Genomic DNA, 275,631 nt, shown 5'->3' on the forward strand with positions numbered 1-275,631 from the left:
CCAAAGGAATATTCATTCAGAGAAGAAACCAAACACTATGTGATTCTTTGGGAGCAGCTAGCAATTTATCCCAATGACCAATGCAGTTAGCCCTGAAACATTCCCTTAAGCCTTCCAATGACTCATTTCCTGAGAAAGTGTTGATCTCAAATTCAGTATAGCTACAAAAGGCAAAAGAGGTCTCTAGAAGGCCAGTGGTTTGTAAATAATAATTTCTGATTATAAATGTTCCCAATTGGGGCACCTGGGTGGCTCAGTGGGTTAAAGCCTCTGCCTTCAGCTCAGGTCATGATCCCAGGGTCCTGGGATCGAGCCCCGCATCGGGCTCTCTGCTCGGAGGGGAGCCTGCTTCCCTTCCTCTCTCTCTGCCTGCCTCTCTGCCTGCTGTGATCTCTGTCTGTCAAATAAATAAATAAAATTAAAAAAAATGTTCCCAATTTTACCTGGAAAACACAAAGAGGGAAACACTACCCAATGGCCAAAAAAACCCCTGCACTATAAATATTTTCTCTCCAGGATGTATGTGTTTGTATTTCCCTGCAATTATCCAGATATACATATTGTCTACAAATTGGACTTATACTAAGTATTAACATCATGATTTTAAAGATTAAATATCTGCCCAAAATATTATAAATTCTGCATGACATTTCATTATTGTGACAATAATATAACTTATTAATCAGACTCTATTATTGGTAAATATGGGCAAGCTTGTAAGAGTCACAGGTGAAGTGTAAAAGTATAAGTCCTTAAGTTATCTTTGACACTTGAGAATGCACAATTTGCCTGACAAAGTTAAGGGCAAGTAAATTATAGTGGGAAAGAAAAAAAAATGGGGAGCAGAAATAGGAATTTGGGCACCTGAATACAGAGAATGAGGCTTAAGGCCTCATAGCCCCTTCTCCCATCATGCATGATATCTGGGTAAAATGTGTATCGAATATCAATTTGGAAGAGAAAAACATACCAGGGGAATGCAAGCAATCTGAGAAGGAATCTGGCAAGTGGCTCTGTGTGTGTGAGGAGAAACATTGATCTACACACATTACATAATATACAAACACAGCATATGCCTGGTAAGTGCATATGAAGTCCTTTTAACAGTCTGGAACCCAAGCCGTTCCCTTAGTCTATTGCATCTTGGCATCGCTTCTAGCTGTTGAATAGAGAAATCCTCAAAAGTCTTGGGGCCTAGGCCCCCTTCTCAAACTTGGCTGTTATCAACTGCTTGGGGGGCGGGGGGTGGTGTCTTGTATGTTTATTTTGGCTCCGAGGCCCACACCACTGACGCTTTTGAGTCTGATGGTTAGAAGCAGCCATACCAAGCGTTTGTAACACGAGTCCAGATGGAAGAATCTAGAGGGTGAACCGCGAGGAACTGCGAAGTGATGCCCAGCCCAAAGTCGTGTTTGCGGCCGGCGGACCAGGGGCCCCGTCGTAGTCCCCCGTGGTCCCGCCAGGGGGCGCCAGGACCCCGTCGCGCACCCAGCTCTCCGGGACCAGCTGCACGACCTGCAAACTCTAGGTGTGACAGGAAGGGAGCGTGACCCCCGGGGGAGCGGCCGGCGGTAGGGGGCGCCTTCCTCAAACCCATCGGCGTCCGGGTTCCCTCGGATATCACCCTCGAGTGAGATCTTGTTTTGTGTTTTGTTTTAAAAGCCTCCTCCGTCCCGGTACTGCTTGGAGGCGTAAATGAGAGACGGTGGGAGGGGTGGGAGGGGGGAAATGGAGAAAAAAGGCGCTGGGGGACTGAATGCCTTCTTTAAATTACTGCTGACACCTCGGTTCCAGGCCCCTAAAATCTCAATCAACAATCCATTAGAACTCAACAGGAGTAAAACGAAATCCTCGTTTAAGTGTATTTATCCGATCTCCTTTCTCTCTTTCAAATGCAAAATCCATTTCAGCATATGCCCCCTTCTTTCTCTGGCCTTTCTCTCAAGACTGGCAGCCCATACCACTCTTGTAAATATGAAAGATGCTAATCATATGACATATCACGTCTCCGTCGGAGCCGGAATAAAGCCTTCAGATTTGGGATCATTGCCTCCAGACAACAGCTTCATCAGCCGGAAAGTTGGTTTTTTTCTCCTTTCCTTCAACTCTCAATCCCTTCTTTGTTTGGAGGAAAATGCAGCCGACTCGAGCCACCCAGGCCATATGGTTCACTCTGTATTTTCTTAGTTGAATTCTGTATTGTTTCTGTGACTTGCGAAGTTTTTTTGGAAGTGCGTATAAAGACATAGAAGAGCTACTTGTGCAGGGAGCGCTGCCCCGGCGCGCCGCGGCCGCCCCCTCCCGGCCTGGAGACCCGGCCGTCGCCGCTCTGCGCAGCGCGGTGTCAGCGGTGGCATTATCACACTGACGTGACCAACCACCGAGCCGGCCGCAGCTGTCTGGTTCGCTCGCCGGGCGCACCCCGCGTCTCGCACGGCGCCTGGCACACAGTAGGCGCTCGAGAACTACTTGGGGCAATGAAAGCATGAATAACATCAGCTACAAGGCTCGACCCCGAATGTGCTGGGTTCTTAAAATATACCATGGGTCTCTGAAAAACAGACAAAACGTAGCCTCGCTCTCTCCTGACACTATTACCCTGTCTTACTGTCTACGTAACACAAGGTCTCCTGACTTAAGTATTTTTTTTTCTTTTTTACTTGCTAATTTGAATGCAAGCTTTACGGTGTAGGAATCGCGTCTTGGGCGTCGCATTGTTCCCAGAGGTTGACACAGTGCTTGGCACACAATGGGTGCTCGTTAAGTGTATTTTGAACGTAGGAGGGAGGGATGATTGCATGAGCGGTTTAAAGTGGGAAGCTGATACCCTATCCCCCAAAGATGCGATTAAAGAAACTCCTAAAGATGCAAATCTATTTACCGCAATGTCACCCTTTTAATCTATATCAGCCACAATAAAGAATACGTTTCTTTCCAGAAGAGAATTCGGTGTTTGAGGGGTTTTGTTTTTTCTTTAGCGGGGAAGGGAGAGGGGGAAAAATCAGCTTTCAGATCTTTATCCATTGCTCTGAATAAGTTTTGTGTTTTCCAGGTTTGGTACTGTCCGTGCTGGGGAGCAGGCTGCCAAATTTCCTTTCTCTCAGTCTAACTCCTTATACAAACCCCAAAGGGCCCTTTCACCAAATCATTAAATTCTACAGAGGTGGTCAAGCTCGCACTGCTTTTCATGAAACGGAGAAAGAAAAGGGTCCTTGAAGTTTAGAAGATGCCCAAGGAAAACTCCTTGAATGACATCAAAAGAATGAGTTTCCATAGCTGTTGAAGCACGAGGGCCGTGTATCCGCACAAAGGGGGACCGGGGCACCGGGACGGGCCCAACGCTCTGTCCCAGGACAATTGGGTCACTGAAATAGGGAATTAATTACCATTGGAGAGTGGGCAGCCCATTCACCACTGGCTGAGTTTTATTAAACGCCAATATAAATAACAAAACAACTCTTGTGGCTGCACTATTCCTACACGCCAAAGGAAGGATTATGCTGGGGATTAACATCTTAAAGTCTATGAGACTTTCTGACTCAAGGCTCGGAGCTGGTAATCGTGTTTGTCTCCTGGTTCAGCGATTAGTGCTCTCTTTCTTGCACTTTCCCCTGGATAGCCAATGTCCCTTTTTGCAGGCACAGAGGGCTAGGGTGGGGGAGCCTTCTTTCACTAGTGGGCCCCCAAGGCCCCCATTCACGCGCCGGCTGTTCTTTTCCCCTTACCTGAGGAAAACAATCAGAAAACTGGCGGGGATTGGCAAAATCTTCTAACAGTGATTTCTTTCCTTCTGGGAAAGAAGATGGGCACTTGGGTCGCATCAGGGGTGAAGAGAAGCCTGCAGGGCGCTGCCTTTCCAGAGCCGGTAGAGAGAGGGTAGGGCCGGGGCGGAAGAAAGGGAGCCTGGCAACACTTGCTGGGCAGATTTCGCCACCACCAAGACGGCCTCGTGCGTCAAGATCGGTTTCCTGAATATTTGGTTTGAGACACCAAAGCAATTTGTGCGGGCTTGGGGCAAGGATCTCGGCAACGGGGCTCCGGGGCAGGGGGACGATCTTCCTCGCCTGGCATCTCGTGTCGTGGATGTCTCGGCTGTACGCGCGCACGGAAGGGGGAAGGACTGGCGCGGCGAAGCTCGCAGCTCTCCCGGACTGGGTTGGCGCGGAATCCTCCCCCGACGCCATCCGAGGGAAAAACCAGGGCAGACGGAGAATTCCGTGCTGGGGTCCAGGATGAAGGTGGGGCGTGAGTTTACATAGCTATTTCTCCGGGCTTCCTTGGCTCCCCGGAAAAGGACCGTCAAAATATTCCAGCCCACCATAGCTCCCAGCGCTTGTCAGCACAAATAACGAACTCTGGCATTGCAAGGAGTCCTCGGCGGGGAAAGCTAATCTCTCCCAGTCCGGCTCCCCCGGCTCTGGAAACTGCGTTGGTAGCCCCCCAGGGAAAAACTAAGGATGTTCAGGATTGGCTGACTTGTACTCGCCATCTTTCCGCCTTTCTGAGAGCTCACTCGGAGGATCGGGACTCAGGGTACAAAGCCCTCTTGGCAGGCATGTCATCCTGTCCTTTAAGCAGAAAGTAGACTGACCCTCTCCTTGCAAGCAGGGTGATTTACTGGGAACTGGGGGCAGGCCCGAAGCGCAGGCAAACTTTTCCTCTTGCATTCTCTGGGAACAGAGCCCCCTCCCCCGCCCCCCGCCGCGACCTCGCCGCTCCCCTCACCCCCATTCACCTGCAGCAGCAAGAGTTTGGGGAGGAGACCAATTGTCCTCTTTGGCCACTTGTGCGGTCGAAGTGTGGATGGGATGTAGCCTATGGCCCCACAGCAACACCTACCCTAAACTTTAGGGCTTTTGGGTTGCCTTAAAGTTCAAGCTTCTTAGAAGCAACAAAGACTTTCTAAAGATCTCCACCCTTTCACCCCTCCCCTTACTTCACTTTTCTCTGGTTACACGCATTCGACCCCCTTTCTTTCGAAGGCTTAGGGATGAGTTTAAATCATTGTGCTCCCATTTCTTGATAACTGCCTGCTTTGAGCTTTTGTTCTCTTAAAGTAGGATTGCACACTGAAAGAGGGCTGAAGATGAACAGTTTGACCCTTCAGGACAGTTCACGCAGTGGACAGGAGCGGCCCTCGGTCACCATCCTCACTGATGCTATTCACGCTCTCCCCTCCCCCTTCGCATAACATTTCAGCCTCGTTTCATCTGGACAATCTTTTAGACCACACAAGTGCCTCTTGAATTTATTTAAGTCAAAAGAGTGCTAGAAGAGTCCAGCTAAGGATGTTCGGCGTTGGTAACGTCTTCGCAAATCTGAGTGCAAATCGAAATTTCTTTCAGCAAAACCCAACAAAATGTTGAACAAATAGAATTCTGCAACTGTGTGTGAATGGTCGGCTTCTGAATCTCACTAGCTTTGTTAGACTGTTCTTGGGGCTGTTTCTTTTCTTTTTAAAAATAATATTCTTCATAGTGGGAAATATTTCCAGAAGTGTTCTATTACTGAGTGATGCTTCTCTCAAAAGCTATAATACAAATATACAACCAAAATTCTTAGAATTCCAAGATGACCTAACGGGTGATTTTTTGGAAACTCTTGTAGTTTGCACAGTAATCTAACATACACCACAGCATAGACCCGAAGAAGCCCTTATTTCAAAGATAAAATTCTGTAATGCCCATGATATCTTTATATTTACATGGATTAGAGGTTGATTGATGTCAGTGTTTGAACGTGTGTACAACCTTAAGTTTCTTTGCACAATTTTCCTTTCGAAGGAAATTTCTGGAATCATAAATGTGAAATCTATCCTAACAATATTTTATTTTTACTAAATATCTGCACAGGACACACTTAAATATGCATTATTAACTTCTCGTAGACAGTATAGAAAGTTTGGATTTTGACAATAGAAAGCATGTACCCTTTTGGTGCATCATAAAAACATAAAATCGTGGGAGAACATAAAAACTGGGGGGTCATACACCCAAATGCTGTTAACAATCAACTAAAGAAATCCATTGTGTTTCACTCACACTAAGCACTAGACCCAGCTTGATCTCTGTGTCTGTTCAGTTATACAAGACTGATCAGTCTTTCCTTTAAGCCTCTTCTTAACTGGTTTCTGATTCTGTTCTTCCCCCCAATATCTTTTCATCAGATCAAACCAGCACTTCTAGCCAAACTGAAATATTAAAACTGTCTAAGGAGGTACCTTTCTACCGATACCAAAATAAACCTTTCTTTGTTTTCTGTTACATTGGCATCACTGCAGTCTTGAAGGCTTTCTTTTAGGGGTACTGTGAAGAGTATCTACATGTTTGTTTGGGATCAGTGAGCATCACCTGGAAAATAATGCTAAGGTGTACATGCAACCATGTTAAGCACTTCTGGTAACTTTTACTACGGACACATCTTCTGCTTGATCCAACTCTTTCATGAAATTCTGATCCTGCAGTTTCATGATTTAGAACCAGAGACCCAAAGAAGTGCCAGAGAGGCAAATACTGTATGTTGGAGACTGAACGTGTCTCTCCCTTCTTGATAATTTTTTGCACTTCTCACAAATGAAATCAAGCTCCTCGGAAAAGATGGAGGCTGTAACCTGGAGGAAATAATGCCTTTAAATTTAGGGAACTTGTTTTTCAAAAGGAAGGAGAGGCAAAACACAAATATGAGTGAAGAAAGTGAAAATCGTGGCAGTTTTAAAATCGTTTTGAGACAGAAGGAAGTCTGGAGTTTGTAGAGCTGAACTGGGCAAAAGTCTCTTTCGTGGGATTCTAAGTTTCATCTTCTTTACTTTGTGCTTTCCAATCCTGCTTACTCCCTGCAGAAAATATCAAACAAATTAAAACCATGCCAAAACACTGACAACCACTTTCATCATGCCCTTTTCTCAAATAAACTTGTTTCCAATTCCTACAGACTGAGACCCGCAGATAATTATCTTTCTCTCTTGCCACTTTTCAACGCCCAACATTCCAAATCCTCCTTGCTTAAACTTAATTTGCAAAAGGGATCTTAAGGGAGTCCTCGCTCATCGACCAGAGTCCAGATCCATCGCCACTGCTCAAGCATAGTCTACTGCCCGGCCCAGCACACACTTCCGGGGACCCTGCTTCTGTCTCTAAGAAAAGTCAGCCACGTCGAGAGGAGGGTGCGCATGAGCGCGGGGAGGAGGAGAGAGGGAAGGCTGACAAGCAATGTAGAACAAGTTTCCTCCCAAGCCCAGTCACCGTTAGTTCTATTTTCCCGTTGAAAAGCCGGGAGTATGGGAAGGACGGGCCCCCTGTCCCTACAACGCCCCCCAGCGCGGAGCAGAGGTCACGGAAATGTCAGCGCAGCCCAGGCGCCAGCGGGAGCGGCAGGTCGGCCGCTCCTCCCACTCCGCTCGCTGCCACCGTCGCGGGGAGTCTTCTGGTTGTCTGGCCCTGCGGTAAACTGGGGTTAACCCGAAAAACAAAACAAAACAAAACCTGTGTCAGTTCCCGGAGACCCAGTCTGTCACAGGTAAAATGAGGAGAGTCCTTTCAGCTCTAACACGTGAGCGCTTTTATTCTCACGTCCTCTTAAAGCCCTTCAACCGCTCCCACACTCGCTCTCCTACGAGACGCCCTCGATGAACCCGCCACCGTCCTCTTCCTTCACCCTCGCACTCCAGTCTCCCTGGAACCTACGTGCCCACCACGTGCCCACCACTCGCCACCCCTACTACATATTCCCCCCTTAACCAAATGACTGCGTTTTAAAAATTATTTCCTATTTGATGCAGCTCCTAAGAGGCTTTGCCAAGAGACGCCCGGCAGCACCAGAAGGTAGCTGCTTTCCCCGGCATTTTGACCCCCATTAACTAATTCCTCGGATCCCGAGGTCCGGGAGCTGAAAGGCCGGGCAGCGCCGGGTACTGCGCTAGAGCGCGCGCCGGGGCGGGGGTGGGGGACGGGGGTGTGGTCGCAAGGACGGGGGCGGAGGCGGTAGCCTCGGTCTCCCCAACGGCCCCCGGCGCCCCGGCCCCTAATGAGAAGCTGAAAGGGAGCGGGCTCCGGTGCGCGTGGCTCGCAGGCCTCCCGGAGTCCGGGGCGCAGTGATTGGCCAGCTGCGCCTCGCGACCTCCATTCATTAATAAATTAGCGGCACGCTCCAGCCGAGCGCGAGCCACCAATCACAATGGGCAGCGGCGGCGACAACAGCCGCAGCTTGAGCTGAAGCCGCCACCGCGGCTTCAGCCGCTCCGACCGCAGCCTCGAGCTCCAACAGGAGCTTTAGAACCATTTTATGCTGATTAGATAAAGGGGGGAAAGAGGCGGGGGCGATGGGAGGAGGAGGATGGATGGACGGGCCGGGGAGGGGGGAAGTGGGTGAAGAAAGAGAAAGAAATGAATGATGATAATGCAATGAAAAGAATAAGCCGGGGGAGGGAAAAGCGGGGGAGAAGGGGGGTCGCCACAAGGGGAGGAGGCGGCGGCGGCCCGGGGTTGGGGGGGGCTGGGGGCCCCGGGGGCAGATCTGATTGTTTTCTTGGTGGTATATAAGGGGTTTTAAGGAGAGTCGTGTGCCAGACACGCAGCCACTGAACCACAAGCAGCTTCGCTTTAACTGGAGTGCCCGGGAGTCGCGTGCCAGGAGCCGCACGGCCGAGGACTGACTGACAGACAGACACGCACCACCACCACAACACACGAGACCCAGGAGGATCGCCGCGGCCGCCGGGGCTCTTGGCAAACTCGTCCCTCGGACCGGTCCCCCGCGGAGCCGCACCGGAGCCGCTGTTTTCAAGCGAGGAGGAGTACGCAGCGCTGCGCTCCGGGCGGCGCAGAGAATCGCTTCAGCACACGCCAAAGTACTAGCGACCCTGAGACTCATTTAGGGAGCGAACTACGTAAGTATCCTCCCTGTGGCTTCCAGCTTGCAAGAGTGTTTCCGGCACCCGGTTCCACCACGTCCGAATGCCCTTTGCTCGCGTAGAATCTTTGTCCCGGGAGTCGCTGTCCCTTCCCGGACTTCTACACATCCCTGAGGTCGGCCCGCCGAGCGCGGGGGGGGGGGGGGGGGTGGGGGGGCGGTTGGCGTGGCGGGATCACAACGAGGGGCTCTCAGGAGCTCGGAGAGCCCTGGCGGGGTTTCCTCCCTAACTACGTTCTTCTTGGCGCGGGTCCGAACCAGTCCATGCGGGTGCGCGCGAGAGTACTTCCCACTGACACCGAGAACGTGCCTCGGCCTCTGTATTTACAGCTCGTTTGGTTCTTTCTCCCTCCCCGCTCTCTTCGGTAGGATGTTTGTCAAATCCGAGACCTTGGAGTTGAAGGAGGAAGAGGACGTGCTGGTGCTGCTCGGCTCTGCCTCCCCCGCCTCTGCTGCCCTCACCCCGTTGTCGTCCAGCGCCGACGAGGAGGAAGAGGAGGAGCTGGGCGCGTCGGGCGGGGCGCGCCCGCAGCGCGGGGCAGAGGCCAGGCCCGGGGGGCTGGGCGGCTCTCAGGCGGGAGCCGAGGGCTGCCGGCCCGCGCGGCTCCTTGGTCTGGTGCATGAGTGCAAGCGGCGCCCCTCTAGGGCGCGAGCCGTTTCCCGCGGCGCCAAGACTGCCGAGACCGTGCAGCGCATCAAGAAGACCCGTAGACTGAAGGCCAACAACCGTGAGCGCAACCGCATGCACAACCTCAATGCCGCGTTGGACGCGCTCCGCGAGGTCCTCCCCACGTTTCCCGAAGATGCCAAGCTCACCAAGATCGAGACCCTGCGCTTCGCCCACAATTACATCTGGGCGCTTACCGAGACCCTGCGCCTGGCGGACCACTGCGGGGGTGGCGGCGGAGGCCTGCCGGGGGCGCTCTTTTCCGAGACTGTGTTGCTGAGCCCGGGAGGCGCTAGCGCCTCCCTGAGCAGCAGCGGAGACAGCCCGTCGCCTGCCTCCACCTGGAGCTGCACCAACAGCCCAGCGCCGTCCTCTTCCGCGTCCTCCAACTCCACCTCCCCCTATAGCTGCACTTTATCTCCTGCCAGCCCTGCGGGTTCTGACATGGACTATTGGCAGCCCCCACCTCCCGACAAGCACCGCTACGCACCTCACCTCCCCATAGTCAGGGACTGTATCTAGAACTGCCCTCCTTGCTACCCGCGCCAGGCCTTAGTAGGTTCCCGTTCTTGTCCCTGACCAAGCCCTCCTCCCACCCGTCTCCCGTCCCCACTTCTATATGCCCTGGAAACCATCTCACTTTACGGGGCAGATGTAGGCATTCTGAATCCTGGGTTGTTTGCTGCAGTCCTTGGCTAAGGGTTTCCTTCCTTAAGATGGTCTCTAATTTATTGACGGTATGATGGAGCTTATTGTCAAAGAGGATGGTAGAATTTGGGGGGCGTTTCTACGGCTAGGCTAGAAAGATGCTGGAAAGCGACGACGGTGGCATGTCTAAAGAGTTTGCAGAGCGGACTGACGCTCCTCCCCCTCTCTGTAACACCAGAGGGACTCGGTGCAGTTCGTGTGAATCTCCCAGGGGGAATGCAACTGGTTCCTCTGATCTCTTCACCTTTGCTTCTACATAGAGATGTTAATGTCCAGTAGAAACAAATGTATCTTAGCATCTGAATGATTTTACCGGTAATAATATTATCCACAGATTTGCAATGGCTGGCATCTGCTTTATTCCCATTGCTGTCTGCGGGCTGTGGGAATTTCACCTGTCAAACCAAACTTTCCCTCTCTGATGTGCACTTTGTTCTGTTTCCCAGATTCGTCACAATGCCTATTGTCCCGTTCTTCTCTTTCCTTTTTCTTCTCCATTTTGCCATCTGTCTCTTATGATTTATAAGGGGAAAAAAGTTGTTTTGTTAGAGGGCCAGGTTAGAAGTCATTGTATAATTTGTAGGCTTTGTAATGATTGAATGCAAGCGTGGAAATTTAGGCTGAACTCTCTATCAAAAGGAAAAATGTGGAGGAAAAGGGAAAAATCGGGAGGGAGGATTGTTTCATGCATTATTTATCTCGACCTTTTAGGGGAGAAGGAACTCCCCCATTCTTTCAAGAGATTAAAAATAAATCAACAGACTGAAAACCTGAGCAGACACGGAGCATTATCAGGATCAGCCACACACGTGTTCCCTTCTATTTATTATAAAGAAAATTTTCATGGGAAAAGTATGTATTTTTTGTATATTTTACAGAGTTTATTCTAGTATGTATTTACACCTTGAACAAAAATTGTTCTTGTGATTAAACTATAAATAAAATATATAATTTTCATAGTTTTTGTGTGCTGTATTCTAACTTTCCCCTGCTTTTGTGGTTTTTAGAAGAATGTGTTGTGCTTTTCTGAAATTCTCCCTGTAGCAGATGGAGATAGAGTAGTTGTATTTTTCATCAGTGTTTGTGTGTAGAATTTCAATGACATATAAAATCTAAAAGATCACAAGAAGCTGAGTCATATTTGAGACCTAATACTGACATCAGAGTTAACTGCATACAAACAAAACTTGATTTTTAAGAAGTCAATTTCAGAGTGAACAAGATCAGTAAAAAAGAGGGATAGAGTTAGAAGATAATTAAATCATGATAACTTCCAAAGTTCAGAAACTTTGATGTAAAAAAAAAATAGTGGAGCTGAAGTTTCTTATTAGAATGTGTAGAAATGTGTTCTTACACTTTGAGTTTCAATTATCACCTGTAAATTGTAGGGACTGGACAGTGATTTCCAAGGTCCCTTCCAACTCTAACATCTATGATGTATTTATAATTCATTATTGGAAGCTGAACTTGTTGGTTTTAAAAGCAAACTCCTGGAGAAAATATATTCAGAGTAAGCTGGGATAAAATTGTGTCTGTGGGAAATAGCTAAGCCTTCCATTTTTGTTAAAATAATCACATAGTCAAAACTTCTTCAGAGGGAAAGCAAAAATGGTTTCCTAATCTCCCAAACACATAGCTCTACAACTTGTACTTCAATTTCCAAAGCAGAAATGAATAGCACCATGGGTCAAAGATGACCAAGTGAAGGTTGATCACATCCTAAGGTTAAGCCCCTTCCTTGGTGAAGGGTGTCCACTGGAGGACAGAAGCTTTTAAAAAAAAAAAAATCAGCTTAGCAAAGAAATGTTGGTTGCTCATGCCTCCCTGCAGCCTCCCCCCCCCCCCCCCCACCGAACTTCATATTTGCTTCTGGTTTGGGCTAAATCTTCCACTCCTCTGCATTAAGCAATGATAATTTCTCTTGAGATAGCTATCTGAAACAACTACCCTTCTTTATCCAAGTACAAAATATTAAGTGTTTAATATCTTAATAACCATTTTTTTTAATCAAAGGAAGAACCAAGGAAGGGTTTGCTTTGTTTTGATTTCATAGCTGGATATAAAAGAGACTTGTTGGAAAACTCTTCTAACTTAAAGATCTTGTTGATGATGATGATGATGTGATATGAGGAGGCAATGCTATATCTTTAATATTCACATCTATGTTTCTAATATTTAAAAAGCTAAGCCAGGAAGTAAGACAACTTTTGTAGGGTAGTTTTAAAACATCAGTTTTAGTACCAAATAATTGTTCTAGTGATGATGCTTATGACGATACATGATGCTTCTTTTGGAAATTTGCCAAAGAAACATGTCATGGCACAGGTCCGTAGAGACAAACCCTCAGGGGCAGTTAGTCTCCCAAGACTATGGGAAGCCTCTTCAATTGGTGGGGTGATCCCGTAAACAGGTGACCCTAATTGTTTAGTTGGAGAGGCATGGATGGTGAGACAGTCCAGTAACCGCAGCTTTACAGCGAACAACTGAGCTCCTTATTTAGCTGAATCGAGCAGCCACCCGTACACAGGACCCGAGACACGTTTAGCAGGAGCTTGTGGGTCCCCACACATCCGCAGCATGTCATATACGGGGGGGGGGGGGGGGGGGGGGGGAATTCCGTCTACCATTTGTAACCTATACTCAGGCTCTCCCTTCCTCCTGTAGAGCAGACCTTATTTTACACTAAATCGGCGCAAAGGTTTTTGATGGCGTCCAATCTCTTTCCGCGGTTACGGATGATCTTTCTGCCTCATTTCGCGCTGGATGTCGCGCAGCAGCTTCCACAGCCCGTGGGCTGAGGCCCTGCTGTCCTTTCCCCTCCTCTGTAAGAATGAGAATTACAGGGTTGAGGCTGCTGCTTCTGCAGTGGGGATTAGAGTCGCTCTTGTATTTTTTCCATTTCCTCTCCACGTTGTGACCACGACAGGAGGAGCTGGGTCTGCACCCATCGGGCTGGTGGGCGGCTGAGCAGCCGTTCTCTCTCTGGCAGCTCTCTGGTGGCGAACGTCTCAAACAAGGCCAAGGAAACGTTCTTCCAATGACAGCCCCACTCCGCCAGAGCTGCTAGATCTTTCCGGCGCTTGCGAGTGCGCTGTGCATGTTTACCTAACGGCTGAGAGGTGCGACGGTCGGTCCTGTCCTCTTTGGAAACTTCGCTTCGACGCCTTCAGGGTTCCGCACTGGTTGATTTATTTGTTCTGAACTGCCCCAGGCCTTGTTACCGGACTAATTTTTCCTTCACCAGATTTTGAATAAATCCAGCTGAGGGCCAACAAGGAGGAACAAAAGCAGCAGAGTGACGGGTTGCCAACTGCTGGGCCCACCGCGGGACCCGGGCCCAGGCTCAGCGGAGGCGGGAGTGGGGAGCAGGGCTGAGGAGCCCGGAGTCCGGCCGCACCTGAGCAGTGGTCGGGTGGGCCCCCTCCCGGGCCGAGCCTTGCAGGCCGGGCTGAGGCGAGGGCAGCGGGCGGCCTTGTCCCGCAGAGAGCGAAGGTCCAGTCGGTCCTTCCCTGAGTTTAGCCCGATTACGCATGAAGGACATCTGGGCCCAAGGCCCGCTGTAGCTGCGCGCACCAGCCAGTCCGGGGGGGTAGGGGCTCCTGGCTGCGACGGGCCAGGCCTGCGGGAGAGGCTGGGAGCTGTGAGTCCCCCACCCGCCTCGCCCTCCGCTTGCAGTTCGCCGGGTGCACCCCCTGCATTGCACAGCCTTGGGCAGGTTGTGACTTCTGGGCACCGACACCTGGAACCCGTTAAAAGCGCCTCCTCCTCGTGCTTGGCCTCCCCCCGCCCCTCGCGCCCCCTCGGCACTAGGGCTCCCAGGCCAGCTTTGAATGTATTAATTAAATAAAGCAGGCAGCCCTTGAATCGAACCGATGCAGGGCGCTCCCGGGAGCGTGAAAGTCCCGGCCTCCGAATCCGCAAAAGAAAATGTGTGAAAAGAGAATTAGTGAAATTAGGTTAGACCAATAAAACGTGAGGGCTCCGGCACCCCTCCCTTCCCACTCCCCCAGCCTGGGGCTAGAAGGGCTATCTGGTCTGATCTATTGTTTCCCTCCCTGGCAGGGGGTTCATTGTGTGATAAATAATTCCCCTTCCATTTTATTCTTTAAAAAAGGGGGGTATTTGCATAATCACTGCTTTGATGTGGCCAGAATTCGGAGGCTTGGTCTCCCCAAGTCTACTATTGGTAGCGAAGCAACAAAGCTCGATCCAGATCTTTCACTTCGCTAACAGTGTGTGGGGCAAATTGTCGGAACGGCAGCGTTAAGCTCCGTTTTTAAAGGATCCATTTTAATGATGAAACCTAAGGAATGTCAAAAATGGGGGGTGAAAACCGAGGGTTCACATCCCCCCCACTTCTCCCTGTCTTTTAGGGTTCATTGTTCTTGGCATTTTCCCAAAGCCTTTGGGGGTGTGTGTTGGGGGGATGCGCCTTCCTTAGGGCTGCCCCACGTGGCACGCAGTGGGCACCGGCAAGGTCCGCCCGGGCAGGGAGGAGCGAGGACTGCAGGAGAGGTTCTCTTGCACCCCCTCCCCCCCAACCCCACTTCTACGGTTTTCTTTTTCCAGTTTGGTTTATCCAGCCTGGAATGAGCACCTCTTACGGAGGACGCTGAAGTGAGTTTGCTCTTTAGTCCCCGAATCGAATCCGAGGGGGTCTCCTGGGAACGCAACTTGGGGGCAGTTTCTGATGGTCCCCGATGGGAGAGAGGAGCAAAGAAATTCAGTCATCCGGAAAGCAGAACGGGAAAGCCAGTGTGGCCGAAGCTATTATTTTCCTGCAAGGTGGCGTGAGTTGGGAGGATGGAGTGGGAAAGGGTCCTGATGGTGTGTGCGCTACAACAAATGAATCCCCCCCCCCACCCCGCCATCCCGCCCCTTGGTGCCAGGGTTGGAGGAGGAGGGAAGGCGATGAGAGTGCTCCTGTCTGCCTTCGCTCGCACCCGCCTTCTCCAGCCGCTCAAAGCGCAAAGAGGGGAAAGTCAACTTGGATTATTGACTAGGAACACCCGGTGAAAGACCCGGGCTCCCCGAGCACCCGGACAGGCGCCAGCTCTGCGCTCCAGCCCGGGTAGGTCTCACCTGCGGGAGAGACGCTCAGCCTCCTGGGATCTGAGCGCTGGAATCTCGCAGGGGGGGTGGGGGGTGAGGGGTGGGGAATGCAGGCGGGAAAGTGGGATCCGCAGAGCTTTCCTCTCCCTCCTTAGCCCCCGCCTCTCACCGAGCTGACTCCCCGCCATTTTTCAGGTGTTCTACGAGCTTTTGGGCGCAGAGCTTCACTGGTGGTTAGCTCATTATCAATTCTCTTTTTACTTATTTTTCCCTTTTACTTTTCAAGACTGTAAATGTGTAAGCATTAGGATTTCATGTCATGATTCTCACGAAACAAAAATCATATTACTTAAGAAAGAAAAGGACTTAGGACCTAAGTAAGGTTCCTCCCCAAAGAAGCATACTTTTAATTTTGATTGGACTTTGGGGAGAGTGCTTTAGATTCACGTTCGATGGTAGCCTCTGTAGATAGTGTACATTGAATTCTAGGGATGTAGGAAATCAAGATACAAAAAGTTAAATTTATTTCAAGGACCCATCTCCGAGGGAGGCCGTTTGGTCTGTAACCCGGGTTTCAAAGATTCAGAAACGAGTGTATTTCTTCTGTGATCACGTTGAATTGCAGAGCAGGTGGGATCACCAGCGTCTTTCTTCATCTCTCCTTTCTTTCTGATGATTCCATCATCTCCTTCTCTCCTTTCTCTTCACTCCGGTGCCTGGAGGCATACCTGGAGATGTTCAACCCTGGAGCAAAGAGTCAAAACTTTCACCTATTTTATTTGATCTAGAAACAATGAAATGAAAGTGCTGGAGTCCGTGTAAAATGGAAACTGGAACCTTCAACAGAAGCAGAGAGGACTCAGGCTGGTTTCCATGACAGCAACTTGCAATAAAGCCTAATTCCTTGTGACAAAGAGGTCATCTTCCTTTTCAAACATGTTTATGATCCCTTTGTGCATTGTATTTTGGCATAAAAGCTTCTCCGCATGGTCAGGGCTCTGCAGGCAGCTCTATGACTCTCAAGGGGGTTTATTGCCTCCTTGGTCTAAGAAAAGCAGAAAGAAACCCAACTAGTGCCAGTGTGACAAAAGAGTAACCCCACAGGCTTACTGTTGCTTTCTCTCTGTAATACATAAATCTTGGTATGCACTGAATAATTAAAAATGAGGGATTCTGGGTATAACTTGAATTTGATCTTGTGTTTTCCAACTTTTTGTATCTACTGAAACACCACATCCAAACAAATACAAGAAAACTGACTGAGTGTGAGGATATGGTTAATTTTTTTCTTGACTTGCTTTTCAGATGATTTCAGAAAAGAAATCAAATGCTGTTAAAACCATGAACATACCTTTGAAACTATGTGGAGGAAAGTCTAGCCATAACTTTAGATAAGTATGGTATTAATGCATTCATACTTCTTTTCATATCACAGTGCCTAGAACACGATCAAAGAAAATTTTTTTAAATCAAACTAATTTTATTTTCTTTAACTCTCAAACTGCCATGGCAGGAACTTGGAAATAGACAAGGAGGAAGACATGATTTTGCTGGTGGAGCTGTAAAGCAGCTCCAAACTGAGTTCAAACCTAGTGTTTCTCTTGAGTTGGAAGAAAATGAGTCATCATGTCCAATGCAGTGGGTATGTGCACAGGCAAGAATATACTGAGCTCTTGTTGGCATTTGCAAAAGAAGTTCCTATCCTTTTCAGGGGACCTGAAGAGTCCATCCGACAATGTCTTTAGTCTTGGAAGTTCAGAAAGAGTTCAGTGAAAAATGAGGGTTGTTTTTTTGTGTGTGTGTGATCAAATAATTTAAAAAAGGCTTCAGTTCTACTTGAGTAAAACAGTTCTAGAAATGTAGACTATTCGGCTCTCCTATACTGGGGAAAGATTTCTAGACTTCCTAGAGCTTTTTCAAAGCCAAAGTCTTCTGAACAATAGCAGATGAAACTGACCTGATGAAGGCCCCAGCCAGTGGTATCCTCCACACCTTCACATTGCTCTGAATCTCTTGGACACTCATGTCTTCCATAATAACATGTGAAAGATGATAATGATGATAAGACATTACAAAACAGGCTGGAGCAAACCTCTAGGGTGGTACCTGCTGGGTATAGCCCTCCAGGTAATTGCTGCTTCTGTATCTTTTACCTAAAAGAGACTAGAATTCAATTTTCTTCAAGGGCTCCCTTTTTCTACCCCTGCAAACTAAGTGATATTATAAGACCCCTGGTAGGGGACTAGAAGGAAATTGTTCATAAACATTAGGCTTCTCAACTTTTTGGTATTCACAATACCGTTTTGAATTTTAGAATTTCTTTTTTTTTTTTTTTAGATTTTATTTATTTACTTGTCAGAGAGAGAGAGCGGCACAGGCAGAGGGAGAAGCAGGCTCCATGCTGAGCAAGGAGCCCAGTGAGGGACAGGATCCCAGGTCACTGGGATCACGACCCAAGCCGAAGGCAGCTGCTTAACTGACTGAGCCACCCAAGCATCCTAGAATTTTTTTTTTTTAATTTTAGAAATTTTGGTAGTATGTTTGAAGGGATTAGGAGTCTCAAAGCAACATTAAACAAGGCAGCTATGGATTATTCCACAGCACATACTCACTGCTTCTCACAGAAACTGTAACATTCCGAGCTGCACCCTTCAGCATTTTAGCATTGTTGGAGGAGAACTATTTTTGCCCTGACAGTGCCTCTGGCATACACTGGCCACTATTTCTGCCTGTTCCAGGGAACACAGTTTCAGTGGTACTGTCTTCACACTACTCTGCAACTCTTATTTAAAGCCTGTCATTTCATTTCATTCCATCTGATAAAACGCTGCTGCCAGACATCATGGAGGATGTGCCTAGTCCCCACCAATAACTGATGTCCAAGTCCTACTGAGAACTGATGCTCTAGCCCTACTGGGCCTGCTCAGGCCCTTTACGGCTGGCTGCCCCCCCCCCCCCATCTCTATCTTCCTCTTCTTTTGAGATGGTGAGGACAAAATATTAAAGCTGGTTGGGCTTTTGAGTGACCATATAAAGAACAGTGGTCCTTAAGAGTCACCTGAAGTCACAGTGGGTGCTGAGTGAGGGAGGAAAACTCGTGAGTTAAAAGCCACTAGGAGAGGCTTCTGGGTGGCTCAGTTGGGCATCTGACTCTTGATTTCAGCTCAGAGCTCTGATGGAGTCCCATCGTGGTCTCCATGCTGGGCAGGGAGCCTGCTTTAGGATCTCTCCCTCCCTCTGTTTCTTCCTCCCCCTGCACACCTACTCTCTCTCTCAAATAAATATACATTAAAAATAAATAAATAAATAGATAGATAGCGAGAGAGGGAACACAAGCAGGGGGGAAGTGGGAGAGGGAGAAGCAGACTCCCTGCTGAGCAGGGAGCCCAATGCGGGGCTAGATCCCAGGACCCTGGGATCATGACCTGAGCCACGGCACCTGCTTAACGACAGAGTCACACAGGTGCCCCTATTTTGAAGATTTTATTTATTTATTTGAAAGAGAGAGAGAGCACAAGCAGGGGGAGCTGCAGAGGGAGAGGGAGAAGCACACTCCCCACCAAGCAAGGACCTGATCAGGCCCAGGACCCTGAGATTATGACTTGAGCTGAAAGCAGACACTTAACCTGTTGAGCCACCCAGGCACCCTGAAGATTCTCTTATAAAAGCCATTTTAATTTTAATTTTGGGTCATGCAAAAAAGTTTTCATTCCTTGGACTCTGCAGCCTAAAAGTGATTTTAAAATCACTTTAACCATTTTGTAAGTGTACAGTCTAATAGTTTCATGTATATTCACACAGTTGAGCAAGTACCCTCCAGAACTTCTCATTTTGCAAAACTGAAACTCTGTAGCCAATAAATAACAACTTCTCATTTTCCTTACTCTGACAACCACTATTCTTTCTCTTTCCATGAATTTGACTACTCGACATACCTTATACAATAAAAGCTGTTTTCATTTTTGAAGCATGTGTTGTCCCTGACCCCACTTTTCTCTATCTCATTTTAATAAACTTCAATTTTATTTCTCTACACTGCTGATGTAAAAGTGAACGTTGTATAAAGTTCTATCATTTACCACACCTGCCTTTTCTGCTACGTTGTGGGAAATAATTAATGATATGGAGCTGTACTCTCCTTTGTATAATGTTGGCTGATTGAGGGCAATTTTGCAAGAGGGTACCCATTAACAGGGTAATGCCCCTCTTGAATGAAGCCAACTATTCTTGAGAGAGCCCTGAAGGTGATTATGTTTTTGTCTCATTCTATCTGGAATGTGATTGAGGTGGTTTGATAAGTTCTGGAGGTTCCTTTGAAGAGTAGAGTGATTCCTGGAACACTATGGATAAAACTCACTGTGATAACGTCTTTTGATCCTGTTGTACCCAACCCTATAAGGGGACACATGGTTAAACAAACATGTTTAACTGAAGTCCTGTAATTAACTTATTAACTCAGAGTATATGTGATGAGGCTTTTCCATTTGGAGAAGCCAGAGCTCTGGACTGAGTCAAGAGGCTGAATTCCTGGTGAGAGTTCTTTTCTATTACTGAGTAGGACTACATGAGCATGAGTAAGTCCCTTAGCCTGACTTGCCTGTGGTAAGAGACGGGGTATGTCCAAAGTCTCGTCTTGCTCTGATTTTCAAAGATCATGTAAGATACAATAGATTTGCTTTTAGAAACACTTTTGGACACACCCTAACTGTTTTTATCTTGATATGTTTTTAGAAAGATTTACTTTTAAAAGAGTCAGATTGATCTCCAAAAGTAGATGGGGGAACCAAATTTTAAGATGCCTTTAATAAATGTGTCTTTGAAAATGGAAACTAGAAGCTTGAGGAAGACAACTGAGAAGTAACTGGGCTAGTTAGCTGGGCTAGTATTTAACATCGATGCATAAGACTTGCCATGCACCTTGAATCCGATCTTGTGTTTCATTCAGCACTTGCACTGAACAGAAGCCAGTCATTTTAGGTGGCGGAGAAAAGCAAAGCTTTCAAAAAGATTTCTGTCTTTTAAGCTGCTTTCAGGCAGAGGATGACTATTTCTTTTATTCAGAGACTCATATTCCTTCATCTGCCTTCTTTATTTCTCATCTTTAAAGGCGTCTCTTGATTTGGGCATCATGGATCTATAAACACATCCCACAAGTAATTTAAAATTGTTCTTCTTGGGGCAAAAACAGATTAAGTCTCAGGTCCCGATGAATAGCTCTGCTCTCGCCATTTTAATAAAGAAGAGTTGGACCAGGGCTGATGGCATATTTACCTTCATGAGCTAAGGGAAAAAAAGCAGGGTGGGGGGAGAGAAAAAGAAAAAAAAGTTAATTACTGCTCCGAGCAAGTTAGTCTGGCTGTCCTGAGCTGTCTTTTATTAGTTGTCCCCTTCATTAATTTCCCTCACTGGATTTGCTGCTAATAGCTGCCTGGTCCCAGTCAGCTCAAAGCCGCATCTGTGCCATTGAGCAGAAAAGTAGGAGCCTGGCCAAAGGGGGGTAGAGATGGGGTGAGGGAGACGCTATTTACAAATCAACTCTTATTAACATGATGGTCTGGTTTGCTGAAGAGGGGAGAAGGCGGGCCTCAGAGGAGAGGTAGTGTAACCTGAAGAGCCAGCCTCAAGCCTGGCAGCTGGGATTTTTACTTCCCTCCTGTGAGCTAGCGTTCACCTAGCACCAACTTACCCATCCTGACTTTTCTTAAACTTATCATCAACAAGTAATGTATTTTGTGTTTTGCTTACATTGTTTTCCTTCATTAGAACGCAAGCTCCAGGAGGACAAGTGTGTGTGTGTGTGTGTGTGTGTGTGTGTGTGTGTGTGTGTGCTTTGTTCAGTATTATCTCCATTACCTGTAACACTGCCTCCCACACAGTAGGAGCTCAATAAATATTTGTCATGCTAATGCTGATGAAGTAATTTTTTATAGACAAAGAACAGTCAGTTCTAAATCTCTTATTTACATGCATACTCAATGAAGACACATCCTTCTTTCTTTTTCTTTGATAAGAAGAAAGTAGTTTTTCTCAAATGTTAACCTTTCCCCCAACCTCTGTCATAGATGTGGTCATAAATGGATCTGCCTAAATAAAAATTTTTCTGCCTCATACAGTAGTTCATCTTTTCAAGCTGCATCTAGGGTCTTCCAGAGGTGAGAAAAGCATACTTGCAACAATACTGTGAAGTATTGTGGATGTGGTGCAGGTTAGGGGGTCAGAATATATTCTTTTTTAAAAAAAAAGATTTATTTATTTGAGAGAAAGAAAGAGCATGAGCAAGGGCAGAAAGAGAGGGAGAAGCAGTCATCCTTGCTGAGCAAGGAACCCCATGTGGAGCTCAGTCCCAGGACCCTGGGATCATGACCCGAATGGAAGGCAGACACCCAACACAGTGAGCCACCCAGGTGTCCCCCCCCAAACTAAACTGACTCTGATGTAACCAGTTTGGCACTAGACTGGGTTGGGCATTCAGGAACCGAGGAGTAAGACAATAAATACGAATATGAAGGATTATTTCCAGATGGCCTTGGTTAAGCTATGTGCATATAATTTGGGAGGGTTCTTTGGCAAGAGGCTTGAATTAGCTATGGTCATGCTTCCCATGTACATTATTCCCGGGAAAGTCTGCCTTAAGCAAAACTGGGAAGAGGTAAATTGTCCATAATAGTTTAGTAGATGAAAATGTCAAGTTGTAGAATATTATGTACGGAATCATCCAATCTTTTTTTTTTTAAAGATTTTATTTATTTATTTGACGGACAGAGATCACAAGTAGGCAGAGAGGCAGGCAGAGAGAGGGGGAAGCAGACTCCCTGCTGAGCAGAGAGCCTGATGCGGGGCTAGATTCCAGGACCCTGGGATCATGACCTGAGCCGAAGGCAGAGGCTTTAACCTACTGAGCCACCCAGGTGCCCCCCCCCTTTTTTTTAATGGAGAACTTTTTTTATTCACATGTGTTCCACAGCCTTCCAGCTAAGAGTACATCAGGGCTAGGCAAATGGCACAAGAATATAGCCCAGGAGCCCCAGCCGTCCAGAAAAACAGAACAGTTTCTAAATCTCTTTATGCTCCCCAGTTAAGGGAGACCACTAGAACACACCAGGCACTTGGCATTTGAGGATTTAGCCTTTACAGTTCCATCATCTGGGACTGAGTCCAAGGGTTCAAGATGTTTTTGAAACCTAAGTGCTATGAGCCTGGAGTGTGGACAAGTCGCCGAGCTGATGAAGAACAGACCCACTGTCAACACAGCCTTGCTATCTTCTACCTGTCTCCACAGGTCGGGAGACTACTTGGAACTATAACCACACATCTGAAAAGTCACAAATGACCAGATGATGTACTGCCCATGAATGTCAAGGGGAAGCGGAAATCAACTGGTTCCATACACAGACAGGTTTGTTTCAGGAAAGGGGACCAAAGCACCGAAGTAGAGGAGAAGAACCTTTTCAGATGATAACCGTACCCTCATGATAATATACCCTCTACGTGGATCTACCTACTGTGGTCACAAACACCCTGACCCTACATCAAGCATACACAAAAAAGGACATCACATACACCATAGCAAAGGGAAGGCATACAAGTTGAGTAGGTGATTAGAAAGCAATGAGGGAGAACTAAACTTAAAAAAAAAAATTCCAAGTTGCTTTCAACAGTGATGTGTTTCCAGAACAAGAAAATGTTTTTAATGACATTCTGTACCCCTTCTTTACCAACTGCAAGCTATCACATCCCTTTCCAAAACTGCTGGCCACACAGGTACACATTCACATCCTGTGCTTTGGATCTGCCCCTCAGGCCATTTTAGCCAGCCATTTCTCCAGGTCCCGGATGTCCGTGGAGTCAGCGTCCCCTCTTCATAACTTTGGCACTGAACTCCAGGAACTCTGCCTGAGGGGCAACTATGAGAACTCACATTCTTTGCATTTCCTTCGAAGCTGAGCGGGAGAGGGCGGGTAGGTGGGGATGGGTTGGGGCGGGGCGGGGCGGGGACGTGCAGTGCTGGAACTATCCAGTGTGCTGAGGACAGCAGAGCAAGTGGCCAGAAGGCCGAGTTCTTTCTCAAGGGGTTGCAGAATTAACTTTGTGGACTGTAATGCCTTGCTCAATGCAGGCATGGAGTCATCCAATCTAAATTAAAATATCAACATGTTTTTATCTTTATCCACTTGTTCTTACAAACATGGAAGCCATATAATAACGGTAGCCATAGAGGAATGGGATTGGATTGGTGGAGTAAGGGAGGCCCTTTTCCTTCGTACTATATACAATAGGGTATAAAATTTTCTAAGTTTGTATCACCCAGGTAATTAAAAATAACCAATTAACACGTGAAATATCAAGACAAGCCTCCTAAAGTTCTGTCAGGGTGTATGTTTGGCACTCGCCAGTTTGGGGTATGACTCTTTTCTTTAAAACAGGCTTTACTTTGCTTTAACAATAAACAAAGGGGCAGCAATTTCAGGACACCAAGGGATCTGGAGACCTTCATGGGGTAAATTGATGTCCTTTTATTTCCTGCCTCTCAGTAGATTAATCCAATCAGTTTCAGCTCCTTCCTTGGGAGATTTCTTTCTTTCTTATCTATCTAAGCAAGTCTAGACTCTCCAACTGGGTTTGCCCCTAACATGGCATCTGCTTCAAAGTCACCTTAAAGTCATCTGAATGCTTCTGCTCAGGCAAATAAGATTGACAATGGAAACATCTAATCCTCACTTCATTTTCTTGTTTGAGTCAAGGTGACGCTTGGTTCTTTTTCGGTAGCAACATTAAATAGTAAACTGGTATAATTTCTGGAGAAAAATTACCCAAAGGAACTTGACAAACATTCCATTCTATTTGTCGTTGTGTTGTAAAGTTTTTTTTCTTTCTGAGAAAGATGCACAGTGATCACAGCATGACTTAAGTGAAAATAGTTTACAGGGCACCTGGGTGGCTCAGTGCGTTAAAGCCTCTGCCTTTGGCTCAGGGCATGATCTCAGGGTCCTGGAATTGAGTCCAGCATCGGGCTCTCTGCTCAGTGGGGAGCCTGCTTCCTCCTCTCTCTCTGCCTGCCTCTCTGCCTACTTGTGATCTCTGTCTGTCAAATAAATAAATAAATTCTTAAAAAAAAGAAAATAGTTTACAATGTGTTATTTCATTTTTAAAAAAATTTTATTTATTTATTTGTGAGAGGGGGGGAGAAAACAAAAACAGCAGGATGGGCAGAGGGAGAAGCAGACTCTCTGATAAACAGGAAGCCTGATGCAGGCCTTGATCCCAGGACTCCAAGATCAGGACCTGATCCAAAGGTAGATCCTTAGACTAAGCCACCAAGGCACCCCTATTTCATATCTTTAAAGATTTATTTTTTTGAGAGAGAGGGAGAACGTGCACACGAGTGGGAAGAAGGCAGAGCTGAGCTTGGAGCCCCGTGCAGAGCTCTATCTCACAACGCTGAGATCATGACCTGAGCCCAAAGTCAAGTGTCAGTCGCTTAATAGACTGAGCCACCCAGGTGCCCCTGTTATTTTATTTATTTATGCAAAGAAGGAGAAAGTCATTAAATACACTTTGAGTATTGAGGGGACTTTAGGCCTATGGAGGGTAATTTGACCAAAGATCTCCCAGGAGAAGGTGACCACGTATTCAAAACTTCTGGTGTGCTTAAGGTTCCTGATCAGTTGATGATTTGAAAATAAAGCAGGAGCATGTGTTGGAAGAAGGTTCTAACAACGGTCTTTTGCTGGGGCAACGGGTAGAGGGGAGAGTGAGAATTCCTACAAGCTGAAAAAAGTTCTATTTCTCAAAATATTCAAGGTCTAACAAAAGTCCCTCTTGCCTATACTATACTAATGGTTAATGGTTTGATAATCAAAAGGAGTATATTGAAAGAAAAAGCACAGCATTTGTAATGAAAGGGTTGGGTTTGGGTTCGAGCTCTCTGTGTAATTTTGAGTAAGTTCTTTAGCTTTTCTGAACTCTTGGTTCCACACCTGTAAACTATATTTCCAGTCACAGGATATTTAGACTATTTCCAGTTTTTCTTTAGTTTACACATTGCTGTAGTAAATAAGAGCCTTGTAACTAAACTGTGTGGGGGCATTAATTTTCTTAAAGTGGAAGAGTGCACAGGAGTAAGACATCACGTGTCTTTTTACTCACGTTGACATATACTCCCAATATATCATTAGATTTAAAGGAGCAGTTTACAATAATGTGTGTAAAATTATCACATAATAGGTAAAATAACAGCTGCATTTCATTATGAACATAACCCATGTGAAGGCTGTTCCTAAGTTTTTTACATGGATTATTGTGTAAAAACCTCACAATAACCCTTTGATGTAGGCACTATTATTATTTTTGTTTTATAGACAAAGACATTCAAACTTTAAATATTAATAGTAATCCCTTTGGATTATGAATGTTTAAAAATTTATAACTTTTGTTTATTTGATATTTTCTATTTTTCAACATTGAACACCTATTACTTTTTTATTTTGGTAAAATATAACATAAATATACCATTTTTAAAAAAGATTTTACTTATTTAACTGCAAGAGAGATGGTGAGAGAGAGCATGAGAGGGGAGAAGGTCAGAAGGAGAAGCAGACTCCACATGAGTTGGGAGCCCAATGTGGGACTCGATCCCGGGACTCCAGGATCATGACCTGAGCCAAAGGCAGTTGCTTAACCAACTGAACCACCCAGGTGCCCTTAAATCTACCATTTTAACCACTTTCAAGTACAACCAGCAGCATTAAATACCCTCACAATATTGTGCAACCATCCCCACAATCCACTTCCAGAACTTGTTCATCATCCCAAACAGAAATTCAGTACCCATTAAACACAGTTAGATTCCCACTCTTTTAAATCTTTAAAACAAAACCAGAAAGACATAATCTCTATTTCCTTAGCGGCTGATGGCGGAGGTACTTTGTACCAGATGAACCATACCCGAACACGGCGACTTTCCTATTAGTGTCAGGTCTCTAACCTGTTAAAGAAATTGAATGTACATCTTACAAACTACCCACAAAAACAAACAAAAAACCAAAACAAAACAAAAGAAAATTCCAGACGCAGTTAGTTTTTACTCATGAGTTCTTCCAAATCTTTAAGGAAGAAATTACACCAAATCCACCAATTGTATCCAGAAAATAAAAGAGATTGGAATACTTCTCACCACATTCTATGAGACAAGGATTGCCCTGATTTAAAAAAAAAAAAAAGACATTATAATAAAAGAAATTTATTTTATTAGATAGCTAGTTTTTATAGCTTAGTTTATTAAGTGTTAACTTATTTTGCTTATTAGATAAATAATTAAAAGGGCGCCTTGGTGGCTCAGTCATTAAGCATCTGCCTGCTGCTTAGGTCATGATCCCAGGGTCCTAGGATTGAGCCCCGCATCCAGCTCCCTACTCGGCAGGAAGCCTACTTCTTCCTCTCCCACTTCCCCCTACTTGTGTTTCCTCTCTCGCTATGTCTCTCCCTGTCAAGTAAGTAAACAAAAATCTTTAAAAAAAAAAGCCTCAAATTTTAGTAAATTGAATCTAACAATATATATATATAAAAATACATCAGAATCAAGTAAGGTTTATCCCAAGGGTGCAAAGTTGGCTCAACTTTTGAGTATTCACCAATGTAATTCACCATATTAAGAAACTAAAAAAGGAAATTCATATGTCTAATAATTGCAGAAAAAACTTTTGACAAAATTCAACATTAATTCATCAGAAATGTTCCCAGAAAACTAAGAATAGAAAGACATTATGTTGGCAACCCAATAAAGGACCTCAACAAAAAACCTACAGTGATTATAGTTAGTGATAAAAGGCTATATGTTTTCCTTTTAAGATTGGGAACAAAGCAGGGATGTTTACTCTCACCACTTCTATTCAATATTGCACTGGAGTTCCTAGTCAGTGCTAATGGTTGGAGGTAGAAATTCGAGGCATAAAGATTAGAAAGGAAGAAGTAAAATACCACTAATCACTGTTGACAAGATTACCTATTTACAAAAAAGCTACTAGAACCAAGAGCATTGAGTATGACCAGAGGAGATAAGAACATTCTACAGAAGTCAATTACATATCTTTTAAAATTTATTTTTATTATATATACTTTTAGTAATCTCTACACACAATGTGGGGCTCGAACTCACACCCCCAGATAAAGAGTTTCATGGTTCACTGACTGAGCAAGCCAGTCACCCCTCTTTTTCGCTTTTTGAGATGAGAACACTTAAGAATTACTCTTAGTAAATTTTAAATATACGTATTGTACTATTAACTATAGTCACTATGTTGTACATTAGATCCTCGGAACCTACTCATCTTATAACTTGTACCCTTTTGTCAACATTTCCCCACTTCTCCTACCCCTTAAGGTCCTGGCATCCACCATTCTACACTCTGGTTTTTTTTTTTTTTTAAGATTTTATTTATTTATTTGACAGAGATCACAAGTAGGCAGACAGGCAGGCAGAGAGAGAGGAGGAAGCAGGCTCTCCGCTGAGCAGAGATGTGGGGCTCCATCCCAGGACCCCGGGATCATGACCTGAGCCGAAGGCAGAGGCTTTAACTCACTGAGCCACCCAGGCGCCCCTACACTCTGTTTTTATGAAATTAACCTTTCTTCTTTTTTTTTTTTTAAGATTCCACATGTAAGTGATCACTGTACAACATTTGTCTTTGTCTGATTTATTTTAGTTAGTGTAATGTCCTCCAGTTTCATTTATGTTGTCCCAAATGGCAGGATTTCCTTGAATAATATTGTATTTTCTGTCTCAGATCTTCTTTATCCATTCACGAGTAGACGGACATTTAGGTTGTTGCCATATCTTCACTATTGTGAATAATGCTGCATGGACAAGGGAGTGCAGATATCTTTTCGAGATACTGGTTTCATTTCCTTTGGACGTGGGGTTACTTGATCATATAGCAATTCCATTTTAGATTTTTTTGAGGAGCTTCCATACTTCTCTGTAATGGTTGCACCAATTTACAATTCTACCAACAGCATACAAGGGTTTCCTTTTCTTCACATCCCCACCAACACTTGGTATCTCTTGCCTTTTTGATCCTAGCCATACTAAGTGGCATGAAATGATATATTGGTTTGATTTGCATTTCTCTGATGATTAGTAATGTTGAGCATCTTTTCATATACCCATTGGCCATTTGTATAACTTCTTTGGAGAAATGTCTAGTCAGTTCTTCTGCTCATTTAAAAATAGTATTATTCTTTATTTTTTACTTTTTTTGTTTGTTGTTTTTTTATTGAGTTGTATGAGTCCCTTATATATTTTGGATATTAACATTTTATTGGATATATGGTTGGCAAATATTTTCTCCCATTCACTAGGTTACCTTTTCTTTTTTCTTTCTTAAATATTTTATTTATTTATTTGACAGAGAAAGCAAGAGAGCACAAGCAGGCAGAGCAGCAGAAGGAGAGGGAGAAGCAGGCTCCCCACAGAGCAGGGAGCCCAATGTGGGGCTCGATCCCAGGACCCTGGGATCATGATCTGAGCCGAAGGCAGACGCTTAATGACTGTGCCACCCAGGCACCCCAGGTTACCTTTTCGTTTTGTTGGTTTTTCCCCCTTTCCTTTTTAGTTTGATGTAGCCCACTTGCTTATTTTTGCTTTTGTTGCCTGTGCTTTGGGTTTCTTATCCAAAAATATCATTGCCAAGACCAATTTCAAGGAACTTTTCCCATAAGTTTTTTCCTAGGAGTTTTATAGTTTCAAATCTTACACTGAAGGCTTTTAAAATCTATTTCAATTTAATTCTGGGGAGTGGAATAAGATAGGGGTCCAGTTTCATTCTTTTGCATGTGGATATCCAGTTTTCCCAAAACCATTTATTGAATAGACTATCCTTCTTCCAGCATGTATGCTTGGTACCTCTGTTAAAGAGTAGTTGACTGTATTTTATTTCTGGACTCTCTATTCTGTTCTATGGTCTATGTGTTTGTTTGTATGGTACTGACATAAAATCGTAAAATCGTACCAGACCCTTGATTACTATGGTTATGTAATATAGTTTGAAATCAGGAAATGTGATGCTTCCAACTGTGTTCTTCTTTTCAAGATTGCTTTGGGTATTTGGCATCTTTTATCGTTCCAGAAAAAAATTGGGATTTTTTTTCTATGTCTATGGAAAATAGCATTGGGATTTTCATAGAGATTGCATTGAATCTATAGATTAATTTGGATAGTATGGACATTTTAACAATACTAATTCTTCCAATCCAAAGAACATAAGGTATCTTCCCATTTATTTGAGCCTTCAATTTCTTCATCAGTGTCTTATGGCTTTCAAAATACAAATTTTTTACCTCCTTAGTTAGATTTATTCCTAAGTATTTTATTTTTTAATGGTATAGTAAATGAGATTCCTTTCTTACTTTTTCTTTTAGATAGTTGATATCTCTGTTGAGCTTCTCCTTTTATTCATGCATTGTTTTACTGAGTTAACAGCATTATCTCTGTACTCATTGAGTTACATTCATTGAGCTTCCTAAAATAATCATTTTGAATTCTTTGTCAGGCAATTCATAGATCTCCATTTCTTTTGGGTCTGTTGCTAGAAGATTATTGTGTTCCTTTGGTGGTGTTGTATTTCCTTGATTTTTCAGGTTCCTTGAAGTCTTACATTGCTGTTTTCACTTTTGAAGGAGTCAGTACCTCTTCAGACTTTACCGACAGGTTTTTGGACAGAGATACCTTCACATGTTGGTCCAGCTAGGATTCTGAAGTGGTTTCAGACATCCTCTGTGGGTGTACTCACTCCACACTTTCTGCTTTCCTTGGAGGAAATAACTAAGATTGTACACCTTGTCTCAATCCTGCAAAACCAGGCTAGGTGCTGAGGTTCTCCCGTTTTCCCCTGGGGCAGTGCTCTGAAATGCTTGTGAGTTAGGAAGAGAGGAGTGTAGGGTTGTGCATGGGGAACATTAGGAATGGATGTGGGGGCAATTGGGGGCCCCATATTTGAGGCATCCACAGTTTTTGGTGAGTGGGTTTCCTAATGGAGTTTGTGAATAGGTTAGTAGACAGAAGAACCATGAAGCCATTAGTAGGACCTCTTTGATGAGTTCAGAGTCCTGGCTGCTATACTCTTAAGTTCTTCCAACCCCATAGGCTTGCAAATCACCTCAGTAATCTGGGTGTCTTGGGTAGCATACTGCATAGCTAGGAAAGCCAGGCTCTGAGTCACATATTTTCAGTTTTCCCTGTGGGAGAAACCATGCCTGCAGAGGTGTCTCCTGACACTGAGCCATCCTGCCTGGGGGAAGAGTGACGGAAGCACTGTGGTACTATTCCTCCTACCCTCTTCAGTGCATCTATTCTCAGACTCATCTGCTATAATGGTGTGCAACTCCTCTCCTGGGCTCCTGAACTCCCATGAATGGACTTTTGTCTGTGGGTGACTGTCAAAATCGGAGCACTGTGGTTGAAGGTAGAAGGGTTGAAGGGTTGAAGGTAGAGAACATCTGCTCTGCCATCTTGCTGATGGCACTTCGATTATGCTTCCATGAACTATTAAAGAACATTTGGAATTTGAAATAAGTAAATAATACTTTGTGCAATAGCATAAAAAATGTCAACTACTCAAAGATAAATATAGCAAAATATGGACAAGACGTGCATGATGCAAACTAGAAAACATTCATGGGAATATTAAAGAGGACTTAAATAAATAGAGAAATATATGGTATTCATGGAACAGAAGATTCTATGTTGTTACAGTAGTTAATTTTCCCCTATTGTGATCGGCCTGCAGCTGCAAAATTTGGATGTCAAGACAAATGATGCCACAAATGCACCAAAAGGGTGTGAAGAGAGTACTACTCACATAAGAAAACTGTCTGGGGAGAACAAGACAGGCTTCCAGATATGTCTAAAATGGCTTGAATGAATGGGCTTCAGTTTTTGTGGTTTTTATAAAGATTTTATTTATTTATTTGACAGAGAGAGAGAGAGATCACAAGTAGGCAGAGAGGCAGGCAGAGAGAGGTGGGGGTTGGGGAAGCAGGCTCCCTGCTGAGCCTGATGTAGGGCTCGATCCCAGGACTCTGAGATCATGACCTGAGCCGAAGGCAGAGGCTTAACCCACTGAGCCACCCAGGTGCCCTGGTTTTTATGGTGTTTAGAAGGCGGGGCTGGTTAAGAACCCTTTCTGTAAGTTGGAATTTGCATACTTTTAGTTTCCTGCTTGTGTCAAAGGAGAAAGGACCTGGGCTTCCTGGTCACTTGACCAGATGGGGGACAGAAAGGTAAGAAAGAGTGGTGGGGCTTCCAAGATGCCAACAATCAGACTTCAGTCACTTAAGCAACTTGATTTTGGCTAAGGTCATGATCTAAGCGTCATGGGATCAAGCCCCTTATGTCAGGCTCTATGCTCAGTGGTGAGTCTGCTAGGGATTCTCTCTCTCTCTCTGTGTCTCCTTCTGCCCCTTCCCCAGCTCTCTCTTTCTAAAATAAATAAATAAATCTTAAAAAAATTTAAAAAATGGAGTCACTTTTTTAGATTCCCAATTTGATCTATAGACTCAATACTAATTCCAATCAAAATCCTTCATTACCTCTAATAATAATCTTTTTTTCTTAAGCCCACTTTGTTTAATATTAATATAGCTACTACAACTTTCTTTTGATTAATGTTTGGTGGTGAATTCCCCAACCCCCATGTTTTCACCATTAATGATATGGTTGGGCTAAAATCTATCATCTTTCTAGTTGTTTTCTGTTTGTTCTCCTTTTTCCTCTTTTTCTGTCTTGTTTTTGATTTATTTTTATGATTCCTTTTTATCTTTGCTATTGATTAGTAACTATATTCTCATTTGGACTTTTTCATAATGCTTAATCTCGAGCTTACAATATCTGCCATGAGCTTATCACAGTCTATCTTCAAATAATATCATTTCATTTTATGTATAATATAAGAAACTTACAATATTTGTTATATCTACTATTACCTACCCTTTGTGTTATCATAACACATTGCTATAATTTTTGCTCTACACAATTATCTTTTTAAGTGACTGAAAATAAGAAAATCATCCTTTACATATACATTTATATTTATTTATTTCTCCTTAATAAATTGATTGTAAATATTTCTGCCACTCTTCTTTAGTTTTTATAGATTCATGAGAAAATTCCTCAAACATTTCTTGTAGCACAGTTTTGCTTGTGACAAAATCCTTCAGCTATTGTTTATTTGAAAACCTCTGTCTTCATTTTTACCTTTAAGTATTTTTTAAGAATTTTATTTATTTGAGAGAGAGAAAGAGAGAATGAGAGGGAGAAGGAGCAGAGAGAGAGAGAGAGGGAGAAGCAGACTCCCTGTTGAGCAGGGAGCCAGACATGGGGCTGGATCCCAGGACCCCGAGATCATGACCCGAGCCGAAGGCAGAGGCTTTAACCCACTGAGCCCCCCAAGGACTTCTCTTGTCTTCATTTTTAGTTTTGTGTTTTTTTTTTAAGGTTTTATTGATTTATTTGACAGACAGAAATCACAAGTAGGCAGAGAGGCAGGCAGAGAGAGAGGGGGAAGCAGGCTCCCTGCTGAGCAGAGCCGGATGCGGGGCTCAATCCCAGGACCCTGGGATCATAACCTAAGCCGAAGGCAGAAGCTTAACCCACTGAGCCACCCAGGCGCCCCTTGTCTTCATTTTAAAAAGAGATTTTCATCAGTACTTCAAATATATTTCTCCATTGTCTCTGACCTGTCTAGTTTCTGACAAGAAACCTTCTGTACTTCTTATCTCTGTTCTTCTGTACGTTATAACCTTATACCCCCTTCATAACTCAGACTACAGGCTGCTTTCAAGATTTTCTCTGCATTTTTTGGTTTCAGCACTTTGACTATAGGATCTAGGTGTGGCTTCTTTTGGTATTTATGTTTTGGGGGAATTCTCTGGGTTTTTGGCCTATAGAATTTTGTGTTTTATTTATTTTGGAAGTTTCTCAGAAATTAATTCAATATTTCTTCTGCCATATTCTCTAATGACTTCTTTTTCTGGAAATCCAATTACATATATGTTAGGTTTTTTTTATATTGTTACACAGTTCTTGGTAGCTTTACTCATTTTTCTTTTTAAAGATTTTATTTATTTATTTGACAGACAGAGATCACAAGTAGGCAGAGAGGCAGGCAGAGAGAGAGAGAGGGGGAAGCAGGCTCCCTGCTCGATCCCAGGACCCTGAGATCATGACCTGAGCCGAAGGCTCAACCCAATGAGCCACCCAGGCGTCCCAGCTTTACTCATTTTTTTTTTAACTCTTTTAACTCTTTTAATTTCAGTTTATATAATATATACTGATCTATCTTCAAATTTACTGACTCTTTTTTAGTTGCGCTCAATCTGCTGATAGCACATCTAGGGAATTCTTCAACCCTGATAATGTATTTCTCTTTTTCTTTATGTAAAATTTCCATTGGCTTGAAAAAAAATAGTTTTTATGTCTCTGCTGAGATTCCCTCTCTGTCCTCATACATGCTATCAACTTTGTTATTAAATCTTTTAAATATTAATCGTAGTGATTTAAAAATCTCTGATACTTCCACATCTGGGTCATATCTGATGACTAGTTTCTGTTGACTGCTTTACCTGTTAATGGTGGGGTTTTTTATGCTGTTCAAAATTTCATATCATTTCAATGAAGTCTTGACATCATTTGTAGAAGAGTAATACAGACTGAGTTGAATAACATTTAAATCTGAAAATGGACATGCCTCTCTGTGCCTGATTCTCAGGGACAGGGTTTTATCAGTATTTGCCTGCTGAATTCTGATTTGTAGGTCATGGATAGAAAAGAGTTTCTTATCCATTCCCAGAAATAGTACACCTATCCTTATACCAGTGCAGGATACCGAGTCCAAGACTTTTCCTCTTTTTGCCTATGGGCATAAGGCTTTTGCTTTTATTCAGCCCCTAGAAAAAATTAGGTCTGCCCCTTCCTCCAGTAGGCTCAGGCTTTTTTGCTTTTTATGAGAGAATGACCCAGCGGACTGGGTGGGTTTGTCATACGTTTGCCACAGTGACAGCCCCAAATTTCCTATATGCCTGTACACTGATCACCTCCTCCATGTCTACTCTGTCCCTAGTTTTTCTCATGAGACCCCAGTGGAAAAGAACTTGGGAATTAGGGCAATGCCCCCTTGTGTCTTCGACTCCCAGCTTTTCCAAACAGATATACTTGTCCTTTAAGACTTCAGTAAATTTTTAGTTAATTTCTCCTTACTAACTTATATCGTGGTCATCTCTTTCTTTTATGTTTTGCCAAAGGTAAAAGAGTTTGTGTTTCCTATCTCTCCTTGAAGGGGCTTGCAATTATTTGGGATTTAATTTATTTGATTGCCTTGTAACCTCAGCTCTCATATGGGCTCAAGAACAGTTTGTAGATTTTCTAGCTTCTTTTGGCTGCTAAGGTGGGAAGGCACCATGTCTCTCTTCTGGTATTCTACATCCTAAATAGAAGCAAACTCTGGAAATACAAACTTGAAAGACAGAGGGAGTCAGTCAGGGGAGTGGCTAGGTTATGTCACTGGAAAATCACCTGGGCAAAAATTTACTAACACCTGCTGTGGATCCCCTACCTGCTCCAGCTCTTGGATTTTCACATGCATCTCACATGGAAAGAGTGTCTGTTCCTTGCAATTAAAAACTTTAAAACATGCATGAAACTCCACATCTCAAAATCAGGAGAACCCAATGCACATCGTGTGTGTGGTAGGCAGGATTTTAGAGATGGCCTCCCAAGATTCTCACACCTTGGTTAGTCAAAACACTTTTCTAGGTAATGCTCTAAAGAGATTTTGTAGATGTAAAATCCCCAGGCAGTTGATCTTAAGATCTGAAGATTATCAAGGTGAGCTTGACTCAGTCAGGTGACTCCATTTTACGCAGGAAGTTTTTCTATAGCTGGTAGCAGGAGAAGTAGAGAGATTTGAAGCATGAGAAGGATTTCAGTGCACTGTTATTGGCTTTGAAGATGGAGTGGCTCTGTGCAAGGACTGGAGATTGGTCACAAGTAGCTGGGAGCATCCCCTAGCCAGCAGCCATCAAGGAGATGGGGACCGCAGTTCTTCCAGCTGCAAGGAACAGAATTCTGCCAGTAACAAGAATGAGGATGGAAAAGGGACTTAAGCTCCAGATGAGAACATAGCTAGCTGACACATTGACTTTAACCGTGTGAGATCCTGAGCAGAGATCCTAGCGACACCAGTCTGGATTTCTGACCCACAGAACTGTGAGATAGCACGCTGTGTTGTTTTAAGGTGCTACATTTGTGGTAATTTGTTACATAGCAATAGAAAAATGAATATGTGCTGATTTCAGGTGATTGGAACCCCCCCAAAGCTTCGCAGGGCTTCAGCCCTGATCATAAACTATTTGTGACGTTACTGGAAGAGGACGCCTTTGGAAACACGGGTTTTCCTAATCAGGATGTAAGATTCATGATGTTGAAGGGACTTACAGCAGAGACTGAAGCATGGAAAATACAGAAACACCACTTGGATGACTAGTGACGTTAACTACACAGAAAGATTCTATCAGTAAACAAGGATTAGAGCAACCTGCGTTCTAGTAGGAATAGCTTTTGCTCAAGAGTAAGCAAAACTGGGGCGCCTGGGTGGCTCAATGGATTAAGCCACTGCCTTCGGCTCAGGTCATGATCTCAGGGTCTTGGGATCGAGCCCCGCATCGGGCTCTCTGCTCGGCAAGGAGCCTGTTTCCTCCTCTCTCTCTGCCTACTTGTGATCTCTCTCTCTCTGTCAAATAAATAAATAAAATCTTAAAAAAAAAAAAAAGAGTAAGCAAAACTTGGGGCACCTGGGTGGCTCAGTGGGTTAAGCCTCTGCCTTCAGCTCAGGTCATGATCTCAGGGTCCTGGGATCGAGCCCCGCATCAGGCTCTCTGCTCAGCGGGGAGCCTGCTTCCTCCTCTCTCTCTGCCTGCCTCTCTGCTTACTCTGTCAAATAAATAAATCTTTAAAAAAAAAAAAAAGAGTAAGCAAAACTTTGCTTTTGTGTGTAACTGTGACTCCGCTTTGGTTTAGAAAATGAAAATATGGTGGTAGATAATAATGGTGATAAAACAACAGCAACAACAACCATCGATGGAGTATTTACTCTGCACCAGACACAGCTATGGTGACGTCACATGTGCTTTTTCTGATCTTAAGATCTTGAGTTTGTTGCTATTAGTCTTCTTTTAACCCTTGCATGGGGGTGATGAAGACTGACCCTGAGGTTAATCAGGAAAAAGCCAGGAAGCAGCATTTTGATACAGCAAGATTAAGTGTCTGTTACAGTTTTATAATGTGCCCTTAATCTTAATGATGTTTATCTGCTCTGTCTAAAGAAGGAGGTAAATTCTTTAATTCATGCACCTTGAAAAATACCCTTCTTAGTGCACTTAAAAACAGATGGTTTCTGAGCCAGGACCAATAAATTAGACCTTCTGTATTTCTAAGATAATTCATGCTTTATCTAAAGTCTATCATATAATACATGTAATGTGAATTAGCAATGTTTATTGATCATCTTTTTTTAAAGCAATCTCCTGTTCCCAGTGTGGGGCTTTAGCTCACGACCCTGAGATCAAGAGTTGCATGCTTTACTGACTGAGCCAGTCAGGTTCCCCAATTAATCATCTTAAAAAATTAGATTACTAACACATTTTGGCCACACAGTGGTAGAGTACGCGTAATGATAATTATGCCTTATCACCAGAGTCCAAGAACAGATGGTAATCAATTCTCCAGAGTTGTCTAATTAGCAGATACATAAAATAATAGTAAAAATCAACATTAATAAATACAAGGAACCATTAATTTTTGCCAATTTTAATTTGCAACCCACAGATAGTTTAATTTTCTTAATTAAATAAGTACTAAAATCAAAATCGTGAAAAATAAGAGGGGACCTAATCTCCTTAAATGATGGGGCACTCAAGCATTTTTACTTTTGCATGCAGACAAAAAAAACCCAAAACAAATAACAAATAAACAAACAAAAAAACCCCTGTCCACCCAAGAGCTAATCCATTTTCCATGCTTATTATCATTCAGATGAGTCTTTTGTAAGACAAAGATGTCGGCAGAGCTTTTTCAGTGTCTGAGAACGCCTTTCTTATTTGGATTGTACAAATAAAGAGGACCCTCTGGATCTAATTAAGAGATTTTTCACCTGCCATCATTCATTCAGTTCACAAACATTTATGGAACACGTGCTATGTGCATGGTGCAATGTTAAATACTGTATTTCACCACGAGTTATGACCCAACGGTCCAATCATAAAACTACATTTTTTTAAAAAAGGTTTTATTTATTAATTTGGCAGAGAGAGAGAAAACAAGCACCGGGAGAGGCAGAAGCAAGCTCCCGGCAAAGCAGGGGAAGCCGGATATGGGACTCGATCCCAGGACTCTGGGATCTCAACACAAGCTGAAGATGGTGACTTAACCAACTGAGCCACCCAGGAGTCCCATAAAACTAAACTCTTCATTAATCTTGTGATTTTTAATGGTTTATTTCTTTCATTCAGCAAGGCCTGATTAACAATCACGTGCAGGTCTAGGCCTTGGCGCTGATGAAGTGAATGCTCCATTTCCGCTTTCACCTGCTCATAATCTGATAGGGGAGGCAGACTCATAAACGAGAAGTTCCTGTGCAACAGAGGTCCCACCTCAAAGATGTGTGATTGTATAATGGAGCCTCTCGGTGTGTGTGTGTGTGTGTGTATGTGAGAGCGTGAGGAGAAGGGCCAGAGAAGGGATCCCTGAAGAAATGACAAGCGCAGGGTCTTGACTGACAAGAATTTCCAAGGAGGGTGGGTAGGGGGAGATACTGTAGGCACAGGAAAGAGCCTGGGAAACAGGTGTGGGAGCGCCCGACCCATCTGGGGACCCGCAGTCAGGTGAGTCTGGAGGATGTAGGACTACTTGGGAATGAGGCTGGAGAGAGAGAAAATGAGAGGATCGTGTTTGGGCATGATTTAATTTGAAATCATACGAACTTGCCAATATCAGATGATTTTGACTTCAAAAATAGCAACTTAATATGGTTTCAATGGTATTTCAAGATGACGTGGTAATGATGAATGAACGTCAGTAAGTACACGAACTCTAATTCTATTGTCATCTGTGCTGTTATTTGCATTTTCCACTCCCCACCCTGATCAGAAATGACTTGTTCCTAGGACCAGGATCGGTCCTGAGTCTCGGGGAGAATCTGAGGTTACACACAGGGAAGAGGTCTTGGCTGCCAAAGTTGGTGAGAGTCGGAGGGGAAAATGGATTTTGCCAGACGGCCCTGGGGAAAGGGCGTGGCTATAATGATGCTAAAGCTCTATCCTTTACAGAACACCAAAATGTGCTGGCCACGGTGCTAAGCCCTTCACATGCATGGTCTCTAGTCCTTAGGACAGTGTCCCTAGCTGTGTCTTTTTATACCTATTTCACACACGGGAACTCTGAGGCCACTCTCTGGTGCACAGCAGAGCTAGGGCATGTTCCTGTGATTTCCCTGCCCCCTGCCCTTCCAGGAGGCCTCAAGAGAGTGACTGCAAGTAGAACCAGAAGGGACTGAGCACAAGCTGATTTTTTAAAAAAAGATTTTATTTATTTGATAGAGAGAGAACTAAGCAAAGCAGCAGGCAGAGGGAGAGAGAGAAGCAGACTCTCTGTCGAGCAGGGAGCCCAAAGCAGGGCTCGATCCCAGGACCCTGGAATCATCACCTGAGCCAAAGGCAGCCTGCGTCTTAACCAACTGAGCCACCCAGGCACCCCACAAGTTGATGTTTAAGTATTGCCCTGAAGAGGAAAGACCAGACGGTAGGTATAGCCAAAGGAATAACTTCAGTGTCACAACTCCTTGCTTTTTAATTTGTATGTTTTTGGTCTTAGGGAGGTAGAAAGGGGCAGGCGGGAGGAGGCAGGAGAGGGGGATGGGAGTGTAGAAGATGAAACTTGGTGGTATGGGAAGAAAAGGGAAGGCAGGCTTCTCTTTCCTCTCTCACCTCCCTGGCAAGCAACCAGCTGGCTCTGGAACTTAACTCTTTGTTTACCGTGGCAAGGACAAAGCACAGTCTGCTCAGTGAAGTCTTTCCTGACAACGGCTACCAAGCAGGGGGAGAAAACTGTGTGCACATCATTCGATGAAAACATTTTTCTTGATTTATTGTCCAGAAAAATGTGCATAGAGAAGAACACATTGTCAGGAAAATGCAAAGCCAAAACTAGAAGCCTGTTGCTAAAGGAGTGTTCTCAGCTGGGAGATTTGAAAGTAGACAGACAGCGTTTCCATCACTCTGTGATGGCGGTCTGGTTGAGACTCTGCGGTTCCCTGTGGCCTTGTCATCTCGAAGCCACCCAGCACACTACAATGCGCAGTGGGAACAATGCCTCAGGAGGCCCATGCGACCCATGAGTACAACATCTCATCTATTATCCAAGTGGCCTATTCTAGAAACCATCTTTTGGGTGTGTCTTTTCATTTGTTTCTTCTGTCCCACACGCTGAGAGTGATGACAAGGGTCATTTCTAGTTAATGTTGTGGACAGTGCACTCAGAGTGACCTTTCCAACTGAGAAGCAGCTATTCACACTCTGGATTTTTAAACAGTTTTCTAAAAAAAAAAAAAAAAAAAGGTGAGGGTATTTCCCTAAAGATCACACGTTTGAATTTAGACTTAGGTACCTCTCCGAGGCTTACCTCTTTTCATAAGAAACATGATTTTGTTAGAGTCTGAAAGAGAAAAATCACTGTAGGGCTATTTTGCAGGGGCAGAAGGGAAGACGTTTTCAGCAAGAGTGGAATAGATCATTAATCCTTCCAATGGAAAACACTATAATAAATATGCAAACCTCTTAGTAAGGCCCCTTCTCTCCTCTAGCATTTGCACGACTCAGCTATGCCAAATTATAAAATGCTTCCTGAAAACGATATTTTCTTCATAACTTGAACTTCAACATTTATAGAATATTAACTTTCCTCAAGTATCTTTTTCAGTTCATGTTTTAAAAACACTTGAGTTACACTCTTGTCGGTAAATGTTCAGAGCATGGCATTTTGGGCACCTTTTCAAAAACAGTCAAGGCAGTAAAACAGTTGACATATACCAAGGGATCAAGCACTTAATTCATCCTGGTCTGTATTGAAACTTAATTTTTAGGTCACCGATGACAAAGTCTGGCATTCTCCTGATATTCAGGACATCTGGGAGCTGTCTACCTCTGAGTCATCAGTTGCCATGTAGCCACTGAACAACAACAACAGACTTGTTATCGGCCTCTATAAGATGAATCTGAAGCAATAGTCTTTTTCTTCTTCTTCTTCTTTCAGATTTTATTTATATATTTGACAGAGAGAAACCACAAGTCAGGGGAGAGGGAGAGGGAGAGGAAGAAGCAGGCTTCCCGGTGAGCAGGGAGCCCCATGTCGGGCTTCGATCCCTGATACCATGACCTGAGCTGAAGGAAGATGCTTAATGACTGAGCTACCCAGGTGCCCCAACAGTCTTCTTTTTGATTGCATTATCTTCCTCCTTTCTGGAACCAAGTGTTGAGTGTTTAAAAGAAAAAAAAAAAAAAGCTACTACTTGGCAATGTAAGGTTTTAGAGATGTCAGGTTTAGTTCACCTTTCTATGAGACCACACTGTCTCCAGATACCTAGGAAGCGTCTTTGTTGAGTGTCTGTCCTTGCTCAGCTCAGCCGAGTACAGAGGCTGTGCTGCTGGGAGGGAGGGCAAGAGGAGATGGGGGGAGGGGATGGGCTTAGGTCTATTTTGAAGTAGGTGGTCTGGTGCTTGTCTGAATGTCCTAGGGCTCTGATATTTTAAACTGGCTTTGTCAGAACAGTTGATGCCTCCGAGGCTTTGCACAGGCATGTTTCAAAGGCTCCTGGGCTCCGTTGCTCTTACCCTTTATTTATACCCACTGAAGGCTCTTGCTAAGTTGTCTATGGTGGGGCAAAGAGGACAGCCACTGAGATGGATGCCCCAGTGCGGGTCTGGCCTGGCCTGGCTCAGCTCATGCTCCAATATGCCCTGCAGGCTGGGGAAGGCTACAGCTGGCCAGAGGCTCCTGTCCCTCATCCACCATCCTCTCCAGTGCAGGTGGCTCCGTGACTGCTGTCCCGCCCAAGGGAACGTTGCACATGATCCAGGTGCTCGGCCCAGAGAGAATGTTCCCTATTGAAAGCACATGGGGAATACGGCCCCTCAAAGCCAGTCGCTGTGCGTCCTTCTGTTATTTGGAAAAGACCATGTCAAATGTCTAACAAAAGTGTTTAAACAGTCCTTCTCCTTTCTGGTGATTTGTGTAGGAAAAGAAGGTTAAATCTGGTCTCTGTCCTTGGCAGAGAAAACGTACACATTTCCGGGACTCTCGTTTGTTCTTACAGAACACTTATATAACACATATCCAGCTGGTGATAGATGAGCAATGTTTGAAAATTTAGTTAGAAGTAGCAGAATAGGGCATTCTTTGATTCCGAATCCCCCTTCAACTAGAAAAATGGTCTGTATTTTAAGAAAGCATTTCCTCAAATTCACCAGAACCTGAAAGAAAACATAGGATTCTTTCTCTTTAACCTGTGTGATTTACAGTGTTAAGGTCGAAATGGCAAAACGTGTATTAAAGTTTAAAATTATTTTAAGTTTTAAAAAATATTTCCTGAGGAAGAAATGGATTCTTAGTACATTAATTTTCATTAATGCACTTATTGAATCTAAAATTAAGCACTTTGATACTTATTTTTGTCTGCCCCCTTTTGAAAATTACTTTGTAAAAACAAATATAACAGTTACGGTTTCAATTATTGAAAAAGATGCTATTTTCTGAGATATGATAAATACTTGCCGTGGCTTGGTAAATTACAGGCTGTCCATTGTGAGCTCATTTCTATAAGAGATTCATTTAAAATTTTATTACTGTGTAGATCACACAATGGAATAAGAGTGTTAATAACTTGATACTGTAGCTGCAGGATCTGCAACTTATTCTTATGAAGCAAACTGCCCCCAGGCCAGCGGCTGCTCATTTATTTCACTATATTTAAATCAATTGAGGAGGCAGTCAGACAGTAAATTGTGTGTGTGTCTCTGGTCATAAAATTGGCGTCTCAAACTGTAAAGTCTTCTGCAAAGATTTAACAGCTCCCCCTTTTGGGATGGACTCTTCTTTGTCCCGTCTTCCGTGGGGAAGGTGTGGAGATGTAAATAACATTCTTTTTCTGTCTTCTTGTTCAATCCTCTTTTACCACGTACAGTGGGGTCCAACTTTTTCAGCTTCTGTAAAGCTCCCACTTACTGCTTGAGGGGGATTCTTTTGTCTGAGCCGCGGAACAAGATAACCGACTTAATCTTCCTAGTAACACGTGAGTCGCCATGTATCATTTTAATCTGCAAAACACTAGGGCTGAGTCGTGTCACATGCTGATTTTACTTTTCTATGAGAAAGTGACTCCCTGGTTCAATGATGGATTGCTTGTTCTCTTTAAACAACAGTCAAGATGGTGAATGCCCCGGGGTGATAGACAGAGTGTGCAATGGGAATGGGGGCAAAGCTGATGGCCCGGTTCAAGTTCACCTGACAAAGCTGGAGCGGTCTGCAAGCAGCATTCGAGAAAGGATTATTCACACTGGCATTATCGTTTTGAATGCATTTTTCTCCTTGCGCAGCTGCAAAGTCCCCTCACACTGAAGGTTTATGCACCATAATAAAGAGATTTATTTTTTTTTTCTCTCACTCTTACTTCTTACACTTTACACCCAGTTTCTTCTGAACGGTTCGGGCAGAGGACGTCTGTATAACCAAACTACACAGAACAAACATCATCTCCAAAACAATAGCAGTGCCAAAAGATAGCAACAAAAGCCTGCTAATTCTGATGTCTGAAGGGAGAAAAATTAAGTCTCTTTAAGTTGAACCCAATGCCTGAAACTCAGCTTTTTACACATTGTCATTTGACACGACACGCGAAAGATTAAAATAAAAATTATTTATTCAGTTTAGAAACACAATAATGGAGTTTTTCTAGAAGTTACTTGAAAATATCCCAGGGGCCACGTTGCTGTGAGAAATAAGCATTAAAGAATAGGAGTGGGGGAAGAAATGAGAAAAGCTTAAACATAAGGAAGCAAAATTATTTTCTTTATAAATTAGAAGTTGGACTGAGTATATTCTGTTTGTCTTTCTCTCCCTCCAACTTTCCACCCTTCTGTCCACCCACTTATCCGCCCATATCCTACCTTGTTATAGAAAGGCTTCCTAAAGTCTGGAGAGCTCAGAGATTCTTCTGTAATTAAGACATAATCCTTATTAGCCTCTTGCCTTACGTAGCAAGAGATGGTTAGCTAATAAGCAGTTACTGAGCCTTTAAAATGCATAGAATTAGCATTTACTTATTCATTCAATTATTTAAACAAAAATGAACTAAGCACCAACTGTTAAGCAGACAGTAATAGAAGCAAGTGCTGGGGGTACAAAGGGCTCCGTTTAGGCTGGTGAAATAGAATGAACTCCAGGCCAGCCTCTAGTGATCCCTGATATTCATGCACTTTTGGTCTCCTCCCACCTGGTTAGACAGTGATCTGGGTAACCCATAGTATGTAGAAGTGATGGTATGTCACTTCTGAGGTTACGTTATAAAAGACATGGTGACTTCTGTCTGTCTTTCTCTCTCTCTCCCTTGGATTTTTCACTCTGATTGAAGTCACCTGCCATGTTGTGCTGCGGACAGGCCCACGTAGAGAGGAACCGAGGCCTCTGGCCAGCAGCCAGCAAGGAAGACACATCCTGCTAACAGTCACAGAAGAGAGCTTGGAGGCAGAAGCGCCAGTCCCAGTCAAGCCTTCAGATGACTGCAGCCCCAGCTGATATTGTGATGGAAACTTAAGGAGACTCTGAGTCAGCACTATCCGGCAAAGCCACTCCCCAGTTTCTGATCTGTGGAAACTTCAAGCTAATAGCCTTTTATAATCTTCTGTGTATAATAATCCTTTATTATTCACAGCCTCCAAGTTTTGGGTTAATTTGTCAAGCAGCAATGAGAAATTATATAATAATAAAAATAAAAATAAGTAAGAAATAAAATCATAGATAATTATAATCCAGCTGTAGTATAGATAATATGACATAAGTGTATAATAGCTTCCATGATAACCATGCAGTGAGAGTTGCACAATTATTAGGGGACATCAACAGAGGGATACTTCAGGTTGTGGAGAAAAGAGGGTGGGAGTAAAGGATTTTTTAAGAAAGTGTTCGTTGAATGAGTCTTCAAGGACGAGAGGACATAGGAGGTGACTGTCCTGTAGACATAAGAAAAGCAGGAAAACAGTCCTCAAGGGACAAAATATCCTGTAGTGGGATGGCAGGAAGCAGAATGACCTCAAACTGAAACCATTAGCAGTTCAGTGTGTCTAGAGCGGACATTCCAAGACTAAGAGGCGTGATGATCTGAGGAGAAAGATGGGCCCTATATGCTCATCTGATAATGTGTACTTTGTATTAAAAAAGAGAACCATTTGGGTGTCTGGGTGGCACAGTGGGTTAAAGCCTCTGCCTTCGGCTCAGGTCGTCGTCTCAGGGTCCTGGGATCGAGCCTCGCATCGGGCTGTCTGTTTGCAGGGAGCCTGCTTCCTCCTCTCTCTCTCTGCCTGCATCTCTGCCTACTTGTGATCTCCGTCTGCCAAATAAATAAATAAAACCTTAAAAAAAAGAGAACCATTTAAATTTCATAAAATACATCTTTTGATAGAAGTGGTACATGCTTATTCTAAAAACTTGGAAAATATAGATGACAAAGAAGAAAATAAAGTCCACTACCATAAATTCACTAGCTAGGGAAAAATACAATAGTATTTTTATATACTTTATATAAAGTCCACTACCATAAATTCACTAGCTAGGGAAAAATACAATAGTATTTTTATATACTTTATATAAATGTATTACTTTTTCTACTTACATACACATATGTACTGATATTGGGATCAATACTATAAATGCTTTTTTTTTAACTTTAAAATTTATATGCAGGTGCTTAGGTTGATCATCTGCCCTTAACTCGAGTCATGATCCCGGAAGCCTGGGATTGAGCCCTGCATGGGCTCCCTGCTCAGTGGGAAGCCTGCCTCTTTCTCTCCTCTGTATGCCACTCCCCCTGCTTGTGCTCTTTCTTTGTGTGTCAAATAAGTAAATAAAATCCTTAAAAATTTTATATGCAATTATTATTATTTTTAAAGATTTTATTTATTTATTTGACAGACAGAGATCACAAGCAGGCAGAGAGGCAGGCAGAGAGAGGAAGGGAAGCAGGCTCCCTGCCGATCAGAGAAACTGATGCGGGGTTCGATTCCAGGACCCCGAGATCATGACCTGAGCTGAAGGCAGAGGCTTTAACCCACTGAGCCACCCAGGCGCCCCTGCACTTATTTTTGAATACATAAAATTTCAATGGATGAATAACATTTGTGGATGAATTATATAATACTATTCAATATACTCTTGAAATTTTAAATTATCTCTTTTTTAACTATCATGAGTAAAAGTTACGACGGGCACACTTGTATTTATTCACATTTCTGATTATTTCCTCATTAGAGATTCATAGCAGAATTAGTGGGTCCAAGAATGGACACCATATGATGTTAAACCCCTTTCCATAAAGACTACTGTAATGCACATTCCTATCATCAGTGATAATAGAATTTCTTCCAACCTTTCCAGAGCTGAGTGTTAACTCTTAACATATTCGCAATTTGATGAGTGAAAATAGTATTTCCTTTTTGTGACTCCTCTGTTCACATCTTTTCTCTATTCTTTTACCCCTTATATGTGTTTTATGGTAGGAATTAAAGGCAGTTAATGACATGGTAAGATTTGTATTTAAGAAAGGTCACCAGTGTCTCCGAGAAGGATGTGGGGCAACAATGAAGTCAGAGATCACACAGATCTTGATTAAGGTTCTGGTCATGGCGACAGAGAAGGAACCGTATTCAAGAGAGCTGGACCGAAGGATGCAGTATAGACTACCCACACAGTACTACCTATTATATGTGTTCATGTCCTCAATATCGCACTCTAGCAGTCTGTCTTCTCATCTGTTACCGTGGATACACGATCCACGCTGTGGTCTAATACCATCCCTTCCATTTGTGTGCTGGATTCTACGCCCTCTTGCCTCCTCAAGGGCAGTGCACCCACAATTTTCCATTCTCTTTCCCCTGTATCATCATTTCCTCATTTTTCTTTTTAAAGATTTTATTTATTTATTTGATAGAGATCACAAGTAGGCAGAGAGGCAGGCAGAGAGAGAGAGAGAGGAGGAAGTGGGCTCCCTGCCAAGCAGAGAGCCTGATGTGGGACTCAACCCCAGGACTCTGGGATCATGACCTGAGCCAAAGGCAGAGGCTTTAACCCACTGAGCCACCCAGGCGCCCCTCATTTCCTCATTTTTAAAAAAGATTTTATTTATTTATTTAACAGAGACAGAGAGACACAGGAGAGAGGGAACACAAGCAAGGGGGAGTGCGAGAGGGAGAAGCAGGCTTCCCGCTGAGCAAGGAACCCAATACGGGGCTCAATCCCAGGACCCTGGGATCACGACCTGAGCTGAAGACAGATGCTTAATGACTGAGCCATCCAGGCGCCACATTTCCTCATTTTCTTCTGTAACTCTCCCATTGGTACACTGTGACTTCTCCCATCTATATAAAAATATCCTGTATCTCTCTGAATTCCACTTCCCCCACTACCCACCACCCCATTTCTTTGTTCTCTACTGAAGCATACCTCGCACAGTATTCCACATGCTCTTTCTCCATTTCTTTTCCTCTCTTCTCAAGCTCTTCTCTGTGTGTAGATGCACCTGAAAGTAACCCCCGATGAACCATACCACTGTCGTTCCTTCTCCCTGATGGTAGGTAGAAGTTGTGAGTTGCTTCTATCCGACAGACTCTTGATTAAGTTATGTTGCATAAAATTCACTCTTTGTTTCCTGGGAAGAAGGGAGATGACCTTCCGCTCGTCTTGAAGGAGCTCAGCTGATGAGATGGCCTGAGAGGGGGGTCACATGGCAGGAAGCTACAAGGGTCTCCAGCTAACAGCTTGCCAAAAAGTGGGGATGTCAGTCCTACAAGTGCAAGGAGATGAGTTTTGAAACAAGTTGGTAAACTTGGAAGTGCATTCTTACCCTGCCAAACCTCCAGATAAGAATATAGTCTGGCCAACCCCTTGATTGCAGCCCTGGGAGACACTGAACAGAGGACCAACTAAGCTGTGCCCAGACTTCTGACCAACAAAAACTGTGAGATAATAAATGTGTGTTGTTTTAAGTTGCTAAGTTGTGGTAATTAGTTATGCAGCAATAAAAAACGATTGCGTCTTTCCATTTGGGCCTTCACCCCCAATATTCAACTATATGAGCTCACATAGAGGTTACTAGTAAATAATTTAATTCACAGTACTCTTCTTATGTATAAGCAGTATTTGACACAATTGATCATGTTCTTCTTGATTTGTTTTCTTAACTTGACTGAGAGGATTATCTCATTCTCTTTTTCTCCTTCTAGAACCTCCACTACATGATGGTAGACCTCTCCATCTTTCCCCCAAATCTCATATTCTTTCTTCTGTATTTTCCATCCCTTTATCTTTCTGCTGCATTTTGGCTGATTTCTTCACATTTACCTTGCATTTCAGTAATTCTTTCTTGAGTGATGCTCAATTTGCTGTTTAACCTTTCTATTAAATGTTAAATATCAATGACTGTATTTTTCATTTTCTATAAAGTCAATCTGGCTCATTTTAAATGCTTCTGGTCTTTTTTGTATTTATACAAACCTTAAAAATATTTTTTTAAAACACTCTAGCACTGGGTATTTATTGTTGCTTTTATACAAAATATAAATGAATAACAACATTAAATAAAAGTAAATATGTAGCCACACTAAAGGGAATGATAACCAACACTTTCAGGGTAGTGATTACCTCTTGCATAGAAAAGGAGGTGAAGATTAGGGAAAGGTCCATTGGAGTCTTCAACATTAGTATTACATTTATTTTCTTAAGCCAGACGTTGGGTATATTAATGTTGGTGTAAATAAATAACGATTTAAGGAGATTTTTAAAATGTAATTTTCTGTGAATTCCCCTCAGTTGAAATATTTCTCCTCTTTATGATATAGAATATGCATTGTTTCATAACCTTCCCTCCTCTCATAGCCTGATGTTGCTAGCCTCATCTCAATCAACGGATAGCCTAGACTTTGGACATCACCAAGAAAAGGGAGCTCCAACTCATGTTTTATTCTTTTCATCAACTTCCTTCTTTATCGCCTCTGATTTCCAATTTCTTCACCCATTGTTGTTACCTCCTTTTTTTGTGTGTTGGTAGAGACACCCATATTTCTTTGTTATGTCAACATCCTGACCTTTATTTCTGATTTCATCTTCTACCACCAGGGTTAACAAACCTTTCCGATAAAGGCCCAGATAGTGCATATCTTTTGACTTTGTAGGACACAGACTCTGACACAACTGCTCATCTTTGCCACTGTAACACAAGATCAGCCACAGATAATATGTAACTGAGTGAGTGTGGCCGTGTTCCAATAAAACTTGGAATGCTGGTGGCGGGGCTTGACCCAGGGGCCATAGTTTGCTGATCTCTATTCTACAATATCCAGAAGGCCACTCTGTCAACCAATTACTTGTGTTTGCTATCAGCCATCTCTCCTCATTATCCTCAGGCCCTCAGCCAGGGCATATTCTATTTCTTCTTGATTTTTCTGTGGGACTTTACATTGTTGACCGCTCCTTCTTATATTCTTCTCTGATTAGCTTAGTTGATACAAATCATAGTCTTTATCATCTCTATCCACCCATTCTTTGGATAATTCTTGGTAGTTCTTCTTTTCATGACCTTCTAGTTTAAAAAAATTGTGGACACTTAAAAATATATACAAAAGGAAAAGGACTAGTATAATGAAGCCCGATGTACCCTTACGCCTGCTTCAACATTATCAAGAAAGAACCAAGTTTTTCTTACTTCCACCTTCACTTTTTTTTTTTTTTTTGGCTTTAGTGTTGTTTTAAGATGTCACCTCACTAATTTTATCTAACACTCAGTAAACACTAAAAATCCCTAATTGTGCCCAAGGTGTTATTTTATCATTGATTTATTGTCCCACTTTTGGCGATACAATTGGTTGAGGTATAAGTAACATCAGCCTGATTCTTCCATTATAAAGCTCCTCATCAACTATTCCCCTAATAGTATTCACAGTTATCCATGATTTTCGCCCAGGCCCATTATTTCAATAAGGGATGTTTGGTGATTTCCTAATTCCATCATTCCTTCTATGTTCATTAGCTGGAATTCTTCTATAATGTTTTAGAGGGGGAAACTCCTTTGTATTTCTCCTTTACTCACATACACTAGCACCACATTCACAGTACTTGTGAAACCAGTGGTGTGGGTTTTCTCCCCACACTAATTCTCTGACACCAGCTGGATGTCCTATCATTCAGTTCATGTCTAAGACACTCTACCTCGAATTAGCATCAGATCCCACAGGCTGAGGGCTCAGTCTCACAAGAATCCCTCACCCCCGACACTAATTGCAGTCCCAGGTGTTCTCTGTACTTCTTACTGAATGGCTGCTCATTGAGGTTCTCATGACCTCCTCCTCAGGTTTGACACCATGCTAGAGTGACTCGCAGGGGTCAGGGAAACACTAAGTTATTCACTGGTTTCTTGTAAGAGGATACGATGAAAGAAATAGAAGAACCTCAGGTGGGAGAGAAGGGCAGGGTCTGGGGGAGCGACACCTACGGAGCTTACTGCCCTCTGTGGCTGCACCTCCCTCCCAGGACCTGCATGTCGTTCAGCACCCGGGCAGCTCTCAGAATTGGCAATTAGGGGATTTTTACAGGGGCTCCATTATGTAGACATGATTAATCATTAACTCAATTGCTAGGCCTTCTCCCTTTCTAGGAGGATGGGAGGTGAGGCTGAAAGTTCCAAGCTGCCTTTTTTTTTTTTTAAAGATTTTATTTATTTATTTGACAGAGAGAGATCACAGGCAGAGAGGCAGGCAGAGAGAGAGGAAGGGAAGCAGGCTCCCTGCTGAGCAGAGAGCCAGATGCGGGGCTTCCCAGGACCCTGGGATCATGACCCGAGCCGAAAGCAGAGGCTTTAACCCACTGAGCCACCCAGGTGCCCCTGAAAGTTCCAAGCTTCTGATCATGACGTGGTCTTGCTGGTGACCAGTCCTTATCCAGAAGGTATTTAGGAGCTCATCAAGAGTTGCCTCATTAAAACAAAAGATACTCTTATCACTCAGGATTTCAAGGGATTTAGCCTTGTGCCAGAAAAGAGTCAGACATCAATATATTTATTTTTAATTTTTTTTCACAAAGGATGCATAGGGTTTGGATAGTAAGCAAATTTGTTTTGCTCCTTTTCTCAAATGGAAAAAGTTAAGTGCCTCACTGTCAATTATAATATTGCTTTAAAAAAAAGATTTTATTTATTTATTTGACAAGGAGAGAGAGATCACAACTAGACAGAGAGGCAGGCAGAGAGAGAGAGGGAGGCAGGTTCCCTGACGAGCAGAGAGCCCAATGCGGAACTCGATCCCAGGACCCTGAGATCATGACCTGAACCAAAGGCAGAAGCTTAACCCACTGAGCCACTCAGGCGCCCCATGATATTGTTGTTTTTTTAAAAAAAAGTTAAAAAAAAATCCCTTTATCAGATTTAGAAAGCTTTCCTTTACGCTTAGTTTGCAGAGAGCTTTCTATCGTGAATTGATTTTCATTTTATTAAATGCCTTTTTTTTGCATCTTTGGGAGTGATACAAGTTTTCCTCTTTGTTAACAGGATGAAGATTTTTCCATTTCTTTAAGAAACTTTTGTTGGTTTGGGTTGTTCAGGAAGCAGATGCCTGAAAGGGATTAGACACACGAGATATTTGTTGGGAGAAATGACTCTAAAGGCCAGGGGGTGGGAAGAGGGGTCTGCAGGTGTAGTGCCAATGAAAGGTGAGGGCAAAGGAGGACTGGGAAGGAAGAGTGTCAAACGGCAACAGAGTGTTAAGAAGGTTTTTCTCAGGCCATTGGGAAGATGTGTCCAGCCACCTGTCTGAAGTATTCGGAGCCTGGATTTCCTGGCCTTGCTGAGTCACTGGCTGAGAGCATGGGGGGTTGTGGGGGGCGGTACGTGACTTCACTGTGATCCGGAGGGCTCAGAGCTGGAGTGTGAGTCAACCGCACCCCCACAGCAGGAGATCTATACGGTTCTCACTTCCACAGCTGCAGCTGTGGACGGGCTTGCCCTGTAACCCAAACTGGGAAAGCTCTAACTATCAAGTATGCAGAAACCGTGCATACGGAGGTCTGAATCATACCAGATCAGCCACCAAGACTTGCTGAAGTAATACCTCAGAATGAGGGAAAGTTAGACTGAATAGTGGAGGAGGGAAAGAGTGAAAACCAGCTGCGTCCCCAAAGACTAACCTCGGTAAGGGAATACCTCACCAGTATCTTTTTTCTAAATTTCTTTTAACAAGACGGTGGATGAGCTGCTCCCCGCATGCGTGTGAAGAAGCAGATCTGTGTGGCGCAAGGAGTGGACTGTCTGCCTTTTACAATGCACCATTCTTCCCTCAGACCTTTTGCAAATGTAAACATACTAGAAACGTACTCTAAAAATAAAGAAACCTGTGGGAGGAGGATCTACATAGAACCTAGAACCTAGAAGCCATAAAATAAAAGATGAATGAATTCAACTGTATAAAGTAAATTCTGCAAGGAAAAAAAAAAGTTTCATACGAATTTAAATGTCAGAAGACAAACAGAAAACAACAGGAACTCGTATCACAATGTCCTGAACTCTTTTTTTTTTTAAAGAGTTCTTTTTAAAAAATTTTATTTATTTATTTGACAGAGAGAGATCACAAGTAGGCAGAGAAAGTGGGGAAGCAGGCTCCCTGTTGGGCAGAGAGTCCTATGTAGGGCTCAATCCCAGGACCCTGAGATCATGACCTGAGCTGAAGGCAGAAGCTTAACCCACTGAGCCACCCAGGCACCCTGTCCTGAACTCTTTAATACATATGGAAAACTCCTAAATTGATAGGAAAAACACCCATAGTACCAGCGTTGATAGATACTGACCAGAAAACTCCAAAATCTCAATGGCTTAAGCCACAAAAGTTTATTTCTCATCTGTTTTGTGTCCATGATGGGTCCATGGGGGACTTTTTCAGGTTGCCCTCACTGCAGGACTTAACACTGATAAGCAGCTATCTCCTGACATATTCTGCTCATTGTGGCAGAAGGAAAGTAACTCCGCTTGCACTGGCAATTAAATATGGGTCCGAAATTGATATTCAACAATTCGTCTCACAAATCATTGGCTAGAACTAGTCCCATGGTCCTGCCTAAGCCCAAGGGGACTGGGCTGTGCCATACTGTGTGTGCCTGGAAAGAGGGCAGGACCCCACACAGGTAAGCAGCACTAAACCTGTCCCATTACCACGCCAGAGGGTCTATGAATTATTTGGTTTCTCAAATGAAGGTCTTGTCAGAGAAAGACGATGGCATATTTCATTACATTTCACATGCTGGTGATTAAAAAAGTAAAAAATTCCTTTCTTTCCAAAATTGGTAGTGACATCATTCTGATCAACAGAGTGAATCTGGGGGTCTGTCAGATAGATGAGCCCTTTTCCATTACCAGTCACCCAACCTAAAAGAGAAATACATATGTCTGAGAATTAAATCCTTCATAAAGGTCAGTAATGTATTTCAGAAAAATAAAATGTATTTATTTAGAGAGATACTTTAAAAACTTGGTTATGCTGAAGTGTATGCTTAATAAGTTTCTGTTAAGGGATTCGCTATTGTGTATTCCAATTACTGGTTTAAGAAGGGAAACTGAACATTGGATAATTAAATTTGTCAAATATGGCATACCTAGACCACCAACTTTCAAGGAATTAGAGAGCAAAAAAATGCATTTAGTTTAATTACGGAGATAAAAATATATTGAACATTCCATGATTCGTAAGTTGCTTTAGTGCCTAACCCATTAATTCATCTGTTCATTTAGCAAGTATTTATCGAGCATACACACTACACAAGACACAGTTTTGAGTACTGGGGATTAAGCAATAAGTAAAAAATCACTCATTGAGCTAACATTCTGGTGAAGTGGGACAGATTAATAAGTAATATAAATAAGTAAAATATGTAATATGACAGAGAGTGATGATAAATGCTATGGAAGGGGGATAGAGAAAATCTTGGAGAATGGTCATAGAATCATGTCTAAAAATAGTTATAAGAAACCTCATTTATCATTTAAATGGAGAATATTGGCTAATAATTCCAGTAAATAAAATACTAGATGAACTGAAATAAAATTAAAATATAAATGCAGAGATTTTTTTAAAAGTCAGATTCGAGTGCACACAACTTTCTATTTCATAATGACCCCATTATGAAACCTAATGTCACACTTGTAATAAAGGTAAAGGGCTGAAGAAAAGAACGAGTGGAAAGTCTTTCCACACATTAAAGCATGCAATATTAAAAAACCTACATCATTCAAATATACTTAAATAAAATTTAAAAAAAAAGGATTTGCTCTAGAATTGAGCCCAGCAGAGTGTGAGCCAGATCTCACTGATTTTGTGACACTTTAGACCCTTGTAGGTGCTTTAGACATTTTTTCCAGACCTCATTTGCTACATACAGTAAAATCAATCAATTGAATTATAAATAGTAGTCTAGGCACTGAACAGTCTATTAAATAATGACCGGAAGAGCTGGTTACAAGACCTCATGTTTACATATGAATAACACTAAAAACTTAAAAATCCCAATTTCACATACCTTGTAAATCGACTACAACATCTCTATGATTAGAAAACTCATAGGAAAAATGGCCATAAGCCAATCCATATTCTGTGGCTTTGTATTCTGTTTTAACCACTTTTGCGTTATTTGATAACTTCACAAATTCTCCCAGGATGTAAGGTTCCACACTAATACATCCCTTTATTGTCTTGCCTTCCAAAATCTGAAAAATAGAAAGAGACCATAATGACTAGGACGGCCACAGGCTTTGGGCTTGGGTAGATCTCACTTTGAACCTAGGCTTTGCTGCTTACGAGCTCTGTTACTTCCGGAGGTTTTGGTCTGCTCATCTGTAAAGCAGATACTGTAATAATAACGACCTTAGAGCATTGTTAAAAAAATTTAAATGAGAAAAATGCATGTAAAGTGCCTAACATTTTATGTGGCATATAATGGAACCTAAAATAATTTTTATTCTTCTATTAAAATACTCACATAAAAATGAGGCCATGAATTGACCTACTGTAGAGAGCTAGCTTGTCATGGAGATAAATCATGGCCTGAAATGCTGGGCTGGAATAGCAGTTCAAATATTTGAGGGTATAATCTCTTTTGTCAAGTTGTTTCAAAGGTTAGACTTATGTGTTAAATGCCTGGCATAGTGCTTGACATAAAGAAAGTAAAAAATGGATGATAGCTATAATTGGTAGTAATAAAATATGGGTCAAAAAGTGTCTTTGGCCAATGTAAAAAAAAAAATTCTTTAGGTATGAATGAGCTAAGGATCCAACATATTTGGGAAGGTAGGATATTCTTAACCTAAACAAGAGAAAAGTCAGTGGAGATGGATGGTTATCTTTCTATATTTATTTATTTATTTTATTATTATTATTTTTTAAAGATTTTATTTCTTTATTTGACAGAGAGGTCAAATAAAGGTAGAGGTAGAGAGGAAGGCAGAGAGAGAGGAGGAAGCAGGCTCGCTGCTGAGCAGAGAGCCCGTTGCGGGGCTGGATCCCAGAACCCTGGGATCATGACCTGAGCTGAAAGCAGAAGCTTTAACCCACTGAGGCACCCAGGCACCCTGTCTTTCTATATTTAAAGAGATAGCTTAGTGAAAACAGATTGGGCTCAATGACCCCAGAAGGTGGAGCTGCAATTCATAGGTAGAAGTCAGAAGAAGACATCTTTGGGCTAGATCTAAGAACTTCCTAACAAGTAGAATTGTTTGAAAGTGAAAAGGGAATAATTATTTTTCCTTACCAAAGGTGTTTAAACTATGACTTGGTAATTCCTTGGCTGCCAGGGGTGGGGACTAACGGATGTAAAACAGTGAATTCATGCATCATGTTGTTGAGGGGATAATTTGTACTCCATATCATCTTTAGGGTCCTTCTTCTCTCTTTTTGAAAGTACAGACAGTACACAAAGAAAGGATACGAAAAATGCTCACTTGACCATGTGGGACCAGATATCAGACTTAACAGGGTGACTTGGAAGATCCAAATGATGTATTCAGGGTCTAGAAGGTCATAGTTCTTACACATCTAAGTAGTTGAAGAAGATGAAGCAGTTGAGGGAGTCTGGTAACTGAATTTATTGGACGTTACCAAAAATGTACTCACAGACCTGTTGAACGAAACACTTGCCCTCTTTAATCTTACCAGTAATATTGTTGATGGGATATAGAATATCTGTGTTGGAATCTTTTGTTCGTAAAGTCTCTTGTTAAATTCTGTCACGTAGTGCTGTGCGGTCATTTGCCGTTCCACGTCAGTGAAATGGTGCCACAGCCCCTTCTGCTCCTTGTATTCTTTCCCAACATATCTATGACCAGAGGGAAAAACCATACAAACGAAATGCAAAAGTGACCTTATCACAGAGGAAGAGAGCAGATACCAAAGGAGAGATGCAAAAATGTTTGAAAGACATTACTCTTTCTCTACCTTGGACAGTCAATATTAACTATCCTTTCTTATTTCATGACTGGAATAATTTTGTAAGAGCTTCCTGAACATGAGAACGTAATTCACATTGGCTGATGGTGATGGCTAATATTATGTGCTATCTTGACTTGGCCATAGGGTGCACTGATATTTGATCAACCATAATTCTGGCTGTTTTGGTGAGGTTGTTTTGGGATGAATTTCACACTTAAATCAATAGACTAAGTAAAGCAGATTGCTCTCCCTCATGTGGGTGGGCCTAATCTAATCAGTTGGAGGACAAAAAAATAGAATGAAAAGAATGACCTTCTCCCAAGTGAAGAGAATTCCGCCCGTCACACTGCCTTTGAGCTGGGACACTGGTCTGTTCCTGCCTTTGGACTTGAACTAAAACATCAGCTCTTCCTGGTCTTGAGCCTGCTGGCCTTTGACCTGGAACTACACCATTAGCTCTCCTGGCCTCTATCATCATGCAAGCCAAATCCTGACAATAACTCTTTGTCTATATGTGTATATATCTTCTTGGTTCTGCTTTCCTGAAGAACACTTTCTGATACACTGCCCCAGGATGATGGTGATTATAGAGCAAGCGTCCAGTTACTGTAGCAGTTGGCCAGCCCCCCTTGGCGAGTCTAGGGAGCCAGGATGGACACTGGAAAGTGCGGGCTCTGCAATCAGATCTTTTACTACCTGCACCGTGGCCTTAAACAGGTCGGTTAATCAATCTGAAGTCTTCCTCTATCCCTTTCTTTTGTGATTACTTCCTCTGTACAAATACTTGTTTCCAACATCACCTGTTATGTGTGTAGTCCTGTGCTAGTCCTGAGTGTTTTGAAGAAAGTGTGACATAGGATTTGTATATTTCAAGGCCTTATGCGTAGCTGGAGACAACATATGAGGGCAGTAATTGATTAAGTGTTGAAAGGAGCAAAAGAGTAACTATCACACTTTACTGGAGTTTATATTTGCTATAAGCCAGTGTGAATTTATGAGGAATTTGCATGTGTCCAGAGTGACCTCCAAAAATCGAAGAGAACTGTCAGAGTTATAGACCTCAACTAGAGAAAACACTTTCCAGAAATTACTGAGTCCACCATCAAAAAAAATGAAATCTTACCATTTGCAACGACGTGGATGGAACTAGAGGGTATTATGCTAAGCAAAATAAGTCAATTAGAGAAAGGCAATTATCATATGATCTCACTGATATGAGGAATTTGAGAAACAAGACAGAGGATCATAGGGGAAGGGAGGGAAAAATGAAACAAGATGAAACCAGAGAGGGAGACAAACTATTAGAGACTCTTAATTTCAGGAACAAACTGAGGGCTGCTGGGCGGGGAGTGGAGTGGGAAGGATGGGGTGGCTGGGTGATGGACACTGGGAAGGGTATGTGTTATGGTGAGTGCTGCGAATTGTGTAAGACTGATGAATTACAGACCTGTATCCCTGAAGCAAATAATACATTATATGTTAACAAAAAAAAATTACTGAGTCCATTAGGATTATGAAATCCAAGTTGGCTGACGTTTTGGCCATTCAGATCCCTGGGAATCAGAAGGGAAATCTGAGGGGCACCTGGGTCGCTCAGTTGGTTAAGTGTCCAACTCTTAGTTTTGGCTCAGGTCATGATCTCAGGGTCCTGAGATCAAGCCCAGTGTTGGGCTCTGCACTCAATGCAGAATCAGCTTGAGATTTTCTTTTTTTTTCAAGATTTTATTTATTTATTTATTTGACAGAGAGAAATCACAAGTAGACAGGCAGGCAGAGAGAGAGAGAGGGAAGCAGGCTCGCTGCTGAGCAGAGAGCCCGATGCGGGACTCGATCCCAGGACCCTGAGATCATGACCTGAGCTGAAGGCAGCAGCTTAATCCACTGAGCCACCCATGCGCCCCAGTTTGAGATTTTCTCTCTCCCTCTTCCCCTGCTCATACAGTCTCTAGAAAATAAATAAATAAAATCTTAAAAAAAAAAAAAAAAGACAATCTGACAGTGGAGGCTGCAGAGGAGGAACCTCTAAGACATCAGAAAGCAGCCAGCAGAGGAGCCGTTGCCGTAACAGGGGTAATCCAGCATTTCTGCTGTGGACAGACCACTCGGCTTGCAGTCGTTTTGAATCCGTTCAGAACTTTGAGCAAACACTGGTACTGCAACCGTTCCCAAACATTCTGTCAGAGGACCTCCAGCCCTACGTACAGGATCATCAATCTGGGGACAGAGATCCATACTTTCTAGCATCTTATGCCATTTTGTTGGGATCATTTTTCTTCAGTAAGGATTTGTTAGCAGTAAACTCTTTTTTCTTTGACAGCTTTTAAGATTATTTCTTTATCATTGCTGTCCTAAAGTTTCACTACTATGTAGCTAGAAGTGTATTTATGATTGCCTTCCTTCCTTCCTTCCTAGTTTCCTCCTTCCTTTTTTATCCTAACTAGGATTTACTATGATTCCTGTATTCGAAGATTAATGTGTTTTGGCAATTCTGGGAAATTATCAGGTATTATCTATTTAAATAGTAATTCTTTTCTATTTGATCTGTTATCTTTTTCTGATCAGATATATGTTGGATCCTCTTATTTCATCTTTCACATTTCTTATTCTCTCTTTCATTTCCCATTTCAGATCCTCTATGATACATCCTGCTGTATTAATTTTTTAGGGCTACTATAACCAAGAGCCATAAATTGAGTGACTTAAACAACAGAAATGGATTCTCTCACAGTTCTGGAGCCTGGAAGTCCAAGAACAAGATGTCGGCAGGGCCATGTTCCCTCTGAAGCCGCTAGAAAAGGATGTTTTCCAGTCCTCCCTCCTGACTTCTGGTGGTTTCTGCTCTGTGGCAACATAACTACAATCTGACATGCATTCTCCTTGTGCAGGTCTATCTCCAAATTTCCTTTTTATAAGAGTGGATGAGTGGCCCACCCTATTCCAAAATGACCTCATCTTAACTAATTATATCCGCAATGACTCTCTTTCAATAAGATCACAGTCTGAGTACTATGGGTTAGGACTTCAACATATGAATTTGAGGTTGGAGGTACAGAGCTGTTAAAAAACTCATTCAACCCATAACACACGGCTTCATCGTTTGGATGTGTGACGTGGGGCAAGTTTCTTAACATCTCTATGCCTCAGTTCCCTCATCTGTAAAATGGTGATAATAATATTTGTCTCATAGTGTTTTGTGATGATCAATTAAATTAGTACATAAATTACTTAAAATAAGGCTTGGCACATATATACTTGGTAAGTAGATTTACATGTTCCTATTATTATTATTATTATCATTATCATCAACAACCTTTTCAAGAAATATACTTCCATTGTTTAAGAATCACCCAATTTCTCACTGTCTCTCATTTCTTCTCTTCCTATTTATTTCTTACATTATTTGGATTTGGATAAAGAACAGGGTCCACCTTATAATTCTTGGCTTATAGGTCTTTTTAAATACACAGATGATGTAAAATTAGGCCTCAAACTTAATGGGGACCACTTGTGGTGACTATTTCTCAGGTGAGTTTTTGCATGAAGTTGTCATCCAGAACTAAGGCCAAACAAAAAACTTTCCAGGTGTTTACATCAGTGGGATTTTTAAAAAAATAAAGATTTATTTATTTATTTGAGAGGGAGAGAGAGCCAGAGGAGGGGCAGAAAGAGAGGGAGAATCTCCAGCAAACTGCTTGATGAACAAGAAAACTGACATGGGGCTCTATCTCACGACCCTGAGATCGATCATGACCTGAGCCGAAATCAAGAGTTGGACACTTAGGGCACCTGGGTGGCTCAGTGGGTTAGGCCTCTGCCTTTGGCTCAGGTCATGATCTCAGTCAGGGTCCTGGGATCAAGCCCCACACCAGGCTCAGCAGGGAGCCTGCTTCCCCGACCCCCACTCAGAACATCTATAGGAGGTGTCTTAAGGGTTAAGTATGCACTTATACCTGCAAAAATGCTTCATCCCTAGCCTCAAAGGAGTTTCCTACCTTTTCTGCAGACTGTTTATTTACATGTAAGTGTAGTTTTTATGGTTGAACTAGACTTCTTGCCAGCATTTTTAGTGGGAGTGTTTGAGGCTCTCTGTCCTGCCATACGGTCAGAAACTCCATTTCTCTTATCTGTACAGTGGGGATAACAATGTCTCCCTGAGAGGTTTGACATCATATACATCTGTGTAAAATGGCTGACATAATGTTGTTCAGCGTGTGGTAACTACTATTAGTTAATGAGGAGGGAGAAGTAAGGATCTGCAAATATACATTGTGGTCAACTTTTCTGACTCTTTCAAAATCTCATAAGTGATTAAGTAACAGAAAGGCATAATTAGCCCATTTTACATTAGAAGTATAGATGTTTTAAAGAAATACCTCCCCAGAGTTTCTTCCTGATGAAGATGATGAACCCAAAAAGCATTTCTTTGTCTGCCCTTCTTCTTCACATTCAGGTAGTCCCCCAAATATACAACAGTTTCTTGGGCTGTCCATAGTTCTGATTTTTTAGAGTATTTTAGTAAAAGAGCATCTGGAAAAAGAAGATAAAAATGGAAGTTATTTTCAAAATTTGTTACAATTTGAATAAAGTTGAATCGAAATTGCCTGAAATCTTCAGTTTCTTTAGACATTTTCTCAAATTTCAGCCTCTTCTATGCTACTACTACAAAGTTAGTGAAGTACAATAAACTAAAGCTTTGCAAATGTAACGAAGATTCACAAAATCTTTTGCTTGTGATGGTGAGGGATTAAGATAAGGCCAGAGTTTTTGTCTGAAAATAGTGGGAAAGAAAGTCTTTTTAAGCAGCAAAGCCCCAGAGACCATCTTGGAAGAGTGAAATATGCTTGCATTTTCTTCTAATTATCTGGGGGACCTGGTACCAGACCATATAGATAGAAATAAACGAAATAACTTTACCTCAGAGACTGCTGGCAACTCCAGAAACTATGGTTACCTATTAAAGTGCACCTTAATTTTCTTTCTTTTTTTTTAAAGATTTTATTTTTTTAATTTATTTGACAGACAGAGATCACAAGTAGGAAGAGAAGCAGGCAGAGAGAGAGGAAGAAGCAGGCTCCCTGCTGAGCAGAGAGCCCGATTCGGGGCTCTATCCCAGGACCCTGGGATCATGACCTGAGCCGAAGGCAGAGGCTTTAACCAACTGAGCCACCCAGGCGCCCCAACGCCTTAATTTTCTCTTACTTGTTCTGTTTAAGCTGGGAAAGTCCAGGAATTACTTGACAAAATATAGCTACCGTACAATTCGATTCTACTCAATTGAAGAAGGAAAAGATAAGAAGGAAAAGCAAAAACGTCTCCACCTTAAGGAAAGGCAGAACAGGGCTAGTAAGGAAGCATTTCTTTGAGGGAAAAGATATGAACTCTGAGAAGAAATGCAACATTTTGGGATTCAAGTTAAAATGATGTGAATAAGGACCTCCTGCATCTAGGTGGTGATAATGGGTGAAGGTACAGCTGACTCAGGAGAGAAAAATACTTCAAGTAAGATAAACTCACAGGTCTGGGACTGGGGCAGGAGATGACTGGAGGCTGGGGAAGACAGTGGCCAGGGTTGGGTCACTCAGTCAGAGAAGCTAGGGATGGAAACAGAAGGCGAGCTGCTTGCACACATCCATAGGAAAGGCAGTGAACTGAGGGAAGCAAGACAGAGGAATGTATAACTTGTTTTGTGCTTCCTCTGTTTTTCTTCTCTGTACACTGGGGATAATAATATTCCCCTGCTGGGTCTGAGATCATGTACATGTGGCTTTTTACCCACAAATTGGCACATAGACATAATAATAAAGGGCTGCATAACTCTAAGAAATGTGATTCTGAACCTACAGGATCCCCAGAAAGGGAATAGTGAAGAGGGAGACCCTATTAGAGTAGCATTTCACTTCTTTTTGTGAAAACTGATCTGTATCTTAGTGTGACTTCAAGACAGCAGCCAGAGCACTGAATACTTTGAACAGAAGTGACTGACATAATCTTTATAAAAACTTACTGAATTGCTCTTAAGGGCGCCTGGGTGGCCCATTTGGTTAAGTGACTGCCTTTGGCTCCGGTCATAATCCTGGAGTCCTGGGATTAAGTCCCGCAGCAGGCTCTCTGCTTGGCAGGGAGTCTGCTTCTCCCTCTGACCCTCACTCTTCTCATGCTCTATCTCTCTCAAATAAATACAATCTTTTTTTTTCTTTCTTAAAGAGCTCTTAAAAAATACTGATGCCTGGATCCAAACCCCAGACTCATTAGATTGGGCACTCTAGGGTAAGGCACTGGAAATTTTAAAAAGCTCCCCCACCCCTAGGGATTCTTATATGATGACAAGATTGAGAACTACTACTTTATGATTGATTGATTGATTTACGTGAGAGAGAGAGATAAAGAGAGTGAGTGAGTGGAGAGAGGGGTGGAGGGAGAGGGAGAGAGAGAATCCTCCAGCGGACTTCCCCTGAGCATGGAGCCTGACGCTCTGCTCCACAGGGTGCTAGAACCCAGGACCCTGAGATCATGACCTGAGCTGAAATCAAGAGTTGGACACTTAACCAACTACCCAGGCTCCCCAAGAACTATTACTTCAGTATCCAGTGCTTAGCAATCCACAGAGTTTGTCTCTTTTCTCTCATTCAAATAATTCTTCAGTATCTTAGAGGGTGCTACGATATGATCTTCGGGGCTAAGAGAGGAACCTTCTTTTGTCTCCTTCCCCACCTCTCCACCACTTCTAAGCTGTAATAGACACATTGACTACCAGATGGCCCCAACCCAGACTCCCTGCTATGGTAAGTGACACTGGGCTGTTCCATAAGCAAGAAGGAATTGCTGATTGCAATAGTAAAGGGCACTTGCTCAACCCATTGGTTGGAAGAAACCTTGCAGACAGGTGTGAAAATCTCTGCCCTGCAGAAGAGTGATGTTTAACTAGGTCAAACTCTACCCCCTAGAATCTGAATGGGGAAAACCAGAAATCAGCTGGTTGGTAATGAGAGTCCATGGAAAAGACAGATACTGAGCTTTTTTAAACCCTGACTGATGACTGTCCCTTGGTCCTGTAAGATTCTTGTCTCCTTTACTGCCTTGTCTCCTTTACTGCTGGGGTTCACAGCAAGCCCCCAACATATGAAGTGGCCTGAATAAGTCTCTAGTTTTGCGACCATTAGCATCCACCACACCAAGAGTGAGGGAAACCCCCAAAGTACATATTTTTCTGTATATTCACAAAGCATAAGAGGGGTGTGTGTCTTTCATGAGTTTTAAGTGATCTACACATCAAGCTCTTCAGAGGACCCCCACCGTACACAGAGGCTTCCTGAGGCTCTACCTACCAAAAAGGTTGTACTCACTGTGAGCTTGGTGGAGTTGATTGGGCTTAAAAACTCCTGTATTCTCCAGTCTCTGTAGCAGCCACTCATGCGTCACCCCTGCCAAGAGTTTTTCAAAGTCATCAGGGTGCAGGGTTCGAGCCTCTAGGATCTCTTGCCTTATCATTCCTGGCAAAGAAACAAAAGAACTTCCACTGGAATTCAGAAAGGACCATGGGGTTTCCCTCTCAGAAGAACCGCTGGAAAATGCAGGTGATTTCAACCACCATGGCGAGGATGAGCTGGAGTTCTGGCTGCAGTTTAGTGTGTTTCCTGGTTTGTTCCCTTCCTCTGTGGTAGTGCAGTCCTTGCTAAAATCAGGGAAGGCGATGTTACTGCTCACAGCTGGACCGGGGGTCTCAGCCCCCTGATCACGAGGCTGCCTCAGAGCACATAGGCTAGAAGAACCACGCCCACTGGTGGGGTGAATGTCTGTGCTGTCCAGCACCTGGCCCTCCTCATCCACTGTGGAGGCATCAGGGTCAATGTCCTGCTCTTTGACTGAGCCGCTGCTCTTTTCTGAGTCAGGATTTTGCACAGGCCAGTGAAGAGTGGAAGAGCTACATGCCATCACCGAACTTTTGCCCAGAGACACCTCCAAGGCTGTGTGAGAGTGTAAGGGCGTATCCTCTTCTTTTTCCTCTGTTTCTCCTTCTGGGTCAATCCAGGAGGAGCTATCTTTAAATGCAAGGCCTTTGCCTCTTTTGATTTCTTCCCCATGCCTATCTTCATCATCACAGTTGATTTCTGGAAGTTCAGTTAGTTCAAAGCTTTCTCCTCGGACCAAAGGGTATGTGGCGATGTTCTTGGGTGGAACAGAATCAGAAGAGGACAAAGAAGCAGAACAAACAGAGGGACTGCAATGAGCAGAAGAGTTTCTGGATCCCATGTTTCTGACTTTCTGCACACCTTCTGGAGCTCCTTCTAACAGCCCTGCCCCAGAGGCCAAGAATATGCCTGTTGTGTTATGAGGACAGAAGGTTGTCAAGGGCACGTGTTTGTGTTGCTGACTTTGAGAAGACTCTAAACTGTCATCCTTGGACACTTGGAGAGAGAGACCATGAAGTTCTGAAGACAGTGGATGTACAGCTCTGCTTTCCTCATTGATCTCTAGCTCTTCAGACAGGGCCGTGGAACACTGAGTATCCACAAGATGTTCTTCTTTGCAAGGCTCTTTTCTGGTTGGCCTATCATCTATATAATTCACTTCCTCCCAGCTTGTAGAAGAGCTAGCCCCTGATAACTTGCTCCAACAATTAGAGCAATGGCTGTCACTCAGAGACTTGTCCAAAATAGCTCCTTCACCGTGGCTGTGGTCTGGTGACTCAACCTCAGCCTCTACATCTTGATCCAAGGAGACTCGAAATGCATCAGAATGGGTCCAGTGTTTCCCTCTTATCCTCCTGAGTGTCTCCTGACTATTCTTAGCCATTTGAGAGGACGATATTACCATGTGTTTTTTTAAATGTGATTTGTCTTCGGTAGTACTCACAGTATCTATGTTTTTCGTCTCCGTTTTTAGAGTAGTGATACAGACTGCATCTTTCTGTTGATTTTTGTTGTTTCCACAAGAGCTTTCAAATACTTCACACACTGAGGTGTGGTGCTGTGAATAGGCTCCAAGGATTTTTTGGAAATCCACATGCCCATGCAAGATGGGTTTATCCAACCCATTCTTGAAACTCTCTGGAACATAAGACTTGTCATCTAAATTTGAGAAGCCTTGAATTTGTAAATGATCCTTCACCTGGGTGATAATAGACAAGATCTGCTGAGAGAGAGCTTCTCTCTCCTGACTTCCAGAGGAAGTACTGAAACTGTACAGCTTTCCCATAGCTTCATTACAGAGCTGACTGGCTACACGGACCACCTCGGTCTCCCCGTAGAGTCTTTGGTGCACTGTGGTCAGACCGAAAGCAGCTTTGAGAAAACTATGAAGCTCTTGTTTTCCAGTGGCTGGTTCGTCATATCTCTTGGTGAGGAGGCCAATTTCGAAGGCCTCTTTGGCTTCATACAGATATGAATTTTTCATTTCTGGAGGACAGTCATTAGAACTACTATAGGACAATAAGCATGTGCCACGAATGTTCTGAGGAAAATACCAAATACAAAATCAGACATTGAATTAGAAACTGGAATTGAATTAGGAAAAACATCATTCCTGGAGGACAGTCATTAGAAGTGTTATAGGAAAATAAACATACACCACAGATATTCTAAGGAAAATACACAATCAAGTCTTGAGTCAAGAACCCAAAGTATTTTTGGTGAAATCGGGAGAAGGGACTGGATTGTATGTGATTGGTTGGCATGAAGGGGTAAGAAATTAGCCTGAGCTATCATCTTGCTGTAGGCCTGATACTTCTTTTTTTTTTTTTTTAAGTTTATTTATTTATTTTAGTAATCTCTATGCCCAAGGTGGAGTTCAAACTCATGACCCAGTGATCAAGAGTTGCATGCTCCTCTGAACCAGCCAGGCGACTCAGGCCCGATATTTTTGATCAAAGATTATAAAGTTGTTGTTGCTGTTACTTCTGTTGTTAGTTTTAGCAAAGAGATTCTATACATGGGACATGAACATAGTAATTTTCTCTGTGTAAATAAGGCTACCATATACAAAAGCACCATTTATTTAATAGTAGTCAAAACCATAGAGTAGCAGCTTCCAAAGCCCTCTGTGCACCAGGGCAGTATTTCAAAATGAAAGATTTCTGGGTACCGATCCCAGAGATTTGCATTTAGTGGATCTAGGGTGGATCAGGAATGTGCATTTTGAAAAGACTCCTTGGGCAATTCTTTTTTTTTTTTTTTTAAAGGATTTTATTTATTTAGTTGACAGACAGAGATCACAAGTAGGCAGAGAGAGAGAGAGAGAAGAAGGAGAAGAAGCTTCTCTCCAAAGCAGAGAGCCCGATGCGGGGCTCGATCCCAGGACCCTGAGATCATGACCTGAGCCGAAGGCAGAGGCCTAACCCACTGAGCCACCCAGGCATCCCTCCTTGGGCAATTTTGATGTGCTTGGGAACTCTTGGTCTAAGGCAGACAACATCATACCCTCAGGCTGAATTAATTCCGCCTTCACCAGGATGTTACTACTCTGACTGATAAAACCCTTTCATACACAAGGCCTGATCATAGTTATCTAATGATGTGCACAAAGCCCACTTTGGGTTAGACTTTTCCCTCTGGCTGGTTACTTCCCTCACTGGGCAGAGGTTCGGGGCGGGGGGCTGCTCCCTGCTTACCACTGCTGAGAGCACAAAGAGGGGCGTGTAGGGACTGAAGGCAGTAGCCAGTTTGCAGGCTTCTGCAGCCGAGAGCAAATGGTGGTCAAACTCCTTCAGCAAACCCTATGAAAAAATAGGAGACAAAATGTTATATTGACAATCATTTATCCACTAGCAAAACGCAAGCTATGAAATTCCTCTGCTTTTCTTTCAGGATTCTGAGGGACTCTCTGCCCCTCACCACAGCTATTTCAGAACAGTGCCAAGAAAGAGTTAAGTGGCTCAAAAGACCAGAGGGCTTGAGTGCCCTTTCCCCCAGCACCCATACACAATCCGGTCACAAACCATTCGCTCCCCAGAGAGGACCTAACGTGTGCCAAAATTCACAATGCCTGCCTGTACAAAATAACTGACACAAGTTTCTCTGGAGGATCATGCAAGTCTTTGTTCACAGAAGCTGCCTATCTTGCAGTCAGATTAGCTGATGATTTCTGCGCTGTTCTTGGCAAAGAACCTTTTAATGTATGATTTCACAGCAATTAAGACTCGTTCATTCTTCCGAGAAATACTGTTCTAGGCACGAAGGAGATAGCAGGCAGTGAGCCTGTAATAACCTCACTTCCTACTGAGGGGAGGGGATCAGTCAATACACAAAACGAGTAAGATGCGTCGTGTTTCACATGGTGATAAGTGTTCCAGAGAAAAATAAAGCGGGAAGGGGTCTCAAGGAGGTTCAGGGTGGGGAGGAAATTTTCAATTTTTAAAAAATTTAATAATTTTTTTTTTTTTTTTAATAAGCTCTATACCCACTCTGGGCCTTGAACTCAGACTCTGAGGTCAGGAGTCACATGCTCAGCCAGGTACCCCAGTAGTTTATAATTTTAAACAATCATCAAAGATAACTTAGCTGAACAAGGGATTTAACCCTTTTCTCGTGTGTTGGTCTGACAGCAAAAGCAACATTTTGCTAAGACTCAGATTGCCAGCAGCAAGCTGCGTGTGTTCTTATGCTACACTCATTACTATTAAATACAGTTACTATTTATTGTCACTTCAGTATTTAATAAAAATAGTAATCTTCATGTAATATTAAAACTCTCAATACTAGTGCTGAGCAGGAGAGCAGTTCGGTGTCTATGCTAATGTTCTAGACTGGCTGGAAACCTTGGTTCTTCTCCTAGTATTCTTGCTTCCTGGGTGTGCAGACTATAGAGCTCGTTTAGTTTCTCTGGACCTCAGTTTTTTTTCCTCTAAAATGGGAATAACACATTTTGCTCTATTCACCTCATGGAGTTTTATGTAGCTCCTATATATTGAGTTGTAAAGGAATACATAAATATTAGTAATCATTGCTATTAAGGATAAGAACCTTGACAAGTGACTGAGGCTCTGATTTGAACAGAGGCTCATGAGAGTTTTAAAATTGTTACCCCTGGGGCGCCTGGGTGGCTCAGTGGATTAAGCTGCTGCCTTTAGCTCAGGTCATGATCTCAGGGTCCTGGGATCGAGCCCCGCATCGGGCTCTCTGCTCCATAGGGAGCCTGCTTCCTCCTCTCTCTCTCTCTGCCTACTTGTGATCTCTCTCTCTGTCAAAAAAAAAAAAAAAAAAATTGTTACCCCTTAGGGGCACCTGGCTGGCTCGGTCAGTAGGGCATGCAACTCTTGATCTCAGGGTTGTAATTTCGAGCCCCAGGTTGGGTGTAGAGCTTACTTAACAAAATAAAATCTTTAAAACTGTTACCCTTTTACCTTATCACTGAGATAGCCCAAGTGTGGAAGTGGAATTCTGTGATGATTTGGAAGATCAGTGGGATTTGAAGCATTGATCACCCCAACGATATTTAATATTCATTCATTCACTCGTCATTTTTTTTTTTTTTTAGTAATCTTGTATGTCTAGTACTGTGCTAGATGCTAAGATAATACAGCCAAATAGGACACCATAGAAATTGTCCTCAGGATTGTTCATGTGACTCGAAGTGGGGAGTCACTTGTGCTCCCTGATGCCTGGAGAGAGAACGAGATTGATGCACCGAGCACCAAAAATCTTGGCAGTTTTGTTAGGGGAGGCCACTCTGCACCGCGGTTGTGACATGTGATAATTACCAAGTTAATCTGCGGATTGTTTTTAAACTTTTCATAATCGTTTTTGCTCATGGAAACAAAGATGTCTGCCAGTATACCTAGTGATGTGGAAATACCCTGTAGGAAACAAACAAACAAAACACAGATTAGGAATTTGTGGTCAATCTCTGCTCTCCTCTCAAGGCCTAAAGGCAACAATCAGTCCTCCACACGAGATATTGTGGCTGCTCTTCTTATTCTTACTGTGATTTTTATTCCGACAGTGGAAATACTTCTAAACAGACGCCACAGGGCTCAGGAGATCATCACATCCTGAAGATACAGACCTAAGGTGAGCAACTGTTTCTTAGCTGAGTTTTACTGGACTTTCAACACTAACTTCTCCGGACTGCGAGGCCTAAAGACTTGGCTCAAGCCAGAGTCCCTGTGTCCCATTCTGTCTGTGTGGTAAGCGGACTGTAGGCAGTGGCACTGCTGATCCAGCTCAGGGAGCGAGATGACCCGCTGCTCCAGTTACCAAGGAAAACATTCCCACAGATGCACAGAGAAGGAAAACATCAAGTAGGAAAGCAAGTGTTGCCTCTCGATTTCTTGGATAAAGATGCCCCAGAAAAAAATGGAGCATGGACTGGAAGCCTGTCCACTGACTCAAGGAAAATGATTTTACATATAAGCAACTTGGCCACCTTAACTTTGCTGTGGAATCAGGTGAAGGCTAAGTCCATGCTCAAATAAGGAGATGAAGGGGTCATAGAAATGAATAAATGCATAGATAGATAGATAGATAGATAGATAGATAGAAATGAATGCAGAAACACTAAATACATGCCAGGAGTCTAGCTGTGAGTGGGGGCAGGGCAAGACACAAGAGGAAGGTAACCAAATGTCCCTGGTCCTATGCCCTTGTGGAATCAACAAAAACAGAAGCAATAAACTTGACAAATGATACACTGAATTGTGCCATAAGGACATAGTCACCCAAAGACAAATGTAGGAAAAGAAAAAAATAAGCACTAGATACACCACCTTTCTATCTGGCTGGGGAAGTGTCAAATATCCTATGATGGAGGTCCAGATTAGCTCTGCTGCTTCATACCACATCCCTGGAAAAAGAGGGGAGACGGGACAAACTGCCAGTATCTGTGTGTTGTGAAAGAAAATACCTTTGATGACGGACATTGGGGAGGGTATGTGCTATGGTGAGTGCTGTGAATTCTGTAAGACTGATGAATCATAGACCTGTACCCCTGAAACAAATAATACATCATATGTTAATAATAATAAAAAAAGAAAATACCTTTGAAAATTAATACAGAAAGAAGACTCATTGGCTGCTGTTAGGAAAACTTGAGATTGAATTCTATCGATAGCAATCAGCAGATAACAATCTGCTGGAAAAACAGCAACCTATATTTCCAGTTAGTTTAATACAGATAATTCTTCCCTTTCACAGAGAAACAGTAAAAATTATAAATTTATATATATATATAAATTATATTATAATTTTTACTGTTGATTTTATATATATAAAATCAACTCCATTATTTATAAGAGAACTAATTACTATTCTGTGTTAAAAATTTTCAAACACTTGGGGTGCCTGGGTGGCTCAGTCATTAACCGTCTGCCTTCAACTCAGGTCATGATCCCAGGGTCCTGGATTGAGCCCCGCACTGCTTCTCCCTCTCCCACTCCCCCTGCTTGTGTTGCTTCTCTTGCTGTGTCTCTCTGTGTCAAATAAATAAAATCTTTAAAAAATTTATTTTTTTCAAACAGTTTAGTTCGCAAATTTATTTGAGCACCTGCAGCTCCTTCTCATTCTTCCTTTTTGTTGTTTTTTTAAAGTCCTCTTCATTTAGGTGAGAAAAGGACTTTGGGATAGGCTAAGAAGCCCCCAGAGCCCCCAGGACCTCCTTCCTCCCTCCTAGCAAATCTCCTTCCCTCCTCTCTCCAGCCTATATAGCAGAACTTCCGCTTTGTGCCCCTCCCTCCTCAGACCCCTCCTTGAGACCACACCCCCAAACCCCCATGTTCAGGTTGCTCTGTCTGTGGGGACTGTGCTAGAAGCCCTCTCCGGGACTATTGGCCAAGCGCTCAGGCTTGCTGGGCTCTAAACAGCAGGGGCGCGGCCATGCATTTTAAAGCACAGTTAGCATTCTATAAATTTTATTTGTAAATAAATAGAAGGCTCAGGAATGCCTTCTGAGGAATGAATGGTAAGTTGTCAGGGTGGTGTAGAATAAGGTGTCACTCTAGCACATGGAGGCCTGTAGAACTGAAAATCAGGGGCCAGAAATAACTCGGAGAACCCTAGGGCTCACATCACATTATACAACTACGTATTTCTCGAACAAAACTCAACAGAAAATATTTTGTTCTATTAATGTTCATAACACTCCTGGGATCTTAAATGTCATTTTCTTCTCAATAAGGAAACGCAGCAAAGTGGGGATTAGCAATGGTAACCAGATACGTGAAGAAAATTCCACGGTAAACTCTTGCAGCCAACCTTTGTAAATGAGCCCTGAGAGGTGCGAATGTTTGATGACCCTACCTAGCTTTTGCAGAATTTGCCCTCTGATCTGTATGCAGACTGACTGCACCAGGACCTTGTCGCTTTCATTTCTGTACAGCCAGGTACCTACAACAAAAGAGAGGAAAAAAATAAAAATAAATAAACATTTATTTATTATATTTATTTAACGTATTAAATAAACAAATATATTTATATTTTAAATAAATAGATAGAAGATAGATAAATAGATGATAGATAGATAGTTAGTTTTAGCTTTGAATTATCAAGGAAATAGCCTGGTGAAATGAAAGTATTTTCACAGAAGCCGTCATGAGCACATGTGATCCAGATTCGAGAGACGATCTTTTCTCTGTATTTAGGGAAAAGTCCCAAGTCCTGGCTGTAACCTATAAGGCTTCACAGAGATGAACACCTGTCTGGTCTCCAGCTCTCCCAACTGACTATGTCCTGCCACACTGACTTCATTTGTGTGCCGTATCATGGGGGTTGTCTCTTGCTGTTACCTCCGCCTGGGGTCTACTTCCCTCTGATTCCTGGGGAGACCAGCTCCTCCTTCCAGTCCACCCAAAATTGGTTTGGAGGTTGAGACTGATGGCTGCACATGCACTCCAAGAAGGTATGAAAAGGTTTTGTATTCATATAAGGAGCCTTTCTGAGGAGAGTAGGCAGGCTCCCAAGCTGGTCCATTTGACGTGAGGAAAGAGGGGTGAGTGGCTTTGGTTTTTATTGTGATTCGGGTGCGTGGGGTAAAATCTCCCACAAGCTACGCTTGGTTTACTGATGAGTTGGTTTAAAACAAACCAAAAAACAACACCCCCACGTGCCAGCCTGCCCAGTTGTGGAACAATGGGGTTGGGGGTAGGCTGGGGCCTGAAAACTGTCGGTGGTCAAACATCAAAAATAGAGTCAAATTCATTATTACACCCCCCCTTAGTTCTGTGTCACATCACCTTCTCTGTTTTCTCCCCAGCTTTTAATCCCAGTGTGTGTGGGTGGGTATGTGTGTGTGTGTGGTGTGGAAGATGGGAAGTATGCATACCATAGGTTAGTGATGGGGGCCACAGATGAGGGTGTATGGCCAATATCTGTATTCCAGAGTGCCTCCCCACTGGAAATGTCTCTAAGTTTCAAGGAGGTTGGGAACCTTGGATCCAAGCACCCTGGGATTAAAAGTCTACTGGAAGTTTTGTTCAACTTACTGGGAAACTTGTTGAATTTAATGCCCAGAAATTCAGGCAAGATATCTGAAGGTTTAAATGATTTGTTACCCAACTTCCAGGTAGTTCTGGAGATGTCTAGTGTACAGTAACTATTAGGTCATTCAGTTCCTTTAAAACTAGAACTCTGGTAGGATTGCAGGTGAGAGTCATTGTAAGATAGGAAAGCATCTTACCCGTCGCTCCGTTGTTGCTTATTAGACTGCTCAGGATATACTCTGCTTTTAGAAGTTTCCCTGAAAAGAAGCAACCAAATGCTACACAATTAGTTCTGAACACATGCTTTCAATACTACTAGTAGTTTATGCTTTAAGATGAACACATTGTAACAGGGAACATAACCCGTCTTGGAAACATTCTATTTTAAAATTTTAAGTCAGGAGTGACAGGGTGGCTGTTGGTTAAGTGATGGACTCTTGATTTCGACTCAGGTCATGATCTCAGGGTCGTGAGATTGAGCCCAGCGTTAGTCTCCCTGTTCAGCAGGGAATCTGCTGTAGATTCTCCCTCTCCTCTGCCCCTCCCCTGCTCTCTCTCTCTAGAATAAATAAATAAATATTTTTTAAAAATAAAAACAAAATTTAAAATCAATAACTACATCATACACTAAAGTGAACAGAAAGGATGAGATTTCCAGGAACTGGTAAGGTGGGAAGTTGTACAGTATCTGAAATGGCAATTAGATTTACACACACACTCATACACAGGTACACTCATTCATATAGAATAAGGTTTGGGAAGTAAAGGCAAACCCTTGTAAAATGTTATCTCTCCTTTTTGTGAATGACTTCGAAAGAAAGGAAAGAAAGAAAAGAAAGAACGAAGGAGAGAAAGAGGAGAAAGAAAGAAATAACAGAAGGAAAGAAAAAAAGCACATTCTGAAATCATGATTTATTGTCCGATTAAAATTTATTCATACCCATGTGTTTAGAAAGAGAGCAATAACATAAAATACTTGTGTAAATGAATTTTACCAAAAAAATTTTTTTTCTTCTTCTCATCCTCCTCCTTCTTCTTTTTAATTTACTTGGCAGACAGAGACATAGCTAGAGAGGGAACACAAGCAGGGAGAGTGCGAGAGGGAGCAGCAGGATTCCCCCCCACCGAGCATGGAGCCAGATGCAGGGCTTGATCCCAGGACCCTGGGATCATGACCTGAGCCGAAGGCAGACGCTTAATGAATGACTGAGCCACCAGGCATCCAGGTATCTTTCTTCTTAAAAGTTATATATATATATATATATATATATTTAAAGATTTTATTTATTTATTTGACAGACTGAGATAACAAGTAGGCAGAGAGGCAGGCAGAGAGAGGAGGAAGCAGGCTCCCTGCTGAGCAGAGAGCTCGATGCGGGGCTCAATCCCAGGACGCTGGGATTATGACCTGAGCCGAAGGCAGAGGCTTTAACCCACTGAGCCACCCAGGTGCCCCAAAAGTTATATTTTCTAATTAGGTTTTTTTAAAAAGATTTATTTATTTGCTTGAGAGAGAGAGTGCACATGAGCAGGGGAAGGCAGAGAAGGAGAGAGAGAATCTTTAGCCAACTCCCCACTGAGTGGGGAGCCCTCACATGGGGCTTGATTCCAGGACCCTGAGATTACAACCTGAGCGGAAATCAAGACTTGGTTGCTTAATGAACTAAGTCACCCAGGTGCCCCTCTAATTAGGTTTTGCTGATAGCTAAGGGTGGGTATTTTTAAAATATATCGACTCATTATCACCAAACTTGCTGAATGTCTTAATTCTAATAATCTGTGTATTTCTTGAAGTTTTCTATGTGGGCAATCGTACTTTCTAAAAATCCTGATAATTGTGTTTACTCATTTCTAATCTTTGTATCTCTTATTTCTTTTTCTTTTTTCATCGCATCGGAAGGACTTCTTGGTCAGTGTCAAATAGAAGTGATAACAAGATATATTTTTTTCTTTACTTGATTTTAAAAGGAACATTTTTAGTTTTTCATCAGTAGTTTTGCCAAGGTTTCGATTGCTTCCTTTGACTAGGTTAAGAAGTCTCCTCTTGTGCAGCTATCAGCTGATGGCCGTTCAGCTCCAAATTCACCCTTCATTGCCTGCTTTGCAATAATGGGAATGGGCCTTGTAAATAGTTCTCCTTTGTCAGCTTTTTCATTACAGGGTGTGGAGAGACACCACAAGGGGAGGCTGCTTCTCTTCCTGATTTAGTGTGCAGTTCTTGCCAGGTTCCCGCAGTGCAGGTCGCTTCTCCAGTGCCTGCCCTCCGCTGCGTTCCTGGCTTCTCCTGTGCCTATGTCCTCCAACACAGGTGGCTTCCCCAGTGCTTGGCTCCTCATGTGCAGAGGTCAACAGCACCCAGCGGCCAGCAGCTGCCGGCAGCATCCTCTCAGGTGACTTCACAATGGAGTGCAGCCAGGGAGGGACCTCTCCCTGAAAGTTCCCTCCTGGCATTCCATGAAGGCAGCCGTGTGGTGAGGTCCAGTGTGCCTCTCTGTGGGTGGCTTCCCCCAGCACCCAAGAAGGTGGATTTTCAGGAAGTTCTGCTGGCAGGGAACCTCCTTGACTTCTCTGCTGTCCTGTGAGCCATGGCTGTGCCTTCTCCAACAAGGTCTGAATCATAGTCCCGGTATGCCTGGCTGTGGGGTTGGGAACTTTTTCTTATTCTCTATCTCAGTACAAGGGATAGCAGCTGCTCCTTATAACCGCTTATCCTGTATTCTCCAGAGTTAGCTTTACCACTTAATAGTAATCACTCATTAATCCCCTGACATAGCTAATTACTCTTTTTTTTAAAAAAAGATTTTATTTATTTACTTGACAGAGAGAGAGGGATCACAAGTAGGCAGAGAGGCAGGCAGAGAGAGAGGGAGAAGCAGGCTCCCCACCATGCAGAGAGCCCGATGCGGGGCTCGATCCCAGGACCCCGAGATCATGACCTGAGCTGAAGGCAGAGGCTTTAACCCACTGAGCCACCCAGGCGCCCTGCTAATTACTCTTTATATTAAACTCTCCTTGTTCAAATTACCGTGTTGTTTCTGTCTCCTGAGTAGAACCTGACCAAGAACATCTCTAACTCTAGTTTATATTTTCAACCTAAACAAGATGAAAATTTTGCAAAACACTTCTTACATCAATTTCGGTGAACACATAGTTTTCTTGTTTATTCGGTCCAAGAGGTGAACTGAATGAATCAGTTATTACATTATTATTATTGTTGTTGTTATTGTTATTATTATTTAGTAAGCTCTACCCACAAAGAGGCTTGAATGCATGACTGCGAGATCAAGAGTCACTAGATTACTCTACCAACTGAGCTAGCCAAGTACCCTTGAATGAATCAACTTTTAAATAATTAAGCTTCCTTATATATCTGGAATAAGCCTTCCTTGCCTGTACTGTATTATCATTAACTTAATACAATGTTGGTCAATTTGATAATATTATAAGAGTTTTTGCATCTGATAAATTATGTAAGTGACACTACTATAAAATTTCCTTTTATTTTTCTCTTAATTAGTTTGCATTTGCATTTACCAATTCTTTATCATTGCTTTTTGAATCTCCTTTTCCATCCTTATGGATTCAACTTTTTCTTTAACAAAATACATTCTTTAATGTGTGTGTGTGTGTGTGTGTGAGAGAGAGAGAGAGAGAGAGAGAGAAAGAGAGAAACAGGGAGAAAAATGTCTTGAGAATAAAAAATATTTTTAGTCTTTGTCTGAAAATGTCTATTTTGTCCTTACTTTTGAATGATGACTTTGCTGAGTATAAAATTCTAGGCTGAAAGCTATTTCCTCTCAATTATTATTATTATTTTTTTTGGTAGATTCCACTGCTTTCTGGACTCTGTTGTTCCTGATAAAATGCTTTATGTGAATCTAAATATAGTTCCCATATACATAATCAGTCTTTTCTCTCTGTTTCCTTTAAGATTTTCTCATTGTTTGATTTTCTGTAGTTTCACCACACTATGTCTAGGTGATTTTTTAAAAAAAGTTTGCTCAAGATTGGGTCCACCTCTTCAATGCAAAGACATGTTTTTCTCCAATTTCAGTCAGTCCTCTCAGAAGTCCTATTATACTTATGTGCTTTTTTCATTCTATTCTCCAAGTTTTAAGATTCCTCTTTCATATTTTCATCCACCTATCTCTATATGCTTCATTCTCAGTATTTTCCTCAAATATAATTTCCAATGCCGTCAATCTCTCTCCCTCTATTAGATCTGCTGCAGGAATGCATTTCAGGATGGTCAGTTAGGGGGTTAGAATACCTGAGAAACTGGCCCAGAATTATCTTTATTGGAAGGCTGTTACCACTCATCTGTAACAGGTGGGCACATATTTAGAATCTTTGAACAGCCCCTTTAAAAAATTATTTATTTTTAAAGATTTTATTTATTTACTTGAGAGAGAGTGAGCCCACACATGAGAGAGCTCAAGTGTGGGGGTGGGGCAGAGGGAGAAGGAGAAGCAGGCTCTCTGCTGAGCAGGGAGCTCTACATGGGACTTGATCCCAGGACCCCAGAATCATGAACTAAGCTGAAGTAGACATTTAATCAACTGAGCCACCCAGATGCCTCCTCTTTTTTTCTTTTTCTTTTTCTTTTCCTTTCTTTTTCTTTCTTTCTTTCTTTCTCTCTCTCTCTCTCTTTTTCTTTCAAGATTTTATTTATTTATTCATTTGAGAGAGAAAGAGCATGAGCAGGAGGAGGGGCAGAGGGAGAAGGACAAGCAGACTCTGCACTGAGTGGAGGGGCTCCGCTTGGGGCTCGATTCTGCACCCCTGAGATCATGACCTGAGCTGAAATCAAGAGTTAGATGCTTAACTGACACAGCCACCCAAGCCGCCCTGGAGAGTCCTTTGCTAGTCAAGCAAGGTCTGGAAAACAGCAGCATCAGTGTTGTCTGGGAGCTGGTTAGAAATGTCGAATCCGAGGCCCTGCCACATACCTACTGAATTAGGACCTGCACATTTTTTAAAAAAACATTTATTTATTTTAGAGAGACTGAGAGAGAGAGTGTACATATGCATGGGGGGGGGGAAGGGCAGAGGGAGAGAGAGAGAATCCTCAAGCAGACTCCCTGAAGAGTGTGATGACCGATGTAGGGTTCCATCCTGGGACCCTGAGCTCATGACGGCTCAGGTCCTATGTACAACTACTGAGCCGCCCAGGTGCACTGGGTCTGCATTTTTAACAAGATCTTCCAAGGGTTGATGAAGTTTGGGAAACGCTGCTATAATGAAACTTTTTTTTAAAGTTTTATTTATTTAAATACTCTCTATACCCAATGTGGGGCTTGAACTCACACCCCCCAGATTAAAAGCCATCTCCCCTCTCACTACTGCACTTGACTAGTAAAAAAAAAAAATAAAAAAATAAAAAAATAAATAAATAAAAGCCATCTCACCGAGCCAGCTATTTGTGACTTTTCATCACTGGTCTGAGATGAGATTAAGTGAAAAATGGAGAGTGAGCATTTAGTAATTTTTATATCTTTTGCCAAAGTAATTTTATGACTCTTCAGTCTAATAATAAATACTTTGGACTTAACAGTTGTATGTATTTTTTGTTTTATTTCATTTTACTAATGATCTATTTTATTGTATTCACCTCAGCTTAAGGAGTTTGTTTGGCAGCTGGTGCCTGTATTGGCACTTGAAATTCGAGAAGCTTAGCCACCAACTAGGAGAGCCGCTGGATGTTTGGCTCTCTCTAGCCTTCCTCATGTGGTTACATTCTTGTGGCCTGCAGGTACAAAAGAGGAAATGAAGCTGTGCTTGCTTTTAAGCAATTCCCTATTAATTACTAAACTTTCTGACAACCACACTGCTTTTTTTTTATTAATTTATTTATTTTTTCAGCGTAACAGTATTCATTGTTTTTGCACAACACCCAGAACCACACTGCTTTTGAATTTCAATTGCTGGTTTTTAAACTTTCTTTTGTTTTTTAAAGATTTATTTATTTATTTTAGAGAGAGTATGCACATGTGATTGAGGGGAGGGGCAGAGGGAGAGAAAGAATCTCGGCACTGAGCGTGGAGCCTGACAAGGGATTCAATCTCATGACCCTAAGATCATGATCTGAGCGGAAACCAAGAGTCAGCCACTTAACTGACTGGGTCGCCTGTTTAAATTTCTGAAAAGCCTCTTTAGTTCTTTTTCAAAGGGTGAATTCATTTTCTTTTCCTGTTACATTCCGTTCTTTAAACATACTGTTTATTAAGCTGTATGAGTCTTTCGGGTTGTTCTATTTTTGTGTTTCGCTTTGGAGGGCCATTTTTCCCGTTTGTTGTACATACTGTTCTTCTCTCGCATGTTTCACTTCCTTTTGTTGCTTATACAGTTCAACCAAGGGCATCTTCAGCAAGGATTATTCTCCTGGGATTCCTATGCCCTTGGAGTGTGGATGTTTCCCTGGAACCTAGTTCCGTTCTTGATATTCTGCTGGGCCCCCAAATGTCAGTGCTGAACTAGTATTTTTGTTAATTATTTGGAGAGATTCCTTCCCTTGTGGATGGAGTAAATTCAGACTCTTCATACACATTTGACATAGTCTTAGGGTTTTTTTGTTTATTTGGGGAGATTTTTTTTGGCCTCTACCCCACAGCTTGGATAGAGAGCAAGCTTCCTTGCCACTTCTCTGGGTGAGCTGGTGGAGCTGGTCAGTCACCTCTCATAGCTGTGCAAACCTTTAAGAATTCCCGCTTTGTGCAAATATTTCACTCTTCATGTAGTCCCGTGGACCTGTCTCTTGCCCCTACATGGGGTTTAAAATGACAATCCCTTCCCTTTGGACCAGATCCTAGTGTAAACACTTCTGCCTATAGTGTCATGAGCAGTAGACTACAGTTTTAACTTTGAACACTTTCTATGTTTCCAGCACTTAAAAAAAAATTCACAATATCTGTGTAATAGGAGATTATATGCTTGCTTAATCCTCCATGTGAAAGAACTAAAAATTTGAACCTTTATCTCTAATTACGGCTTAAAAGGATTATTTTCCTTGCTGGGCAGGCCCAGGATGTCCTCCCTTGTGTATGAAATCCATGTTGAATGCCCCGACCTTAGACGTGTGTTTTGGGTGGATACCAGGAAGGGCTGAGTCAAAGGGGTAACAGTGCGACTATGCTGTCTCTTCCTCTCAAGAGGAAGGGCATTCCTCTTCCTTATTTCTCATAATATCATATTGTCCTCTCATTTCTCTATCCCAGGAGTCCCAAATGCTGAGAATGGAGACCTGTTCTCCTGTTACTTTCTTTACCAGGACACCACCGCTGCTCTAAGCCCTTCTTTCTCTTACGGTATGGGGAGGCCTAAGAGTTGTTTGGGAGTGGGCGAGTGGCACAGTCAGTTGAGCATCTGATTTGATTTCGGCTCAGGTCGTGATTTCAGGGTTGTGAGATTAAGCCCTGCATTAAGCTCTGAGCTCATTGTGGAGTCTGCTTGAGTTTTTCTCTCCCCTTAACTCCCACTGTTGCACTCTCTCTCTCTCTAAAGTAAATTAGAAAAATAAAAGAGTTGTTTGGGGGAGAAGTTCACAAAAATCACTTAACTCTGAAGCTATGTTTGTTTCCTTGTGGCTCTTTTGGTAGTATCTTTGAGGAAAAGACAACCCAACTGCTGGGGACCAAGATTTCGGATTTTATCTTACATAGGCTATGTAGTAGCAGAGGAGCATAGGGCTCATGAGGATATCTGGCTTACTTGTTATCACAGTTACAAGCATGAGAGAAACAACACAACAAACAAGTGAAAAGATCAGTTTGGCTGTGCAAAGCAAAGCTATCCACACTCCCACTTACGCGTGACCTCAATTTCCATGTCACACTACGGCAAATCTGTATATCATAAAATAGGCCACATCGGCTCTATTCCAAGTTCTAACTGAAGAGAACCAATGCTAGAACTCTGCCTGTGCACGCCTGGCCTCCATCATTCTGTTCTCCCTACAGAGCACCCTGCACACACATCATGACCATCTGATGCCATCCAAAAGAAGATGAGTTGTTAGGTTTCCCTCATACCCCAAACAGTATAAACTCCGAACACGTAAAATGTCCGAAATCAGGGATAACGGAAGGAAGAAAGTTTTCCCAAGTTCAACTCTGTCCCTGCGGTTACTCTAGAAAAGCAATAAACACGGGCACAATTTATGCACAGCTGCAGAACTTGAAAGTGAATGAAGTTGGGCTTTTGAAAAGTAAACCTTCACAAGCCCATTTCCCTCATGCCCTTTTATCTCTGTCCCTCTCTGCATCCAACAATTGTCCCATTTAGTATAGTCAGTACAGTTCCTTTTCAAAGGAAATGGAGTAAAGATATTTTAACCCCTTGAAGACCAGACTTATAAAATCAATTTTAAAAATGAGCCAGTCCTGTTTCTGGGAAGGGCAGATTTGCCTTCTACTTTTGTCCTGTATTCTTTCACTCTTAGAAATGAGGATGGCAGGCTACACATTTCTCCACCTCATGGTTATCAGTAATTTAAATAATTCAAAAATTCTATAGAAGTAAACTTCACTGTAAGACATAGCAGGCCTTTTCTCCCTCCAACCCCCCTCTACAGTACTTCCTAAGTTAGAATGTCAGCCTCATTTTTCATTTCATTCAAAGTGACAGAAGGAAAAAAAAAGATACTTTAGGGCCTAATCAGGTACTGTACCGGTGTCCCCAGTGATGGAAAAAACCCTCGGATTACTTCGGTGGGTTTGTCAGCTCTATTGTCGGCATAGTCAAGTGGCTGGAGACAGGAGAACTAAGAGAAAAGAGTCGAATTTTAATCTGCTTTTTAAAGGCTCTTGGTCAGAAGTATAGCAATTCAGATACCCCTGTTTGAAAGCAGCAGGACAGATTTGTTAGAAGACAAAAGCTCCAATTAGTATTTTCCACACCCTTTCACAATTTTCTCTACCGCTTTTGGCTCTGAAACCCTTTATGCCAGGGCCTTTGTGCCGGCAGGAGGCGGGTGGAAGGGCACCTCGGAGGCCCGGGGGCGGGGAGAGCCCGCGGCTTGCAGAGCCGCCCGCCCGCCGGTGCCCGCCGGCCTCCCGCCCACGTCAAGGAGCCCCGGAGGGAAGGCGAGCCCTGGCCGGCCGGGCCGGGCGCCGGGCTGGGGGGGCCGCAGGAGGGGAGCCTACCTGAGTTGACCGAGAGTCGGGCCTGGCGAATGACCACCTGCGGGGCAATTGGCGTTGCGGGCCGCAGCTTGTGGAGCCCCTTGGCGACCTGCAGGAGTTCGCCCGAGACGTCGAGCCCGTACAGGAAGCGGTCGCTTAAGAACACGATGGCAGCGGCGGTGGCACAGTCGCGGGCGAGGATGGAGGCTCTCAGGGACGCCTGCGGGAACATCCCGGGACGTCATGAAGCGCTCGGAGGCCGCCCTGGGACCAAGCTTAGTCTTCTAGGTTTTTGTTTTTCTGCTCTTTTCCTTCCTTTCCTTTTCCTTTCTCCTTCCTTGCTTCCTTCCTTCCTTTTCTTTCCTCCCCCCTTCCTTCCTTCATTCTTTACTTTTCCTTCCTTCTTTCTTTCCTTTCTCTCCCTCTTTCTTTCTTCCTTTCTTTCTTTCAGTCAAAACAAGAACAAAACCTAGAACTAGGGGAAGAAACCTACTTTACTGGGCGGCTGAACGGAAAGAAAAAAAAAATAAATAAGGAAAACCCAAGTTAATTGTGAGATAAAGCCTTTCTTTTGTTTTCCCCACTGCATTTCTAAAACTCTACAAGTGATAAATGCATATTTCCTGTCATTAGAAAATTCAAACAACATAAGGTAAAAATGAAAAGTGCCCCTTAGTTTCCTGACTCTTTACCTGATGTTTCCCCCTCCCCCTCCCCAATCTCATTCTCATTCTTCCTCATCATGGTTTCAAGGCGATCCTTCTAGAAACTTCTACCCTTTTGTGTATATTTAGACATTAATTGGTTCCTTGTCTTGCCTTGCTCTCTCCCCCTTTCCCTCTTTTTCTCTCTCATAAATGAGATTACACTAGACCTATTGTCATGCTGGTTGCTTCTTTCAGTCATCCTAGCATCTAGAAGAGCGTTATGCATCAGTCCATAACACTCTGCTTCACGTACGTTATTTAAGAAGATATATAGAATTTTAGTTAATACTTTAAATTTATCTTGTATTTAGTTAATGAATAAAACAAGAAAAAGTAGAAAACAGACATGGAATGAAATTGTAACATAGAGTGAGAAGTAGAGATAAGCAAGGCAGACTTGAATGGGAAAACATCATCTTTTGATCTCCAAGGTGTTATACTCAAGATGTTCAAAGTCATGGAGCCAATGGCACAAATGAGCTTCCCACTCGGTAGTACTTTCTCCATTTGCTAAAGTAAATCAAGCAGTGCTTTCTGAAGATACTGGTTCACATGGGAAGCCCAAGAAAGCATTGCTCATTTTCCTAGCACAATGTTACTACACAAAGCACTGCTTTCTTCACTACTTAATCCTAAGTATTAACAATTATTGAGTAAAACTAGATGTGGGGCATGGTGCTAAGTGCATTACATGTACTAATTCACTCACTCTTTACAATGATCCTAACAGGCAGATTCTATTAATACCCCCATTTTAGGGGGCGCCTGGGTGGCTCGGTGGATTAAGCCGCTGCCTTCGGCTCGGGTCATGATCTCAGGGTCCTGGGATTGAGCCCTGCATCGGGCTCTCTGCTCTGCAGGGAGCCTGCTTCCTCCTCTCTCTCTGTCTGCCTCTCTGCCTACTTGTAATCTCTCTCTCTGTCAAATAAATAAATAAAATCTTACAAAAAAAAAAAATACCCCCATTTTACCGATGGGAAACCTGAGACTCATAGAGGTTAAGTAACATGCCCACCATCACATGATCTGTGACTAAGAGGGGAGATTTGAACACAGGAAGTCCAGGTCCAAATCCCACATGTTGAAGTCCCATGTTGTACCGACTTTATTTTAGGAAAACAGGAATTGGATATCAATTATCTGATACTTGCAGTAATGCCAGTAAATACCAAATACGTAATCAGTCTTGTTACAGTTGCTGGTCTGAGCATTATTTACTTTAACAAACTGAAACTAAAAGACGATGTATTCAAATTGGTATAGAGAGTAACCTCTGCTTTTCAAAATCTGCCTGGAACTGTTCTTTTGGGTTTTAATTTGATACTTGAGTATCTCTGAGTAAAACTGGCCTAAACTTTTTTTTTTGTTTTTTTTTTTAAGATTTTATTTATTTATTTGATAGAGATTGCAACTAGTCAGAGAGGCAGGCAGGGAGAGAGAGGAAGCAGGCTCCCTGCTGAGCAGAGAGCCCAATGCGGGGCTCCATCCCAGGACCCTGGGATCATGACCTGAGCGGAAGGCAGAGGCTTTAACCCACTGAGCCACCCAGGCGCCCCTGGCCTAAACTTTTATATTTGGCCCATTCCAGAGTTCTATTGATGGGGCTGATAACAGGATTTGAGTTTTGGTATACTTGTGTGCTATCTATAGCACTGTAGGTGGAACATAACATATATTTATAGGTTTTCATCCATCAGGTAATGCCTACCAATAGCCACCACAATAACCTATTTTCACACTAATGCTTTCTTAACTTGTTAAGCCCTTTAAGCTATCACCGTGTTTATTAAGTCTAGAAAGTGATCATTTGCATTTGTATTTATCCTTTTGTTCAAACTGATCACTGTTCTCATTGTGATAGAGATGCCAATTATTAAGGCGGGGGTGGGGGGGGTGGGAGAGTGGTGATAGCTCTTCTCTCTTCTTGGTGTTTCCTTCCGTGTGAAGGGAGCTGGCTTACTATAGCACTCCTGGTCTCTACTCCTTTACCCACTCTGCCCCAGGGGAGGTGGAATGACTAATATGACCGGTAAATTTGGGAAGAAGAAACTGGCGTGTTTGGCTTAGCTCTTCTCTTTTTTTCCTTGGGGATGGGTTGTCTAAGGGAAACAGGATACTCTGCTTTTGTGTATCAAAAGTCTTATCTAGAAAGCCACACTATATGTGGGGTTCTGCTTGCCCTTGTAATCCCTATGACTGAATGGGGATGTCTATATAATTCTGGAATTCAGCTAGCAGACCTCCTGTGCTCTAATAATGAAGCTATATCTTTCAATTTTGCCTTTATCAGAATTAATGGCAATGTTTAACCTCTTGTCTTCTAACTCTTGATATATTTCTCAATTTGCTCAGAATCCAGGAGGGAAAGAATCCTAGATCCTCTCAAAGATCCCAAAGTTAATCATGGCCTAATATGCCATAATCCTTTCTAAGGAAAACTGAGCTGCCCACAGTTACTGCTTTTGAAACTGGCATATGTATGTTGCTACTTGACCTTGACTCCATTTCCCTACCCCACCACCAGCTCAAAGCTAAACTAAGAGTACTCATCAGATCCCTGGTCTCATGACTCTGTGGCCTGGCTTGAAAAAAATGAACATTAAAATCTGAACTAAAAAACATAGAAAGAATGGTAGGGTAGAAAGAAGCAGAAAATAGAATGTAGCTAAGTCACACTTATGGGCAACCGCGGACTGAAGATGGAAGAATGACGGCTCTGAATCCAAATGCACCTGTCATGAGTGCCATTCTTAGAGTTCCAGGCCTCCTTGATTGTTCCGGTATGTTTTCATGATAATGTACACCCTATTTTGGGAATTTGCTTGAGTGAACCTCTGTTCCTTCCAATAAAACAAAAAAACAAAACCTAAAACTGAAGTGTTCAAAACTTCTATTGAGAATTGTCAAATTTTAAAATAAGAACTAGTCAGTCAATTGACATTCATAAACTGTAAATTCAAATGGAAAGGAAAATTTACGGTTTTATGTATGTCTCGCTCTGTTCACTGAGGCTGGTCTCTGGTCAAGAGTCCTTCCTATGGGGGCACCTGGGTGGCTCAGTGGGTTAAGCCGTTGCCTTCGGCTCAGGTCATGATCTCAGGGTCCTGGGATCGAGCCCCACATTGGGTTCTCTACTCAGCAGGGAGCCTGCTTCCCTCTCTCTCTCTGCCTGCCTCTCTACTTGTGATCTCTCTCTCTCTCTAATAAATAAATAAAACCTTTAAAAAAAAAAAAGAGTCCTTCCTATGATAAATACGCATGGCACAGTCCTTCCGTTTGCAACGTCAGCTGTTATCTGCAGAACTTGTAGCCTCTTCCACTACTAGGCTTCCTAAAACTTGTGCTTGGAAAGAGCAATGTTACTGCTGTCACCCTGCTCATGACCGTGTATCTTGCAGGGTTCTCAGCAAACCACAGTGAGTTCCCTCTCTTTGAGGTTGCCCTTTGGTGTATGTGTGATGGTCAGTTCTGCTCTCCCTTCTCACAGGTGCCCCACTTCAGTTTCCAGGTAACCATATACCTACTTGGGATGCAATGCTTAGTGACAGGCTATTTTCCAGAGGTGATTCTCGATCCTTACCTCTCTGATAAAAATGGTTTCCATTATTGTGGTACCATCTAGTTCATGAAAAACATTCACAGACATTATCACATTTAAATTTATAGTAACTATAACATCTAAGTAAGGTAAGGAGACTGAAGTTGAGAGGGTAAGTGACTTGCTAAATTCACAAAACCCAAGGGGTACCTGGTTGGCTCAGTGGGTTAAAGCCTGTGCCTTTAGCTCAGGTCATGATCCCAGGGTTCTGGGATCAAGCCCCCACATTGGGCTCTCTGTTCAGCAGGGAGCCTGCTTCCCCCTCTCTCTCTCTGCCTACTTGTGATCTCTGTCTGTCAAGTAAATAAAATATTTTTTAAAAAATTTACAAAGCCCAAAGGGTCAGGGTCAGGCAGGAACCCAAGTCTGTATCTTTTTAAAGTAAATTTTCTTATTGTGGTAAACAGTGCATAACATAAAATTTACCATCTTCACCATTTTCAAGTGTACAGTTCAGTAGTGTTTAGTGTATTGTTGTGGAATAGATCTCAGAACTTTTCCATCTTGCAAATAAGGAAGTCTTTCCCTTTCCCTTTCAGACAACTCCCTTGCCCCACCACAACCCAGTCCCTGGTAATCACCATTTTATTTTTTATTTCTACAAATTTGATTATTATAGGTAGTTCAAATAAGTGGAATCAGATAGTATTTGTCTTTTTGTGATAATTTCATTATAGTGTCCCCAAGTTTCATCCAGGCTGTAGCATGTGACAAAATTTCCTTTCTTTTAAAAGCTGAATTATTCCATTGTATGTATATTCCAAACTTTGTTTATCCATTCATCTGTTGATGGATATTTGGGTTGCTTTAAACTGTTGGCTATTGTGAATAGTGCTGTTAAGAACATGCACATGACAATATCTCTTCAAGATCCTGCTTCCAATTATTGTGGCAATATATCCAGGAGTGAAATATATGGATCATAGTGTAATTCTAGTTTCACAGTTTTTCTTTCTTTCTTTCTTTCTTTCTTTTTTGAGGAAGCTCCAGACTGTCTTCCTTAGAGGTTGCACCATTTTACAATCCCAACAGTGAACAGAGTTCCAACTTCTCCATATCCTTGGCCAACACTTGAGGAACACAAGTATATTAAGGGTCAAGTTTTCTTCCACTTTCTCCCTATGGTCTGATCAAGGTGATTTTGCTCAGTGACTAATCTGGGCATAGGAAGCTGGGTCTTTGGAGCAAGGGCTAAACTTGTCACTCACTGAATCCAAGCTGTTTCTAAAGAAACTATATCCTTTATTATGATGAGCAAATTCTAAAAGGGACAAAAAAAATTTGAAAAGAACATTCTTCTTATGAATTTAAAAGTAAAGGAGCAAAAAGAAAACTTTATAGGAGATGGCCTTTAATTTCAGTGTTTTGAAATTCTCTAGTAAAAGTTGGTACCATGAGAGCAAATGATGAGTTGGTGATTACCTGGAAATTATATCAGCAAACATTCTTCACACTGAGCTGCAAAGACACTTCGCAAGTTCAGTGGAAACTTCTATGAGGTGGTCTTCCTGATTTGAGATGATTAAGCTTCTAGGTGTCTGGGTAGGCCAAGGGGGCCAGAGTTCACAGAGAGGGCTGCACAAAGCAAGAAGTCCAGAGATCTGAAGAGGGTTTCTTAGATTTTCAGCAGAGCTCATGAATGGAAAGACACCACCCAAAGCTGGAGAAAGAACCACCTGAAAGGACTAGTGGAAACAGTCCCCAGGCTTCATGTAGGACTTGTTTCCACCAACCAGAAAGGAAAATCTTGTTGTTCATATGGCATGGGGTAGAGTATTCCGAAAAGCATCACTTCAGTGGTGAGACAAAATCAGAGTAAGGTGGCTCTTGGGCCACTCTAAAAGGATAGAAGCAAGCTTGAAAAAGATCAAACGATTTCCTAACTTGAGTGAGTCCCAAAACAAAGCTCAAGGCTATTTATAGGCTCACAGAGTACCCACCATCCTATGTGGTGAAATTCACAATGTCTGGCATCCAGTCAAAAATTACCAGGCATGAAAAGAAGCCCATATTGCAGAGAAAAAGAAATCAACAGAAACTGATCTCAAAATGAGTTATTATAACTGTATTTCATCAGTTCCTGAAGATAGAGTAAAAGGTGGAATTAAAAACATGGGAGAGAGATGTAAAAATGATCCAAATCCAATGTCTAGAGACTAAAGAATACATAGTGTCAGAAATGAAAACACAAATATCTGAGTTTGTTTCCTAGCTACCATTCGTTTGCCATGGCATTACTTAAACTCTCCGACTCTCAATGGTTTCATTTGTGAAATGTGGATAATGTCTATTTGCAGTGCTGTTTTGGGTTAGAGGAAATGTGAGTTGAGTGCTCAGCACAGGGTGGGTTGCTTAATAAATGACAGGGAGCATGGTGGGGGAAAAATAGGGAAAAGAAGTCAGTTTATGCATTTCTACTCTCCTGCATGACAAAATCACAAGAAAAGACAGACTCTGGAAATAAATGTCAGTGGACTCTTCAGTAGAATAGAAAGGAAATAATAGATCATGTGTACAACCTCTATAAGGCTTATTTCTGAAAATGGCTCAGCCTCTAATTTCTTTTACGCTCTTTCTTCTCTCCACCAACTCTGAGGAGCGATGTTATTAGAAACTGAGAAAGAAGAAGGAAAATGAGCAGGCTTTATGGCAGTTGGTGAGGGAAAGCTGGTTCCTGAAAGGGGGCCTTCTCAGCACGTGCGAGTTGCTTTTGGCTGTCGCCAATGGAGGAATCCCTCCCCGAGCACCTGTAAACTGATGCCGCAAACACCCTATTCTACATCCCGCATGAACACGCCATATATTTGAGCAGAGAACATTGCCTAATCTATTTTTCCCCCTTCTACTCTTAATAGATTGGAGCACAAAAGCCTGAGAGAGGGTGACCTGCCAGACAAAGGCCCTTTGAGTTCCTTGGAAAAGTAGACTTGGAGGAGGATGGAAGGAATCCAAGTGGCCCTATTATTTCCACTTGCACTAATTAGACATTTTTCTGTCAGCTATTGAGCACTGCTGAGAGGCCAAACTCACTGAATTCATTTCTAAAGTGTTTACAGAAGTTTGCATCTGTTTGTGTCTCTTCAGGAGGAAAATAAGCACTTCAATAGCATTGTGGAAAATCTCAACGAAGCATCCTATTCTGGAGGACCTGGCATCCCCACAGCTGCATAATTTAACTCCGCTCAGTGCCGAACCTCTCGCATCTCTCTCCAAAACCTAACGATGCAAAATGTGGAGAAGTCAACTCAGGAGAATCTTTTCTTTCTTGTCATTGTCTTCTCTCTCCCTCTTTTGAAACAGAGGCCTGCTGTGCTCTACATACAGATCGAGGTGGGTATCATTCCTGTGGCCCCTCTCTCGCGTTCCTACCAGCACTCTGAGAAATTAATACCCACTTTCATTTGCTGCCAAGTGAGGGGATAGTAAATTCCTCCGCAGCAACGCAGAATACATCACCATCCTGGGAATCTCCTCCAAATGTACACCCGGGGAGCACTCTGACTTCAGAAGGAGGGGAATGAAAGGAGGCCAGAGTGTGTGGCAGGGAAGGACACTAAAAGAGAGAGTTTCCCTATGTGGTAAAATGTGCCTGGGTTATGCACAATTAGATTAACATGAAAGAGAGTCCCTCCCCCTCCCCCCACTCCCCAAAAAAGAAAGAAAAAGAAAACAACACAAAAACCCTAACCCAAGGCCTACATGGGCAGTGCCTTTGAAATGCATATTGGTCTACATGGAATTTGATTCAGGATTCTTTTGTTTGGGTTTGTAGGCCTATGACTGACCTGCCATCACAGAGGACTCAAAAATATGATCTTTTTAGACAATCTCGCAGCAACAGAGTTTTAGTGTTGCAATCAACATAGGATAACTCAAGAAAAAAAACAAAACCAAACCAAACCCGAGCAGGAATTCTATCCCTTTGTCTCTCTCAGCCTGACGGTAAAGGCTGTCAGATTGCCACCAGATTGTGTTTTTCTTGTCAACTGATCGTGTTGCGATACAATATATGGGTGTAGATGAGAGAGTGTCTGGATTTCTAGACACAGGCTTGCGTGTGTGTGTGTGTGTGTGTGTGTGTGTGTGTGTGCGTGCAACAACCCCACAGTTGTTTTTTCACATCTGTTTCAGAATGGAAATACAGGGTTCTAATTGAGTTTATGGCACAAAGGGAACTTCATGGCTAGAAAGCTGAGTCAGGTGGTAAAGGAATTAAACTCCACAATGAGATTTCAATACACAGATGATTGAAAAAATGCTAAAGAGCCTTTGCTAAGGGCTTTCGCTGAACAGCAGCAAGGAAAAGTGTGTGCCGTTTTCATGGTTCCTTGCATTAGTGTTAGCCCCTCCCGATGCCGAGCATCAAGTTTGGGTCCCAGCTATGGGTTCAAAGCCGGATGCGTTCTCGGCAATGACAATGGCAGCTGTTCTCTAGGGGGGCTGGGTGAGGGGACTCAGAACTGAAGCCATCTGGCATTGCAATTGGCAGGAACAGTGTAAAGGGAAATTATTGTTGCATAGCAAATTGGGAGGTTGGAAGAAGGCAGGGGAAAGTGGGGGAAGATGTCCTGAGGTGAGGAATTAGCAGAATAAACAAACGAGAAGTGGTGATGCCTGCATAGTTATACATCAGCAATAAAGCAGAGTTAAGAGGAGCAGCCATGGAACTGGACTACTCAAGGTCATTGGAAGACCAAGCATGCCATGCTCTGTATACATCCACCCACTGAAATGTGGAGAGGGAGGAAGAGAACAAAACTTGAACTTTCCTAAGGTTTATGCTGAAGGTCGGTTAACATTTCGTCAGCCTTCCTTTGTTTTACCAGTGGAACATGCAAATTCAAGCCCTTTTGGAAAATAGTTGGGTATCTTTTTCTTTATATACCTAAAGATAACATTTCAATCATCTCTACCTGCTTTTCATCCTCTCTCTTTCAGATCTACCATAGATGGGGTTGACTACTTTTTAAAAGAAAAAGAAAGCAGTTTCAAAACAGAGAACCACCTCTCCAGGATCCTGTGAATCTCATGGTCCCTGGGAGCCAGGGACCCGCATGCCTTAGCCTCTTTCAGGTTGCTATGGCCACCATGACTCCAGTCATCCTTGGTCATTTCAACATCTACATCGATGACTCCTTCAGGACCCTAGTCTCTCTTGCCACAGCCTCCGTACCTCAGAGATCTTGTCCCAACCTTAGTCCCTATGACTCCCATGGTCAGAAATACCCTAGAACTTGCCATTTTGGTGGCAACACAATCTGAATCTCAACTTGACCACTTGACTCTCTGAGTTTCTCTTGTATTCTAGCTGCCTTTCTCAGAAGGTCAACTCCAACAATTCTGCCACCTTATAGGGACAACCACGTAATCCATTGACCCTACTATTTTTTGCTATGCTACCAATCTCCTCACGTTCTTGCTCGAGTCTTTAAATTCCCATGGTGCAGAAATATAGGGACTTTAAAAAAAGCATTCTTGACTCCTTTGTCACTTTCTGCTTCTATCTTGTCTGGAAATTCCAATCATATTTATTGTTAAGGGAAAAAGTTGGCCTCACATTAAAATCACCTAGGTGGACTTCAGAAAGCTCAGATGTCCAGATGGCACCCCAGACCCGTTAAATCGGACTCTTTGCAAGCGTACCCAGCCATTGATTTCTTTTAATATCCCCAGGTGATTCCGAAGTGCAGGTGTAGCTGCAACCCCCCCGGGGCTATCCTGTTAGCCTTTCCCCATCCCTCATTTCCTCTTCCTGCTAAAGAGGGAATGAACTATTTAATGGAAAGGGTGTACCTGCCTCAGACCTTCCTCTCCCATCTTCTGTTGTGTTTTTTTTTTAATTTTATTGATTTGAGAAAGAGCGCATGCGCATGAGAAAGAGAGAGAGAATTTATCAGCTCACTGTCTGAATACCTAAGGCTACATTCTCCTATCCGTTTTAGAATAATGAAGGTTGCTCTTCTGTATCTATCTTTCAGATGGTTCTGAACACAGAAGGTGATGATGAATATTATTTATTGTCATTGACAATACCCATATTATGTCTCCTTCTCTGCCTAACCCGAGCTTCAGCCCAAGCAACTGAGTGTGGCTGGAGAAAAACACACAACCGCGACACTTTAAATTTATGGCCATAACTTTAAGTTGGCCCTCATCACAGTCCAACAGTCCAGGTAGGCTCACACTTTCTGCTCTCTTCTTTTTTTCTTTTGATTTTTTATTACTCAAAAAAGCTTCTTTTTTTTTTTTTAAGCTTTCTGACTCTGTGCTTGTACCTTCAACGCTTTCACAATGATTTTCTGCTCCTTGATAGGGAAGCATGCTTAATCCTGTCACAAACACACTCAGCACACATGGAACCACCGTAGGCCCTGCTGACGTGTTTTTTTGTTTTAGACAACCTCATAAGCACTTTCGATCTCACCGCACAAATTCCTTGACGTCGGCCTGTGCACACGTCACACACAGATTTTGGTGCTTTCCCAACCTTCTTGGTATAAAGGCAAATGATCCTGTTGCCATGGGTTCAGGGCAGTCTAGTTTTGTTAGAGGCTGTATTGTAGGACAGCCTACGACAGAAGGTCAAATGCTGGACCATTCTGAATGCCTATGGACACCATCCCCCTTTCTGCTCTCTTCTCAAGCTTCCACACTCTCATGGACAACCTGGCTTCTTATTTCACTGAGCAAACAGTCAATGAGAAGCAACCTTCCTCATCGTCTTATACAGATTTGCCAACCCTCTTGCTGTGAAGCCCATGTTCCCACCTATACTCCCATTGGCAGGTTTAAGGTCAACCTCCCACTCCGTTCTATCCCTTCCTCTTTGCATAAGGATACTGCCTGTAAACACCCTTTTTCTTTTTCTCCATCATTCATTTCCTCATCTCTACTGCATCATTTTCATCAGTATATAAACTTAGCATCTTCCATCTTTGAGAAGTTTTTCTTTATCCACACAGCTTTGTCTTTGTCTGTTCAGGATGTTGCCATAACATAAAATGCCATAAACTGGGTGGCATAAACTCTGTTATAAACAACAGAAATTTATTTCTCCCAGTTCTGGAGTCTGGGAAGTCAAAGGGCAAGGTGCCAGCAAATCCTGTTGGCTGTGCCTTTAAACTACATACAAATGTCTACAATATTTATTATTGATGCTAATGTCATGGTTATTTGTGGTGACAAAAAAATGTTAGTGAAGCCTGAGAAATTGGAATCCTTATTCCTTCTTTTTTGACTATGAAAATGTCTATAAAACCATAGCAAAACTATTTTCTTAGAGGTCTTTTCACTGGAAATAAATATAAAATGAAAAGCAAAATCAAAAGTCTATATTATTTGATGTAACACTTGGCTGTGGACAGAAAACTGATTTGGGGCCCATAAGCTTAATCTCAAAAATGAGGGGGAACTCATCATTACAATATACTCCATTAATAGGGAAAAACTTTGCACATGAAGCTTTATAATGTAGCAAATGATTCCTGGCATATGATTTACTGAGAATGCATTAATTCACCCAACAGAATATTTATTGAGCATCTCCTAGATGCATCTTATGGGCATTGGATATAGAATAATAAGAAAAACAGATATGGTGTTATCTGATCCATAAACATCCTGAAGATGCAAATTCCCAGCTAAATGGATTGGGTAGCTTTTAGAAAATACAGAGCATATAAATGTCAGAGTTAAAAACAAAAATTTAATATTTAGACCACAAGTTTAGCATTACAATCTGACTCAACACACTGATCACGAGTCCAAAACTGGGTCCCTAGAAGAAGGGTTACTTGATGAAGAAGATGCATTCTTCTCCCACGTCCTAACCACCTTGGCATTACATGTTATCCACTTATTTAATCCTCCAATCTATGAAGTAGATACTGTTGTTATTATCATTATAGCTGCAGTTTACATAGGTTGCCCATGATGACAAACTAATAACGGGCTTGGATTCGAACCAAGCAGTCTAGCTACCAACTCAGCTTCCTTAGCCCCTACCTATGCTGTCTTAATTTTATCCAGATTGTCATTGTCGTTGTTACCAAAACCATATACTAGAGTAATGGCATATATAGTATAAAGAGAACTGTTTGGACCTCATTGTCCCTAGGGCTTTTTATTGGTTCTTAAAGTATTAATTATCACTGAAAGGACTGAAAGTTGACTTGTGCCTGTTGCGATCTTAGAGAAACAAATGGATTGAATCGTCACTTTAGAATCTTATAGTCCAAGAGAATTATATTCACAGAAGTGCAGCAGAAATAAATATTCAATCAGCAAGGGTTAACCTTGCTTTAATAAAACCTCATTAAGAAAAAAACTTCAGATTACTGTACTAGGAAATGTCAACTTAAGGAATGGTTATTCATGTCACAAAGTAGTCTTCATGATTCACTATAATATTCTTAAATAATGAACTTCTATAATATATTTAAAATATGATTCAATTACAAATAATGCTATTAATGACAAATAAGATGCTTAAGAAGGGGAACAAAATAGTAGGACTTCAACCAGGTGGTACATTAGTAAATAGTGATGTTTTGTTAATATAGATTCTTGGGTCTCAATAGAGACCTAAAATCAGAATCTCTGGGTATATTTTAAAGAAGCGGCCTTTCCCTCCACCCCCAACTCTCACACACAAACATCCCAGATAATCTTGATTCAGTCACCTCATTAAGCAGCATTTGAAATCTCTGTCATAAACCATTAAAGTCATAAACAGGTGTCAGTAATGTACATTTTAAGCATATCAGGCAAAGATACAGTCTTCCACAAAGAGTGAAGGGAAGCTGTCACATTCTTGTGCTCAAAGTAATAAAACGAGAAAGCTACTGAGAGAGAAGATTAGGAGTCTAACCTCTAAGCAAGATTTTTAAAAAATGTTATGTTAGTCACCATACAGTACGTCATTAGTTTTTTTTTGTTTTTGTTTTTTTATTTATTTATTTGACAGATAGAGATCACAAGTAGGGAGAGAGGCAGGCAGAGAGAGAGAGAGAGGAGGAAGCAGGCTCCCTGCCAAGCAGAGAACCTGATGCGGGGCTCGATCCCAGGACACTGGGATCATGACCTGAGCTGAAGGCAGAGGCTTTAACCCACTGAGCCACCCAGGCACCCCACGTCATTAGTTTTTGATGTAGTGTTCCATGATTCATTGTTTGCGTATACCACCCAGTGTTCCATGCAATACATGCCCTCCTTAATACCCATCACTGGGCCAAGCCATCCCTGCCCCCCTCCCCTCTAAAACCTCCAGTTTGTTTCTCAGAGCCACAGTCTCTCATGGTTTGTGTCCCCCTCCAATTCCCTTCCCTTCATTTTTCCCTTCCTTCTCCTAATGTCCTCCATGCTATTCCTTATGTTCCACAAGTAAGTGAAACCACACGATAATTGACTCTCTCTAAGCAAGACATTTTAGGGTTCTACCTGACAATGACTCCAGAAAGCCCAGAGATTTCAATTTCATATAAGTGTCAGTGGGAATAATTCATGCCCAGTATGATAAGTTTTCAATAATGATGAAAGAAACAGATTTTGCTTCCGGTCTTTAATGGTGAATAAATACAAAAAGCTCCAGAATGAGTTAGTAATACTTCCAAAATGTGACAGATTACACATACATATAGAAAAGAAGCTAACTTGTTGAGGCTATCCTCAAGAGGGAGCTAGTCACCTCAGTTGCTTTAGGGAGATACTGCAAGAAAGGGCAAAGGGGGGGGCTTTTAGTGTACTGAGGGGTAATTCATTTAACTTTTTAATTTCAACTTTCTTATATGTAAATAAGGATAATAATACTACATAGATTACTGAGAAAATTGAAGAAAATATATGTAAACTGCTCAATAGCAGCTGCTTCAGAAACAATGTCTCATTATTTTCAGAGTGGATTGGGGGTAGATCTATGGAATCAGTCTCTCAGATCTCAAAATAGAATGAAAAATTCAAAAAGATTCCACTGAAATTTATCAGTGAGAAAGAAATTAAGCTTTACTGACATTTTAAAAAGTGGATGGACACCAGCTCCTTACTTTGCCTGTATGTCAGATGGCCACTCATCATGGATGGTGCTTGAGGAAGACCTCATCTTGGAGGGGCCAACAGTGAGAACACTGAACTCAGTCTTCAGTTGCTCGTATTGCAGTTTATGTATACCCGGTTAAGTAGACTGACAGACTATACTGTCACGACTCACAGGTACTTTGGAATAATCCGTAATGAGAGGGGAAAAGGCTATGGACATCTCAAGGCAAAGTTCTTTGAAGAATTGTCATGTTTAAAGAGTTTAGACATTTTCTTTTATAAACAGACAAGTTCTCCAAAATCTCCTGCCTTTCCTGTGATGAGTGGTCGACAATAGTATGCTATCTAACCAGAATTTTGAAAAAAATTTTTCAGGTATTGGGGACTAGAAATGTTTTCATCACTGTGATCTTCACGCCAAAAATAAAACATCACATAAAGATAACTCACACAAATGGGAAACTTTTAACCTGTTTAAAAATCTTCCACATGAAGAGTTTTACATCCTTTTTAAAAAGAAGAATATCTTCTGATTAACTTGCAAAAAGACATAATTGATACTAGAGAAGGTGGAAATTCATAGCTGAATTTCAACAAATGATTCTTCAGGTTTGGTGGATGGATTGAAATATGAGTGTCATGAATTAGCTGACCTCTTTTATTTGGGATCTTCCTATCTTGGAAGCCTAATTTTCTTCAACTATGACAGCCATTAAAAGTAAGTGTTGAGGGGCGCCTGGGTGGCTTAGTGTGTTGGGCCTCTGCCTTCGGCTCGGGTCGTGATCTCAGGGTCCTGGGATCGGGCCCTGCATTGGGCTCTCTGCTCAGCGGGGATCCTGCTTCCGCCTCTCTCTCTGCCTGCCTCTCTGCCTACTTGTGATCTCTGTCTGTCAAATAAATAAATAAAATCTTTAAAAAAAAAAAAAAAAACCTGTCCTAGCCATATCTTCACAACACAGTGCTAAGATTTGAAAAATGAATTAAACATACTTGATTATCATTTTAACATGAACCAAAAGGTTCTCATGCCAATAATGCAATTTTAAAAAATTATTCTAAATTAGTCACTTAATCTTAGTGTTCTTCTTAAATTTCTAAAATATATATAACATAGTAAAGCATAGTATAAGCATATAGCTTATTAAATGCTAAAAAGTTTTTACTGAAGGGATGAGCAAAAAAAAATCAAAGGCAACTGATTCAGAATAAATTTATCAGTGGGATCATGCAAGTCCCTCCTTTGTGGGGTACAAATACATCCTAAAAAAGAAGGGGCTAATTGCAAATACCTGTGAAATTTCTCGAGCCTAAACATTTTGTAGTGTCTGCCCTTGAGACTGAGGCAAGTTGGTTTAATAAGCTGAGCAGGTGATTGCTCGTGATGACAGGAAGATGGCAGGCAGAGGGAGGTGGCACAAAGGGGAGGTCTGGGTTCTGTCTCAGCCTAGCCACATTGTAGCGTGGGCTAGGAGAGGCTTTCGAGCTCCCTGAGCCAATCACTTCATCTGGAAAATGGGCATAGTCCAATTTACTTTCCAGGGTTTTCATCAGGAGTGTATGCTGTAAATATGATACGTTGTGAAGAACGTATCATATTGAATCATATGAAACTGCCACAATTTGGTATTTGTTGACATAAAAAGACATAGCCTTTAAATGAATATAAACAGTGTCAGATATATGAAGATGTATTTTCCAAGATAATATTATTGTTTAAGCTCCTTATTTATTTCACATGCACAACTTAGGTAATGTTATTCTTACTTGTTGACAGGACTGAATAAACACACCCGGAGGGTTTATCCCTTTCTGAAAGTCATTGCTTTCTTCTGTCTGCCCAGCGCAGCAACCTCTTCATTTCCTGCGTTTTGAACCGGGCTGTCCTGCCTGCTCATCTCAGTCAGATCAACTCCTCCAAGTCTTGGCTCAGCCTTTGGGTCTCATTATGGGGAGACATGAAACTCATGCCACAGGGTTAGCCCTCATCAAAGGGATAACTCACATGCCTGATTCTGTGGCAACCAGAGTTTCGTTGGTAGAATTTTAAAAACAAGTCATCGTTTTAATTTATCTTCCATTGAAACTTGAAAGTACCGTATTAAAAGGGGCAGTTTTTGGCACAGTTTTAGAGCAGGGCTTAAATCCTTGGTGATTTTAATCATACTCTATCTAAAAGTCTGAAACTTCAGAGGCCTTGGCGCTAATATTTATCTTCCAAGGGCGCCTAATTTTCATTCATTAAATGAAATTTATTTTTGATAAATCTGAACATTGTGTCTGACTGGTTTTCAAAAGAAGAACTAAAATGTTCTGTAGAAGAAACTAAAGTTTTGAGTGTTGACAATTGGAAATGATAAAGTCTCTGTCTTAATTGATTCTGCTCTGGGTACAAAAGTCCAATTGTGTGAACAGAGGGGATGCAAGGCAGGTGATAGGGCAGCAGGAGGGATAGGAAGGAGCAGGGGAAGTCTGGTTCAATTCTGCAACAGGTCCGTGTAAAGAATGGAGCTGTGCAGACTCAGGGAGGACACATCAGGCTCAGGACCAGGATGCCTGGGTGCCGTGTCCTATGGCTCCCACAGACTGGTTCTGTGCCCTGTGAGGAGCCACTTCTTTCGGTGAGTTTCAGTCCCCCATCTATCAAAGGATGGGCTTGAAATAGATGATGCGTAAATTTCCCTCCAGCTTTGACGTTCTAGCATTTGATACAGAAATAACCTGTATCTGTGAATACCAATTATATAGATATATACACATCCATATTCTATATGTGTTGGCCCACAGGTGTGTGCATTTAAAACAATCTCCAGAAGCAAAGCAGGAGCAGAATGATATTTAGCTAATAGCAGGACATCACATGAGCAGAGAAGATTCCGAAATAAGAATAGTCCTTACTTTATCAGTGAAAGATGCCTTGTCTGAGTCACTTAAATAAGGCTTTAGCTTGTTCATTGTTAAGATAGAAGCAAAGTGGCGTTTATACTTGCTCTGAAGGAGGTGGTGCTGCGTAGCCTTACTACCTCTACTTAGGTTTTTTTGAACATTTGACCCCATCTAGATTTAAAGGCAACTGATCAACGGATACTCTTCCCTCTCTCCCCTTCCTTTTTTGTAATGGTAAGAGATGTTGATTGTGAAGAATCATATATATATAAAATATATATATATATATATAAATATATATATAAAGAACAAAAGTAACTAGTTATCCCACCCCTTTAATGAGCATGATCATCCAAATTTATTTAGATTTATTTAGATTTTGTTGTTCAGGATTACTAGTGGGTGCTTTTGTAAGAGGTACATTTACAGATCTTTTGTTTCAATTAACTGAGATATCCCCCAGGGACTTAAGCAAGGAAAAAGTGTCCGATCGCCCTTTTAGAAAGACAGTTTGGTTGCAGTATGGAGTACAGCTGGTGAGCCATGGGGATTATGGATACTGTCTGCCAATCTATCTCTGTGTCTCCCCCACCGAGCACATGGTAGAATTGTGCTTCCCTGCCTTCTTGAAGTGAAGTGTGACTACATGGCTTAATTTGACCTATGGTCACCACCAAAACCACATTAAAGTGACATATGGTCATTTCTGCATGCACGGATTTTTTTTTTTTTTTTTTTTTTTTGACAGACAGAGATCACAAGTAGGCAGAGAGGCAGGCAGAGAGAGAGGGGAGGAAGCAGGCTGTCCACAGAGCAGAGAGCCCGACGCGGGGCTCGATCCCAGAACCCCGGGATCATGACCCGAGCCGAAGGCAGAGGCTTTAACCCACTGAGCCACCCAGGCGCCCCTCTGCATGCACGTATTTAAAAGCACTGTATAATTCATCATTTCCCCTTCCTCCTGCCATGGCAACCAGCAATATTCTAAATGGTAGACATTCCATCAAGCTGGGTCCCTGAGGGAGAGTGACATGAAGCAGATAGCACTCTTTTCCACCCCCTCCCCTCAGATGGACGTACAGCAAGACGAAGAAACAAACTTTTATTGCTTCAAATCTCTAAGATTTTGGCACTTTTTTCCCTGCAGCATAACCTTACTATCCTTATTTATACAGAGGACGTGACTAGAGATAGGAAGAGGGATTGGCTATAATCTAGGAAGGAGAAGTTATGGTCTGAACCATTATCATTGCAGTAGGGTTGGAGAAAGGAAGACACATTTGAGAGCTATTTAAGAGGGAATGGGGGGCTTGATAATCAATAAGATGTGAGGGTTGAAGGGGAAGACAGAATTAAAGATGATTCCTAGGTCTTGACTGGGGTTATTCATATTTGGCATTGGCTGCAGTTTGGCTCTAACTCTGAGACTCTGCTCTATGTATCTTGCCTTTTCAGGATCCAGGCTGAGGGAATAGCCACTATCTTGTTTGTGAAGCGAAGGAAAACTTCCAATGGCTGAACTACACCATGGCTTATAAAGTTTCTGCTTGGGACTGACATATGTCACTTCTAGTCATATTTCATTGGCTAAGACAGGTCATATGGCTAAGTCTGTAAGAATTAGAATATGAGGGCACCTGGGTGGCTCAGTTGGTTAAGTACCTGGCTTTGGCTCAGGTCATGATCCCAGGATCATGATCCCATGGTCTTGGGATCAGGACCAGCATCAGGCTCCCTGCTCAACTGGGAGACTGCTTCTCCCTCTGCCTCTGCTCCCACCCCCATCCTCCACTGCGCTTGCTCCTCAAATGAATAAATAATATCTTTTAAAAAATAAAGAAGAGAATTAGAATAATACATATTGAGCACCTGCCACATATTAGGTGGTCAATAAATGGGAAGAACCTTTCCAACAAGTGGGTCATTCGACAAAGGGCTGGCTGCCTCGTCTTTTCATTCGGGTAGTTTCTCCAGGACAAAAACTAGGTCTCTTATTTCTTTTGGATTTCTCTGTGTTCTATACATATCAAATGTCTGGTACATGTTAATACTCAATAAAGTTTTTCTGAATAAATGAATGAATGTGTAGCTTGCATTCATTTTGCTTTATACATCTCGATGAAAAAGATCTCAGTTATTAAAACCACTAAGCACATAGTTAAAGATAAAAATTTCATTTGGAAAAAATCACTTGCTGAAAGACTCATAATCTCCAAATCACCTATTACTGCTTTTGAAGTTTCTGTTTTTAATGTGAAAACTGGCCCCCGAAATGAATGTGTTTTAAATTAGTTTTAAGAACCTTTTTTTTTTTTAATTTTATTCATTTATTTGACAGAGAGAGCATGAGAGAGCACAAGCAGGCAGAGCAACAGAGGGAGAGGGAGAAGCAGGCTCCTCACTGAGCAGGGAGCCCAATGTGGGGTTCGATCCCAGGACCCTGGGATCATGACTCAAGCCACAGGCAGTCCTTTAACCAACTGAGCCACCCAGGCACCCAGTTTTAAGTACCTTTTTAAGGGTGCCTGGGTGGCTCAGTCGTTGAGCGTCTGCCTTCAGCTCAGGTCAAGATCTCAGGGTCCTGGGATCAGCCCTGCATCAGGCTCCCTGCTTAGCAGGAAGCCTGCTTCTCCCTCTCCCTCTCCCACTCCCCCTACTTGTCTGTCAAATAAATAGATAAAATCTTTAAAAACAAACAAAAAAACACAAAAAAACCTCTTACCCCAGAGCTGCTTTAAGGAGGGGAATTTTATTGCTCCTAAGGATAGCATCTCACTTTACCTAATCCTCATACCATGTATCTTTCTTCAACTTGGCTTTTCATTTCCTAATAAATTTATACTTATCTGTTTCTAAAGACTCTTTTGCCCCTCTCTGCCCCTAGGTTGATCACACTAGACATTTTAAAAACATTTCCCCACAATATTGTAATGACCAACTCTTCTATTTATTCGTGCTTACTTATGTTTTAATTTTTGGTTCATTAGTATTTAAGTAGTTTAAAAATAGAAATATCAACAAGTTAAAGGCACCAACATTATCTGAAGAGACATATTAGAAAAATATTCTGGAAGCTAAATATATCAAACTTTATTCAACCACAAAGGTTTTTCACCCATGATAGCATAAGAAAACAACTAATCATTTATTATTATTGCTATTATTATTATTATTATTATTATTATTGGTCTCTTCAAATTACTGCAAGGTAGCACAGATATTTCAAAAAATACTTGTGGAATAAAGCTTATCAGATTACCCATTTTCATGGTTATACAGTTGAGAAGAAAATGGAATAAATATCCTCATTCTGAGACTGTTTTATCTCCTTGGACTTGACTTTTAGCCAACTTCTAAAAATTACCGCGCATCTCTTTGCAGAGGCACCACACTAAATTTAGGTTCCCTCCCTCCACAGAAACAAGACTGGGGAGAGGATAGCTCCTCACCAAGATCAGGACCCCCAAATCTGCTGCCGGGAAAGCTCAAAACCAGGGCCTAGCCAACAATTTCTCTTAGTCTGGCAACTCAGCCTGCTCTCAACTGTCACACACGTGCAAATCCAAACACGCCCTTTATCTCCTTTTTAAAAGCCTTATTTTCATATTTTCTTTAATTATGCAGAAATCATCCTTTTTGTGGAGAGTAAAAGTTACTGGAAAAATGACAAAAGGTGGCATCTCCGCTGAGGCTGGTGCCCTCATTCCCTGGCATCTCAGAAGCAAGGGTAGATTTACTAGTCAGAACTCTACTGTGCCTGCCTAAAAGCAAGCTAAGCCGAAGCGAGCGGTAAATGCCTTCAATACTTTTTGAAAAAAATCCATCAAAGGTTTTGCTGAATGATATTTATAAGGGCCTTACTGTTCTCTTTCAAAAACTGAAATGCCCTTCTCCGACACTCGAAAAAAATCGCTTGTGCTTTTCATCTTTCCGTCTTAGAGTGTAAACATTGTTTTGAGTGAAAAGAGCTGAAGGAGCGCTTACTTTGCCTTGAAATTTTATTTTTAAATAAGAGAGGGAGAAAATCCTTTTTCTGACTAATACTAATAATACGGGTCAAAGTGTCAGGCGATATACAATTAAATGGAAAACAAAAAAGGTTCCCCCTCTTTTTCCCACAGCACAATGGCACAGGAATATAAATTACCGATGAAGATGAAATAATACTTCAAAGCCTGTAGGGCAGGGCAGTGCAGTGTTTACAAAGTATTTTCTAGGGCATGATGAGACATTAAAGATGATGGTAACCCATGGACTTGGGGGTGTTGCTGAATAGTCTTAAACTAGCATGAGGTAGGATTGTAGGTCCCTGTAGCCTGTGACCCCATGATATGCTTTGTTTCATGGGGCAGCTGCAGTTATCAACAGATGTTTCAGCAATAAATAATTGGTATCATCTCCGAAAAGACCCATCTACCTGGGGAGAGGGCATAATACCAAAAACACTGCCCAGCTATTACAGCCACATTAATCTCCCATCTCTCCAGGTTTCTCGGGGAGAGTACTGCAGGTGTTTTTCCTAGGAGAGAGTGAACAAACTCTCTCAAGTCAGCGAGCTTTGTGTGGAGTGTAAAGGAGGTTGGCCTCTGCCATAAATTTCTGTCTGTGGCCACACACCAAAGGAGAAAAGATTGGGGGTGGGGGAGGAGGAGGGGGGTGCACGGGGAGGGAGAAAATGGGGGAGGCTGAGGAGAGCAGAAAGCAAAGCATGAAACATATATAATTTTTCTTGATTAAGTTCAGCCCAAGAGAGTAACATTATAAATGACCCTTAATTTCACCAACCCAGGCACTCAGCAGAATTCTATGCTTAACTTTGATCTGTTATTTGTGGAATTAAGTTTAATTAAATTAAACTTAACAGGGTTTACACTCTAAGTGTAATGCGAATTTTAAAAATGGAGGGGAAACTTTTTATGGGAAGGGTTCATTTCAAGGCAAAGAAAATCATGGCAAGTTTGGATATGTGAAAAAACTGTAAGAAGAACTAACTTGGCTGAAAAGACAAGGTCAGTAGCCTTTGACAAATTTTTATGTTAGAACAGAAGCTCATAATTAATTGATTATTAAAACATGGCCATCCAGCTTTAGTAGAGTATAATATTGAAATCAAGGGTAATGCGACAACAAAAAAAAATCATGGAATTCCCTTGAGATACTTTTGACAAGCTAAGATATCAAAAGTCGCACGAGTTCACAGAGTGCTATAGTTCTCCGTATTTACAAAACAGAGTGGGTTAGTAATTGTGCACTTGGGGTCTGACACAATAGGAAAGCATCCTAAGAGTCTTGGGGAGGTGTGGTTACTTAATTTATAGTTTGATGGGGAAGTTAAAGAAAATGATGCTCAGAGTTCAAAAAGTTCCCAGGTTAAATACATCAGGGGCTAAAGAAGCCTAATGGACCGATTCTTGGAGCTGCCCCTCGTGATCTTGGGAGCTGGACACAAACATCTTAAATTTCTGATGTCTCTGTTTCCTCCAACTATGACATCCATGCAGTATACAGAGGGAAAGAGGAGGGAATAATAAATGGGCCCTTAAACAGGTTAACGACTATGAGCAGTTTGTCTCCCAACTCACATTCATCCTCAAATGCAGCAAGACCACGTTTTTAAAAGGCCATCTTCAGTTTTTCAGTAAAGTCACTTCAGCTATGCATGCAGCGAAGGCGGATCTGGATTTGTGGGACTGACAGAGAGGCATAAAACTTTGGTTATGGTGATGTGCTGTGTTTCCCTGTCTCAGCCTGTGTTTGAAATTCAGAGGAACTTTCTAAGCCCCACATGTCAAAGCAGGGGTCCCGCCATCTGTGAAGCTATCCTGTTCTCACCTTCCCTGGAAACCTTCAAAGTTCCATACCACCGGATGCCCAATCACACAAGGCTTTCCAAGCAGGTAAACAACTACCGGCTTTTCAGAAACTGGTCCCAGTCCAAACAAGTTCCTGGAATTGATGGGAAGGAGACTGCTTTTATTTATTTATTTAGTTTTAAAAGATTTTATTTATTTGACAGACAGAGATCACAAGTAGGCAGAGAGGCAGGCAGAGAGAGAGAGGAGGAAGCAGGCTCCCCGCTGAGCAGAGAGCCCGATGCGGGGCTTGATCCCAGGACCCTGAGATCATGACCTGAGCCGAAGGCAGAGGCCTTAACCCAGGACCCTGGGATCATGACCTGAGCTGAAGGCAGAGGCTTTAACCCAGGACCCTGGGATCATGACCTGAGCTGAAGGCAGAGGCTTTAACCCAGGACCCTGGGATCATGACCTGAGCTGAAGGCAGAGGCTTTAACCCACTGAGCTACCCAAGTGCCCCAGGAGACTGCTTTTTTCGTAGGCTTCCTGCAGTCTTCACTTTGGAGTCCCCTTTACTCCCTACTATGTCGCTTCTCCCTTCACATCCCTGGTCAGGCTCTCTGACTTTCCCCTTTGCTCTTTATCCTATTCTTTCCTTTAGAACACTGGTCCTCACACTCTAGCATGCATGAGAATCACCTAGAGGGCTTGTCTAATGCTCATTGCTAGACTCTCAGCCCCAGAGCTCTTGACTTGGTAAGACTAGGGTGGGGCCCAAGAATCTGAATATCCCACAAATTTCCAGGTAATCTAGTGCTGCTGCTGTGAGGTCTCATTTTCAGCATCACTGCTGAAGAATGGCCCTGTTCAATAAAATAGTAGCCCTATCCACATGTGTCTATTTATACAGAAACTGATTTTAAAAAAATTAAAAAATATGAAAATGATTCAGTTCTGCAGTCATACTTGCCACATCTCAAGTACTGGAAAGCCATAGGTGGCCAAGGCCTCATGTATTGGGCAGCAGAGATATGGAACATTTCCATCCTTGCAGGAAGCTCTGCGGGCGAGCTTGCATCTCGCCTTATGGTTAACAAGTTTCAGGAATTCTATCTGTGCTTTCAAGTTCTTCGCTTGGGGCTTCCTGAGGGAGAACTGGCATGAGGTGGAGAAAGGAGTAGCTCTACCATCACTGGTCAGTTCCCCTGGGCACATTCATCTCCCTGCCCCTTAATTTCCTCATCTGTAAAATGGGGATGACAATGGTAATAATCACTGGAAGACCATTCTGAGAATTAAATGCACATGCATTTGTTTGTGCATGTGCAAACAGTTTGCAAAATCCACAGTTTTACACTAATTGTAGTTATTATTCCATTCCACTTTTCCACCTATACCAAGACTGCTAATTTAAAATCCCTGGCTCATCCCTGCATTCTTTCCAAGTATTCCCTTTTCTTGGCCTGCAGTCCTCGGTCTACTTAATCCCAGTCTGTTTGTTTATTTTTGGGAGGAGAGGTGTGGGAAAAGTGGGGGTTTTGTTATTCTATTAAGCCTCCAAAGATGCCATTATATGTATGTGGATCAGGGACTCTTCCCCAGGTTTCTGTTTTGACAGGCGAAGACAGTATCTATATACTTATTTTGGGATAACCCAAAAACACATTCTCATGTGAACTGCTGAAATAAAGAGTTTAGGATATTGTCATTGTTTGTAATGCCTGGTCTCCAGACAAATAAATATTTTTATATGAGAAATAAAATATATACAAGCTAATAGACTCTCTTCCTTGTCAGTGCTACCCAAAAGAACAAGGACATTCCCTGTAGCATCCCCAGAACGTAAGTCTGAAAGCTGAGCTTAAATCTGAGTTCACGTACTATTTATGAGGTCCTCTTCTATCCAAGGTAGAGATATTAGTTTGACTAATTTCCAATAAGTGAGTTGAGGAATAAGCAAATCAAGGACTTTGATTTGATGCCTCCTGAACAGCCTGCATCATGAGGGGATAAGCAAGTGAGGAGGATCCCGGGTTTGGGGGGACAGGGAGGGACATGGCAGAGGGCAAGTCACATTGATGAAATAGTGGTGAACTCATTTTTTTTTTCAAGCTACTCCACTTTAAAAAAGGAGCATTTCAAAATAAAAATGTCACGAGACATGGTAGAACCAGAACTGCTCCTCCTGGCCTACCAAGGATATAATAAACATTTCAGGATGACAGGTTTCTCCCTAGACCCCCTGACAACCCTTCTTCACTTTTACTTGACTCAGCTTTCCAGCGGAAGGTCTCATAGGCAGGCGATGCTTTCTAAAAGCTATTTCCCCCACATTAGTCAATCTGGCAGAGCCGACCATAAGGGTAGGGGCTGTCTTATGCTTCAAGGAAATTTAATCTATTAGACCACTTAGAGGCTAAATGCCTGGCTTGGGGGTGTCAGAGGAACAGGTGGTGTGGCTCTCCCTACCAGTAACTGCTGCAACCCGGCGCCAATCACATCCTGCAGGTTTGTTTTGTCCTCTGGGCCCACGGCTTGTTTGTACTGCCACTTTTCAGGCACGAAGGGCCACTTCATTTCCTTTGCCTCCTGGATCAGGGTCCTCAAGTCGCCGGGGAGTGAAGCTGAAAAGGTCAGAGTTCAGGTAAGGAAATTGCAGTCAAAGAAAAGGCTGTTGAGTTACCAATGTTATGATGAAGCACCTCAGTGGCAAAGAAACATTTTTCCTACCTCTTGCTGGCTGGTGGAAAGCTGGGGGTTCTGACTCAAAGAATAATAGAGCAAAGCTATCTGTCAGGGGTGGCCCTGGTCTACTTTGCCCTTCAGGTAAATTGGGGTAGTCAGGCATTAAGAAAGGTTTTTAGCAGGAAGTAAAGCACTTCAGTGACTATCTCTGCGTGAAGAATCAGAGAAAGGAAAGAAGGAAATATTATTTTCCCTGTAAAATGAGAAAGGGACAGAGATGGACTGACATCTGGGACTTGTGGCAGCTGGGTGAGGCAGAGAGTCAATTTGTACAACCTCTTTTTACTTCTCTAAGACCTCAGCTCATTGCATACTTTCACTATGGACTACAGTTGAATAGAGGTGATTGGTACAAAAAAAAACCAAATGAAATTTGAAATAATACCAATTTATGGTGAAATGGCCCTGTTTCACATGAGTAGACATGTGCCATATCATCCTGGGTACCAAACCTCATTACAGAGCTCTGCGATCTCCTATCCAAACTTAGAAAACCCAAAACTCTGGAAACTGGAATGTTTTTTTGTAAGTTTGGCACCCTAACCAGACTTGAACTGACTGGGAGCTCTTTATGGTCTTATTTATCTAATTTACTGAGATTAGCCAAAGTTTTGCTGCAAAAATTTTAATGTTTGACTCTAGATGCTGCCCCTGCTTCTGCTGAAGTGTGAATGTAACAGATGGTCCCTGCACCATACTACCTTCCTAACATTTGGAAAAATTCTGGATGCTGAAGCACGTGTGAAGCCCCAGCATTCAGTATTATGGACCTGATTACAGGACTGATAGTTAGAAAGCTCTAGGTGCTTGTCTTCCAGACATTTCACACTCGAAAGTGTCTAAAGCTGGGGGTGCCTGGGTGGCTCAGATTGTTAAGAATCTGTCTTCAGCTCAGGTCATGATCTCCATCCAGGTCCTGGGATTGGCCCCCGGATTGGTCTCCCTGCTCAGTGGGGTATCTGCTTCTCCCTCTCCCTCTGCCTCTCCCCTCTTCTTGTGCTCTCTCTCTCAAATGAATAATGAATAAATAAAATCTTTAAAAAAAAAAAGTATCTAAAGCTGAACTCACCATCTTTTTTCTAAATCTGTTTCTCTATTCTTTATTTTGATGACTGCTACCACCATTCACTGGGTCACCCAAGTATAAAACCTAGAAATCAGGATAGACTTTCTGCTTTTTTTCCCCCCTCTCAACCTAACCAGTTATCAAATTCTGTAGATCCTAAATGCTTCCTTTTCATTATCAGTAACTCTTCTCTGAACTACTGTTCCCTACCTTGCCCATCCATTCCAACTTCCATGGTGCTGATCCCCATTTTGCTAAAATACAAAATAGACCAGGCCATTGCCTTGAATAAAATTCTTTAATGGTTTTGTATATCTTGTCCTCACATTTGCATTTCCCCTCCCCCGATCCTTTCTTGATCAAGCCCAGGCTGACTGGCTTCAGAGCAAACGTGACTACTTCTCACCAGCCTGCCGTGACCACCCTGTAGAATTAAAATGTCCGTCCAGAGTGCTCCCGACCTCCAAAATGCATGGCCTTTCAGTGTTCATCCCATTGCTCTGTCATCACGCTTCCCTCTCACCGTACCCTAAAGAGCTGTGAGCTCCTGAAGACAGGCATCCTGTCTTACCACCATTGCAAATCACATCATGGTGTTTAAAAGAAGGATTGGTCTTATATCTGCATGAGACATGCTACATAGGACAAAAGAGATATGACAGAGAGAATAAACAACAAAAGGAAGAGGAGGAAGGAAACCTAACTCTGCCCTAGGCCACGATGCCCTTCTGTGTCCTTGCCACCAACTGCACAAATGTAATGAAGACCGCTGATGCAGAAACATCGCTTGGCATTGAGGAGATATCAAATGGGCCACACCAGTGAGTAATCCGTGCAGACTACTGAGAATGATTTACAAATATCACACTGAAATCAGTGCTCTCTGATTCAGCAATCCAGAACTACTGAGCACCAGCTGTGTGGCAGCACTCCTCCAGAGGAAGCACAGCCATGGCATTAGGAATTCACGTGGTCATAATCTGCTAGAAAGCCCAGCCCTCTGATGGCCAAAAGTGTTCCAATATACATGTAGAGAAAAATTCATTTATTTATTCCTTCCTTCTTTCCTTCCTTCCTCCCTTCCTTTCTTCTTTCTTCTTTCAAGATTGTATTTGAGAGAGAGAGAGAGTGTGAGAAGGAGCAGAAGGAGAGGGAGAGAAAATCTGACACAGACTCCACACTGAGCAAGAGGCCGACGCAGGCCTTGATCCCACAGTAGCAAGATTGCGACCTGAACTGAAACCAAGAGTCGGCCGCTTAACCGACTGAGCCACCCAGCTGCCCCTAAAGAAAGTTTCTTAAATGATATTCATAAAGAGTTGGGAGTAGGGTAACTGCTAAGTCCTGTTCACTTAGGACAGTCCTATGTGGCCCTAGCGTACTTATTTGTAGTATTCCTTCTCACTCTGAAGTGTCCCATTTGACTGATGGATTATTTGGAAATTCTGTCCATGAGTATCAAATTCAGGAGGCAAATGAGTTAGTTAAATGACAATAGGGAACTGATTTCTGGATTTGAAGAGTTTTACCATACAGTGGCACAGAATAGTTTAAATATTTTCGGTTTTTTTCATGATGACAGAGAAAATCTGTTCTACACAACTCATTTTTGCCTTTCCCTCACCAGTCTCTCCCTGTGGATCATGCCAGAGCATGGACAGTCTAGTGTGCCCGCCAAAGTCAGTGATGCCTCTGAAGTATATTTTAAAAATATATCTGTGTTTAGATTTCGGTTCCTTCTCTATTTCTGAGGAAGTTGCTGGGGTAGTCTCCCATGCTGACAAGGACATTTTCTTTTTCTTTTTCTTTTTTTTTTTAAGACTTTATTTATTTATTTGACATAGAGAGAGAGAGAGAGAGAGAGAGAGAGTGAGAGAGGGAGAAGTAAGCTTCCAGAGGAGCAGGGAGCTCCATGCAGGACTTGATCCCAGAACCCTCGGATCATGATTTGAGCTGAAGGCAGACGCTTAATGACCTCGCCACCCAGGTGCCCCTGACAAGAACAATTTCTGAGGGAAGAGGATAGGATTGAGAGGAGGAAGAGAAAGAATAAAATCACAGTGATCATGTTCAAGTCCTCTGACTAGTCCTGTTGCCATAGGTGACCCTGTACTAACGTCTTTTCCTTGGAGTACACACGAGCAATGACTTTGGGGACAGCACAACCTGCCCACAAGTGTTACTCAGAAACCACCTGCTAAGGGAAGGACTCTGTGTCAGACTACACTCAGTTGTACTGATGGCGCTTGGGGTGGACCCCACAGCTTGCCTCCATGGGGATCGATTAATGCTGAAATTGTCAATGGCTCAGCATAGGTTTCCTCCCCCATTGGCTTATCAGATTCAGCCAAGCGCAGCAGTCAGCCCCTGATGCAGTACCCTCTCCTGCCTCTTGATCACTTCCTTCTCCAAGCAGCTTACCTGAAGGGCCGTTGCTAATCGAGTGATTTTTGTGGCCCTGTTTGCCTTATCTGGAACTAAACTCATTATTTCTCCTATTCTGTGCCACTTGGGAAGAAAAAGAAGAAAATGCTACCCAACTGGGAACTCTGAGTTTTCACGAGGGAGAACACAAAGCTTAACGGAATTTGGGCTGAGTAGACAAAGGATGCCATGTAGTGAAAGGATCAGAGGAAAAACTTCAGTAGACAGAACACAACACACTGTCCCTGGGGGGAACTGCAGCACGTTCTGGAGGCGCTGAGTACCCGTCGCTCCCTGACAAGGGGCTAACACCTGCCAGTGTGTGCTCGGGCTGATGGGCACCTTTAACTAGCAAAAGCACACAGCGTGTATGCGGCTAGTAGATAAGGAAGTCACATAAACTAAGGAGCACAAATGACAGATTACAAAAATTTAAGACATCTACAGGTCCCTAAAATTGCCTCTGTAAAAAATGTGTGTGCCTATATACAAGAATATGGGGGAAAAGTCTTCTCCAGAACATATTCCCATTACATAACATCAAAAACAAAAGAGGTGGGGAGTGTGTACTATATGTGGTCATTTATTTCTGCAAGGAATAGCAAGTCTCTAAAAACACAAAGAAAAATATTAAAAGCACACAAAAGGGACACACTTACAGAAATGAAGAAACATTTATTCAAATGCTAAAAAGAAATCTAAGGAAAGGAGCTTCTCTCTCCAAAACTGGCTATGGAAGAAGTAAGAAATACTTGAGTTTTCTAGACTTTGTGATCGAAACTTCCCAAACAATGACCTATCTAAAGCTGTGAATGGCATACACTATGAAATGAGCAAAAGGCCAATTCAATTCTGATAGTGATGCAATCAGTATTTATCAGCGTGAGAGGATTTATTTTACAAACAGCATGTGAATGCAGCATGAGAAATGTATCGATGATAATTAAAAAAAAGAGATTGGACCAATGAGATGACATATTTATGGAAACCACAGAAGCCTATGGAAACTGATGAGGCACAAAAGCCCCATTTGAAAAAAAAGTATGTGCCACCATTCAGAAGTTGCTTCAATTTTTTAATAATTGAAATTTACGTGCACCGGTCCACTTGCACCCTTTGTTCTTCTTGAACTACTCTGTTTTCTTGTAGCCTCATGTTTACTGAAGCCTAAAATTAGAACTGACAGCAATTCACTGCAACAAAGTGGGCTTCCTCCCCTGCCCGTCCGCCTGCAGCCCATGTCCCATTCATGCCCTAGAAATCCACTCATCTCTCGGTGGTCATCTGCCAAGAGAAGAAAAATAGGGCAGAGATGAAAACATGTCGTTCAGGCAGGGGAGTTGAGCGCGGACCTGCTGGCTTCTCCCTCCCCCCAGTGCCTCCCGTCAGGACCTCACCTCTGCACTGCTGGTCCTCGCTCTTGTCCTCCTCCGACACATCTGACGCCTCCAACAGGAGCTGGTCCAGCACTTGCTTGCACTCTTGCAGTAGTGTAGCTACCGCTTTTTGATTATTCATGACGATTAGTCTTCCTCAACGATGAGTCAAGTGTCCCTGGGTCTATGGTGATCAATTACCCAGAAGAAGACATCGATTCTCAATAAAAGAGCCCCTTCAAGGCGGAGGTACCTGGTGAACAAAAGCGGGAGAAAGATGATTAACTGGAGCATCATCAATTATCTGTAAGGCTCAAGCAGGGAGGGATAATAGGGCAAACACATGAAAATACATGACAGTCCCTGAGGACTTTATTAGGAGAGTGTGTGAAATTACTGCAGGGCCTGGTCTGGATGGGCAGCACCTCGAAGGCGTCAGAGAGCAGAAGGGAGAGGCTCCTGGTACAGACCTTGGTTACCCGCAGTGATGTCAGCGGAATCCTATGAAGCCAAATGAAATGAATATACCCTATGATTTATGTATCTTCCACATACTTCACGTCGGTGCCTCTGGATCCCAGTGGCACCACACTTTCTGTCTCTCTGGAAGTCTACAGGAAGCATCTGGCTGACAGTTCTAATATTCAGTTACAAGCACATGGTGATATGAAGTTCACCATTCTCATAACCCGTTACTGATTTCCCCTGTGAAGTATTCTTCATGGTACTTAGCATCGCATAATTTGGACCAAGATAGGCAATGGCAGATGCCAAATTTAAAGCTCTTCGCAGCCAGGCACCTTGCCAAATAAGATAGAGAAATGATATCTCAGAAAACCCAATTTCCTAGATCTATCATATGGATGAATTTATCATAGGATGGATGAATCTACTTATATTGCTATTTAACATACGTATAGTTGAGAGTTTTCATATGCAAATTCAAATATACTATAATGCTCTATGGCAGTCAAGGTAATTTCAAGAACAAAATAAATTACTAACCGTACAAAAATGCCTGGCAAAGTTACTAGATTAACTAGTAACTAGATTAACAAATTAACTGGAAAGTTACTAGATTAACAAATCTTTTGGTCTGTCTTCCCTTTATTGAAGAATATACATTGGAAACAAAACAAAGCTTTTGTTTTGTTTACAATGAACAAATGAAACAAAGGAACTCTTTCTGAGTTGGCCAGGATAGATAGTGGAGCTGCTGTCTGGTTTAGACACTCTTATAGGGCACACAGAATTTTATTACCAAAGCAAGAGAGTCTGAAAGGAGAGAAAGCAACAGATAAATGGATGGCCCCAGTTCCTTTTTCTCCTAGCTTATACATGCAATGAAGTAATCATCAAAAACATTAAAGCAGTGAATTATTGTGTAGGCTTTGGGATTAAAAAGGCCTCACTGTAAGAAGCTAGTTTTGAATTTAAATAGCAAGAAAAAATTTTTTTTTCCTATTCTAAGACTTAAGAGGAATACAGAATGAAAGATGAGCTAATTGTGTAACCTACACTTTTCATTTTTCATTCTAACCGGACTGGTATAGTTCATATGCTTTGGATTTTAAAATACATACATATTCTTTACACAGACAAACTGCCAAAGCAAAGTTTTCAGATGTTACAGGCTTGTTTCATTAAAATAATTATGTATTGTTGGTGAAGAACACAAGTAGAGTACTTGAATACAAAATTCTTGTTACTCGAGAGTATTCACAAAAGTGATATTGTGAGGAATTAGTTACTGGAAGCATTTAAGCATTCCTATAAATTAATTTGCTCTGCTGTTTAATATGTTTCAGAAAGTATTCCTGCATGATTTGGATTGCTGGACTAAATGGTTTTCAGTGTCCCTTTTAGCTCAAGTGTTTTTAAGTCAATGTTGTGTAGTAAGAGCTGGCCATTAGCTTGCCTTTCTACGAAAGGAATCAAGAAGTAAGGCTAGTCAGAGAGCTAATTAGTGGACTAGCATGAGCAAGAGGCCATGTAGCAAAGGCATTCTAGTCCCAGCATTCCTGAAAAAGGGAGATGTGGCTAGAAGGGAAGGTTAGCATGAAGACTGAGAAATGCAGTTAGCTATGGGTGAATAGGACACATTCACTTTTCTTCAAATAAAAACAAGAAGGGGGTTCTCTTTGCTAGGGTCATTTTTAAGACTTCATGTAGAAAGAGCGATACAAGAAAAAAATATGAAGAGTTCATGCACAAAGAAATAAAACTACTGTAATATAATTTTAATAGCATATCACCCCTTTGTCTAAAGGCTTATAGTAAGATCTTATTGGTGCCCTATCATCCTCTTAAGGTAGAAAATCATCTTTTGTTATATTAACAAATTGAAATAAATTTTAATTTCTCTGTTTCTGTAAATGTTTAAACAGAAATAGCACGGAAAAATGAAAGGCAGACTTGGATATAGGAAAACTGTTACACATGAAAGTGTTCAATGGATATTTGTGACTAATTCAACTTCTTTCTCTGTCATTAACTATTTGAGAGACCTCTGAGACGCACTTTTGAGACTCATTTTTCGTAACTGTATTTTATGGGGGTTAAGTGGGAACAATTGCTAATATCTTTCCAGCCTTCAATTGCACATTAGCAGCCTGTCTGTTGCTGTAGAATATTTGATACTTATTTACTAAATAATTCCTGTCTCTTTTGAGAACGCTTAAGTATAATATCTTTATGTATACTTTTCTCTGTGGCTTAGAAATGTTGGCTCGAATCTTAGAGGTTGATTACTAAACAAATATAACTCTGCTTTTGTTCCCTCACTTGAAACCCTGATGCCTAATGCCCAGGATCATAAATCTCTTCCTTTTGTCTGAGTGCTGTGAAAGAGAGATAAGCTATGTGGTTCTGTGAGGACAAACAACAGAACTGACCTAATAATTTGGGTGAAACGAGAGCAGGTGAATGGGGGATTCCCTGAGGATGTGATGTTGGAATTAAACTCTGTAAGAAGAACAGGGCTTAATGAAGTTAAAATGGTGAGGAATGGACCTAAGTAGAAAGAAATATAGAGGACATGAGAGAAGGCTAAATTAGTTGAAACAGGGATTAAAGGAGAAAGTTAATATGAGGTGAGTTTGGAGAACTAAGTAGGGGCTTTTCAAGGCCCTGTATACCAGGTAAGGAATTTTGTGTTTACCCTAAAAGTCCTAGGAAACTACTGGTAGCAGGAGAAACATGACCCCAGATTTGCATCTGGAAAAAGTTCATTCTGTTTCGGCTGTAGTGTGCACTGGGGGCAGAGAGAAGGTGACTGCAGGTAGATCAGTCAGACATTTATTGCCAACAATTTAGGTAAAAAATATCATCAATTTGGACCAGAGTCATAGGGATTTAGAAAACTGGATAAATTTGAGGGCCGTTTAGAGAGTAAATGCAGTATTGCTGTTGGATGTATACGAATGGTCTTAAAAACGAGTTCCAAGTTTTTACTTCACCAAGGTTCAAAGGTGAATGGAAAAGACATAAATACATCTTAGATTTTGTACTTCTAGCAATAAAGATAGTAAGAAAGATAAGTCCTACTGTCAAGAATAAGTAATTCAATTTCCACCAAGAAAGTATTTCTTAAAAAAAAAAAAGGAGATTTTTTTTTTGAGATAATTAACGTTTAGTACTTGTGACTATGCAAAATCTACTGAGGATATTCTTTATACTTTTTGAAAGTTATAGCATTTTCTCTTTTCCCTGCAGAATTCAGGAGAGACAATAGGATGAAAATACTGTAACATGAGAAACACTTTGGAATCCAACCATCTGTCCAGACTTGTATGGTTCATTGTTAAGCATAACAGAGGCTGGAGCCTAGGAAATTTTCCTTCAGGCAATAGTCCTGCTGGAAATTTTGGTCAGCTTCCTTTATAAAAGAATCATTTTCAATTTCAACACATATCAATTTTTGCTCCCTGAACTGTGGCATTCTGTGAACTGTACGTATTTCTAAATTGAATCATATTAGTTTCCCTCTATTTTTTGTAATGCATTGATCATTTTTTCTATTTTGACACCCCCCTATATATTTTTGTTTAAAAACTATATAGAGAGGGGTCAGAAAAAGCAATAGGACATACAGATACCTCTAGAATAACACTAGATGCCCAACAAAGTTAGAATCTAAGGCACACATGCACACACATGGCCAAATTGTCATGTGCTCATACATTCCATGTTTGATTTTGATACACATGTATTTTATTTCTATTGGTGATGTAGAATTTAACTGAGTGGCTGAGTTATAATTGACAAATCAGCCATCATTAAGAATCAGCAAATGAGCAGACTATTCAAAGCCCCATTTCTTTTGGCATTTGTGAGTCTTTTTCCTCAGACAATTAATACTAAGGAAATGGGGGTAAATCAGGGAAAATAAAAGAATTCCAAATGTATTCCATGGTCTACTGGCTGCCACCTCTGTAATAATCCACTGGCCACCCAGTCATAATCCTTAAACTAGAATATGTGGGGGAGCATAAAGCAGTGGAAGAGATGGCCTATATTGCCAAGAAGTCTATAATTATAAGACATAAATACATTTAAAATGAACTACACAAGGCATACTAAACACGACTATAGTCTAAAAGCTCAGTTTAAAATATCTTTGTTGGAATTCAATTTATGATTGGTTAGGTTCATAAACAAAGCCACAGAGCTCATTTAATTCATAATCATACGAATAATTATGCAAAATATACCTTTTTAATCTATATTCTAAATCATCTATTGTATTGTTTCTATGAGAAAATGTTTTCTGCTCTCCAGCATAGAACAAGAATGTGTTTCTCCAGTCCATCACTAGCAATGACAATCCAGCTTTTTCCACCCTTTCACCCTTCCCTGAGCAATCCCACACACCAACTTTGACCATAGTGCCTCTGGTACTGGCTGGTGCAAGTGGGGAGATAAAAGGAGAAAGAGAAGTTTGACTGGAGTATAAGACAACCATGCAACTTGGATAGATATGTCTGGGTAATGGCCATTTTTAGCATTTTAAAACTGAATAAAAAGGGAGAAGAGAAGGCGACTTCTAAGTCATCAAAACCTGAAAGAGTAGACTTCTATTTCTAGCAGTACAGAAGGCTATACACCCTCACCAACATTCTCACTGAAAACGGGCAAAAATGCTGGAGAAGCACTTTAACACCTCTAAAATGTGTCAATAAAACGGTGAGAAAGGATGGTCTAGTCAGGAAACATAAACAAAGTAAAAGATGGAACCCAGAAAATTAACCAACACAGAAACTAGCCTTTGCCTCAAGAGAAATTATAAGCACTCTAAGCTGAAACTTTGGTTTTTGCTAAGAGTGTGGGAAGATGGGAAATAAAACCCAAGACCCACCCAAGGTGGGACATATAAGAGGAAACTCCTCCCTTGCATAAAACTGCTGTCCTAAAAGGTTGAATTGTCAGTGTAGGGCAAGCTAAAAATAAATCCCCATCCTCTCCTGCCACCTCCCAGGAAATCTGCCTGTGGCAAACCTGCTGCTTTCTGGAAGAGAATGAAATTTTTTGCCTGTGAGAATTTGAAGCCACAAGATCCACAGAACTTCTACCTGATAATTACTTTAAAATAGGTTATTTAAAAATAACCCTAAATCTTCAGGAGGACACACCCTATAAATCCCAACTTACCACATAATGACATCCATACCTAGGCCTCATGCAGAGCTCATGCAAATTCTGAAATTAACTGTGTTTATTGAAAACATGTCAAATACCTAGTCATGTTTTTCATTCATTCTTTAGCTTTTATATGATGTTTTTCAAGATCTCCAGAGATAAATAATATTCTAACACCATGCTTGCTATTTAAAATAGCTACAGCAGGGACGCCTGGGTGGCTCAGTTGGTTAAGCGGCTGCCTTCGGCTCAGGTCATGATCCCAGCGTTCTGGGATCGAGTCCCACATCGGGCTCCATGCTCAGCGGGGAGCCTGCTTCTCTCTCTGTCTCTGCCTGCCACTCTGTCTGCCTGGGCTTGCTCTCACTCTCTCTCTCTCTGACAAATAAATAAAATCTTAAAAAAAAAATAAAAAAAAAATAAAATAGCTACAGCAAATAAAAGGTGATTGTACATGTGAATTTCATTTAAAAAAAAAAAAAGGTCCTAGGTTGGTAGTTTGGTGGTTTTCTTAGGCAATCGGTGGAATGAAACATAATCTTCTCTAAAGGAATCTGACTTCAAACTAAGCTTCAAAGAATTTCCACCTATAAAATAACAAAAAATATGAGTATACAGGTTATGGTCCTGGGGTCTTGGAAATGAGCCTGGATTGTGCTCCCTATTCAGTGGGGAGTCTGCTTCTCCCTCTCCCACTCCCCTGCTTGTGTTCCCTCTCTCACTATATCTCTCTCAGTCATATAAATAAATAAAATCTTAAAAAAAAAAAGAAACAAAGGATTGATAGAAAAGCTCTAGAACATGTCTCATTGGAATCCTAGAAGGGAAGAAGAGAGGGAAGCAAAAGAAATGTTTGGAGATATAAGGACCAAGAACAGGAGAAAGAAAGTAATTAAAATACCCATAATCTTCAGGCACGTTAAATAAATAAATAATAATCTATATGTAGTAATATTATAGCAAAACTAGGGAACACCAAAGGCATACAGAGGATCTTTAAAGTAGCCAGAGAGAAAAGACAGAATACCTTCAAAGAAACAACAATGAATTTATAGCTACCTACCCAAAAGCAACAATGGAAACTAGAAGATAGAGAGAGGATATCTTCAATATGCTGGGGGGAAATCCTGAAAAATAAAAATATTTAAAAATAAACATCAACAGATTCTTACTAACCAAGTCTCTAAAGTATATGCTTTAGATACAAGGAAATGGATCACAGATGAAAGGTCTGAGATTCAAGGAAAAATAATAAGCAACAAAAATGGTGAATTGTTGGCTAAATGTAAATACTGATTGTATAAAGCTACAACAAGAGCAATGAGATGAAAAAAATAGAAAAATACACATACAAACATAAAGAGCATATATATCAGGAGGAGAGTAATTTATGTTAAAGTGTTTTAAGATCTTGGAACTGGTAGGAGGAGGGGAGATATTAACTTTAGACTATATTAAAAATTTCTAAGATAATCCTTAAAAATTTGAAATAAAACATACAACTTTCAAGTTGGTAGAAGGCAAAAAAAATGAAAAGAAACAAAACAATTCAAAAGAAGGCAAAAGGGGTGCCTGGATGGCTCACCTGGTTGAGTGTCTGACTCTTGATTTTAGCATAGGTCATATTCTTGGGGTCTTGAGATGGGGTCCCACAGTGGGCTCCATGCTCAGTGCAGAGTCTGTTATCTCTCTTCCTCTCCTCCTCCCCCTGCCCACATGCTCTCCATCTCTCTCAAATAAATAAATAAATAAATATTTTAAAAAGATGTTATTTATTTATTTATTTGGGAGAAGGGCAGGGAGAGAGAGGGAATTCAAAGCAGACTCCGTGCTGAGCGCAGAACCCAATGCAGCAGGGCTCCATTCCATAATTGAGAGATCATGACTTGAGCTGAAACCAAGAGTCAGATGCTTAACAAACTGAGCAATCCGGGTGTCCCAGGATAAATTTAAAATACAAAATATGATGGTAGAAATAAATTAAAATATATTAGTATTTCAAACAAATATAAGTGAATTAAATATTACAGTAAAAACATAAAGATAGACTTGATTAAAAAAATAGCTTCATGGATTTACTTTAAACATAAGAATTAAAAAAGGCTAAAAATAATAAGATAGAAAAAAGATATATTAGGAAAATACTAACTAAAAGAAAGTATAGTTATATTAATATCAGACAAAATAGACTTTAAGGAAAAAAGCACTAATAAAGATAAAAAAGGCACTTTATAATGATACATGGTTCAGTTCACCAGGAAGGTATAGCAAGCAATTCGATGTATGCATCTGGAATCATAACTTTTACTATGTATGAAACAAAAAAGTGAAAGAACCATGGAGAAAAATATGCAAATACATAATCATAGTGGGAAAATTTAACACGCTCCTCTTAGAAACTAATAAATTAAGCAGACTAAAAAAAATGGTAATGATATCATTGATTTGATTAACACAATTAATGAACTTGATCTAATAGCTATTTATGAAACAACATATCAAACAATTGCAGAATATACATTGTTTTCAGGCATGCCTGGAACATTTATAAGAATTTAATGCCTACTGTGCCATGAGACAAATCTCAACAAATATCGAAAGATTAACAGTATACATATGACACTGTATGACCAAAGGCAATTAAATTTAATCAATAACAAAAGAAAATGTTCGTATAGATGGAAATTAAGAAATATACTTCTAGGGGCGCCTGGGTGGCTCAGTGGGTTAAACCTCTGCCTTCAGCTCAGGTCATGATCTCAGGGTCCTGGGATTGAGCCCCACATCGAGCTCTCTGCTCAGCAGGGAGCCTGCTTCCCCCTCTCTCTCTACTTGCCTCTCTATCTACTTGTGATCTATCTCTATATATCAAATAAATAAAATCTTAAAAGGAAAAAAAAAGAAATATACTTCTAAATAACTTGCAGGTCAAAGAAAGAATCATTATGAAATTTAGAGAATATAACAATGCAGTGATAAATACTACATGTTAAAATGTGGAATTCAGTCAAAGTGGAACATAGATGAAAATTTATAGCCAAAATACTTACAAATAAAGAATGCTGGAAAATTAAAGAGTTAAGCTTGAATAACCAAAAGTAAGAAAAAAAATATATGAAAAAAGTAGAAGAAATAAAAATAAGAACAGAGATTAATGGAATAAAAAACATATTCAATAGGAAGCTCAACAAAATAAAGTTCTTTCAAAGGACCATGAAATTGATAAACTGCTGGCAAAACTGATCAAGAGATGGAGAACAAACAAATAGAAGTAGGAATAAAAATCTTAGAAGGGGGTGTGACAGATGCTATGGAGATTTTGAAGAGGTTAATAGAATATTGAAACTTTTTTACTGATAAATTTGAAAATAATAAAATGAGTAATTCCTAGAAAAGTATGTTACTTAAAAGAAACCAAGGAGAAACAGAAAACCTGTATGGTCCTAAAATCTTAAAGAATTGTAACTAGTAGTTGAAAAATCTTCTTACAAGGAAAACACCAGGAACATACAGTTTAGAAAGATTTTACCATTCAATAAGCCAATAAACCCAATCTTGTGCAAAATATCCTTTAAATCAGCAACAAGGGGGGCGCCTGGGTGGCTCAGTGGGTTAAAGCCTCTGCCTTCGGCTCAGGTCATGATCCCAGGGTCCTGGGATCGAGCCCCGCATCGGGCTCTCTGCTCGGCAGGGAGCCTGCTTCCTCCTCTCTCTCTCTCTGCCTGCCTCTCTGCCTACTTGTGATTTCTGTCTTTCAAATAAATAAATGGAATCTTTAAAAAAAAAAAAAAAAAAAAAAAAAATCAGCAACAAGGGGCTAGAAAACATAATCTAACAAAAATACACCATTTAGGGCACCTGGGTGGCTCAGATGGTTAAGTATCTGCCTTCGGCTCAGGTCATGGTCCCAGGGTCCTGGGATCAAGCCCCACATCAGTCTCCCTGCTCAGCGGGAAGCCTGCTTCTCCTTCTCCCTCTCCTGATGCTCATGTTTCCTCTCTCGCTGTGTCTCTCTGTCGTATAAATAAATAAAATTTTTAAAAAATACACCACTTGCCAGGGCATAAAATATGTAAGGTATAATAAAAATAATATATGTGTGTACATGTGTATATATAAATGAAGTAACTTAATAATTCTAATAATAAATATGCAAGACTTCTAGAGAAAAATTAGAGAACTTACTTCATTAAAAGGCGTTAATAAAAATCTAAATACATAAAGAGATATTCTATGGTAGTGGCCTGGAAAATGCAATATTATTAGATACAAATTTTCCCCAAATTTATCTATATCTTCATGCAATTCCAATCAAAATTGCTACAGCTCTAAGTATGTTTGTGTGTCAACCTGACCAAGTGATTCTAAAATTCATGTGGAAGGACAATGCTCAAGAATAATCAAAATACTTCTAATGAAAAATAACAAGGGAGGAGGCAGAGTGTCATAACAAATGCCAATAATTAATACAATATTATATTAAATGATTTAAATGTTACTGGCAGTAGAGCAGGCAAATTGAGCTTCTAAAAAATAGAATCCAGTTTATATAGGGAAATTTGGTTTACTATACTAGCTTAGTATGTGGCATTGAGCTAATTGGTTTTTTTTTTTTTTATCAATACTAGTTAGATTAAAGGCTTACATGTTAAAGACAAAAGCATGCAACTTTTTTTATAAACATATAATGTATTTCTTTTTTAAAGGTTTTATTTATTTATTTGACAGACAGAGACCACAAGTAGGCAGAGAGGCAGGCAGAGAGAAGGGAAGCAGGCTCCCCGCCAAGCAGAGAGCCCAATGCGGGGCTCGATCCCAGGACTCTGGGATCATGACCTGAGCTGAAGGCAGAGGCTTTAACCCACTGAGCCACCCAGGCGCCCCAACATATAATGTATTTTTATCCCCAGGGGTAGTATGCAACTTTTTTAAAAGATTTTATTTATTTATTTGACAGACAGAGATCACAAGTAGGCAGAGAGGCAGGCAGAGAGAGAGGGGGAAGCAGGCTCCCTGCTGAGCAGAGAGCCTTATGCGGGGCTTGATCCCAGGACCCTGGGATCATGACTGGAGCTGAAGGCAGAAGCTTTAACCCACTAGCCACCTAGGCACCCCTAAGTATGCAACTTACAAGGAGAATATCTTTAAAAAATTTATTTTAATTTTTATTTATTCATTTTTACATATTAATTTAATTTTTTTCAGTGTTCCAAGATTCATTGTCTATACGCCAAACCCAGTGTCCATGCAATGCGTGCCTTCTTTAATACCCACCACCAGGCTCACCCATCCCTCCCACCCTGCTCCTTTGCAAAACCCTCAGTTTGTTTCTCAGAGTCCACAGTCTCTCATGGTTCGTCTCCCGCTCCGATTTCCCTCCTAATGTCCTCCATGTTATTCATTATGCTCCACAACTAAGTGAAACCATATGATAATTGACTTTTTCTGCTTGACTAACTTCACTCAGCATAATCTCCAATCCCATCCATGTTGATACAAAAGTTGGGCATTCATCCTTTTTGATGCCTATGTAATATTCCATTGTATATATGGACTACATCTTCTTCTTTTTTTTAAATTTTTTTTATTAACATATAATGTATTATTAGCCCCAGGGGTACATGTCTGTGAATCACCAGGTTTACACACTTCACAGCACTCACCATAGCACATATCTTCCCCAATGTCCATAATGCAACCACCCTCTCCCTAACCCCCTCCCCCGGCAACCCTCAGTTTGTTTTGTGAGATTGAGAGTCTCTTATGGTTTGTCTCCCTCCCAATCCCATCTTGTTTCACTTATTCTTTTCCTACCCCCCAAACCCCCTGTTGCCTCTCAACTTCCTCATATCAGGGAGATCATATGATAATTGTCTTTCTCTGGTTGACTTATTTCGCTAAGCATAATACCCTCTAGTTCCATCCATGTTGTCGCAAATGGCAAGATTTCATTTCTTTTGCATAGTATTCCATTGTATATATGCACAACATCTTCTTTATTCATTCATCTGTTGATGGACATCTAGGTTCTTTCCATAGTTTGGCTATTGTGGACATTGCTGCTATAAACATTTGGGTGCACGTGCCCCTTTGGATCACTATGTTTGTATCTTTAGGGTAAATACCCAATAGTGTGATTGCTGGGTCGTAGGGTAGCTCTATTTTCAACTTTTTGAGGAACCTCCATGCTGTTTTCCAGAGTCGTCCACCAGCTTGCATTCCCACCCACCGTGTAGGAGGGTTCCCCTTTCTCGGCATCCTCGCCAACATCTGTCATTTCCTGACTTGTTCATTTTAGCCATTCTGACTGGTGTGAGGTGGTATCTCATTGTGGTTTTGATTTGTATTTCCCTGATGCCTAGTGATATGGAGCACTTTTCATGTGTCTGTTGGCCATCTGGATGTCTTCTTTGCAGAAATTTCTGTTCATCGGACTACATCTTCTTTATCCATTCGTCTGTTGCAGGGCATTGCAGCTCTTTCCATAGCTTGACAATTGTGGCCATTGCTGCTATGAACATTGGGGTATTTATGGCTCTTCTTTTCACTACATTTGTATCTTTGGGATAAATACCCAGTAGTGTAATTGCAGGGTCATAGGTTTGCTCTATTTTTAATTTTTTGAGGAATCTCCACTCTTTTCCAAAGTGGCTGCACCAACTTGCATTCCCACCAACAGTGCAAGAGGGTTCCCCTTTCTCCATATCCTCTCCTACACTTGTTGTTTCCTATCCTATTGATTTTGGCCATTCTACCTGGTGTAAGGTGGTATCTCAATGTGGTTTTGATTTGAATTTCCTAAAGGAGAATATCTAAGGGAGAATATCCTTTTGATCCTTTGGTAAGGAAAGAATTTCTCAAACTACTTGTAAAAAAAGCAAACTACAAAAGACTTATATTTAATTAGAGAGATAAACTTCTTTTTTTTTTAAATTATTTATTTATTTGACAGAGAGAGATCACAAGTAGGCAGAGAGGCAGGCAGAGAGAGAGGAGGAAGCAGGCTCCCCGCTGAGCAGAGAGCCCGATGTGGGGCTTGATCCCAGGACCCTGAGATCATGTCCTGAGCTGAAGGCAGAGGCTTTAACCCACTGAGCCACCCAGGCGCCCCTAGAGAGATAAACTTCTAATTAGTAAAATGACACCATAAAGAAAGTGAAAAGATAAGTCATAAACTGGGAGAAAGTATTTTGTAATGTATTTAAACTGGCAGAGGATTTCTATTCTGAATATATAAAGAATTCCTATAAGTCAATGTAAAAAAGGACCAATCACACAATAGAAAAAAAAATGAGCAGACACTTCACACAAGAGAAAGCACTGATGGCCGATGAACATGTGAAATTTGTCCAACCTCATTAGTAATCAGGAAATAAAATTCAAATCATAAACATTCACAACTTCTTGACTGGGAAAAAATTTAAGTTGGGTAACAGTCATCAAGAACAGTGTTACTTCCCTTCACCACTGTTGAAAACTATAGTTTGCCATTATTAGTAAAATAAAAAATGCACACAGTGGGTACACTATGACCCAGTGTTCACTCTTAGGCATATACTCTAGTTTAGAGAAAATCTTGGACCAGAGTCTAGGAAATATAGGCACATTCACAATGACACAGTTTGTAATAGTAAACAAACAAAAGGAAACAATCTGTATGTCTCTCAACAGGAAAATAGATTAGAAAACTGAAGTGTATTTATGCATGGAATAGAATAAGCAAATAAGTGAATTATAGTTACATGTAGTAATATACAGATGAAACTTAGAAATATAGTAAAGCAAGTCACAGAAGAATACATGCATAACATTTGAAACATTTATAGCTAAACAATATAATATTACAGGATACAAATATATATGGTAAAATTACAAAGAAAAGAAAGGGAATGATAAGCTAAAAATTCACAACAGTGGGTTTATGGAGCAGAGAGTAAAGATGTGAGGGAAGTGTATGAACACAGGAGACTTCAAAGAAAGTGGTATGTTTTTGACTTAGATTAATCTGTGAGCATCTATCACGTTCTGGCTATATTACACCTATTTTATAATTTTTTGATATTGATTTGACATTTAATGAAAAAATTAAAAAGAGGAGGGCACCTGGGCGGCTGAGTCAGTTAAGCGTCTGCCTTCAGCTCAAGTCATGATCCCAGGGTCCTGGGATGGAGTCCCACATTGGGCTCTCTGCTCAGCACAAGGTCTGCTTCTCCCTCTACCCCTACCCTCTGTTTGTGATCTTTCTTTCAAGCTCTCTCTCTCTTTCTCAAATAAACAAATAAAATCTTTTTTAAAAATTGAAAAGAGGAAAACAGAAACTCAAGTTTAGGAGTACTGCACAGGTAATAAATGTCAGTTTCTGCCCTCGGGTTGGAGCAATGATTCCATGGAAAGACAGCAAAGGAGCCTTTCTTACCAGGGAGGGGCACTTGCCCTGGGACTTCTCAAGGGGGTAGGGTTTGGAACAGCTAGAGAGAGAGGTAAGGAAAAGAAATCTAGTTGGAGAGTGAGACGACAAGAGACTTTGAGGAGGAGATCCTCATCTCCTATTAAGGATCCATGAGTTAGCAGAGACTATTGAAATAATGATGAGATAGGCAGTTGGAACCCTTAGTTTAACAAACACTAGATGGCTAAGAAATTTGATTCTCCTTTTCTTTTCACATATAAAGAAAATGAAGGTGTGTGTTGTGATTAAAAAAAAAAAAAAAGTGGGGGGAGGGAGGGAATTCTACCCGAGAAGTTCTTTCCAGTGGCTCTTTATATCAAGACTTCCAGCCTGAGGGCCACACCTTGTTTGAATGGGAGACTGGAGGCCTCAGCTGTCCCTTCTCTCCAAGTTGTCTCTGTCTCTCTAGTCCTTGTGCCCCACCCTCTCCAGTTCCCAGCTGCTGAAGGTGTTTATCAAACTTGACTGCACAGCAAAGTGCAGTCAGTGTGTTCCGGGTCACCAATGGGTTACCTGCTGGCCTCGGGAAGAAAGAGGAGAGGAAAAAAAGGTCATCATCATGGGGCCTGTTACTCATAGTCCCCAGCTATAGTTACCCACTCCATCAACCATGGTGACACCTGACGAATTATGAGCCTGGCCCCCATGGCTGGAAGAGCAACATCTCAGGTCAAGGTGAGCCAAACCTGGCATCTGGTCCTATTCAAGGATTCGGCACTTGCAAATGGGATTTCCAGGAAGAGTTTTCTTCATATTTTTGCACCTCAAATGAGAGAAGAACTGCCACCTGTACTGACTCGGTATGTCCCCAAATCCAGAGCTGCCATAACACTGGGGGGCAATCATGGAGCAGGAAAAAATTATTTTACAAACTTGGAAGGATCTTCAAACTGGCGAGTAGACTCTCAGAGGCAGGTATCATCCACCCAAATTCTAGGTGAAGAATCTGAGGCAGGAGGAGGTTGAGTAACATGCCCAAAGTCCCAAGCAAAGATCAGGGTAAGAATTCAGGGTTTCTGACTTGTCCTCCAAACGCACCTACCTTCTCATGAAATAGATACCAGGGTTCTAGAGAAAAACATGGCAAGGAAAAATTCACTGGAAGAGAAGAAATGGGGGCACTGGGTGGCTCAGTGGGTTAAGCCTCTGCCTTTGGCTCAGGTCATGATCCCAGGGTCCTGGGATCGAGCCCCGCATTGGGCTCTCTGCACAGCGGGGAGCGTGCTTCCCCCTCTTTCTCTGTCTGCCTCTCTGCCTACTTGTGATATCTGTCGAATAAATAAAGAAAAATCTTAAAAAAAAAAGTAGAAGAAGAAGAAGAAGAAATGGTGTAGACTTGATTGCTAATGTAGTGTGTGGTTTGGTGGAGGAGGCAACAGGAATGCCCCGTTTCACAGTCAGAAGGACAAACCTGCTGGGTGTCTCCAGGGATGAAGTAGGAGGAAAGTGCAGGTGACGTGTGGTGTATATATGGAAATGGCATGAAGTACAAAAACTGCTACGACTATGAAGCATTACATACTTGATGAAAGCCAGCAAATGTGGGGACAAAGGTTACTTCGGCAACAAAATATTTTCAAATCTGTATTCATAATTCTCACAGCCAGGAGAGTTATTTGGCAAACAGCCACGCAGATTTTGAGTTAGAGGTAGCCCACAAAGGAACAGTCTGTCTCAAGACAAAAGGGATGAGGGGGCTGCGAAATTATAGGAACAGCAAAATGAAGATGTGTACTTTCACGGTCTGAGCCATCGGTAGAGACCACGGTAAGCACGGTTAGGGTTCTTGGATTTAAATTTCTGTTCTGCTGCTTATTAGCTGAGCAGCCTTACACAAGTCAGGTCTCAGCATCCTCATCTGCAAAACAGGGTAATAATAGGACCAATCTCACAGAGTTTTATTGAATTGAATTATATTGTAACATTGTATGATACAACCATGTAAATGTAACATATATGTAAAACACAAGAAGAATCACCTCGCATGTAATAAGTGCTCCAAAGTTATCAGTTATTGTTATCAATAACATTTTCAGGAAATAAAATTTCATTTTTTTAAAGGGCCCCCTAATTTTTCTCTATCTTATTTGGATTCGATTTCCTTATTGACTTAATTAGCATTTATGTTCTTGAGAAAGAAAATTGCTTCGCTATGCAACGTTTTCAGATTCTTGATATTTTTCTCAGTATTAAGTCTTATAATAATGGGATTCTTCCCTAAGTAATTCGCCAGATCCACCCTCAATTAATGAATAAAAATCTGTTCGAGAATTGAAATATTATGACCAGTTAGACATTTTCAGGAAGAAAGATGTGAGTTTTATTTGCTTAAAAAAAAACCTCTTAAAACCCAGCCAACTCGGTTTAATCAGCTGTTTGCCTCCAGCACTCAGCCTTTCTTTCCTCTGTCTGAGGCGGCAGGCAAGTGAGCCCTGAAGTGGCTCAGGGAGAGAGCGTCCATCGGATTACAGATCAGACAGAAACACCCGCAACCCCACATCTTCTTCTTCACTCCGAGATACACACAAAGCCCTTTATTTATTTTTTACTTAAAATGTCAAAGGCGCCGGGGTGGGGGTGGGCTTCTGGAATGGGGATTGGCAGCCCACACTTCGGGCCTGACATAATCAAAGTCCGCCATGTGGCTGTGTGATTCACACAGCGTGTGCATGTCACCAGCCACCGATGGGTCTTGGCAGGGAGCCTCCTACTGGCCTGGGAACAAACGCGTCTTACATTTTCTCGAGTGGCAAGAGACTGCTGAGGGACGACCGCTGGGACATCCACATGCTTTGAGGGCACAGAGGCAAAAGTCGCATTGAGTGAGGCAGACATCCACACCCCGAACTACTTCCACACAGTGATAACCAATGCAGCCCAGGGGCAAGGGGCTCTGTAGCAGTTGACGGCAGGGTTTTACCACTCCTGTGTGATCTTAAGGGGGGGGGGGGAAGGTGTCTATAAAGAAAGGGTGGCACATTTAATTTTTTGTTTACTTACCTCTTCACAGCTCCTATGCATCCTACATTGTATACAAATTACAAAGTCCTTAATTAACACGGGTCATTTTAGGATCCAGAAAGACTATTTAAAAACTAGACCTACTTCTGCTCTCTGTAACCTGCAGACAGCTTTGAGGCCCTCCTTTCTTCAGGCTGACTTGGAAAATGAAAACAGTTTTAGAATTTCAGGATTCTCCACTTTCTAGAAGAGTTCTGTTCCTGGGGAAAATACTGCTCAGTCACGGAGCAAATGTGCTCACGGCATCAGTCACCTGATGTGGGGGATAACTTCATTGTTTTTGGACTACTCCACTCACTTTCTTTGGTAGTTCCTCAATAGAAGAGCTCACATTTTCTCTTTTCTCTAATGAGGAGGGTGGAGATCCGAGACTTAGTGTTAATTATGTTCGTTGCTTTTAGCTAATGAAGGAAGATTTACCAGTGTAGAACTAATAGAAAAAAATTAAAAATAAGTAAATCAAAGTAAGCAAGTGAAACACATTCATTTTTACACAGTCTTTTACCAGGAAAAATTAACCATCTGTTTTCTACTGTTTCCTTAATGTTTGGTTTTCATAGCTAACTTACAGGTTTATAAAATAACATGTACTGCATTTGCAAACTCCTGAATGGTAGTTAAGCATATGCTGAATATCCATCATATCTTGCATTTGATACTTCTGAAGGTTGCTCAGAAACAGAATAGACAACCCTCAAAGACAGCCTTATTGGGGAAGAAAAATAAATATATAATTTAGCTTATAAAATATTCCAAAGCATTATTCTAACCAATGAGGATGAGTTTACTTACATTTAGACAAGTTGGAGAATCCATTCTATCCTTTCCACTATTACAGAAGCCAAGGCATTCATATCAAATCTTGATGAAAGGAAATAGGAGAATTATCTTACTTTTGTAAGATTATAAGGAGGAAGATAGCTAGTAATATGGTCCCATTTGAAGAAACAGTCAGAAGTTCAATAGTTTGTCCAAGTTCAAATGGCAACTCACTGGGATTATCTGCAGGTGTTAGACACAAGCTTTTAAGCATCCAATCCACTGTGCTTTTATGTGAGACCACTCTGTGTCCCTGGGTTTTCTGGGAGAAGAAACCAATAACCACACTAAAAAACAGGATGCATTACTTTGGTAAAATATGGATTCTATGACAGAAATGTCTATTCCAGGCTGTTTAAAGAAACAACTCTTGGGTTGATTCTCAAATTTTAAAGCACTGAAATAACAATGGCTGTTTTTTTTCTGGGGAAAACTATCCTAATTTTGACCTTATTCAAGCTGCAATATAATTCCAGAGGGACCAATGAAGGGGAAGGAAAGAACTGATGAGGTCTAAGTGGTGATTGCATTTATAGATTAATCCTGACAGGGAGCAAATACATCTCCTCCCAGGAGGCCCCAGTAGAGTCAACTAAGAAGTGGGGCCGTTATTTATGAGCACAGTGGATTTTTCCCATTACAATAAACATTTTAATTACTTTAAGTGAAACATTCTTTTTAGTGGTAGTAAGCTTCAAAATTAAGTACTGTATAGTCATTTTTTGGTAATTTCAACTAAGTAGGCAACCCTCTCTTATTCTTTACACGGCTTCACACAGCAATTTGTCTTACCCTAAAACCAAAACGGGAAAATGGTATAGGTTTATAAGAAGACATTTCACTTACCGAAACCTGAAAGACACCACATGGGGAAAGAATGGGCCAAATGAGCGGTTGGCAGCATGGCCCCAGAGTAATTTCATTTCCATCCGTTATATATAGTGGCTTTCCATGTATAATTTCATCTGAAGCTAATAAGTTTGGAAAACACTTATCCAAATGAATCAATGAAGGTGGGGTAGGACTAGAATAATGATGTAATTTTTATTTTCCAATAAAACAACAAATTTTCATTCTAGGAAGGTATTACCATATACCACAAAACCTATCAACCACATAAATCAGCAATAAAAGTTGCTACAAAAAAGTTCTCATGAAATTCTTACATCATGGGAGCAAAATAGCCAATTTTGTAACACTGAAGCCAAATAATCCATTCCCTTAAAAAAAGGAGGGCCTTCCGTTTTCTCACTGATTGCATTAAGTTGCAATAAATGATATTAAGGCATTAGTGTTAATTTTTGAGGTGAGATAATGGTACTGTGGTTATGTTAAAAATGAGTTTGTTTTAAAAAAAGGGAAAAAGGAAAAGGAGTTCATATCATATCTTAGTATTATTAAATATTAAATATTTACAGATGAAATTGTATGAAGTCTGAGATTTGGTTCAAAATAACTTGGGACATGGAGGTGGGGAGGAAGCGAGAGTATAAATTAGGCAAGACTGGCTTCAGATTGTTACATGTTGAGGCTGAGTAAAATATGTCAGATTTCTTATACTGCCCCCTCTACTTTAATACATTTGAAATTTCTAATAGTAAAAAAATTTAAGATTCTGTTTCAAGGACTCCAAGCAAAAAGAAATGGTCTTGATAAACTTCTGAGAAACAGAAAATGACCGTTCTGAAATTATTTTAAATCTGCCTACTCCCAGGTTTAGAGAGTCAACAAAACTGGGCTTTAGTCTCCCTAATGTGAGCTCTATTCTGGAAAGTGAAGCCACTGCTTCATCTGATTCTGTAATTAAGTCCAGACTATGACTATGTATATTGGAAGTGTTTGCTTAATGAGTTATCAGCAACACATATTTTTAATCTGTCTGTTCCGCCCACATTTTCCTCATATAATCTAGGCTTCTCTGCTGTACTTTCCAGTTAGCAGTATGTGCTCAGAAATCACAACCCAATTTAATATTATCTTAAATAAAATATAAACAAAAAGTTAAATGTGTGCAAAAATAATCATACCCACTACTTCAAAGCCATGAGCACGGGTAAATGAGCATTGTCTACAAAAACAAGAGAAGCACGCCCCCTATTAACACCGTCTTGGGAAATCACAGGCTACTCCTGAATGAGTAGAGAAGCCAAGCCTGATTTTAACAAAACTATGTAACACACTTCTATTATTCTACTTTCTACAGAATTAAAAAGTTAAACACCTCAAAACAAAAATTCCGAACTGTAGAAAGAAAATCTCCAACTTCATCTCTGTCTCAATTTTTTTTTAATGTGAAAAAGTAATCTGATGATGTGAATGCTTAGAGTTTTTAAACTAAGTTAACTAATACTTTTAATATACAGTTTGCTGTCACTGACACTGCCAAAAGGCAGGATGGAAAGGGAAATTATCAATGGTTGAATACTTTCTTTACTTTAGGTACTATGGGAGATACCTCAGACACAAAACTTTATAGTGTAGGCTTTATTATTCCCACTTTAGGGTTGAGAAAGTTGAGGTCATGGAGGTTAGGTAACTTGCCCAAGGTCACATACTATATAAAAACATATTAGACTTTCCAGAAGATTTTGACAAGGATGGGTGTTTTTAAAACCATTTGCCGGGGCACCTGGGTGGCTCAGTGGGTTAAGCCGCTGCCTTCGGCTCAGGTCATGATCTCAGCGTCCTGGGATCGAGTTCCGCATCGGGCTCTCTGCTCAGCGGAGAGCCTGCTTCCCTTCCTCTCTCTCTGCCTGCCTCTCTTGTGATTTCTCTCTGTCAAATAAATAAAATCTTTCCGAAACAAAAAAAAAAAAACTTGCTAAAAAAAACAAACAAAACATTTGCCTTCCAGCTTACTGACACAGGCCTGAATATTTCAAAATGTTCAGAAAGATAGGATAAATGGAAGTCCTTTCAGTACTCTTAGATTCCCAATAAAATAATTCTGTAAATATATATGTGTATATCACATTTTATTCTTCCACTGTACTGATGAATCAACTTCTACCCAGCCTGGTCCAAAAAAGTTAATCAAAATCCGAAATTTCCTCTGAACAGACTACAAAGAGACAACTGAAAAGTCAGGGACAAATTCAATTGGTCACTCCTACTATTTTCATGTTGGAAAGACAATTGCTTACAGCTGAATTCTCCTCAGACTCCCGGCCAGAACACGCTCTCCTGTTACACTCCATCTTCAGCAAGTGGAGGGGAGTTTTGTCTCATAACAGATAATTAAAGACATAGCAGTGCCACTTGCTAGGATTTCTCTCTCTTTTCCATCTTATCAAAGAAGAAACTTTAGTTTAAAGATTAGATTTTTTTTTTTCTTTTTCTAAAGCTGGGTGTACCAACTGGCATCGGCTGTATTAAAATCAGGAGAAACCTCAATCAAAAAGCCCCTCTCCGAAGGCAGGCTTTCTTGTTAATATGCACCAACATGAAAGGCTTTCTTTTCATGCTATACAACTACAGTGTGTGTAAATTGCAGGGGGCTCATTGGCATAAATCTCGGCTGCGACCTCTGAGGTAAACTGGATTTACATTACTTTCTGACAAGAATTAAATGAAGGCCTTGTGGATATATGAACAGCCTTCTAGGCTGCAACAGATGGGCATGAATGTGCTCCCTAGGAAAACTATCAGTGACATCTGTGTCCTCCAAATTCTGGTGGTCTCAGCCAATTAACAGGGGGGAAGAAGGGGTGGGGGTTGGGAGGTCGCTGCACAGCCCCCAGCCAAGACCAAGGCAGAAGTGTTTGTGTTTGGAGATGGGATCAGGCTGGCCCTGGCCTGCAGCAGTGAGGTTAGCACTTATTGTTATCATTCAAATGGAGAATGTGGCTTACAAGCTATTTGTATACCACAGTGAGGATAATATGATTTTTCTCATTTGACCAGAGGAGAGGGCTCTCTTGCAGCTGGTATCATATTTCAGGACAATCTCTTTGGAGCGGGTATTTACTCCGGTCTCCTTTGAGGCAGGCTGTTGGTGCTGCTGCCTGCCAGTTTATGTGGTACATTCACATGTCACAAAGCCAATGAACTCTAAGACAAAACAGAGATATTTCTCCTAAACATTCTTGCTCAAGAAGTACCCCTTTCCTCCTCCAAAGTGGCCTTCCCCGATTTCACAAGGAAGTCAAAAACTAAGGTTTCCTGGTTACAATGAAGTCAAGAGAAATGACATCAGAGGGCTGTAATGAAGGGGTGGAGGGTTCGTTGAAAAGACAGCACAAGGAACCATGAACCCCACTGTCTGAATTTATCAGATTTTGGCATGTCAGCCCCTCTGTGTTTGACATGCAGGCAGAAGGAAACCTGGATCTACTCCCTCGCCTTCTCCTCTCCTGCTTTCTCTTCCCATTTTCTTGGATTGTGTGGAGCAGAGGACCAGGACTGGGGAGCCGAAGGATGGGAAGGACAACAGAACTAACATTTACTTGTTCAGGAACAGCAGATAGTCCAGATCTATGTCTTCTAGGCCCTAGCGTTAAGAACAGGGGCTTTGTTTCCAAAATACACTAGACTGGCTCTACCACTTGCTGGATATGAGACAGTGGGCAAGTTACTTAACCTCTCTGAGCCTCAGTTTCTTTCTGAAAATCGAATCAATAATAGTATCTACCTCTTAATAAGGATGAAATAACCTAACACATCGAAAATGCTTCTGACATTGCTTTGCCGGCTATTTTTATCCTGAGTTCATGGAGAGGAGTTTTATGGGCCTAAGGGTAGAGTCCCAACCCTCTAAACTAGTTTCAAAATTAAAGACATTATGTTCTACTAGTCTTTGGAAATTCAGAAAACTGATTTCAAAAGAAACAACTTTTATTGCTTTTAGGAGCCTAAGGTCATGCTTTCAAATTACCTATTTCTTTTAATGTGTAAAGTTTTAAAATCATGCTTTGCTCAAATGAACTTTCTGATTATCAAAAGCATCAGGATATCTCTACATTAGAAAACAGTCTGCCAAAAGGCTAATAAAATACTACATTTAGACAAAAGAAGAAAAAAGAAATTAAGCTGTTTGTTTTAACTCTCTTTTCCTAGTTGCAGAAATGGAAGTGAGTACCTTGTTCTGTCCTATATTGAAGTTATTATATGTGACGTGTTAGAAGACAATGGTTCACCACGATAGTTCAGATGTAAACTATTTACTTCTTTGTCCTAGGTGTTGTTTAAAACACAATAATTCCACACAGCAATTGTTAGAACCATCACCACCACACAAAGAGGGCAAAAAGGGCAAGAAGACTTTCTAAACAAGACAAGCTACTACGGAAGCTGTAAATTCTCCTCTCGCTAGGTTTTTAAAGTAAATTTTCACATATGGATTCTTAACCTCTTATTTTCTGCTATGAATAACGATTCAGTTTTAAGAATTTTAGCAAGCTGAGCCTCAGCACAATGTAAGATTGCTTGTAGGGGAAGCCAAAGCATTGGTCCATAAAGAAGTCGCTTGCTCTGTCTCTATTACTCATACACGGGCTTTTGAAACTCCATGTAGTCAGTGGTAAGAAGGAAAACAATTGCAGACACAATTTTTATAAAAACTGTGAAGTTTTGATCTTCATTAGGTTATAACACCAAATGTAATTTTGTCTTATCTGTTGGTGCTGATATCTTTGCATTGAGCGAGAAACAGCAGAAGGGCCTTTGTCCGCACAGGGATTCAGAAGAGAATTGACACTAAACAAAAGCACCTGTTGTTTCGTTCTTGTAATGGCCTTAGAAGTGACCAGTTGGCTGCATTTTCCCCACACTCCTCCTTGGGCTTTTCCCAACACTACCATCTCACACATCATGACTGGAGGTAAAAGGAGAATAATTGAGGAGAAGATCAATAAATTTAAAGGCTCTTTAAGGAAAGACATAATGAATTTGGTACAGCACATATTTTTAGATCAAAGATGCCTTTGAAGTGACAAAACCCTAATCCATAAACTACTGAAGCACTTCCTTTCTCTCCCAAACTGCTTGTTGTCAAATAAAATGGAAGTTAAGGAAATTATCTTTATCTGAAAATGGCCAAAAGAAGCCATCACCTAATGACAGCCTTGTCACAAGCGACAATTGGGGAAATTGTCAGGACGGCAAGGCCTAACAAGCAGAGGAGTGGGCTTGCTGTTTGCACTAATCTGGCCATGCAGTCCCCACACACAATCCCAGTCAGCTTGCTGTGTGAAACAGCTAAGGCTTTGTCAGTGGTAGCAGCGCCTGGAAAGAGCACTCTTTCATGAATATGTATTACCATTCCTCCTCGGTGTCTACAGAGACATACCCTTCAAAACTGAGGTATAAAACACACGCACACACGCACACGTGCACACACAAACACACACACACACACCACTGACCAACAAAAACCAAGAGAACCTAAGCTACTTGGCTGAGTGTAGTGAAATGCTCGTAACTAAGGAAAGAGCACATAGGCACCCCGTTCCATGTGTTTCCTGGGATCTTTATTTCCCAGCAATTGAAATGAAATTCTTTAGTGGCCTTTCAATCTTTGGCAACCATGTGTATGGATTCCAAGTTGTGTCACACAGATACATGGATTGCAAATCACACACCTTATCATGAATTCACCTTCCCAATGTCCGATATGTTCTGAAATTCTAAATATATGAAAATAATTTTAATATTAATTGAATGTGTGTGCAGCTTTAAGAGACTGATCAAGCCTCATACTGGCTTCCTATAAGGCAGTAAAAACAATGGATGGAAAATTATGATAAAGACACAGTATATTTCAACAGTGAGCAGCAGGACATCATGCAGAAAAAAATTTTAAGGTGAAATGGGTGAGGGGAACCTGCTCTGTCAAGCCCTTTGTAAACCTATAGTAGTATTTAAAAAATAGTGTTTAAAAAACCCATATTATGTATATGTCCCTTTCTACAAATATGAATTATTTCACACCCATCTCTGAGCATAGATCTATCAAGATATTCTTGAATGACTGAATTTTGGTTTTTCCACTGATATTAAAATTAAATTAAATTAAATTAAATATAAATAGATGTATATATTTTAATTCACTTTTTATAGAAGCAGATACATAAGGCAGACAAGTGGAAGGTCGTTCCTTTTCTACTTCTGATGATAAAGTTTGTTTTCCCACTGTGCAAGACACAAAGCTCAGTTTTGAGGGGTTTCCATATTATGCAATGTTTGCCTTGGACATTTACATTTCATTAGCATATTCTACTCTACATGAAACCCAGCAGTGAATGCTCCCAGCCGCTACAGCTAATCCTCTTTAAAGAGCTACAGGCTATATTACATGTGGCCACAGCAGCGGCAGTACCATCGCTGCCTCACTTTGAAGACGATGAACAGAGTTCTCTTGTATGTCTGTCTTGTCCCCAGCCTCATAAACCACTGCTTTCTGCGCTGTGAAACCCTTCTGTTTTCATCAAGGACAATTATGAGGAGGGCTGAAATCCACGTTACTACTCTGAAAGCTGGACTGCACTTGAAGAGGAGATCTTATGCTGATTTCACTTTCTCCTAAGTGTCTGTCCACAATCTTTTCAACTAAGATTAAAATGAACTGTATCTAAGTATTTGGGGCCCTTTGATTATGATCAAATGCTAACCACATCATCTGTCTAGGGAATCCGATCCTGGGTAATCAGGGCTTTAAAGAGACTCAGTGATGGCAGAGGTCTTTTTTCCTTTACCTTATTTTTACAGAATCACATTTAGATGTTACAGGGTAACATTTAGGTGCAATAATTTGTAGGTCACTCCTGCAGATGAAGATGATTCAGCTGATACCCAACTGAACAGCAGATAGATAATCCAGTATCCAATTTCAGTAAAATATAACAAGCAGTAAAAATTGTACAACATTGCAGAACATGTATGTAATTTTTTATCTAAAGCAATGGAAAATAAATGAATTCCGTTAGCCTACTGCTGGTATTCCCTTACTAATGCATGAATTTTCTTTTTTTAAAAGGAAAGTGCTATGCTATAAACAAAATGGTTTTCCTTATTTTATGATAATTAATTTGTAAAAAATATAATTGGTTTATAAATTATAATTTTGAAAATAATTGTCTCATAAAAATTGCTATTGAGGATGTTCATTATACTGGTTAGTATTATTTTTATTTAAAGTTCCACATAATAAATTCTCCTATGATTAAAACAGGAGCTATTCAGATTTTCATATTAAATGGATGCATTTCTTTTTATTGGATTATGAGGATCTAAACCTCATCATATAGTCCCTTTTCACCTTTACTTCCAGGAAACTCAGAATCAAATTTTGTAAACAGTTTCACAGGTGTCCTTCACTTAGACAATCTTGTATGAATCATCTAACCCAGGCCCTTCATTATTTGGTCTACATTATTTACCCTTAGTTTCATAGTTCTAGGCACAACTATGGGTTTCATAATAGGTAATTTCAAATAATTTTGAACATCTATACAAGTTAAAATATATTTCACAATAGGATTCCTTATTCAATTCGGCCATTTTCTTCATGAGCATATGCTAGAAAGGCTTTATGGCAAATGGAAAGAACTCAGGGTCTGGAGTCAAGGAGGCCTGATGTGTCACTCACTTACTATGTGGCAGGCATTACTTGCCAGCTTCTCTGAGGTGACTAAGCTATGAGACAGGTGACCAATTATTTCTCTTGCTGTGAGCCCCTTGGGCACTTACAGACAGTAAAAAGAAACTTAGCTACATGTTGTTTGCCCTTTAATCCTGGCACCAACCAAATTCGGACTGAAGTCTTATTTATAATTAGTATAATTCTCTGCTTATTTTTCTATCTCAGTCATTTCCAAGGTAAAATGTGCTCTGAAGAATTTTACGTCAATCATCTAGATATTAGCGAACACTCTTCCTAGGTAGTGTGTCTCTTCTATGTCTGTGCCATTTTTAAAGTTATTAAAGCTTCTGTTTTGTGTGATTCTTATTCTCTCACATCTTCTCCTGATTGTCTGTTTATTATCACCTTCTTCTCATACTTCTAATTTAAACAAGGTAGGAAATAAGTAAAGATAGCGGTGTATTTAAAGTTACTTATCATATTTTATTCAAAAAATGTCTTCCCAAAAAACCCCCACTAAGTATAATTATACATAAGCATAAAAAAGGCATAAAATAGTTTATTAATCAAAAGTACTTAAAATGCAAACCCTTGTACTCTTATCCAAAATATATATTTAAATGAGTGTAACTATTGAGCATTTATAAAAATTAATATATAGTAGGCTCAAAAGAAACTTCACAAGCCCCCAAAAGGAAAAATTATTTGGCTATAATGCATAAAAGTTCTAAATTACTAACAAAAAATTAGATTTTATAATTGGTCTGCTTGGATTTTTCAATAGCACTTGCAACTCATCTTACTGTCTTTTTCAAATATATTTCCAAACTTAAAGGATGCAACAAAACTATACCCAGAAAAAAGTGCATAGCTTGATAACTTTTTATAATAGAAACAAAGAAGTACAAACTGTGCTTTCATACTAAGCAAGTGGAAAGGGAGTAACAAACTAAGTCTTAGGGGAGTAGGAGGAATGAATAAACATAAAAAATTTTTAAATAAGGATTTATGAAATAGCACATAAATCGAAATGGTAGCTATTCGAAAAGGCCAATTAATTGGCTTTCACAAAAATCTAATGGGAAAAAAGAAGAGATAATAATTTCAGAATGGGAAAAGTGGTATAAACACCATCTTGGTTAAGATTTTAGAAGCATAAGAAAGTATCATCAGGTGCCTGGTTGGCTCAGTCAGTGGAGCGTGCAGCTCTTGTTCTTGAAGTTGTGAGTTCGAGCCCCATGTTGGGTGTAGACATTACTTAAAAATAAAATCTTTAAAAAGATAGAGAGAGACTATAATGTACAAATCCTTGTAAAAAACATGAACATTTGTTTACAGTATATATTTTCTAGGATAATTTTGATATACTTTTAAAATTGAAGAAAAATCTAAAATTTAATTAAGACTAAATGTGCTTGCTTCGGCAGCACATATACTAAAATTTAATTAAGACTGAGTAAAAAAACTTACCTAGTATTTCTAAGAAAGCTGCCAGGCTCAGATGTCATAGTCATTTCTGACCAAATCTTTTAGAAATATGTAATTTCTAGGAACTTATATTATTACAGAGGATAGAAAAATATGAAAGACATTCCCAGTTTATTGCATAAGGTTGAGATAATACTATAATTAGTGCCTGACCAAGATAATGAAAAAATATATAATTATGGTAGACATAGTTGTTGCCCACCTCTATCTCCAAAATACAAATTGTCAAGTAATAATATTACTAAGAAGGGGATTCAAGCTACAAGTGGAAAGAAAATTTACTGAGGTGAATAGAAGAAGAACTAGCAACCAAGTAGTTGCCTTAATATTTTAATGATGTGATTCTCTCCAAAACCATCTAGAGCCTTAATAAACTTAATAAAAAATACTGACAAGATAAATTTAGACCCAGTAAATACTTAACAACCACTTCTCTGGGAGAAAAAAAAAAAGCCATGGTTTGTAGCATTTGCCAATTTCTGTAGTGTAAATATTCCTACCATAGATGATTTTAAGCTATCAGTGTGGGATCACTGGAAATAGCGTTAGGAAGAGAGAGATGTTCAGTAGCACACCACTATGTAGTGTGTCCACCATGCAAATGTAATAGGCATAGGAAATTTCAAAATATAGATAATAGTAAAATACTACAAAATAATTAAAAAATAATTTTTGTCTTTATATTTAAATAACTTAGTAATCTTAAGATTAAATATTTAATTTTGGTGGTTGTGTTTAACAAATGGCCCACAAAATTCCTGAAAATTTAATAATTCGTTCTCAAAAATCCCAGTATGAGACAACCCCAGCAGACTACCAACAGGGGTCATGAAGAGTTCCTAATAGAAGTGGGACTAGAAAAAAATAGAGCTTTAAGAAAATTAAAAGGATGGCACAGAGTTTTTGCTTCTTTTCAAGTTTTACGACTTCCATTCCAAATATTTTTAAATGTTCCCAATCATATCTTAGCTGTCATTATATCACTAGCAATAAAGCTGGCATAAAGAAACACAGGTGATTGCTTTTTCATGAGATTATATTCGCTATTGTCAAAAAGGCAGAAAATAACAGAAGTTGGCAAGGATGTAGAGAAACAGGAGCCCACATACTGTGTTAGTGGACATACAGAATGTATAGCCACTTTGGAAAAATAGTTTGACAGTTTCTTAAAAAGTTATACATAAATTTACCATGAAATCCTGTAATTCCATTCCTAAGTATTGAACCAAAAGAATTGAAAACATATGTCACCTAAAGACTTGCCCACACATGTTCATAGCAGCACTATTTATAATGGCCCCAAAGTAGTAACAACCCAATGTCCATCAGCTCATGAATGGATAAACACGATGTAATATCCACGAAATGAAATATTTGGCAATAAAAAAGAACTTGCTACCCCATGGATGAACTTCAAAAACATGTTTAGTGAAAGAAGCCAGACCCAAAAGATCAAGTATTTTATTATTTCATTTATTAGAAATTTCAAGAAAAGGCAAATCAAGAGAGGTGGAAAGTAGATTTAATAGAGTGGGAATGAGACTTGGGAATATAAGTATAAATGTTAAGTGTAAATGATCATAAGGAATCATATTTGGGTGATTAAGATATTCTATAACTGGATTCTGATATTTGCACAGCTTGGTAAATTTATTTTTAAAAACTTTAATTGTACACTTAAAATAAGTTATTTTATGGTATATAAATTATATCTAAGTAAAGATGTTATAAATTTAGCTAAATTTCATTCATTTATTTTTGATCATCCTTATTTATACAAAAGGTAAATGATACTCATTCAAGGAGATAAATAACTTGCTTGCAGTTAAAGCTTTTTTTACCCTAGAATTTATACCTCCAAATATAGTTTCTGTCTGCCTGTCTCTGATTCAAAACTGAAAGATGTTTACCTGAATCTCATTTTACCCACTCTATGGGTGAATCTTCTTTCCATTATCCAGGGTAATTCTTTTTCTATCTCTACAGTATATGGTTGTTCATTTGATTATTTTTCTGCTGGGGAAACTAGGCCTAAAAGAAACAAATGAAAACCTAGACTTTTTTTTTTTTTTTTTAAGATTAATTTGACAGAGAGAGCGCATACAAGAGCATGTGTGTGCCCAAGTTGGGGGAGGGGCAGACACCCAGGCACCCTCAAAGCCTAGAATTTTGATTCATTCATCTATTTACTCACTTCCATTTATTCAACAAATATTTACTGAGCATCTACTATGTGCCAGGCACGATTCTAGGTATTAAGGATACAGCAGTAAACAAAGAAGCCGTGATAGTTTTGAGAGATAGACTCAAGTTAAGGGCCTGGATTTATTGTTTGATTGTTTTTATTTTTCCAAAATGCAAAGCCACATGAAAAGTTCATAGCAAAGGACTATAAACAGTAAACATTTTCTCCACTTATTCAGGTTGAATAAAGATCCCAAGAGCTAATCAAAGATGTTTGACTGACCGTCTGTGAAAACCTTGTATCTATCACCCTCAGAAGTCCAAAAAAACCTGGAATTGTTGGAGGGAAACCTGTTTCTAGAATCTGCTTGGATTTAATTAGGTCAAGCTTTCCCTTATCCAGATGAAATGACATGTTAATATTGAGATTATATTAAGTCATTGAAAAGTATAAGAAACTATATTTTTGCCTCTTGAATATGTGGCTTTAATATATTATATTCACTACGCTGCTCTCCCAAAGCTGAGATTCTGAGACTCACTCTCATACTGATATTACCTTCTGTCCTGCCTCAAATAGAACCCCAATGAGTTCACTCCTTTCTGCCCAAGAAGGCACCAGCTTCCACTCCAGCTAAAACCATCCAATATTCCAGGAGGCCAGTACCCCCCAACAATCCCATATACCTCAAAAGTAGTAGCATCCATCTTTCGAAGAATGAAAAGAAACTTAACCATCTGGATTATTTTTTCCTTTCAGACAAAACTACATCTCAGTCATTAAGATGACAACAACAACCCCCCTAAAGCAAATAGTTGTTTTCTCCTGATTCTTACTATAACTATTATGATGACTCCCCTGCCTCTCTCTGGAATGTGACAGGATTAGCAAAAGCAAATGCAAAGATTTTCATTATCCAGGATGCCTCCCTGGTTCTAGCAGGAACTATATGCAAGAAATAAAGATTTAGAAAACAAATTATCCCAAGATTTTTTCTTATCCAACTTACAGTGGAGTACTCAGATCCAAAGGGAGCCTATCGCATAGGAGTTCAGTTAAACTTAGGAAAGCCTCTGAGTTCCTTGGTTTAAAATAATAAGAAATATTCATCCTTATCCTGACTTTCCACTCTGACATATATAGCCCCTGTTAATATACTAAAATTCCTATATATCCAGAACCAAGCTGATCACTTTCTGAAACATAATATCCTCAAGGCTTATGCTATCTGAATCACTCTTTTAACACTTGCCAATTTTAACAATGGTCTTCACAAAGTTTCAACTGTTGGTAGTTTGGACTGGGAACACTGTTTCCCTTTGGGACTATGATAAGCAGTTAAAGCAGTACTTAGAGGAAAATTTGTTCCATATCCTAATTGTGATGTTAGTTATTACACAGATCTATAGATATGTTAAAATTACAAAATAAAGGCTAAATAAAAGGTCAACTTTACTGTATATCAAGTTAAAATATAAAAAATAAAGACAATATATGCTGTTTACTCAAAAAAAGGAAGGAAGAACGGAAGGAAGGAAATATAAAACAAATAAAAGGAAAAGAAAAAAAAAAGAATCAAGGAGCTTCATTGTCATACTTCTGGGAACTATGGGGCTGAGGCATCTAAGTATCAGGAGAGTCTGACCAGGTTATACCTAGAGGAGATAGCATATATATCAAAAGACTTGTATGACTTCTAACTTATATAGCAGAAGTCAGGAGAATATGTGTGAAAATGAATTCTAAAATACTAGACTAAGGAGGAAAAAAGCAACATAGCTCCTTTGGATCAAAATTATTAACATGGGTACCTTTACCAGAGATTCTGGGTTCACTGTGCTAGTTGTACTAGGTGGGATTTGTTATCACATTTTGGTCAGAAAGTAACAAATACATAAGATGCCTTGGTAAGACACATATCTGACTGAGAATAAGAGATAAATTCCATGGAAGTTCAGAGATCTACCAATCCATTGATTTTTTGGGAGTCTAGAGATCCGGAATATTTAGAGGTATCCCCTCCAAAGTGAAAGACAATTTGCTGCACCTTGTACCCAGTTCCATGAAGAAAGAGGCATACACATCTGGTGGGCTTTTAGCATTATAGAGGCAAAATAACATTACACCGGTGTTGTTCCTTCCCATTTATTGAGTAAACCATAAGGCTCTACATCTAAGGAAGGCCAACAGCAAAAGAATATTCTTTAGCAGTTCAGTTTAAAGAATAAGCCACTCTAACTACTTAGATCTTGTGACTCAGAAAATCTACTGTGTACAAATTATCTATAACAGATCATCGAGCCTGTGAAATTCCCCAGTAAGAGAATCATAACACTGCCCCATAATTGAGAGCAAAGCCATGCTTCTCTGACAAGTAACTATTTTCCTTGGGAAACATCTCCTGATCTTCATTGTTGGATTCTGGTAAAGACTGAATATCTGGACATGGGAAATGAACTGGTTTTGAGACCTGAGCTGCCTTCCAAATTAGATGCTATTTGATTGACCTGTTCTCAAAATTGGATGTGAGGAGCAGCTTCCCATCCTCAGCCTGAAGTGGCATATACAAGAGCAGACTCAAGAAAGTTCTAAAAGCACAAGAAAGTTTCATGAGCAAATAACTCCAACTCTCATGGCACCTCATCCTCCTATAATGCCATTTCTCCCTACATCTATTAACTTAGCCTTAAGGGATTTCCCTATAGGCATGGAAAAAAAAGATTAAAGATTGAGTTAGTAATGATTATGCATATAATATACTGGCATCAGCCATAAATAAATTGATAATAGCATTGGAGCTCTTCACACTGTTGGTCACAAAGGACAAGTAGAAGATAAATGTTTATAATAAGCAGAACTTTGAGAAGCAGATCAAACAACATACTTTATCTAGAAGGGAAGATTATCAGAGTGAAGATTTGTACATAGAACCTAAAGGTTTGGTTTGATGAGGAAGTTGAAAGGAATGATAATTGGACTACAAGAAGGTCTAGGGTAGAGGTACGCTCATGGACCTCTCAAAATAGGTTGATGGTGTGAGAATGCTTGTGCCTCGTGAAAGCTCACCAACAAGCAGAGAAGACTTTCCAGAATCAGATGGGCAAGAAGACCAGGACTGCAAATGTCAGCTGTCCTCTTAACCCAGCCTCACGAGTATTACTCACTGGGTTCGGGAACAGAGTGGCCGTGGTGCCAGAGAGGGAAGTTATTCGTGGGTTCAGTCTCATGAACTTCCCCTCCCAAGGCAGACCTGGCCACCACCACCACTGAATGCTTACATTACCAGGAGCGGAGACCCACGCTGAGCCCTGCATACAGTTCCAAATGTGTGTGATGCGGGTGGCATGGTCAGCCTCCTAGTTCACTGATTATACTGAACCCCTTTTACTGTGGACTTGGTAGCAATTTTTCTCACTAGAATGGGTATTTGTTCTGGATATAGATTTGACTTTCCCGCTATGCTTCTATTAGCAATGTCTTCTGTGGACTCACTAAAGGCTTAATTCATCAACGGTAATCCATGTAACATGGCTTGTGGTCAGGATGGTATAGGCCATTTCCCACAGGATTCACTGGTCTTACCATAACCCAGGAGCAGCTGGGCTTTTAGAGCAAAGCAATAGTCTATTGAAGACTCAGTTACAAAGCCAGCTGGAGGACATCCTATGAGGTGGCGGTACTGGTCTAGAGAAAATGGTATATGCTTTAAATCAAGAACCAATATATGGGGGTTCCTGGGTAGCTCAGTGGTTTAAGCCTCTGCTTTCGGCTCAGGTCATGGTCTCAGGGTCCTGGGATCGAGCCCCGCATCAGGCTCTCTGCTCAGTGAAGAGCCTGCTTCTCCCTCTCTCTCTGCCTCTCTGCCTACTTGTGACCTCTCTCTCTGTCAAATAAATAAATAAAATATTAAAAAAAAAAGAACCAATATATGGTGTTGTTTCACCCACGTGCAGACTACACAGGTCCAGAAAGTGTAGGGAAGTAGAAGAAGAATCTTCTAGACTACCCTCCTCCTCCTTACCAAGTGTAGGTATTAAGGAAGTTATAGATGTGCCTCACAATTAGTTGCAAACATGGGGACCGTAGTCAATATTTATATTTTCTTGCTTGAGTGGTAGTGTATGTGTGCATACATTAACCCCTTCTCCCCCTCTCCTTGTCATCTACTATGTTATACAGTATACTGTTGGTGGTTACCTTTAGAGCTTTGTCTATGAATTACATGTATGTAGCTTTTTTTTTTTTTTTTTTTTTTTTTTTTTTTTTAAATTTTTTTTTTTAAAGATTTTATTTATTTATTTGACAGAGAGATATCACAAGTAGATAGGCAGGCAGAGAGAGAGAGGGAAGCAGGCTCCCCGCTGAGCAGAGAGCCCGATGTGGGACTCGATCCCAGGACCCTGAGATCATGACCTGAGCCGAAGGCAGCGGCTTAACCCACTGAGCCACCCAGGCGCCCCACATGTATGTAGCTTTTGTAAAACATTATTAAATGTCTTCTTTCCTCATGTAAGCGTCCATGCAATAAACTCTTTCTAGAATTAAGCTCCAAGTACAAGTCTCCATTTCCAGATAAGTTTACAAACGTCCCTTTACTGGCTGATGAGACTGTATAATCCAGCATGTTTCTTTTTTGAACTAGTTGCCAGGAAGCTCAGAGCTTCCGGTTAGCTGCATTGTCATGATTCTCTAGTCTCAAGTTTCCAGCACATTGCTTTCTTCCTTTCTTTTAAATGGTTTCTGCTTTAACTTTTTCTACTCTGGTTTATGTACATTTTGATAGTGCACATCACTTCAATTCCTTTTTAGATGTACCTAAGTAAATAAGTAAGTAAATAAATAAACAAACCCTGCCATTCACCAAGCAATTCATGACTTCCCGGAGCAGCAGTTCAGGCCCACAATGGCCCGCTCATTCAGTCAGCATTTACTGAGTGCTCACCATGTGCAGGCATGACTGTCCTACACTCTCCATCACCGTGTATGGTCCTCATGTCCTCCGCCATCCCTATTATTTCCTGTGAGATGCCCCATGGTAAACTCCATTGTAACATGGGATCATGTGTGGCTCCTCTTATTTCCACTGTCTTTCGGAACCTGTTTCTGTTTGTTCTTTGCTCCCACCTTTCAGGAGATGGCTTTCACCAGGGACTTTTAAATCCAAATCTACTCTTAGATAAGATCTTAATGATTTCTTTCTTTTTTTTAAATTTAATTTTATTTATTTTAAAGATTTTATTTATTTGACAGAGATCACAAGCAGGAGAGGCAGGCAGAGAGAGAGGAAGGGAAGCAGGCTCCTTGCCAAGCAGAGAGCCTGATGCGGGGCTCGATCCCAGGACCCTGGGATCATGACCTGAGCCGAAGGCAGAGGCTTTAACCCACTGAGCCACCCAGGCGCCCCAAGATCTTAACGATTTCTAAACTTCCTGATAACTTTTTTTTCCACCGTATCTTAGAGCACCTGCAACTTTTTAGAAGCTTTTAGAAGCTACTGGAAAACCAGAATGGTCTCATCCTAAAAGTTAAGGACTTTCTTCATTTTGAAATGAATGCAGATGTGAAGTAGATGGGATTGGGTAAGGGACTGTGTAAGCTCGACACAAACACTGTAATCTCTGAAGGGATGTGTTCTCTCCCAGAGATGGTAAAATAGCACGCTAGTTTGTAAGTCAACCTCTTGAGAGTTTGGTTAGTAAAAATAAATGTATTGGGCTGGACACAATCTACTGCTGTTCTCTCTTTTTTTCTATACTTTTGGAAAAATATTTGTCTAACATAGGTACAATTCCTCATGGATGGTTGGCTTATTTTCCTCTTTTTTCCCCCTAAATTGATCTTTCTTCTATCCTGCCTTCTCTTGTTCTTCCAAAGCCATATACTTATTCTTTAATCCAGTCAACATTTTCATAAGTACCTACTATGTGCCAGACACAGTCTGCTTAAGAATAAAGAGATGAATATGGTATATTTTCTGGAGTTCAGAAGTATACAATTGTGGGGAGGCCAATGTGTGGGCAATAATTTCAACCTTATGATAAATGACAGGACAGAGGCACCATAGAAGTCTAAAGATGTCCCTTCACCTGACCCACAAGCTGAGAGGCTCTTTGGGGACAGTGACCCTTTTATAAGGCAGCAAAAGGTCATCAATCTATCATGTTGTGTGAGTTACTAGGCTTTTACACAACTGAAAGAACCAACAAAACATCTCAAGTCACTGAATGAGTAACCATAGTTTTGGAAAGTCACATGAATTTTCCCACTAATTCACATATTATATGTAGTTGTGATCTGATAAAACTAGTAAATATGATAAAACTAGTACCCCAGGGTAGAATTTTAAGTAAGAAAATATGTTTCTCAAGCAGGGCACATAGATATGTAAAGTATTACAAAGCTCCCTTAGGACTCCTGAATGCCCAGTGTGGTACTCCATAGAAATCTCCATCAGCCAGTGAGATGATGTCAATAAAGGATGGTAATTGGTCCCTAAAGGATTCCCTTGGGAAGTGTACAGAACAAATGCTCAAGAGCGGCAATAAAGAAGCAAGGGAGGATATAATTATTCATATACATCAAAAGATGTGGATACTTTGGACATGTACAATGGGTTCAGATAATTAAAATGTTACATATGGATATTCTGAGAGGGTAACATTTCTGTATTCCTCCAGAGACTTTAAGAAATCTATTTATGTCCCCTACATGATAGTCTATTCTCTTGTATCAGTGACTAGTAGCCAGCGTGAATGCTGAACCAAAACATGTCTTTCAGAAACTAACAGTCTTGTCCCTCAACAGCACATATGACTGATGGTAGACTTGCTTGGACAAGTAGATGGACTGTCCATTTAGAGGAAGGAACAGAATGTGTCAGCAAAGAATTCTCTTGGCTTAGTGTAGTGTGCAGCCTTTATTAATGTATCAATTTTACTTAGGCCTTCCTTTAACAAAACAAAAACCATTGCTTTCTTCTCTAGGTAGTCATTCTTTAGTATTCACCCTATCCAAGTTCGCCATCTACAGGTCATAGAGTTCGCAACTGCTTTTAAGGTCAGAAGATTGCATGTGAGAATTCACACGTAACTCCTATTTAGGGACTTTCTTCTCCTCCTCTTTCTTCCTTTTTTTAAGGAAGTTTATACTTCTAACTGTTGATTGATACCACAATCAAGGGTTGTTTACTGTACAACTACCATCTTAGGAAGATGTTTACTCGTCTCTTTTACATTTCTCTATCAGTAGAGATTTATGTTACAAAAGCAAAAGCGAAGAGCTATTAATTATATGTTTTAGTGCCATGTTTCTTCAGCTTCAAAAATATCAATCTCCCTTTTGTCCAACAAAAAAACAACACACTCTTCACTAATGCTTGAATTACTAAGCAATAACAATCCTACTCATCCCTACCGTGTACTGAGCACTTAGCTTGGTACCATCGACCAAGAAACTTACAAGTTTATAACTATTAAGTTAGACATTATCTAACTATTAAGTTAGACATTATCTAACTTAATAGTTATAGCAAATGTATGAATTACTATTCTCATCTTGTACATGGGAAATCTGAAGTTATGAGCATTTGGACAGCTTAACCCAGGGCATAGAGCTAAGCTAGTAAGTTGGATAAATGGTTTTGGAGATCTGTCTCACTTCCAATGTTCTTGGCAAACCCATCAAACTACCTCCAAGTATTTTTTTTTTAAGATTTTATTTATTTATCTGACAGAGAGAGGGAGAGAGATAGAGAGAGAGAGAGAGCACACCAGTAGGAGGAAGGGTGGAGGGAGAGGGAGGTGCAGACTCCCCACTGAGCAGGGAGCCAGATGCTGGCCTCCATCCCAGGACTCCAGAATCATGATCTGAGCCAAAAGCGGATACTTAAACAACTGAGCCACCCAGGGGCCCCTGCCTCCAGGTATTTTATTTTTCTATTTTTCAAACTGAGAATGATTGCCTGTGGCTTTTTTCAACTACCTCCCTCCCACTTTAGAGGTTTATATGTGCCCTCCCAAATAGGCATTTTCTCCCTGCTACTTCAGTGAGTGGGAGAGAATAACTTTTCTTCTCCACGTGCTGCACAATAATCGAGAGTACAACCAGAAACTGTAAAGAAGTCTCCTGCATCACCAAGTTTAGTCCGACAGAATTCCAGAAGTTGAAGTGAGGCTGTGACCTGCTACTCTTCCCAGAGCTTAGGTTGGCAGGTGTCTCCAGGTCATGCCTAATCTTCCCTGTGGACCTTAAATAAAGTCACATTCAATCAATAATGCCTAAGGCCCAGCCCTCTTTACAAAAGGATCTTCAAGTTGCAGTTTCTGGAGTTTTTCTTCAGAGGTCACTTTTGTTTTTAAGTTTAGAAAAAAATCTTTTTTTTAGTAACCTCTACAGCCAAGATGAGGCTCAAACCCATGATCCCAAGATTAGGAGTCACATGCTTCTTTGAATGAGCCAGCCAAGTGCCCTGAGAAGTTGCTTTTTAAAAAAAGATCACCAAACTCTATTTTTGGAGGTAATTTCTTTATTTTCAGGTGAATTTGAGTTTGTATTCTTTTCCTTGTCCCAAAAATGTGAGGTACACTTAAGCAAAGTAGAGGCATGATTACTTCTGGAATTCAGTGATTTCTGGACAAGCCATCAAGATTTCTGACTTGCATGGGGGAACCACAGCTCCCTGGTGATGAGAAGACTTTAAAATCTAATGATTGGGAACCTTATATTTAGAGATTCTTAGGTTTAATTTAGCTGCAAGGAATATAACATGCCCAAACTAACTTTAGCAGAAAGGGGAATTTATTGGATAGACACAAGGATCTCTCATGGACATAAGGACAGAAAATGCAGATAGTCCTCTTGAGGGATTACAGTCAGGAATGGAAAGCTGTTGGGAGCAAAAGTAATCTCTCTCCCTCTCTTTCTCTCTCTCCCTCCCCCTCCAGAGTCTGTTTTATTCATTCCAGCAAGACTTACTAGGAGCCTACTATGTATCAGGGACCACGCCAGGTTGTAAGAGTATACAAGCAAACAGAACATACAAGGTCTGTTCTATTCTTCTCTATAGATCATCCTTATTTGATCCACTTACCATGGCTTTACATGACCTCCTGAATGAAATCCTCAACAGAAACTAACTAGATCTCAGTATCCTTAGCTCAAAGACAAAATTTTAGTACAACACAACCTAGTGAATGGGAGAAGATATTTGCAAATGATATATCTGATAAGGGGTAAATATCCAAAATATATAAAGAACTTATATAACTCAACACCAAAAAACCACAAACAATTCAGTTAAAAAATGGGAAGAGATCCTAAATAGACATTTTTCCAAGAAGACATCCAGATGGCCAAGACACACGAAAACATGCTCAGCATCATCAATCATCAGGAGAATGCAAATCAAACCACAATGAGATACCACCTCATACCAGTCCTAATCAGATCTGAAATCTAGAACTGTTCCCTTAGGAATTCACTCTTTTTGACTTTTTAAATTCCTCTGTGGTTCCCCTTCTTCTCACTAATTAATTAATTTGATTCAACAAATATTTATTAAGTCCCTCTGATGCACTAAGATAATCAAAAGTCTTATTCTCACAGAATGCTTTTGGGAGAGGCCATCCACCATGGTCTGTGGGCATCACTACAAGTTCTTGCTGAGTATGTCAAGAATACACACCAAATTCCTCCTCTCTTGGCAATTAATCAGGTTTGTATTTGTAGCAACCTTGAGGGATGAGGTAATGTCTCCCTCTGGAACAAGAACAGGTTTGTTACAAAAGCAGTAGCTTTCTCAATATCTATGTTCATTGGCTGCAACACAAACCTACCCATATTCACCTGGACTGCTCAGCGTCACTCCTTTGAGACTTGGAGGACATGAGAAACTAATGTGTACATGATGCTCATGCTTCTTTCTGTGCTCTTGAATAATAACATCCTCTGTCTTTGACCCAAGAGTCTCATGTCTTTTGTCAGTATCCATGAAACAGTAGCAGGTCAATTTATTAACTCTAAAGATAGTTAAATAAAATCCCAGAGCTTGAGACTTAATCTTAATTTCCAAGAATTTCTTCACTCCTAAAAAAACTCCCTTACAAAGTGAAATTCTATGTAATGCTCTAAAAATCTGCCTTAACTGAAGTAGGACAGAGACAAGAATGTCAACCATATTTGATGTAAATTTCCTTTTTTTAACTTCCTATAGTCTCCCAAATGTGTAGCCTGCATATTACAAATATCGTGTTCTTCACAATTCTTTAAAAAATTAAGGTTTGTGGGGTGCCTGGGTGGCTCAGTCAGTTAAGCATCTGCCTTCAGCTCAGGTCATGATCTTGGGGTCCTGGGATCGAGCCTTATGTCAGGTGCCCTGCTCAGAGGAGAGCCTGGTTCTCCCTCTCTCTCTGCCTGCCATTCTGCCTACTTGTGTTCTCTTTCTCTCTGTCAAATAAATAAATAAAATCTTTGAAAAAATTAAGGTTTGTGAGGTTTCCCTTCCAACAATGCAAATTAACCGAAATTTCTAGGGTTTCTCCTATGTGTCAGGTCCTACAAGGGATATAACGATCAATAAGGCACAGTTTCAACAGTTTCAGGCCTCAGGGCTTAATAGAGGTGACAAACAGGAATGTGTATCTCAAATATAAGAGTGACGGGGATCAGGTGTAGTTGCCTTTCAAGCAAAGAATGGATGAAAAATGGGGACGGGGGAGTCAGTTAAGCTAGTGTTTGTTAAGAAGGCCAAATATGAACTAAACTGGAGAATGGATAGGACTTCAACAAATGGAGAAAATGGGAGAGGCAGGGTCTGGGGAAAAGGAAAGTGGTACGAAGAGATGCATTTCAGATGGATGGGGTGAGGAGGGGAGCAAAGAGCAAGAGGAAGGACCTCACAGATCGTGATCAGAATCAGCTGGTAGGTAGTCTAGGGTGCAAGGAGCACCACTGAGAGATGATGAGTTCAGATCAGTCTGTTTGATGCACCCATGAATCCTGTAGAGAAATGAAGCTCTCTGTAAGAGGTGGGAAATGTGAGTCAAACTAAGGAAAAAGATTAGGACTGGAGAGGAATTTGGGGTGCGTCCACAAGGGCGGGGTGTGGCAATAATAGAAGCCATTACACTAGCTTAAAAGAAGCAAAGGTAGAATCTGAAGAAGGCATGGCCTTTTAGAGAATGCCTCTACCCGGGAGCCAGATCATGATATACTGGCCTCCAGAGAAACAGCTAGAAATGTGAGAACAAAGAACAGTGGAGGCATGACAATGGGCAACAAGTTCCACAGGAAGACCCAGAGTAGCCACTAGGAAGAGGTGACTAGATCAAGTGGTGGGAAAGTTCTTGTTGATCACATAAATAGACATTTCAGAAGAGGGAAGACCAGAAGAAATGGATGCACAAGTGTTAAACAAGGAAGTGAAAGGGATAAATACGGACTCCTACTTTGAAAAGCACTGCTGTTAAGGGAAGGAGAAAGATGGAATACGGTCTCAGGAGAAATGAATATTTCATAGGAATCATTAGATTTGAACACGTGTGTAGGCCAAGAAGATGTCAGAAGGCCAAAAAAAAAAAAAAAAAAAAAAAGAGAGAGAGAGAGAAAGAAAAGAAAGAGGAACAGAGAGGAAAAAAAGATGAAAGAGGGAATATGAATGAGAAAAATCACAAGAGAAGTTAAAAAGGGGTTGGTTTAAGAAGTCAGAAGGAGAAGGCTTAGATACAAGGGAGAACATTGTCTCTGGGAGGCAGAAGGGAAGGAGAAAATTTGAGAGTTCACCGCAGATAACCCAGTATCCTAAGTCATACAGATGGAGATCTGTGAGGTAGGGCGGCAGGAGTGAGTTTAGCTTGAAAAGGGGGATCCTAGATTGAAACAGGGACTGTACAGAATTAGAAAGACAATCAATTAAGGATGAATAAAAGAATCAGTGAGGGCCCAGCCATGGTTCATCAGTAATGGATCTCATCAGAGTCAGCTGAGGGGCTGGCTGTCTCAGTCAACCCACATCTGGAAAGGGTATACAGTGGAGGGAAGGAACATAACAAAAGTCGAAAGTGCCTTTAAAAATATAGATAACCTTTTGAGCCAATGGGTCCCTGCTCAGAGAAAGGCTGGAGGGCCTACAAGTGGGCTCATAACCTGGGAAAACTGGAAATCCGGGATGTCAGAGATGCCAATGAAGATGAATGAAAAAGAGGAGGTAGGGGATTCTATTTGCACAAGTGTTCTCCAGGTCTGGGACCTAGGATGTAGAGCGGATCAAGTAAGGACAGATTCTCAGTTGCAGCTGGAGCCAGCCTGATGACTGACATGGTGTTTAATCAAATTCAGACCACCAGAGAAGGCTTGCGGCATTTTATGACACTTAATTGGCAGTGTTTTATTGCCGTGTATCAATGACTCAAATACTCTTACGTAACGATATTTTTATCAATATGTAAATTCCTCCTTACCCATTTTATTTATTGTTAAGGGAAATACATGATACAAATTGGTATTAAGAACTTCAAATGAGTTGTTCTTAAGTGCAATTTTAAATTTTAGTTAATTTCCAATTTTGAGAATGAAAGTAAACTAGTTTACTTGGGGCCCTGTGGTAGACTGGTTTTCATTTTTTTCTCAGTTGTAAAACTAGGAATTAATTGTGGTTTTGCTTTTTGTTTTTCTTCCCCACTATAATATATGCTCCAATAGGGCAGGGCCTGTCTGTTTTATCCCTTCTATAGCCTGCAGTAATTCCGAGCACATATGAAGTACTCAAAATATATTTGTTTTCAGTAATTGATTATAAGAGGAGATATTTACTGAATCTGGGAAACCTCTCTTAGTTGCTTAATCCTATGCTTGCTTACCATATATTTGATAAATTGGAAATATTTCTTTTTATTTCAAGAGTATCTGCAATGTTCAAAGTAAATAAGATTCCTTTTATTGTCTTTGCAAACTATTAAATTTTCTGCCTATGCTCTTGAACAAGAAATAACATGTTTACTTTTAATCCATCCTCTAATCTTTTCCCTTCTGATGTAAAATTTTCAGAATATGTCTTAGCATTAATGGTCATCAATCTTAACAGAAATTTCCACAAATTTATTACTCTGTTGCATTATAAGGACATCATCTGATGTTCTGAAAATTCTGTGACAATATTTATGTCATAATCTCTGGCTCAGAAAATGAATCAATTAATTAAGATGTCAGCCCAAACGGATGGTTAGGTCATTTACAGTATGGTCTTAACTGCCTCTGCAATTGAAGGGCCTGTTCGTTCTTTGTAGTGCCTCACTGCCGCCCTCTTCTGGTCACACATAACAGCACAGGCGCAAGAGATTTCCACTTTTAACCAGATGTATATTTTTGCTTATTAATGAAAACAAATGTGGCTCTACAAAACGAAAAAGAACCAAATAAATTAAAAGACTTAATAATGACCTAAGAAAATGGAAAACTTTTGTGAAACATTAAAATAGTGTTGCAAATTATTTACCTGACCATTTCTGACCTTTTCTGAACCACATTTCTGAAAAAAGTCCAAAGTCAATTAATCTTTTGCATTTCATTATAGAAAAAAATGATCTAACCCATTTTCTCAAAATTTATGTTTAAATATAACAACAACGATAAAAATTTCACTTATATTATCCATGTAGGAAGAGTTTGCTAACAGAATTAACAGTGTAAATAGCGTTGTAGGCTATGTGTAAACTGCTTGGAAGAAAAAAACAAATATTAAACTATTAGTGTTTTAGAATGACTAAATATTTAAAATGAATACTGTTAATTCAACAAGAATTCATTACTTATTTATAAAATGCTGAATGAGTCCTTCACTTGTAAACAACGCAGTGGTTCTGAACATATATATGACCTGAAGCTTTTGTAGATGCTGTTCTCTTGATTCTCGCTATACATCCTACAGTCCACGAATTCTGCCATCTTCTTATAAATATGGTCTCTACTCTCCTAGTCTCTTCTGTTGTTATCAGGACGGGGTCCTCTCCATCTCTATTTGGCACCGTTAGCCTCCAGACGGGTTGTCTTGCCACCTGTCTCTTCCCACGTTTCTACACTCTGTACTTCACACGCTGCCAGATAGCTTTTTTTTTTTTTTAAAGATTATATTTATTTGTCAGAGAGAGTGAGCACAGGCAGACAGAGTGGCAGGCAGAGGCAGAGGGAGAAGCAGGCTCCCGCTGAGCTAGGAGGCCAATGTGGGACTCGAGCCCAGGACGCCGGGATCATGACCTGAGCCGAAGGTAGCCGCTTAACCAACTGAGCCACCCAGGCGTCCCCAGATAGCTTTTTAAAATCAGAATTAACCTTGTCACTTCCCTGCTTAAAAATTTCTGCTGACTTGCTGTTGCCTATCAAATTAAGTGCAAGCATCTGAACTTGGCATGGAGAAACCAGTCTGCCGTGCTCAGCACACTTGCAACACAGCATAGCTTCTGGCCTGAGTACCCTGGAAGCGTGGCCCCCAGAACTCTGTATTTGACTCTGTGGCAGAACTTGGTGCAAGGCTCTGTCATTTGTCAGTTACCTACTAGTCTCCCAAGAGACTGGCTCCTGAGGGTGGTCAGTGTCACACTTATTCCCTTTCAAGTCTTTGGAGCACAGCTGGAGCTACCTGGGGGACTAGCACACAGTAGAAGCTCAGTGCAGGTTTGTGAATGGATAAGTCAGTGAATGCTGCTCTCCCCATTGTAGCTAATGAAATTCTCAGGTTTCGAGTCTTAAATTGTAATGTTATTTCTCTAAAGCCCTTGTTGACTCCCTTCCAGCACAATTAATAGCTATAACAGCGTTTTGTTCATGTTACATTTAGCTGTATGTATTGTCTCTTGTTCGAGGTCCTAAGTGCCAAAAGGCAACTAGGAAGAGGGAAAAGGGCATGAGTTTTGGAAGCAGTTAGCCCTGAGCTGTGTCCCAGCCCTGCCACTCACTCTGTGTCACCTCGGACAGGTGGCTTCAGCCTTTCTGAAATGAACATTATTTTCCCCATCTCTAAATGGGATTAAGACCACTTCCCCATTAGATTAAGGCAAACATTAAAATAGAAAGTGAAAACTCATGACACATACTAGATTTTCACAAAATTTTAGTATTTGTTCCCTTTCGCTGAGGGTGAAGATCATATCAAATTTATGTCTAGGTTTCCAGGGCTTGAAAAACTATAAGGCTCAGTAAAGTTTGCTAAGTAAATAAATGAATCCCAGAATTGTAGTTGGTCAAAAATAATATAAGAATTACAACGTTGAATCAAATTTTTCCCACTTCTATGTTTATAGTATCTAATGCATATACAAGTCACATAATTTGAGGTATAAATTTTTCTAATTTTTCTAATCTTTAATTAGAAATAAAAATTTCTAATCTTTCAGTTATACTTCCATTTGTACATTTTCCTTTATGTAGTCATTGTAAAGTATGTTTACAAAGTATTTAAATTTAAAGAAGTTATGGTTATTTATTTTTATTTGTTTTTTATTTTTTTCAAGGGGGGGAGGGGCAGAGGGAGAAGGAGAAAGAGAATCTTAAGCAGATGCCACACCCACTGCAGGCCCACATGCTGGGCTTGATCTCACAGCCCTGAGATCCCAACCTGAGCTGGAATCAAGAGCCGATCACTCAACTAAGCCATTTAGGTGCCCTAAGAAGTAATGTTTATTTTTAATAATAAGATAAATATAATGTTAAGGAAAAAAAGCAGAATATCACATTGTCCACACAGTGTGATAGCTGTTATGTTTAAAAAAAGGTCAATGAAGGGGCACCTGGGTGGCTCAGTGGATTAAGCCGCTGCCTTCGGCTCAGGTCATGATCTCAGGGTCCTGGGATCGAGCCCCGCATCAGGCTCTCTGCTCCGCAGGTGAGCCCACTTCCTCCTCTCTCTCTGCCCTGCCTCTCTGCCTACTTGTGATCTCTCTCTGTCAAATAAATAAATAAAATCTTTAAAAAAAAGTCAATGAAGATCAATAAAGTTTTTTCCAGAAATAGAAAAAATCCATCCTAAAATTCATATAAAATCTAAAAAAATGCTGAATAGCCAAATAGTCAAAGCAATGTTGAAAAAGAAGAACAATGTTGGAGATCTCTCACTTCTTAATTCTAAAACTTTCTACAAAGTTACACTTATCAAAACAGTGTGGTACAGGCATAAAAACAGATACCCAGACCAATGAAATAGCAGAGATAGCCCAGAAATAAACCTTCATTATACAGTCAAATGATTTTTGAAAAGGATGTCAAGACCATTCAATGGGGGAAAGAACAATCTTTTCAATAAATGGCATTGGAAAAACTGGATATGCATGTGCAAAAGAATAAAGTTGGACCCTTACCTTACACCATTAAAAAAGCCAACTTGGGACACCTGGGTGGCTCAGTGGGTTAAAGCCTCTGCCTTCGGCTCAGGTCATGATCCCAGTGTCCTGGGATCAAGCCCCACATCGGGCTCTCTGCTCAGCAGGGAGCCCGCTTCCCCTCCTTCTCTCTCTGCCTGCCTCTCTGCCTGCTTGTGATCTCTGTCAAATAAATAAATAAAAATCTAAAAAAACAACCACCTCAAAAACACAGAGCCTAAAACTATAAAAGCCTTAGGAAAAAAAAAACAGAGGAAAATCTTTATGATACTGAATTTTGCAGTGATTTCTTGGGTATGATCTCAAAAGCACAGATAAGAAACAAACAAACAAAAAACCCCAAATAAATTGAACTACATAAAATTTTAAAAACTTCTGTGCATCAAAGGTCACATTAAACAGAGTGAAAAGGAAATCCATGGGATAGAAAAATATTTGCCAATCATATACCTGATAAAAAGTTAATGTCCAGAATATATAAAGAATTCATACCACTCAACAGTAAAAATACAAACAACCTAATTTAATCAATAGCAAAGGGCTTGAATAGACTTTTCTTGAAAGAAGATATACAAATGGTCAATAAGTACATGAAAAGATGCTCATTATCACTAATAGGGAATGCAAACAAAAATCACAATGAGAAACCACTTCACACCCACAGGGATGGCTACATGACAGAAAGAAAGAAAGAAGGAAAGAAAGAAAATTTAAAAAGTATTGGCCAGGATGTGGAAAATTGGAATCTTAGCACACTGTTGGTGGGAACAGAAAATGGTACAACTGCTATGGAAGACATGGTATTTCCAGAAAAATTAAAAATAGAATTATCATATGATCCAGGAATCCCACTTCTGAGAACATGTCCAAAATAACCCTAAGCAGGAACTTTCAGGGACATCTGTATCCCATGTTCATAACAGCACTATTTACAGTAGCCAAAAGATGGAAGGAACTTATGCCCTCGTCAACAGATGAATAAACAAAATGTAGTATATACATAAATGGAATATTATTCAGCCTTAAAAAGGAAATTTTGACACACGCTATTTGAGGACATTATACAAAGTGAAATAAGCCAGTCACTAAAGACAATATTGCACGATGCTACTTGCATGAGGGTACTCGAGTCGTCAAAGTCATAGTGACAGACAGTAGAATGGTGTTTGCAAGAGGAGAGCGAGGGGAGGGAATGAGAAACTATGGTTTGATGGTACAGAGTTTCAGTTTTGCAAGATGAAAAGAAGTCTGTGGATAGATGGGAGTGATGGGGCATGAGAGTGTGAATGTAAATTAGCACCACTCTATTGTACACTTAAAATGATTATGATGGCAAACTTTATGTGCACCTCACCACAATTTTTAAAAATGGCAGAAACATAATCAGAAAAAAATACACCAAAATATTAAGAGTCTTGGCTCTCAGTGATACTTTTCAATTATTTCCCCCTTCTTTTCATAATTTCTACAATGACTATGTGTAGCTATATAATTAGGAAAATGAATTAATTCAAAAGTTTCATATGAAAACACCCAAAATAGATTTTCATAGATTCTGATACATTTCTTTTTTTTTTTTTAAGATTTTATTTATTTATTTGACAGAGAGAAATCACAAGCAGGCAGAGAGGCAAGCAGAGAGAGAGAGGAAGGGAAGCAGGCTCCCTGCTGAGCAGAGGACCCGATGTGGGGCTCGATCCCAGGACCCTGAGATCACGACCTGAGCCGAAGGCAGAGGCTTAACCCACTGAGCCACCCAGGTGCCCCGATTCTGATCCATTTCTAATTTAGCTTCATATGAAAACACCCAAAATAGATTTTCATAGATTCTGATCCATTTCTAATTTAGAACTTTCCAGTTTAAAATAATATCGAACACAGAGGACTTTATTATAAGAAGAGAATGAACAGAATAAGGCATAATCTCTACTCTTTATTTCCTGCATAATGTCATAGGCATTGTTGCATGATTGCTCCTTGAAACATCCAGATAAGAGAATAGAGGAAACTCATGTTCCTGAGTCCCAAACTTCTCTCTTGAAATTTTCAGATGCATATTTGCAACTGTTTATTGGATATCTGCCCTTGGATACCCAGTAAGCATCACATTCTCAACATGCCCACTTTGAACTTCAAACGGGTCTCAGCTAAGGTCTCTACCTTTCCGGGAAAGTGAAATGAAAGGCCAGGTCTTAGTTGAGCTGTGCATTCAGAATAGGCTGAATGGGAGCAGATAGGGTGACCTGAAGGGATATATAGATATTTTTTTTCTTACAAATTTTTATTTAAATTCTAGTGAGTTAACCTACAGTACAATATTGGTTTCAGGAATAGAGTTCAGTGATCCATCACTTACATACAATACTCAGTGTTCATCATAACAAGTGCCCTCCTTAATACCCATCACTCATCTAGCCCATCCCCTGACCCACCTCCTTTCATCAATCCTCAGTTTGTTCTCTACCATTAAGAGTCTCTTATGGTTTGTCCCCCCACCCCACACTTCCCCCCCCCCTCTGAAGGGATATATCTTTTGGAGAAAACTTGGCCAGGAGAAATTCCTAATTCCTTCATGTTCCCTCAGACTTTCACACGTTGTGTATGTACAGCTGTGGTCAAAAATCTTTTCCTTGACAACTGTGATTTGGGGAAAGACTGTGTTGAGATACTGTAAGACTTCTGTAACCTGTGTTGCATAATAAGTAGTGCTTTTCTTTCCTTTCACTGTAACTTGCTTTTTCATACTTGGCGGCTTCTGGCTTGCAAGTGAAAGGTATTACCAGTCTACTGGATATCTTCCAGTAGCCTCCATCACGAAGTATCTAAGTCATGAAAGTCTTGAAGATTGTACCATAGTGGTCTCTGATGTATTTTTAACCATCTGAGCCACCCCCTCTGATGTATTTTTAAAGATCTAATTTTTTTTTTTTTAGGATTTTATTTATTTATTTGACAGACGGAGATCACAAGCAAGCAGAGAGGCAGGCAGAGAGAGAGGGGGAAGCAGGCTCCCTACCGAGCAGAGAGCCCGATGTGGGGCTCGATCCCAGGACCGTGGGATCATGACCCAAGCAGAAGGCAGAGACTTTAACCCACCGAGCCACCATGGTGCCCCTAAAGATCTAGATTTTTTGAAACATTTCATTATAATGAACACAAAATGGTGTTATTTTAAAAGTGTGGAGAAAAAATATGGTAAAAAGGAAAATAAGAATTACCCAAAGTACCACTAAGACATAAGCACTATAAACATTTTGATATCATTGTTTCTTTGCATAGTTAAATATTTATATAAATATTTTATTATATATACATATATCTTCATATTTATAATAAAGTACTTAAAAGCGTAAGTTTTCAAAATTAAACTAAGTATTCTTTTTTATTTTATTTTATTTATTTATTTGACAGAGAGAGAGGTCACAAGTAGGCAGAGTGGCAGGCAGAGAGAGAGGGAGAAACAGGCTCCTTACTGAGCAGAGAGCCCGATGTGGGGCTCGATCCCAGGACCCTGAGATCATGACCTGAGCCCAAGGCAGAGGATTAAACCACTGAGCCACCCAGGCGCCCCTAAACTAAGTATTCTTTGACAATTATTGAGCAGTCTGATTTTTGCCTCTCAATTGAGGTAGCTAGGTGTAGTCAGAAGTGATTTAACCAAGCATTGTGACACTGTGCATATGTTAGTGGCACTTCCTTTCCACTCAAGGCTTATGGTTAACTCAGGGATGCTTTTTGCATGTATTATCTTCTGATTTTCTTTCAGCCTTATTTTGGAACTAGACAGTCTCACCTCTCTGCCTCCCTCTTTAATCCTACCTAACACAAATGATGAATCCCAGTAACCAAACTTCATCCTGGTGTGTTTACCTTTATCCCATCTTATCTAAGGAAAAGGTCCCTCACATTGTGTCTAGGACAGGCATGATCCAGATACAGCAGGATGGAAGAGACTGGAGTCGGGCCAGAACCTCCTTGAAGGGCGGACACTTCTGTAGCTACTATAGACACAGATGAGGAAAATCTCGTCTGACAAGTATGTCATCTCACACAAAAGAGCTATTATCAGATTAAAAAAAAAAAAACAAATTAGAAGACACATTTGGCAGGGTCCACAACTTGTCAAATATTTCAACCTTCTACTGCCTCTCGTTGAGTAGACATCATTATGTGTGTGGGAAAGCAGATGTAATTCTTCAAGTGTTGAGTTGATGGATTTTTAAAAAAAATTTTAATTCTGGAGAAAAACTATGTCCTTTGTGAGTTAGAGAGCGTTAAGTTGTGGTAAGTCTCATTTAAACAAAAGAAATAGGGCAGAGAAGTAGGAATCCATGAAATTTTACTTATATAGCAAATCCATATTGGATATCTACAGTGTGTCATGCATTGGGCTATTGCATAATAGCCCAATGGGTAATGGGAATTCAGAGATAAAAGGTACAGACTTTGTTTTCCAAAATGGTTACTGCAAAAAAGTTCTGGGGTAGAAGAATGCTCTGGGCCCTTGGAAATATCTTGTCCAATAGGACAAAGGCTAGAGGCTGAGGAGATCAGGATACACTATGTGATCTTGAGGGCCTAAAGCAGGAATACATAGATACGGGTAGTTTCCAAAGACATTTAAGAAATGGAATCAATGTCATTTCAAAATTGATTAGATATTACTGATTAAGAAATAAGGGGTCTAGGAGAGCCCCAAGTGTTTAGCTTGAGCAAGTCCACGGCTTTTAGTGCCAGATACCGATAGTAAAAAATGCTCATGGAGGTGGTAAATGAATCCAGTGTTGAAAATGCTCAATGTGCATTGATCTGCAGGATGTAGAATACAGATACCTTGTAATAGATGTTTACACCTGGATGTGAGTCCAGAACTCTGCAAGAAGAACCGCAGGACCTTTAGTGAAAGCTGGTACAAGTGCAGCAACAGGCATTCATCCAATGTGAACACGCAAGAGAGAGAGGAGGCAGAGAGCACAATGCAGTATATGACGTGGGCAGAGAAAGAGCATATAAAAAGGAAGTGCAGCCAGAGAAGTAGGAACGAAGTCAGAAATGCACGGTGATATGGAAACCAAAAAAGAAAATTCACACAAGTCAACAGTGTCAAAATTGCAAAGACAGAGAAAGATGAAGTCTAAAAATCACCTTTGGATTTGAATAAAGTAATGAGAGGTCATTTTACTGAGTGGATATATACTTAAAGAATATGCTTCTAGAAGTCCTGAAGGAGGGGTGCCTGGGTGGCTCAGTCATTAAGCATCTGCCTTTGGCTCAGGTCATGATCCCTGGGTCCTGGGATTGAGCCCCATGTTAGGCTCCCTGCTCTGCGGGAAGCCTGCCTTCCTCCTCTCCCACGCTCCCTGCTTGTATTCCCTCTCTCCCTGTGTCTCTCTCTGCCAATAAATAAACAACATCTTTTTTTTTAAAGATTTTATTTATTTATTTGACAGACAGAGATCACAAGTAGGCAGAGAGGCAGGCAGAGAGAGAGAGGGAGGGAGGAGGAAGCAGGCTCCCCGCTGAGCAGAGAGCCCGATACGGGGCTCGATCCCAAGACCCTGAGATCATGACCCGAGCCGAAGGCAGAGGCTTTAACCCACTGAGCCACTCAGGCGCCCCAAATAAACAACATCTTAAAAAAAAAAAAAAGTCCTGAAGAAGAACTACAAAGATGAAATGCTTTGCCACATCGACATTAAGAGGCTGGAGCCTGCAGCCTGGAATTGACGGTATAGGGTTGTTTCTGTCTGCTTCTTAGCTGCCTGGCAAGCTGTGCCTTTAGAAGCTCCACCTAGTTCCTGGTGTCCTCCACCCAATTCTCTGGCCCACTGGGGAAGAGGGGAGGTGGGACGTGGCCCGGGGAATCTGGGCTCAAAAGGCTTCAAATGTTTCTTATTAAAGAACCTGCAACTTTTGGAGATGTGAATCAAACCTGACTGAGTAATATCTCAGAGATGTTATTCACTCACATTTTATTATCCCTCACAATAACATGGGGCAGGATTTAGGGAAGCAAATTTCTGGGTAGGAATACAGTTATCTTGGGAAATGATGATCTGCAGCATCCAAACTACAATCAGAGATTAAGTTCTTCTGAAAAAGTGGTCAAATAAAAGGACATGTGATGAGGACCTAAGCATTTTCTTTTTTATAGAAAAGAAAATCACTTATGAACGGACAAGAATTTTGTTGAAAATTTTTCATATTTTTTAGTGCTTATAATGCACTCATGGGGAATGTATCACAGTAACTAGATATGCTAGGGTTAAGATTCTAAGCAAAGTTTCCTGGGTAAGCCAGTGACACAATATACTTTGAGGGGTGCTAGGAGTATATGCAAAGATATGGCAACAATGAATGTTAAGTATAACACATATAGACATAAATGTACAACTCCAGTTTATGGGAATCCAAAAGAATGAGAAACTAATTAGGAAATTATTAGCATGCATATCATGTAAAGTTTCCACACCTCTTTTCTTCCTTTTTTCCTTTCTTCAAAAGAATAAGTTGACTGCAGTAAAAACCATGGTTGAGACTGAAGCAATCAATGCAAGAAAAATCAACTGAGAGTAAGTGTTTCAATGGATATGTTCATCTATGTTCTCTGACTCTGCTATGCCCATTCTCTCTAGCACTGAGACTCAGTCCTCTCTTTTTCAGACAGCTAGTTATTTATATGCCAAATAAAGGAAAGGTAAGATTTATTTTTCAAAGACTGCACAGTTGTTTTTAACTAGGCAACAGCATAGTTTTATTTAACATATTCTATTAGTTATGTCAAAAAGTAATACAAGTATGTTATATAATATATATTACTATTTTATATAGTAATATAAAAAGTCAATATAAAAATAAATATACAGACAAAGAAAAAGGAAAAGGAACAATTAATTTAACACTGTAAGACAACAACCACTTTTAGAATATTTGTAAATTTATATATATCTTTCTATATTTTGTATATGAATTGTGTAGTTGTAAGTATAATAGTTAATTGATCCTGAATCTGTTTTTCACTAAGTATTTTCTATGCTGGTACTATTCTTCACCTTGTTTTACAGATATACCATAGCCGTCACCCCCCCATCCTTGGGGGATACATTCCAAGACCATGGATGCCTGAAGCCATACTGAACCCAATATAAACCGTATTTTTTTTCCATATATACATACATAAAGTATGTATTTATAAATTAGGCACGGGAAGAGATTAACAGCAATAATAATAAAATGGTAATAACAACATACTGTAATAAAACATATGTGAATGTAGTATCTCTCTCAAAATACCTTATTGTACAGGCATACCTTTTTTTTTTTTTTTTTTGAGAGAGAGAGAGACAAAGATAGCAAGAGAGAGAGGGGGAGAGAGAGAGAGCGCGTGCGCACACAAGTATGGAGAAGAAGGAGAAGCAGGCTCCCTGCCCAGCAGGGAGCTCAATGCAGGTCTCGATCCCAGGACCTTGGAATCACAACCTGAGCGGAAGGCACATGTTTAACCGACTGAGCCACCCGGGCACTCCTGTACAGGCATACTTTGAAGATATTTGGGTTATTCACCACAAAGTGAATATTGCAATAAAGTGAGTCAAATAAACGTTTTTGGTTTTCCTGTACATATAAAAGTTACGTTTACACCATGCTTTAGTCTGTTAAGTGTGGAATAGCATTATGTCTAAAAAATGTACATAGCTTAATGAAAAAATACTTTATTGCTAGAAAATGCTAATCATCATCTGAGCTTTCGTAAGTTGTTGTAATCACTCATCACAGGTCACCATAGCACACATAACAATAACAACAAAGGTGGAAACATTTGAGAGAATTACCAAAATGTGACGTTGAGACATGAAGTGAGCAAATGTTCTTGGACAAACAGCACTGGCAGACTTGCCCCATGCAAGGTTGCCATAAACCTTCTGTTTATACAAAGCTCAGTATCCGTAAAGCACAATAAAGCAATCACAATAAAAAGAGATATGCCTGTACTGTACTCACGTTCTTCTCTTGTGGTGATGTGAGCTGATAAAATGCCTATGTGAGGAGATGAAGTCAGGTGAACAAGGCAGGCATGTGACGAAGTGTCAGAAAAGATCGTCTGCTTCTGGTGGTGGTGACTGCAGGAAATGGAGACAGTGCAAAGTAAAACCATGGATAAAGGAGGGACTACTGTACTATAATTTGCTTGACCTTTCCCTTTTGTTAGAATGCTTATAATTTGTTGTTACCATAAATACCTTTATGATAAACATCTTTGTGAATTTTCTCCATATTAAGAATTATATCCTCCCTAGAATGGATTCCCTAAAAGAAATGACCAATATGATCATTTTTTTAAGGACCATTGGCATACTTCATGATACATTAATGACCCTTGACCTAGATGATACTCATGGTTCCCTCCTCCTCTCCCACCCTTTAGCCCATACCACCCCTCTCCGCCCTGCAAAGATATCAGTGTGTGGGAAAACAGGAAGAATAGAACTATAGTGCTTGTTTGGGGTTGATTCACCCTCTCTCCAATTTTTTTTTTTTTTTTAGATTTATTTATTTTAGACAGAGAGAGCCGGGGAAAGGGCAAAGGGAGAGGGAGAGAATCCTAAGCAGTCTCCACGCTGAGTGCAGAGCCCAGCATGGGCCTGTCCCATGACCCTGAGATCAAGACCTGAGTGGAAATCAAGAGTTGGTTGCCCAAATGACTGAGCCACCCAGATGCCCCTATCCTCTCTATGATTCTTGTTTCAAAAAATACTGGTTACCTTCTATATTCCTTCAATTTTATGGCAATTCATGAGGACTGAAGATATGATAAAATGATAAAGCACTTTTTATCAACTATTTTGTACATCTGTAATTATGGAATTTAACAGATTGTTATTATCAATTGAGCTATGTAATCAAGGACCAGTGAGGTTCAAATTTCTACAGTGATTTAGAAAATATCCACTTATCAAACACATTAGTTCAATATTTCCAAAACTTTAGCCATTTACATTCCCTCTTCATAATTTTTACCATATCTGCATATTACCTGTGAGAGTAATTCCTCATTTCCTTAAAATCAGTAGTAAACACCTTACTTTCTTTTCACTTAACATCTTCCTGAGCAATAATATTAATTAAATCATAAATTTTATGAGTTAATTATTTGGTCTTAAAATTATTTATTTATTTACTTATTTAGAGAGAGCACATGCAAGCAGGGGGGTGGGCAGAGACAGAAGGAGAGAGAGAATCGCAAGCAGACTCTGCCCTGAGTGCAGAGCCTAACACCAGGATTCATCCCACCACCCTGACAACATGACCTGAGCCGAGATCAAGAGTCGGTTGCTTAACCGACTGAGCCACCTAGATGTCTCGAGCTAATTATAGTTTTAATTCACATTAAACCAAAGATAAAATTCAAATTTTCAAAGTTTCAATATATGCCAGCTAAAATCAGTAGTTTGTACACCATACTTTGAGAAAACTGTATTAATATATAACTGATATTAAAGCTATGATCATCTCTTTCTGTTCCTTACACATAGAATGGTGGCACCAGATAACATTCTTACTTTTTAATTTGTCTATCTCACAGAACTCTATGAACACAGGAAGCCACAATATCCTGCAAAAATTGATGTCACTGTCAATAATAAGAAACAGACTCCCTTTTATAGAGAGGCAACAGATACAATAACAAAAATATGGCATGAGTTTACATCAAAAGTTTGAATGCACATTCCTATGAAAATTCTCCAAAACTTAGGCACTTAAAATTTCAGGAAAGCATTTTCAATGAACATTTTATGCTAAAAAGCTATCATCCTCTGAAATAGATTAAGGGACAGTAAAAGTAGTCAGTGTACTGTGTTCAGGGAAAGGGGTCAGTGAAATTCTTTTGAAATGGGAGGAACCACAGTTTCAGAAAATATTTTGAAATGAATACACTTATTCCTAAAGAAAATTACAGGTTCTAAACCCAAATTTAGATCACATAGGACTCAAGGGGAGATTGTTAGAGCGTAATATGTCAGGTGCGCTCATTATACAGTATTATTTCATGTGAGATTTTATAACATCCATCATGATTTACATATGGCTCTAAAAATAATTATGTATATATATATATATATATATTTAAAGTAATTATTGGCTCCCTTCTGGAAAGGAATCTATTTAAAGCCCCCTCCCCAACCAATCTTACAGACAAAACTCATAGCTGTTTATACCTGGCCCTCACTCTGTTTTTCTATGTCATGGTACGCTTTATTCTCAGAAAATAGACCCCACTACAAAACATACTCTTCTCTGGCCTGACCACAATGCACATCCTGGACAAGCCCTGGAGAGAGCTCCTGGAGATACCTGTCACCTCCCGCTCTACCTGGCCAAGAGTCATGTCACACACACCCCACCCCCACGGGCATAGCTGAAACCCTCACACATCCTTTAAAATCCCTCAAAAAGCCCAACCTAATAGAAACTCAGGCTGCCATCTGTCTTGATGTCCGGCCCTTATCTTCCTTTAGAGAGTGAATAAACTGTCTCCTGCCTGTTGCTCTACTCTTTGTACATTTTTTGCTGCCCCCATCACCAGCCACCCTAACCTTACTCATGCCAGTGAAGGATACTATAACATTCTGGTGTCTTGTGAGGGAAGACCTTGAATTCCTTCAACTCCAATTCAAAAGATATTTGAAGTGGAAAGTAAAATTACTGCCAGAATACTTTTAAGTGTTTTGTTTCTCTTGAGGCTGCAAGTTGACAGAGTTTGGAAGGGGGAGGTGGAAAGAGAGAAGTAAATGATTTTGGTCACTGGATATAAAGATTTGACTTGACATTTGTTTAGGTCTGGTGTGTCTCTCAGGTGGTAAGTGAACCTACACCCAGCCCTATCCAAAATTGTGCTCACCATACATGTAATCTGCTGACACCCCATGTAGACAGGGGTGCACAGCTCCCGTAGTACAATTACAAATGCTCTATATAGTTCAATACTAAAAATGTATTCGAGGCAAAGGAGGAAATAGGAGAAACAAAGGAGCATGGAGACTATGCTGAAGTATCATGTGTAGACTTGAACAGCAGCAGTGATTATGTGTAAGGAATTTAAAAGGTTCTTAACAATGAAGTATCAGCCAAAAGCAGAGATTGCGTCTCATAAAAGCACTAGCTGCACTAAGTAAAAAGAAAAGAAAAGGCAGCGAGAGCTAGAAGCAAATATTACAGTGGTGCCATTATGTTGCCACATAAATCCCCTCCTTTCTGCCCACCTGCAAGTCCCAACCTATTCTAAAGCTCACAATTTGTGGCTTTCCAAGTGAGTCTTAGAGCCCTAATTCCAAATGATAAAATTTGTTAATGAAAAGACTCCTTTGCATAAAGCATGAAGTAATTTAATTTTTCTAGATGCTTTCTGTCTATATAATGCTTCACCACACCCAGAATTCCCGTCAGTTCTTCCCAAACAAAAAGAGTCATTCTCCACTCTTATCTGTTTCCTGGCACAATCACTGAGGTCATCGTACAAGTGATAGTTTCTGTTATGATTACCTATGTGCTCCAGGCAAAAGTCCTGGGGTTAATTTTTCATGTAAGTAATCCCACCTTTTTTTTTTTTTAAGGTTTTATTTATTTATTTGACAGAGAGAGAGAGGGCGAGAGCGAGCAGAGGGAGAGTCAGGCAGAGGCAGAAGCAGGCTCCCCGCTGAGCAGGGAACCCTGCTTCTGGGTCCCTCCCCAGGACCCTGGGATCATGACTTGAGCCAAAGGCAGCCGCTTAACCGACTGAGCCACCCAGGTGTCCCAATCCCATCTCTTTTAATGCTTTAATCAAACACCTCAATTCAGTGACAAAGCCAGATGTTCAATAGCAAGCTACCTGACATAAGGACTTTGTTACTAAAACCTTCTATAAAAAACAAAGCAAAACAAAACAAAACTTCTAAAAAACAGGTTCCTTTTTCCTTTCCCCAGTAACCGAAGTCTGTTGCTCCTTCCCCTTCCCACCCCTCACCCCCCTTCTGGGGCATTTTTTGGAAGTGCAAGTATTTTTAGAGCTTTAAAGTTATTAAATGTAGACGAGATCAGGAAGTTGAAACAAGGTCACAGTTCAGAAAAAATACTTTCTTATACATTATGCCATCTTTTGTATCCACATCTACTGTTTTGTCATTTAAAGGCTGATACTCACCTTTGTCTCGAAGAAGAGGATAAACACTTTTAAGACCAGCAAATCTGACTCGGAAAAAGGTTAATTTTAGTGTAATCTCCCTGAAATACACTGTTTCTCATAAACAGCCTCGGTTTCAGGAAGTAGGAATTTGAAAGAAAAAGTCTTTCACTGTCCCAGAATCTGATTGTGTAATTCAAGTCTGGGACTTTCAGCAGTTTTGCACCATAAGACACACCCCTTTAGGGATGGCGTTGGTGAGGGGTGTTCTGGGAGTTGTATTACTACAGAGAGTTTCCTCTTTTAAACAAAGTGCAAGGAAACTCTTTATTTGAATGAAGTCAGGATGGAGTCAGTCTCCTGAGGGCCACGGATAAAGAAGGTCAGTAAGAAACAATGAACATGACATTGTTTTTGATCTATTATCAAAACACAAACTCGTGTTAGGACTCCATTTCAAAGTGGGGGTGGTCAACAGTACTAAAAGGTGAGGGGGAAGTGACAAAGGATGAGCCTCCTGGACGCTTGGCAAGTAGGTCAGAGATAGCTTTAACAAGGGCAAATTCAGTGAAGTGGTGGCAGAAAGCAGATGGAATATTTTTAAATCCTAAGAAGATAACTAAGTAGAGTAGAAAGAGTCTTTCCATCTTGGATTAGATAAGTCTTTCCATCCTAGATTACATAAAGTGTGCACACACTTCTGAAGTTACTTCTGGGTTAGAGCAAGATGATCTGAAGACTAACTTTACCCTTTTATTGTATCCCATAATTAAATATATAATAAACGTGAGGGCCACCAACAGCAAGGTGTTAATGGCCAGAATGTTACTCTGGGACTTTTCCCCCTGAATTATGCACTTAGTTGGCAGCACAATTATGGTAAACATAAACAGGAAACTAGAGATGGAGGCCAGATGGAGAACTTATTCCAGGTATGGCATTTCTCTAAGGCAATGTTTTCTTTTTTAAATGAGAAAATAAGGGGCTCCTGGGTGGCTCAGAGGGTTAAGCCTCTGCCTTCAGCTCAAGTCATGATCACAGGGTCCAGGGATCGGGCTCTCTGCTCAGCGGGGAGCCTGCTTCCCCCTCTCTTTCTCTGCCTGCCTCTCTGCCTACTTGTGATCTCTGTCAAATAAATAAAATATTTTTTTAAAAATGAGAAAAGTATTGTGTTATACATTATTTAATGTATAGCTCCTGATCTCTAAGTAGTATAAAATGTTATTTGCTAGAATGCTAATGATTCCTTAGATTTTGAAAATTTTAAGAAGCACTAACAAATGTAAATACTTAAGTATAATATTAAAGGAGAGGTGAGGTTTTTGGGTTTTGTTTTAGTTTTTTTCCTAAAAATTATACCAGTGAGGAGTACTATATGACAAAGTTTAGATTCAACAAGGGAAAGATTAAGTTATTTGGTTTGGAGGACATGTGATAGGTAGAAATTATGCACCCCCCCAAAACTGACCCTTTTTTCCCCACTTACAAAGCCTCTAGATCTCATAATGGGTTATTAGGACTGGATCTACTGGGGATTCTCATAATCCAATGAGATCCTCTAACAAAAAAATTCTACTAGTAGACTGTTCCATTGTTACATAAAAAAATTACCACAAATTTAGCAGCTTAAAGCAGCACCCATTAAAAAATCTGTTCCATAGATAAAACATAAAATATTTGTAAATGAAGATATGTTTTATTTTATTTTTAAAAAAGATTCATTTTTTTTAGAGAGAGAGAGAGAGAGAACATGCACGTACACATGCACACAAGCAGGGGGAGGAAGAGGAATGAGGAGATTCCCTGCTCACCAAGGAGCCTGATTCACTGATCGATCTCACTACCCTGAGACCAAGACCTAAGCCAAAATCAAGAATGGGAGTCCAACCAACTGAACCACCCAGGGGCTCCATGAAGATACATTTTAAATGTCAGTAAATGGTATCATAACTAAAAGATGGATGCTATGTAATATTTAAAAATTTAGAAGAAAAAATAATAAAGGTTCTATGATAAAAAAAAAACAAAAACCAGCACCCATCTGTTATTTCTGTTCCCAGCAGTCAGAAGTCTGGGCACATTATAGTTGAGAATGCTACAATCCTAATCTGAGGTTTGGTTCTCCTTCAAGGCTCATTCCAATTGTTGGCAGAATTCTAGTTGTAGGACTGAGGTCCTCATTTTCTTGCTAGCTGTTGTCCAGGGACCACTCTTACCTCTTAGATACCACCAGTAGTTCCTGGCTAACATGGGCATATGTCTCTGCCTTCCTGTAGGGCTCAGTCCCTTTTAAGAATTTATGTGATTAGGTCCAGCCCAGCTAGATAATTTCCCTTTGGATTATCTTAAAGACAAATGATTAGAAACCTAGTCATAGGAGTGATATCCTACCATAGTCACAGGTTCTGTCCACACTCAAGGGCAGGAGGTTATATAAATTGCATACACCAGTGGGGGCTGTTGGGGGCTATCTTACCACAGAACTTTCTCACAACTACCTCGAGGAAGGAGCAGAACAGATGGCCCCAAACAGGCTGACTCCTTCTTCACCTTCTGGTGCCCTGCCTTTACAGGCTCTAATTTTCATTTCACCATTTGACCACTCTCTTGAGAACCTGAATTCTATTGTAGTCTTCTATCTTATGAGAAATACTAGGGCATTAGAGCCCTGTAGAAACCTGTCTCCTGGGAGATTCCTCTTACTTGGTTCTTCTTTTAAAAGCTGATTTTTTTGAGTGTGTAACCACAATGCAGGCAAACAAAAAAAATTCTGAACAACATGAAAAAGTACATAATGAAAAATATCTCCCCACATGGATCTTCTGCATTCTCTCTCCCAAATTCTTTTTCTCAGATTAATTATTCTGTTCCTTGGATTTCTTTGCAGATAGTTCATTCATTTACAGACAGGTTTTTGTTTGTTTTTGTGTTATTTTTTCTACAAATGGCAGCATCTTTGTCCAGCACTTTGGTTTTTTTCTTTAGTAGTGCATCTGGCAGATCTTTCCACATAGATCTAAGTTGTTCCGGTTAATTATAATCAAGTGACTCCAGCAATAGGGAGGAGGAAGAGAAGTCCACACTAGCTTTCCTTTGTCCCAATCCCAACACTTCGGGCTTCCACTTGTCTCCCATTTAGAGGATAATGGAAAAAGAGTTAAATGAGAAATTTCAAGTAATTTTGAGTATTTTCACCAGTTGGTAGAAAACATCAGCCATGAAATGAGGCACTCCTGAGCTGAGTTACCCCAAATCTGAGCATCTGAGCTGGGCAGTGGAGACTTGGATGAATGTGTATCCAATGGGCATAGAGTGCATTGAAAAGAAGGTAGGTTCCATATAACCCAATTACTAGCAAGCAACACAAACAAGCAACACTTTTCTTTTTTTTTTTCTATAAGGTGTGATTGTATTATCACAAATTAGCGTCCTCTATTTTTGATCTTAAGTGAAATACAATAGGCTTTCAGGTATATCTGCTTATTACGGGTTACTGAAAATATCCAAAAACTACTTTTGAGAATCTTTCCATGGAAAAATAAACTAGATTGTGGGCATTTTATGTTATTTTTACACTAAATGATTCATCACTGATATTTCAAATAGTAAATACCTCTTTTTTTGTATCAACAAAATACCTGCCTACTGTTTTCCACTGTTTTGCCTTGATAAACAATTCTAGCCTCACTTTTGGGGTATCCATTTCTCTGAAGGGTTCCTTTTAATCTCCTCCTAAATCCGTAGCCTAGGAATACTAACTTAAAGGAAACAGAAAAATGAAATGATATTCAGCATCTTAAATTTTGGCAATTGTTTCATTTCATTTTCTTTATTAGTATTATTAATAACATCTACTACACCAGTCCTTTATAGCTTTTAAAGCATTTCCAAGTCTTACTTAATTTTATTTTATTTTATTTATTTATTTTTTAATTTTTATTTGTTTATTTACAGCATAACAGTGTTCATTGTTTTGGCATCACACCCAGTGCTCCATGCAGTACGTGCCCTCCCTATTACCCACCACCTGGTTTATTTATTTTTTTTTTAAAGATTTTATTTATTTATTCTGACAGAGAAAGATCACAAGCAGGCAGAGAGGCAGGCAGAGAGAGAGGAGGAAGCAGGCTCCTTGCCGAGAAGAGAGCCCGATGCGGGACTCGATCCCAGGACCCTGAGATCATGACCTGAGCCGAAGGCAGCGGCTTAACCCACTGAGCCACCCAGGCGCCCCCAAGTCTTACTTAATTTTAAAGGCTGGAGATCAGAAACTCCAGTTCTGATAATATTATTTTATTGTATAGGTTTATCGGCATTGACAAGTTACATATCTTAGCTTCTACATGCTCTAATGTTCTTCAGAAGATACTCTGGCTATCCCCACTCCAGAGAAGAGATAATAAATGTTGATGATTAACAAACAAAAATGCAGCCTTACAGGAAATCAGCCTCATATGTCGTTGTATTCTTGCTTCCCCAGGCTTACCGTTCCTGATCACATCTAACTGAGAGGTCAAAATTTAACCCCTCACAGAATCTCTTTATCAGATGGGGAAGCAGCAAGTGTTAATGTTATTTTATTGTCAAGGAAACTGACCTGCAAAGAGCAACTGTTCTGCAAGGCAGGGCTAGAATCCAGACAGATAAGCGGCTTCCATCCGACACCTACCAGGATTGGCGGGTAGAGGGCCTGTTCCATGTCACGTCCTTCCTCCAGTCTTCTCGGTGTTTTGCTCCTTATAGAGTCCCACTCCTACCCTGCTCTTGACACATACCGTCTTGAGGTTTTCTTCACTTTTAGTTCATTTCAAACCTTTTCCCTGAGTCAGAAAAACTATCACCTATTTCACTGGAGGCTATAAAGGACTCCTGGGAGGTTAAGTGTTTCTCAAGTATCTTGTACCAGCCTGTACCTCTGGAACCCCAGAATCTGGATGCTGAGTGAGGGTACCGTCCAGTGGCTGGGGCGGGAGCGGAAGCCCCTGGAGTGGTCTGGTGTAAGGTGAGGGCATCATGGGTAGCCACGGGCTCATTTGGAGCTCTGGGGCACGTTCAAATCCCTTCTCTGCTCTTGCTCAACAGGACACTTAGCCACTCTCAAGGCCACAGTTCAGTCACCTGTAAGGGGGACCTACCTTCCCTACTGCGAGGATTAAATGAGATAATACAAGCCGTGCACCTGGCTAATTTAGGAAGGAAGTTCAACTCTCCGCCTGCCCCTAGCCGGTCCCAGGTCTACACTGGAAGTGAGGAGGTGGAAGGGCGGGGAGAGGTGAGGGGTCCTCGACGTTGAAGTGATGTTCCTTTTTCAAAAATCTAGCCCACGGGGCGCCTGGGTGGCTCAGTGGGTTAAAGCCTCTGCCTTCGGCTAGGGTTATGATCCCAGGTTTCTGGGATCGAGTCCCGCATCGGGCTCTCTGCTCAGCGGGGAGCCTGCTTCTCCCTCTCCCCCTCCCTCTCCCCCTCCCTCTCCCCCCTCTCTCTCCCCCTCTCTCTCCCCCTCTCTCTCCCCCTCTCTCTCTGCCTGTCTCTCTGCCTATTTGTGATCTCCGTACGTCAAATAAATAAATAAAATCTTAAAAAAAAAAAAAAACTAAAAAAAAAAAAAAATCTAGCCCACTAGCCACATCCTCTTCGGAGGGGCCTCTTGTTTGGGGCGGTGAGGTCCCACCAGTTTACTGCGCCTCAGACCATGCCTGGAAGCGTAGCAAGGTGGTCGGGGGTCTGGGCCTCGCGTGGATCTGGCGCGGGCGCGGGGCTTGAGTTCGGGCTTTATAAAAGCTTCTCGGCCGGCTAGGGGGCGCAGTCAGCCGGGAGCCGGAGGAAGGTGGCGCGCCGGAGGACCCGTGGCCCGCAGCCGCCAGCTCCCCGGGTTCGCACGCGTCTGCGCCCCCCGCTTCCCCAGCTCGGCCCCGCCCCCTCGGCTCACTCCCGCCCTGTCCCTCCCCCAGAAGCTGCGGGGCGGCAGGCCGGCGCTTTCTAGTGTGGCTGAGGGCGCGGGGCGGTGGGCGGGACCGTCTCCCGTCTCCAGCCTCCGCGGAGTTGCCTCCATTAGTGTCGCGCGGAACCCCGAAAGCGAAGCCGCTCTGGGGAGTTAGTTCACCGACTCCCGGGCTCCAAGGTACTTGGCGGGCTGCGGGCTGGGGGTGAAGTGGGGAGTGTGTCTTGTCTGTTCATCGCCCGGAGAGGGAAGCTTTGTCCCGGAGTCTTTCGCGGGGCTCGGTGGAAAGTCACACCCACTGCTCCTGCGGGCTCAGCGCACGGCGCGCTCGAACAATTCGATGCGGCACGGCCCCAGCGTTATAAAATTTAGGAGTATTTATAAATGCGGGGGGGGGGGGGTGATACTGAAAGGAAATACTAGAAATGGGATGCGTTTTCTTTCTAATTTTCCGTGTGCTTTGCAAGAGTTCTGTTTGTTTTCCTAATCGGAGAACAAAAAAGAATTCCATATCAAGCGGAGCTCACAGAGCAATTGTGCGTGGACCTCTCGGCGTCCCCCAGGGGACTTTTCCGCGGGGCTTTGGGCTTCCCTGGAACTCCGGTTCTCTGCCGAGGGTTCTTCTGGACCTGCCCTTTTGGCCTCAGTAGTTCTTAGAAAAGTACAATAGTCTCCTGTTTTCTGGGACTTTCCCCAGCTTTCAGCTTGAAAGGAGGAATTTCACAAAGCCTCCGGAAGCCAGAACCCACGCTCTACCCCGTAGCGGATGTCCACAGCCACCAAGAAGCTGGACTCTGCAGATCTAATTAGGGTAACAGGTTAACCAGATCGAGTGGGAGAAGGAGGACCCTGTCTCAGAAGCAAAAGTGAGCTCTCTTAATAAGGTTTTCCTCTTGCTTTTTTTGGTTTTCACCACTCCTTTTGAGAAACCTATTTAAAATTGATTCTGCTGAACGGTAGTAGAGTTCAGAGATGTCTTCGAAGACTCACTAGGGGTGATGACCGGCGAGGGAGGTTAGTCGCGGGGATAGCCCTGCCTTTGGCTGTGCTTCGGGTTTCTCTTCCCTCTTGTTAGCTCACTGTTGGGTGTTGGTCAGGGAGAGGGCCTTTAAAAAAGGCTACTTGCAACGACCGATGACATACTTTCTCTTGAGCTTATCCATAGGGTGGGAGCTGAGGAGGGATGAAAATAAAACTGTTAGAATACCTTGCTTATTACCACATGGCCCAGGAGTTTGTTAAACTTGTACCTTAAAAAACAAACTTAAAGCCTGAGAATCCTCTTGGCATGCCTGACCACCCAGGGGCACCAAACTTTCTGTTAAACTGCTTGGACACCTGGCTGCTCCTTTAAGCAGAAATATCTTTTTGCTCATGACAGCTGAGGTCCAAACAGCCTTTTTGCAAGGTCAGGTAGTATGTTTCTTTACTGGCTTTGCCCAACTTTGGGAGGGATAGCTGGTGTGTGTGTGTGTATGTGTGTGTGTGTGTGTGTGTGTGTGTGTGTGTGTGTGAGAGAGAGAGAGAGAGAGAGAGAGGCAGGGGTGGGGATGTGGGAGTGTGAGCAGGCCCCTAGAGACCATATTTTTGCTCACACCACCTCTGTACATATCTATTTTTATTTCCTTTGAGAGGAGTCAGAAGGCAATCTCAGAGTCTAACCCTTCTCTTGACAGCTCAAAGACTCCCAGGTAAGTATGTACTTACTTCTTCGTGTCCAGCAAAGGAGAGGTTTACTCTTCTGACACTCAAGAATGGGGCCCTCACTGTATGTATTATGCTTTCTGTGATAAAGTTCTTGATTGCAGGGCTCATTTGCTCATTTTCATTTCTATATTTATCTATTTATTGTGGTTCATTTGTGAATATAGATGTTACTATGTATCACCACAGTGTTTTGGAACTTTTTCTTTAAGCTCTATACCCATGGTGGAGTGAGAACTCATGACCCTGACATCAGGGGTTGCATGCTCTACTGACTGAGCCAACCAGGGAAAGCACGTTTTATAATTTTTTAATGTCAGGTATCATCACAGTTAGCCCCTTTCATACTTAGCTAATCTCCACTTCCATTTAATTCCATAAGAATCAGATGGTTTGTAATTTTGTAAAGAAAATATTTGTTGAATGTTTGATTAGACATTAAGTACACATGGTATACAATTTCAAAGGTATAGAATGTGCAATGAAAAGTCTCCTTTCCACCTCTGACCCCAGGTTCCCTCCAGAGGTAACCACTTTTATGACTATATAAGCTCATTGTTTTTCTATCTTTCATAACTTATGCCAGGCATTTCAAAAAGCTGCTTTAGAGCATTTGCACATTAGTAATCTTTTTTTTTTTTTTTTTAAGATCTACCATGGCACCTGGGTCGCTCAGTCAGTTAAGCGTCTGCCTTTGGTTCAGGTCATGATCCCAGCCAGGATCCTGGCGCATTGGGCTCCCTACTCAGTGGGGCATCTGCTTCTCCTTCTGCCCCTCCCCCTGTTCATGCTTCCTCTCACTCATTCTCTCTCTCAAATAAATAAATAAGATCTAAAAAAAAACCCTACCAATTTATTTTAGTTTACTTTAAGGTTTTTGTTAGTTTCAGTCTTTCCTGTCTTTCTACTGACCACTCAGAAATGGCAGAGATACAGGCCACTTGGTAGAGGGAACTTGCCGCTCTAGAAATTAACAAATAAATTACTTTCTCAGTTCCTTGAGCTGAGAGACCATGATTTATTCAACTTTGGAGCTCCACAAACAACCCACCACCATTCCTAGTGAGTACTGGGTCCCTGCGAATACCCATACAAGCAGACTTAGGGATAACTAATACTCTCAGTAACCTCCTGCTTCAAAGCCTCTTTCTCCTATGAGGCAGCAGTAACAGCACATTTCCCTCCCAAACACTAGAGTCTAAGTTGGTGTCTTGCTGGTTTTAGTACACTTCCATGGCCCTCCTCTCTACAGATTAACTGCTATCGCTTGTGGAGTAGCTGGTAACAGGAAGTAGTTATTTGTTGTGGGTCAGAGAGGGTGTATTTCTTTTCTGTTTGAATCCTGCCTTTGATACTGGCTTTGTGACCTGGGCTACTCAGCTAAACCCTCTGAGACTTAGCTCCCTCATCTGTGAAGGGTGATTGATAGGGTTATTCTGAAGATGAGACAATATGTGTAAATGGCTAGCATGGTACCTGGCACGTGGAGGGCATACAGTAAGTAGTAACCCTGTTAACTGTCAGGGTCTGTGGTCTTTTCGTACCTTCACTGGAGAGGTGGGTGTATGTCAGCCCAGGCAATATTAGGGCTCAGGAACAAATGACTTAAAAAAAGATTTGATTTCATGCTCATATTACACATCCTTTTTGGTTCTGTCTTTGGTCCTTCTCCCCTCTAGGATGGAAGCTGAGCTGCTCTGGGGGACAGCTGAGGTGGCAGAGGCCAAGAGTATTGGTGGAACTACACAGTGGCTTTTAAAGCTTCTGCTTGCAAAGAAGCTTCTATGTTACTTCCATTCATGTTTCATTGACGTGGTTGTCACCGCAGTGGGAAGTATCATGTCTCTGAAGGGGCAAGCCCTGGTAGGGAGGGGCAGCAAATATTTGACAGTTTTCTCAAGAAAAGCAAAACTATGACAATACAAGAATGTTCGTTTCAGGGCGCCTGGGTGGCACAGCGGGTTAAAGCCTCTGCCTTTGGCTCAGGTCATGGTCTCAGGGTCCTGGGATCGAGCCCTGCATTGGGCTCTCTGCTCGGCCGGGAGCCTGCTTCCCCCACTCTCTCTCTGCCTGCCTCTCTGCCTACTTGTGATCTCTGTCAAATAAATAAAGTCTTTTTTTTTTTTTTAAAGAAATTTTGCTTAGCTCTATCATTTGTTGAAAACTGAATAAATTGAGAGTTTGATTTTTAGCATACACTCATATGTGGAATTTAAGAAACAAAACAAATGAACGTAGGGGAAGGGAAGGAAAAATAAGACGAAAATAGGGAGGGAGGCAAAGCATAAGAGACACTGAACTCTGAGCAACTGAAGGTTGCTGGAGGGGAGGTGGGTGGAGGGAAGATAATTGGGTGATAGGCATTAAGGGGGGCACTTGATGTAAATGAGCCAAGGGTGTTATATACAAATGATGAATCACTAAATCTTCTCCCTGAAACTAATAATACAGTATATGTTAACTAACTTGAATTTAAATAAAATTTTAATAGTAGAAAAAAAATAGCACCATAGCTGCAAAACAGGAGGAAAGATTGTATTTTAGAAATAAATAGCAGCAAGTGTAGAAAGAAAAGGAAAGCATTTTGGTTTTTGTTTTTTTTTTAAGCAGCATAATAATTCCGATACCAACATCTAATATAGATGGCAAACAAAACCACAAATCAACTTCACTTAAGATCATTGATTTCCAATGAACAGTTTTTAAGGAATGCAGGGAACAGTCAACATCACTCTATTGATGTAATTTATCACCATGCTGGATTAAAGGAATTCTCCGTAGCCACTCAAATATAAGGTATATGTATATGTGTGGATATGGAAACAAATCACCCATTTGTACTATTAATTTAAGAATGCAAGGTCTAGAACTAAATACAGGTTTTTCCTGTTTGTGTCAGAAAAAATTTCTCTATGTGTAGAACATAAGTGTTTGTATGTATGAGCACACACATAGTTATGTTTATTGTAGAAAGAAAATTTCTATAGGGATAGGAGCAACTTTTACAGTGGTTGACTCCAGAAGAATTAGGGTGGAGGGAAGATACTCTTTAAAAATCGTGGTTTGTTTTTTTTTTACCATATCAGTTTTTAAATTGTGTGCATTTAATTCTTTTAAAATAAATTAGTTTTGGGGTGCCTGGGTGGCTCAGTGGGTTAAAGCCTCTGCCTTCGGCTCAGGTCATGATCCCAGGGTCCCGGGATCGAGCCCCACATCGGGCTCTGCTCAGCAGGGAGCCTGTTTCCCTTCCTCTCTCTCTGCCTGCCTCTCTGCCTACTTGTGATCTCTCTCTCTGTCAAATAAATAAATAAATTCTTTTAAAAAATAAATAAATTAGTTTTAAAATGGCAGTTCTGTGTCAGAATAATCTCTCCAAGAGTTTGGTAATTAATTCTCCGGTCCTATTATACTGCTTTACTCCACTGATTATCAAAGGTGCATGTAGGCAAGTGTAGATGGAGGCACCACAGGGCCAAGAGCTCGAGAGGGATTTAGCTCTTAATAGCAGTTAGAATGTGACTAATGACAGTTTGTTCAGTCATTAGGGAACAATTGATAAAAATAAATAATTCCAGTAGGAGTACAGACTATGGTATTTAGAACTAACTTATTAATGTCTAATTTTATAAGTATAAAACTTTTAAAGCACTTAAGTACTTTTTTTTAAGTATAGTTAATGTACAATGTTATATTAGTTTCAGGTGTACAACATAGTGATTGAACTTTTCTATACTTATGCTCACTGCAAAAGTAGCTACTATCTGTCACAATACACTACTATTACAGTAACATTGACTGTATTCCCTATGCTGTGCCTTTTATTTCTGTGATTTACTCATTTTGTAACTGGAAACCTGTATCTCCCACTCCCCTTCACTCATTTTGCCTAACAACTTCCCTCCCCTCTGGCACCTATCAGTTTGTTCTCTGTATTTGCAGGTCATATTGTGCTTTTTATTTGTCTGTTCATTTGTTTTTAGATTCCACATATGAGTATAATCATATGGTATTTGTCTTTCTCAGTCTGACTTAATTTAATTTAGGATAATACCTTCTAGGTTCATCCTAGTTATTGCAAATGGCACAATCTCATTTCCTTTTATGGCTGCATAATATACCTGTGTGTGTGTGTGTGTACATCCTTTTTACCTGTTCATCTATCAGTGGACACTAGGCTTGCTTCCCTATCTTAGCTAAGTATTTATTGTATTTAACCCTTTATCTACTAGAAATATGAGTATGTAAATAACAAATGTTGCAATTGTTTATAATTTTTAAATTTCTTTAATCAGGTTTTATAATTCATAACATCTAATTCCAATTTAATTAATAAACTGTAGGCTTTCTTTATGTGTATATCCTCTGAGGGCATTCAAACCAAGGGGATTATTTATTCCTGATTTTTAAAATATAACTGTCATATTTTCTATGGGCCAAGTCACTATATTTAAATGAGAATGGAACTGAAGTTTCTTTATGCCCCTTTCAAATCACTTTATTATTAACAAGTGTTTCTTGTTATTGTCTAGATTGTGTGTATGGTCTGTTGTCAAACTAGAAGTGAAAAAAGAGATAGAAAAAGTAATAGGGGGCGCCTGCGTGGCTCAGTTGGTTAAGCTACTGCCTTCAGCTCAGGTCATGATCCTGGAGTCCTGGGATGGATTCCCACATCAGGATCCCTGCTCGGCAGGGAGTCTGCTTCTCCCTCTGACCCCTCCCCTTCTCATGCTCTCTCTCGCTCACTCTCATTCTTTCTCTCTCTCAAATAAATAAATAAAATCTTTAAAAGAAAAAGTAATACACCAGATCTCATGGGACTTGGTATAAAATTTCACATAGGTGCTAATAAATTGAGCACCTATGTATTTTTTAATTTTTTAATAAACACATAATGTATTATTAGCTCCAGGGGTACAGGTCTGTGAATCGCCAGGTTTACACACTTCACAGCACTCACCATAGTCTATGTATTATTTTCTTAAAGTCTGAATAAATCCCTATCAGATTTTCATCAAAATATTAGAATTAAAGATTTCGGTGCCTAAAAAATGGGAGTGTACTAACATGCCGGTTTGATTCTTGCAGGCAAGTTATATTCCAAGACGCATCATGTCCAGTTTCGAAGATGCTGATACGGAAGAGACAGTGACTTGTCTCCAGATAACTGTTTACCATCCTGGCCAGCAGCAAAGTGGAGTATTCCAATCAATAAGGTTTTATAACCGAGAAAAACTTCCTTCCAGTGAAGTGGTGAAATTTGGCCGAAATTCCAACATCTGTCATTATACCTTTCAGGACAAACAGGTTTCCCGAGTTCAGTTTTCTCTGCAGCTATTTAAAAAGTTTGATAGTTCTGTTCTCTCTTTTGAAATTAAAAATATGAGTAAGAAGACCAGTCTGCTTGTGGACAACAAGGAGCTGTGCTACCTAAATAAAATAGACCTGCCTTACAAGTGCATGGTCAGATTTGGTGACTATCAGTTCCTGATAGAGAAGGAAGATGGAGAGTCATTAGAGTTTTTTGAGACTCAATTTATTTTATCTCCAAGATCACTCTTGCAAGAAAACAACTGGCTGCTCAAGAAGCCCATACCTGAGCATGGTTGTTACTCATTCTGTTCCACCCAAAACACTTCTCCTACAGAAATGGATGAAAATGAATTTTGAACACGGAGGGCTGAGAGGAGAATCATGAAGGATGAAGAAATCTGTAGACATTTTATGGATACTTCACAGTTTATTAGTATATTACAGTCATCTGTTATCAAATTTGGCATCTCATTACCATTTTGAAGTTTTAAATTGTATTAGTTATCAGTTTAGTCATTTGTTACATTCCTAGATGTATTTTGGATTACTGTGTATTATTAAGAATTATTAAGCATATTTAAGTGTACATCTGTGAGGGTTAATGTACAAGAAGTATCCATGGTGATGAAGGGATAGTGTTCTCAGTAGGATTATTTTCTTTTTATGCTTGCTTTTAGTCCCATGTTTTGTTTTGTAAGGAACAGTCTCTTGGGTTGGTCATATTATTTCACAAGTAGCCGTTTTTCAAGGTCAAGGCTGTGGGCATGTTTTACTGGTGGTGTAGCCTGTTGGTACCTGCAGTACTAGAGTACTAGCGTAGTGTGTTTTGGAGAACTGTCAGTGCATCATTGTGGTTTTAGCATAGGAAGCCCTATCTGAGCAATAATACCTTTTCTATGATTTCCTTTCTGTAGAATAATAGTGTTTATTCCCAAAAATAGAGTTCTCCTTGTATATATTCAGTATCTAAAACCAGTATTTTGGACGTTTTAATGAACCATTGCTATGTTTAGGATTCTTTTTCAGTTTTCTTACCAAACATTGACTTTTATGTACCATGCATTTTTAAATTCCATGAATTTGAAATTTTAACAACATTCATGCATATAATAAAGTCAAAGTTTAATTCTGTAACCATGTTCTTTGAAACTCATTCTGAAGAAGGGAAAGAACTGTTCTTAGACTGCTTACTCTAAGGAAGGAGTGTCATAGGCCTCAGGCAGAGGCTGTGACTGGGGATTAAGATGGCTCTAGCTCTGCCCCTCAATGTGTATTGGCTCCAAATCTCCAGACATCACTCCACGTGGTGGCACATGGCCACCAGTAGTTCCTGTGATACACATTCTTTGGTTTCCTGCATCCATCTTAAATCTGCTTCTTTTGGCAGTTTCTCTACCCCTGACCTCTAAATATCAACACTTAGTTGGGCTGCTCTGCCTATATGCTGCCCCAGGGTGATCTTACCAAGTATAATGACTTACAATACCATTTACTTATTAATGACTTCTAAACTTGTACCTTGACCTGTTCTCTGAACTACAGACATATGTATCCCATCACCTTCTTAATGTCTTGATATAAATTCCCCATAAAAACCTCAAATTTAACTTCCAAAACAGAACTCTCAATTTCCTTCACATTCCTAAATCTGTTCCTCCCACTACATTTGTCAAGTTGGAAACCAAAGTTATTGTGAAGTGTAGTTGTAGCTGCTAGGTTGGCTCTCATATTTCCAGATTTAACCAGCAGGGAGACAATAAGCTCAAATAGACTTAATTACTTCCACAGAAAACAAAAGCAAGGTCAGCATGAAGTCAGTGTTCCACATCCCTGGTCCCTAGGGCTATCCCTTGGACATTGGACCAGGGAGGCCAAATGACACCTAAATGGAGGGCAGCTCTGTTGTTGAAGAGCCAACTCTAAACTCCAGCCTATTAGCCTACATCTGTAGTGAAGGGGAGTGAGGTGGAAATCTCTGCTACACTAGAACCAGGGAGTGAGATGAGAAGTTGCCTCATGGCAGCCTTCTGCAAGATAGGGGAGCAGATGATAAATGGCTTTGTCCCATCTCCTGGAAGACTGCCTATCTTGCCATGTTCTGGGGAGGATCACAGGGCTTTGTCAAGATTTCAGTAGGAGTGTGGTTGAGTGTTGCGGTACAGATGTGCAGTGAGCAAGGTCGCCAGAGCACCATGCTAGATGCATTATCCTACAGTTCTCTTGGATTCTCTTGGATTCCAGCTCTACTTTTGCCCCCCATCTAGCCCATCAGAAAATCTTGTTAACTCTACCTCTGAAGTTTATCAGCTCTGCATTCCTATCACGCTTATCAACCCAAGTCACATCATGTCTCATGGCAAGTATCACACATACACTCTTGTCCTCTTATAACCCATTCTCTACACAGCAGCTAGAGGAATTTTTTAAAAAACGCAAATTGGATCACGGTCCACTCTGGCTTACAGAAAGTCAGTGGCTTTATACATCAAATAAAATTAACTGTTAACCATAGTCTACAAAACCTTACATGATCTGGCCCTTAAATACCCCTCCAATATCATATATTATTCTACCTCATGATGCTTCAGTCCCCGTGGTCTTTTCATTCTCAGAACATACCAAAATTCTCCTACACCTCAGGAGTTTTATAAACATACTTTTTACATACAGGCTTTTTACTTGGCTGGTTCCTGCTCAACAGTTAGGTCCTCAGCTCAAATATCATCTCAGAGAAGACTTTCTTGAACTACCAAAGCAGTCACTTGGTCCCCAGCTATCCTGCATCCTATCACCTCGTATATTTTCTAATTGTGATCTGTTTTCTTATTTACATGTTTACTTGTTATTGTCTTGTCTCTCTCATCAGAATGTAGGCAAGAGCTTGGGCACTGTAAGTCTTTTTACTACTCTGTCCCTAACAAGCTATCAGACTCAGTAGATTCTCAAATATCTGCTGAATAAAAAAATGTTATTTCCAGTCTTTTTTATAAATATATAAAACAAGAAAATTAATGTTTTCCTAGCAGTTAAAACACAAATATTTTCAAATTTAGTTCCATCCTGCTTTCCTCACTCGCTCCTTTTTGTCTTCACAACAGATTTAATAAAGTAATTATACCTAAGGAGACATAATTATGGTTATGTTTGTAGACTAAAACTAGTAATGATCAAATAATTTATTATTTTAAATGTAAAAATGTGTTTATTCACAATCCTTGAGAAGTTACCATTCCTTCAAAAAATTTTTTATGAACAAAATGCCAAGAAAAATTACAATAGTAGCTTATGCCAAACCAAAAATATACATCTGATGTATACAAACTTTAAAAAGCATAACACAGGCAATGTGAATATAGATTACCTTTAAAATATTTCCAGTGACAAAGCTACAACTTAAATTATGTTAAGACAGTCATAAATAATAGCATTACCTAATATATTTACATATTTAAAGCATCATATTTATTTCTATGAGATAAAAAGAAGATGAAACTATAGATGTCATTGCCTAGCAGTTCAAATATTGAAAGGGCCACAAGATTTTTTTTTTAAGTACAGCAAGAACTTTAAGTTACTATTTATATCTGGACCTTCCTATATTTTTGAGAACATGCACTGTCATCGCTGCAAGAAAAAAAAGAAAAAAAAAACACCAAGGAAAAATCAGAAAAGAGTTTGCTTACTAAAATCATATTCAATCCTCAGCAAAATTAAGCAATTAGGGAGTGCTTTATAGCCTTGGCCTTTCAAAGTGAGACACAAGCTTTAGGGAAAAGAAGAGTTCACTGTATATCACGAATGCAGTTATTTATACTGATATGCTTAGTTCCATCCCATTAAAGTACCTTGTATTACAAGGCAAAGGAAAGCTTAATAAAATCAATGAATCCTTTTACACCAGAAAGGATTTTATTTTGAAATACCCGTATTGCCTTTTTAGGTTTTCCTTTCTTATAAATCATGCACAGAGAATATGTTCTGTGTAAAATCTTTCTATGACCATTCATTGGAAATATAGAATTTAAAAAAATGACACCTAGAAATTTAATATATCAATTAACTTAAAGTCAATATTCATTTATAGTGGCAGCACTTAACCTAAATATATATATTTTCTTAAATATTACTTTTGAATACTAGCTTCAAGTGTCTGAACTCTGAAAGCCTATTTGAACATCTCATATCCTTTGTTCAGACTGAATCAACATTATTATACTCGGATATGCAGTTAAGTGTAGAAAAAAACTGATATTTCTTTAGGGTCATCAACTCAATTGTGCTTACTATTAGATAATAAAATTTAAATAAGTCACAGGAATAAATAATGTTGGAAAAGAGAACACTTATAAATCTGATCTGGCAGTCCCTCCTCATGCTCCCTTCACATCTGCTGAGAATTAACACAAAATGCCTTAATATTTTCACAGTTAACTATTGAAATAGGCTTAAGAAAGCATTCAAAGTAAAACTAATAAAATTATTTTTAAAAGTGAAAATCTACAAATAGTAAACACAAAGCTATGAAGAAGAGTTAAAATAAATTTAACTGATAACATGACAGAACCATTACATTGTTTTTGAAAAGCAGAAGGCAGATGATGAAATTGCACTTAATTCTGAAGCAACTCAGATATAGCCTATCATTCCTATTCCTTTCTAATAAGCATTTACAACATGATTTCTTATCTCCCTCTTAAAAAAAGGCTCAGCACAACCACTGATACATTCTAGTTGGTTTTTAACATTTGGTCACAACTGATAAACAGGGTCATACAATTTTACCCTATCGTTTCTGTTGATCTGCATCAGACTGCTTTATGCCAGAATCAGACAGTTCTAATACAGGATTTACAAATCCAGAATACTCGGAATTGCCATTATCATCCATTTCAGCACTAACAAAGTCATTCTCCCACTCCAGGCCATTGGAATCATCAGAGGCTGATGTAGGATTACTTCCAGTTTTCTTGCTGCTATACTTAAGTGCTGCTCGGAGAATGTCTTCCTCTGTTCTGGAACGTTCTCTCATTGGAAGCATGCGATTCATTCCTGTTATTTGGAAGGAGTTATTAGAAATCTCAGTGAAAAGTTTAAAGGCTATATTAAAAGACATTACGGTTTAATAATGTAGTTTCTGTTTAATAATCAGACTTGATTTGTAAATTTACTTAAAGAGTCAGTCCTATGGAGGTTATGGGAAGGTTTCTGATGGGCTCTGTCTTCTACATAGTCTAGTTTAATAACTGTTAATGACTTGAATAATAACCTTGAAAGTCATGTTATCTACAAATCTAATTAACATACGGATAGTCTGGATGACAGAATCAGGAATTAAAAGATCTGAAAGGCTTTTAGATCAAACTGAACAAGATGCTTCAATAAAAATATATTTTATTAAAGTCTGCTGATTGGGATCTAGATAGGAAATAACATGAGTACAGGATTGTGGTAATACTGTTTGGCTGAGAAGAAGACTTAATTAAGTTAATGCAATCTTTGATAAAGTTATTCAAGCTTCCTGTATCAGTTTATGATAAAAAAAAAAAAAGGCTCAACTAGAGGACTAAGGTATTCCATCCCAAAATTCTATGAAATATTTCATGCTTACTATTCTTCTTAAAGTCCTACATTCTGTAATTGGTTCTTCATTTTCATGGATCACATAGTTCTTAAAATGAAAATGAAAATGTGAGCCTTATTCAGTGAAATGGCCTTAAAAAAAAAAAATATCCACATGTGAGGGGTGCCTGGGTGGCTCAGTGGGTTAAGCCTCTGCCTTCAGCTCAGGTCATGATTTCAGAGTCCTAGGATCAAGGCCCCCATCGGGCTCTCTGCTCAGCAGGGAGCCTGTCTCTCCACCTACTTGTGATCTCTCTCTCTCTCTCTCTCTCTCTCTCTGTGACAAATAAATAAATAAAATCTTAAAAAAAAATCCACATTAGAGGCCTTGCTATCTCCTACACCTGTACTGGTGTTTTATGTAAGTTTCATTCATCCTCACAACATTCATATGTTTATTTGTTCAATATTTACTAACCGTTTTATGTGCTAGTCATTTTTAGACCCTGGGTATACAATGGTGAATAATCATCCTTTAAAGTAAACTTATTATTCCCTTTTTATGATGAACAAGTTGCAGCTTAAAGAGAGTAAGAAATCTACCTAAAGTACTACAGCTAGGAAAACATGCCAGCTAAAATTAAAGTCTATGTTCATGTTAAAGCTGTTGTACTACACAAAAAACTCCTAACAAATGGCTAAATTTATAATCAACCAAAAGATAATAAAATTTTGGCTTTAGGCTGACCACAAGGGGGCAGTAATTCTTTTTACTGAGTAATACAAAATGGGTGGATTACAGAAATATTAAAGTGAAAAATTAACATTTATTTTTAAAAGCTCAAGAAACACCAAGAATTACACTATTTTCTAAACCATTTATCAACAAATGATAATCACTAATAAGGTAAGAGACCAAGAAATTTTTATACTGATTTTTTTAAGGCCTTGCACTCCCTTCAATATAAAGTAAAATACCAAGTAGATTTCTATAGGCTAACATGGATTAAAATGTAAGGTAAAACTCTGAATATAAAATACCTTCTTCATCTTCCCACTCTAGATCTAGGGATGTGCTGTCATCATTTCCACTTGATTTAGTTTTGGTCATTAAATCACAACTGCTTTCTGTATTTGGTGTCAGAACTGTGGCATCTGATGAGAGTCCTAGGATATACACCAAATATAATGTGGTCATTATACTATACCACAAATGTGGTCATTTGTACTCTTTTATCACAGCCATCTATTCTGTAATATTATCTATAATATTATTATAATGATATAATTTATTATTTAATATATACCACTTGGTATATATTATATATATATTATATATATAATAATATATATTATTATTATTCCTTTTAATATGTTAAGAAACAATTATTGAAATCATCACACTGGTAAGTTTTTGTTAGGAAAAACATAGCGCTTTTTTCCCTTTTTTCTTTTCCTTTTTTTTTTTTTTTTTTTTTTTTGCCATACAGCATCATAAACACGCAGATTTAAATGAATTATAAACTTTTCCAATACAATGAACTCTAGGTAACAGTCAATTACAAAGAGGAACAAAAAATAAATGATAAAATAAAAATGAAAGAAGTCTGTTTTCAAAATGAAACACTACTATGCTTCTATTATTAGAAGTACAGGAGTTCTGACTTTTGAAACTTAAGAGAAAAACACTTAGATCTTATAACTCAATTTTTTTTTTCATTTTATTTATTTTTTCAGCGTAACCATATTCATTGTTTTTGCACAACACCCAGTGCTCCATGCAATACGTGCCCTCCCTATTACCCACCACCTGTTCCCCCAACCTCCCACCCCTGACCATTCAAAACCCTCAGGTTGTTTTTCAGAGTCCATAGTCTCTTATGGTTCGTGATCTTATAACTCAATTTGTGGTAAGTAAAATAAGTACACTTTTGTACTACTTCTTTCCACCTTCCCTTTTTCTGGGAGGCAGAGAGGTAGTAACCACAGCAGAAATGGAAAAAGGAGTGTTTGACTCTCCGTCCAGATCTGCAGTAATAGCCTGAGATTTTTCTTTGCTCCAACTCCTTTTTAAAAAGGAAAGATAGGGGGTGATTGGGTGGCTTGGTCGGTTGAGCATCCAATTATTTTTTTTTTCTGAGCATCCAATTCTTGATCTCAGCTCAGGTCTTGATCTTGGGGTCACAAATTTAGGCCCCCTGTTGTGCTCCACGCTGGGCGTGGAGCCTACTTAAAAAAATAAATAGAATAAAAAATAAAAAGGAAAGATAAAATTGTATAATTAAGGACTAGTTAACTGACCTATCTGGAAAATACAAACTTAGAGGGCAGAAAGTTCTACCGAAACAGAGCCAAGATCTCCAATTATCTGTTTACAGTGGCATGAAGTAAAAAAGTATGCATATATTTTAAAAGACTTACTACTACTTCGAAAAACTTCATACTGTGACTTTATATTTCTCAAACAAGATTCAAAGTCATCTTCTGGTCCTGAACTGTAAGTAAAGTAAAAGAAATATATCTGTAATAGATGCAACATAATGCATGCTTAAGTTAATTTATGGCATTTTAGTCTGAAGGTCTATCCCACACAAATTTATAATTACTATACAATTAGAGTAACCTAATGAAAATGGGTCTTAATTTTCTTAATGCTAGGAGTAAATTGAAAATGATAAGAATTTGGTTAACACTGAAGTCAATGTTTAGTAGTAAGCCCATCTTCATAATTTATAATAATGAATCATGAATAAGGTTCTTTGAATGAGTGGAAAATATGACTCTGGAATGTGTTTTCTAAAAAACGATCACATATAAACTTTATTGTAAGAAAGAGAGATGTGCTAAGGAAAACACAAGCAAGTCAAGAGATAAGCAATTTATCCAAAAGCATTCAGTGTATTACTGCATCATTTTCTATATGGAAGATATGACCATTCTTAAAAATGCAATGAAATCAATTCAATTAAATAATGATCACTTTCCAATATAAAGAGAGCAAATGCTCTCAGTGTTCTTACAAGATAGTGTCTACGTTTTTTAGGGAACACACAAACATAATATGTATACAAACACCCAGAGCTGAACTGTACTCTCTTTGGAAATTACATTTTCTACCACAAAGGGAAGTAGTATGTTTCACTATTTACCTCTGATATTCTCCATTGTTTGAAGGATGGTATCGCTGCACAACTCTCTGCCTTTCTTGCTTTGGAAACATAATGCAATACAAAATCACTCTCCGTTGCAAAATTATACTTTAAAAAATCATTCATGCAACACCAAAAGATATTTTTTCTAGTTCCTAAAAAAACTTTAAAAGTTATTCTACTTAAGTCTTTTTCCTTAAATGTATCACTGTTCATTTCTATATCCTCTTATTTATGGTTGCAATTTCTCCCGATTTTTCAGTGTATAATTGTTAAGGGTCAGAATATTCATAATGTTATTAAAAACTAACTTTTAAACAGATATATAATCTTACCCCTAAGAACTTCTAATAACTGGAAGGACGAATGGTAAGAAAAAAAATAGTTAAAACAGTAGATGAAGTTCTATTTTGGCTGAAATAAGTAGCAAAAGAACCAAAGATCTACAAGACCTGGCTAAGCTGACTCAAAAATAATAAGAACGAAGGATTTAGAAGACCTGTCAGATAGTTAAGGCTCTGACAGTTATTAGCTATGTGCCCGTGGCATGTACTTTACTTTCTGTTTTTTTTTTTCATCTGTAAATTATAAATGACTATAATACTGCCCGAGCAAACTCACAGAGCTATTGTGAAAATCAGATGAACCTGTATATATCTGTGTATCTTTTCTGTGCCAGTGGATGTTGTACAGACTGCTATATGTTCCTGCATCAGTATTTACTCGGGGAAGAAAAAACTCAGAGAACTCGGGAAAAACTCAGAGGACCCAAACAGATTCTGCATATGGAATGCTTTTGTCTTTAAAAGGTGAGCAGTAGAGAATTTATTATAATAAAAAGAGTTATACAAATTATAGCCAGAAAAATATTTTTATTTCTTAGTAGAAGGTGAGTTAATTTTTAAACTTTTCCACTAGTTAGAACTTATTAAAAAAACAACCCCCCCCCCACTCTCCCATATAATCTAATTAGTCTGCTGAAACAGATTAATCAAAATGACAGAGGAGCAGGGGGAGAATGAGAGGGAGAAAAAGGGTGCAGGTTACATATAAACTCATAGCAGTAGGACACGATTTTTCAGTTTCTCTAAGCTACAATAATTATAATGTGACATGATCTTTGTACTACTTCAGTTAATGTTATGGTAGAGAGTTCACATAGGCAAGATACAGAGGAGGATACTAAGTAGGATAACTGGCTAAGCACTGTTGTGCTTGAATGCTGGCTCTACCATTTATTAACTAGGATTTTATTAAGCAAGTTATTTAACATCTCTGTCCTTTGGCTTCCCCATCTATAAAATGAGGATTGAAAATGTTACCTGCTAGAATTGTTGCGAGTATTAAACAAAGTAAAACTTGTAAACTAACTAAAGCAGTAATACCGTAAGTGCCTGTTATTAATAATGGTCTGGCATTATAGTAATGCCGTATTAGCATGTAGCATGGTGAGATATAATAAATCTGTTGCTTTCTCTGATAATAAGCCAAAGATTTCTCAAGACTCAACCCCCAAATCTCCCAAAGACACAAGAATAAAGACGAGAAATATATAATATTTGAAAAAGAGGCACATTGCCCAGCTTACAAGATTCAAAGAAGTATAAGAAATTGCAGTAGTTCAAGAAATTGTTTAAAAAAATACTCACGAAAATAAACTAAAAAATGCTGCAGAAATTATGTTTAAAGAGTAGTTTTACAATGTTTCCACCTACGAGTATATTTATTTTTCCAAAAGAATACTGGATATTGGAAAACTACATTTCATCTTTGGGATAAACAAGAATTAGCTTCTGCTTATTTAAAGCGAAACAACATTCAATATCAAGCACATACTTTGATGTTATTTCTAGTTTTTAAATACAAGCTAACTGTCTTTAAAATTCCTAAGAATATATACATAAATACATTCGTTGTTCAACAAGAAGCCCTTGATTCTAGGATGGGGAAAGAATCTCAACTTGGATTTGTCAGAGAAAATCAGGAGAAAAGCAGCCCTAATATATGTTGGGGTCTTTTCCCCTCACCTCCAAGAGCTTTCGCTGCTTTGCTGCCCTGGCTGCTTCACGCTGTGCAGCGTATAAAGCTTCTTCTTCTAGTCTTAACTTCTCTTCTTGTAAGGCTAACTGTACATGAACAAAACAATAAGGATTAACAAAAATCAGAACCTGTCTAACTGCTCTAAAAATAAAATGTTTGTTTGTAAAATTAAAAATAAATTATTAAAAAAATAAATGATCTCTACAAAGCATAACAGAATCAAAATTTTTGTGATTTCTCATTTCAATTTCTCCTTTTATAAAATAATTCCAATGATATCAAACATATTATCAAACTCCTTAGAAGCTGAATTATGAAGTAGTAGCACTTAATTTGCAGAAATACAAAACTGTTTCTTCCTTTAGAATATGCAGTGATCTTCATTCTCACCAATTGTTCCAATGCCTATCACCCTGACTAGTTTAATGGTTTTGGCGTTCGTAAGTCCAAGGTCTTTAAACTAAGGCCAATCATATCACCATCTATCAAAGTGAAGCAAGCTTTCACAAAGTTCATGTCTCATTGATGTACATGTGTTCTGAATTTTATTTCTATCAAGTTAATCAAAAGTTACTTTCAAATTTAAGTTCTTGCCATTCATAATAGCATACCAACTGCTTTAGTGGTAATTCATTGCATGTCATATCAAACTTAAAAAAATTTCAACATTTTTTCTCTTTAGCCCAATATTAGCATCTATTGCATAGCTTAAATGAATGCTGCTGAAATCACTAGTTAATACTTAAAAGACTATTCTTAAATCTATAATAGAATATGACTAATTCCATTTAGTGAATAGCAAAACTATAATTACAGACCATTCCTATAAACACATTAACTATAACATTTATGATTATAGTTTATGGTTCACTTACTAAGAATAAATAAGTCAAGACAAACAAAAAGACTTAAAAAATATTTATTGTTAAACAGACTTTTTAAAAGTTGTTTTTAAACATAAAAATACATGTATCTTGTCAGAGTCTCTATTTGTGAATTACACACTATCATAGAATAAATTTTTTAAAATTTTAAATAATCTTCATCTGTATAATATCTAAATATAGATCCAGTGACTGTTCATAAGGACCATATTAATGAAAACTTTCTCCATAACATAAACAGAGGTCTTATGATAACATATACTTAAGCAACATAAAAATACTATTTACCTCTTTTTGAATTTTCCTATCAAGATCTTTCTGTTTTTCAGCAATAGAATCATAATGCCTCTCTCTTAGGTTGACAATTTCTTCCTCAGTAAGAGGCCTACAGAAAAAAATGAGGGAGAAAAAAGAAAGAAAAGAAAAAACATTTTTGATGAGAACAAGTCCAAATAAAACACTGATCAACCATGAAAATACTAAAATTGTATTGTCAAAAAAGTATTAAAGCAATTTGATGCTATAACTTCAATGGTTAAGAGTGAAAAGGTATACATTCTAACATTTGCAATAATTTGGTATATACGTTGAACAGGATGATATGTCATCAGAGTACTTTTCAGCACTACAACCACTTTTAAGAAATGAGGACTACCTTTGTCACTTTGGCTCTGCTTCAGCCATCTGACCATACCCCAAAATGTTCGCCATGAAGTATAAACCTCAGTACACTATGCTCTGATAGCCCTCTTACCATTCTGGAACTCTTAACTCACATACACGCCACTCTCCTGTTTATCCTGCTCAGTCGCTCTGGCTACCCCAGGGCCTTGATCCTTCCCTCCCTTTCCTCCCTGTCTACTTATCCTAATTACCTTGCCACGCTTCACATACAACCAATGTGGACACCGTGGCAAATCTGAAGTACTTTCTTACCAACATACTCACCTTCTTGCACTCCTATCATGATACCTCATTCACCCAGCTTACTTTCTGACCTTGGATCAATTCCATAATTAGCCCTTTCTCCTGAGAGCTGCTAGAGAAAATCTAACATTAGCAATAACCCTTTTCTTAGACCTGGTCAACTCCTTCTCACATCTTAAGCTAACTACTTCAAATCTTCAAGTACTCTAAGTTCCTCATTCAAACTCTTTTCTCTTAGAAGTCAATTCCATCCCACTCTGAGACATGGGGAGCACCAACCAGCAACTCCTTCAACTTGTTTCTCTTCCTCCTCTTACCTAAAGTTGATCTTCTCTATTTTCCCCTCCATCCTCTGAAGAGGTGGCATTCCTTAACTTGTTCAAGGTCACTTGACAATTGCATACACTTGTGTAACTGCCACACAAAGCAAGATACAAACATATCCATCCCTCCACAAAGTTCTCTTGTGCCTCTTTTCATTCAACCCACTTTGTTCTTGCAATTTCTTCTGTCTGAAATGCTCTCCTCTACTGGTTAGTTCTCATGAGCTAACACTTCCAGGATCAACCTAAGTGTCATCTCCTTAAAAAAGTCTACCTGGAAACACCTCTTCTAACATGTTTTGGGCAAATGCTCTGTCCTTTAGGTTTTCCTTGCGTATTTTATAACTGCTATTTAATCTCTTTTTCCATCTTATGTTGAAATTAGTCATTTACATGAACTACCTCCCAGACCAGGATATTATTTCTTCTCATGTAGAGAAGCATGTTTGACTTTTTAATTCCAGTGCCTAGCACAGTGCCATATAATTGCCTAATAAATGTATGCTAAACTAAAAAAGGTAAAGAATATGCATTCAAAATATGAAACAGTGTATGAAAATATTCTCTTAATATTAAGAACTCTCCAGTTAAAGACAGATGGTTCTTTTTCAAGTAGCTCATATAATTTCAAAAGAATCTAAAAAGGTTGCTTAAATAAATTAGAATATCAACGTTCTAGTTAACCTATTAGTAAAACAAGTTTTAGAATGTCATGAGGAAGGAAAAGGGGGGTAATATTTTAAAAATTCAAGGAAATGTATTTATTGATATTAAATAGTTTTTTTAAACTAAAAAATACGTGACTTAGGTCCAATAGGAGAGCACTAGGTACTTATGTACATTAAATTCCTTAATGTTCAAAATAATACTTTGAGATATTATTTGCCTCAAACTTGTAGAAGGAGAAAACTAAGGTCCTGAATTGTAAACTATTTAATGCCTCAAAGCAAGCAAATGACAGAGCCTCGATTCTTAGCTTCTCATGGTTCACACAGACATTGTTTAAAAAATAAAAAGCCTTACCTATGACTGCTTCCTGGGCTTTCCCCCTGTGCAAAAATTAAACAAAGAAATTTCACTTGCTGAATGCTACGTAAGGCAAGTCAACAAAATGTTTACTTAATCAAAATGTTTCCTGTTTATTTTTATCACAGTAAATAAATTCTATTATTAAAACTATCTTAAAAAGCTTTAAAATTTTACTATTTCTCAAGAGCAAAATTCAATATCTAGCTAAATTATATAACAATTAATTGGGGGGCTTCTGGGGGGCTCAGTGGGTTAAGCCGCTGCCTTCGGCTCAGGTCATGATCTCAGGGTCCTGGGATTGAGCCCCGCATCAGGCTCTCCACTCAGCAGGGAGCCTGCTTCCTCCTGTCTCTCTACCTGCCTCTCTGCCTACTTGTGATCTCTCTCTCTCTCTGTCAAATAAATAAATAAAATCTTTAAAGAAAAAATAAGAAATGTCCAATAATTATTTTTTAAAAAGATTTATGTATTTATTTATTTATTTGACAGAGAGAGAGCGAGTGTGCACACAAGTAGGCAGAGCAGCAGGCAGAGAGAGAAGCAGACTCTCCACCTAGCAGGGAGCCTGATGCAGGGCTCGATCCCAGAACCCTGGGATCATGACCTGAGCCGAAGGCAGCCGCTTAATGGGCTGAGTCACCAAAGCACCCCTCTTAATTTTTTCTAACTAATATATATTCTATACCAAATGAACATCTGGGGTCAGGATAGTATTAGACAAGATATCTAGGACTTCATCATTTACAGTTATCCTCATTATTTATAAATTCCATATTTGCAAATTCACCTAAGTAACATCAAAATTAATAATCCCCGTGCTTTTGTGATCATGAATAGAATTCCACAAAGCAGCAAAAACTTTGAGTTGCCCAAAATGCATATTCCCAGTGGAGGTAGAACATGGTAATGCTCTGCCTTCTCGTTTCAGTTCTCATACTGTCCTCTTTACAGACTATTGAGGACCATATTTTTTGTATGTTGGTGCTTTTTTGTTGGTGATTCCACTATTTAAAATGAGTCCCCTGTGTTGTGTTGAAGTGCTGTCTAATGTTTCTTGTCCCAAGGAGGCTGAAGCAAGCCTTAGGGAGAAAATGTGTGTGTTAGACAGACTTCAGGTATGACTTATAGTGCTGCTGGCCTTGAGTTCAAAGTTAATGAATCAATAATATATATTAAAATAAGTTGTCAAACAGACACTTGAAACAAGGTTATTTACTGATTGGTTTATGAAAATATGACTAAAAGCTTAGAGGAATCTCTCTATTCCCCGAGAGTAATGAACCAGTTGGTATTCACTAATTCAGCATTCATGGCAACTTTATAGGACATAACTACCATAACTAATGAGAATCAATTGTTTTTCTTTTTTTTTTAACATGGTTATGAAATTACCTAGAGTTTTTTTTTCCTCCAAAAAACTATAACTACTTTCAAGACTGATTCAGATTTATGTATCTTTCTTACACACTTAAGCTATTCATATGTGATAGTTAAAATATATGGCCAAGTAACAGCAGGAATAAAACTCCAAATGATAAGAAATAGCACTATAAAACAAGATGATGTTCAATTAAAACAAACACAAAAGATGACACAAAAGAGGAAAAGACTGGTTAGTAAAAATGAAAGCAAACAAAAAACTCAACCAAACAAAAAACACCTTAGGAAAATATATGGAACCAAAATCTTTTATTTGTTTATTTTTTGTTAAAGATTATATTTATTTGACAGACACAGATCACAAGTAGGCAGAGAAGCAGGCAGAGAGAGAGGAGGAAGCAGGCTCCCTATTGAGCAGAGAGCCAGGACCCTGGGATCGTGACCTGAGCCGAAGGCAGAGACTTTAACCCACTGAGCCATCCATGCGCCCCATGGAACCATATTCTTTTAAAAAGCACTGTGATGCTGGGATGAACTGTAAAAAGACTGAAAGAGCTCTTACATTTAGCACTTCTGAAGTTTAGAAACTTTAAAAATACTACATTAAGTGTTTGCTTATACTAGTTCTAAAAAATACATGGAATTAAAATAACCTTTGAAATGGGAAAGAAACTAGTTTCTAGGAAACATTAAAATATTTGGCAGAAGTTTTACTGGGAAACAAAAGGCTAAGCTAGTTTTCAAATGTGTTCTACCAGATGATAATAAACATGTATTACTGTTTTTAAAAAGGATTTACACCCAAATTAATTTGGGAAGTGCTAAGTTAAATAGGTTTAAATAATTTTCTTAACAGTTTCTTCAATAGTTCTTCTTAGAAGCTTTAATGTGCTAATTTACATTCTGAGACAAGTATTCTTCCATACACACTGTGGGAAACGTTGGGTTAAAGAATAATTTAAATTTGTTTGATACGTTTTCCTCTTTCCTTACGAGACAAAAGTGATAAAAGGTCAGAGTTTGCAGTGTTCTTCCAGTAGAACTCATTTTAGAGTTGTATAGGGTAGGCCCAAGGAGGGCTAAGTAACTTGTACAAATTCATACAATTAGTTAAGTTAAGTTGAAACTTAGCTCATAGACTAAAACTCTTCTAACTACAAGCAGGGCATCAGAGATACACACTACATTTCATAATTCTAAACCGTACTTTCTCCCTATTTTCATATATCTGTACTTGCAATGCATCTCATATTTCAGTTTTAAATGAGATGAAATGCAACAAAATCAACAAAAAGAATAACTGTTAAAAAAGATAATGACTAAAGTCAGAAAGTGATTGTAGAATGGACATGTATAAATTCCACCCGGAGAAATCTATGAAAACTATGGTTAAAGAATGTATCTACCCTGGATTGTTGAGGAATTTTACTTACCTAGTGGCAAGAGGTTAGAAATAGCTCTTTTTAAAGTTCCTGGAGTTCTATAGCATGCTTTAAAATATATTCTATATATTTATATAATATATATTTTCTATATAAAATATTAAAATCATATTTTAAGTATGTCTATATACACACACATATATAGAATACATGAAACTAATACATAAAACTATATACATATCATATATACAGCATTATGTATATTATATATGAGAAAATTATGAATTATATACTAATATAAATTAGTAAAAGGACATAGTAAAGGACTAAAAAGACAAAATAAAAACCAAAAGATAAAAATTCTAAAATAAAGACAATAAAATAAACATTTCAAAAATAATTGCTAGAATTAATGAGATGACTCATAAGAACAAATATGGGTTTTGTACTATTGTGGAAATACTTACTTCATCACTTTCTACTAGATTTTCAAACTGAAAGAATAAGAAAGTAAGTGTTAGGAGGGATATTTGTCTAAGGTACGTATCTCAGAAAAAACTGTCACTTTTTTTCCCTTCGAAAATAATATACCTTTATATTTTTAGGATATTTGAGTCATGTCCCTTTATACATGAGTTCATTTGATATATCCAATAATCCAGTAAGATAGCCAAGATAAGCATATACTATAATTTATGATTTTATGTGGAAAAAAAGGAGAATTACAGCAACTTTCTTCATCAATCAGAAACTTTTTAAAATTTATAAACTAAAACTTTCATCTGAATTATTTCATATGGGTTTTTTAAACTCACACTACCAGTTTCCATTTGAGCTCTGAACAAATTAAATATTGTAAGGAGAATTTACTCAAGAAACAGGGACTTCAAAGATACCCAAATAAGAATTTATCTTATAATTTTATATTTATTCATCTACTCATTCATTTAACTATTTACTGAATATCTGCCAGATGGTAGTCACTACTCCCAAATACAGTGTCCTTCTGCATAAAGGAATGTAAACATTAGATGATGATGTGATAAACAGGAGTACATCAAATGATTGGATGAAAGTCATTACTACTAAATTATATTACAAATATATGTATATTTTAAATATAAATAATTTACTAAATAACCACTGAAAGAATAGAGTTTTATTGTTAACATTGTTTTATTACTTAAAGATCAAGAAAACAATGAATTCAAAAGGTTTAGAAAGATAAGAATTTAAAGAGATGACAAAAATTTTTCAAATCATCTTGAACTTTTTTTATTTGAGATTTAAAAAAAAACTAGTTTCTGATTTATATGCTTCTTTATTTAATATAGAAGGCAGTAAAGTAGTGTTCAATCTTTGAAGCCAGGCAGATTGGGACTAGAATTAGGTTCTGCCACTTAAGAGGCTTTGTAACAAAGCCCAACTTCTTCATCACCTATCTAACTAAGCCTCTGATTCTCATCCCTAAAATGGGATGACTGCCACCTGTTCAACGCAACTGTATCAAGAATTATGTTGATGACATTTATAACCTATATGGTGAAGTAAGTAATACATAGCAGGAGCTGAATAGATTCTATTATCATATTTTACATACAGAGAATAAGCAACTCAGTGACTCGAATCGTAAAGTTGCTTAAAATTAGCTTTCTGCTTTGATCCTTCTTCACCTCTCTACCAGGGCAGGCCAACCATCTATCTCTAGAATCACTACCTATTGAGCCATTATAACTGCAAGAAGAGTAACCCGTCTCTGAATTGTGCAGAGTGAAAAAGACAAAACCAAAAACACCACTTCTTAAGTAGAAACAGCAATTCTATTAGAACAAGCCCTTAATCTACAAACTTTTCTCTATTCACCCCTCCTTTCCTCACCCCAATTCTTTCCCTCTTGGCTAGCATCAATAATACTGAAATATAAAAAGTCCATACTAAATTTAATGAAAAGAAAAATGTCCCTCCTGTCGTCCTGAAGGTATTTTTAATCCAATCAGATTCATGACTCTACTCACCTCTATAGTTAAGTGCTCACCTCTTGAGCATGTTCTAAAATACTTGGATCTGGGAAGAAAAGCAGAAAAACTTTACAAAACTACAATTAATCCCAAAACTGAGCCAATATAGTAGCATAAAAACATTTCCGTAAAAACATTTTTGAGAATTCAAATTAAGTTATGAGTTTAGAAGTATTCAACCAATATTTTTCCACTAATCCTAATATTTACTAAACCTGTAATAATAAATTTGTTGTATTTACTACACAGAACAGAATTTTTAAAATTTATCTCATTATTTTTACTACATCAAGGAAAGCATCATGTTAAAATACCGATGTGTTAAATAATGTGTAAGAGTATATTTCCAATTTTCTTAAACATTTGCAAAACAATAAAAATCTGAAAATATATATGCCAATATGCTAAGAGTGGTTATCTCCAGATGCTGGAATCCCATGTTTATATAAAGCTAGGTGCTTTCTATTCTTTCCATATGCCCATACAAATTTTAATCATTCTCTTCCATGCCTATTAGTGAAATTTACATGTAATCAACTGAGAACCTTTGTTATAGCTGCTCCAAAGACATGTATGCACTCTATTAACTATATGTCCTCTATTATAGTATGAAAGTTGGTTGTAGGGCAGAAGCACACAAATTTCTTTAGTACTAGAAGTGCCAGGAGACTATAAGACTTTAACTTAAAATGTGGTTCCTGTTATTCTGCTTAAATTAATGGAGGAAAGGACTTCCATGCTCCCACAGAGATCAAAATTCACACTGAGGGTTCCCGATGTGTCAGCATCCTTGGACAGAAAGTACCCCCTTAAGAGATCAGAAGAATCCTGGATTAGGACAGTTAAGAATGCTTTGTATTATGTGTATATGTTTGTATGGAGGGGCATATAGGTTTATTGAAAGAGAAAGTTATATTATCATGATTAAATTTTTATTTTTATAAAGAACAGAAAGAACAATGAAATCACAGGCCCCATTTTTAGTACAATCTTTATTTGCTAACAAATGCAAAACAGTTTTATTGCCCATTAAGAGATCATTAATAAAGCAAGAGGATTTGGTAATGTCATTTCCCAGATTTAATAATTTATAGAACATATCCAGTATTTAAAAAATACCCTTAATTCTCTAAGCATCTAGTTGTCCCATTATTCTATTTTCCTTATTTCAGAGACAAAACAGAAATGAATTGAGCTTTCGAATAGCACTGTGTTCTAGCATTTGGATTCATGCTTAAAATACTGTATGCTCTCTCCCTATAACCACCATTCTCTTTCCTGAATGAATTAGTTGTCTCTGATTAGTCGATTTTTCCTTCCAGATTTACTGAGTGATGTAGATGGATAATGAAATAAAATTTAGTAATACTAAGTATCTCAGTATAAATCATCAGTGTGATTTCACTGCTGAAGCAGAACCTAAAGCCGAGTGGTAACATTGTCCAAACCAAGGGAAGTAACTACTGCACTACACTATATTAGATGGCAGAGCACTATGTTCTATTCCAAATATACAGAGATACATGACTAAACTTAGAATTCCAAGGTGTTGGCTGTGGTAAATGTCTCACTTTTCTGTCCCTTTTATTAACATCTAACTATTGTGAGGATGATCATGCTCTTGCATGACTGACTTTCTGATTATCTGACCAAACTAGACCATAGCCAACCCCCAGACCTCATTTGATTGATTCACAGTTATACAGAAACTGAGCAGACAGACAATATTTTCCTCAGAGCTCTAGGGTGGTGCTAGGAGTTAAGCTTCTGAAAATCTGCAAAGAGAGTACTGAAATCAATCAAATGAATTTGATTGTGCTGATTGTGATTGACAGTGCTGAAGTCATCCCTAATAATCAGTTACATCCCCAATCTGCCCATGATTTGGCAGTAGTTGAGAAACCTAGTATTCTTATAAGAAATTCTACCTTTTGCCCAAGATCGTTTGATCTGGATTTCCATCCCACCACCAAAGCCCCAACTAATAAATAAACATGAGTCTATAAAATAGAATGGCAAAAGAGCAAATTAATAGGAAAAAACCTACTAAAACCAAAACAATGAAAATGGAAGGTAAACAGAAAAGCAAAATACGTGAAAAAAACATTTAAGCTTTCCTTAGATAGATTAGATTGTGACCTTATTATTCACAAATGGCATATATTGGCTACTAGTATCATAAATGCCAAGATTATATTAATAGATTAAAGTAAATACTCAATTTGGCAAACTCAGAGGCAACATTTTTTATTAGAAGAGCTTTATCCTGGGATTTATCTGAAAGGAAGTCGAGAAATATTGTGATACACATTTTACAAGTAATTGGAAAGCCAGCTGTTTGAAAGTAGCATTTTAGATTCACAGAGCTCTCCATTACTTAAGCAGTAAATGAAAGAAATTAAAACTAAAATCTTTCCATATTATTGGATCCTTAAAATCCTAATACATTTGTAATATAACTTTCTCAGTGTTTCCTGTAATAAACTGCCCTGATATTTTGTATTTTTTACCTCACAGCTTTATTCTAGAGTAAGGAGCAAGACTCCTGGCAATCCTCCTCTGCTTCTAGGTATAGATGAGAATACAAGTGAAAGGTAAGTAAAACAACGGGGGTGGGGGGTGGGGAGTACTTGTTTATTAAATGTGGCCTCAAGCATTTACATTTTTATTTCATAAATATTTACTGAATACCTAACTAAGTGCTTGGCACAGCTCTAAAGTGCTGGCAATATGACTGTCAATAAAACAGGCAAAGAGGGGCGCCTGGGTGGCTCAGTGGGTTAAAGCCTCTGCTTTCGGCTCAGGTCATGATCCCAGAGTCCTGGGATGGAGACCTGCGTCTGGCTTTCTGCTCCACGGGGAGCCTGCTTCCTCCTCTCTCTGCCTACCTCTCTGCCTAGTTGTGATTTCTCTCTGTCAAATAAATAAAATATTTAAAAAAAAAAAACAGGCAAAGAACCTGCCGCCTTGCAGCTAACATTCTTGGGAATGAATAACAATAAGTACGTAAATGATCAGGTGGTGGGAAATGCTATGAAAAAATAAATACCTCAGAGTACGCAAAGATAGCGACCAGGAGAGGGAGGTTATTTTACATAGGGTGGTCAGAGCAAGTCTTTCTGTTAAAGAAAAACTGGAACAAAGATTCCTAAGGCCATGACAAAGCCAGCTAGCTAGATAACTGGAGGAAAAGAATTCTGAGCAGAAGAAAGACAAACAAAAGCTCTGAGGCAAAATTGTGCTTGGCATACTCTAAATGAGCGGGGGACCTAAATGGCTGGAGTAGAGGAGAAAGAGATAGGGTCTGGAAACAGCCAGGGTCTTTGGGGCTTTGTTTGCCATGGAGAGGGTTTTGGAGTTTCTTCTCAATAGCTGAGAATTCACAAAAGATATTTTGGTCTTTGGCATTCACCGTTTTTTGGGTTTTTTTTTCAGCTTTTATTATGAAAATTTTGAAATATACAATAAAGCAGAGAGGAAAGCATCATAAACCTCCTCGTACCTATCACCCTACTTAAAAAATTACCAATTTCCTAGTCTTATTTCTACAATTCCCTTCTTCTGTTTTGGTAGAGTATTTTAAAGCAAATCCCAGACATGTATGTTATCTTACCCTTACCTCAGTTACTACCTCTATTTGTTAAGAACATTTTTGTCAACCTAACCATATTACCACCTAACAAAATTAAAAATCATTTCTTAACATCACCTAATAGCCAGTCTATATTTCAATCTCCCTATCTTTTTACAAATGATTTGGTCAAATCAGATTTCCAACAAGGTCTACCTACTGCATTTGCTTGTAGGTAGGTCCCATTTAAGTCTCTTTTAAAGTCTATAACAGCCCTTCTTGCTGCGCCATCACCTTTTTTCATGCCCCAGTTTCTTAGAGACATTGTGTCATTTGTCCGTAGAATTTCTTACTTCCTAGGTTTGGCTGACTTTTTTCCTCTTGGTGTTGTTTGCCTCCTCTATTCTCTGTTATTTCCTATGTACAGACAATTTGATTTAAATTGAGGGCAGTTTTTTTAAGGCAAGAACGCTTCGTATGAACCAAATTATGAGGAATTTTATTTTTGTCTACCTTACTTTTACTGACTCTAAGAATGCTTTGTAGGTTCAGGTATCGTCAGCCTAATTCATCTATTATAAAGCTTCCCATCAACCTTTTACCAAATGGTTTCAGCATCCACTACTAATCACTACTTAGTTCCATTATTTCATGAGAAGGTACAAAATCATGACTTTCTAAATCTACCATTCTTTAAGAATTTATTAGCTGTATAAGCACTTCACTGGAAGATCCTAAACAGATGATCTGATATAAGTTTTAAGAGGCCAATTAGGAATCTTTTGTAATATCACAACAGAGAAATGATGGTAGCTTGGATGGATCATCAAGTTGAAGTCCTAAGAAGCAGTTCTGAAGAAAAGACTGACAGAATTTGCTAATGAATTAGTTGTAGGAATGTATGTAAAAAGGAAGAATCAAGGATATCTCCTAAGTTTTTGTTCCGAACAACCAGAAAAATGAAAAGTTGCCATTTACTGAGATGAAAAAAGCTAGAAAAGGAGAGGCCTGGTGTTTTTAGATTCCTTAAGCTTGACATCCACACATAGTTAGAGTTCTCTAGAACTCTAGATGAGAGTTCGCTATTCAAATTCCAAGTGTAGCACATTAAGATAAACATCAGTCCAAAATGCTCTTATATTTTCTATAATTAACGCTGGGGCTACTTCTCAATTCCCGATCTTTAAGAACACCATTCTTTTCTTCTTGGCTTCAAACCCAGGAAATTCATCTTTGTTTTCTCTTCCTATCTCAAGGAAGGTTTCCTATAAACAAAGATGCAATGCCAGCAATTTTTCCTCTCCCATACATCTGCTTCATGTTATTACTAATACATACACATGGTTATTATTTTTAAGAATTTTACTTCCAATCACTATGGAGATATAGAAGTAAAGCTTATTCCTGGGAAAGAGAGGAAGAATGAGTTATTTCCCCAAAAGTGAAATACCAAGAAACAAAAGTTAAAACTATAAAAGCAATATACCATTAATACACCTGCTACCTTGACAAGCTAAATTACCTTAAAGAAACAGAATAGCTCTTGGGTTCTGAGACTTAAACAGAAGTAGTTAACATCTAAAAGAAGCATATGTTAAAGTAGAGGAAATGGAAGTACAGGAAACACAGAAACAGATGTTAGCAGAGTTAATCCAAAGCCTATATGTAGAGCAGTCCCTGGTTCAAGGAACTGATCTGTCCGGCTCTAGCGGTCGGTTGTGCTCCCAGGTAACAGGTTATTTGAATTGCCTAACTTTTTCTAAATCTGTACTCATTAAGAGCTTCCACCCCATTATTCTTTACTCACAGTGAAAGAATGACCTTATCTGAAGATACAAGTACTATGCAGTTCCTGCACAGTTTTATCTCACACTTTTAATTACCAAATATGCCTTCTGTTTTTCTCTATTTGACCCAATAAAGCTGAAGGCAAGAGCCTGGGACAAGGAGAAATCATCAATGTGGTTGTTCAAACAAAATTGCTATGTGTTAATGAAACAACAAAGCTAGCCATAGGAAAAAAAATCACAGGACTTGTTTTATCCAGGTCTCCCAAGTCCTGTGCAGTAATATTTCATTATAGTACATAGTTCCTATTTGAGAATATTTTCCTCAAAAATGGGTGGCTCAGTGGGTTAAGCCGCTGCCTTCGGCTCAGGTCATGATCTCAGGGTCCTGGGATCGAGTCCCGCATCGGGCTCTCTGCTCAGCAGGGAACCTGCTTCCTCCTCCTCTCTCTGCCTGCCTCTCTGTCTGCTTGTGATCTCTGTCTGTGTCAAATAAATAAATAAAATCTTTAAAAAAAAAAAAAAAAAGAACAGAGGAAAATAAGATAAAAAAGAAACTGGATCAGTTTAAAACCAGATTCGATATCAACTAATTAAACTACCTTTGATCAAAGTTAAATGTTAGAAGATAAACAAAATAATTAAAAGTAGTAATGTGTGGGGACCTGGTGGCTCAGTCAGTTAAGTGGCTGCCTTTGGCTTAGGTCATGATCCCAGGGTCCTGGGATCGAGTCCGACATCGGGCTCTCTGCTCCGCGGAGCAGAGCCTGTTGCTCTGCCTACTTGTGATCTCTCTCTCTCTCAAATAAATAAAAATAAAATCTTTAAAAAAAAAGTAGCAATGTCTATTCCAAAGGCCTGACTCTTGATTACTGTTACTTGGTTTAGAGAAATAACACTTTGCTTTCTTCAATACATTTTATTGACTTGAAGCTTCCTAGTATACATAATGTTACAAAAACCGAAGTATAACAAGCTATTACTGTAATGGAGATCAAAGAGAGATTTACATTTATTCAGTACCTATAACAGGCTATTATAATGTATTAAGAACTTAGGGTTTTTTTTAAATGAACTTAGTTTTTATATGTATTTTTATATACATTTCCTCTCCACAATAATTCTATGAGGTACTACAATCTTATGGATCTGAACTGTTCAATATGATAGCCATTAGCCAGGTGTGGCTATTGAGCAGTTGAAATTTGGCTAGTCTGAATTAAGAATTCAGTCTGAATATTTCAAATAGATACTGGATTTTTGAAGATTTAGTACCAAACCAAAAAAAAAACCAAACCAAAACCAAACCAAACCAAACCAAACCAAACCAAACCAACAACAAAAATAAAATGATCTAACTCCAATAACTAAGCTCTTTTCAACATATATCCATGATCAAACACAAACGTCTTTTAGATCTTCCTCAATTCCTCCTCCAAGTTCAACTGATCATAGTTCTTCAGTTGAAAACACTGATGTGCATGTTCCGATACTGTGTGCAGCTGAGAACCTAACATATGCTGATTTTATACACAACACTGCTTACAATATATGCTTTTAGCATTCATAAAGCATTTGTTCTATTATTCATAAAAAGTTCTTCACTAAATATTAGGGGTAAATAAACCTGCTAACACTTGAAATTATAAGAAAATCTGGTCTAATACTTTCATTAACTTCTTAAGAATCTAAAAATAAAGAATAGCCATCCTACTTTTGTAGACCTATTGTTAGCATATAAATGGGTCATGTTGTACAAAGTTCCCTAAAGTCACTAAAAAATTTGAAGTAAATCAGTACAGAACAATTTAAGATTTTTCATTATGCAAACATAACTACTTAAAAATCAAAATAGGCAGCTAAAAACCATATTGTTTACTTTCATATTTGTAACTCGTGACTAAGCTATTGAATCTCAAAGAATCTCAATTTGTTTCATTTATAATAACAAAACTCCAAGAGAGAACTCCCAAGCTCATACAGACCAGAGATTTTTGGAGGAGTGAATGTTGGAAGTATCAGAGAAAACAACATGAGAAAATGGCAATGGTAAATCTAGAAATGGCATCCATTTCCTACCTTGGGACAAAAATCAATTATTAAGTTATTATTACTGACAGGAAACTGAAGTACACCTCTGAGAGCTGAAATAAGAAAGGGAAAAAAAGTGAGTCCCTGAAATAGACATAATACATGAAAATACCTCCAATAATACATATTTAATTCTAACAGCTGTTTTAATAATCTGCCATTCTTATACTTTGGCATGTAACAGTCACCTTCTTAAAAAATTGAAGCTTCCTGAGCTCCCCCATCAGGTTGATTTCCAGAGCCTGGGTATTATATTCTGTTCTACTCATCTATTTATCTAGCCTTGGACCATTCAACAGGGTTTTGATTATTAGAACATATCTGATAAGGCAAGTTGTCTTCCTCAAAATTTGCAGGCTATTTTTGGTTTCTTGTTCTTTCATAAAATTTGTTGGAATCAGTTTGTTAAGTTCAGTGCAACTGCTGGAATTGCACTCAATTCTCATCTTTCTACCCATAAACATGTCACTATCCTCCATTTGTTTCTCGTTTTTAAATGCTATTTTGATTTTATACATCTATTATTGACTTATTCCTAGTTTATTTTTCACTGCTAACATGGAAAATAATTTTTAAAATATGTATTATTTGTTGCTAGAATATAGGAATACAATAAAATTTTAGTGTAAATATTAGACAGCATTCACATTAACAGATAGGGAAAAATCTCTGACAACACCAAGTATTAGGAAGTAGAACAATGTAAACTCACTGTTGGTAAAAGTATAAGCTGGTAAAATTACTTTGAAAAGTTTGACATTTTCCATTAAGTTTGAAGATGTATGTCAGCTATGACAAAGCTATTCCATTCCTGGGTATAGGTACCTTAAGAATCTCTCATACACACATACAAAGAGTCATTTATAAGAATGTTAACTGAAGTAGTAATAGCAAAAAACCTCAAGATAATCTAAATGCTCATCAACAAGAGAAGGGATAAATTAATGATAGCCTATTTATACAATGACATACTACACAGGAGCATAAATGAATGAATGAACCAGAACTGCATGGATGAAAGTGGAAAATTTGAATAAATATTCCAGGTAAAATCAATACCCTCAGTCAAAGAACTAATCAATCAATGTTTACTATATTCAGAATGACTACAGGGGAATAAAAACACCACTCTGCCCTTCAAGCTGGGAGTAAACTTAGGTCCACATAAGAAGTTGCTCCTCCAAGTGTCAGGAACTATGTGACTCCTAGAGAAATAAGTAGAGATAAATGCATAAAGAATAAGGGAATACATGAATAATAGTTTGCAATTAAATTTGAGTCTAGGTATATAGTGGAGTCAGTGAGAAAAATTGATAGATTAAAGAAACATTTAGAAAATGAAAATCATCTGGATGCAGAATGGATTGGAAAAATGGTATGATGGAGAGGAGATCAGAATCATAATAGGGACATAGTATGAAAGCAGGAGTCAAGAATGAAGGTGTGAGAGGAAAAAAAAAAATGTGACAAATTCAAGGTATAAGACTTAATGCCAGGGGTGAAAATAAAGAACCAAGTGATATGAGAAGCTGGAAGAGTCCTCTAGGAATACATCAGTATCACAAAAAGTAAAGCTTAACTCTAAAGAAAATGATTAAGGTCACATGTGTGCATTTAATTTTTATGAATTCAGCCATAAGCCTTGGAGGGAAAGGGGAAGTTTGAAATAATGTGGGCAACAATCCACTGTTCTATATAAGATCATATATATTCAGGTGTATAATTATGGTGAAAACTGAGCTGCTGGGAAAAAGCGGCTCTAAAAACAATGATTTAAAGAAAATAGTAGGTTATTTTTCTTCTCCCATAACAGTCTAGAACACCCCAAAGTCATCCATGGACATTCATTTGTACATAATGTTTATATCCCTTATGTCTCTAAACAAAGTTTCTGTACATTCATTCTACTACTGCCAAAAAAGTGAAAGTGGACTCAAACATGTAAAGGATATTAAAGAGGGAGAAAAGATAAGCTAACATATTCTGAATGATGGTGGCACATAAAAAATTTGGACGAGGGGCGCCTGGGTGGCTCAGTGGGTTAAGCCGCTGCCTTCAGCTCAGGTCGTGATCTCGGGGTCCTGGGATCGAGTCCCACATCGGGCTCTCTGCTCAGCGGAGAGCCTGCTTCCCTTCCTCTCTCTCTGCCTGCCTCTCTTGTGATTTCTCTCTGTCAAATAAATAAATCTTAAAAAAAAAAAAAAAAAAAAAAAAACTTGGACGAGTGGGACACCTGGGTGGCTCAGTTGCTTAAGCTTCGGACTCTTGATTTCAACTCGGGTCATAATCTTCGGGGTTGTGGGATCAAGGTCTGCCATAGGCTCCACACTCAGCAGGGAGTCTGCTTGAGATTCTCTGTCCATCTCCCTTTCCCTTCCCCACTGAGGGCTCTCTCTTTCTCTCTAATAAATAAATCTTTTAAAAGAATTTGGGAGAGTTTAAAAGTAAATGTATTACACAAGTGAAGATTCTTGTATATATCTTTATCAATCTTATCAAAAGCAGATATCAAGACAATCTTTTATTAATAAATCATTCTCATAAAGAGTAGACCAAAAGTGCAGTTTTTTATGCTTCTACATGTTATTTTGCATAGCAGATACTCTTTTACACCAAAGTGACTTAACTAAAAGATAACTGAAAAATTTTCACAAATCCTACATTGGCATTGTTCCTTTTTTTTCATACTCTTCTATATGTTAAAATAAAATAGGAAAGTCTTTCCCTACATCTTCTGTTTAACATTATAAATAAATAATGAAGAACCATGGTAAATTGTTTCAAAGTATATTAAAAATTAAAAGCTTCCCAAGATTTTTTTTCTTCTGAACAGAAGATTGGAAAGGTTACAAATCAGATGTCTCTCAGACGATTACAATAAAGATGATAGACACATCATTTTTCAATTATTATCAAATACTTCAATGGAGGTTTAATAATTCAAATCTCAAGGGATGATCCCATCAATAGATTTTCCAGGAGGGGATAGTGTCAACATAGGTGATTTTTTTAATTTAAAGATTTTGTTTATTTATTTGTCAGAGAGAGAATGCACAAGCAGGGGGAGAAGCAGGCAGAGAGAAGTAGGTTCCTTGCTGAGCAGAGAACCTGATGCAGGACTCAATCCCAGGACCTTGGAATCATGACCTAAGCCAAAGGCAGACGCTTAACTGATTTTAAAATAAAGTAATAATATTTACGGTTTATTAAGTCCCTCATTAATGAGGGCAAATTTAGGAAGAATGGATGTTCAGAAAATTTATTTTATGCCTTGGAAGGGAAAGACAACTCTTTCTGTTAAACATGTTTAAGACAGAAAACATGGGTTAAAAAGGGTCACTGCCTTTTTTTTTTTTTTTAATTTTTAATGGCAGTACAGTCAACATACAGTGTTAATTTCAGGTATACAATATAGTAATTCAACAATTCCATACATCGCCCAGTGCCCATTAGGATAAGTGCCCTTATGAATCCCCATCACTTAGGTCACCCATACCCACACCTACCTCCCCTCTGGTAACCATGTTTGTTCTCTGTAGTTAAGAGTCTGTTTCTTGCTTTGTCTTTTCCCCCCTTTGCTTGTTTCTTACATTCCACATAAGCGAAATCTTACAGCATTTGCCTTTCTCTGACTGCCTTATTTCAATTAGCATTATACTCTATAATCCCACACATATTGTTGCAAATAGAAAAATTACATTCTTTTATATGGCTGAATATATACACCACATCTTCTTTATCCATTCATCTATAGATGGACACTTGGGCTGTTTCCACGACTTTGCTATAGTAAATGTTGCTATAAACATAGGGGCATGTGTATCTCTTTGAATTAGTGTTTTTATATTTTTTTGAGTAGTTACCTAGTAGTGCTGGATTGTAGGGTAGTTCTATTTTTAACTTTTAAAGAAACTTCCACATTGTTTTTCTTGGTGGCTGCACCAGTTTGCATTCCCATCAACACTGCATGAGGGTTCCTTTTTCTCCACATCCTCACCAACCTGTTGCTGCTTGTGTTATTGATTTTAGCCATTCTGACAAGTGTGAGGTGATCTCTCATTGTAGTTTTGCAGTCTTCAGTTTATGTTTGCTTTCTTTCTTCTATATGTGGCTGTCCAATTTTCCCAACATCATTTGTTGAAGAGACTGTCCTTTTTCCATTGGATATTCTTTCCTGTTTTGTCAATGATTAGTTGACCATAGAGTTGAAGGTCCATTTCTGGGGTCTCTATTCTGTTCCACTGATCTATGTGTCTGTTTTTGTGCCAGTACCATACTGTCTTGATGATTACAGCTTTGTAATTTAATGTGAGGTCTGGAATTGTGATGCCCCCAGCTTTGCTTTTCAAGGTTGTTTTGGCTATTCAGGGTTTTTTATGGTTCCATACAAAGTTTAGGATTATTTGTTCCAGTTCTGCGAAAAATGCTCTTGGTCTTTTAATAGCAATTGCATTAAATGTGTAAATTGCTTTGGGTAGTATAGACATTTTAACGATATTTGTTCTTCTAATTCATGAGCATAGAATATCTTTCCATTTCTTCGGTTCTTCTTGAATTTCTTTCACCAGTGTTTTATAGTTTTTAGAGTACAGGTCTTTCATACTTTATTATTTTTGGTGCAATTGTAAATGGGACTGTTTTTCTTAATTTATCTTTCTGCTGCTTCATTATTAGTATACAGAAATGCAACAGATTTCTGTACATTGATTTTGTATCCCAAGACTTTATTGAATTCATTTATCAGCTTTAGTTTTTTGGTGAAGTCTTTAAGATTTTCTTTATATAGTATCGTGTGATCTGCAAATAGTGCAAGTTTTACTTCTTCCTTACCAATTTGGAGTCTTTTTATTGTCTGATTTCTGTGGCTATGACTTTCAGTACTATGTGGTATTGTCTTGTTCCTGGCCATAGGGGAAAAGCTCTGTTTTCCCCAATGAGTATGTTGTTTGGTGTGGGTTTTTCATATATGGCCTTTATTAACATATATAACATATATATTAACATACGTAACATATGGTTATGTTCCATATAACATGAGGTTATGTTCCCTCTCACTCTACTTTGTTAAGGGTTTTTATCATGACTGGATGTTATACTTTGTGAAATGCCTTTTCTGCATCTATGAAACGACCACATGGTTTTTATCCTTTCTCCCCTTGATGTGATATATCGCAACGATTGATTTCTGAATACTGAACCACCCTTGTAACCCAGGAATAAATCTCATGATTCTGGTGAATGATTTTTTTAATGTATGGTTGAATTCAGTTTGCTAGTATTTTGTTGAGGACTTTTGCTTCTATGTTCATCAGAGATACTGGCATATAGTTCTGTTTTTTGGTGGCACCTTTGTCTGGTTTTGCTATCCTGTTAATGCTGGCCTCATAGAATGAATTTGTAAGTTTTTCTTCTATTTTTTGGGCTAATTTGAGAAGAGGTATTAACTCTTCTTTTAATGTTTGGTAGAACTGCCCTGTGAAACCGTCTGGTCCCTGGACTTTTGTTTTTTGGGAGTTTTATTTTGTTACTGATTAATTTTTTTCCCTGGTAATTGGTCTGTTCAAATTCTCTATTTCTTCCTGCTTCAGCTTTTGTAAATTATACATTTCCAGAAATTTATCCATCTCTTCTGGCTTTGGGTAGAAATTTATCCACCTCTTCTGGCTTCAGGCCCTAATTTGTTGGCATATAATTTTCCATAATATTCTCTTATAATTGTTTGTATTTCTGTTAATTCTCCTCTCCCATTTGTGATTTTGTTTGAGTCCTTTCTTTTTCTTGATGAGTCTAGCTAAAGGCCTATCAATTTTGTTGATTTTTTTTTCAAAGAACCCTGTCCTGGTTTCAGTGATCTGTTCTTTTGTTATTGTTGTTAAGTTTCTACATCATTTATTTCTGCTGATTATTATTAATCCTTTGTGTTGGTTTTGGGTTTTGTTCTTTTTCTAGCTCCTTTAGGTGCAAGGTTAGGTTGTTTATTTGAGATTTTTCTTGCTTCTTGAGGTTGGCCTATATTGCTATAAACTTCCCTCTTAGAACAGCTTTTGCTGCGTCTCAGAGGTTTTGGACCGTCATGTTTTCATTTTCATTTGTTTCCATGTAATTTTATAAATTTCTTCTTTGATTTCTTGCTTCACTCACCTACTGTTGAGTAGCATGTTATTTAACCTTCATGTATTTGTGGTCTTTCCAGACTTTTTCTTGTGGGTGATTTCTAGGATTATAGCACTGTGTCCAAAAAAGATGCATGGTATGAAGGTCACTGCTATTTAAAGGGGCCTGAATTAGAGGAAACTAGTAACTAAAAGGGACCTTAGAAATCTTTTGGTTCTTTCTCATCCATCCTCTGTAATCTGTGTGCAGCATCTGAAATTGCTGACCACCTTCTTCTTTTAGAAACTGTTGCTACTTATCTATGATATTGAACTTTCTAATTCTAAGTGAAGTTCCCTGGATTACTGAATGACAGACATATATAGCTTTGTAGTTAAAATACAGAAGCAAATAAAAGCTGACCCATGTATCCAAGAGGCTTAGGATCTAATGAGGGTAGATACACAGGTAAATTAACAACTACATTAACAACTCGGCACACTCTGAGTGGCATATGTTCAAATGAGGGGCATCAAAAATCAGATGGAGGAGGAATTAGCCAGGCCCCAAGTAGTGAGAAAAAATGTTTCAGGGAATAGCAGGTACCAAAGGCAAGGGGGAATGAAAAGAGCAAGATACATTTAAGAAACATACTCATTAATTCTGTGAACAAGTGTTTATTGCCTAAATACTACATATTAGGCATATAACTTGGAGCTGAGTGTTCAACGGTCAGCAAAAACAAGCATGGACTGCTTCCTTTACATTGAAAGCAAAAAACAGATATTAATTAATCACACTATTTTAGGTATAATAAAAACCTGAAGAAGTGCTCAAAAGAAAAGGAAGATGATTCCATGATGGTGTGAGGACTTATCCCCTGAGAGTAGGTGGTGGTTTGGGAAGACTTCTGTGAAAAGTAATCCTTGAGCTGGCATCTAAAATGAGAGAAGTTATATAAGTAAAAAGAGAAGAAATGGATTCAAGGAAGAATGTGACACAGATGAGGGCCATCCCTCCCCCAAAAGGAAGGCAAGGAATAGATAATGCAAAGCCTTGAAAATTAAAGTTAATGAAAGTAAATGGAAGTTAAAGATTTCAGTGTTTATTCTAAACGTACAATAAGGCACTGAAGAATTTTAAGTTGTGTTTGTCTTACGGATTTGCATGAGATTACTTTGACTCCAAAATATAGGACCAACTGAAAAAGGTCAAGAATAGATGTGGGTACATGTGAGTAGTCTACTCACTCAGTCAAGTATTTATTTAGTGCCTAATACTGGCAAGCACTATTGCTATACTGGATTCATAGGAATAAACAAAAGTTCCTGACCTCATGAAATTTATACCATATTAAAGGGGAACAGACAACAAACAGTTTACAAAGTCATGGAGTGGGAAGTGCTATGAGAGACTAAAGCAGTGTCAGAAAATGGTGAATGAGGAAGAGTGTTATTTTAACACAGGATATTGGAAATCTAAGTAAGCTATGAGGACAGCTTGGACTAATGTGGCAGTGGTGAGAGAAATGGGTAGGCTGAAAAACTAGGAGGTACAAAAAATATCTGGTTTTGGGGATGGGCTAAGAAATGTGAGAACAGAGTTAAAGATGCTCCTTGATTAGTGACAACATGCACGCCATGCTTTAAGGAAAGTGTAGTACAATAAGAGTCTAATTCAGTTTTGAATGACTCCAACATTTAATGACTGAAGTGATGAAAACGAACATTCACAGAAGATAGGGAAGATGATCAACTTAAATCCACTACCCAGGGAGGCAGATAGAAAATATGGTAAGTATGAAATTACAGGAGTGAAGGGAGAGCCAACAGCAATAAACGCAGCTAAAAAATCACCTACAATAAGGATTACTAATATCCACTGGATTATGATGGCTGTTTTGATGGTATGCTGGTGGTGGGAAACAACGTCAGCAGTAGTAGCAGGGATAATGAACATTAGCTTGCCTTGAAGACTGAGTAAGAAGTGAGGAAATGGAGATACCAAGACAATTCTTAAGGTTGTTAAAGGGAAAGGACAGGAAATAGGATAGTAGCTACAGGGAGATGCGGGAGTCTGAGTAAGGTTTAGTGTTTCTTTTTGGTTTTCAGATTTTAGATTTTCAGCTCAAAAAGGTATCAGCAAGAGGGTAGAGCTACAAATATATAGAAGATGAAAGGATCTGTATGAAGGCAGGTAAGATGTAGAAGTTGGAAAGATGTAGAGGCCATTCAGAACCTTAACAACCTGGATTTGGAGGGTGTTCGAAAGGGAGGAGTTTAACATGATTCTCAGGTTCATGGTTTAAGTGACTATACGTTGTTTACCACTCACAAGGTAGGCACAAAGTAGCAAAAATGGTTGGTGCTTTATAAAAGAAAAAAAAAATGAAGAAAAGCCTGTGAGAAGGAAAGAAAGATGAGTTGGCTTTGTAAACTGATTTTGAAGTTTGTTTGATACCCAAATGGAAATACTGAGTGGGCAATATGATATTTCAGAGCTAACACTGAGATGACCAGGCTCATTAGCATGCACATAATAGGTAAAGACATGTGTTTTCATGCCTCTGCCCAGGAAAAGTACATTAAAGAAGAAAAAAAATATATTAAGGAAGAATAGAGTAAGGTTCAGAACACAGCCCTGGGAAGTCTTTAAGGTAAAATACAGAATATTCAGAAAATTCATATCCATTTAAAGCTATTACAGTTTTCCTTCCTAATTTCTGAAATTTCAAAAGAAACATCTTAAACTTGTATATTTTTCAAAACTGACAAAGATGTAGAAAAGTAAACTGAATCTCTCAATGACACTACTGATTACCATTTTAACAGCATACATTATGATAAAATATTAAATGCTCACTGGTACTCTATATGATTTTTTTAAGTAAAACAACATTAAACTGGTAGGTTTTATGTTTAACTCTGTGCATGAGTGACATTTTTGCCAAAGTTAGACAATCATCTAAAAGAAAAAACTCTGTTTTTTAAATCTTACAAGTTCAAAAATAATACTCTCTGGCTATTCATTCAACAAACATGAGACACTGAGAGTAGAGAGCAATAAAGATAAAGCATAGACCCTGACCTTGAGGAGCTCTTAACCCTCTACCAAAGAAGATACTAAAAATCAGCGAACTGTGGTCCATGGGCCAAATCTGGCCCAATGCCTGTTTCTGAAAGGCAAAGTTTTATTTTAATAGTCACATCCATTTGTTTATATATTGCCTGTGTTTTTTAACTAATACAGCAAAGTACAGCAGTTGCAACAAAGCTGCAACCTTATGGCCTGCAAAGCCTAAGATATATTATCTGTCTCATTACAGAAAGCTTGCCAATCCATTATAAAACAGATTTAAGCCTATAGAAAATATCATTTCCTCAGGGAGATAATTTCGCAGGGGGCTAGAGCGGGTTTCAGAGAAAAAGCAATGGATAAGTTAAAGCCCACGAAGAATAGGAAATGAAGAAATATCACAAAGGCAAGGATGAGAGAACATTGTACTTTAGGAAAACAGGAATGCGTATAGCCCATCTAGTATATAGCATATTGGGGATACGGCAAGTGAAAGAATGGCAGAGAATACTTTCATTGATCTTCCCTGCCTATGCTGCCAAGTTCATGTGAGCAGAAAGTAAAATCTACAATTTTAAATGGTATACTCTAAGACAAATATAATTAGAAAACACAATTAGGCTGGTAAAATGGATATGGTTATATTGTTGGGAGTTTATTTATTTATTTGGAGAGACCATGCATGTGGAGGGTGGGGGGACAGATTGAGAGGGAGATAAAGAATCTGATGGGGCTCAATCCCACAACCCTGAGATCATGACCTGAGCCGAAATTAAGAGTCAGATGCCCCTTGCCAGGAGTTTATTTTTGTCAGGAGTTTATTTTTGATACTTTCTATGAAGGTATTATTTATCAAAAAAGTTAAGATATTAAGGTTTATGAATGAGTTAAGTTTTTTGAAATTAGAATAGATTCATTGTTTTCTTTTCAATGTTATTCTCACTGATTTGTATTCTGAAATGATTTTCTGAACGAGTGAGATTACACTCTTCACCCCCAAATGCAGAAGCTGCATAAAATCCCAAGCATACAAATGGATGTTATGTTGCACATCTGAATGCCATGGAACTTATCATCTGTCACAGAAGGGAAAAAAGACTGAGCAAGTTACCTGCAGGAAATGGAACACAAAGTGGCTTAAGCAAGGGCATGGTATGATCCAATATGGGTTTTAGAAAGCCTAACTCTAATGACAGAAAGGGAAGATGGGATTGAAGTATGAGAGATACAAGAGCGGAGAACAGTTAAGAAGGGGAAACCTGGTGATTTGAAAGACAAGGTTTAAGGCACAAATACCAACAAAGGAAATTAGTTCAGTTTGTATTAAGGAGAGACTAACTTAGCAGATAAGAGAGGGGTACAGGACTATGAAGTTGAGTTAGTAGCTTGGAAAACTATGAATGTAGCTGGTATGGGAATGAGAGAATACATGAAGCAGAGGAAGAAGAAATCTTGGGGGAGAGAAATACCTATTCTAGATATTTCTTAGGTATTTTAGATAGGTTGATTTGAGGAGCCTTTGTATATTCAGGTGTATCCAGTGTATTCAGTTGGCATCTGAAAATATAGTGCTGAACCTTTGAAAGGAGGTCTGCTTATTTATTTAAAGATTTTATTTATTTATTTGCCGGAGAGAGAGAGAGCACAGTAGGGGGAGCAGAAGGCAGAGGGAGAGCGAAAAGCAGGCTTGCCCAGTGCAGGGAGTCCAATGCGGGGCTCAATCCCCCAGGACCTTGGGATCATGACCTGAGCCAAAGGCAGACGTTTATCAACTGAGCCACCCAGCCACCTCAAGAGTTTGTTTAGAAGAAATGAGATTTGGAAGTCACGGTAGCTGAAATCACAGGAATGGATAAAATTTCTTCAGGCTTGGGTATACGTGTGAAGAGAACTAAATAAAGTGAAGACAAGACAGAAAAATGTTGTATTTAATAGGTAGATAGAGTAAGAACTAGTCAGGAGATAAACAGGAAAATAATAAAAGTAATGTTGCCAAGGTCAAGTGCATAGTTGCAAGAAAAGAACAGTTTTATCACACAGAATAAAGTCAAAGTTTTCAGAAGTATGCACACATTACCTACAAAATAAAAAGCCACGAGCCATTAGAAGTTAAGGGTAAAGGCTCTGAATTCAGAGTGACCTGGAATCAATCCCAGTTCAGCTGTCTTGAGCAAGGTAAACTTTTCAGTTTTTAATCTATGATCTATGTAATAGTACTTATCTTCCTCACAGGATTGTGGTGAGGAAAAAATGAGATAATGTAAACTACTTATAACAGCCAGCACATATGGGAAATAATTGAATGTTGGCAGCTAATACTAAAATATTTCTTACCAGGAAAGAAAATAGCAAATCACCGTAAACTACTGCCTGAAGGCAACTTTGCTACTGGAGCCAAAAAGCCAACAAATGTTAAATATCAAGGATACAAAACATGATCATACATTTATAAAAAACTATAGTACATTTTAACTGGAACCACTGTGTGGAATTATATGGCAAGATAAAAATGAGAAAATACAACAAAACATAAATGGGTCTTCAGTTTGAGAAAAAAAAAAACAAAACACCAAAATTATCTGTACAAAAGATTTCTAGTACTGACCAAGAACCAACCAGTAGGTGGAGCCCTCTAGAACATGTTGGTAAACAAAACTCCCTGTAGTAGAAAAGGATGACTCCTTAGGATGTCTGAATCTTACTGCTTAAAGATATTTAGCTCCCTCTGCTTTAATCCCCAGATAATTTTATTAGTCGAAAGGTTTCTGACATATCTCAATACTGATATTAATATTTTGACTATTGACAGATATTCTAGAATATAAAATCCAGAATTCTCTAATATTTTATAAACTAAAACATTAGTAATTCTGGTTTTGAAACTGGATAGTGAAAACTGAGTGATCTGACTTTTGAGATGCCTTTGAGAAATCTGTCAGGCTAAGGCCCTATATCATAAAGCACCCTTGTGATGTCCAGCTTAAAACAGTCTAAGAAAGCCCAGGATTATTCTATCTGTGGCCACTACAGTGATAAAATACAAATCAGATCAAGTCTTTGTGATCACCCCTCAATATTTTGCCCTTAGATGAACTATTAGTTAACTCTCTAGACTCTCTGAACTATTAGTTAACTCTCTAGTTCTAGTTAACTAATGAACTATTAGTTAACTCTCTAGACTCAGAATTCCCAGGTGATTAAAAAAGAAAAAGAAAAGCAACTAAAATGAGGTAAAGTTTAACTTTATTCTGTAAATAACAATGAACTATATCCACCTGTCTCTGCATGCTTACTGGAAGCTCCTAAAACAATGTGAAAATTAATGTAAAACAATAAGTTATTCAGAATATTCAAGTAAGGAAACTGTCTACACCTATGTTTATGGACTGAAATAAACAGTACCAATATCACCATTATAAGGTTTTAGATGACAGTGTCCACACCCACAGACCTTCACTGCTTCAACAAGATTTGTTTGTTCAAGTTTTGCCCATAACAGAAGAATACAGATCCAACTATTATGTTTTTATGGCGTATTTACGGACAATTAACACACTAATTCACTGATCTCTCCAAACCCCTACCCTATGCTGCCAACCTCACCTGCTCAGGGAATAAAATCTACAATTTTAATGCTACCCTCTAAGGAAAACTTAGTTTGTCAAATCACAAAGAAAGAACAAAACAAAATCCCAGATACCCCACTGTACTCAAAAATCAGAAACAAGTGATTTTTGTCTACCCAATTAGAGTATAAGACCCGATTTCCACAATTAGAATTGAATATGCTACAACACAACTACAAATAAAATATTAACAAAGCCAGAGACTTTGTGGCATCTTGTCCTTAGGCAAACCTATTTAAGCATACTTGACTACACAGGTGCACCTGCACACAAAAATTAGAAGTAAATTAGATGATTCTCTCTGATATGTTAAAAACAGCTGTCATGTTCCCCTTTGACAGTAACAGCCCTTAAGTGAGGGAAATCAAAATACTAAACTAGGCACAAAATCTTTAATTCCTTACTTCTCCATTCAGGGATACTTAATATACATTTTTGGCTACTTTGTATGAGAGAGGTGACTCAATGAACGCAACCAATCTGTGCCTGATGAACCAATGAGTGAATCATATAGAAGATCTCTATCACCAAAGATCCAGATTATAAATCATGTGGCTCCAGTTTATGTATTATGAACACCTTATGACCTGCTAATGTTGGTTAAATGAGGGGGATCTGAAAACTTAGCAATCTGTTCTATAAAGTGCAAAGTCTTGTTCTGTACAGAAAGTGGCTTGGTTCAGATTTTTGATTCTAAGTTTGAATTCCTGGGAAATATTTTACAACAAAGCCAACTTCAAAGGAATTTGTTCAATTTTTTTTCAATACCCTAAGAAATAAAAAACCCACAAAAAATGGATTATGAAATTCTATTATCTTATGGATGGTGTGGGTTGAAAAACCTACGCGTGTCAGTTTTACATATACCAGTTTTAATAAAGAGAAGTAAGGTTCAGAAGGGCTGTTATTTCTCCAGGATTACAGAGCTTATGAGTAGCACTCAACGAGTACAGCATTCCTCTGGAAATAACCAAAATATTAATATGGAAAAGCTACACACTGCTTCTCTTATTATCAATACTAAGAATCCGAAAGCCCACTGGAATCCCAGCAATTCGGCAAGTCTTCGTACATTGTCAGTTATTCAATGTCTGGAACCTTACTTATTTGACTACAGCATCCCAATGACTTTTACTAAAATTCCCTCTGAGGCATCAACTTTTTGGAGACAGATTCTCAGCGGCTCCATCAGAGCAAAGGGAGGGTCAAATACAGAGCTACAACCTTTGGCATCAAGCCCAAACTCAACGTAGGGTGTGTCCGGGTTGTTGTGGAGCCCGTTCCACTGCCCCTTCGTGGGAGGGTGCCTCATGCTTCCCAGAGGTGATGCCCTCCATGGCTCTTACCCCGCGTGACAGCGCGATCTGAGGGAGTCTTGCAGGAGGCGGCAAGAGCGATGCCCGCCCACTTCTCTAGCTTTCCCTGGGAGGCACCCCTCGACCAGGGCCTCCACTATGACCACCAGCTCGACGCCCGTTAGGTGGTGAGGGCAGAGGGGCTCCCGGCCTAATCTAAGCCGTCGCAGCTCAGACAGTGAAGAGGGTTCCCCGCAAGGGCCGAAAGGGAGGAGCCAGAAGGAGCCCGGCCCTTCCCCCAGAGGGCTTACCCTCCACCGCCTCCTACACGTTGCAGCCGCCCCGCTTCCTTGCGGAGGAGCCCGAAGCACTGCGTCCAGCAGCAGTTCCCCATCGCATGCCGCCCAGGCGCCGCTTCTCCTCCTCCTCCCTCTCAAAGCCCACACTCAGGCCCGGCAGCCGCATCCGCGCGGCACGAGCCGAATGAGGCTTCGGGGACCAAGGGCGGGCCAGCTGGAGCGCGACGGCGTGAGGGGCTGAGGTGACAGGAGGGACAGGCGCTCGGAACAAAGGCAGCGGTTACTCCACGGGCCACCGAGTCGCTGCCGCTTGAGGGAGGAGTGTTAGGCTGCGGGATTTGGACTCCCTCGCCGTCCTCATGGCCCCTCGCTCGCCTCGGGACCGCAATCTAGGTAAAGTGACCGCCTCCAGCCCCTGAAAGAAGCCAGTCCGCGCGCAGACCCCGCCCTCCCGTGCGCCCGGGCCGACGCCTCGCGGCCGGCGCTGCCACACCCCCGGCCTCTCCCGGGCCCCAATAGGGCGCGCTCCCTTTGCGGCCCCGCCTCCTCCGGCCACTGGTTCTTACGTCACTTCCACAAGCTCAGCTGTCCGCCACTTCCACGTTGCGGTTAGTCCAATTCCCCCTTGCGTTTGTTTCGTTGGACCTTGACCGAACTAGTAACCTCCTTTTCTCCTAGCATTTCCCGCCTCTGGCTCCCGACTATTTCCGTGTGTCGCAACGGTCACAGCTCAAGCTTCGAACTTTGTACCAAAGCCTTGTGAGCGGCTTGCTTAGAGCCCAAGGCCGTGAGTCATCGGGTATGAGAAGGGGCACTTCTTTGTGTAGTGTGTGCTTAGGTTTTGCTAATACCGCACCGTAAGTGTCAAGGGACTGATTGAAGTTTTGAACGCACCCCCAAATTTTTCTTTTCCGGTCTCTACTTTGCATTTCTATCTCTATATTGTCAGTATTGTAAAGGAACTTTAATGGCGATCAACTGGCATCTTTTTTGTTTTGTTTAAAATCAAACCTTCGAATAATTTCGGATAGGTGGTTGTCGTCCAGAGGAGTAAAGGGCTAGAGTTTTTCAGGGACACCAGCCTTTCCGATCCAAGCGTGTTGCAGGGAACTGTAGTAGATAGGAAGAGATAGCTACTCAGACGCGGCTTGGTTTACATCCTCAAGTGCTCCTGTAAAACTCGATTTTTGTAGTTGGCCTTAAAATCAAATATAAGGGGGGAAAATTCGGATATAAGGGGTGGCTTAATAAGCGCCTAGTCCTTTGGATAAAATGCCTTTTTTTTTAAACTGTGTCTTTTAATAACCAGTTGTGATTTAACCTAGGACAGTTGTTACATTTTAGAAAATTGTTATTAATGAAAAAATGTTCTTGACCTAGTCATTTTCTTGTTTCCTGAAATCTGGGCCCAGCTGGGTTTCAATCTTAGCACTGCTACAAAAATAATTTTGACCTAATTTGGGTCTTAGTCGTTTTTGTAACCAAGTGCATAAGAATGTTTAGCCCAGTAGTCTGCAGTCAGTGGATGTTAGTGAAACGGCTGAATGACTTCCTAAATAGCAGCTATATTTTCTATCCCTTCTTCAGCCCCTAAAGTCAAGCAAATATATTCTGAAATAATCTTTAAAATTCAACTATAAAGCTATAAAGAAAGCTGTGGAATACTATTCAACAACAAAAAGGACATACTATTGGTATAACACACATATTAAATAAATCTGCATATATAATTATTCTATATAATTATATAGAATTGAAAAGCCAGTCTGAAAAGCTTTCATATTGTATAATTCCATTTATATAACTTTCCAGAAATGACAAAATTATGGGAACAGTGAGTAGGTTACATGATTGCCAGGGGTCAGGGAGTAAGGAGTGGAATCTTGTGATGGAAAACGTGTATCTGGATTGTGTCAAGGTCAGTATCTTATTTGTGATATTACATTACAGTTTTGCAAGATGTTACCATTGGGGAAAACTGGGTAAAGTGTATATGTGGTGATTTCTCTGTTATTTTTCACAATTGCACGTGACACCACAATTATGGACACTTGATGGATACTTTTTGCTATAGGCATTCTTATAAACCTCTATTAAAAGTAGATCTATATGAATGATCCTCAGAATCAGTACAAATGATTAAAACATTTAAAAATTGACTTAACTAATAAAAAAAAAATGACTTCACTAATCAAAACAATGCAAATTAAAACACAAAGAGAAGTCATTGTTCACTTGCCAGGTCAACAAAAATTTACAAATAAAATGTTCAGTTTTTGCAAGGGGACAATGAAATAGTATTCTCCTGAACCGGGGCTAGTGAAACTCATTCTGAAAAATCATTTGGAAATACTTGTCAAGAGCCAGAAACAAACTTAATGCTCAATAATTGAAAGATGGTTAAATTTGCTGGTATGGTCTTATAATATTAGATAACCATCTGAAATATATTTTGAAAAAACTCTAATAGATGACAAAATGCTGCTGAATAATGTCGAAAATCAGGATAGAAAATTATATATTGTGTGTTCCAAAACATGTTTAAAACAAAGCATATACATTCTTAAATACCCATATACTTTCTTTCTTAAATATATTCCTAGGGGAAAATAAAAGCTAGTTGGTAAATAACAATACTAATAATATTATATCAAGAATGTGGATTTGGGGAGATTCTTTTTTTGTATTGCCTCAATTTTTTAAAATGATCAGAAAAAAAATTTTTTTTAATCTGGCCTATCAGCAGGAAAGATTAATTGATAGCCAGCTTAATTAAGTTTTATAACAAATGTAGACATTTAGAAAGTGATGAGGATATAAGTGTGGGTGGATTCTAATAAATTGAGTTGAGCTACTTAATTTTTTTCTGGAAATAAATTATGAAGCTAATATAGGCTGTTCCTGGAATTTATTATGCAATTTTTTTTAAACAAATTTGACATCAAGAATCTTATCTTCACTGCGATGTAGCTTTAAAAGTTTGTAAACATTCAGTTGAATGATCTACTATTAGTTAAGCAGAATTAGCAAGGAGAAACCCTACAACTGGATGGGATGTTTGTAAAGCAGATGAGCTCCTTCATTTTACAGATGAGAAAGAGGACCTCTAGAGGAATTACATGATTTTCCCAGAGTCACACTCTGGAAGTCACATTTCCAGAGTCAAAGGTATAAGATGAAGAAAACACAGGTCTCTGAACAACAAGGCTTGTGCTTCTGCTATGGCACAGTATTGTGTCACCAGTCCTACATTTGGACATGGTTATGAAATCATTAAAAACAATAGTCAAGTATATTCCAGAAAGATATATTCACGGCTAGCGCATTCATACCTATGGCAGTTTGCCAGATAGACTATTCAGTTTGCCAGTAGGAGACACAGAGCTTATCTACAGTGATGGCCACTTAATATCAGCTTGCTAGAGACCCCACCTACCCACCTTCCAGGTAGCAGGACCTTTTCCTTCCCCATGCCTTGCAAAATTCCTTTCCCTTTAGGGATTTATTCTGAAGTCAAGTGAAGAGTTTTTCTCATGAATACTCTGGAGTCAGTCAACATGCAATCTGTACCTCTACTTGTCTTCTGGATTATGTGGTTCCAAATATGAATCTCTTTTTGCTCAGAATTCCTTTGTTGGCTACTAATCACTTTTTGTTGTCTTGAGATCCATTGCTACAATCATGTTTTTTCTCAGGATTAGGAGGTTCTTGCAAAGGGAAGAATTCTGTGGTCTCCATTACCACATTGGTCCAAGAATGGACATAAATTCATTCTTTTTTTTTTTTAATGTTTTGATTTTTAAAAAATAATTTATTTATTTATTTGACAGAGAGAGATCACGAGTAGGCAGAGAGGGAGGCAGAAGGTGGGGGGGAACAGGCTCCCCACTAAGCAGGGAGCCTGATTCAGGGCTGGATCCCAGGACCCTGGGATCATGACCTGAGCCAAAGGCAGAGGCTTTAACCCACTGAGCCATCCAGGTGCCCCTAAATTCATTCTTTTAATTCATGGAGCAGGATACAAGATACAATGGCTATAACATATATAGGTAATGAGATAGTAAAATTTACCTGTTGGGCTTGCTGTCAGGATAAATGATTATTTAATCAAGAGCTTAGCATAATATTAAAAACCATTGCTTAGTATAATATGATTATACTACAATTTCCATAATGTACTATATATACCATACTAGAATTACCTATAATACCCTAAGTATAATATAAATATTAGCTGTTTTTTTATTGTCCTCAGATTGAAGGAGATGTCATCAATAAGTTATTTTATTCTTTGTAGCTGTATCTCTAGCTTCCTATGAAAAAACACTAAGTTTTAAAAAATTCTACCTTTTCGGCATGCACTCAGGCATACTTTACACCACTTCGTGAAGTCAGGCTCTAAGAAAGTGTGGCGTACAGGGAGGAAAGAATTCTCCATCTCTCAGGCATTGTCTGTCCCATATCTGCCTCTTTTCAGGATGATTGAATATAAGATTATTCACTGATTTACGGGGAGACCTCACCCGCTACCAGCTGTAAGGACCTATTTAGCCAGAGCGCTTCCATCCGGTTAAACCATAACCTTGTTGTTTAACCCTTAAACTGTCCCTGCTCCCCTCCCCCCAGGGACATACTTAAAAATAAGTCCCAGAAACCAGTCCCAGGTAACAAAGCCCAAATACAAGGGTGGGTCAGGCTAGGTGGAGACATCCGACCAGTGGGGGGATGCATACAGTCTCCTTAGTTACCAAGGAGTAGGGGCCCCACGCTTTGGGAGCCTTTTGGGTGCCAATTCTGACCAAGGTGATAGGCTAGTTCAAATATCTACTAGGGTAAATTTTAATTCAGTTGGTCACTTATGTGTGACCTAGCATTTCTCTGTGTGTTACAATTTCATTGGCATCTCTCTGTGTGTAAAGCTTTCTCTGTGTGTTACAATTTCATTGGCCACATGTTAAAATTTCATTGGCCACCTTCATAATATAATAATCCAGTATCATTATGGTTCCTAAAGTTTTATATATTCAGTCTTAAGTAATATGTGAAAGAACTATAGTCCAGTCCAGGTTTGACTTGATCCAGAATTGCCTAGTTCTTTTGTACATATTTATGTACATTATAAAGTGAAAATTTAGGTGCACTAAGGCTGGTTGCAGTAACTAAGTGGTAAACCGTGGCTCAACGATGAACACAATTCCGTAAGAATAACACTTTGCAAGCACATCATAGCTCAATTTCATATGTAAAAACCAAGTATTTCTCCAAAAATAAGTCCCAAGTTAACCAACTCTGCCTATAATGTAAATCTTTGTGTTGTTATGCAGAGTGGTTTAGCTCTTTGAAAATTGCTGCTCTCAAATGCCTTTATTTCTGCTATGGTCTTTTACTTTACATTTGAATAACTAAATAGCTCAATGAAACATTTAAGTGATTTTTCCAAGAACAAAGACATGCAAAGATGTGCTTAAAGAGAAAAGGGAAAGTCAAGAGGAAATTACTTAATTTCTTGGCCGAATCACCAGTGCCCCATTTCTTCCGACTTTTGGGTATGTGATGAGCTTCATTAGCTGGTCAGTGTCTCTTGAGTACAGTGCACATTAAGTGATTTGCTTCCTTTTTTGCTCACCCTACATTTACATTACACAAACAGAAGAACTAATAAAAATAGTTATATAATTCATACGGAGTTCTTCCACTGAGCAGAATTTTTCCAGATCTCTTTTGCCTGGTCAGAAACTGAGATAGTAATTTGAACAAGGAACGTTGGAAGTTATTAAATAGATAAATGGTGGTTAGTGCTAGAAGGAAACAGGTGTAGTCCCATCACCCTGGGACTGAGGAAAAGTAAACAGAAGAGGAATTTAGACATTTAGAGGACAGCCGTACAAAGTACATATTCAGAACTCTGAAAAGACTGTGGATGCCATAGAAATATGCTCTGCCATTATGGTCATGGAAAAGCTAGATGGAAGTTATCTGCCTGTGCGCCCACCTCTGTGGACCTGGGGGCACTTACCACTGGAGCAGGAGGGCTGGGGCCACTGTGGTAAATACTGCCAGGACTCCTTGCTGCTGATCCATTTGCCATCATATGGAGAACAAAGTAGCAAAAAAAGAATTAAGTTGCTTTTTCAAATCTTGTACTATCCGTTCAGTACCCCCGTTGGAAGATCGCAACATAGCACCTGCTAGCAGAAGAGAAAGTATTTTGCTGACTCCAGTTCTAGCATTGGAAAGTAGGGCTAGGAAGGGTAGGAGACAAAAAGCAAATTTGTTAATATTGTTGTGATCTGGGTTAGAAAAAAAAATACTCTTTTTCTGTTAAGGAATTGGGATTTACAATAACCTTAGTCGTGAAACCCCAGGGTAAGAAATTAACATAAAAAGTGGTTTTTAGGTATTGATACTCTTGAGATTTGTTGTAAAGCAAAAACATTCACTGGAAGAGAGGAGGGGGCACACATACTTTCCATCTAGCTTGCACAGGATTTCCGTAGATAAAAAACAACACTGAAAATGAGCCTGCAATCACATATTACAAACAAACTACCGTGGTACAAAGCAGACACATGGAATAGCAGAGAAAAAAACAACATGGGTTTCACAGACCAAATATAAACAAGCAGTCAGACACTATAAAATAAGCATGTTTAAAATAGTTAATGTCATAAGAAGGAAAACAAGGAAATATGAAAGAAAAGTTAATTAAAGTAAAGCAACTAATAGAAGTAGAAAAAAAAAAGACTGAAATTAAACATTAATGATTTCTGCTTCCAGTTAAAATATAGGACATGAAAGGCACATGGTAACAAAAACATTAACAAAATTAAAATCATTTTTTATGAGATCAGCAAAGTACAATAAACAGAAGAAAGCCTAAATGAACTAATACTCAGGAAGAAATGAGATATTCATAAATGAACAAATTCATACTTGGGAGTAGCCAGCTAATCAAAATATGGGCAGTTGAAGAATTGGCCCACCAAAGATGGAGATCAGGAAAAACCAACTAAGCTTTAGACAGCAGTGTGGGTTTGTGGGAGACACTGAAATGTTGAGGTAGACTATAGCAGATTGAGTTTTCAAAATGGCCTCAACCATATAGTCCATCCTACATTCTCTTTTCTACAATGTGACATTGACATCTTCCCATCAAGTAGTAGTGTCCATGATCCCTCTTGAATCTGGTCAGGTTTCAACAATGGTGGAAACAATTACGACTTTTGAGGCTGAATCATAAAGGTGAGACAGTTCTTTCTGACCTTCTTGGGACACATGATTTTGCAACCTTGAGTTCAATGTAAGGAGTCCATGTGTGATATGATGTGTGGGGATGGTCTGGTCATCCCAAGTGGAGTTCCCAGGCAATAGTTGATACCAACCAACAGGCCTGTAATTAGACCATCTCAAGATAATTTTTGTTCCTTGCCATTGGGTTACCTCCAGCCAGGTCCACATAATAATTTTTATTTTTTTAAATTTCAAATAGACTCCATACCCACTGTGGAGCCCAACATGGGGCTAGAACTCCCGGTCCTGAAATAAAGACCTGAACAGAGGTCAAGAGTCAGACACTTAACTGACTGAGCCACCCAGGTACCCCCATAATAAAATATTTTTATTTCAAATATTACTTTTTTTTAAAAGACTTTGTTTATTTGAGAGCAAGAAAGAGCAGACTTGGGGGAGAGGCAGAGGGATAGAGACAGTCAGACTCCCTGATGAGCAGGGAGCCAGACACAGGGCTCAATCCCAGGACCCTAGGATCATGACCTGTACTGAAGGCAGGTTGGTTAACTGACTGAGCCAGCCAGGCACCCCTCAAATATTATCATTTTGTTTCAACTGAAATATCTTCATTTCAAATGTTTAAACTGGTAAATTTAGTGTAATATATAACCAGAATAAGCTCCAGATTTGAAAATATTATTTTGACAATTCTCTCTCCACATGCCACTCACATCCAAATATTGCCAAGAAAGCTGCAATGGAGGAAAGACTGACAACCATAATAAACTGTACATTTCTCTGCATCCTTGCAATGTTTGGATTATGAGTCCTGCTGGAGTTGAATCTGAAGATGAGCCAAAATTACCTGAAGGTAACCTGACCTACTCCGAGCTCAAATACTTTAAAAAAAAATCTTTATCATCAAAGACTAATTACAGTTGAGTTTAAAAATATATATATGGCTTGGCTGTGTGCAACATGACTCTTGGAAGAATCTGAATTATCATTCTTACCCTAGCTGAGGAAAGGGCTTATGCTCTGGGAAGAATCAAAACAGAACAAAAATTATGCTTTAGCTTCACTGTTGTTTTACATATAATCTCTATAAATTAATTTTTTAACGGGCATGAAAATAAAAATGGAACCCATAATCAAGAAAAAGACAACAATGAAAGTAGACCTAGAGAAGATAACCCATTTATTAGACTTTATAGAGAACTTTAGTACAACTATAAATATTGAAAGCATATATAAGAAAATATGGATGTAATAATTTAAATATGTGGTATTTCAGGAAAGAAGTAGAAACATCAGGAAGAAGCAAACAAATTTTAGAACTTAAAATTTTTTTGAAAAATACAATATCAGAAATAAAAAATTATCAGTGCCTGGGTGGCTCAATTAAGCATCTGCCTTCGGCTCAGGTCATAGTCCCAGGGTCCTGGGATCAAGCCCCATATCGGACTCCTTGCTCAGCTGGAGCCTGCTTCTCGCCTGCCTGCAGTTCCTCCTGCTTGTGCTTGCTCTCTGTCTCTCTCTCTTGCTCACTCTCGCTGTCAAATAAATAAAAATCTTTAAAAAAAAATTATCAGTTGGGCTTAACAGCGGGTTTGATAGAAGAAGGGATTATCAAATTTGGAAACAGTTTAGTTGAAATTAATACAGGGAGAAAAGGGTTAAAAAAAATCAGCGTCAACAGCTTATGAGATAATATCAAGTGGTCCAACATACTTTTGTGCTTTAAGTTCCAAAAAGGGGTAGAAAGGGAGAATTGGATTGAGAAAGTATTTGAAGAACAAATAATGGCAAAAGAAAAAAAAATATTTATTTTGACAAAAACAAAACAAAACAAAAACCAAACATGGACTCCTAAATCTCAATAAATCCTCAAAGTGAAAAATAAGAATTTACACCTAGGCATATCATAGTAAAATTGTAGAAAACAAAAGATAAAGAGCATATCTCAAAACAAAACAAAAAAACTAAAACCTTGGGGAGAAAGAATACATTACAGGGGAACAACAATAAGAACTCCACCTGACCTCCCCTTAGAATAAATGGAAGCCAAAGGAATGATATTTTTAAAGGACAGAAAAAGAAAGAGAAAGAAAACAATTGTCAACATAAAATTCTACATTAAGGGTGGGGCGCCTGGGTGGCTCAGTGGGTTAAAGCCTCTGCCTTCGGCTCAGGTCATGATCTCAGGGTCCTGGGATTGAGCCCCACATCGGGCTCTCTGCTCAGCGGGGAGCCTCCTTCCCTTACTCTCTCTCTGTCTCTGCCTGCCTCTCTGCCTACTTGTGATCTCTGTCAAATGAATGAAATCTTAAAAAAAAAAAATTCTACATTAAGGGAAAATAACTTTCAGAAATGAAGGCAAAATAAGGATATTTTCTGATAAACACTGAGAGAATTCAATATAACAGATTTCTACTACCAAAAAAAAAGTGCTAAGGGGGTTCATTCCCAGTGTAGGGATTACTCTGCAAGTGCTGGGCCTTGCCGATTTGTTTTTTTTTCTTCTCCTGGACAAGAAGCCTTTGCCACAACCATGTTATGCCAGATCATTGGTCAGGCCAAGGAGCATCTGAGCTTGATCCCTCTTTTAGTATTTATTGGGGCAGGAGGTACTAGAGCAGTGCTGTAGTTTGTGTCTGGCATTGTTCAATCCAGACGTCAGTCGCGATAGGAAGAATAACCCAGAACTCTGGAACAAACTGGATCCCACTGATCAACACAAGTTCTGCTCAGTGAATGTAGGTTACAGCAAACTGAAGAAAGAAGATCCAGATTTCTCAATGAAACGTTTCAGTATAAAGCTGCTTAGACTGAAGAGCTTCCAGAAGCCATTCGCACAGTTTTCCACTTACCCAGAAAATATTTCCCCTCTAACCTTGTGAAATCATGTTGGTGTATTGTGTTGGGATTTACACTGAATAATAAATATCTGAAACTTGATATGTGTCACTATTTAATGCTGAAAATCTGCTCTGAACTTTATAACTAGGGTATAGGAAATAAACCTAGAATTTAAGGGAAAAATGCTAAAGGAAGCTCATCACGCTGCATGAAAATGAAATCAAATTGATGCTCATATTTACAAAAAAGAATGGCAAGCACTGGAAATAAAGATAAATATAAATACTATTTTATTTTAATTTTTAAAAGGATGGTTGACCTTATAAAACAAAAATAAAAACAATGTATTATAGGAGTTGTAGCATGTGAAGTGAAATATATAACAACACAAAGGAAGGGAGAAGTTAAATGGAAATGTGTAGTTCTAAGATTCTTCTCTTAATGGAAACATGGTTTAATATAATTTCAAGGTAGTCTATGGTTAATGAAGGATGCATATAATCTGTAAAGCAGGATTTCTTAATCTGAGCTTTATTATCATGTTGGGCCAGATAATCTTTGTCCCGGAGGCCTATCCTGTACATTTTAAGATATTTAGCAGCATCCCCAGCCTCTACTTACTAGATCATTTGCACCCATCATTCCAAATGTGATAACCAAAATTTATTCTGATGTTGCCAGAAGTCCCTTGGGAATCATCTTCCCCTGTTGAAAACCACTGCCCTAGAGCAATCACTAAAAGACACAGTAAAGGATACACATGCACATAAACACACCTCCAAAGAGTTACAGCTATACAGCCAATAGAAGAGGTAAAAGGGAATATTAAAAATCAAGGAAACATGATAAAGAACTCAATCGAAAAGAGCGCAGTAAAAGAAAAAGAAGGAAGAACTGATAGGACAAATGAAAAATTACAAGATGGTAGCCTTAAACCAACTCTATAAATAAGTACTTTAAATGTAAGTGGGCTAAGCACACCAATTAAAAGCTGGGAGGGCTTTTTTTTCTCAGAGTTTATTAAAAATAAAAAAGGCCTCCATGTGTTGTTTACAGTGATGCACTTTTAATGTGAAAACATAGATGAAAAGAGGAATGAAGAAAGATATAACCGTGCAAACACTATAATCATAGAGCTGGTGTGATTATATTAGTATCAGACAAATTAGACATTAATATAAAGAACATGACTAGTGATAAAGAGGTGTTGGGAAAATGAAAAATTTTCATTCTACCCTTCTAGGCTCTGTGACTGGTCTAACAATATGACAAAAGACAGAGAAAAACATGAGAAACACAAATTTAATAACCTATGTATGGGAGCCCCCAAAAGAGATGAAACTCAAAAGGCATCCAGACAATTGAGGTTTCCGTAACATCCTGTATTAAGGAAAAGTGCAGAGGTCTGGGGCTACCAAGGGGAGGAAGGCCATTCATAGGAAGGGGAGAGAGGGCAGTGTTTGGGAAACCAAGCATGCTCTGTTGTGCATGTCTGTTTCTTAGGTAAAAAATTATCTGTGGCAGTAATTCTTTTTTTGGTACAGAAATTGCAAAATTTCACCATAAATAGGGAAATTTTTCTTTCTTTCATACAGGTAAGAGGGAAGTAAAGAGCTTTTCCTGAGGCCACTGGGCCTTGATTGCCTTTAGTTTAAAATAATCCCCATGCCCAAGTGGCATATATTGGGGGGACTTTCTGAGCCTCTTCAGAAAGATGTTTCATTATGATGAGAAGGTGAATTCATTAAGAAGGCATAACAATCCTAACTTACGTATATATCTAATAATTGAATCTGAGACTCCAGCTGACATAAAGAGACCATTTGGAGGAGAACTGAAATGCTCTAGCTGACAGCTCCTGCTAAGCCTCCAGCTGGCAGCCAGGACAAATGGCCAGGGATATAAGTGAGATCATTTAGTCCCTCTAGTTGGTCTGACATCTTAGCTAATATCATATGAAACAGAAGAGACATCCCATTGCCTCACAGTATAGCAAGAAATTGTTTTAAGGCATTAATTTTGGGGGTGTTTTTTAATGCAGCAATAGATAATAGAAATACTACCTACATCTGAAAAATCAAGAACTAGCAATAAAACCATATTATTTAGTGATATGAAAATCATAATTATGGAATTGGTAAAAAAAAAATTTAAAGTGTTTGCATCCTTGGTACTTTAAACTATTTGCATGCATTACTTTGATACAAATAAATATTTTTAAGAAAAAAAAAACTTATGAACTAGTAAAAAATTCTGAGGAAGTTGCCCAAGATTTAGTACGTAAAAATGAAACTATGAAAGAGAAGTTAGTAGACTGGGATATGGAATGAGCAAGTATGATAGGAGTTCTAGAAGGAGAAGCAAGAAAGAATAGTGTTTGGAAATACTCAGGGAAATAATATCTAAAGTAATATCAACAGTTGATATGAATCTTCAGATCTGTAAAACGCAGTTCCTCAGGAAAATTTTTTAAAAATTCATATATGGACACATCGTATCAAAACTAATAAACATCTATCCAAGTCCATAAAGATCCATAAAGATCTTCAAAAGAGCCCAGCAAAGAAACATATTTATGGGAACCATGACCCTCAGCAGACTACTCAACACCAATAATAAAAACCAGAAGATCATGGAATAATGCATTCGAAGTGCTGAGAGGAAATAAACCAATAACCAACTAAAATATTGTTCAGCAGTGAGAGCAAAGTAAATGTCTTCTCTGCTATATAGAAAGCAATACAACTGTGGCATTTACTATTATGATACTGGAATGCTTTCATACTTGTTGGTAAATAGCTCTTGCCCTGAGGGCTTTAGGTATCCCTTAAGACACTCCCTCTCCTCTCTCTAAAATCCAGCCATTAGAAGGTTAATGATTGGCATGTAAAGAGTCTCCCCGCACCTTGTTCCAGCCCTGTAACTGGTGTCTATCCTGACTGGTAGGACCCTGCCTCTGCCAAATTCTACATCCTACATACTACCATCGCACGTTCGGAGAACCCCCGAAGAACTGGCCTATTCCTCGCCTGAGCCTATCACTTGGTACTGGTGGTGGGCGTGGGGCGGGGGGGGGGGGGGGGCTGTCCTTGTGGGTCACTGAAAGTGTGTGCAGGCCTGCAAGCCAGGTTGCTGTGGTGGCCATGTGTTAGCTCTATGCAATGTTCTCCAGCTAAAGTAGGCCTCTATTCTATTGTAGCAGCACTTGGACCCTGAGGGGCAAATGTCCAGCACCATTCTGGCTCCGTCACCAATGCTGTGGCCACCTACTGCAGGCTGATACTCCTTTGGATTCACCTTTGAAAGGCCATTTAAAGGAATTGTAATCTCCTTAGGACTTTGACTCTGAGAAGCCATGAAGAAACAGAAAAATTAGTTAACAGCCAATAACAAAGGCCACCTTTGCCCTTGGCAGGTGTTACAAGTTCTTCCAGCATAGGAGACATTCTGTGACAGACATGAGGCCGTGGAGGATGGGCAGACCCATATGGGTGGTTTGGAGCTAGAGGATGCCCTTTTTATTACCATACTGATTTTCAGTTTTATTTGCTAAAGTCTGTTTTATACCCTCTCTCACAGGCACACATTTGTCTTTTTTTTTAATGTATTTTTAATTTTTGTTATTTTTTATTAACATATAACATATTATTTGCTTCAGGGGAACAGGTCTGTGAATCATCAGTCTTATACAATTCACAGCACTCACCACAGCACATACCTTCCCCAATGTCCATAACCCAACCACCCTATCCCTCCCCGCCCCCGCCCCCGCCCCCAGCAACCCTCAGTTTGTTTCCTGAGATTAGGAGTCTCATGGTTTGTCTCCCTCCCTGGTCCCATCTTGTTTCATTTTTCCCTATCTCCCCCTCACAAACCCCCACCCTGCCTCTCAAATTCCTCAGAGAGATCACATTTGTCTTTATAATAAAAATCAGAACTAAATTATGTACTGCTTGCTCTGTGCCAGGCATCACTATAAATATATATTAGTGCATTTGGATAATAGAATTATCACTATCACTCTCATTTTACAAATGGCAATACTAAAACATAAAGAAGATAATAAAAATTTGGGTTGAAGAGTTGGGATTTGAAAGTCTAGACACAGAGCCAGTTGCAATCATTGCAATGTTATGCTCTTTTTCTGGGTTGTAGGATTAAGTTCAATCTAATTAAGTATGATATTTCAGTAAGAGATAATAGAGATAGGAACTATGAAAAGATCTTAGTAATATAAGACTTAGGAAAAAAATCTGATGGAGGCCAGTATTTTTTTTTAAGATTTTATTTATTTATTTGACAGAGAGAGAAATCACATTTAGGCAGAGCAGAAGGCAGAGAGAGAGAGAGAGAGAGAGAGAGGTGGGGAAGCAGGTTCCCTGCTGAGCAGAGAGCCTGATTTCGGGCTTGATTCCAGGACCCTGAGATCATGACCTGAGCTGAAGGAAGTGGTTTAACCCACCAAACCACTCAGGTGCCCCTGTAGGCCAGTATTTTAACAATTAAAATTATTAAAAGACCTCTCTGGCATTGAGATTACAAGTGATTAGTCTTTTTCAATTTTGTGGGGAATTTATTAAAATTGTAGTTTGATGTAGTTTCCTATATCAAGTTATGATGAAGAGACAAGTGTCATTTAAGTAGGGACACCTATGTAAATTAAAAGATTACAATAGCAACTTACAAAATTCAGTAAATGGTTTGGAAATCAGTAGAATGGTTTAATGAATGATGCACATTGCAACTTACATTACTAACAAGCAGTTTTACAATATAGTTCATTTGGGGGAAAAGTGAAGTACATTTTTAATCTGTGAATCAATATATTGATTTCTATATTAATTTAGATAATTTCAATCGTAAAATATTTTTAATAGCATCTTGCAATTTCTTGAGAAAAGGAGAGGGAGCCATAAGTGCCAGGGTGCACCTTCTGAGATTTGATTTAATCAGTCTAGTCTCAGTACCCAGCTCAAGTATTTTTTTTAAAAAGCTCCCCAGTAACACTAATGTGCCGCCAAGGAAGAGAACCACTGTTCAACAGCAGGGCTTGGCAAATAGCCCCTGCAACTGCCTCTTTTTATAAATAAAATTTTATTGGAACAAACAGGGTCATTCTCATGTGTTATGCATCATCTATGTCTACATTGCTGCCTCACCAGTAGACTAGGTGCTACAAAGACCGTATGGCTTACAAAGCCCAAGATACTTTATACCATACAGAGAAATAAATTCAAAATGGATGGAGGACCTACATGTGAGACAGGAAATCATCAAAATCTTAGAGGAAGAACCAGATAGTGACCTCTTTGACACTGGCTGTAGCAACTTCTTACTAGGTATGTCTCCCGAGGCTAGGGAAATAAGTGTAAAAGTAAACTATTGGAACTTCATTAATTAGAATTTCAAAATCATTTTTCTTTATGTAGAGTTCTAGGTGACTAACAACAGGTTGGACATAGGAAACTAAGGAGCAAGTCTGAAATAATACTTTTCATGATCTTAGGAGGTTTGTTTGTTTGACTTTCAGCTGGTTCTTAGGCTTCGGATTTGTTATTTTGAGTTTGGAGTACTTAGTAAATTCTAAAATTGTGCTGTGGCTTTAGGGCAGGGCTAGATTTCCAGATACACATCCAGTGTCTGTCACATGGCTTACTTGCTAATGAACAATCATTTACTCCACAGTGGACTTCTTTCCAGTCTGTGAGCTCATGATGGTTAGATCTATGCTTCTAGGGCTGGCTCCAAATCAGTGCTTCAGCGATTACAGGGAACATGAGCCCATGTTTGTCAGTTCAAATAATGTATTGTCCTCAGCCAAATGAATTCTCACTGTTGTGGGTAGTAGCTATGTACAATACAAAATATTTAACTTACTACCTGTAATGACATACTAGCCAAGAAACTTACTATTCTAAAACAATATATACATTCATTCATGGATCTGTAAAACAGTATTAGTGTTCTAAAAGAAATAATAGGAGATAAATTGAGTTAATCTTTAATTATGTTATATCTGAAATTTACACAATATAAAACATGGCAGTCAGAACTTGTTCACATTTTTATCAGTAGAGGAAAATATTTTCAAATGCAGATTTTAAACTATCATTGACTCTCTATGGAAGGTTATTTTTTCCCCCATGCTTTTTCCATGCTTTTTCTTCCAGATCTTGAGAACCATTGAGTATCTGATAGCTGTCAGACCAAAAGATACAGTATTTATTCCAAAGTCAAATTGTTTGGTTTACTTCTGCTCTCTTTTTGCAGGCTTCTAATTGGTATAAATTGTATTTCTTGTGACTAGATTAAAAGACTTCTAGAACTCATCAGGGAAATACAAATCAAAACTACAATGAGATACCACCTCACACCAGTCAGCATGGCTAAAATTAACAAGTCAGGAAATGGCAGATGTTGGTGAGGATGCAGAGAAAGGGGATACTACACTGTTGGTGGGAATGCGAGCTGGTGCAGCCACTCTGGAAAACAGTAGGAGGTTCCTCAAAAGATTAAAAATAGAGCTACCCTACAACCCAGCAATGACACTACTAGAGATTTACCCCAAAGATACAAATGTAGTGATCTGAAGGGGCACTTGCACCCCAGTGTTTATAGCAGCAATGTCCACAATAGCTAAACTATGGAAAGAGCTGATGTCCATTAATAGATGAATGGGTAAAGATGCGATGTATATATACGATGGAATCCTACTCAGCCATCAAAAAATGAAATCTTGCCATTTGCAACCATGTGGATGGAACTAGGGGATATTATGCTAAGCAAAATAAGTCAATTAGAGAAAGATAATTATCATATGATCTCACTCATATGTGGAATTTAGGAAACAAAACAGAGGATCAAAGGGGAAGAGAGGAAAAATAAAATAAGATAAAATCAGAGATGGAGACAAACCGTAGAGACTCTTAATCACATAAAACATACTGAGGGTTGCTGGAGGGTGGGGAGGTGGGGAGATGGGATATCTGGGTGTGAACATTAAGGAAGGCATGTGATGTAACGGAGCCCTGGGTATTATATAAGGTTGATGAATCACTGACCTCTACCTCTGAAACTAATTAATACATTATGTTAATTAATTGAATTTAAATTAAAAAAAGACTTCTAGAACTATTTATACCAAAAATTAGCAGCCAATCACCTCATTTCATAGCAAGGAAACCACAACCCAGAGAAGTTAGGAAGTAGAGTTAGAACTAAATTCAGAAGTCCAAATTAAGAATGTTAACCCCAACTTCCTTAAATAATTCAGTTGCTAATTCTTATTGAAAACTATTTTGAAATGTTGGATTGATCTAATTCTTTCCAAGTCCACTGTTAATTTCTCAGTCCAAGCATTTAATACTCCTGGATATCTATGTTATTTTATTGATTGATTGATTGATTGATTTGAGCAAGAATGTGTGTGGGGAGGGGCAGAGGGAAAGGAAGAGAAAGAACCTCAAGCAGACTCCTGCGGAGCAGGCAGACTAATGTAGGGCTCGATCTCACAACTCTGAGATCATGACCTGAGTCAAAATCAATAGTTGGCTGCTTAAACTGACTGAGCCACCCAGGTACTCCAAATCTATAGTATTTTAAATTGGACTTTGTGCATCTAGTTTCTTTTTACTCCAATTCATCTTGGTTTTGTTTCTGAATTTATTTATTCTCTACTAAGTATGCCAAGTAGTCTTTAACAATTTTTAAAATGATTATGAAATATTTTATCTTTATAATTTAATATTATCTTAGATCAGGAAATACACCCTGGGAGGGAGACTTATGTTCAGGGAGTTTACTGGGACATGCTCTTGGGGTCAAACACCTCTAAGGGAAGTGAAGAGAGTCTTGGGGAGAGGGTCTCTTAGGTTGCTTCTGGATCTTGGCTATTGTAAATAATGGTGCAATAAATATGGGGGTGCATGTATCTTTTCAAATTAGTGTTTTCATTTTCTTTGGGTAAATACCCAGTGAGGGGATTACTGGAGCATCCGGTATTTTTATTTTCAATTTTTTGAGGAAGCTCAATTCTTTTTTCCAGTGGTTGCACCAATTTACATTCCTACCAATAGTGCACAAAAGTTACCTTTTCTCCACATTCTTGCCAACACTTGTTATTTCTTGTCTTCTTGATTTTAGCCATTCTGACAGGTGTAAGGTGATATCTCACTGTGGTTTTAATTTGCTTTTTTTCTGATGGTGAGTGATGTTGAATATCTTTTCATGTGTTGGCCATTTGGATTTCTTCTTTGAAAAACATCTATTCAGGTCCTCTGAGCATTTTTTAAAAAATATTATAATTTAGTTTTATTTATTTGACAGACAGAGATCGCAAGTGAGCAGAGAGGGAGGCAGAGAGAGAAGAAGGGAAGCTGGCTCCCTGCTGAGCAGAGAGCCCGATGTGGGACTCAATCCCAGGACCCTGGGATCATGACCTGAGCCGAAGGCAGAGGCTTTAACCCACTGAGCCACCCAGGTGCCCCACTCTGAGCATTTTTATGTTGTTTCTTTTTGTGTGTAGATTGAATTGAATAAGTTCTTTACAGATTTTGGATATTAACCCCTTATGAGATAGATCATTTGCAAATATCTTCTCCTATTCAGTAGGTTGCCTTTTTCAGATTGATGGTTGCCTCCACTGTATAAAAGCTTTTTAATTTGGTACAGTCCCAATAGTTTTTTAAAAATAATTTTTAAAAATATTTTGTTTATTTATTTGATATATAGAGAGAGATCAAGTAGGCAGAGAGGCAGGCAGAGAGAGAGAGAGAGGGAAGCAGGCTCCCTGCTGAGCAGAGAGCTCAATGTGGGGCTTGATCCCAGGACCGTGAGATCATGGTCTGAGCTGAAGGCAGAGGCTTAAACCACTAAGCCATCCAGGCAGCCTGATATAGTTCCAATGGTTTATATTTGCTTTTGTTTCCCTTGCCTTAGGAGACATATCTAGAATAATGTGCTATGGCTGACCTCAGAGAAATAGCTGCCTGTGTTCTTTTTTAGGATTTTTATGATTTCAGGTCTCACATTTAGGTCTTTAATCCATTTTGAGTTTATTTTTGTCTTTAATGTGAGAAAGTGGTCCAGTTTCATTTTTTGTATGTATCTGTCCAGTTTTCCCAACACCATTTGTTGAAGACACTGTCTTTTCCCCATTGTATATTCTTGCTTCCTTTGTCATAGATTGATAGTAGAATTTTGGGTTTATTTCTGGGTCTTCTACTCTGTTCCATTGATCAGTGTGTCTATCTTTATGCCAGTACCATACTGTTTTGATTACCACAGCTTTGAATGGATAAAGAAGATAAAATATGTTTGTGTGTGTATATCAATGGAATATTAAGCAACCTTAAAATGGGATGAGATCAGGCCATTTGTGACAATGTGGATGGAACTAGAGGGTATTAAGCTAAGTGAAGTAAGTTATACTGAGAAGGACAAATACTATATGATTTCACTTATATGTGAAATCTAAAAAAAAAATGAAGAAAAAGCAGAATCATACCTATAAACATAGAGAACAAATTAATGGTTGGCCATGGAGAGGGAGGTTGGGAGATGGACAAAATAGGTGAAGGGGAGTGGGAGAATACAGGTTTCTAGTTATGGAATGAATAAGTCAAAGGAATAAAAGATATAGCATAAGTCAATGATATTATGCTAATATTGTATGGTGATATATGGTAGCTTCTTTTGTGGTGAACATAACATAATGTTTAAACTTGTTGAATCACTGTGTTGTACACCTGAATCTAATGTAATGTTGTATGTCAATGACACTAAAATTAAAAAAAAAAATCATTAAAAAAATCTTCAGACATTTCCCCCACCCCACCCCCCACCCCCCCACAAAAAGTATGCTGAAGAAAGGGAAGACTTAAGTAGCTCTGGAGATCATGCCTTGTACTCCTATATCTACCAATCATGGGATGCAGGCTTATTCTGGGGAAGGGACAAGGCCTTGGGTGAGGTTGGTTAAGGGCAAGTCTTGGAGAGAACTCAACTGGAAACTGTGAGCTGCCCAATTTTCCTGGAATGCCCTAGGTCTGAACTGAGATCTGGGTGGCACATCACAGGATCTCCCAAAATACATGTGTGTGTATAACATATGAATGAAACATACAGAATAAAACAAACAGCCAGTATGTTGGAAAGAATAATGCAACTGCCAACATGTCCATGTCCTAATCCCTGGAACATGTGAAAGATACTTTGCAGATATGATTCACTTGAAGATTTTGAAATGGGGCTATTGTCCTGGATGATATGTGAGCCTAATGTAATCATAAGGGAAGGTTTGAATCAGAGGAGATCTGATGATAAAAGCAGGGATTGCAGCAATGTGGCAGAAATCAAGCAATGCAGTAGACTCTAGATGGTGGAAAAGACAAAAAACTCTCCCCTAGATCCTAGAAAGATCTTAGCTTTGCCTACATTTTGATTTTTGCCCCATAAGACCCATTTCAGATTTCTGAGCTTGAAATCTGTAAGGTAGTAAATTGGTGTTGTTTTAACTACTAAATTTGTGGTAATCTGTTATAGTGACAATGAGAACTAATGTGCCCGAGTATCAGAACCCTAGGTTAAGCAATGGAACATAAACGGAACATAAACCATGCCTCTGAGAACACCTGTATGCCTTTCTCTAGTCACATTCCTCTCCCTTTCTACCAAAGGAAACAACTATTCTGAGTATTAGTTTTATCTTTTCCTCACTTTTCATCGTAGTTTTACCATGTATATTATAAGCCATCAATATTTACATGTTAATATATGATATCCTTAATAAGTATTTATTATTATAAATATTAATATATAACATATTCTATATTAATATGTTTTCTAATGGTATATTGTTAAGGGTTTATGAAATTGCTCTATCACTCAACCTTGTGTCTGTGTTTTTGAGATTCAGCAATATGAATGTGTGAAGCTATGGTTCATTTTTTTTTACTGCTGTTAATATTCTAGTTTTATGAGCATATGGTAATTTAACTATCCTCCTTTTGGACATTAATCTACCTTTTCGCACTTGATTTAATCAGCAAAATTTCTGAGGATTTTTTTCCCAACAAGGGAAAGGTCTGACGAAAAGCACTTCAGGGAGATCAATGTAGTATCACCATCTTTCCCTTTCTATTGACCTTGGTTTCTTTCCTGGCAAATGAATAATATCTTTCTCATTGTCATCACCAAACTTAAATGATAAGTTCCTAGATTTTAGGAACTTAACTTAGGAACTTAAATGGTGAGTTCCTAGATGTTGGGAATTGTGGTGCTAAGCATATGTTTTATATATGCAATACTTTGTACGATGTTTTGCAGATGTTGAATAATTGTTAAATAATAACAGCAATAAATGTTATTTACTTCTTGCATGTAGGGGTCAGTACCTTTTAGCTGCAAACAACAGAAACTCAGCTTATACAAACTTAAGCAGAAAATGTATTGGTTTGGCTCACATCTATGGAAATTTCTCTCACATCTGTAGGAGGAGCTAGAGCTTTAAGACATATGGAGTTTGAGGAGTTCTTTATAGATCCTGGATATCAACCTTTTGTCTCAAACTCAACACACACAAAACAGATAATCATATCAAAAAATGGGCAGAAGATATGAACAGACACTTCTCCAATGAAGACATACAAATGGCTATCAGGCACATGAAAAAATGTTCATATCACTAGTCATCAGGGAATTCAAATTAAAACCACATTGAGATACCACCTACACCAGTTAGAATGGCCAAAATTAGCAAGACAGGAAACAACATGTGTTGGAGAGGATATGGAGAAAGGGGAACCCTCTTACACTGTTGGTGGGAATGCAAGTTGGTGCAGCCACTTTGGAGAACAGTGTGGAGATTCCTCAAGAAATTAAAAATAGAGCTTCCCTATGACCCTGCAATTGCACTACTGGGTATTTATCCCAAAGATACAGATGTAGTGAAAAGAAGGGCCATCTGTACCCCAATGTTTATAGCAGCAATGGCCACGGTTGCCAAACTGTGGAAAGAACCAAGATGCCCTTCAACGGACGGATGGATAAGGAAGATGTGGTCCATACACACGATGGAGTATTATGCCTCCATCAGAAAGGATGAATACCCAACTTTTGTAGCAACATGGATGGGACTGGAAGAGATTATGCTGAGTGAAATAAGTCACGCAGGGAGAGTAATTATTATACGGTTTCACTTATTTGTGGAGCATAACAAATAACATGGAGGACATGGGGAGATGGAGAGGAGAAGGGAGTTGAGGGAAATTGGAAGGGGAGATGAACCATGAGAGACTATGGACTCTGAAAAACAACCTGAGGGTCTTGAAGGGGCGGGGGGGGGGGGTGGGAGGTTGGGGGAACAAGGTGGTGGGTATTGGGAAGGGCACGTGTTGCATGGAGCACTGGGTGTGGTGCAAAAACAATGAATACTGTTACGCTGAAAAGAAATAATTAAAAAAAAAAAGACATATGGAGATACAAGGGTTGAAATGCTTTAGGGCTCTGTATCTGTCTGTTGCTCAAATTGCCGATCCCTGCCTGATCTCCTTCTCAGAAAGAGAATATTACAATGGAGAGATGCCTTTATTAGCTTTTACAAATTATTTTTCCAGAAAAGAAACATCCCACATCTTCCCAATAACCACATATGGAATCTCTGATGATTCAAAGACATTTTGATTGGTTTTGCTTAAGTCATGTCAATCCCACCTGCTTCACATGAGCTGAAAACATTAATATGGAATGGCTGAGGGTCTTCCAAAGGAAAGTGTGCTGAGTAGAAAAACAAAAGTCCTCTACCACACGTATCAGGAACTTTTTTGGGTTTAATGTATTTAACACTTTGCTTAATGTGAAGATGCTGAGATTTTAATCTAAATAAAAATAATCTTTATAAGGATGGAGTCTCACAATTAATCATAGAGCTGCAAATATAATTTAGATTTATAGTTTATTATTACAGGGGTTACATTTCTTTGAGATAGAAAGGTCTTAAAGTAAATGGAAAAATCTATGAGGTAACAACATTTCTTTGAATTTTGAACCACAGAACTTTTAAGCTTCAAATACTGATTTTCACAGTATCCAAGCTGTGAAAAATGCCTGTGAAAAGACTTATTTCACTTTCAGTTCAGTGCTTCTCTTATTTGGAATATAGGTGTTTCTTTTTTTAGTCTGACTCTGATCCTGCATGCCTGAGTGTGTGTGCGTGTGTGTGTGTGTTGGGCCATAGGAATAGACAAAATGATTGACTGGAAGGAGGAGAGAGGCTGTGAATAACAAGGTCTGAATTCCCACAAGACTTTATTAATATCTTTGCAATACTTACTATGTTGCAATTATTCCCCATTTGTAATTTATCCTTTTACTTATTCTATTTAATCATCTGGTAAGATGTGAACACCTTAAGCTCAAAACAAGGGTTGTGTTTGTCATTTTTATATCCCAAGCTGAGACAAACATTTGGCACATAGAACTCACTGAATAAAAATATATTGAATTGTTAATATTATTAACATAATAGTATTTATTAAAAATAGCAATATTGGTCATAATACTGACAAATACCACTTATTGAGAGACTGTGCACTATGTTCTGCTGGGTATTTTTCAAGTTATTTTATTGTTTATTGAGTGAATTTATTAACTTCACTACTTGCATTAGGTTTCCTCATTTATAAAAAAGAACATGGCTAGATAATATCTAATATCTCTTCCAAATTATATGTTTGTAGGAATTTATTTTCCTGTTGACTTCCATTCTAGGACTGGAGATGTGTTCTTATGGAAAAGATTTAGAGCAAGTACATAATAAAATTTCAATTGGCCCCCATTGAACAATATTTATTCTTAGATATAAATATCTATGTTTTTCTAGCACTTTCTCTGTGGGAAAAAGCTCTCTGCTTTTCCACATGGGTAAACTATCTTTAAAATTTCAATTAGGGTGAGCAGGGCACTCTAGCAGTCTTCTCCAGGCTTCCCTGTCACCTACCATTTTTGGAGTCTTATGCCCTGAGAGCTTCAGAGCAGATCCATCCCCTCTCAATATCGATCTGTTTCTAATTGTAATAGAATTTAGAAAAGAAATTCTGAGTTAAGCAGTAAAACATTCTATTTCTAATTTGTCTTATTTTCTTCATTCTTTTGTATTATTTATTATACAAGCTGACTTTTATCAGAACTTTAATAGACTTTGATGTTATTGTAGTATGGATTCACCTAGGTGCTCTAGTTGCTAACTTTCTTATCAATGATAATACAGTTGCTTCAAATAAAATTTTACATCATCATTGTATTATTTGCCTGAAGGTGCTTGTGATAACTTATACACAGCAGTTTTTAAAATTTTTGATATCTCATGATAAGTCACCTTCTTTTTTTTTTTTTTTTAAAGATCTTATTTATTTATTTGACAGACAGAGATCACAAGTAGACAGAGAGGCAGGCAGAGAGGGAGAGGGTGAAGCAGGCTCCCGGCTGAGCAGAGCGCCTGATGTGGGGCTCGATCCCAGGACCCTGGGATCATGACCTGAGCTGAAGGCAGAGGCTTTAACCCACTGAGCCACCCAGGTGCCCCAAGCCACCTTCTTTATGCAAGGTTTCAATGGTAAATATATAAGTATTCATATCCTGAGCAGATTTTATTTCCAGCTACAAGTTCTCATTAGTTTTTTTTCATATTCATAGTAGTTTAAAATAAAACAAAAAGGTATATTTAAAGACATAATGGTATTTGTTCAAGAATAATGGATAAAATGGAAAGAAAGAACATGATAAGTACCTTACTTATAAATTACCTACAAGGGAGTTTCAAAGTAGAGACAATCACAACCTGTGTGGGGAATCACTAAACTTTCATGAAGAGGTAGCTTTAAGATAAGAAGACTGCATTCCTCTGGGGCACTTGAGTGGCTCAGTTGGTTAAGCCACTGCCTTCTGCTCAGGTCATGATCCCGGAGTCCTAGGATCAAGTCCCACGTCAGGCTCCCAGCTCCATGGGGAGTCTGCTTCTCCCTCTGACCTCCCCTCTCATGCTCTCTCACTCTGTCTCTCTCTCTTTCTCAAATAAATAAATAAAATCTTAAAAAAAAAAGACTGCATTCCTCAATACAGGTTGGATAGAATTTGATATTCTAATTGGGCAGAAAGAGTGAAGGAAGGCCATGCCAGGTTGAAGGAATATCATGTAAAATAGAAGGAAGCTCAGAGAACAGAATGGAATATGGTAGGGTTATTGGTTTCTTTCAACAAATATTTAATGACTGTCAACCATGTAAGAGGCACTCTCTAGGTGATGGGTGAACCAGTTGTCCCTGAGCTGGAGGAGGCTACTGAGGAGATTATACTCTCCAGACCTGAATTGCAGCTGCCGACTTGACCTCTTACTTTGGAAGTTTCAATCTCAGCATATCCATAACTGAACACATGCTCTTCCCCCCGTGAGCATCTTTTCTTTGGGGGGCAAGGTTTTGGTTTTTTCCCTCACTATTTGTAAGCTTAGAAGCCATAGAGGCCAGCTCCTCCTTCTTTATGTTCTCTTCTAATCAAAACATGGACATATGACCTAGACTTCACCATCGGGGCCTTCCTGCCAGGGCTTTACATCTGGAATAAGATTTAAAGGCAAAGATAAAGAGAGGGTGAGAAGTCATTCACAGTATAGTGGCAGCAGTGGTGTCCCGTGGTGGCAGCAGCTCACTTGTCAGACTTTTTCTGCCAACAGGTAGTTGCAGTGCTTCTTGCTTTTCTTTTCTTTTTTTCTTTCTTCTTTTTTTCTAAGAATTTATTTATTTGAGAGAGAAAGAGTGCATGAGCAGGGGGAAGGGCAGAGGGAGAAGCCGACTCCCCGCCCAGCAGGGAACCTGATGTGGGGCTCAGTTCCAGGACACTGAGATCATGACCTGAGCCAAAGGCAGACCCTTAAGCCATGGAGCCACCCAGGCGCCTCTGCATCTTGCTTTTTATCCTTCTGGAATGACCTTGATTTATATCTGTTTTCCAAGTCTGGTCTTAAAACCTTACATCCCTTCTGTAAAATCCTTTTGCTTTTACTTTGATTGTTTTTCTTAAGCTAATATAGATGTTGCCCCGGTGCCCTGTATTACATCTCCTTGATCCATTTCTGATTTCAGCTGCAGCTGACATGACAAGGTCATATGTTCTTTTTTTTTTTTAAGATTTTATTTATTTCTTTGACAGACAGATCACAAGTAGGCAGAGAGGCAGGCAGAGAGAAGTGGGGGGGAAGAAGGCCCCCCCCACCCCCCGCCAGCAGAGAGTCCAATGTGGGGCTCGATCCTAGGACCCTGGGATCACGACCTGAGCTGAAGGCAGAGGCTTTAACCCACTGAGCCATCCAGGCGCCCCCAAGGTCATGTGTTCTATGCAAGGTCATACTCTCCTCGTTCTGACAGCATCCCTCAAGCGGGAGCCAATTGTCTTACAACTTCTGCCCAAGGGCTTTCTCTGATGCTGCTGGAGTCCATTTACTCTCATATAGCACATCTCAGAAGTGCACCATTAATGCTCCTAGGGGTAACCCTCAGCCAGTGAGGGAAATAGCAGATGGATAAATGCTTCTTTTTAACCTTCAGGCAGATAATGTGGGGAAGTGTTCTATATACTTCTTAGGATGTCTTGGTGGTGAGCATTGTCCCATGGTAAAGACCTGATAACATGCCTTTAAATTGGCTTTTCACCTTTTCTATCACACTTTTTCCCCTCCATCAATCCTGCTTTCTGGTATTAACTCCCAGATAAATGATACTCAAATCAATTCCCAAATAAATAGTACCCAAGTCCTTATCTCAAGTCCTGCTTTCAGGGAAAGCCAAACTAATACACATAGCTAAAATTGGTTTCAGTTGCTTATGCTGATACATACACACCATGCCTGTGACTCTTCCAGTGACCCCCTTCTCAATTAATGTCTCCACCATCAATTTAGTGCACAGGTACTCAGGAGCCATTCATGAATCCTACCTTCTCCTTCATCCCCATGTCGGTCCCATATTCAATTACTTCACCAAATCCTGTTCATCTTCTCTCTGGAATATTTCTTGGGTGCATCCATGTCCCCCTCTTCACAGCCACTACTTTAGTTCAATTATGAGCATATCTTGTGTGTCCAACTGCAGTTATTCAAATAACCCTAGCGCTCTATCCAATCTCTTTTCCATATTAAAACCTGAATAATATTTCAAAATTTCTTCAATATATTCAAAGTTTCTATTACCCCCAATTAAAATACTTAAATGGCATTCCATCACCCTACAAATAAAGACAGCATTCTGCAATCTGGTTCAGAAGGTTCTGCGTGATAGGTCCCTATATCCTCTCCAGAGGCATCTTTATGTTTCTCTCCCCTCTCAGCCCTAACCATATTGACCTACTCTAAGTCCCTCATACTCACCACATCCACAGGATCTTTTCATGTATTGTTTCATCTGCCTGTAATTTTTTTCCCTCTCTCTTCTTTTACTAATTCTATAGTTAAGAGTGTGGACCCTAGGACCAGACTACTTTGTTTTATAATCTCAGTTTTACTACCTGCTGTGTGACCTCAGGGCAAAACACTTAACTATGATGTGCCTTAATTTCATCAGCTGTAAAAATGGGGGAACAAAAGAACCACCTAACGCAATGTTGTAAGGGTTATGTGTTAATAACACATGTGAAACACATAAAATAGTACCTGGCGTTTAGCGTAACTATGTAAGTGTTGGCTTTCAGTTAGTTGACTTATCTCAGATTAGGCCTCACTTATTCAGTGAAAGCTTCCCTCATTCCCAAATAAGTCAAATACCATCATCATTCTAGACTCCCTCTACCTTTCTTTATAGCACCAGTCACATAGTTTTATACTTACTAAGTAATTTTAAAAAAATAACTGATATATTGGCTACACAGGTGTTTCTTTTATTCTTTTTTAAAAGATTTTATTTTTATTTATTTGAGAGAGAGAGAGGGAGAAAGAGAGAGAGAGAGTGCAAGCACAAGCAGGGGGAGGGCCAGAGAGAAAAGCAGACTCTCTGCCCAGCAGGGAGCCTGATGTGGGACTTGATCCCAGGACCCTAAAATCATGACCTGAGCTAAAGGCAGATGGTTTACTGAGTGAGCCACCCAGGTGCCCCTTCTTTTATTCTTTTACTTTAAAGTTTATATACTCATTCTTTAAAATTTTGTTATTGAATATTTGCCAGTTTTATTGATGTATAATTAATGTAGAAGAACCTGCACATATTTAAAGTATATGATTCTATATAGCTTTGACATATGTACACAGATACAAAGTATCACCACAATCAGGCCATATCAAAGTTTTAAGTAACTTTACAACCAATATATGTTTCCACAGTGGGTCTTTATGTGATGAGTGTTCTGATGCCTTATCTGCCTGAATGTATATTTTAGCCACACACTTAGTTTAGTTTCATGTAAATCCTAAGTTCAAATTTCCTTTATTTCAATATTTAAAAAATATTTTTTTCGTGTTCTTCTTGCATACCAGTTTTATTCTTGTAGCTTTTATGTGATTATTTGTCTAATGTCTTTTTTCCATAGAGAGACTGTAACCCCCATGAAGGCAGGGGTCATGCGGTTGGTTTGTGTTCATCATTTTATCCCATTGTGTATCCAGCACACTGCCTTGGTATCTTATAGATGCTCATTCATATTTGTCAAATGAATGAACAAAGGCTTAGGATGGGGCAAATTTAGAAATATATTTGGGATAATATTTTGGATGGCTTTGAATGCTTGTTGAAGAGTTTGCATATAATTTGGCAAGCAATAAAATTGTACAAGGCTTTAAAATATTGTCGCATACTGACATAATTAGAGGCATTTTAGGAAGCTTAGTCTGACAGCAGTATATTAGATACATTGGAGTACAAGAAACATTGGAATACATGGAAACCAATTATAGTGCCATAGCCACAATGTAGGCTAAGTGAGGAAGAGATGAACTGAGATGCTGGGTTTGGGAATTGCAAGTTGAAGACATATTTGAGATAGGACAGGACTTGACAAGGGTGATTTTTAAATTTCAGGTCTAGATGACTGAGATACGGTATTCCAAGAACAGAAAGAAGTGGGAGATTTCAGGGAAGCAGGTAGTTTGAATGAGGCATTTGTTCTGAGTTAGGTATTGAATGATTTTGGTTTGAGGTGCCCTGGGGATGTTCATATCAAGACGGACAGGAAAAAGCTGAAAAGAGGACTGTGGAGCTCAGGATATAGGTCAAAACTAGAGATAGGGTCTTAAACAGGGTGCGTCAGCTGTGGTACATGGGTATCCAATTTGCTGCTTACTTTTGTATGGCCTACACACCAAGACTTCATTTTACCTTTCCAAGTGCTGAACAAAAACCCAAAGGGGAATAATATTTTGTGATGCATGAAATTCAAATTTTTGTTTTTTGAGCAGAGCCATACTGGTTGCTTTTGTGCACAAAAGCAGAGTTCACTTGTTGCATCAGAGACTATATGGGCTGTAAAGCCTAAAATATTTACTGTCTGGCCATTTACAAAAACAAAAAACAAAACAAAGCAAACAAAAACTTGCCATTGTATACCTATATTGCTGAGTTGTCAGTTGTTATCACTCTTCTATAAAGCAATCTGACCAGAACAAAAAACCAAAAAATGAAAATAGTTGTGTTAAAATAATAAAATTACAGAATTTTCCCTGCTTTTACAATTTTTTTTAAGTATTTAGAGAAGACTTTGATAATTTTTCTTAAAACTAATTTTATAAAAATTCATTCAAGTATTTCAGGCAAAAGCAAATGGATTTACTACTTGAATGGAGAACAAAATTCTGGTCAATAACAAAAACTTCGCTAGGTCATACCAAACAAAATTTTATACAAATGAAACTGACTGTAGGATGTGGTGGGGGAAATTAGAAACTAGATTCTGCTTGTTTAGCCACAGGAAGGGGCTATGTCATAAATAGGTCAGTCACCTCTGATTAAAGGCCCAGGTCTCAACTTCAAGACATAAGAATTCAATTTTTTAGTTATCTGGGAGTGGTTTTTGAGTGTAGTTCTTCCCAGTAAGAAAAACTACATGGTACACTAAAAAGCAAAAGTGGCTAGTGAGCCTGTGGAAAGTAGTTATTGAACTACAATAGCTTCTTACATTCTGACATAGTAAGACTGACCCAGATGCTATCCAGATCAATCAAGATACCTTCTGTTGTGGATAAAGTGTATAAATACTGAGAAATCAATGTTCTTTGACTCTCTATTTTGGACTCTATAAGGATCTTTACCCTTCAGCTTCTTAGCATTATACCATTGTAGACAACAATAAAAAATACCCAAAGTTTTTTAATATTTATTCTCTTTGATGAAATTAAGGAAGAATTATAGTCTTTCTGATGGAATTTCAGGGAGCATTGTAAAAGTTAACTCAGAGAATGATTTTTATTAATCTCTTCTTCCAAATTTTGTGAAATCCATCCTTTTGGGAATTATATTTTCACAACCTCAAATTAAAGTGGGTACTTAATATATTTTTTGATGCTTTTTTGGCTGCCTTTTATTTTCTTTTCAGCATGATCAATAAAATAGGTAAGAAATATCAAATCATTAAAAATACAATTTTATAGGGTTTGAGGTATAAATTATTTCAATATTTAGAGTGACTTGAAATAAGCTGTAATATTTTCTGTGGTAATTGTTAGCACATATTTTCTGATGTGATGTAAAATGGCAGCTGGAATGACATAAATGTATGTAAAAAAGTATAAAAGTATGCTTCCTACGTCAGACATGTCAAGTTTGAGGGGCAAGTGAGGACAACATGGAAAAAAAAACCCTCAGAAATCTGTTGGAAATGTGCTGCTCAACCTGTGGACAAAGATCAGGCCTGGAGAGACTAGAACTGAGAATAAGGACAGAGTAGAAGATGAAGGCAATAAGAAATGGAAAGAGAAGCTGTGTGGTGAGAAGATAATATACATAAAATTTCTACCATGGTGTCTGGCACATACTGTGCACCTTACACACAGTTAACCCTACTAAGAATGATTGGGCGGTTGAGGAAGATTAGAATTAGGCAGAGAAAAATAAGCCATCAAGAGAGGTTTAAAAAATAGGGGACTCTTATTATTAAGGACTGGAATATTTCATAAAATTTCTTCATAATTGAGGTCCTTCCTTCCAGGAGTGGACTCTACAAGTATTTGCAATGACTGGTAAAAAGAAATCAAGAGACAAAGAAGGGCACTATATAATAATAAAGGGACAATCCAAAAAGAAGATATAACAATTGTAAATATTTATGCACCTGAAATAGGACAGTCAAATACATAAAACAGTTAACAAACATGAAGGGACTAATCAATTATAATAATACAACAACAGTAGGGGACTTTAACACTTCACTTGCATCAATGGACAAGTCATCTAAAGAGAACATGAATAAGGAAATAATGGCTTTGAATGACATACTAAAATAGATGGATTTAACAGATATACTCAGAACAGTCCATCCTAAAACAGCAGAACACACATTCTCTTCAAGTGCACACAGAACATTCTCCAGAATAGATCATATATTACCCACAAAAAATTTTTCTGACCACAATGCTATGAAACCAGAAATCAACCACAAGAAACAATCCGGAAAGATTACAAATACATGGAGGTTAAATAACATGCTATTAAATAATGAATGGATCAACCAGGAAATCAAAGAAAAAATTAAAAAGTACATGGAAACAAATGAAAGTGAAACAATGTTGTCCAAAACCTGTGGATGCAGCAAAAGTTGTTCTAAGAGGGAAGTTTATAGCAATACATGCCTACCTCAAGAAGCAAGAAAAATCTCATACAACTTAAACTTATACTCAAAGGAGCTAGAAAAAGAACAAACAAAACCCGAAACCAGCACAAGGAAGGAAATAATGAAGATTAGAGCAGAAATAGGTGATATATAAATTAAAAAAAAATACAACAGATCAATGAAACCAGAATCTGTTTCTTTGAAAAAAAAAAACAAAACAACACAATAAAATTGATAAACCCCTAGCCAGACTTAACAAGTAAAGAAAGAGAAAGGACTCAAATAAAAGAAATTACAAATAAGAAAGGAGAAATAACAACCAACACCACAGACACACATTTATAAGAGAATATTATGAAAAACTATAAGCCAACAAATTGGACAACCTAGAAGAAATGGATAAATCCTCAGAAACATAAAAACTACCAAGACTGTTACAGGAGGAAATAGAAAATTTGAACAGACCAATTATCAGCAAAGAAGTTGGATCAATAATCAAAAAAGTGTCAAAGAACAAAAGTTCAGGACTAGACAGCTTCACAGGTGAATTCCACCAAACTTTTAAAGAGTTAATACTTAGCTTTCTCAAACTATTAAAAAAAGGAAAAACAGGAAAAGAAGGAAAACTTCCAAATTCATTCTATGAGACCAGCATTAGCCTGACACCCAAACCAGATAATGACACCACTAAAAAAGAACTACAGGCAAATTTCCCTGATAAACATAGCTACAAAAATTCTCAATGAAATACTAGGAAATCGAATTCAACGATACATTTAAAAGAATCATACACCGGGGCGCCTGGGTGGCTCAGTGGGTTAAGCCTCTGCCTTTAGCTCAGGTCATGATCTCAGGGTCCTGGGATCGAGTCCCGCATGGGGTTCTCTGCTCAGCAGGGAGCCTGGTTCCTTCCCACTCTCTCTCTGCCTGCCTCTCTGCCTACTTGAGATCTCTCTCTCTCTCTCTGTCAGATAAATAAATAAAATATTTTAAAAAAAAGAATCATACACCACAATCAAGTGAGGATTTATTCTGAAGCTGCACAGTGGTTCGACATTTGCAAATAATCAATGTGATACATCACATCAAGAAGAGAAAGTCTAAAAACCATATGATCACTTCAATAGATGCAGAAAAAGCATTTGACAAAGTACAGCATTCATTCATTATAAAACCTTCAACAAAATAGGATTGGAGGGAACATATCTCAACATAATAAAGGCTATCTGTGAAAATTAGCCATAGCTAACATTATCTTTAATGGGGGAAAACTGAGAGCTTTTCCCCTAAGGTCAGGAACAAGGTAAGGATGTCCACGCTCATAACTTTTATTCAACATAGTACTGGAAGTCATAGCCACAGAAATCAGACAACAAAAAGAAATAAAATGACTCCAAATCAGTAAAGAGGAAGTAAAACTTTCATTATTTGCAGATGGTGTGATACTATATATAGACTCTACCAAAAAACTGTTAGAACTGAGTAAAGGCTTAGTATTCAAAACAAATTCAAGAAAGAATTAGGATACAAGATCAGAAAAGTCTTAGAATACAAAAATCAATGTACAGAAATCTGTTGGATTTCTATACACTAATAATGAAGCAGCAGGAAGATAAATTAAGAAAAATAATCCCATGTACAGTTGCACCAAAAATAAGTTATCTATGAATAAACCTAACCAAAGAGGTGAAAGACCTGTATTCTGAAATCTATAACATTGATGTAAGAAATCCAAGGAGACCCAAAGAAGTTGAAAGACAGTCTGTGCTCATGGGCTGGAAGAACAAGTATTTTTAAAATGTCTATACTACCCAAAGCAATCTACACATTTAATGCAAATGCTATCAAAATACCAACAGCATTTTTCTCAGAACTGAAACAAATAATCCTAAAATTTGTATGGAACCACAAAAGACCCCAAATAGTCAAAGCAACCTTGAAAAAGAAAAGCAAAGCTGGAGGCATCACAATTCCAGACCTCATGTTATATTACAAAGCTGTAATGATCAAAACAGTATGGTACTGGTACAAAGATAGACACACAGATCAATGAAACAGAATAGAAAATCTAGAAATAAACCCACAACTGTATGGTCAATTAACCTTCAATAAAGCAGGAAAGAATATCCAGTGGGAAAAAGACAGTCTCATCAACAAATGGTGTTGGGAAAACTGGACAGCTATATGTGAAAGAAGAAACTGGACCACTTTCTTACATCATACAGAAAAATAATTCCAAATGGATAGAAAACCTAAATATGAGACCTGAAACCATAAAAATCCTGAAAAGAACACATTTCTCTGTGTTCAGCCATATCTGAAACATCAGAAATAGATATTTCTCTGACATTAGCCATAGCAACTTCTTTCTAGATATGTGTCCTGAGGCAACGGAAACAAAAGCAAAAATAAAACACTGGGACTACATCAAGATAAAAAGCTTATGTACAGGAAAGAAGACAATCAACAGAACTAAAAGGCAACTTACAGAGTGGGAGAAGATATTTGCAAATGACATATTCAATAAAGGCCAGTATCCATATATATAAAGAACTTCTAAAACTCAACAGCCAAAAAACAAATAATCCAATTGGAAATGAGCAGAGAACATGAACAGACATTTCTCCAAAGAGGACATCCAGATGATGAATAGACACATGAAAAGTCGCCATCATCACTCATCATCAGGGAAATGCAAATCAAAACTACAGTCAGAAATCATCTTACACCTGTCAGAACAGCTAAAATCAATATCACAAGAGACAATATGTGTGGGCATGGATGTGGAGAAAGAGGAACACTCATGCGTTTTTGGTGGAATACAAATTGGTGCAACCACTGTGGAAAACAGTATGGATGTTTCTCAAAAGGTTAAAAGTTGAACTACCTTACCATCCAGGAATTGCACTACTGGATATTTACCCCCCAAATATAAGAACACTAATTCAAAGGGATACATGCACCCCTATGTTCACAGAGACATTATTTATAATAGCTAAGATATGGAGAGAGCCCAAGTGTCCACTGGTAGATTAATGGGTAGAGAAGATGGGGTATTTAAACACAATGGAATATTATTCAACCATAAAAGAATGAAATCTTGCCATTTGCAATGGCTTGGATGGAGCTAGAGAGTATAATGCTAAGTGAAGTCAGTCAGTCAGAGAAAGATAAATACTGTATGATTTCATTCCTATGTGGAATTTAGGGAAGAAAACAAACAAGCAAGGGGAAAAAAATAGAGAGAAAGCAAGAAACAGACTTTAATTATAGAGAACAATCTGATGATTACCAAAGGGGAGGTGGGTGGGTGGATGGGTTAAGTATGTGATGAGGATTAAGGGATGTACTGGGGATGAGCAAGGGTGTTGTATGGAGCTGTTGAATTACTATATTGTATACCTGACACTAATATAACACTGTATGTTAACTGTTTCCTTTTTCTTTTATAGCAGCAACCTCTTCCTTTTGTGTTCTGCCAAAGGTGAAGCAATTTTATGACATGTTAGGATTTTGGGGAGTTCTAGAGTCTTCATTCATTTGTCAGTGCTTTTTCATTGTCTCTACCTGGTCTTTACAAGAAAGATTGGGTGCGAGTAGAGAGATCTGACAACATACCCCTTAGTGCCACACAGACATGAAAATCTGTCCACTTTCTAGGCTTTTCTCATATGCAAAACAAAAGCTGTAAACCTCTGGGGGAGGGCCAGGAAACCATTATGCTCTTAAGACCCAGTCCAAGATCCATTGCCTCAGTGTGTGTGTGTGTGTGCGCGTGTGTGTCAGGGTGGGGTTGTGGGGTGGGGACTGTTGGATCTAGGTAAAGATACAGTTCTGCTGTGGACAAGGGTAGAAGCAAAAGCCATTTGCCACAGAAATTAGAATAGGAAACCCTTCTGCCGCTACCATGAACCTTGTATTGGGTAAATAGGAAAGGGGGTCTGGAGGAGTGACAGAAATCTCTCTCCAGCCTGACTTCCAAGAGTTTGATTCCTGGGAGGGGTAGAGGCAGAAATACTGAAAAAGCCCATAACCAGAGTTCTGGGAACTCATGGTCTGCCTAAGCCTGAGGATGGACAGGAGAAATGAGAACCCTCTCTATCCTACTGTGAATTGCTCATCAAGTAATAAGCAATGACAGTCTAGTGCTGGGGAAAAAGGAAACAAATAGCAAGGTGGTGGATTTAAATTCAATTATATAAATAATTACATCAAATAAAAATGCTTCAAACATCCCAGGTAGATGGCAGAATTTGTTAGACTGAATATAAAAACAAGATCCAACTATATTTTGCCTAAAATTAGTGTAATTTAAATTTGAAGACATAGACCAGCTAAAAGAAAAAAAGTTTGCAAAAAATAAACCTTGCATTAGCTAATTAAAAGTAAGTTTGAGTGGCTATATTCATATCTATTATTCATATCATAGCTATTATTCATATCAGAGAAAGTAGACTTTAGAGCAAGAAATTTTACCTGAGATAAAGAGAAATATTACATAATGATAAAGAGATCAGGGTATCAAAAAATATAACAATCCTAAATATCTCCACACCTAATAACACAATTTTATTTTATTTATTTTTTTTAAAGATTTATTTATTTATTTATTTATTTATTTATTTGACAGAGAGAGATCACAAGTAGGCAGAGAGGCAGGCAGAGAGAGTGAGAGGGAAGCAGGCTCCCTGCCGAGCAGAGAGCCCGATGCGGGACTCGATCCCAGGACCCTGAGATCATGACCCCAGCCGAAGGCAGCGGCTTAAACCACTGAGCCACCCAGGTGCCCCCTAATAACACAATTTTAAAAGACTGAAACAGAAACTGATAGAACTGAAAGTAGACAAATTCACAAATATAATTAGAATTTCAATATTCCTATCTCAGTAACGGATAGAAAAAGCAGGCCAAAAATCAGTTAAGGATCTAGAAAGCAATCAACTATATCTAATTGATATTTATAGAGTATTATATTCAGTAACAGCAAAATATATATTTTTAAGTACAGATAGAATATTCAGCAAAGTAGACTGTATATAGAAATCTCTACAAATTTAAAATGATTGGGGGCGCCTGGGTGGCTCAGTGGGTTAAGCCGCTGCCTTCAGCTCGGGTCATGATCTCAGGGTCCTGGGATCGAGTCCCGCATCGGGCTCTCTGCTCAGCGGAGACCCTGCTTCCCTTCCTCTCTCTCTGCCTGACTCTCTTGTGATTTCTCTCTGTCAAATAAATAAATAAAATCTTAAAAAAAAGATTGTAGTCATAAAAATATATTCTTCAACTACAAAAGAAGTAAACTAGAAATCAGTAGCAGAAAGGTATCTGGAAAGATCCTGCAATATTGGGAAATGAAATAACACAATTCTGAATGGCTTCCTTAGATCGAAAGGAAATTATAAAGAAAATTAGAGAATATTTGAGTTGAATAAAAGTGAAAGCACAACATATCAAAACTTGTGGGACATTTGAAGCAGTTGAGAGAAATGTGTAGCATTAAATGTCTGTATCAAAAAGGAAGGAATAATGACCTCAATTTTTACCTTAAGAAACTAGAAAAGAAGAGCAAAATCAGCAGAAGGAAGGAAATAATAGAACAGAAATTTGTGAGATAGGAAACAGAGAAATATAAAGAAAATCAATAAAAGAAAAGATGTTTCCTTGAAAAGATGGACAAAATTGTTAACCTACTAGCTGTACTAATAAAAAAATAAAGAAGGCAAACTACAAATATTCAAAGTGAAATAAATTCTATCACTACAGATCTCACAAACATTAAAAGGAAAATAAGCTAATGTGTGAACAACAGTATACCAATAAATTTGACAATTTCAAAGAAATGGAAGAATACCTTGAAATATGCAAAATACCAAAGTTCACTCAAGATGAGACAGATCACAGACCTCTACCCCTGAAACAAATAATACATTTTATGTTAATAATAATAATAATAAAGAAATAATGATAGAAAGAAAAGAAGCAATAGATCGAGTAGTCCTGTATCTATTAAAGAAATTGAATTAGTGGTTAAAAACCTCCTTCCCACAAGGAAAATTCCAGGCTTAGATGGCTTCATTAGTGAATTCAACCAAACATTTCAAGAAGAAATATACCAATATTATACACACTCTTATAAACATAGATGTAAATATCTTCAGCAAAATATTAGCTAATCACATTTAGTAAGATAAACAAGAATAATACATTGCAACCTAGTTGGATTATCCCAGGAATGTAAACTTGGTTTCGGTTCAATAATTACTCAGTGTAATTCCACATATCAATAGACTAAAAAGAAAAAAATACATATGATCTTCTCACTAGATGCAGAAAAAATTATTTGACATTTAACATCCATTCATGATAAAAATTTTCAGCAAACTAAGAATACAAGGGAACTTTCTCAATCTGATAAATGGAGTCTATTAAATACCCATTAAATATTAATAAATAGATTACTAGATTATAATAAATAGATTAATAAAATCTATTAAATATTGAATACCTACTACTATTATTATATTTAATGATGAAAGAGTAAATATTTTCTTGCTAAGATCAAGAACCAGGTAAGGATATCAGTTATTACTATTTCTATTAACCTGGAAGTTGTAGATCATGAAATAAGGCAAGAAAAAGAAATAATAGTAAAGCATATTGGCAAATAGACATTCTTTGTTTTTATTCATAAATGACACAATCATCTACATTGATGAAATAGAGAAAATCCCAATAGAAGACATCCCAATGAATTTGCAAAAAACATAGTAATGCCACTAAGTGAATTTAGCAAAATTCCAGGATATAAGACCAACATACAAAAATAAAATATATTTCTATATATACTAAAAACAAGTGATTGGAAAAATGAAATAAACAACATGCTATTTACCAAAGCAACAAAACCATGAACTACTTAGGGTAAATTTAAATGTACTTAATTTTTTTCCTTTCACTTTCCTTCTTTTTTTTTCCCTAAAGATTTTATTTATTTGAGGGAGAGAGAGAGAGCAGGAGTTGGGAGGAGGAGGGGCAAAAGGAGAGAGAGAAGCAGACTCCACACTGAGCAGGAAGCCCAATGCAGGGCTGGATCCCAGGACCCCAAGATCATGACTTGAGCAGAAGGCAGATGCTTAACTGACTGAGCCACCCACAAGCCCCTTTTTCCTTTCATTTTCTGTCCCCAATCCCATTCCCTTTCCTCTATAGACACTAGAATTAGTGCATGCAATATATCCTCTTTCAATACACTCTCCTGATACTTACTTAGAAATGTATGTACCCTTGAAAAAATAAACAGTGGTCTTTGTGTATATTTATCATTTTTTTAATGTAATGAGTATAGTGAGTATAATGTATAGTGCTTATCCCATCCACCCAGTCCTGGCATTTCATGATCTGAGCTAGAATACACCAATGAGTTCTAACAATTCAAAATTTACAAAAACAACAACACAAGACACAAACCCAAAAGGCTTAAGAAATAATTGAGAATTGCTACGTTGGAAGAAATGTACATCTATTTGTTATTTTGTTTCTAATATACCCAGAAAAGTATTTGTTTTGTATTTTTTGAGAATTAAAGCTATTTTGAAAAATTGGTTCTTCGGTATTATATGAGAAGTAACTGAAATATAATTTTGTCCCCCCCCACCCCCACCCCTTTTAATTAATTAATTAATTAATTTAAAAGATTTTACTTATTTATTTGACAGACAGAGATCACAAGTGGGCAGAGAGGCAGGCAGGCAGAGAGAGAGAGAGAGAGAGGAGGAAGCAGACTCCCTGCTGAGGGGAGAGCCCTATGTGGGGCTCAATCCCAAGACCCTGGGATCATGACCTGAGCCAAAGGCAGAGGCTTTAACCCACTGAGCCACCCAGGCTCCACCCCCCACCCCTTTTTAAAGTGAGAGCCGACTTGATGATGGTGTAGAAATTATTTAGAAATACTTCTGTTATATATTTAGCAGGAGCTGCCACCTGCGGACAAAAAATAAAATAACAAATCACTGTCCTTTTTTCTTTTTAAATGAAATTGAATTAATTATCAGTACTTGTTTTTCTTAATTTAACATAATCTGATTCCCTCTTTCTTCTACTGATTAAATGGTTTTTCCTTTTTTGCTAGTTTTCTTAATTCTCAATTCTCACTTGTTCTTTTGAACATCATCATCCTCTTCACCTCCCTTAATCTATTTTCTGGTAGACCAAAAGACAGTTTTTTATTTTATTTTATTTATTTAATTTTATTTAATTTTATTATTTTTTCAGTGTTCCAAGATTCATTGTTTATGTACCACACCCAGTGCTCCATGCAATACGTGCCCTCCTTAATACCCACCACCAGGCTCACCCATCCCCTCACTCCTCCTTCCAAAACCCTGTTTGTTTCTCAAAGTCCGCAGGCTCTCATGGTTGTCTCCCCCTCTGATTTCCCCCAACTCACTTCCCCTCTCCTTCTCCCAATGTCCTCCGTGTTATCCCTTATGTTCTACAAGTAAGTGAAGCCATAAGATAATGGACTTTCTCTGCTTGACTTATTTCACTCAGCATAATCTTCCCCAGTCCTGTCCATGTTGATACAAAAGTTGGGTATTCATCCTTTTGGATGGAGGCATAATACTCCATTGTATATACGGACCATATCTTCTTTATCCATTCGTCTGTGGAAGGGCATCTTGGCTCTTTCCATAGAGCCATAGTTTGGCAATTGTGACCATTGCTGCTATAAACATTGGAAAACAGTGTGGAGATTCCATAAGAAATTAAAAATAGAGCTTCCCTATGACCCTGCAATTGCACTACTGGGTATTTACCCCAAAGATACAGATGCAGTGAAAAGAAGGGCCATATGTACCCCAATGTTCATAGCAAAAGATACTTTTGATTGGATTTCTAAACAATAGTGATTGGATTTAAGAATTTAATTTTAGATTATTTAGTATGTAAATAGCTCTAGGTTTTGTGACATGTGAAACAATAATTTATCTTAGATTTTAGTCTCCAAAGATTAGGGATATGCTTATTTAACTTGTCTTTTTTGCCTTTGCTTGTCCATGAATAATTTTTTAAGTCTCAGATTCAGCTTTAAGAAGTATTTGAGTGAATTCAACATAAAAGCATAAACTTTCATCATTTCTCTTAATCTCTGTTTTGCTGAGGTTGAATTTCCATCCTCAAATGCATTCCTCAAAGTTTCTTTGTTCTTGAGGCTATTTTTCTTTATGTCTACAATTAGATCATAGTTGACAGGGATTCAAGATGAGGTCCCATTGACTGGATTTAAGTATTCTGGTATCAGTTACTTTTATTTATTCCTGAAAGGGAACATCTTAATTTTCAGTGAAGACAAACACATTTGTTTAGGACATAAGAGAATTGTACTTTAAAATATTTAACTGAAGTGTTAACAGTATGAATTAGTCACTTTAGGCTCTGCTATGCTGGATAAAAAATTCCCACATTTTAGTGGCTTAACACAATAAATGATTACTTTTTACTTACAACACAGTCCAATAGCAACTGGGACACCTTCCTTCTTATAGATCCACCAACTGGAACGTGTGCTGTTCATGGTTGCCAATGGACAGAATAAGAGGGCTATAAAAAGGCAACTCAGCCTTATCTGTCTCAGCATGAATGTGACATTCATCACTTCCACTTACATTTTATTGTTCAGAACCTTATATGGCCCCAATCAAACTAGGGAAGGCTATGAAATTTGCAGAAGCCCAGAAATGTTTGAGGAGAATTAATAATCTCTGTCACATTGCTTTTATTGTTATTCTTTGACTTTCTCTTTCAGAAAATAGGGATAATGAAATAGATGAAAATTTTTCCAAACAAAAGAATTAGAGTCCTATTGTGGAATTTTCAATATGAGTCAAGTGAAGTTTGGAGCCAAACAAATACATATACAAGGTTTATTTTCGATTCATTAATTATACTCATGCTAATCAATTGATTTTAAAGGGCTTTTGGAGATTTAAAATTATGTCCACAAATTTTTTGTCATTTCTTTCTTCTAAAGGTGGAGCCTAATTCATCTCTCTGGGTGTGGGTTGGACTCACTTTATTTGTTAATAGAACATGGTGGAAATGATGATATGTGATTTTTCAGGACAAGATCACAAAAAGCATCATGGCTTCTTCCTTGCCCTTTTTTTTGGGTCACTAACTCTGGGGGAAGCCAGTTGAAAGGTTTTGAAGATACATTAGACAGCTCTATGTATGTGCAGTGAGGAATTGAGGCCTCCTGCCAGTAGCCATGTAGGTAAGCTATTGTAGAAGTGGATCTTCTAGTCTCAGTTAAGCGTTTGGATAAATGTAGCTCCAACAATCTTATGGGACCTTCTGAACCTAAGGCACCAGCTGAGCTGCTATGAACTTCCAAACCCACAAAAACTGGGAGATAATACATGCTTTTGTTTTAAGTCACGATGATTTGGGGTAATCTGTTATGCAGAAGTAAATAGCTAATTCAGCATTATAAAATAAAGTCCTACTTTATTGTCTCATTAAAAATTTTCTAATGAAATGTTAAAAATACTTTAATTAGCATTTTAACACTTTTAAGTAAAACTTGAGTACTCCATGTGTATAGGGGATGAAGAGGGCAAAGTTATTCAGCTCTTACAATGTTACATTAACAAATAACCAACCAAGAGAATTCAGTTGTTTTCATTGAAATAGTTGAAATACATAGAGGTTGAATAACTGCAGTATACTCCCAATATTAGAAAAGGATTCTAATTTTTTTTTTAAAGATTTATTATTTATTTATTTGACAGACAGAGATCACAAGCAGGCATAGAGGCAGGCAGAGAGAGAGGAAGGGAAGCAGGCTCCCTGAGATCATGACCTGAGCCGAAGGCAGAGGCTTTAACCCACTGAGCCACCTAGGTGCCCCAAGGATTCTAATTTTAAAATCAGTCATAATAATTTTAGTTCATTTTAATGAAAACACAGATTGCATTATCTTTGTATATTGTATAGAAGGAAATATATTGATGAATATTAGAAGTCAGACTTTGGTCATATTTATATATGCTATCAAACACTTGCTGTAATAAGTACAATTTGATTTTTGGTGATAAAACTAAAAACAACCAGAACCACTATGCTTTTATAGTGAAATTCTGTGAAAAAATAGTAAATTTTCTTTTATTTGTGTGTCATATTACTTTTCTTTTAGCAATAAGTTCCAAGGTAAACTTTAAGAATTAGTTTATCTTTGAGGAGATTTTAAATATGGCCTGTATTAAAATAGTTTAAACATATTAGTTAATAAGTAATAATATCATTATGGTCTCCCAAAGAATCAGTCTCATTATGCTTATGCCTTTGGGTCAATAAACTTAGGTTGATACTCAGGTTTATACCCTGATTTTGGGCATGCAGCTCATAATGAAATCTTTAAAAATCATTGCCATATAATTCACATATCATAAAACTCATTCCATGAAAATATACAGTTCAGTAGTTTTTAGCACCATCACCACTGGATTGTTCTAATTCCAGAACATTTTCATCACCTCTAAAAGAAACTCTGTATCCATCAGTGGTCACTCTCAATTCTCTCCTCCCCTCAGCTCCTGGCAAACACTAATCCACTTTCTACCACTGGACATGTCATATAAATGTTATCATGCAATTATATGTGGTCTTCTGTGTTTGACTTCTTTCACTTAAGCATAATATTTTCAAGGTTCATGGATATTGTACCATTGATTAGTACCTCATTCCTTTTTATGGTAAATAATATTCTATTGTATGGATATACATTTTGTTTAGCCATTCATCAACTGATGGACATTTGGGTTGTTTCCACTTTTTGTTTATAGTAATACTGCTGTGAACATGTGCAGTTTTTTTTTTGTGTGTGGAAATGTGTTTTCATTTCTCTGGTGTTTATATGTAGAAGTGGAACTACTGGGTCATATGGAAATTCTAAATTTAACTTTTTGAGGAACTTCTAAACTGTTTTCCAAAGCAGCTGCACGATTTTACATTTCCATCAACAACGTATGAGGGTTCCAATTTCTCGAAATCCTTGCCAACATGTGTTATTATCTGTTACGTATTATCATCATCCTTGTGGATGAAGTAGGGTCTTCATTATTATTTTCATTTCCTAATAACTAATGACGTTGAGTATCATTTCAGAACTTATTGTGTGTCCATTTGTACATTTTCTTTGGAGAAATGTCATAATGAAAAAATTGAAAACTTTCTCATGTCGCCTATTAATCCAGACATTAATAGGTATAGGTATAAAAGTTTTAAAGGCATTTTATATATGAAAGCTTCATTTATAAATTATCCTTTGTTAGCTGCATCTGCTTCTCTAGGACCAGTCTTGAGTAGGAAATACATAGAAATTAGTCGTGTTCAAGCATGTTTGGACTGCTCCTTATCCAATTTTGTACTTCCCAGACACCTAAATATCCAGGGGCAGTGACCTCTTAATCCAAGAATCTATAAGAATACCTGATAAGGTCTTTAAGATGTAGAATTAATGAAGAAAACAAAAAAGGTTAGTTAAAAATGAGTACTGTTTAATGAGAACTACATTTAGTTTTCTATATTGTTAAGTGAAATTATATCCAAGAACCAGTAATGCTATACAGTGGGAATATTGACATTATTAATTTTATTTATTTTGATTCACTATTTTTCCATGTTTTTAGAAAAATTTAAAAATATGTATTTTGTGATTATAAATTAAATACACATTTATTGTAGAAAATTTGAACACTATAAAATACAAAAGAGAAAAGAAAAACAACCAGTATTAACATACTGGTAAGAATCCTCTTAGATATTATATGCACGCATTTAAAAATTGTTTGCTTTGTTTTTTTAAACTACTTAATGCATACACATAGAACAAAATAAAAAGATTCAATAGGGCACACAGTGATATATTCAATCTCTTTCTCCCCTGTGTTCCAGTTTTTCTACCCAGAAGCAACCTCTATTATCAGTGTCTGGTATAATCTTCTAGAGATATTACATACAAATACATAATACATACACACATAAGTGTTTTAAATTCCCCCTCTTTAAGGTATTGGTGAAAGTTATAAATCATGGATGGGTTAAGACAATGGTTTCTTTTCCAGTCCAATATGCTTTCTTTTGCTCTTTGCTTGTTCCACTTCTATAGATACTACTCTTTGCCTATTATTTTGCAAGATTATCACTTTGTGTACATTCCAAATTCACTGTAAGCATTGAATTTTTATAAATGATATTCCTAAGAAAGTTTACCTCTACTGTATGCTCTGTAAAAGCACTAGAAATCCCTCTGCCACCATTTTGCTGATGTCACTCTCCCATGCAATAGTATTCTAACTTCATCATATTCCACCACAGAATTGGATTTATAATCTATTTCTATCTCTTGCTGTTGCTATTAAAGCTTTCAGAGTTATTTCTGATATCTTCAGCTGGATTATAAACTGTAATAATAAGCACTAGTGTTTATTGAATTTCTTATAGCATTCGATGTCTATATTGCTTTGCAGAATGTAGGTGTTTAGGAACGGTTTGTGGATGGAGTGATTCAAAAGAAAAAGCACACCTCTAAAACTTTCACCAATAAAGCAAAACAAAATAAAACAAAAATCTCAGTATGGAAGCAAATGCCCACTAAAGTTACAAACTGATTCCAAAGAGTTCTCTTCTCGATGCAAATGTCTGGATAACATACAGGTAAGAAATTTTCACTTTGACCATTGTTTTGAGAAAATGTTGAAAGAAGTAATAAAACCTTTTAAAAATCTCTATTTAGATTTTATTTTTATGTCTGCAGTGTTTAAGTTATACGTTTACATGAAGGGACAGAGGAAAGCAGTGGTAGAGCTTGGCGGATGGACAATTGTCCATAGATCAGCAAATCACTTGTGAGCAGGATCAGATTATTTGGTTTCAGGGCTATGCCTAATTCCCAGGCTCTCCAGATTATGGGAAAGCCAGGTTGAGCAGGTCTGCAAGATACTTTGGGTATCATAGAAGAAATAATTAAGATTTAAGAAATAAGAATTTCGGGCCTGCTATTTATTTGATCAGTTATATTAAAATAAGCATTATTGCTGACTTGAGGTTAAAAACAGACTGCTCCAGCAGACAACCCATGGGGGTTTCAAAAGAAACATCTTTCAGGGGCGCCTGGGTGGCTCAGTGGATTAAGCCGCTGCCTTCGGCTCAGGTCATGATCTCAGGGTCCTGGGATTGAGCCCTGCATTGGGCTCTCTGCTCCGCAGGGAGCCTGCTTCCTCCTCTCTCTCTGCCCTGCCTCTCTGCCTACTTGTCATCTCTCTCTCTGTCAAATAAATAAATAAAATCTTTAAAAAAAAAAAAAAAAGAAACATCTTTCGGACTTGGTTCGAAATTATTCCTTTCCTTCCTGGCATTCTGTTATGGAAGGAGTGAATAAGCAGCAGAAGTAGGGAACTTTATGAAACATGTTTTCAGGGTTCTAGAATTTAATTCCAGGCATGCAAACAGTTGAAGAAATAACTGTAGAAATTAGGTTCAAAGTAACTGGCAGTAACCAGTTCTCAAATGGTTTTCAGTGTTACGACTGACCTTTCCATGACATTAAGTTCGTTTTCTCAGCAACCAATTATGCCATCACCTTTGGGGCACTTTGGGCCCCCATAGACCAGGTTCAGTGTAAAGAAAACAGCTCAGCATCTGGCCCTTATTATCTTTTTTGTCATCCAGGCATCACCAAGTGTTCCCATCTGTGTTTAGGCCTGACCACTCATGCAATTTTTATAGTAGCAAGTGAAAATAGTTTGGAAATTTCCATCTTGGAGGCCAACACTTCATGGAAAACTTTGAGAAGCATTTTATTTATTAATAGGAACTCAGTATATTAATATTCTTAGTGTATATTTTTGTAACTTTTCTATTTTATTAAATAGATTATCCTTTTAAAAACCACTTTTCTGCTAGGCAGAGAACAGGTAGAAAGTAGAGAAGTTTAATGCACTGAATGCACAAATTCGCATATATGAAAAACAATAACCTTTTATTATTAGTGTACATATAGTGTAGAATATAAATTAAACAAAAAATATTAAATAAAAACATGCCCACCACTCAGAAATCACTACTATTAGCTCCTTAGTATATTCCTGGAAAATGTTTATTAAAAAATAAATATAATAAGCATTCATAATACCTATATATAAATTTGATACATAAATATAACCAAGTAAATTTAAATTTAATATTTAACCCAACTCAAGATGTTTTTTAAACCTTATCTGATAATGTTTTCCTCTTTGAGAGTTAGATCAAATTGGCATTTACAAATAAGAGAGACAAGACACAGTCTGATTCCTAGAGGGCAGGAATTAAGAATACATAGAAAGCCTGGGTGGCTCAGTGGGTTGAGCCGCTGCCTTTGGCTTGGGTCGTGATCTCGGGGTCCTGGGATCGAGTCCCGCATCGGGCTCTCTGCTCGGCAGAGAGCCTGCTTCCCTTCCTCTCTCTCTGCCTGCCTCTCTTGTGATTTCTCTCTGTCAAATAAATAAATAAAAAATCTTAAAAAAAAAGAAAGTGCAGTTTTTTTCCCTGTCATGTCACCTGTTCAACGTACAGATAGTCTTCATAATCACATTGGATAGTTGGAGTAGCTGACCTTCAAAATATGGTCAAGAGTATACTGGAGATAGTTAGGCAGAAATGTTTTCAAATTATCCTAAGCCAGAGGTCTCGTAATAAGAAGAAAACAGGTGTTGCTGTCAGCAGCAGTTATCAAATCTGGTAAAACCTTACGCTCCAGAGAGTACACAGTACCAACTATTTCCTCCTGGGAGGGCCTCTCAGTGAGATGCAGATATATTGAGGGTGTCCTATGACTAGGCAGGAGTGCAAATGGGGTTGCCAGGCTCATAGGACCTCTTCCTGCTGCTTCCTCTTTGGGGTCCTCCAAGGCCACACATGTATTTTACATTGATATCAACCCTGGGAAACTGACCTAAAAGACTCTCTAAAATATTTTGGGGCCTCCATACTCTAATGAGTAGACTGTCTTTGAGACTGAGCTGTTCTTAGAGTGTTGGGGAGAAAGGAGATGGTGTTCCCGTACAGTGTTATCCTGAGCAGGGAATAACTCAACAGTGGTGAGGCTCTTCAGGTTCCCTAAGCCAAATGTCACTGTTCCGGCCTGCCCACTTCCGGGCTGTTCTGGAGACACACCCATACCTAGTAGGAACCTATAGAAGTATGGGAGTATATGTCAAACCCAAAGACTCTATTGGGAGTGAGCTAATTGCTTTTGTATTACAACAAGTAGATTCCTATTATTTCTCTCCCCGCCTCCCCAGGAAAATTATTAAACGTTGATCATATGCTCACACGGAAAATTATAGATCAGTGATTTTACAAAGGAGAGTGAGTTAAAGTGAATTTTATATTGCTGCTGTAAAATAATCCATAAAAAGGAGAGTGAAAAAGCAGAAGTCATTAGAAACACATGTTGTCAGATAACACAAATTATGTTTATTGTAAAGGGGATAATATGTAGTTACTGACATGACTAAGAGTTCAGTTGAAATTTGTTAAATTACTTTTTAAAAAAATAAACTTTTAATTTTATTATTATTATTTGTTGCTAAAGACTTTATTTGAGAGAGAGAGAAAGCACAGAGGAGCAGAGGGAGAAGGAGAGGCAGACTCCCTGCTGAGCAGGGAGCCTGATGTGGGGCTCGATTTCAGGACCCTGCAATCATGACCTGAGCCGAAGTCAGTTGCTTAAGGGACTGAGCCACCCAGGTACCCCTAAACTTTTAATTTTTAGAATAGTTTTAGATTTACGGAAAAGTTACAAAGATTATACGTAAGGACATTGTATATCCAGCATCCTGTTTCTCCTATTGTTAACATCTTGCATTAATATTTATACTTACAGTATATTACATTTCACACAACTATTGAACCAATATTGATACACTGTTATTAATTAAATCCATATTTTATTCAAAATTCCTTAGTTTTCCCTAATGTCTTTTTTCTGTTTCAGAATCCTTTCCAGGATACCACATTACATTTAATCATCATGTGTCCTTAGTCTCTACTTGTCTGGGACAGCGTTTCGGACTTTCCTTGTTTTTGATGACCTTGACAGTTTTGAGGAGTACTAGTCAGATATTTTGTAGGATGATGCTCAGTTTGGGCTCATCAGATGTTTTTCTCATAAGCAGCTCAACTCTAGAGTTTCTTGAGTGGAAGTGGAAGTGACATTCTCACCATATCCTATCAAGGGCATATGCTGTCAACATGACTTATCACTGATGGCATTAAGCTTGATGACCTGTTTGAGGTAGTGTTTGTCAGACTTCTTCAATATAAAGTTACTCCCTCTACTCCCTCCCATACTGTACTCTTTAGAAAGTAAAAGCTTACATTTAAGGGAGTTATGCTCCACTTTCTTGAAGAGGCATTATCTTCATAAATTATTTGGAATTTTTCTTTGACAGGAGATTTGTCTATTTTTTCCCATTAATTTATTGATGTCATCATTTATTTATATCAGGATGAACCCATGGATATGTATTTTATATTTTGGGTTATAATCCAATACTACTTTATGTATTTTCTTGCTCAAATTGTTCCAGCTTTTGTTATTGGGAACCCTTTCAATAGGCTCTTACAGTGTGTGTGTGTGTGTGTGTGTGTGTGAGCACGCCCGCACACGTGTGCACCTTCTTTCTGGCACTTTCTGGCACTACAAGATATCCCAAGCTCATCTTGTATATTCCCTGTCCAGCCCTAGAATTGGCCATTTTTCCAGGGACCTTAGATTCCTTTCATTGGGCAATAGTATTAGACACAAAGGTCTGGGTGCTGGTGTGCTGGTTACTACCAGGGTGTGTTATTTCTAAGTGATCTCAACTTGCATATACAAGATTGTGTATTGTAGGGAAAAGACTATCTACCCTTTTAGGTTTGTTTGGCTGGGTCTATGAAATAAACTGACAGTAGGCAGATCAACAAGAGAAAAGGTATATAAATTTATTGCTATTAGGTGCACAGAAGTATCACAGAAAAAAAAAAAAAAAAGTGAATACCCCCCGCTCCCAAAATCAGTGAGATTTGAGAACTTCTATATTATTTTGAGAGAGGAAGGGAGTGGGAATGGAGGATTTAGGAGGCAATATATGATCTTTAGGGGAGATGAATGGACTCTTTGAAGAATAGATAGGAGGGAGGTATGATGGTTTATGACAGAGTTTGGGTGTGGTGTCGACTTCCAGTCTCCTCTCTTGTGGTAAGAATTAATGTTCCCTGGTTGGTGAAACTCGCAGGCAGGTTATGACAATGAGTTCCTTTTGGAACATCTTTCTTTAGGCACATAAGGGGAGCTCAGAAAAAGCCTTTCCCTGCATTTGCTATTTTTCAAGTGCCTTCAGTTCAAAATAATCAATGTACCAAAGTGGCATATTTTGGGATGGCATGTCATGAACTCCTTCAATAAAAATGACATATATATATATATATATATATATATATATATATATATAAAACCTGTACTTATTTCCATATCTTTTATCTGTATCTATATTAAACTGAACATGAGTTCATACTGATGTCCCTTGTTCTGTATTTAAAGGAAAAAGTTGGCAACAGATGGTGTCTCACAGCGAGTTTTATTTCAGTCCTGCTCTGATTGTATGTGCCAAATCTACTCAAAAAATCATTGTCCATTCTCTGGGCCTCCTCTGAAGATCAGGTTGCATTGAAAAGCACACTTCTGCTGGGAAGAAAGCACTGCATCAGACTGGAAGTGCAGTAGACGGTTGGGGAAATACAAGAGGCAGGCAAAGGGTGCAAGAGTTTTGCTCTTTGACTAGATGCCAACGGAGATATGAAATATCAAATATGGATATACTTTGAGGCGTCAGCATTATAGTTTCTCCGAGTATGAACATTTCTGACAGTCACTGATGAAGAGAAGTGACTCATCCGGTCGAGGTAGTTTGTCTTACTTGACTTGGCAGAGATGAGGCAGGAGCACCTAGCACTAGTAAATGGTATCAGTAAGGTGCCTGTAATTTAACACAAGTGTGAAAGCTTAGGTCTTGTTGTGTCTGAATCTTTCTGCATTCAAAAATAATGTCTTCTTTGTTGGCCTAGGGCCTTTGCAAGCCAAGTTAGTGGAAAAAAAGCCCATGCCATCAAACTTGGGTGTCAGTGATAGGGGGAGGGAAGGAGAAGCACAGTATATTTCCATTACAGCAGG

General features: G+C 39.4%; 4 protein-coding genes, 1 long non-coding RNA gene and 2 pseudogenes across 14 annotated transcripts; 4 read left to right on the forward strand and 3 right to left on the reverse strand.

Annotated features, from left to right (window-relative positions):
- The first annotated feature begins 8,742 nt into the window (after positions 1 to 8,742).
- NEUROG2 (neurogenin 2) lies at positions 8,743 to 11,142 on the forward strand. The gene is made up of 2 exons (XM_045997487.1): positions 8,743 to 8,884; positions 9,277 to 11,142. The coding sequence occupies exon 2, from the start codon at positions 9,278 to 9,280 to the stop codon at positions 10,094 to 10,096; it is 819 nt and encodes a 272-aa protein (XP_045853443.1). The 5' UTR covers positions 8,743 to 8,884; position 9,277; the 3' UTR covers positions 10,097 to 11,142.
- Positions 11,143 to 19,809: 8,667 nt separating this feature from the next.
- Positions 19,810 to 44,514, forward strand: LOC123937134. Of its 2 annotated transcripts, none has more exons than XR_006817417.1 (3): positions 19,810 to 19,864; positions 22,614 to 22,730; positions 44,062 to 44,514. It is a non-coding gene; the product is annotated as an uncharacterized LOC123937134 (long non-coding RNA). The 2 variants fall into 2 exon arrangements; XR_006817418.1 differs by having other exon boundaries at positions 19,853 to 19,908.
- Positions 44,515 to 52,331: 7,817 nt separating this feature from the next.
- ALPK1 (alpha kinase 1) lies at positions 52,332 to 171,168 on the reverse strand. 4 transcript variants are annotated; one of them, XM_045998295.1, is made up of 16 exons: positions 171,028 to 171,168; positions 166,848 to 166,966; positions 119,006 to 119,069; positions 112,327 to 112,558; positions 107,164 to 107,318; positions 81,701 to 81,899; positions 72,758 to 72,817; positions 71,383 to 71,469; positions 69,855 to 69,931; positions 68,850 to 68,945; positions 66,762 to 66,866; positions 63,499 to 65,605; positions 60,529 to 60,682; positions 55,880 to 56,042; positions 54,252 to 54,438; positions 52,332 to 53,103 (listed from the first exon to the last, which is right to left on the reverse strand). In XM_045998295.1, exons 4-16 carry the CDS (start codon positions 112,445 to 112,447, stop codon positions 52,904 to 52,906), a joined length of 3,711 nt encoding a protein of 1,236 aa, XP_045854251.1. In that variant the 5' UTR covers positions 112,448 to 112,558; positions 119,006 to 119,069; positions 166,848 to 166,966; positions 171,028 to 171,168; the 3' UTR covers positions 52,332 to 52,903. The 4 variants fall into 4 exon arrangements, with proteins under 4 accessions (XP_045854251.1, XP_045854252.1, XP_045854253.1 ...); XM_045998296.1 differs by lacking the exon at positions 119,006 to 119,069; XM_045998297.1 differs by lacking the exons at positions 81,701 to 81,899; positions 112,327 to 112,558; positions 119,006 to 119,069; positions 166,848 to 166,966; positions 171,028 to 171,168 and having other exon boundaries at positions 107,164 to 107,282.
- LOC123937456 lies at positions 92,233 to 92,582 on the reverse strand (annotated as a pseudogene).
- A 5,681-nt stretch (positions 171,169 to 176,849) lies between the features above and the next one.
- TIFA (TRAF interacting protein with forkhead associated domain) lies at positions 176,850 to 186,930 on the forward strand. Of its 2 annotated transcripts, XM_045987163.1 has the most exons (3): positions 176,850 to 177,127; positions 177,645 to 177,813; positions 183,737 to 186,930. In XM_045987163.1, exon 3 carries the CDS (start codon positions 183,761 to 183,763, stop codon positions 184,316 to 184,318), a length of 558 nt encoding a protein of 185 aa, XP_045843119.1. In that variant the 5' UTR covers positions 176,850 to 177,127; positions 177,645 to 177,813; positions 183,737 to 183,760; the 3' UTR covers positions 184,319 to 186,930. The 2 variants fall into 2 exon arrangements, with proteins under 2 accessions (XP_045843119.1, XP_045843111.1); XM_045987155.1 differs by lacking the exon at positions 177,645 to 177,813 and having other exon boundaries at positions 183,737 to 185,140.
- A 206-nt stretch (positions 186,931 to 187,136) lies between these two features.
- Positions 187,137 to 224,963, reverse strand: AP1AR (adaptor related protein complex 1 associated regulatory protein). Of its 5 annotated transcripts, XM_045997990.1 has the most exons (11): positions 224,502 to 224,963; positions 207,249 to 207,488; positions 202,650 to 202,698; positions 201,102 to 201,128; positions 197,867 to 197,892; positions 195,882 to 195,978; positions 194,697 to 194,795; positions 192,670 to 192,728; positions 191,942 to 192,015; positions 190,562 to 190,687; positions 187,137 to 189,010 (listed from the first exon to the last, which is right to left on the reverse strand). In XM_045997990.1, the coding sequence occupies exons 2-11, from the start codon at positions 207,341 to 207,343 to the stop codon at positions 188,745 to 188,747; spliced, it is 918 nt and encodes a 305-aa protein (XP_045853946.1). In that variant the 5' UTR covers positions 207,344 to 207,488; positions 224,502 to 224,963; the 3' UTR covers positions 187,137 to 188,744. The 5 variants fall into 5 exon arrangements, with proteins under 5 accessions (XP_045853946.1, XP_045853945.1, XP_045853947.1 ...); XM_045997989.1 differs by lacking the exon at positions 207,249 to 207,488 and having other exon boundaries at positions 202,650 to 202,719; positions 224,502 to 224,960; XM_045997991.1 differs by lacking the exon at positions 207,249 to 207,488 and having other exon boundaries at positions 224,502 to 224,959.
- Positions 224,964 to 234,036: 9,073 nt separating this feature from the next.
- LOC123937365 lies at positions 234,037 to 234,619 on the forward strand (annotated as a pseudogene).
- The last annotated feature ends 41,012 nt before the right edge of the window (positions 234,620 to 275,631 follow it).

This window comes from Meles meles, chromosome 2 (genome assembly GCF_922984935.1).
Source record: "Meles meles chromosome 2, mMelMel3.1 paternal haplotype, whole genome shotgun sequence".
Classification (NCBI taxonomy): domain Eukaryota; kingdom Metazoa; phylum Chordata; class Mammalia; order Carnivora; family Mustelidae; genus Meles; species Meles meles.

What these genes read in the sequence shown, in the direction of transcription:
- NEUROG2 (XM_045997487.1), top strand. Translation starts at nt 9,278, where the DNA reads ATGTTTGTCAAATCCGAGACCTTGGAGTTGAAGGAGGAAGAGGACGTG.
- ALPK1 (XM_045998296.1), bottom strand. Translation starts at nt 112,447, where the DNA reads ATGAATAATCAAAAAGCGGTAGCTACACTACTGCAAGAGTGCAAGCAA. An exon ending in CCGGGTTGCAGCAGTTACTG is followed by an intron (nt 81,900 to 107,163) that starts GTAGGGAGAGCC and finishes ATGTTCCCGCAG; the next exon opens with GCGTCCCTGAGAGCCTCCAT. An exon ending in TCCCATCAACAATATTACTG is followed by an intron (nt 54,439 to 55,879) that starts GTAAGATTAAAG and finishes TCTATTTTTCAG; the next exon opens with ATTTTGGAAGGCAAGACAAT.
- TIFA (XM_045987163.1), top strand. Translation starts at nt 183,761, where the DNA reads ATGTCCAGTTTCGAAGATGCTGATACGGAAGAGACAGTGACTTGTCTC.
- AP1AR (XM_045997989.1), bottom strand. Translation starts at nt 224,584, where the DNA reads ATGGGGAACTGCTGCTGGACGCAGTGCTTCGGGCTCCTCCGCAAGGAA. An exon ending in GTGAGCACTTAACTATAGAG is followed by an intron (nt 201,129 to 202,649) that starts GTGAGTAGAGTC and finishes TTATTCTTTCAG; the next exon opens with TTTGAAAATCTAGTAGAAAG. An exon ending in AACAATGGAGAATATCAGAG is followed by an intron (nt 192,016 to 192,669) that starts GTAAATAGTGAA and finishes CTTTACTTACAG; the next exon opens with TTCAGGACCAGAAGATGACT.